The 278487-nt window shown below is 37.4% G+C and overlaps 4 protein-coding genes across 7 annotated transcripts; 3 read left to right on the plus strand and 1 right to left on the minus strand.

The window, feature by feature from the left end:
• The first annotated feature begins 9224 nt into the window (after nt 1-9224).
• On the plus strand, nt 9225-30473 carry SPDL1 (spindle apparatus coiled-coil protein 1). Of its 3 annotated transcripts, XM_062002436.1 has the most exons (13): nt 9225-9338; nt 11095-11142; nt 12679-12854; nt 14778-14954; nt 15265-15459; nt 15760-15909; nt 16541-16639; nt 17490-17600; nt 20127-20267; nt 21746-21855; nt 23335-23522; nt 24419-24764; nt 29610-30473. In XM_062002436.1, the coding sequence occupies exons 3-13, from the start codon at nt 12696-12698 to the stop codon at nt 29758-29760; spliced, it is 1827 nt and encodes a 608-aa protein (XP_061858420.1). In that variant the 5' UTR covers nt 9225-9338; nt 11095-11142; nt 12679-12695; the 3' UTR covers nt 29761-30473. The 3 variants fall into 3 exon arrangements, with proteins under 3 accessions (XP_061858420.1, XP_061858418.1, XP_061858419.1); XM_062002434.1 differs by lacking the exon at nt 29610-30473 and having other exon boundaries at nt 24419-24969; XM_062002435.1 differs by lacking the exons at nt 9225-9338; nt 29610-30473 and adding an exon at nt 9908-9987 and having other exon boundaries at nt 24419-24969.
• A 2702-nt stretch (nt 30474-33175) lies between these two features.
• On the plus strand, nt 33176-200927 carry DOCK2 (dedicator of cytokinesis 2). Its single transcript, XM_062003141.1, has 52 exons — nt 33176-33367; nt 40948-41031; nt 42942-42982; nt 44293-44348; nt 44501-44597; nt 45366-45514; nt 47245-47380; nt 49027-49181; nt 50142-50223; nt 50701-50836; nt 51389-51464; nt 52320-52396; nt 52746-52871; nt 53466-53590; nt 56459-56557; nt 57763-57835; nt 57911-58014; nt 60345-60528; nt 60625-60722; nt 62441-62530; nt 62745-62845; nt 65593-65727; nt 69274-69382; nt 74427-74497; nt 75144-75250; nt 90974-91122; nt 96660-96755; nt 137900-137998; nt 139203-139297; nt 155470-155548; nt 163704-163804; nt 163906-163964; nt 165464-165612; nt 173810-173895; nt 175534-175690; nt 176846-176886; nt 178220-178310; nt 179841-179960; nt 181701-181790; nt 183043-183147; nt 184375-184516; nt 186169-186250; nt 187263-187347; nt 189222-189308; nt 189592-189768; nt 191063-191146; nt 192591-192728; nt 194294-194421; nt 195890-196070; nt 197531-197651; nt 198668-198810; nt 200161-200927. Exons 1-52 carry the CDS (start codon nt 33331-33333, stop codon nt 200233-200235), a joined length of 5508 nt encoding a protein of 1835 aa, XP_061859125.1. The 5' UTR covers nt 33176-33330; the 3' UTR covers nt 200236-200927.
• Nucleotides 104113-111752, minus strand: INSYN2B (inhibitory synaptic factor family member 2B). Its single transcript, XM_062003050.1, has 3 exons — nt 110377-111752; nt 107269-107343; nt 104113-104299 (listed from the first exon to the last, which is right to left on the minus strand). Exons 1-3 carry the CDS (start codon nt 111750-111752, stop codon nt 104113-104115), a joined length of 1638 nt encoding a protein of 545 aa, XP_061859034.1.
• Nucleotides 200928-211191: 10264 nt separating the features above from the next.
• FOXI1 (forkhead box I1) lies at nt 211192-213327 on the plus strand. Of its 2 annotated transcripts, none has more exons than XM_010205528.2 (2): nt 211192-211765; nt 212774-213327. In XM_010205528.2, the coding sequence occupies exons 1-2, from the start codon at nt 211192-211194 to the stop codon at nt 213325-213327; spliced, it is 1128 nt and encodes a 375-aa protein (XP_010203830.1). The 2 variants fall into 2 exon arrangements, with proteins under 2 accessions (XP_010203830.1, XP_010203831.1); XM_010205529.2 differs by having other exon boundaries at nt 211192-211762; nt 213053-213327.
• The last annotated feature ends 65160 nt before the right edge of the window (nt 213328-278487 follow it).

Below are 278487 nucleotides of genomic sequence, written 5' to 3' on the forward strand. Positions count from 1 at the left end.
GAGTTGTACAAGAGTCCATCTCAAATAAGAGAGAAAGCTTTTAAGCAATCATAAAATAAAAATACAGGAAAGTGAGATTCAGAAAACATATTGCTCATGCAAACAACACTGCTTTATATCTGTAGCTATCAGCATTTAGAGCATCCAAAATAATCCAATACAACCTTGAGGACAGATGAAGCATCTTGCTGCAGCCCAGAGAATAAGAACACCACCTTTGAATTGTCTTTATCAAATATTTCTTCTGAAATTAATCTAAGGATATATATTAAAAGTGCAGCTTAAAAGCTGGTTAGGCTAGTGAAGCCAAGGAGGGTTTCAGTAACATGTACAACATTCAAGGAATTTCACAGAAAGGAAAGCGCAACAAAAAAGTGATGTGGAAACCACCAAAAAGTCAAATCAATTAAACTGATTCAAGAAGAAGTGGAAATAATTCACCTTGCCATATTTCCATAGCAGAGGCACCAGGGAGAGCAAATGCTATCTTCAACTTAAGGGCCAAAGCATGCCAAACTTGATTGTAGTTTAGGGAAAGCACATCTGATTCAGCATCTCACTGAGATAATACACTGTGCAGCGAAATAATGGTACCTCAATGATTCTGTCTTCATTTGTTTCTACAGCATTCAAACTGTTTTAAGTCTTCAGATGGCAAGTATGACCTAACAGGCTACATTTTTAAAACCAACACCAAAAGAAACAAATATCAATGGGCTATGAAGAATTTTAAGAGCAACTTTCCTCTGAAGTTACTGAAAACCAAGTAACATGGAATTACACAGGCAGAACAGTCTTTTCCCTGTTCAACCTTGAATAATCAAAGAAAATGAAATAAAGTCTAAAGGCCAAGTAAAAACCTGTCATAAAAAGCAGTACCCAATATATACAATTGGAAGCATAGCATTGGAACAGGCTGCCCAAGGAGGCGGTGGAGTCACCATCCCTAGATATATACAAAACATGCAGACATGAGGTGCTAAGGGCCATGGGTTAGTTTAGCAATGGTCTTGGCTGAAGCTAGTGGTTGGACTTGATTTTAAAGGTCTTTTCTGACTGCAATGATTCTATGACTCTAGGAATAAACACCAAGATATTTGAAAAGTACTACAACTGTAACTAAACAGTATGAATACAAACCTCATGAATAGAAGACAGGTAAAACTATGTTAATGGTAAAATACAAAGAAGCTTTCATCAGAGGTTGAAATAGAGTGGTACTTTTAATCCAATTTTAGATTACTTATAAGAAATGGAGTCCAATTCAGGACTCAGCCTTACTGTGGGCATCTGTCTCACCATTTGCTATACAAAGTTCTATTTTCCTATCCAAGTTCCCTATATGGGGCGCTTAAGGTCAGACAATATGAATGGCTCTTGACTGTTTTACTAGCTGAAGTGTCCTATCTGTACCCATTACTACTCATATTGCCTTTTTCATGATCACTTTCTATGTAAAGCCATGCCTATCAGAAAAATCTAAATTAGTAATTACCCACCTTAATACTTTATCATAGCATTCAAAAAAAATTTGAGCTTTGCACTTGGAGAAAGACAGTGACATCCAGTGGTTCATTACTGACTCAGCTGCATGTCTTAAAATAGCTGCTTTCAGAAATATTTTTATGTTTGTATATATCTAATATGAACAGTATGTGTTTACTTTAATTGCTGGTAAAGACCAAATAACCTAAAGCTTTTCACTTAGCTATACTCAAATAAGCAACCTCAGTGCTTCATTTTGACTGTCTAAGTGCAATATCTCTGTCAGGGGGCTGTTACTGTGTTTGTAATATTTATTGAAATCATCAAATACTTTAACAAGTTGCTTCAAAACATGTAAATACGTGTTTTCTGGATCTGGTACTATGGAAGGTGAGAAGAAGAGCAAAAAGCAAATATTTCCAAAGAAATAAAAACCTCAAGGAAATAACGTTGAAATCAGCACTAGTTTGCAGCTAAATGAAGTACACTATCATGATGAGAACCCATGTAGATAAATAAATTCTACCTCAGATCAGTTTTTTTCTATTGCATTGCTTCATGTTTAACTTAGCTTTCACCTTACTCTTCATTAGTGAGAATCTTTCAAGTGCTCAGATGAGTTGTGGAGTCATTCCAAACCCACCTCGGCAAGTACCTGTGTGAGCTACTCTAGGTGGTCCTGCTCTGGCAGGGGGGTTGGACTGGATGATCTTTCGAGGTCTCTTCCAGCTCTTAAGATCCTGTGATTTCCTTCACACTGAACTGATTCGTAGAAAAGAGTACCCCAATACTTCTTGTTAAGTATGCCTTAAAATATTCAATAATGGGTCAGTGTCAGCCCATCGAAATTTGGTCCTGAGTGCTGAAAAATGTAGCCATTTTTCTGCTTTCCTAATTCTGAGCTAGAAAGAAGCCTATATATAGTTGGAGGAATTAAAACTGTTTCACTGCTCAGAACTGCTTATATTTGTAGTTTGACTGAAGAAGGCATTTATGAGTCATTACTGCTGAGATACACCATGGCAATTTGCCCAAAATCACGTTGGTATTTTCTAGTAAATGTTGCCCAAGTTAAGACTTCATCTGTAACTTCATATTTCAGCCTGACACAACTTTTGCTAGAGAGTGATATTGGTTTTCTGAAGAGGTACCTTTGAAGATGAAAAACCCAAGATGAATCTACCTAAAGTTGTGTAGATTATCTAGGCTGAGTTTGGCTAAAGTAAGACTTTGTAAAGTCTGAGACACTGCTTCACACTACATGACATGGAAGGTTTCATTGTCAGAAAGCTTTGTGCACCACACACTTCAAGCCATTCACTAACATCATCTGTCTGTAGAAAAAGGTTAGTTGTATTATTAAAGACACTATAATCATAAACACAGCAGCAAATATGGTTACAGGCTGTTTTCACTGAGGCATTTTGTGGGATCTTGCACTTAAGATTAAATAATTCTGTATTTTGAGATACAGCATGAATACTTAATGATGAAATAGAAGTCAACTGTGATTGGAATTTTAAAATAAAACTAGGATCTCAGCTGTTGATCAGCCAGTAAAGCTATTAATTAGTATAATTATGTAGCAAACGAAGTCAAAAGTGTCAGACTATGTTACCAGACTAGGCAAACTATAATATAAAGAACATATTCAAGCGATTAGACCCTTCTGCTTCTTCTTTGCAAACTGTCCCATTTTGCTCAATACTGCTCACTTCATTGCTTTTACATCTCATTTTGTTTTCAAAAGTAAGTATAAAGGGGAAAAAAATTACACTAGGTGAAAATAATGACAAAATGGTGGAGGGGTTTTTGTGTTCTCTTTTGAAAAAACAAACTCACTAAATCCAAAAACTCAAACCATTTTTGTAAAAAGCTAAACCAAACCTTTTCCAGAACTTTTAGAAAACATGTCAGCTTGCTGGCAAGGCTTCAACAAGTCATTTTCAGCCTGCCAGTCCTGGAATGAGGCTATTCATTTGCTGTGGTTGGTGATGTGCTTGTAAACTGGTAGGCAGGCAGGCAGATGAAGATAAAATAAGAGCACTTAATCCAAGCAGTATCAAGGAAGTTTTCTTAAGAAACCATCCACTAGTTTTACCTAATAAAAGGTTTTGAGTTAATCTTTTAAGGGGATTGGTGTGAAATTAAAATCCTAAGTATTCACTCTAAGAAGAAAACTAGTTAAAAGCAGTCTTAAAAATTGAAAACTTAGAACTGATACAAAACTAAACAACTACAGCTTAATTCATTACTCTTTCCTCTTAAAATCCAGGATAAATTCACTCAACTAAGCTTAAAAAAGGAAAGTAATCCTTCACAATCCTGACGCCACCGGAGTACTCAACAGTTTAAACTATCGGGAACAATAAAACTCAACCCATAAGAACATGTCTGATTATGGTACATACACTCCTATGTAAGATACGTACAAATTATTCATGGCTCACGTAGTCTAACACACCACTTTTATGCATAACATGGGATAGCATTTATAGCTTTGAATCCTTTAGGAACAATCTGAGCTTCAATATTTCGTAACAAAAGCTTCAAATAATAGCAGGCCCTAAAAATAAGATAAATTCCTTGAGCCATCAGACATCTTGTAACTTCCCAGGCTTCATTTTTCTTGTTGTCTCTATTGTTATTTGTTATAAGTACTTTACACACTGTAAAATGTAAGATATGAAAAAGTCTGCAGCTTAATATATTGCAGGTAAATAAACATGACATATTCTTAACAACCAAGGTTTTGAGATTATATTTTTTTAAAAAGACATAAAAATCAATAAAGGAAAAGTGTTCTCTATTTGCACAGAAGACCTAAACTGTTATCTTCTTGGAGAAGGTGAAGATTTTTTGTAGTAGGTCTGAAATAAGGTCCAAGTGAAAAATCTCACGGCCTCCAGCTTGCAAAGCTGATTAAACTTTTTACTCCATCTGGTTAGAAACACACAGTAACAGGGTTAAAATTAATGTCCTGAATGTAGCTGATGATCTGTATAAAATGACATTCTAGCAGAAAATGACAATTACCCTGTGCCATTGTTTATAAAAAGGAAAAGCAGTCATGTAAATTAATTTGAAATATACCTTTTATTAAAATATGTTACTTCAGTTAAAAAAGCAATTTCTCATTAATGCTTAATAGCTGTTACCCACTCCTTTTTCGATTATCACAAAGAAAATTTCTGTAACAACAGTAAAAGAGGGTAGTCCCACTTGGGGAGACAGCAGGCTACAGAAGGCAGCAGCAATGAAGCGAAGCGCCCACTAGGTGGGGATGGCGATGTGCGGAGCTGCTCCGGAATTCAGCAGCGACAACTTGGGTTGCAGAAGCCAGGTGGTTAGGGAAGCACCAGGTATATCAACTATAGGGAGAGCAGAGGTGTTAAAAAAGGGGTGACTGTGTTAGAGAAGCTCTATTCCCAGTGAGTATAGCTAAAAATCCATGAATAATAATGATTTATAAGTAATTTCAGAGAATAGTAAATTGTTTGGGTTAGTTAATGGTTGTATTTAATTAGCAGTCTTAATTATGATGTCTAAACATATTTATCCATGCCACAAAATGTGGCTTTTAAATACTAATTTGATGCTATTACTATAGTGTTTTTCTAAGGAACAGGAGAATAGCGTTTATATATTAAATGAGTTATACAGCAATGCAATAGATTCAATGAAAGGTAGTGTTGACTAATCAAATGCATAATGCAAATTCATAATACATGGGGGAAAAAAGCAGTAGGTGTTCTAAGCTACCATTACAGATTGATTATAACAGATATCTGAATTTACACTCGATATGAGTTCAAGGGATTTGTCTAGGAACTGCTGAAAAAGGAAAAAACAAAACTAATTTGAGTTATAGGTACACTCCAGCTTCTATTAAATGTTGATTTGGTAAGCTTGTTGGGAGACTTATCTCTTGAGCTACCAGGTATAAACAAACAAAATCACTTCCCTCAATATCTTAAAACTTGCATCATTCTGTTGTTGTTTTTAGCAAAAAAATTTGTAGCTGTGATTTTTAAACCTGGATATTTGAAAAACCTGAAAGATGCCTCTAAGTTGATCTGATAGTTTTTAAAAAGAAAAAAAAGAAAAGGAAGAATATTAGGAGAAAGGAAAGCATAGTCCACAAGATGATAATAGTATAAGGTAAGTATTCCCCGTAGCTTGTCTCAGAAGTTATACACTGAAGAAAGTATCTTTTTGTAATTGGAACCCTTGATTACAAAAATCTAGGAAGCTTATTGTCAGGTTCCTGACCCATTTTAGCAAGCGGTAAAAATAAAAGTAAGAAATGTAAATAAAAGTAATGGAAAGATTTTATAAGTCAGTACCTGAAAGTTAGTGCTTGAGAGAGATTCTCACACCTGCTTGATAGAGTTGCCAAGTAATCATGTGACACTACAGAAGGCTAATTAAGGTTAGATTAGGGAGAAAAATGCAAAACACATCTTTGTTTAGCAAACATGACTGAAACAGTGAGATGAAGTGATTTGGATGAGGTCAGGCATTAATAGTTTAGAGAGGATTAGAAACAGTATGTTACTGGCCCACAATCTGTTGCTGTAATTATTGAGGTAATTGAGTTGTTGGCCAAACAACTTGGGTATTAGTATTACTGCTCTTGGAATTCACAGTGAAGAAATTAAAACAGATAGACTTGTGAATTCTATTTAATATAAGGTCAAATTGCCTCATCTCAAAAGAAGAAAAGCATTTGAAACATGGTAGGGGTTAAATCTGGGCTTTTATGAAGTTGCAAATGAAATAACACGATTTCAAATCATGCAAAACAAAAGTGTTCTTAAACAATGAAGGGAAAAACAAGGACATGAAAAAACCTCAGTCAAAGACCAAAGACACACGTCTTTCTTCCCCCTTCCCCCTCAACGTTTTTATTATGGTGAACCCTGAATCTGTCCTGCTAAAATGACTTGCATAGCTAGTAATCAGATGCTTCTCAGTAGGCTGCAGTTACTTGCTTGCTTTGTATAGCATTTGGGATCTTCAGCACAGCTAGTAAAACATTTGTCAGCTCATCTGTTACACTCAGCAATTAGCAGGGAAAGACTAAAAGGGCTTTTTCACATCATTTGGTTTTATGTAGATAAATGCAACAAGCCTCCTCTTCAAGGGGGAAAAAAAAACCCCTCAACCAGCATCTACTTGTTGTAATTACTCCATGAATTGTGTGGAACTCTTGCCTACTAGCGTAGACAAGACTTGCAGAACAGGCATTTGCGTTTTAAGCAGGGTCAGCCGTGTACAGATTTGATTACTTTAGTGATCTAAAATATCATTAAACAAAACTGTACAAACTACACTCACTAGAAATGTTTATGCTCCAGTAACTACTGGATTTGTAGAATCTCTATAGGAAAGTAGCTGTTATCGAGTTGATAAGTAGAAGTTTCTTAAAAGCAAATATACAGTTACAGCAGCAAGTTAGGGACTAAATACAGCCTGAGCTGAAAAGAAACATGAAAAGTGAGAGTCTTCTCAGGGCTAAGTAGAACAAAAGTGTCTCCAATAAAGCTTAATTTAATATAAACAGTCAACTTAATGACCTTGTCATTCTATGCTCTGCTACAATCTCTTCAAGTAAAATCTATCTTCAAAGCAAAGTACAGCTCAAAGAATTCTGGGATGTAGCCAAACCCTGAATAGTGGTACCATGTAACTAATAAATATTTTATAACACAAGCGAATAATCTTGTAGCGTTCTGACAAGATGGTCAATCCACCTGACAAATCTGTATTACAAATAACTTACTAGCAACTGATGTGTGTGTTTTACATTCAGAAGAAGTAGATGTGATCTCTAAAACAGTATCCTAGCTAGTGCCAATTTAGTAGGGAAAAAGAAAACAGATCTTAAGACAATGATATATTTTAAAAAATGAACTGGTTAGCTTGTATCTGAGGTTCTAACTATTTTAAAGGCATAAATGGAAATTCTAAGCTGAGATTGCTGACATATTTCATGTATTAAACATCAGCTTTTACACTTGACTATGGAACTGAAAGCAGTGGGAAATCAGCAACTATTTTAACTATTCTGTGGCAGATAATGGATCTGGTGAAATAATTGTGTTAATATTTAGATTTTACAATGCACTTTCTGTTTTTCCAAGAGGTATTCAACTAGCTGTCAGGCAAATTATATAGACTTGTTAATTAAGTCACTGTTATCCTTGCTTTAAAGCAAGGGGGTTTAGCTGTGGGTATTTGGAGTAGTTAATCACATAGTGAATGCAGCAGAATTGGGATTAGAACAGGATTCTCTTGCTTCCTGTCTCTGTTTTAATCATCTTGGCATTCTTGCCTGTCTAGACCATTCTGTATTTAGGTTTTAATCCTATTTCTACTGACAAAACCTGGACCTCCACATTTTGGTGGAAGAGTAGATGTTGTACCATTTTGATAGAAGTAATAGTAGTTTTATTGGCTTCTGTACAGGTTTATTCTATGTGCTTATTTTCCAAGCCCCTTTTATCTTAAGACATCTATTTCCGGTTGCTCAAATAGGATTGTTATCTACTTATAGCCTGTTGCTTGAATTTAACCTTGTATTACTCAAAGAACGTTTCTTTATAGGCACAATTTGCTGTAGTATGTTTCTGTGCAGTGGCTTTTGTTAGGGATGTCACATTAGACATGAGAATAAGCCTTCCATACTCATTGATGTGGTTAGACATAGTGCAAAATTATATGAACCTTGCAGAAGAGATAAAAAAAAATTACTATTGCTTAAAAGCTAAAAATTACTCAGGTTTTCTTTTGGAGCAAAGAAAATGGCACAGACAACGGTGCTTGGACTTTGAAATAACCATTAGAGCTGCATAGTCAAACACTAGAACTGATGAATTTTGCTGCTCTTTTGTGGATGTAATTGAGATCTTCGCTGGCTTAGGGAAATCTATGTATTTTGGACAACATACCACTATGAAATCCCTCCCTGGGACTCCTCCCTGGTGTGGGAAGTGGATGAGTTAAAACTTGGGTGAACTAAGGAGAAGTTAGGAAGCTGACCGTTGACAGCTGTGCTACAAGCACTGTAACAAGTGTAGTTCTTCAAAGTTTGGATGGTGGACTCCATAGAATCTAAGGAAAGGTTTGACTGGTAAAAGGATGGGGCAGGCAGTCTTAGCAGTCTGCTGAAGTAGGGATTTCCTTGATGAGGAATACAGGTAGTGTGATAAACCTGTGACTTCATGTCATTCTGCTGGGAAAACCTCCTCTGCCTCATACTGTGTGAGAGGGGCAGATCGTCCCTCTACTTGGCACGTTTCCCTGATAATCTATAGCACTCTGAAAGATTTGACTCTCACCACTTACTGTGCCTTTTGTTTGTGTCAGGTGACACTGTGGGTGGCTCTGGAGCCAAGCACGCCGGTTACACCTCTATCCTGCTGTGCTCTGCCCACAGCTGCTCAGGTTACCTTCTTTTTGGGGAAATTTCCCACAGTCTACACTCAAACACCCTTCCCAAGCGACACCACCTGCACACTTACTCCACACCACACCAAGCCTAAAGTAACAACTGTTATTCAAACACGCAGCTGAGGCGAACATCCTTCCCTAACCCATCACCTCACGCCCTGCCCCGCGGGGAGCCGAGCGGAAAAGGAAGCGGCGGGGGGGCGGCAGGAGGAGGAGCAAAGCGGAGGGCGCCAGTTCTCGCGAGAGCTGTGGCGGCGGCGCGGAGGCGAGTTTGAACTGTGGGAGCGGCGGCGGTGCGGCCGCTGCGCTGAGGGAGCTGCGAGGGACGGAGGGGCTGCGACGGGGCTTTCCCCTCCTTAGAGCTGGTGCTGTCTCTGCCGCTCCTTGTTCACTAAAAGGTGCTTTCAAGTGGCGGGGCTGTGCGATGAGGGCCCGGGGAGGGTGGACAAGAGCTCCTGTGTCCCTTCCCCTTCTCTCGCGCTGGGTCTCCGTGTCTTTCGGGCCCTTGGCCTGGCCGGGGTCTCTCTGGCAGTGCCTTTCCCTCTTGCTTTGTCTGGGAAAGGCTGGTTTTTCGCCCGCGGGCCCCGGAGATGATGCGTCGGGTGAAGTGAGCGGAGCCCTCTCCCCCCGTGAGGGTGCCGGGGTGGGCAGGGCCCTGCCGAAGCGGCCCGGCGGTAAGCCACTGCCCAGGCGCCGGCCCAACGGCTTGGCCAGACGCTCGTGAAGAGCTCAGTGCCGGGCAAGTCCTTGGCTTCTGCCGATCTGGGAGATTTTTAAACGAAGAGAACCACGCAGTGGCCGGCTGAGGGTGATGTTGCGAGATAAAGACCGGGAGGCACTACATTGGTGAAGCAAAATGCTAACAGAGCCAGTTGACGGTTTGTTGAGTGCTTCGTAGGGACCGAAAGATCAGACTGTAATCTCTCTACTTTTTTTTCTTTTCTCTGTAATACTTACCTGCTCGAGAAGATCTTTTGTGGAAAGTAGTTAGCCCTCAAAAATGTTTCAGCTCGAGGGAGAGGCTTGCTTAAATAACTGAATTGAATGGTAAGGGGAATAGCAGACTTGAGAGAGAAACTATCTTGCTAATTATTTTGGTGATCAGAAAACTGTATAGGTGCTTCTGAATAGATCAGAACAGAAATGGCTGTTGCATACTACCTTTGGGAATAGCAGTTTTACAACTTATTGAGGGAGAGAAGAAAGATGGCATGTGAGGAGAGTGCCTTTTTATATCCTACCTATTTTTATCAAGGGTTAATTAAATAGTTGTGTAATTGAGGTCTGGTGCTCTCAGTACAGAATCTGTCACAATATGTTTGAAGAGAGTTAGAAGTGAGTACTTATCCTGTTACTGCTGCTAGAATCAATGGAGACTGATTTCTATTATATATATTTCTATACATTATATATGTTTCTATTATATAATAATATGTATTATTTGTATTATGTATATGTTATTATTCTATGATATTTCCTCCCCTAGATATTTCCTCCTCCTAATACCATTTTAGTTTATCTTAAAACATTATTTTCAGGCTAGTTTTTTAACTTTGTGCGTAATATTAAATTGCAAGCTATTACTTCCCTATATAACAATAGGGGTTTATGAACAAAGCTGTGTGGACTTGTCCAATTAACTGAACCCTAAGTTGCCTATGGGATGTTGAGGATGTCTATGCCTTGCAAGGAATGTGTGAATAGAAATTTTCTCTTTTCCTCCACGTTTCAGCTGCTACTCACTAAATGATTTATGAAGAGCTGAATGATCTTGTGTGGGAAACTGGAGGACAGCGGGCAAAAAAGACTAAAAAGCAAGATAAAAATCTGCCAAAATTTGACAAAAAGGTTATATCTGTGGTGGAAGAAGGTGGTCCCAGGTGTAGACTGTTTATTTGCCCCACAGGCCGATTGCAGAGCATCTGTTCTTTGGCAATATTGGATGATCTGGCTATTAGTAAACTTTCTATCAGCTGCTTCAACTCAGATTTGAACAAGATTTACATTTCTATGGGGTTTTATCTTGTGATCTGCATTTTCATGAGACAGCCACAGACATTAAGCCTTCTCGGAATAGCCTTGCTCTGAAGGTCTGGGCTGCAATGGCAGTTTATACACGTCCAAGTTAAAACTGTTGCTTTTTCTCTTTTAAAGGTTGTGTACCAGAATAAGGTCAAGAAAGACTTAAATGGATTTCTGAAGGTGAGGTGAAAGTGTTACTCATTAAATTTAGTAAGCTAGGAACAGTCAAATTGTTGTGTTGCCTCTATGCTGCTGTTTGGTCAGAAAATTAAGCTATTTTTAAAATCCTGTTTGTGAGGTGAATAAGGATTAATTTATCTCCTCTACTAAGGCAAATGCATGCCAGGAGTGAATGCTTGTATGTTTGTATTGCTACAGCTTACTGTTAGACCTTTTATTATTAAATTATACACAGTGTAGGTGATCCTTCTTTTATAGGAACCTGGGTAATTCCTATGATTGTAACTCATAGTAGAGTTACCATAAAGTAGGATTCTAATAAAAGTTAGAATAAAAAAAAAAAGGCAAAGGCATTGCATTGTAAAAATTAGTCTTAAAAATAATATCTCCTCTGTTGAGCTGTGAAATTTGCTTTGATCCAGACTAGCATCTTGCTAACATCCATAAGGATAATATAGATACCAGTAAGAAATGGTGACAACTAAATTCTTTCTCTGAAAATAAAAAGCACAGAATAAGATCTTCAGTAAATAATGACTAAAATTATGCAACTGTATCAAAATTATGAACCCTGGTTTTGAAAAATCAACTGTAGATGTTTTAATTTGTGTATCATTGATACTGCATGCTTTCTGAGAGCGCTCTTGCCTTGTGGTTTTCAGAAGCCTGAGTTACTGAGCCATTTCAGTCTTTAGAGGATTTTTTGCAGTGTGCTGATATGGAAGCAAGAGGTCATACAAGCTCATGGTGTTAGTTTGACTTAGTTTTTAAAATATTTTGCCTGTTTGAATTTATTTTGACTAACTTTTTTTCAAAATTCACCTTTACGTGTGTGCTCTGTTATGTCATGAAGGTAGAAATGAGTGAATTTTCTGGAACACGTGACAAAGAGATGATGATTAACAGATGGTTACCTGCAATGCCTTATGCCTGAAGTGACAGTCATGAAAGATTTCATTAAGGCATCTAAATAAATAAAAATCCACGTGTTCAAGTTTCATATATTTTTACTGGGTTTCTATTTTTGACCCTTTCCTTCAACTACCTTTATCTGGTTCTATATCCCACATAATATTACTAGAATTACCCTGCTAATCCAGTTGCTTATGTGAGTCTGAATTGTCCTTTGTGTACCCAAGAAATGCTGTGCTTAATGTGGCTTTACTTATAATGCTGCAGAATTTATTGTCAGTTACAGGAGTAAAAGTGTTTTTACAAGGTGATTTCCTAGCCTTCTCTTGCATATGGCAAGAAAACTCTGTATCAGATTAATCCTGGTTGTGGTATGGTAAGAGACTGGGCTGGGTGCACAGGAGTTGTTTGACTGCATGCTATTAATTAAGACATAGTCAAGAATAAGATGTTAACCCAATTTATGGAGAAATAGCTGCTGGTTTACTGTCCACAAGACCTGTTTGTTCATGAGTAAAAAGATGTCCTTGGATCTTGACTAAGAAAGGAAATCCAATGACTTCATTGAGATTAATGTAATTTACTGCAATGTATTTTTTAATGTTTTTGTTTGCAATGTTCAAGTAACAAAAGGAAGAAAAATGGAGTCAGAGACCATTTTAAGCCTTAGACACCAACTCAAAGAAGCTGAGAATGAGCGAAGAAAGGCAGCACAATATGGTTTGCATTTATTGGAGTCCCAGAGTGAAGTTCAGAATCAATTGGATCAAACACGCCGTGAACTGACTGAAAAAACTGAGGTGATGTTTAAAATTTGAATTAAAAAAAAAAAACAGTTAAGAACTCTGTTTTATTTTAACTGTTTTCTGAATGTCACAGGTGTTTAAAGGCCTTTTAGAGTCTTGACTAAATCTAACCTTTAATTTAAGTATGTGCAGAGTAGACTTTTTATCTGGGTTCTAAGATACTGAGCATATTTTTCTCTAACTGGGGCAGAGTTTCGTAGTTGACTGTACACCAAATGTTCAGGACCATGTAGGATTAATTGCCTTTAATGTAAAATGTATACTAAGTGTTTTAAAGCTTATGTTTTGGGTATGTTTAGCAATTTGTTATGTTATGCCCTTCCTGCAAGTTTTCTACTGCTTAAAGCTGTAAACAGAACGCTAGCAGCAAGACTATAAAATTGACTTCATCTGTAGTGATGTTTTGAAATTTCCCAAATGTCAAGGGATTCTGAATTTATTAGTACATTTCTTTACAGCTCAGAAAAGTGACTTAGTGTAGTATTGAAATACCACGACATTATTTAGTCAGTTTTGTGAAGTAATTGTGCAAGAAAATTCCCCTGGGGAAAATGTCTTTCATCTTTCATAAACACTTCAATTTTTATGTTTGTTTGTTTTCAGTAAACCCAGGCTTCAGATACACCATTTCTCTTCATTTAGTCTGTTTCTGGCCATGTGTCCATCCATTCTCTTGTCATAAATGTTTGTGTTTTTACTATAGTTCTTGTTTGTTTTATTTTAACCATCTGGAGAGTTGTAGCACCCTGCTATTTTGAATAAACTATAATAACTTACTCTTACCAGTTTGCTGTTAATAAGCTTAGTGCAAGTGAGGTAGCTGGGAAGCACAAATGATAAGGCAGGGCAGGATCATCCTTTCCTGCAGACAATATGAGATGTTAGCTACTGTGTCATGAAGCTGGACTCATGGGTTGTAATCCAATGTTGTAGGCTGGAGCAAAGTTATGAGCTGGACTTGTGTCAAGTAGATTAATTAGGAACTTAGATTCCAAGGGCAGAGGGGAGAAATAATGTGCTTTAATACAGCAGAATAACATCTTCTGGATAACTGTGGATATCCAAATGGTTCTTTCGAGCTTTTGAATCCGTGATTCTCTTTGGAATCCAAGAGACAAAGCAATTACTGTGAACACCACTGTGTTTTATCAGGAGGCACAAGAGACTTTCAGAGAAATTGGTGTACACTTGTGTAAAGATCTGCATGGACGTGTCGTGCTTGACTTTTGCCTTTCTTGGATCTGACCAGCAATGTACTCCCAAACTTTTTCCATGCACTCTCATTAGGTTAAAATTCTTGTCCTGTATATTTGTGAACTAAGTCTGGCTTGCTAAACTGGTTTGGTATGGTTTTTGTCCACACAGGTCAATTTCATACCTGACAGCTTTTAGCTCTTAGTTTGATTATGATCTCTTAAATTCTCATTTGTGTGAAAAGACATTCTTCAATCTGGAAGGGTTGATATGATTTCTCACAAAATGGTAGGCAATCTAGATGTTTTTACCAAACACTGAACCCAGCCGTTCTGCAGTAGGGGTACATTTGATAGACTTAACAGTTTTTAACATAATTGAGTTTCATGGTGGTAGAAAGGACATGCAAGCTCCCACTAAATTAGTTTGTTACACTTGCAGAAAATATCTCTACACCTTTCATGCTGAGTGGCAACACACAGTTTCTGTGAAGAAGAAAATGTTATACAATCAAATAAGTAATAAAGTTTCAGAATGGTTCTTTTGGGTTGCTTTTTGGTTTTATTTCTTTTTTTAAACATGGATATGACAGTTCCCTAATTGGGACTTGAACAAAAGGTTGTAGATGTCTAGTGTCTTGGTTCTAAGCCTGTATTTATTGCACAGTTCCCCAAGATTTTATGAATATTACATCTAGATTTATTGGTATGTTATTTCTTTCAGAAATTTGAACAAGAAAAATACTCTCTTCAGAGAGAAATTGAACTAAAGAATCGAATGTTGGAAAGCTTGAGTTTTGAATGTGATTCCCTTAAGCAACAGCAAAACATGCAACTGGATAAGCAGAAAGAACAGCTAGCCAGAACTTATGGACAAGAAATTGGTGACCTTAAAAACAAGGTTTGACAACTAATATACAGCTAAAATGTTGCTAATGGCATTTTAAAGAACATCTATTTAACTCATAATTGCACACTTAGTATCATAACATATCTAATAGAGTTATAATGTGTGTGAGCTTCTTTAGTTGGCTTTTAACAAATGACCACATGGTTACATCGTGAGTTATGTTAAATTTCAAACCTTATTTTAAGAAACTTTACTCATATTTACTCATTTCTCAGGCTTTTTCTGTAATCAGAATCATATATTGTTCTCTTCAAGAATTTATTATTAAATAGTACTACTTAATTGCCAATTGTCTTTTAAGTTGGAGAACCTGAAAGCAGAACTAGATGAAACCCGACTATCGGAGAAACAGTTGAGACACAAAGTGGATCATCAGAAGGAAATAATCGCTGCCAAATCAGAAGAACTACATATGATGTCTGAACGTGTACATGAGACCATGTCTTCAGAAATGCTCCATCTTCAGCTAGAACTCACTGAACTAGAAAGTGTGAAGGTGTGTGACTAGTACTTAATCAAGGACACAGGCCAACTGGAGATAAAATCCTGTGCTTTTTCTCATTTAATTTGTGTATATTGCTACCTTATGATTGGCTTACTATTAAGACAACATGCACAGAAAATAATACCCTTAACTAGTCTTTAATACAACCTCTTCTTCAAGATAATATTTCACATTAAAAGTATTTACTATTAGCAAACCTGTTTGGTTCACTTGGCCCTGCTTTTCTTCAAATTGTTTTTAAAAACTTGTTATTTTCATTGGATTTTTGGTGGATTTTTTTTTATTTGTTAGGCCAATGTTGAAGAAAAGCTGAATGAACTGCAGTACAATAAAGAACAGTTGGAACTGATGAACAGTAACTTACGTAATCAACTGGAGCGCCTACAAGGAGAAAAAGAAGAAAGGGAAAAAGAAGTTGTTTCTTACTGTAATGCATTAGAGGTATTTTCTTTTACTTTATTCAAGCATGGTAGATATCTCAATTTCGTAAGCTGTGGTGCTAACCTTTCAGTGAAGTATGAAGAGTTCTGAGGAGGGAGGGAAGAAGAGAAGGCAGAGGAAAAAAGATATTGACTAGTCATGGTTGATACTGCCTGTTGCTAAATACTGTCTCTACTGACATTAATTTATAAAAGACTTTGTGGAGGTCCTTTGCATTGCGGTATTCTGCCTCATAATGGGGACTGATAGAGTTCTCATTTTTATTTCTAGTTCTCACTGAATGCTTTAGAAATATTCAGTACCGGTGAGCAGAAGATTTGTGACTAAGTAACACAGCAAGACTAATAGTTTCATTGCCATTAATCCAGTTGATAAACATCAAAGTTTTCCTTTAAAGGTTTTAGTTGTGCTCTTTTCCTGAAGAAGTGGAATAGTAAGCCTTTTGTTTAAACAAAATAGATTTTCTCTTACTGACTAGATTGGTAGGCATAGTTAAGTACATTTAAGTATTGCAGCACAATATAATCTGCTAAAGGCGTGGGAAATGACAGAGGTAAAACTACCTCATTAAATTCATATGTGCAGTACAACAGATGCTTAAATGACTAATATCCTCTTTGCTTTAATCTAGAAAGCTCGTGAAGCTAATCAGGAGCTTCAGGTTCAGCTGGATCATGCTGTGCAACAGTCTTTGGATCCTACAAGTAAAGGCAATTCTCTCTTTGCTGAGGTACAGTAACACCATAGACACCTGAGAATATAGAGAGGAGACAAGAAGTACTTCCAAAGTTCTATTTCTTGCATTGCTCTGAAAATATTCGAGTGTCTGTACCTGATCTGGCCAGCATGAATCTCTGTTCCTCAAAAACTACTTCATTATTGAACTGTCTAGGAACTGATCTAAGGAAAACAATTTTTATGCATTCTCTGAGGAGTTGCTAAACTTAATGAAATCATTTAGTCACATGACTGTCAAGATAAAAGGTGGGACTGAGGGTTTGTGAAAGTTCTGTGTGCAACTCATTGCTCTTAAGTGGTTTTGTTCAGCTGGTAAGCTTTAATGTAGAAGATAATGTGTGAAATATTAGAAGATGCTGATAAAGTGTCTTGTGAAAACACGATGAAAATGGCTGGATATTTGAGCATCTGGGAGGGATTTGGAATTAGTTCTTCAATAAGAGTTCAGCTGCTGTTAAATGCAGAGGAGGTTATTTTGTTTTCTGACAAAACCCAAGGGATAAGTTAATGTAGTACACAGATCATATTTTTTAAACTGTTCTGATGCCAATAGACAAAACTGTTCTACAGCAACACTATAGGATGTGTTGATTTGGATATAAAAAAACCCAAAAGAAAAATCAATTGCTCTTGACTGATTTGGCTTCAGCTGCTGTAGCACTGTCTGCTCACTTTTATCTCGGAGATAATAATGCTAGGACACGTTTTCAAGTTGGGTTGGTGGAAAAGCAGTGTTTGCAGAACAAACATGAATTGCTAGGGAACGTCTCCTTGTAAAGCTCATCATCCAAGTGACAAAGAGTGTTATTTTCGTAGTAATAATTGTTAACAATGTTCTGTAGGTGGAGGACCGTAGGGCAGAAATGGAACGACAGCTGATCAGTGTGAAAATAAAGTATCAGTCACTCCAAAAACAGCATGCATTCACTAGAGAACAGTTGCAGAGAATGAAGGTATGACTTACTGTAATACTCCAGGGTTTCCTTGGGGTCTGATAAGGCATTGCTTTAGTCCACAGGCTAGGGGATTTGATTGTCTTTAACAGATATGCTACAGTAGTCTGGGGGGAGGGAAATGGGAGAAAAAACAAGTGAGATATCATACTATTTGACTTGTATGGTACATCAACACTTTTCTATTGCTACTAGGCCTACCATTCTATCCTAGAACACCAAGTTATACTGAAGGCACTATGGTTGCTTACTTTGGCAGCAGTTGTTAAATGAATAAAAGTGCAACTCCTGTCAGTCAAACTAGCTTTCAAATTGTCTCAACAATTGCTTTTCCTTATCTAATTCTAATACTACATGAATCATTTATTTGCTTATTAACTGTGATTGTCAGGAGTGAATGTTTTTTTCTTGACAGACTTGTACTCTGTCCTCTGATCCCACTGCCTTTTTTTCCCCCTTTGGATTGCTTTCTTGTTTTTATGTTTGCCCTTCCCTGTCTTTAATGCAAGAATAAGTCATAGCTTGTCTCAACTATTTAATTTAGACTGTATTTGTATAGGATGGGAGCCTGTTGGTTAACACTGTTAGGAACTAGTTAGCAGAAGCTTCTTTTACAAGATGATGTAAGGGGCATATCACATATCACAAGTGATGATAATGAATAGTACTGAAGACAGAGGGTTTTGTTACCTAGCTTTTGTAGAGAAATAGGTTGAAATAAAACCTGAAACAGCCTTTTTAAAGGACAAGAAAAGAACTACTGATGCAGCAAAGGAATTCCACCGCTAAAATCAGACCTTGAGAACTAAGGTGAGATTTGAGTGAGAAAAATGGCTGTATAACATTGGTTTCTTCAGAAATTTTCTCCTTGTAGTGTGAGGGATGTACTGCTTGAATGGTATAAGGGGTGTGTAATACTGAAGGTGTTCACCAAGAACAGGCAAATTTGTATCACTGTTCTTCTACTTAATGTTTGCACTTGGAATTTCAATTTATACTTGCTTGTTCTCACAACAAATGTAAAAACAACACTGGAGGTGATTGGTTTATTAGGACAAAGCTGTTTTGCTTAACTTGCTACCTTAGATCCCTGGTAGGATTGTCTTCGGTTTGTGTTGTGGTGCTGTGTGTTAAAGTTCAGGCTATAGTTAACTACTCTCTTCATTCTAAGGTTAATTCCCCCACTATAATTAACTAGTGTTGAAACTTTATTTGTCTGAATGTGATTTTACTGATGGCAAAGATGTGACATCTGAACAGAATGTAAGCTGGTGAAGCCTATGAAGATTTTACCGTGTCTGGTATGTTTTCCGCAGTCCATAGTAGACCTCCCAGTATCTTAAAGTTTCTGTTATTTCATTTTATCTAGATGAACTGCAATTTGGAATTCTGAAAGTTAGCAAGTGGATACTTAAGTGAAAGAGGAATGATTAGGTGTCTATAGGCTTAGGAAATGAAAGATAGTTTTAGTCAGCCAATGGAGGTTAAAATTTTGCCTCCCTTATGTGCTGCAGAAGCTATGAGGAGATGATTGAATCTTTCTTTAGCTCTGCTTTGTGACTAGAATCATCAATATCCGTTACTAGACATATGAGATTCTGTAGTGTAAATGCTCTTCTCTCACTTTCTCTGTTAATCTGTAGTCTTAATTTGTTTCAGTTGATCCTTTCCCTGTGCCTTGGAACAAGTGTCTTACAATGTTACCTTGTACTGACTAGCCTGGTAAAAATGCTTGTTACCACTAACACCTTGTTAAGACTTAGCATTACTGCATTTTGTGTTGTTTCTGTTTAAACGTCTGCTTATAGTGGCCTAACCCCAGGTAGCGACTAAGAACCACCACTGCCAGGAAGAAAATCAACTCTATGCCAGCTGAAACCAGGACATTGAAGTATCACTGTTAACCAAATATGTTAAGGCCCTTGTACTATGATGATATTATAGTAACAGCATCAGAAAAATCTGCTATGAATGCAAGATTCCTCTTTGAGTTTCTTATAAGAAGGAGCGGAAGCAGCTGAGATTCTTGGCACTAATACTACAGAAGGCAAACTTACTCTCATCTATACCTCAGAATCTTAACTGCAAAAAAAGTTTTAAACTTGAACTATAGTGTGCTTTTCACATGAGATGTTCTCAGTAGGTGCATTTAACTCTGATAAACAAGCCAGGACTGTAATTTGAGTCTAGCTGATACAGTGTTTACAGTTTGAATGTGAAATGTGGTCTGTTCCTTTGACAACATTATTTATAAGTTTCTTAGTACAGCATATGATACATGACATCTCTAGGACTGCTCTGTCCAGTAAGATTTCATCTGTCCTAAAGATTTTTCATGTGAACCTATGGTGATAATTGTGAGGACTGCTTTATGAAGACTACTGAGTTTAAGCATCTAGTGTGCTTCTGAATTCAGGATTAGAATTACAAAACTTGTGTACTTTAACTGCTCTGGCTAAGAGGCAGAGATTTTGGGTCAGTTAACACAGTATTTGTTGTGAAGACTTTCTTTCTCCTTTTTTCCAGCTGCAAATGGCTACACTGCTACAGATGAAAGGTTCTCAGGCAGAGTTTGAGCAGCTGGAGCGCTTACAGTCCATGTTAGAACAAAAGAATGGTGAAGTAGAAGATCTTCTTATGAAAGTGAGGCAGCTAGAAAAATTTAAGGTATGTGGTCTATACTTAAGTGCAGAAGGAAAAATTAGAAGCTAAATCATGAGAATAAGTAGAATAATGAAATGCCTTTATTTGACCAAAGTTCAGCTTTATAGCTGGAGAACGTACACCTCTGAAGTTCAGAGAAGTGGAATGTTCTATAGCACCTGACTCAGTCTGGGGAAACAGATTTTTTTTCTGGGTTCCTGTGTGTAGCACCATCATATTTTACATAATCATATTTTACATAATTTTACATATTTTACATATTTTACCTGTGATGTTTAAGTGAAAGTTCACTGAGCTATGACATGATTTTTTTTCCCTCTTGAAAGACATAATGATTTCACATTTTTACTGTGTGTACTTAGACTTTATCACTTTTTAGTCGCAGCTGTATTGTATTATTTGGGTAGATATTTCCTTAATGTGTATTACCTTTGTAGTTAAAGCATGCTCTTTTCTAGAAAAACTGTTTAAGCAACTTGATAGTATCTTGTCAATATTTCAGAAGGTGAGAAACACGTGAAAACACTTGTGTGTGTTATTGTAATGCTCCTGATGTTTGTTTCCACAGAGTGAAAAACTGTAGCCTGCCTTAAATACCTCTGAACTCACTTGGTCCTTTCTTATCACAGCTTTGGAATGTAAACTTAGGAGTATTAGCTCATGCAGTAGGATTATACTTTCCAGGATGGTGTCCTGTGTTCTGCATTTAACCAAAGTGGCATAAAGCTAGGCTTAACCCATTTTAGTAAGCAATTGAGACAGCTTGATTGCTTTACTAGTTTTGTCATGCATGAGCTTAATCAGTGTTTATTTTTGTCTCTGTGCCAGAAATAAGTAGTGTTAGAAAATTCAATGATTGATTCAAAGAACTATCGGAAGTACCTGTAGTCAGGGACAGACAGGAACCTGGGAGATCTGTGGGACAGTGTTAAATCTGGGTAGGACTCAGAAAAAATACACAACCCTCCTCCAGAATGTTACATGTTGCTGATGTATTTTTATAGAAAGTGTATTGCATTTATAACATCTTTACTACGAGCCAACATTCTCATCTAAAACATATAACTGATTCTGAGATTGTGGCTATTGATTAGCATGCCTTGTATTCCTTTGGGGTCCAGCTGCTGAAGCCTAGAAAGAAAGGTTGAAATAAATTCCCTGTGGGTTAACTAAACATTCTGTCTTTTCAAGTAAGAATAAAGGTAACTCAACTCTTGTGCAATACTCTCAGGAAACTTTCTAGATTTGAGAACTTTTTTACTTTTTTCTTTCTGTGAATGGGAGAACACTGATAGTTTCAGTGCTATTTGACGTTTACAACAAATGAGGAAGTGATCAGAGCAACTGAGCTCTTTTGTATATTTAAACACCTCTATGATGAGGCCTCTCCATAGAAATGCATGGAAAATGTCACCTAGCGACTAAGATCATGTGTTTCTGAAGGGTCACTATTTGACAACCTGACTTTTTTTCTTGATCAGACTTTATATGAGAATATGGAAGAATCCAAGGCTAGTAGTAGCTCCAAAGGAGGAGAGTCTGAAGATGGTTATTATGCAGATTTACTGCAAATGAAACTTGACAACTCAAAGTGAGTACTTGATGGTCTGAGATCTAGAATTTGGTTGTAGTCTGGTTATCTTCTAGGTACTTATTTTCATTCTTCCTTTTTTTGTCACTGCTTATATGTAGTCCACTGTTTGTATGTGCAAAGGTGCTCACTGTCTCATTTTCTAATGCTGTGGAAACCATCTGATCTTAGGACTGAGAGTTGTTTTGTTTGTCATTTTACTTTCTGCTGCTGTCTTTTGCAACAGTACTACTTCATGTTATTGTTGCTTTCTTCTAGGAATGTTAATACTCCTAGGTATAAGATGATTGAGAACTTAAAAATAAAAACTTGAAAATATATCAGTGGGAGAACTGTGTGAATCTTCTTAAAGTCTATAGGCTGTTTTATTTATCTGCTCAAAAGAGACAGATAATCATGACACATAGAACGTTGTATTGGACTATTTAATTGAGATATGTTCTGTAGCTAGTGAACTCTATACCTGTTAATTTGAAAGTCCATAGTGTTTGACCTCAGGACTGTTTTTAAGCCCTCAGATGAAAGTATTACACTTTAGAACAGTGTGGGTTGGAAGGGACCTTCCAGATCATCTAGTTTCATAGTCCTCATCATGGGCAGGGACCAGATTGCTCTAAGTTCCATCCAACCTGGCCTTAAACACTTCCAGGGACGGGACAGCCACAGCCTCTTTGAGCGTCCTGTTCCAGTGCTTCACCACTCTCACAGTGAGGAAATTATTCCTGATGTCTGAATCCACCCTCCTTAGGTTGAAATCTTTACCCCCTGTGAAAAGTCCTCCTCCAACTTTCTTGTAGGCCCCGTGAGGTACTAGAAGGCCGCTATAAGGTCTCTCCAGAGCCTTCTCTTCTCCAGGCTGAACCCCCCTAGCTCTCCCAGCCTATCTTGCACCAGAAGGCAATGGGCTGCTGTGAGAATTCCTGAGAAGTCTGTCACCTCACTCTTGTTGCCATTAGGACAAATTAGCCTGATCCTAGTACCTTAGGGTCCCTGAGGAACGGTGATTCATTGCCTACCATGTGGAAGTTAACGGCCCCTCCAATAGAGGCAAGCACGTGCACTGAGTATTAATACAATTATTTTTGTATTATTCACTTAGAGTTACACCTTTGTATAAATTTTGTATTATCAGTTGTTCAAGTAGTTAATTTATACACAAGCTAGAAAAACCCAATGAAATAGTGAATTTGTGGGCTAAAGTTTCTCAAACCAATTATGTCTGCATGTGTGCATTGTTCAGCACACAGCTTTGCTCTTGACAAGCATTCTGCCTCCAGTAACTAACTCACTAATCTATGTTAAGTTCAAGTGAAACTTTGTACTGTAAGAGGTCTTCATTTCTTGCTAGTGCATAAATAAGAATCTTCAAATCAGTTGATGACCAGTTGACTTTATATCTGCTGCTTTACAAAACAAATAAAGTACCTGAACAAAGGAAAACCAAGTCTGAGTAACTGTATAACTTTCCTCCCACACCAGCAAGGAAACAGAAACCTTGAAAAATGAGCTATCCTTGCAGAGGATGAAAGCTCTGTATGAGAGCCAGAGAGTTCTAGAAGTCGAAAGAAAACTCTTCACAAACGAGAGACACTTGCAAGCTTGTCAGAGTGAGAATATGAACTTGCGAGTTAAGCTGGATGAACTAAAAATGAAATATGAACCTGAAGGTAAAAACTGCTTTTTCCTACAAGAAATTAAAAATCTGGTCTTAACTTTCACAAGTTGAATGGCATAAAACAGGAAGACAAGACATTGGACTAGTTCCGGATAGAAACTAATGTTTAAGTGGCTGTCTTATTGATAATAACTTTGTCCAAAACCTGCTGAACTGAAATAGTGAAGCCTTACCTTGCCTAAGGACCTTACTTGAATGTGTACCAACACTAATTTCAGAACTACAGAGTACAAATTAGTGTTCAGAGCCATTATAGAGTAGAGCTAGATAACCATAGTGAAATAGGTGGGAACAAGGTGCTGTTCATAACAGCAGCACTATCATGCTGATGACAAGCACCAGCTTTCTGAATGCAGGCAGCTGATAAGGACTTTGTAATAAGGGAAAAGCATTTAGAGGAAAAACTATTCAGTAGCTCAAGTGCATATGGATTCAATATTGACAGCAGAGGCCTAGCTGAAAAACAACTGATACTTGTGTATGTGCAGCTACAAAGAAATTGTAGACTGTCAAAGAAAATGAATGGGGAACCAGATGAGTGAACTGATTTTAGTACTTGTCCGTACCCAGAGGATTTAACTTTAAAGTCTTCATTGTGGAGCTTACCTCAGCAACTTCCAAAAATGGAAAGAATGAGCATATTCACATAGTTCAGAGCATCTAAATAAAAGCCTTTGTAAAAAGACATTTTTTTTTTCTTCAAGTAACTTTTACTGGGATGCTTACTTTGCTGATGAAAAATATATCATTTAAGGGATGTAAGTTGTCTTTATTAAAGAGTTTTTCTAAGGTCTTTAGTCATGTGAAATGTCCACCAGCATGTACATAATAAATGGAAACAAGTTAACTCCAGCTTCACCTGTGTGCAAAAACTTTTTTTGTTTTTAGAATTACTCAAAGGCACTAAAATGAAAAAAAAGAGGGAGAAGATTCCAGTGGACACTACTTGTGAATACTTGAACAGCAAAAATACTTCCATAAAAGAAGCTGATCTCACCCAGCTACCAAGTAAGGAAGAAAAAAGGGTGACTTTCAAGAATTTGGAGCAAAGTGATGCTTCTCCAAAAAAACACATTCTTGAAGCACCAGCAATAAGTACAGCTCTCCAAGCAATGCAACAAGCACTTGAACCTCAAAGAGAAAGAAAGAGAGTAAAAACTACAGATGAGAAGCAGGATGACTTGACTTTGTATAGCACAAGTGGACGCAATTCCTTGACTTCAGCTGCCCCCAGGTCAGTGTCAACTTCTGTCTATGGTCAAGGCAATCAGCACAGACCTGCATCTCTTTTCTTTCGCTGCATGAACTGTGCTATCCACTTCCTTATCTATTTCCTCAGTCTTGCATGCAGGATAATTCCCCAGCTCCGACTGCCTACGTTGAACCTTTCAATACCTTTTAGAAAGACTAAAATGATGACTAACAAAAAAGACTCTTGAAGCTGTAGCCTTCTTTGAAATAACTTTCCTGTTACTCGAAAACGTTTAAAGTGCACAGATAGTGTGACAGCTCACTCAGTTGGCTCTAACTTGAGAAGCAGGGCTGTTGTCTTTGTCCCTTCAAAGCTGCCACACACCTGCGTTGCCTATTGAAGTGACAAAGGCAATAGGTATCATACTGCAGTTTCATACCTAATTTCAGCCCTCGTTTAGTTTCACATTTAACTAAAAGCCTAAAAATTACTTCAGTCCAGTGACTCTTAATCTGAATTGGTTTGACAGAACTTGCATTGTACAGGATAATAGACAATTATTCTGTTTGTGTTTTTAGACAATTGACTTTGATAATCTGGATGCATAACTAGAAACACAACTGCTAAAGTAAGATGTAGTTTTGTCCATGGACTGAGAATTTAAGTTACTTCCTAATGGCAATGTAGTTTAGAAAAGTAACTAGCTTCAACTTTTTTATCTTGGTAAAAGGAATGCTGGTTTTTTTTCCAAATGATGCTTTTGTAATCTCTTCATTTTAATAATCTTTGTATGCATCCATTTGAGTGTTCAGGGGGAGGAGAAACTGGGATAGTGTGTGTTCATCTTACAACTTGCTGATGTCTGCTAGTAAAAACAGTTTATTAAATCAAGAATGACAGCAGCTTCAGAGATGGTGGAAGGCCTAACACATGGAAATCTGTATGGTATATTCAAAATGAAAGATGTTCAGAAGTAATTGGATTGATATGTTAACTCTTGGATCAATTGTTCAAGGCTGCATTGGATGCAATTGACAGATTTCAATTCACGAAACGGTCCAATCTTGTGAAACAGTCTGAAAAGAACACGTCAGAAACGGCATTTTAAGTAGCTATGTCAAAATATGCAGGGACTGAGAAGGAAAAATCAGGGAGGTTCAAACAATGGTGGTGGAAGTTAAAAACTGGATAATTCAGTGGTGGTATTGTTTTGGCAGTGTTCTGTACACATGAAGGAACAGATAGCGTGTAGTCTGAATGTGAAGAGTTTAACTTACTTCCTCGTATTTGTTTTGGAAAGGAAGATAACAGTGTCTGCCAGCAGGAAGTTGTTGGAAACAGTTGATGTGAGCTGAAGGGATAAACCTACCAGAGATGGGGCTGAGAAGAGGAAATTATTTTATGGAGTTGATGTTTGAAAGTGAGTGCAAAGAGTGGAGAAAGGAGATCAAGGCATAGTTCAGAGGGAGGATTCTAATCTTATGCTCATTGTTATTGATTCAAATAATGAAAAAAAAAAATGAATATATGTAAATAAAAATCATCAGCCAAACAACAAAGTCATGACAGAACTCCCTATAAGCTTGTAAGTTGTTTTCAGTGGTGAAAAGCTTTGTCACCTTAGCTTAGAAGAGGATCAAGAAATAGTCAGAAGTGCTCTGGACATACTTGTGTGGGTGACAGATTTCCTTGTTTGAAGAGTCTTGCTTCCTGGTGTGATTTAGCAAGGTGTAAAGCTCGATAACTTTGATATCTGTAGCCTGTGGGTGCATATTTAGAACAGTTTAAAGCAAGTAAACATTGGAGCACTTTATTAGGTGATGGTACTGATTAGGTTATGGGATGTGAGTGTTGAGAACATATTAGTTGAGACTAGGTTTGCATATTTAAGTGTTAATTGCTATTGTAATTCAGGCAATGTGAGAGTTATAGGTAGTGATATTTTTTGCTAGGCCACCTGGTCAAGAAAATGGTACATTACTGTATTGAAATACTGTTCTTTACTTCTGAAAGTGAAATAGCAAATTCCAGCCATTGCTGTCCTACTTAGCTTTGCATTTAGATTTGAGGTGGTTTGCTGTAGTTTGATCTAAAGGGTATGTGTGCCTTGGTGCTTAGTTGCTCTTCTAAATAACTTTGTTGGATTACATATACTAAATTTACTTATTAAATGCCTAGAGCCATTTGTCCCAGCAGAAGATCTGGGTAACTAATGTTCCTTAGGGTTATAGGCATGGCATTCATCCTCAGGAGGTCAAGCTCCATCTGATGAGACTAGCTCATCTTTGTTAAGTGGGAAGGAGGAACTCCCATTTTACACCTTTTTTGAGTCTATGAATTCAAAGCTGGATAGAATCATGTTGTAGTTTAGCAAACATTTTTTTAAAGCATGTTAAATTGTCATCTCTTCTTTGTGATGTATACATTTCCCTGTGCTAACATTTCATGAAATAGAGTGGCCACATAAAGTGTGGTCCCTGAGCTGGTTTGGGATGAGGACTGTGGTGGGTTAGCTTGGGCTTGCTGCCAGATGGCCACCCAGCTGCTCTCACTTCCTGTGTTCAACAGGATGGGAGAGAAAATAAGATGGAAAAGGCTTATAGATTGAGATCAACGCAGGGATCACTTAGTCATGGGAAAAACAGATTTGGCCTGGGGATGATGAACTCACTGACAATTAAAAATAATGGAACAATGAGAAGGATAACTGCCTTCCCCGTACCCCTCCCAACCCTTCTTTCTAGTCCCCATTCCTTCATTCCCAACTTCTACCAGCTCCACGCCAAGTGGTACAGGGAAGTTGGGGAAGGGGAGTTGCAGTTCAACTATGCGTCTGCAGCACCTTTTATTGTGACAGTTGGTACAAAAGAACTGAAAAAGGGACTGCTCTGAGGTGTAATTTCAGGGTGTGATGCTTAGCTGTAAACTTGGGAACCTGTTAACTGGAAGTCATTTGTCCCTTGTTATGCATAGCAGCCTGTAGACATATCTATTAAACACTTGTAACCTGTACTTTTAAAAATATAACAACTTTGATGTGGTAATGACAGTGTAGTTCAGCAGCTTGTAGGCTGTAGAGTAATCAGTCCTGAAGCAGTTGCAGGTCAACTGTAAGATGCTAAGAATGAAAGAAGAAAAATACATTTGCTTGCATTGTCTGGTCATTGTCACATGAAAACTCAATTATTTGAATCTTCAGGCATTTCTGAATGCCTCACTGGCATGCAATAAGGTTTTCATAGGTGAAGCAAATTACAGTAATCTGTTGCTGATCCAGATAAAAGCTGTAGCTAACTTGAAAATACAGCTTACTTAGATGAATAGCTCATTCATTTCATCTTCTTAAGTCAGTGTCATTCCTCTGAGAAATTACTTCAGGTATTTATTAACACTGTTCTAGTTGGAGGCAATTGGCTTACTTTATACTGACTTGGATAAACATTTTGATATGCATTTGAAGCATCTGACTTTGTTTCTCTCTTCAAATAAATTCTAATAAGTGTTTACTTTCACAAAACAATGTCGTGTTTCTGCTGTGAAATTGATTTCCAGAGTTGTTAAATCATACACTAATAGAATCAGCTAATGGTCTAAAAAGGGAAGTGTTCTGCATAAATCCTGTTGTAAGTCAATTCTTATTTGGCCTTTTGGTTTCTTTGAGATTGTTCTTTGTTCAGTATTTTTATAGGGAGTTCTTGTTGGAAGCTTTGGCCATTAGGGTAATGGTTTTGGTGGCCTTGGACAGAGGTTGTTTTAAGGCAGAAGGAGTAGAGGGGCAAGTGGAGAGAAGCTGCTCTAGGATTAGATGCTTACTGAGAATGTATTTATACATTCTTACATATGTTGGGGTTGGAAGGGACCTCTAGAGATCATCTAGATCCTCCTAAAGCAGGTCCACCTTTTGTAGTCTTTATCTGCAGATGTATCTCCCTCTATTGCAAATAAATGTAACAACTGGGTAGTAGCTCTTGTTGGAAAATCATCACTGAAAACAGCTGTAGATTGTTGGGAATGGCACCTGGAAGCTCTTGGGACTGCTGGAAATGCACAAGGTCACTAGTCAATTGCTTTAATAGATGTGCTGATGAATCAGCACAAAATTTGTGTTGGTATGTAAAGTGATTAATTTGGAACTTAATTTTCCATGATTAGTTTTGCTGTGGAAATCACGATGTGCCAATTGCTTGTGGGTGATTAGGTTGTTTGTCAGCTGGTTCTAATGACATGTTGGTGTGTTTAATTCTTAAATAATCAAAACATCTGATTGTGCCCAGATGTCTATGTTCTGGTTTTAATTTACCCTTTTAACATCAACATGGCTATTGTATTCCCACTTACCTTCCTAGCAGAATTGAGTCAGTGGAAAATGATACAATTTAGAGTCTGGAAACTTTCTCTTTTCAGACATTCGGGGATTTGGAGAAAGGCAGTACTAATCTAGAATTGGGTTGGAAACTATTATCTTACTCTAAGTGTAGTTGTTTTTTTTGGTGGTCTTACATCCTGATCGTGTTTGTATTATGTTACTGGGACTTTTCACTTGGAGTTGTGCTTTTGTGGACTGAGTCTTCATTATGTGCATGGCAGTCTCTGTGTTTTTTGTTTTTCTAAAGGCCAATCCCAAATTGCTGACACATTTGGGAGCCTTTTTTACCAAACATTTCAGCAGATAAGGGAAGAGAGATCTTTACTTCAAGGGATGAAAGATGAAATGGACTGGTAAAAATGCTTTATTTTAGTCTCGTTTCTTTCTTAAACACTGCTTGCTCTGTCTTTGCATATGGATGCTCCTGTATGACAGTTGGCTTGTTGATTTTGCTTAAAACTTACTTTAGCCCTGCTTTTTATTAACTAAATATGTATTTAGAATGGTTGCTTTGCCTGTAGGTTAACAGCTGAATCCAGATTTGAAGCTACAGAAGAAGAAGATAAAAAAGAAAATAAAATCACGACTGAGAAGAAAACAGAAAAGAAAAAATATCCAACATTGTATGTATCTTCTAAGCCAACTTCTGAAACACAGTGTGCTCAGCAATAAAGCTTGTTTTTCTGAAAGGAACACAAACAGTCTGCAGTCCTGCTTCAGCAGGAAATACTGAGTACGCTTAGATAAATGTTCAGGTTCCTAACTTAGAGGTTGCTCTGCCTTGTTTGATGAAGAATATGTTTATGTTAAACAGAGTTGCACTTTTGATAGCTGAACTTCCCAGGGGGCACCCAGTAAGGTCCCTGGCAATATGATCTGATGTGTTGCTTTGTATCTTGACGAAATCTCTAAATATGTGTTAGTCCATTATCTGTTTGAAGCACAGTGCTATTTGGAAAGATAAGTACTTTCTACAGCAGCTTTATCTTACAACAAGACAAGACAGACTAGATAATGATGCAGAACTCAACTAAGTCACGTGCACCGGAGTTTCTTCTAGTTCCTCGATTCATAATTATTGTTTTTTTCCCCCTGCTGTGTAATTGTTCAACTTTTCAGACTGAGCTGATTGCAGAGGTGCATGTGAGTCATGTCATGCATTTTGTGGGATGGTTTTCTTTTGAAACTGTATATAATTCTCATATTTGTATTAATAATTACAATAAACCTTTATTTCTTTTACTTCCTAAAATGTAGTGTATACTGCATTTGAGGCAAGACATTGAGTGAAAGCTCTCAGTTTCCTGATTGAGAGGTGAAGTATTTTGTAGAAAAGGCTTTGCTGGAAAAAAAGTACCACTGAATAAAAAGCTAAGACATTGTAATGTGTGTGCTGTGTGTTATTTTGGTTTTAGGAGACACATCTTAACTCCTGTAACTTTCTGATGACACTTCATGCAGAAGCATTCTGAAAACATTTCACCTGGTTCCTTTGTTGTTCTTTTTTTTAACGTCCACATGGAAGTTTGATTTGACCCATTGTGCCACACTTAAAGCTTTCTCTAGTGCATGGGTTAGCCACTTTCTAAGTAAAGGACTCAGTAGCTAAGATGAAAGCTCTTGAAGACTTTTTAAATCCCTTATGACAAAAATGTATTGGGGAAGAATCTTGCAAGCCAGTGGGGTTCATATTTGATGGTTGGATCTGCTATGTATTAATTTCCATTGGTACCTTGGTATCCAAGACTCCTAACATGCCCTTGTTATTTAAACAGATGCAGCTTCAAGTTTGTGTTGGATACAGCTAGTAAGCACCAAGAGATAGTAAAAGGAATCATGCCATATAAATAATGTTTAAATACATAAATTCTACCTTTGGATTCCTTAGGCAGAAAGATTTTTTTCATCTTTGGGGAAGCAAGGGTTTTTCAGCTGACATGTAAAAGACAGACCTGGAAAAAGATGTAAGGAAAAAGAGAGGGTGAGGTACATCCGTGACAGCCTTTCACTGTTTTCTGTGGAATTGTAATTACAAAACCCAGACATACTTGGAACAAAAATCTTCACTGGAGAAAGGTGTCACTATTATTGTCCTTCCTTCTCTAGGTTTGTTCTCTGCTGTAGGAACATAGGAATTTAGGGTTCCTGTGCATGCTTCTTACTCTCTGGAGGTATTTTCCTCTTGAAGCTGAAGATTTTGTTGCTCAATCCATTTGTTAGAAGCTACAGTGAGGACTTTACCAGACCAAAAGAGGAGACTCTTCTAGCTAACTTACAGGAAAGTAGGCAGTCAGTGCTAATAGCTAATGAGTTCCAAAAGCATCCTCATGGAAGCATGCCAGGAGGAAGCAACAGCAGCTCTGCAGTGCCTGGTGTGGGGGAAGGGGATGGCAGATGGCTCTGAGGTGGGGCAGAGCTGTATTCAAACATATGGTGGTATTTAGATGTCTTTGTACTCTGCAGAATCAGATCTCTGGGATGGAAGAGGTTCAGGGCATGGGAAAAGCATTGCAAATTGAATCCCAGTCTGTATACCATTGCTTTTCCTCATTTATTTTCAAAATGTAGTACTAGTATTAATTAGGTTTTTTAGTTCTACATGATGAAACACATGGGTAAACAATACAAAGTATATGTTTAATGGGAAAGAAGGAATCAGGACTTCTGGATGAAGCTGATTGTAGATGGAAATAGTTTCTGAGGAACTTAAGATTATCTCACTTGAACAAACATAACATGAATTTCCATTTTATTTTAGGGGGGAGGAAATTAATAGCTAAAAAGCCCTCTAGCTAAATCCTTTTGCTAAGCTTAGTATGTGGACATGGTTAAGATTAAGGCAATTCAGGTAGAATTTAAGGTAGCAGAATTCTAGATGCGATGAGACAGACTGGCAGTGTGTGCTGCTTGTCATTAAAATCAAGAACTGTCGTGTGTTATCAAAAATATCCTGATGGATGTTAAACAGTTTGATTAACAGTGATTGCTAAGTGGCAATGTAATAGCCGAAGGACAGGATTGTCACATGAAATTATTGTGCTAAGCAAGAGATAAAATAACTAGTACAGCTTTTAAAGCCTTTTCTGTTGATTGCAAGTACAGAACAGAAATTAAGGTGACATACTCATCTTCAATTTGTTATATTGTCCTTCATTCAAATTAGAAACAACTTGCCTTCATCTTTGCTTATCCAAAATGTGATTATGTAAATCAACTCATACAGCAGACTGTGTGAAAAGCTGTAGAAGTGCTTTGTAAAGTTTTGTCTTTATGGAAGTGATGGTTTGTTTACAGAATAAGGGGAAACTTTCCTCTTTTTCAAAGGTAAAATGACAAATAGGAATGGGTGTGGTTTGTAATGCCGTGGCTTTGTTGTCGCTTAATTTCTCAGACAAGGGGTAGCCTTATTATGAAAACCAAATCCTCATTCCAGAAGAAGTTATAGAAGAAAGTAGTTCAACATACAGTGTCATGTGGCAGGAGGTTGGGACATCCCTCTTTTCTATAGTAGATAGTAACAGGACAAGGGGTAATGGGATGAAGCTGGAACACAAAAAGTTCCACTTAAACATAAGAAAAAACTATTTCACTGTTGAGGTGAGGGAGCCCTGGCACAGGCTGCCCAGAGGGGTTGTGGAGGCTTCTTCCTTGGAGGGCTTCAAGACCCACCTGGACGTGTTCCTATGGGACTTGATCTAGGTGAATCTACTTCTGCAGGGGGATTGGTCTAGATGATCTCTAAAAGTCCCTTCCAACCCCTACCATTCCATGATTCTGTGTGGAGCCAAACCTTTGAAAACTGTGTTTGGTGGTGTTTAAGAAATAAGGGCCCCTTAACATTTCAGTACTGAACTAAGTAACATTTAGAGACTGTTGCTGTAGCTCGGCTTAGATCTTTAGAGACGGTGCAGGAGAGGACTGGTGTGGTTTCACTCCTTTTTACTTACTTATGTGTTAACAGCAACAGAAACACCCAGTTTGGGATTCCCCTCCCCCATGGCACTGAGGTACAGTCTCTTGAGTTGAGAAAAGAGGAAGGAAGCTCAGAGCCCAGAACAGCAGCAAATCTCGCAGAACCCTCACAGCTGCCTCAGCCGGTCTGCTGGTCCTCAGTGACGGTGGCTGGGAAACAGCCTAGGGCTTGCTTCCACTGCCTTTGTTACCCATCTTGAAGCCTGCATCCTACAGATCTTGGTTTCCTTGGTGGTGGGCATCCTTTGGAGCCTCAAGGATTCATGTACGATGGCAAGATGGCACAAGACGGAGAAGAGTGGCGTGGGTATGTAACTTAGTAAACTGCCATTTGAGTTTTGTCTTTTGTAACTTCTGAACAGGATGTGGGCAGGTGTGTTCTCTACTGTGATGAGTTAACACCCTCCATTTTCCAGGGTGGCTTAATGGAATTGATCAATTTTGTACTAAGTTTTAACGTTTCGAGCAGAGTAATGAGAAGTATGGGAGATGTAACCCTTCCACCCCACCACACACCCCAACCCCTCTCCAATCCTTCACTCTCACAGTAATGCAGCCCTTCCCACCTCAATGTTTTAGGAACAAATTGAGTTAAGTAATATGTTGTACAACAACTAGCAGCTAGAGCTATGGGGAACAAATGGAGGGGAAGGGGAATCCTGCAGTTGTTTCTGAGATACTATCACTTGAGGCTAAGTGTTACAGAAAATCCTGTATATGATTTGGCTAGTAGTACTTTGTGGAAAGAAAACCATCTTACAGCATCAATTGTAGTTAAAAAGAATGATGTTAACTTGCATAACACACCTCAAACTTTAGAATCAAAGCAGAAGCATTGACAAAAATGTCCTTCTGAAGATAACTGCAGGATCTCAGTACAGAAGACATCTTGTACATCTTAGGGTGTATTTTACCTACTAGTGCATAGTTACGAATATGGAATCTCCCAGTTCATCAAAGAGGCATTTTATTATTTTAAGAAGGCTGCAGTATTTTGTAGTATGCATTAAAAACACAAAACCTACATGAAATAAAATGAATCATCAAGGAATTATTAAGAGGAAAAGAATGCCTTCCTGTTCAACTTCCACATGCAGCACTGGCAGAGTTGTGAAATGGAAGTAAGTCTGTTCTGGTGGCAGTTTATATTACAAAATAAAGGGTGTAAGTATTTTCTGTTTCACTTTTACAGATAGTAGAAAGTGCTTAATTTTTGAAGCTGTTGATTTGAGAGAATATGACAGGATTTGTTGGATATGGTCTCTGTATCCCTGTAATAGCGACAGATGTCTCCTATATGGATAAAAGTTCTAGTTGGTTATTCACAGGCCTAATATAAAATAAGCTTCACTTGTGACAGCTTTTTACAGGGAATGTTTTGAGTTGGGATGAATTTTGTGTAATGACAAAAGCCTCTTGCTCTTGCACTATGATTTTTAACATTATGGGGACCAAACCACCTGACTTGTTAGGTGTGATATAGGCCAACAATGATTTTGCACATACCCTTGCAATGGGCCAACCTATGAGGTTTGAGCAATGTGTGTCCTCTGAAAAGGCTCCCAACTATGATCTGTCTCACTTGTTCAACAGTCAATATGCCATCACTGAGTATATAAAAAGCTGCCATGATAGAGTACTCTCTCTGGTATTTGAAAGGTGCAGCAAACCACATGTAATTAAAAAAACCATCTTGTGAAATGTATTGCTTCATAGAGTGCTGACAGTCCAGGAAAGGACATCTTCATGGACACAGCAATGCATTTTGTCTGAACAATTCACTGCACTATTCAACCTAAAATACAATATTCAGAATATGCTATTTTGTAAAGCAGTAGCATTTTCTGCCTCTGATCTAAGAGTATTTATTTCAAAGTAGAAAGATTGTAACTGAACCACATGCCATGAATGCTTTTAGCTACTTTCATGGATGGTACAAGACAGAAAAGTCATGGTAGGCTAGTGGCTTTGGCTGACAGTTTGTAATGTGCAAGATTAAAAGTGTTTGAAATCTGCTCAGATCTTGTGAAAAAGTTGCAAGCTGGTCAAATGTTATGGTAGCATGACATTGAAGTGTCATATTTACTCCTGTACTGCTGAATCTGAAACTGAGTGTTTGTCGATTTGAAGCATAAGTTGGGAGGAGGAGAGGAGGGGGTGACGTCTTTGAAACTGTACAAAAGCCTGAGTGCAAAGGACTGTGACTGGCTGGTCTGAATTCTTCTGCTGAAGGCCTCTGAAAATTAGTAAACATTCCTAAGAAGTCTAAATATATTGAGCTGGAAGGGAAATGGAGCTTTGATCAGAATAGATTGCCTTCTTCAGAAAATGCAGCCCCTGAATCCAAGAGGCTGTTGTAGCTGCTCGGGAAGCAACAAAAAGTAACCCCCGAATCCAAACTGAAATAAGATGAAGGTAAAGCTGGGGAAATAATCTCTTTGTTCATGATCTTTCATGGAAACAAAATAAGCCCAGTTAACAACTGTTCTTTGTAAGGGCTGCTAAGAAAAAATGGCCACGCTACTATTTTCTGTGAAAAGGTAAAGAATCAGAAACAATATCTTGACACACCTAGCTAAGTATGTTAGAACTTCCTCGTTCTTACAGTCCATACTGAATTTATTGTGTTTAAGAAGGAAAACAAGTAGCTCAAGTCAGCTAAAGCCTTCATCTGATCCCATGGTTAAGCATGTGAAGAGATCTGTATGAAATTGTTATCTGAGATAAAAGCTTGTTATCAGAGAACTGAAGAGCATAGTTTTCAATAAATTAAATTAGCCTTTAGACCACTTTGAACTTTGGGACACATCTGTGAACTCTGAAGTATTCAGTAGAGCTGCATCCACGTCGTGTTTGCTGTAGCACAGTTGCTCTGTGGGATTTCAGCAGAAATCCTTCATTCAGAACACTGGAACACAGGTTTTAGAGATTTTTTCCCAGAAATCAAGAAATAGTGTTAGGACCATGTAATATTTTCACATGACGTTTGTCAGTGTCCTGGCTGAGAAATTTCACCCTGTTTTCATGAGAAGAAACTGGTAACTGAACACAAAGGATTGTTCTGTCAGCAAAGAAGGTGCTGCTTTTACATTACTGCTCATAAAAGCGGAGATGGAACATCTCAGAAATAAAATGGAATGGGATTATTTCTGAGGCTCTGCATTAGTAATTGTTTGAACATGCAAAACACTTTGAATGTTTTCTAGAAATCATTCCAGATGGTCTTCTTATGGTAAAGTGAAAGTAAGAGCTGCTTCAGGAATGCTATACATCAGAAAGTTTTTTTCCAACTCTATATAAAGTGGAAAGGTGGAAAGTAGCCAAGGAAATCAACTTGAAATGTGGCTTATTATTAAAAGATCTCAAAAAGGAAATAATGCAATGCTTGATTTCCTTATAAAGAACGGGGCAGGGACTTCACAGGGAGGAAAACTGGCAGGAGAGAGAGTTAGGAAGATCAGGATAATACATTGGCTTGAGTGTTGCGGGCCTGGAGTTTTCCTTGCTGTTCCCATCTTGCAGTAGCTTGCAGTCTACTCACGTGAATAGCAAGAATCTGGGGCTTTAAAATAGGTGAATGCTGAGGAAATCTACTTTTTTGAGGCAGGGATTCTATTATCTGAATTACTGAGGTTTCTGCAGTGGTTTGTGTGTGAATGTTCCCAGATGAGACACAAAGTATGATTGAAGGAAAAATAAGTCAAATTCCTGCTTGTCGTCTTCTAAACTGACAACATATCATTTAAACTATGAAATGTCAACTGTGCTTCTGGCTCAATTTGTGGGTGCTTGCCTTTGTATTTTAACAGGAATCCTCTTCTGAGCAAAGAGTAACTGTTTCATTTCCCTTATGTCTTGGAATGTCAAGAGAAAATTCCTGTACAGGTTTTCATTGGCAAACATGCATGTGCCTATGTGGTTTAATGAAACAAGCTTCATAGCAATGCGTATATTGAGCAGCATGCACATATATGTGTGTATAGCAGGGAGAATGTGCATATCATGTCTGGCAGGTTGGGCTTTAATAGATACATAGGAGTTAAGTGGAAGCACATGAATTTTCTGCAGCCTTCATAGCAGTTCTTTGCCATCATGATGGACACTGGTAGATGCCTTCATTCAGACTCTGGATGGCTGAATGTGTGACAGTGATGGCAGAATTAGACATAGAAGCTTCTTAAAGTAACTATCTTTACAGCATGTATTGTTTGGCTGAATGAGAAAGGATTCTCATGATAGGAATGATAGCAATCACATCCCTTTTCCTGAGGTGCAATTCAAAGTCCACCTGTGCTTGAGCAGTATTCAGTTTGGAAAATCCTTCATGTTAGTAGTTTGACCTGGTATTTTTTTAGGCTTGCTTTCTGAAGCAATACTGGGTTTGTGGTGTGCTGACTTTCAGCTTATCTCCTGAGGGAGCTAAAAGAAACACCTGGAATCTAAGGGAGTTTGCACTGGCTTTTGTTTGTCCATTTTCCATGTGTTGTTTGTGTGTGTGTGTGTGTGTCCTGCTAAAAAATTACTACTGAGGTTATGGTGAGCTCTAAAAAATGTATTTTCTTTTTCTTCTTTGCTGATTTTGGGAGAAATTTGCTGACTGTGTTCTCAATGACTATGAAGACCATTCTTAAGAACACTGTCTTATGGCTGAAGTCCCTGGGCATTCTCTGTACCATTCTGGGAGAATCTAACAGCATCCTCATTCAGATACACTGTTGATGGGAACACCTTAGCTTGATGCTGGCTGCTAGGGAGGGCATATGTTGGCCAAACATCTCCCACTAATCTTAGTGCCATGACATCATTGCTCCTGAGGTCAGTACATGGTAGCAGGAGTTAGAATGAATGCTGGGGTCTTTAAGTTGGCCACTTTTTATGCCTTGAGAATACTGACACGTTTGGTCCTTATGGCTGGGATAGAGGATGCCAAGGAATGGAGTGGTAGAAAGTTATTTAAAGGGCCTCAATTTCTACTGTCTGGGGAAAAAAAAGCTGTTTGGAATATCGTACCAAAAAACCTTTAAGTCCAAACATATTCTTCATGTGCTATTTTTGAAGAGCAAAATAAATGTGTTTGTGTGCACAAAACTGCACACACAGCCCCAAAGATCTCAATAGAAGATGGAGGAAAGGGAACCCTTCTCTTGGTTGGTGAACTCAGGTGAGAATTGCAATATAAGAGGATCACAGTTTGTAAAGAAAATGATATCAGTTGCAGCCAACAGAAGATGTAATTGGATATAATCAATTTTCATTCACAGTTAATAATTCAAACATCACAAAATGGCAGGGATTGGGAGGGACCTCTACAAATCACCCAGCTCAGCCTCCTGCTAAAGCAGATTCCCCTCACTCGGGGCGCAGGAACGTGTCCAGGTGGGTTTGGAAACGTCTTGAGAAGGAGCCTCCACACCCTCCCTGGGCAGCCTGGGCCAGGGCTCCCTCACCTCAGCACCAAAGAAATTTCTCCTCGTGTTCCAGTGGAACTTACTGTGTTCTAACTTGTGCCCATTACCCCTTGTCCTGTCACTGGGCAATACAGAAAAAAGACTACCCCATCCTCTCTACATCTACCCTTTAGGTATTTGTAACTGTTGATAAAGTATTTGTAAATGCTGATAGGATGTGGGAGTTGAGCTGTCTGGTGTTGTAGATAATGTATCTGGATCTTATAACATTTTTACAATGGAATATCAGAGACAATTTCTTATAAAATGTCTGGATAGGTGCATAGCTTTAAAGCTTTGTAAAGTAATTTGTTAAATTCATCCTACTGAACAATCCAAACTGTACAGTAAAATTTCTCTCTTTGAGTTCCTCGCTTACTCATTTAGAAAACTCTTCTCTGCTATAGCCACTTCCTTTGTCAGCTTGTTGCTGCACTTTTAAATGTGTTCATTGCTGTAAAATGAAGGTTTTAAGAAAGAAAAACCAAAATGCAATGTCAATATAAGACTCAGTAACTCACATCTGTATTTTGAGACAAATATACCTGTGGGTGAAGTACATATTTTGAAATATAAAATACATGCCAGTCAACAGTAATTTTGGTCTATACATTCAAAACCCCTCTGGATGAATTCCTGTGTCACCTACTCTAGGTGATCCTGCTCTGACAGAGGGATTGGACTAGATGATCTTTTGAGGTCCCTCAAATCACATTCTCTGATTCTGTGAAACAGTAAGAGCATGCACACACTGCACAAACCATCCCCCACCAAACATTCAGGTGGAAATAACTCTTGAAACATCATGATAAGTTAGGAAGGTTGTTTGCTGTCTTCCATTTCTTTAGATCTGCATCAAGATTAATCCAAAGAAGCCAGCCAGGATGGAACTACACATGTACTATACACACTTACTGTTTAAATTCAGTTTTGTCTCCAGCTAAGGCAGTTATTTGAGGATCATTGAGGAAGTGTCTTCAAGATTTTTTGGAATAAATGTCTGAATCTGGATGTCAGAACCTCACTTCAAAGTTTTGGTTTTGGTTTTGGTTTGTTTTCTTTCTTTCTTCCCCTTATGTTTAATGATTCAAGCTGTGCTCTACCCAATCAGGAGGAGGAACTGGTGGGAAGGCCTCTTCATGTCAGTGAAAATAAGAACTTATTTTTGGTCCAATAAACCTGCTGATTACATCTGAAATTACTTCTAGTTTCTGTTCCAGAAATAGAATGAATATTGTAAAGGTGAGAAACAATTTATGAAAAAAAATGAAGAGGATTAATGTATTTAGCTCTACACTCCTACCTTAGGCCTTTTCATGGAAGATGATTTAATCTGAGAAATTAAACATTATTTTAATTAACATATTCAAGTCAAATTCATCATTATGTATTTTGACCTGATAAATATCCTGCTTTAGAACCTGGAGTGGGGAGCAAAAGGAATGCAGGAATATACTGAAAGTAGGCTCAGCTTTTGAGATCAGTTTTCCCTTAGTCCAAAATACTGTGAGTTTGGATGGTCTGTATGTGTGGATGGATGGGAACACTGTTGTGAGAAAAGGAAGAAAACTCTGCCTGCTGATGTTGTTAGTGCACAACAGAGGTCATGGTTACTAGCTAGGGTTCCTACTCGTACAGTTTAATTGTGCTTTCAGACTTAGATATTTTAATCAGTTTCCCTGTATGCCACTTCTACTCTGTAATGCTGTTGTAAAAGTCTGTAACCAAGCCTATGCAGAAAAAATACACAGAATCAAATGCTTACCATAGCTGCCCACATCCTGTAGCCCTAGAATGTAAGAACTATAGCAGAAGCCTGTTTTCTTGAATCCTCTCTGAAACGTAGCTGTTTCTTAACCACATATAGATATGCTTCTGCCTAGAGCAGGTACAATACATTGGTTTTTTGTTCTTTTAAGAGTGCTTAAAAACAGAAAATTACAAAACTTGCTACTGTTTCCATATCAAACACCATTTTATGTTAAGATGAAGAATCTGAACCCAGGAAAGAGTTGGGTAAATTCAGCTTTCATACTTATCTCTACACCCCTGCTCACCAGTGCAGCCATGAATTTCGGTAATCTATGCACTTACACCAGTAGACTAACAAATCTCCAGCACAAGGAATGTATTTATGTTGAAGACCTACATCTAAACTGGTGTTCTTACATCTTGTGCAGAGCAGTTGTTCCAAATAACTTGTTTTCATGTGTGGTTTTTTTCAACACCTTTGCATTTTCACAAAAAAAAAGATTAAGTGATGGTAATACATGAAGCTTCTTAATAATACATGAAGCTTCTTGATAGAATTATGGGTTTATTTATTTATTCTAGTGGATTTAGCCTACTGTCAGAATCTTGATTAACAAGGTGTGGTTTTCAGTTCAACTTCAGTGTATGACTATGTTGAAAAACAGTATTTTCATCTTTAATTTTTCAGCTATATACAATTTTAAAGGCACAGGAATACCACAACTACCTCTACAGATTGGTGATGTGGTCCATATCCTGGAGTCCTGTGAAGGTAAGTCAGTTGCCTTCAAGCTATAGATTTATCTAGTGGATAACTTAATTGTTTTCCTTCACAGCAATTCCCTGAGTTACATACGTAGTTGTCTAATGCTCATATTTACATTGTTGGTGATGTTCTATTTTAAGGAAGAACCTATTCATTTTTGGAGAGACAAAATCAGAAATGTTACAGTACATGTGGGTTTTTTGGGAAACCATTATCAAATGAGGAAGTCATCAAGGTGACACATAGAGTTTGTGAAATTTATGCCAGCATGTAATATACCTGATGGAAGTTATATTAGGTTTGATTGAAACTGATCTTAATGAGGACATTTTTGCCTCTGAAGTAAATATATGGTTCTAGGAGTTACTCAGCACCCTATGCTATAATATGGACATCTAAACTGCTTAAGTAATCTGTAGATCAGCATGATAGAAATGTTTCTGAAAACCATCCAAATTACTGAACACACTGAACAGCAGAAGACCAAGTCCAGTCATGCATGATAAGCAGTTAAACATTTTGATCTAATATCTCTGCCTATAACATGCTTGCTTAATGAAATAAGTTTGTCAATGAAGAAGTGGAATCTTTCATATTAAGTGAGGAAGTTTATCTTTTATCAGATACCTTAGAAGTATGCTGACAACTGCAACTGAAGAATAACTAAAAGTACCAGGATTGTTTTCTACACTCATTTAACATCCTACTGTAGTTTGGTTCGCATGCACAGAACATACATGTACAGTTTTATGATCCAATAGATTTTACAAACTCGGTTTTAAATTTGAGACTATGCAACTAATTCAATGTTAGAAGTAAGTTGAAATTCTAATCTTTAGAAGATGCAGGGGAAAGAAATCTCAGTGCTGAAAAACCTGGAAAAAAATCTGTCCTGAGTCTTTCTTTGAGGTCAATGGTTCTCTTGTGACTTCAAACATGGCCTTTCTAACAGTATGGCTTGGGGTGGTTTTTATGCTTTGGTTACATGGCTTAGCTATCTGTGCTGTGTTAGAAATGATAAGAGAGAAAAGGTGGCAGGGAAGAGATAACATCTATTCATGGAACTGTAGTCAATAGATGTGCAATTTTAGTCATAAAATGCTTTCTTTGGGGTAAACCAGAAAGTATTCAACAGAGTTGGATACTGTTGCTGTGCAGGTAATATTTCATGATTAAGTAAGTGCACAGTGGATGTGGCTTCTGCTGTAATTTAGTAAGGCTGAAATCTTCATTTTATGTTCTTTGTAAAAGTTTATTGTGACTTAACCAGAGCATAGATGGGGCAAAGTATGAATTAGTATTTTAACTGCCACTACTGCAATACTGCATCTTTTCTGTCAGAAGAGGTTTCTAGTTATACATGGAAGAGAATCTTGTGGTAGATCTGCATTGAACTTAAGCTAGGAAGCTACTTATTTGAATCCAAAAGCTGTAATTCCTCATGGCAGAAAGATGATCTTCTCTTGCATTTAATGAAACTGGATATATAACAACCATGTGCAGTATTGGATTAATACCACACCTAGAACACCTAGAATACACAATCAGAAGAGGTTCATGGACTATCCAGTATCATGAGAGAGATATATATGTATGTGTTATGTATTACATTACAAAACAACTTATCTGACTTTTTGTTCTGTGAGTGTGGGGGTGTTAAATTCTTTGTAAGATTATCTGTACTTACTATGGAAGACTTGAAAATAGACCATTTAATCATACTTGCTAATGTGAAGTCATGCTAAATATGCTTCCTGATACTCCCTTTACTTTCATCCATGTGTTTTTTAAGGAACTACTAATTTTTAAACAACCTATGCTAGATAGTTCTGACACAAAACAAACCCCAAGGCTTTATTATATGCTTTCTAATGCATATGTTCTGTCACACTGAGTGCACTCTTTCCTCTTTATAGATTGGTACAAGGGTTATCTGGTAAGACATAAAGGATCAGAGGTAAGATCATGCTGTTCATTCCTATGAGACTATTTGTAAGGAAGCAGGGTTATCTGATAGTCCTGTTCTGATCTCTGAAGTCAGCTATTTCCATACTCTTCCCTTTCAAGATGAACAGAATGATGAGCATTCATTGTGGACAACGCTGGTAAATAGTAGAAGTGAGGACTGGAAAATACCTGTCAGTGAAGAAAAACTACTGTGCCTTTCATTTAACAAACTGAAGACATATTTTGGAATAAATTACTGAGTCAATTTGCTGCTAGATGTGTCTGTTTCTGCATTTTCTTCCCAAGAATTCTTTAGGCTACATTCCACATAAACAACTCCCATAAGGCTTAAATCCTTAAATATATCTCTAATGTACAAACATCATATTAATAATGAAGTCAATAATTTTATACCTAAAGATGGACAGCCACAAATGAATAGTCTTTTCCCTGGGTATGATAATGGCTAAATTAAGTATGAAAACTATTTCTTAGTTTCAAAAATCCTTTTCTAGAAGAAAAATGGTTTTTGAAACTTGCTTTTAATATCTGATTTTTTTTTTTTTTGAGAGCAGGAATGCAAATGCATTTGAAGTCAGAGACTAATGCCTATACTACAGAAAAACTGTTTGGTGGAAGTTGCCTCTCTGTAGCCTGGAAAGAGAATGCATAAAACCTTTACAGCCACATTAAAAGGGATATCTGGGAAGCAGAGGGACAGTTGTTGGCAGAGAATATGCCATCAGAAAAAATGAGAGGAATTATAAATTGTGATCCAGTACAACTGCACAGTACACCTTATTTGCTTGCTTCCAGTTCTAGTGTGTCACAGAGTAGGTGGAAGCCAGATTAGCAATAAGGCACTTCATCTACGGTTCCTCATACAGCAGAGTATTTCAGTGGAAACTACCCTAAATAGTTACTCCCAGCTGGTTCATCTGCAACAATTGAGGGTGCATATGAGAGAATTTGATATGAAATCAAGCTGAACTCTACATTAAGACTTGATATTTTTCCTAGAAGGTGAAATTTAGAGACTGATGCCTGGATGTTTCTTGACTGTATTTTAAATGTATGTACTGTTTTCAGTGGGAGTAGATGAGGGGAGGGGATGAAAGATTTCTTCTTATGAAGAAATGTAATCCACAAAAGGATATATAGATATAAAAAAATCTATTACGGGTCTGTCAAACAGAAATGCATCTATCTAGATAGAAAATGGGATAGCTGTTAACTTGGAGATTACAGTTTACATTCACAGTGATGGTTGTTAACAAAATGTTCTTGGAGAAAGAGTGTTCTTTTTTTCTCCTTCAACAGGGAATATTTCCTAAATCTTTCATCCACATCAAGGAAGTTGCTGTTGAAAAGAAAAGGTACTGAATATACCTGTTTTATTACATTAATGATCTTGTCTTCTAAAGAATGAGTTTTAAGGAATTTATATGACTTAAACACGGTAATATAAGCCCATAAGAGTCAGATACTATTTCATTTTCCTTGTGTTAAGTTTTGTTCTCTTTCCTAGACATACAGAAAACATAATACCTGCTGAAATTCCTTTAGTTCAAGAAGTTACCACCACTCTTTGGGAATGGGGAAGCATCTGGAAACAGCTCTACGTGGTATGACATTTTTGCATATCATATGTGGCCTGTTCATGACTCTTATTTATACATGATGAGGCCTTGTTTGATGAATGTATTTTTTCATTACTGCTCAGACAATTCCTATTTTCTTCAGTGGCTTTAAATGAAAAGGTTGACTTACTTCTGAGGAGTGATGTAACTTCAAGCCTTTAGTTTCAACCTTGAATATCCTGTATGTGATAAATTTTCACACTTGTTCTCTTTAGACATGTTTCCAGATTGAAAGATCCAGCCATTGGATTTTGATTTTTCTCTGTTTGGACAAAGCGTAGTTTTTCCTTTTCTGAATCACATCAATTCTTAGTCTTTCTCTTGTCCACAATTTAAACTCTTCTTGCTTTGGTAATCACACTGAAACTGCTTTGGCAATTTCCTGTGCATGCTCTCACTCCTAAATGTATTAAGATCACAATCAAATGTTGTTCTGAGTGTGCTCTTATCAGCATGTCATACAGAAATAAATTCCTTCTATAATATTATGTCTTGAGACTTAATGTGCACAACTAAACAAACAAAAAGAATGCCATTCCCCATGCCCATGTATTTCATGGCATTGCTTTACAGTCACATGGGAGATTCTGTCCTTAACTTTTGAGATGAAGGGAGGAAGGAAATCAGGCTTAGTACTTTGCCTAATTCTTGCTCCTGCACTTAGCATTAAATACGATACATCCTTTAATTGTCAAGATCAATGTCTGACTTCAACTTGAAGAGTGAAATCTGCTGTTTTCTTTTTTATCTTAGACAAACAAGAAAGAGCGTTTCCAGCAGGTGCAGTCGATGATGTATGACTTAATGGAGTGGCGGTCGCAGCTTCTGTCCGGGACTTTGCCAAAAGATGAGCTCAAAGAACTCAAACAGAAAGTCACTTCAAAAATTGACTATGGTAACAAGTAAGCACCCTATGTTGCTTCTGGAAAATGTGATTTATTTTAAAGCACTCAGCTAGAACACAAATGGTGAAGTTTTCTGTTTGCAGTTTTGTAACTCAATGGGAGATGTAGACCTGTTGGATCTTCCTTTTCAGACTTCTCCCTGTCGTTCCTGTGATAATGGCAGATACTATGTTGAGGCTTCTCAAAGCAAATTGAATGTTCAATATATTTGTTAATTATTAAGTATATGATCTTGTCAATTGTAAAGATTTTGAGGTCAGATAACTGGCCTTTATATAGGTATAACATCAGTTTACTTGGGACCTAGAACTTGTTGATCCTTCATAAGCACAGCCTACCTCTATTAGTGTTATGATACCACTTCCACAGTGGTACTGAGAGACCTTAGTGTGGTGGATGAATATCGAAACTCTGAAAAGTCTGAGGTGTACAGTCTTTGCTACTCTAGACCTCTTCCTCCCCTAGTTTACTGGGAATTTCCAGGCAGAATTCTGGTTCTGGTAATAGAACTGAAAATACCAAGGATAGAATAGTTATTTAACCAAATGCTTTGTCTTGCTACTAAGAATTTACTTAAGTACAACACATTTTTGGCAAAAATGGGATGGTGGTGTTCTATATCTGATAAATGGGGAGAGAGCTTTGTAAACAAATCTTCCTAGCACTGCCTTTATAGACACTGGGATCTGCTTATAAATTGGATTTAGCTTTTGCAAGCGATTGTAGTTATTGTGGTCTGAACATAAACTTTTGTTTGCTTTCAGACTTTTATTTTCACATTCTTCTTTCCAAATTAACACAATAAGCTTCTTCCTTTAGAGGAAAAGGAGTGGAGAGGATGTTGAAAAAGGTTTGGGACTGTATAAAGGAAAAGTGCGAGTTGGGTAGTATTTTAAGGGCCTGCAAGAGTGGGTTGAGTTGTGATATGTGAAGGAAACTAGCCAAACTGTGGAGAAGGAATAAAGGGAAATGAATGGAGGCTGAGAGGGTCATTGTAGGAAAGGACATTTTGGGAGTGGTTGTGTATAATCATGTAAGATGATAAAGACATCTCACAGTCTGTTGCAGACTGCACATAGAGCTTTAGCAGTGTCATAGGGCAGACAGTACATGTTAGGAGATGTGAAAGGTTTAGTCCAGAATGAAGCAGACCAATTTTATATGGGGGTGGAGGAGCAAGATACTGAATAGGCAAGAAAGGGTATCTCTTGACTGAGGTGACACTAAGACACTGTGGACAACAATATATAGGATGTATGGAGGTAAGAGTTGAGTTTTTAATGTTGAAGAAAAAAAGACTGGAAGGAAAAAAGGTATGATTTGTATGAGGACAAAGGAGAATAGAGCATAGTAGTTAAATAACAGGACTTAGAGAGGGAAAGAGCAACATAAAAACAGAAGCAAAGAGAAAAAACCTATGTATCTTGATTACAAAGGTTATATGTTAAAAAGCAAAAGAGATGAAGACCACAGTCATTGAATATGGTGAATATATATTTAATGTGGCAGGCATTTAAATGCTTTGGTGATGTTAGTAAAAAATTCTAAGGTGAATAAATACTGTACAACAGCTTGAAAAGAAAAATATGGGGTTTAGTTAAATTTCTCTTCAATAAAATACTGGTTTGTGTATTTAAACTTACTTAATTGTTTTAAAACTTGAAGCAGCATCTTCTATTTTCATAGAAGGAAATAACCTTGGCAATACGACCTTCATATTTTCACAGGATACTTGAGCTAGATCTAATAGTTAGAGATGAAGATGGAAATATCTTGGATCCAGATAAAACCAGTGTCATCAGTCTATTTCATGCACATGAAGAAGCAACTAATAAAATCACTGAGCGAATTAAGGAAGAAATGGTAGGAATGACTGGCCAAACTTCATGCTTCCTTTCCTAAAATTGAAATGAAGAAACAGCACAAGGGTTGAAGGATGTAACCTTCTACCATAAATTTGGTGGAAACTTTTGCCTCTGATTTAACTAAAAGTAGATTCATATTCATGTGTTATAAATATGGCTAAGCCTCAAATTGAGTTAGCTGCATTTGTGCACTGGATTCAGGCTGCAAGCTAGGCTGAAAGCCTGTGTCTAAAGCTGATTCTAAACCCCTACTTGGGCTGTCATGACACTTCAGTAATGCCCATGACAAATCACTGTGAAAACCTTATGAGATAGTCTCATCAGTTTCACTAAATAAATCTTGCTTTCCATACATGAAAATGTAACTAGCTAATAATCTAAGGAATAATAAACTTGATAGTTTGCAATAGACTGTGTTGACTTGTATTAAAAAGAGCCAAACAGTGGATGAAAAGAGCTTTGGGACACAAAATGTTAAGCAGCTGCTTCTTGGTGGTTAAAATGGGATATAGGTAGAATTTAGGATCCTATTTTTGAGTCAGTGAAACTCCTCAGCTGTGTCCTAATGTCAGTATATGTTATTTGTTCCTCTTCCAAGAGGTATATTTTGTTCCGCTGGTGCTTGTAGCATACTGAAACCCCGCTATGAGGGGAATAGCCTTCTGCTGTATCCTACTGTGTTCAAAGATCATCTGTTTCAGACTTGTAGGCTTGCCTCTGTACTTACAGCTTGATACTTTCTCTTCTCTTTAAAAGCACTGATAACGTTTCACCCCTTATATAATCACCTAGTGCCTGAAGAACTGGCATAAGACATGGAAGTCACACAATCACAGAATACCTCAAGTTCAAAGGCACCACCCATAAGGGTCATTGAGTCAAACTCTCTTCCCCTAAAGAGTTTCAAGTTCTTAGAGCAGAGTAAAAAGATTGGAAAATCTTTTAGGCATGGTGTTTTATCAGTATTTTAGACAAATACTTAAAAACAATTCTGTTGACAGCAGCCTGATGTTTCAAGACAGGAACGTTTATGGAAGTGAAGGGTAAAAGGAAAAGAAACAGATTATCAGTTGCATTGCTTGGAAATATCCATAAAATAATCCCTTTTCTATGTCTAAAAGGACACCTACCTGGAAAGGATAATATGCTTTGAATCCCACAACAAGGCAGTTCTTACTCATGCTGAGTTAAGTCTCCCCAAGTACTGTGAAACATTGATTTAAGGCTTCCCTGTTATTAACTTGTTCATTATTTGCACACAGAAGCAGTTCCTTATCCTGGGTGCAGTGTTTTGAAGGATCCAGTCTGAGCTTTTTATCTGCTTGCACACAGTGAAGGCTCAGGAAAGGAAAGTGGGATCTTCCATACCTATGTCACATCTGCACCTTCTAATCTGCTAACTTCATAGCAGAAAAGGACATTGCTACGCTGGTGAAGCATTGCAGAGGGTCAGAAACTTATTTGCTAGGCATGTCTTTCAGAGGAATATACAGGACAATGCTTTTTGTCTGGAAACGAGTATTTTTATCCAATTTTTTTACTTGTCAAGATTAACTGTTATGTATGATAAAAAATTAAACTCCCTGTTATATCCCACCATTTCAACTCATGGGTCTAGCTCATTATTTTCCTTCTCCTGAGCAGTCAAAGGATCAGCCAGATTACGCATCGTACTCTCGAATGTCTTCGTCCCCCACTCACAGCCTGTACGTCTTTGTGAGGAATTTTGTTTGCCGGATTGGAGAGGATGCAGAACTCTTTATGTCCCTGTATGACCCACAGAAATTAACAATTATAAGGTAAGCTTTTTTTATTGCAAAGGAGAAGCAAAAGGAAGTAAAATAGTTGCCAACATGCTAGACCTGCAGAGTACGTAAATAAAAGGATTCAAAAAAACAAGAGAGAGAAGGGTGGGCAGATCTAGTTGTTGGTGGCTGCTGGAAGAATTCTAGGGTAAAGGATCTCATATACTTCAATAGTTAATTCCTGAATTGAGTATTTCACAATTTTGGATAAGCCCAAGGCCACTGGAAAGTTAAGAGTTTATTCTTGATGGAGAATGTTGTGGTGTCTGGAGTCAAATGCTGAAATGAAGCAAGGAGACAAAATGAGAATAATTTATAAATTCAAAGACATGTTAAGATTCTGTGTTGAGGATTCTCATAAAATAGACTGTTGATGGTAATGTTTCCTCCAAAAAAGGTTCTCCTCACCCTCTATTCTGCCCTGGTAAGGCCTCATCTGGAGTCCTGTGTCCCGTTCTGAGCTCCTCAGCTCAAGAATGAGAGAGTTCAGCACAGGGCTACCGAGATGATCAAGGGGCTGGAACATCTTCCTTATGAGTAAAGGCTGTGGGAACTGGGGCTGTTTAGTCTGATAAGAGGAGACTGCAGGAGGATCTCATTAATATTTACAAATATTTAAATGGTGGGTGTCAGGAGTTCAGGACATCACTTTTTTTTTCTGTTGTATCCAGTGATAGGACAAGGGGTAATGGAAAGAAGCTGGAACACAAAAAGTTCCATTTCAACTTAAGAAAAAACCATTTCACTGTAAGGGTGAGGAAGCCCTGGCACAGGATATTTTGATAGTATTTTGTATAGCTTTCTCCTTGTCCTTTTAGTCTGCTATAGATTTAAACAATCACCACAGGCTATTGTTTGTTATGCAAACTTTGTTATGTACTGTGGTTTTTCATGTGCTGTGAAAAGGAAGAACTTTTAAATCACATGGCAATAAGATATTTTTCTTCAAAACAGTGAGAACTACTTGGTGAGATGGGGGAGTAGAGGCTTTCCAAAGGAAATTGATATGCTCAACAATCTTAAAGTAGTATTCACAGTAAGTGTTTTTCAGTTTACCTTACTTGGTATTTGCAAATCGGATTGTCTCTTCTCTGTGGTCACTATCAGAACTGAACATTGAGCAAGATATAGGAGGAAGCAGAAGTAATCTTAAAAACAGGGCAAGATGACTACTCATTGAGTGCTTTAAGGCAGTGACAGTGCTTCCGTGTCCTTCCTTCAAATCAGTTTGCTACCTCATAAATTTACTGACGACTTGATATTTTCTTATCTGCTGTACCTCTTGATTGCTACCGATTCTCTGTTTATCTGCCATGTATTTTCTTCAAACTTGCAACTGTCAGGTTTTTCATCCTTCCTATGAGCTCAGTTTGGTGAAGCTTGATTGGTTTTTAACATTTGATTATAGAAGCTCAAATTATTATTATTATTATTATTGTCATCATCATCATTATTATAATTAAATTAAACATATCATTATTATTAACTTCATTGTTTTTTGTTTGTATCTTAGGATCTTGGAAATAAAGACCTTAGCAGAGACAAAATTTATTTAGTTTGTCAAATAGTTCGAGTGGGAAGGATGGATCTCAAAGACAGTAACTCCAAGAAATACACACAAGGACTAAGGCGGCCTTTTGGAGTGGCAGGTAACTGATGTCTCTCATGCTATATCTGAAGCAGGACCCCTATGATACTTGCCATCCCTGTAGAGTAGAATCTCTGCTAAGACATGTCACAATAAAAGCTCTATCAACTATCTTCTATATTTAATGTAAGTCCATAAAGGCTGCACCTACATTAGCCTTTTAGTTCAGGTCAGAAATGTACTCTATGAGTTTAACTTCCTAACAATCCATACTCAAGGCTACACAGTGTAAACAGTACTAGAATAAAAAGAATTCCTTGCAGATGAAATAAAATCAACAATTATGTCCCCAGAGCATCACCACTGCACTCATACCTGTATTTGCAAAACTAATCTGAAGTAATTCTCCCTTTACACAGCATTGTGTCTGTAGTGTGGACTTTGCACTACACTTCTGCCTCACAAATCCATCCCATCGGGCTGCACTGCTTGCTACTGAAAAAAATCTACATTTACCTTGAGGCAAAAGAACATTAATGTCATTTTTTTATAGATTAGAGGAAATATTTCACAATGCTAATACTATTGTATGTTTTGATGATATTTCTTCTAGTTATGGATATTACAGATATCATAAAAGGAAAAGCTGAATGTGATGAAGAAAAGCAGCATTTCATTCCCTTTCACCCGTAAGACACTCATAACTCTCTTCTTTTTAATATGCACAAAAATATTTCTCTATCTCTGACTGAAACAATATTTTAACATGTTAAATAGATGTATATTTCTATGAATGTACTCCTTCAGATAGCTGCTGTCATGTCCTGTTTACCAACTCAAGTTAAATATTTACATATAGTCAGCAGTAAGCTTTACAAGTATGGATAGCTAGTAAGTTATGAGCTTGATTTGGGTTTGAATTCAAGAAAAATATGACTGAAAACTAGGTTTCAGTTAACAAGTTGTTGGATTGTCATACATTAACTATCTGCAAAAGAAATGCCAGGCCAGCTGCCTAAATATGCGATACTTGAAGATACCAGTATTCACAGGAAACACATTTGTGCATTCTACACAGCTCTGCTGCTCTGATAAATGTAAACCTCAAAGATCCAGTTATGACAAACTGGTTTATTATTTCACTTGTTAACAATTTAATCCAATGTGTTTGTTTTGTGAGAAACTTTCTAAGTTCAAATATGTGTGATAAAAATTAAAAGTTCATTCATCAGGCTGTATATCAGGGAAAGTGAATTGGATTGGCATGTTGGTGAATGCATTCATGTCATGCCTTGCTGGAGAATGAAAAGCTTTTATATTGTCAGTCTCACAAAATGCTTGCTGTCCTCAAGTTGTGTTGATTTAATCTTTTCCACTTCAGTGTACACATAAGCTTAATGTGAGCGGTTTGCAAGTCAGAGATAATGAAATTACGGAACATATCATAAGGTCAAGTACAGCAAAGGGGACTGAGGGTGTTTGTCTGCTATGTTCTGAATGGCGTTCAATGTAATTCCTGGTAGACATTGTTTTTTCTCCTACAGGGTAGTGGCAGAGAATGACTTTTTACAGAGTCTCCTAAGCAAAGTGACTGCATCAAAAGGAGACAGTGGTGGACAAGGTAAAGTACTTTTTAAAAGTCAATTAACAAGGTCTTTTTGTGTAACTTGACTTTATATTACTTACATTAACGAGAAAGGCTTTTATATTAGAGCTGTAACACAACAGTGGAGGTGGGTCAACTTTGAAGCTGGAAGTGAAGAATCCTGAGTTTGTTGCAGGATCTTGGAGATTATTTAAATTAGTAGCTAGAGTTTTGGATAGTAGAGCTTTTACTTTCAGCTACAGTGAGTGGAGGAACTGAATTCTTATCATTGTTTTGGTGGGTAGAAGAGACAACCATCTGAAGAGAGGTGGTTGTTTTTTCTTCTTGCTGTATATGTAATCTACTTTTTTTTAACTCCTAATAGGTCTCTGGGTAACTGTGAAAATGCTTGTTGGAGATGTGATTCAAACTAGGAAGGACTATCCACATCTTGTAGACAGAACCACAGTTGTTGCCAGAAAGCTAGGATTTCCTGAAATAATAATGCCAGGTAGGAATTGCTCTGCATGTAATAGGAATGGACTTTTTTCACTCCCAAGGTTAATCAGCATCAGCTACAGCCTGATTTAGTTCTGTAATAGGTAACTCGGAGGCTCTTTAGAGTCTACTCTTCATGGTAAGTTTTGCTTCAGTATTAGAAGCTTTCATGTAGTGAAATGCTTAGAAAAAACTTCCTAGTAATTAAACAAAAAAATGAAATCAAGAGTGAGGGAAAATCCCAGCTCCTTGTATGTAACTTTTTGGTCTTCTAAGTAGATTATTATAGATTCTTACTTGAATTTTAAATTAACCTTACTTTTATTGTAACTTATCGCTGTTCTTTAATAATTCAGTAATGGCATCATCTGTCAACTCACCAGCAGGTGTCAGTGTAGGACGAGAATTGCTTCAAGTCGCTTTGCGTACTCCCATTTAGTTTGTAGTATCGTTTTAGCTAAGAATAAAGAGATGAATATCAAAGTTCGGATGGAAAATATGACACTTTTAGCTGTTTGACTGCAGCAGAAGGGGTACTCTTGTGAAATTCAGTTGATGTTATGCTCTGACGGCTTTTTCATTGATTTTTAATGTTTCTATTTTTTAGGAGATATAAGAAATGACATTTATATTACATTGCTGTATGGAGATTTTGATAAATATAATAAAACGACTCAGAGAAATGTGGAAGTGATAATGTGTGTCTGTGATGAAGAAGGAAAAGTAATACCAGTAAGTTGGGGGGGTTTTTTTCTGTCTATTTCTGTATGTTTCTTCTTTTTTTCTACATTACAGAAGTAAGCCTTAAACTTCTTACAAATTTTTATGAAATACCATTGTGCAAAGACTTGCAGTTGCCTCGCTGGTATCATCTTGTGACTCTTTTATAGTGTTTAAAGTGATACATCTATGAAGGTCCTATAAATGTCTTGATTAAAACTGTAATGAGAAATAACACTGAATGACCCAGTTGAGCTGTGCCAAGGAACAAACGCAGTTTCTGACAATTACTGCATTCTTACTCCAGGGTTTTTCTTCTGGAAATTCCCTGAGGAATCCAGTTTGCATGGTAAAATGTTAAAGTATCATTTCTACTACATAACAAAATCTTTGTGTGGGACAGGAAGACTGTGTCTTTGTCCTTTGAATGAAGTACATGGCAAATACCTTAATGGTGGCAACAGAGGAGTGTGGACTCTGTTACATAGGTGACAACTATTTACAGTAGTTTTTTCTTTGCTTATTTTCATCCTGGGGAATTTTTGTCTTTTGCTTTGTCTTTTTTAACACCAGTTCAGTATTCAAGGGGAATTTTTTGCCTTTCCTGAGCTTGATACTGTTCCCAAAATCAGTACTGTGGTCATGAGGGTGAATTTGTACTGATGCTTCTTGAGATAAAATAAAGATGCAGCAACTCACAGTGGTTCATGATTTGCTCAAAAGTGTTTATGAACTACAGCTAAATGATTGGCCTGAAACATAACTTTAAACCTTGAATGAAGAAAATCTTAAGTGTAGTCCACACAACAAATTGTAACCCTGCTATAAAACACTATCTGTACCTATGAAAAGATCTAACCACTTGACTTTCATGCACAGACGTTCACATTATTGTGAATTGACTTCAGTAACCTCTATTCTGTGTATTCACAGATAACATGCTTAAAATACATATAGCTGTGTCTTTCCTTAAAGAAATTAACCCATTGCTGTGTATTAAATCTTGCATTCCAGTTTTGTGTGTGTTTAGTTCAGCACTTACATTCTTTATCCAAATACTAGGAGAAAGTGAATAGGTCACTTTGTCTATGATATGAAATATATGTTCAAATCATGCCTGCTTTTGATGAGTAATATGACTTAGACATTTTTAAGTAACAGTCTTGAGGAGTTAATGGAAATGCTGTTGAATACAAGTAATAACAAATGTAACTAGTTGTCCCCTTTAGCCTCCAAAAAATAAATACATATCAATAAACTTTCAAACCCCCAAATGTATATTAATTTCAATGTTTCTAATTATCCATGAATCAAAAGAGGTATCCAGTCATGAAACAGTAAACTCTTTGGCTCTGTTAGATATCAAAATAGTTGCAGTTGCAGAGCTAGCACTGAATTTACTATTGCAAGTAAAAGGCCTTTTTCTACAAGGGGATGTCACAGAAGACATTCAAACAAGTTGGTGCATAAGCATTGAAAAATCTCCATTCAGGCAGATGAGACATACCTTTCTGCAGTTAAATCCCTCTGACAAGGCTTTACAAATCATCTTCAGGTATCAGCATCATACCCTTTTATTCACAAGGCATCCTGGTGTCTGAAGCAGACTTCTAAGTTTCACCGTATTTTCAGCAGGAAAATTACAACTTAGTGTAGCCCATATTAGGGTTAGTTTTATCTGTACCTTCAGTAGAGAACTTAATATATTCAGTTCTTTCATGCTCTTCAGTTTCATGTGGTCTGTCTGGTGTCAGGGATCTTGCTGCTTCAATTATCAGTAGTAAGAGTTACTCTGCATGTACAATCCTCAACAGCAGTGTGCTGGAAAAGACAGATGTAGGCCAAACCTCAGATTCACTAAACAAACTGAATTCCTAGGTTACAAGAAATTTTGAACTTGGTCAAAACTTTAAGTTGGATCTGTACTAGTCATTAGAGGATGGGAAATTTTAAATGTTGAAAAAAAGGCAGGAGGGCACATTGTTGGTGCTTGTACAATGTTTAGTTTCAAAGTTGCCTCTGGTATGCAGCTGAACACTTCAGAGATTCTGCTGGAATAGAATATTCTAGAGTAAATGGAGCAATGAATGGAATAGTGACACTAGAATATTTTTACTTTGTGTGTTTCTTCAAATTGAGACGATACCTTGGCTACTTAGCAGTTGGAGAAGAGAAATCAAGTCTGTATTTTTCATCACCCCTCTCCTCTTCAGGTCCACTGTGTAACCCCTGTAAAATCTAGGGATAGACCCAGTGTAACCATGGAAAGAATTCATTTTCCTTATGTTCAGAGGTGTAGAAAATGCAGTCCCTTCATGCTAACACTTCCTCTGCATTGGTGGCTTGATTATTATTTCATTTTGCATGATGCTACATCCAAATCCAGACCAGTGTGTTCAACATTTGTGCTGCATCGTGATTCTGTCCAGCCTGGTCCAAGTGATGTGGGGCATGCTAACATGAGAAAGGTTTGTCTCAGCTCCCAGGCCTGAGTGAGGGCTCTTGTGCCTTTCAAATGGCAGCTGTGCCCTCAGCACTGCTTTCAGCTGTTTTATGAAGACATAGAGTTGCAGCACTAATCTGGCTGCTGTGAGTCCCCTGTGGTGGCTGGTAGGCCATGGCTACAGGGCTGTGGGTGGAATGTGAAGGTGGTGCCAGGAGCCTGGGCCCGGCCTTGTACCTCAGCGAGCGGTGAGACGGGCTGTGCTCACAGCAGAAGGCCAAGGGCAGGTCATTTTGGCACTGCCTGAGAGGAAGCTGCTGTGGGGATGCTGGTGGGAGGCTCTTGGGCAGTGCCATCTTTGTCTGGTTTTGCTCAAGTCATAAATATTTACAGAAATTGACGAGCCAGTCAACATTTTCTTCCCTTCTTTTTATAAGAACGCTGTTTGCTTGGGAGCAGGGGACAAACCCGTGAGTGAATATAGATCGGTGCTTTACTACCAGGTCAAACAGCCACGTTGGATGGAAACGTTGAAGGTATGGTGTAGATACTTCTTACTTGCCTGTTTTCACTTCTTGGTACTTCCCACTGAGAAGTTGCATAACATCATTTTTTTTTTCTAAGCAAATAACTTGGTCCTGAATAGAGCTAGAAGGATGGAGCCTGAGTCACGCATCAGTTATTAGATATATATGATTACCGAGGCTTGAAATTTGGCCTAGAAAATGATGTCAAGATTTTGTTTAGCAAAACAAATGGGGGCCTCTTAGATAAGCTTATATCCTAACATGGATGATCAAAAATGAAATACTGCATTTGTTCTGTTGCAGTGAAACAATGGAGATGAGCCTCAATTACATGATTTGAAATAAAAGAAGTCCCTCCAAGTATTACTATTTTAGAGAGGAAAAGCTGTTTTGGCTATCTTTAGAGGAACACCAGTGGTTAATTAATCTAGCTTTAATACATTTGACTGGAAAATGCCCAGAAGCTTCTAGAAGCACTTCACATTAAGTGTATCTCAGGCTTCCTAGCAAGCAAGCATTGAAGATATTTTCCATGGATGACAAGCCTGCAATTATTACACTAAGATGTGTTGCTGAGATTGGTCAGGACAAGGAGGGAGTGAAAGTATGATTTGAAACAGAAGCTTATTTGTTGCTTTAAAAACATTGACCCATTCTGTGCCAGGGCTCCCTCACCTGAACAGTGAAACAGTTTTTCCTTATGTTTAAATGGAACTTTTTGTGTTCCAGATTCATAGAATCATAGAATGGCAGGGATTGGAAGGGACCTTTAGAGATCATCTAGTCCAACCCCCCTGCAGAAGCAGGTTCACCTAGATCAGGTCACACAGGAACATGTTCAGGCAGGTCTTGAAGACCTCCAAGGCAGGAGACTCCACAACCCCTCTGGGCAGCTTGTTCTTCCCATTACCCCTTGTCCCAGAAAAATCTGATGTCCCAACCTCCTGACACCCACCATTTAGATATCTGTAAATATTAATGACATCCCCTTGCAATTTCGTCTTTTCAGCCACTACTTCTGCTACTGCGATCAGGCTCGATAGTTTTAAATGATGTGTGAAAGACATTGTGGAGCCAGCAGATATGGTGCTTATTTTAATATGGAGCCTGTAGATATGGTACTTATTTATTCTGAAATAGGAGCTTACTCTAGATGAAACCACCTTTCACCCTCACTCCCCATAACTATTGGTTCTTTCCCGGTTTTACAAAAGGTAGCAGTCCCTATTGAAGACATGCAAAGGATACATCTGCGCTTCATGTTCAGACACAGGTCATCTCAAGAGTGTAAGTAGGGAATTTTTACTCTAGTGAATTTTAATTCTTTGATGGAGAGTCAGCAGAAAATACTTTGCTTTGCAGCTAAAGATAAAGGAGAGAAGAATTTTGCCATGGCCTACATAAGACTAATGAAGGAGGATGGAACAACTCTTCAAGATGGCACCCATGATTTGTTAGTCCTAAAGGTACTGGACCAACTTTTTTCCTGTTTCCTCTAGGAGACACCTTTTTTCACATTATTGTCTTTGACTACATTGTTTATTTTCTTACTGCTGGAGTAATTTCATCATTCTATTAAAGAAAAATGCATTAGGTCTGAACAAAAAACAAAGTGAGGTAATTTATTCTATGGTCAGTAAACATTTATCTGAATTTTAACTAGAGATATGCGTTATCTAACCACAATGAGAGATGATTACTCTTCCTACTGTTTTTACTGAAGCTTGTGATTTTTGTTCATCTGTTGTACAGAGGAAAACATGCTAAAGCTCAGTACCTGGATGTGTGCCATTATTCTTGCTGAAGGGGAAAAAAGTGTTCTTTTGGTTCATTTAGTATCTTTATCCCATGAATTATCAGGGAATATCACCTAAGGGAATTGGCTGTATGAAACTGCTCTGTGTAGTTAGGTGCAAAAGGGGAAGTTTCAGGAACTGGACATTGGATGTGAGGAATACATTTGGCTGACTCTGACTGGACACAAAGGCCATTTTTTACCTTAAACTGTATCAGGGAACAGATATTTCAAGATTACAATTTGTTGTTGTTGTGGGGTTTTTTGAGTTTTTTGGAATTTTGTTTTTTCCCTTGCTGAATAGTGTCTAGCAGGAGCTAAGAACCAGAAACCACTTCCAGTACAGATGAAATTTTAGTTGAGTGCTCTTTTTAGTCAGCTAATTTGCTGTTAACTTTAATAGCAAATGAGATGCACACACTAAATTGAGTTGTTTAGCTAGTCCAACAAAGATTAATGGCATTGTATAGTTATTTATCTTATCCTCATTGATGCCAACATTGATAAATACTTAGACCAGAAGGAAAATAGTGATCATGTATGACTCTGTGGTTAATGTTTGTTATGAAAGTCGATCTACTTCATTTTTGTATCAAACTGGCAATTTTTCCTTAAGCAACAGCATAGATGAGAAATGCTAAATGGAGTTGACCTAGTTTATGTTTGGGAGAACTAAACAGGTTTTCTGGCATATGTTTCCTTATTCTACTATTAAAAACATTAATTTTAAGCTGTTAGTGTTTTAAATAGTTGTACATCTGGCCTCTCAACTTGAAAACTGCTTAAATTTAAATAGTGTACTTTATTTTCATTTCATTGAATCTTTTGGGGCGACTTTTGGATCAACATTAAAAGTCTTGTCCCCATTGTCTAACTTGTCACAAAAAGAGGAAGGCAAGATTCTCTTCTGTTTCCAGAAATTCTGAGAAATTTATCTGGTGAGCTTGATAGAGTCAGAAAAGTTAGTAAAGCTGTCTGTCTATCTAGCTCTTGTAGTCTATTTTCAACCTTACTTCTTGTTTGGTAAGGAAGTAAAGACTGCACACATACAGCCACTGAATCAGATACAAACCCAGTACTTTAGAAAATAATGCTAGATTATGGGTTGTGTAACTCCTTGTTCATGCACTATTGTAGACTAAGGGGCTGCAGTTGAGTCAGATCTATCATGGTGTAGCTTTAAGTGACACAGCTCATAAACTTGGGAAATTTTCTTGAGTAGTTTTGTTAAAGAAAAATTACATCCTCTAAAGAGTGAGGAGTGTGATTTTTATTGTCTTTATCTAAACACTGCTCTCCTGTTGGGTGTGAATCAAAGATGAGACTAAAAAAAAGACATCTGTGGTGGTTGTGTCATGCAACTTGATAAAACAGAGGAGATAAAAATACTTATTGGTAATCTGGTTTTCTTACTGTCTATTCTACTGAGAAGCACAAATTACATCCTATCCATGTCAGTTACTGCAGCGTATTCTCCTATGTAAAATAGGATCTTATCTTGTCCTGATCTTTTATGTTAAAGGTCCAGGTAGTAAGTTAAAATGGTCCTTGCAAAATAGTGCTGCTATTCTTTCTCTTTTCAGCCACATTTTGTATCTTTAGCTCGTGCACAGACAATGTAACTACACTGTGTGTATCCTGTGTGCAGTCTTCAAGGTGATGCCCAACAGTCTCTTGTGTTCTGCAGATACTGACATTTTAATGAGAAAACATCTCTTATGTTTACTCTGCTGATCTCACCCCTCATGCTTCCTTACTGCACCTTAAAACACATATCTTTATAATTTCATTGTAGCATTTTGCCTGCATATTCATTGCAGCCTTTCTTGCTGACTAATATTGACTCTCGGTTTGCCTATATGAGCCATACTGGGACCTGAGTGTTCTTTAGTGCATGCATGTAATCCCATAGCATCATAACTTGTTCTTTACTTTTAGTATTAAGTCTAATTTTAAATCCAGTGGTATGAAATATGTAATAAATAGCATGTTGTTTTTCAGGGGGACAGTAAAAAAATGGAGGATGCAAGTACTTATTTGACATTGCCTTCTACTCGTCAACACCTGGAAAATAAAGGAGCAACCATCCTCAGGAACTCAAGTATTGTAGGGGGGCTTTCAGTAAGCTCACGAGATGCTTTTTGTATTTCAACTCTTGTTTGTTCTACAAAGTTAACTCAGAATGGTATGTGTGTTCTAAACACTTAGAAGTTTTAGGTGTTTGCATAAATGATAAATCACATTTTAAATTTTCATGTCTGTCCATTTATTTTTAAATCAGTGGGCTTACTGGGTCTCTTGAAGTGGCGTATGAAGCCAGAGCTGCTCCAGGAGAACCTGGAAAAACTGAAGATTGTAGATGGAGAGGAAGTTGTGAAGGTATATCTTTATGTAGATATTCTAACCGTAGTTCATGCCTCTTCACACCGTGGCAGAAAGAATGCTACACAGATCCAAAAAGAAAGAGAAACTGGAGGGTCAGTTAAAATAAACAGAGGAATTTAAGGAAACCTATGAATTATACTTCCACTTATGAGTGTCATTCAGTATAATGTCTCTGTTAGGGACAGTTTGCCAAAAACATGAGCAAAGCTCTTCATTAGAAGGATCAAAGACCCAGGTACCTGGACAGGATTCTTCATGGTATTAGTTGTCTTTTTTTTTCTCTATTTTTTGCTCCCAAACATCTCTGGTGTTGGCTGCAGTTAGACTGCAGGTTTGTATGTCATATCTGCCTGCTTTCACTGGTAATTGACTTATTAGGATACTTTTCTGCTTTCCATGGTTTTATTTTGCTGGAAGTTTAGTGCATGAATGGAGAATTCAGTACCAAGAATATTATTTACAGTCATTGCTGCTTTGGTCAGGTGCTTACATGTATATCACAGGCAAACTTCAATTTTGAGCATGCACAGAAAATTATATTTAAAACCTTGATTGGATACAGAGGCATTAATAGAAAAATGGTTTCCACAGTCTCATTCAACTGTTTGCTTTTGTCTGTCTGGAACATAACAATTCCTACTGCTTCCTTTGTGTTCCTTAATATTAATTTATATATTAAAAATAAGTGTATTATCTACCTAATAAATGGCTTTGTTAACTGAATTAGTGTAATATGAATAAAATCATAGAATTATAGTATTGTCTCAGCTGGAAGAGACCTTTAAGTTCATGAAGTGCAGCCTTTGTCCCAGCCCTATCAACCACCAGACTGTTTCCCTCAGTGCAACACTCACCTGCCTCTGGCACCCTTCCAGAGATGGTGACTCCAGCACCTCCCTGGACAGCCCATTCCAATGCCTGACAGCCCTGTCAGCAAAGAAATTCCTGCTCACATCCAGCCTGGCACAACTTGAGGCTGTTTTGTCTTGTTCTATTGCTTGTTACAAGGGAGAACAGACTGACCCCCACCTCGCTACAGCTTCCTTTCAGGTAGTTTTAGAGAGTGAGAAGGTCTCCCTCAAGCCTTATTTTCTCCAGGCTGAATAGCCCCAGATCCCTCAACTGTTCCTCATCCCAATCCTTTACCAGCTTGGTAGCCTGCCTCTGGATCTTCTCCAGCACCTCAGTGTCCTTCTTGTAGAGAGGGCCCAAAACTGGACACAGTATTCAAGGTGCTTTTAAGAAAAAGTTTCAGAAAGCGGCACACACTATTACATTTGTATTCCTCTTTAAATATAAGTATCAGGTACCTCTCTGGAGAGAAGGAGGAAAGAGAGAACTTTAAACACCTTGAATCAGACCACAGAACTCTGAAGTGTGTTTTTAATCATTGTGCATGTATGAAAATAGCATCTACTAATCTGCGTCACTAAGGAACTAGGAATGCAGGTTTAGACAGTTATATCACTTATACAGTATTTTTAGCTTTTCCATAAGCTTTGAGCTAAACATGTATTATTGATTGCTCATGTGTCTGAGGATGTAAGCTCTTAAAATTAAAGAAACTAAAGCCTACACCCTCAGAAACATTTTCTGAATTTGTGATGAAGGCCTTGAAATTCTAACTTGAAAAGAAACCAAGCCTGCTTTCAGAAAACTGACTTGTGAGAGTTGAGTTGATTGCTATATTCTAATTTCATGCTGCTCTATAGTTTCTCCAGGATACTCTGGATGCCCTTTTTAACATCATGATGGAACATTCCCACAGTAATGAGTATGACATCCTTGTCTTTGATGCACTGGTAAGAATCAGCACCAAGGATTTTACTTGCCAAAATAATGAGCTATCAAGTTGTTTATTTCAGGGAATTCATCTAAAAATCTTATAGAACAAATGAAATCAAATTTCTTTAAAAACTCTCAATTAGTACATTATCAAAAATTTTTCAGAAGGCTAATAGTGAAATTTGAAATGTGTTTGAATAAAAAATGCTAATTATATCCCTGTCTGGTTAGATATACATCATAGGACTCATTGCAGACAGGAAGTTTCAACACTTTAACACTGTTTTGGAAGCCTATATCCAACAGCATTTTAGTGCAACGCTGGCATACAAGTAAGTTTGTGTTCTCTTTTTTTCCTAAACCTCCACTATCACATTAAATAAAGTAAATCCTGTTTGTGACTTTTCTGATGTAATTAATGGTGACTGTTGTTATGATGCTGCTGTTTGTTTATTTGTTTGCTGCCTATGAGAGACACATGTGACTGGAGTCAATTGACAAATAGTAATTGATTTAGAGTTAAATGATTCTTTGGTGTTCATTTTCTCTTGTCTGGATTTTGCTGTGTCTCAGCATTTTACCTACATCCTGTCAAATTTGTCAAAAGATATGTTCTGTAAAGCCTGTCCTGTTATATTCCTGGCTGTGACCTGAAGTGCTTTAAGTGAGTACTTGAGGATGTCCTCAACCCATTTATATAGGTTTCCACGTGTTTTTTTACAGCAAACATACTCATGGGGAAAAGAATTGCTTGGGAACTGTCAAGTCTTCACATGCAGTTCACAGGCTGATGTTGCACCAAGAGGGCTTCAGTGCAGTGAAATGGAATTTTGGTATTTGTTATGTGGGCTGCAGTGAACTGGAGCCTCAGTGTTTGTTACATGGCTGTGCCAGTGGGCAAGTGGACAGACTTTTGGTGGCTTTGATTTATTTTATTTTATTTTTGGAGCTTCTAGATGATGCTGAAATGGGAAGACATGGATTGATAGAAGAGCATAAAATTGTGGAGATATATTTTACAGTAAATGTAATACTGGTTTCCTACTTCATTTAAAAATGAGTTTTGCAAATAATGGCAGGATAAAATTGCTTTGAATTATGAAGAAGGATAACATCTTCAGTTAGTGCTGATCTTGGGAAAATGCTGTAACAGGATAGATGTATTTTTTTATCTACCAGAAGCTTTGTTCTGGCAGCTTAATGAGGTGGCAAATCGAAGCAGAACTTTAATTTGGGGTATGAATAATAGATGGAAGACCTTAGCAGAAGGTTTGGAATGGTTGAGGATATCTTGTAGTGTCCTGTGCTGAATTTGCATCAGTTACAACTCGACAGGCAATGTCACATAGATGATGCGTTAGAACAGGAGTTTGCTAGTATTAAAAGGCAGTAGTTCACAATCAAACCTTTCTCAGGTTCTAGGGAAGTTGAAGTTATCAGTATTGGACTCAGAAAGCTGAAGCTCAAGATACTTTACAGAATCACAGAATAACCGGGATTGGAAGGAACCTCCAGAGACCAGCCAGTCCAACCCCCTGCTAAAACAGGTTTCTCTCAGTCAGGTTACATAGGAAAGTGTCCAGGCAGGTGCTGTTAATGCTCCTGCACTCTCTATGTAACAAACATGAAATTTAATGGTGTATATTATTGAGAAAGAAGAGAATGTTGAATACAGAACCTCTCAGCACAGCCTCATTTGCTGAAAATGTTTCTAAGAATTACTTGACTGGGAGTTTCTGATGACTTAATCAAAGGCACAGAGGCAAAATAATGTTTATAATTGTTCCCCAAATCATGGATGTTTTCTTGACATTATTGGTTCCATGCACACCATGGAAAATGCACGCTGGCTGTTTCAAGAATCATTTGTGAAACACACAGCTGTATGTGGTATAACTCACAGTTAGGAAGGAGATATCATATCCCAGACATATTAAGACCATATGTGGTGTTTTGGCCAAACTGTTAGGTATTTGTTCAGTTCCTAGCTGAACTAGCTAGTAACCTAACTTGTACCTAGCTTTTATAGAGTTCTTAGAGGACTTAACATTGACAGCTGAGGCACCTTGAGTGGACTACTTCTGTATATAGGTTCTCTGTGAATACAGAGAAACTGTAGAAGAGAGTAAATGGAAGCACACCATGGATGTAGTGCTGGGAAAGCTGAGAGGCTCAAAGTGTATTTTGGTCCTGAAAGGTGAGTTAGACTAATGCAGTGAGGCTGATGCCTGTTAGTGACAGAGAGAGAGATGTATACACTGTGTATGTTCTGGAGCTGTTATTTGCATACAACTATGTTCCAAATATCAAAGTGATCACTAATGCTTCATCTGTTAAGTTGGTGAACTTAAGTTTCATCAACATGCAACTGTTAGTTTAGTTTTTGTTGGTTTTTTGTTGGTTGTTTTTGTTTGTGTAGTGTAAGAGAGAGTAGGTTTCCATTTTTGTAGTGATCTAAGGAAAAATACCCAAAACTCCAGCCCTTGTTTTAGTTCTTATGGCTATATTAAGATCAAGTTTACATCACTGATATTAGAGTAATTGCTTAAAGTGAAACTGTAGATTAAGGGACTTAGTTTTAGGTGAGCTTTTGCACTTGTTTAGAAGGTTGGATATTTAGCAAAGAATTGCCTTTGGATACAAAGCAGGAAAGTGTTTAAATAAAATAAGTACTTTAAGCAGATATTGCTGTGAACCAGAATATTGTACTGTTTACAAGCAGTTCATTTAGAGCATGCAGTGCTGTTTATTCACTGCTTAATGTAGTAGAAGCAACATTTCATGTTACCTTGTGCATGTATATTGTAAACTTCTTTAAAAATGTTTCCAGGTTTGTGTGAAGTTCTGCTGCTGTTGTGAGATTTCAGATTGCTTTCCTGCTTATGCAGTTAAGAATTTGCTCCTTGTTTGTGTTTACTGCTGGAATTTCTGCAACCTAAATGCAAAACTACAAGCAGTACATTCTGTTGTGCATGCTTGACTAAGCAGAAATGTTTATTTACAGTAGCCAAACAAATTAGGGAAGTTAATTTTAAAAAGGTTATTTTTAAAACATATTCTTTTTTTTTTTTTACTTCAGGAAATTAATGACTGTTCTCAAGACTTACTTGGATACTTCCAGCCGAGGGGAGCAATGTGAACCTATCCTCAGAACTCTGAAAGCGCTGGAATATGTTTTCAAGTTCATTGTTAGATCAAGGACTTTATTTTCCCAGTAAGTACCCAGGCTATTGCCATTTATCTCTCAGCCTAATGTCAGAAATAGAAGTAGACCTGAGAAACAGCAACATCTTTTTTTTTTTTTTTTCCAGAATGGAACTGTATTTTTTATTTCTACAAATAAAATGTAAAAGCTGGCAACTGGCCTAAAGTACAGACATTGCTGAGAGAGGTTTTTTTGGAGAAGGGAATCTACAAAAGTCTCTTTTCTGAGTCACAGTGCAAATAAATTAATTAAAAATACTAGATATATTTAGTAACAGTTCATTTCAAAGGGTAATTATTCTTTATGTCAGGTGGTTAGGCATAAGACCCAATGGGTGGGCAAACATTGTGACAGATGGCTTGAAACTGGATGCTTGTCCTTGAGATCATGGTGTTAAGCAACTTAGATTGTGTGTAGAAAAAGGTGATTTTCAATAATCATTGTCCAACTGAATTTACAGTTTCATATTCCTTGTTAAGGAATTTAGAGGAAAGACTCAATGGACTAAGTATGAATAGCTCAGCCAAAAAGATGAGGCATAATATTTGGAAGTAACATTCTGATTTAGGGAAAAGGGAAGTGGGACGAATGAAGGAGGTGAAAACTCAAAGAAAAACCTACACTACATAAATGTGTCCCCCACATCCTCCCCTAGCCTTTAAGTACTCTCACTATAATGCATAGACCCCATCCACATCCTTAGTTGCCTCTCCTTTTCTGCTTCATCTTATCCTTAGCTGGATTTCCCCTAATATTTGTTCTGTTCTATGTCTGCTACATGGCTGAAGAAATGCAGTGGCAGAAGATAGGCAGTAGTACTCAGGACTATAGGTAGATCTAGTGGTTGGATGTTACATTTGTGGTCAGCAATCAACAGAACAGAAAGATGTTCTGGTTGTTCTGTCTTTAGCTCAGCAGGACTTTTCATACAATTTTTATCTGTTCTATATTCCACTGTCCATTTTTTCCCCAAATCCAAGTAGGTTTATAGTTTTATAAGACTAAGCATATTTGGTTGAGTACATTCAGAAATTATTTGCTACTGGTAACTACTCCTTTAGAAATATTTGTGTCTCTTGGAATTTACTTTTTATGTATGGATACAGATAAACAAGGTGAAAAGCTGCATAAGGAAGGAGTTGATGGTGCTCATGAGAATACAGTATACCTAGTAGTTAAAAAGCAATATGCTGCACATTCAAGTGGCTTTACATATCTAGTCCTTTTAGTTTTCCCTAAAAAGGCTTTGCTGGAGATCTGAAACTCTAAATTCAGCTGAACAACTATTTTTATAGTTAATGGTTGCAAACAATAGCCTCTGGCAAAAGTAACCAAACAGTGAACAGTATCATCTGATACTGTATATCCATCTCTAGCTGTGATGATCTCAGTTGTTGCAGTCAGTTCCCAATTGTCAGATGCCTCATGAAAAAGAAAATATGGGAAAAGTGGATTAATATATTTTCTTTCCATGAGAAATGTTAAGAATTACAATTAAAGCACTTCGCTTCAAAGGGTTTTTAGCTTTATTGGAGATAAATATTTTTAATGAATAGAGATGAGACAAATCTTTAGATCATTCTCATTAATTTGATGGGCTGCTTAAGAAAGTAAAATGCCTTGTTGAAAAGTAAGAGACATTACAAAATGAAAAGTGTGTAGGAAAGAGATGAATAATGACTTCTAATGTTAGACATAAAATGGAAGACTTTTTTTGTCTCGTTGTCAGGCAGATGCATTGAAGATATCCAAATTCTACTTTAATTTGTGTTTATTTGACCCTGTTGAAGCCATAGAGATGTAATGAAAGAAAGGATTTTTTCACTCCAGTTAGCTGAAGGGTATGTCTTGCAGCTGTTTATTCAGGGATTATGTCTTGTAGAAAGGTGGTATCTATTAACCAAAGGTTCACATAATACAGACTCTGAAAACATGAAATATTTGCTTTCCTCCTCTCATAGGCCTAAGGCTGGTTTTGGGGGTGAAATCCATGTACACTGTTGTGGTGCAGTTGTTTGCAAGCAATAATTAGTCATCTTTCAAAATTCACTTTCAGAACAAGTGATGTTAATTAACACAGAAAGTTATGTCTAAATGGAAGTTAGATGATGAGTCAGGAGGTAGAATTATCATTCGGCCTAGTGTAAATCCTGCCTCTCTCCTTGCCCCATGGTTTTAGCAAAGAGCTTCAGATTTCCACCTGCATAAAGAAAAGGTTTGAGAAACTTCATTTACTTTTGCAGCAGTGTTGTATAGTCAAAAATCCTATATCAGTGTATTAGCAAAGTAACTTTAGTAAACACACCGACAGTAACATTGTTGCAGCTTGCACCAGCTTCATTCCCATTGAAAAATGATTCTGAATAGCCTCTACTTGCCACAGTCTACAGTATGTTACAAAAAAATGTTAAATCATTTACCCAAAACCAAGGTCCTAAAATACCACTTGATAATAAGATGGCTTTTCTACAAGTGTGCTTATACTAAAAGACAAAAGCAGGTCTACTTAGATCAGGTGAAGATAATTTTTTTCCTCTACAAGTGATATTTTGGATCTTGGGGTTCATTTTCAGTAATTGGCCTAAATCGAATCTACACCTAAACAATGCAGAGGCCAGGAGCCTGAATAGTGTATTTCTCAATGTTTTCCTTCCCTCAGAACTTCTTGCCAGACACTATGTGAATAGCAGATTTGGTTTTTCCTTGCTCTAGGCAGAAGCTCTAGATTTGCCTTTAGTCCTCTTAAGGATTTAAGTTTCAAATTGCAAAGTGAAGCACATGGCACTGAAATACATGACTTTAAAAAGAGAGGTTTTTCTCTTCTGATAGAGAAGGCAGTAAATGGGAGGTACAACATGTAGTTCACAATATCCTGCACATATTTCAGACTGTGACCTTGTTTTATTTCAACTTTTGAAAGCTGTTTCAGGCAACTAATTTAACATGTTACCAGTGATTTTACTGTTCATGCAAGCAGTACTTAGTATGAATAGCTAGAATGAACAGTACAAGAGAGATAATCTATATGATTCAAACTTTAGGACAAAGAATGAAGAAATAATGGTGTGAACTTAAAGTAAATGCATTTTTTTACTTTGAAGCACAAGGACTTTTCAGAAAGCAGGCCGGTTAAGGGAGACCTTAAAAATAGCTACTTGAAAAAGTGGTGATAACAGCAACAGAAAGAAACAGTTTTAGTGTGTGAAAAATATCACAGATAGCTCAATTGTAGTGGAGGGAGGGAAAAAAAATCAGATCTTTATTTTATATGTAAGGCACTTTGAAAGTGAAATGACTTTTTTTCTAAGCTCACATCTGGGAAGTGTCATTCTTTAGAGGCTTTTAATAAAAGATGAAAAGGATTATGTTATGTTCAAGCTGAAGAATTTCAATACAATATAGTGAGTAGCAGATAGAACCTACTGGTGAAGTACCTATGTGCATAATGTTGGATCAACTTATAAAATGTATTTTTAAGGTCATGTTAAATTTGTTATGTATAGGACTAAGCAACTTCCTGATTCTGAAAGGATAACTCAATACATCTCTTAACAGATTATATGAAGGCAAAGAACAAACTGAATTTGAAGAATCTATGAGGAGACTCTTTGAATCCATCAACAACTTAATGAAAAGCCAACATAAAACTGCCATTTTGTTGCAGGTTGGTGTGTGCTTGTAAGCAAGCTAGTTTGGGGATATTTTTTTTCGTGGCTTTGATTTGTGAGATTTTTCTTTTTCCTCTTTGGAAAATTATCCTTTGTGTTTCTTTTGTAATTACCCTTTATTACAAGACTAAGTTGTCAAATAAAATTTGATGCCTAAGCTGAAAAGGTCGAGAGAGTATAGATTTAGCTAATTCGGTGAATGTAGTGAAAGAACCAAAACACAGATGCTTGAATCTTTCAGTGACTCTAATGAACTGAAGCCTCCTGTGGGAGCTGAATGTTTAATTCTTGATTTCCTTCAGGTAATGCGAAAGAGAGATTCCACCATTTTCATTTGAAAAGTGAAGTCTATAATATCAGCCTTTTGGAGATATGTTAACAACTCAAACTAGGATCAAACTTTCCCATACAGATCAATCAGAATTATTCTAACACTTAGGAATCTGGGTTTTTTTAAGAGAACTAGAAAAGAAGGAGCTACTAAGATCATTAATATCCAATAACTGGTATGTAGCTCTCCATTAAAATAGGAAACTATCAATGTTTCCCATAAAGTAGGAAGCAGAAGATTTTATTGGGTAACTGCAATACTGATGCTTCATACATTCTTTATTATGAACTCATTGTATTTATTTGGCTTGACATCTCCTCTGTTTTTTGTGTTTGTATTCCTTTTGCTATGGCTTATGTTACATGTGGAAGTCAGTAAAAAAAGTCTCTGCCATGATTTTCTGACACTTAGCATGGAGTAACAAAAAACCCCATCCATCAAAAACTCCATGTCAGTCACAGGAGCTTCCACAATGGACAATAGATTTTTCTGTGCTTATTTGGAAGAGATTTCTACTGTAATATTTTAGACTTCAGCTCTGGTAGGTGGATGTGACTTGTCCATAACATGCCAGAAAAATGAAGATAACATCAGAGAAATATCAGAGAAGTAAATTTTAGGAGCTTTGAAGAAAACTCAAGTGATTGGATTTCTCAGGATGTTGAAACTGAACTAGTTTGCAGAGCTTTGGGATGTGAGTTCTGTAGCTCTTATTTCACCCTTTGTTGTCCAAATACTCAGGAGGTTTAGCTTTAAAATATTATTAAGGAATTATTTTGCAGCTTGAAATACTTGCTGGTGTCTTCTAACAACTATTTTTCTAAACTTGGTACTTGGTGTTTAAGTCAGTAGTAATTTCCCAGTGATTTTTAATGATAGCAATCATAATCAGACTTGTGTTGAATATTAATTCAGTCAGGAAAAGATGATTTATAAAGCTACATGTCATATGAAACAGCCTAGTCAGTGCTAGAAGCACTTTATTGTTTCAATTTCATTTTGTCTTCTGAGTGATATCTTACTTCCTAATCTGTTACATGCAGTACAAGTTTACCAAAAGTTAAAAATCTAGCTTTTCAATCTCTTGTTTTAAAGCTGGCTGGAGGGGGTAGAAGCTTTGACTTACTTTACTGCCCAAGCCTTGAGAAAGGTAGTTATCCCGTTCTGTTTCACGTAAACCATGAGTTTTTATTCTGTAATTGGTGAAGTTTCCTCTTTTGTTTAAAGATACAGACAGAATGCTTCCCGGTTTCAGCATTGCATGAAGTCATTTTAGCTCAGTTAGGATTGGAATATCCATATTCTAACTTTGATGATGTTTGAAAGTAAACATATGAAGTGGAGAGTGAAGTGTTTTCAGATCGTTGGATGTTAGTTCATCTCTTATGGTGAAGATTGAGAATGTTACAAATTCACTAGTACAAGTATCAGTGTGTGTGTGCAAAGTAAGGATTCCTCCTTTTAAGAGACTTTTCAAAGATTGTTCTTCTAATCATTTGATTAATCATTATTTTGCAGAGACGACGTTACATCTCTGTTTCATGTATCAGTTGATTCTCTATGGCTATTACTATTGAATTCTTTTAATTTTTAGAGATAGCTTTTCCTAAAGTTAGTGCTTCTGAGGATAGACTTCTTGAAGTCTGGAAACCTGGAAATAGGTTTCCAGAACCTGCAAATACTTTGGTCAAGGAAGAATCTGGGGATAATGGGATGTAGGTAGATGTTAGCATCTTCTTTCCTTCCTCTGAGCTCTCAGGCATAGCACATCATTTTCTGCAGGTATGTTTTGTGTCTGTGGACATCAACATGTATTTCTGGGCATCAAAATATGAGGAATTATTTAAAAATTTCAGATTATGTATCTTTATAAGGTCATACTATTGATGTCTGATTTGTAGTCTGTGAGTGTGCCCTTTCATTGACAAGCTGGTGCTTTCAACCTTAAATTACAGATCAAGCCCCAGCTTCTTTTCAAAAACCTGTTCTATTTCCCTAGTAACACATCACATTTGACCTGCAGATGGTCTTGTCTGTTGCAAATGTCAGCTACACCAAACTTGGTCCTAGGCACAGATTTCAAGTAGTAATATTCCCATTTCTGTGCATACTTTCAGAAACCTTATATGAAATCTCAAGTTCATGGAAACACAAGAAGAAGAAATTGTCTGTGACATAGAAAAAGATGAAAATAATGTAATGTGAAGATGCTACCTTTTCCCTCTTATTCTTTCCCACACATTTTTGAGCCATCTGTGATACTACAGTATATTCTAAGAGCTTAGAACTGTCCAGAGGTGCATAGGTTACTTACGAGAGAATAAGATTAGAACGGTACTGATAGTGATGCTTTGATTGTGGTGTACAGTAGGGAATGGAATAGTAACTTGTTAAAGTTGTCTTGGTAGCAAATAAAATGAGACAAAGAAGCCAAGCACCAATGATATCTTCAAATGTTCGTTCTATCTCATGGGTACTCACATTTCATGAAAAGGTACAATGTAACATTGCAAAAGAGGGCAACTAAGAAAATAAGCTTGGTCAGGAGTAAAGGTTAAATGAATGTAACAGGATATTGTATACATAAGAAATAATTTTCTGCAATGCTATGGCTTTATCTGTATCTTGCTTTAAAAATTAGTCTCTAAGGTCTAAAGAAGGCAAAACATCTCATAGTGCTTGCTAGGAGATTTTTATGACTTCATTAAGGGCAATGCTCAGCTGTGTCCATAGTGCATCATTTGAAGCAATTATTGCAAATGAAACTTGGGAGCCTAAAGGAATGCAGGGGAAATACTTGGTGTACTTCAGTTGGTACTACATATCTTCAGAGAAATGGCAGCTATATCCTTCCCATTTTCCTCCTCATGCAAGTGCAGAATAGGGAATATGTAGGAAGGTATCACAACAGTCAAATTTCAGTAGAGTACTACTTGAGGTATTTTGTGGCCATGGGTGGCCCTACCCTTTGCAAACATCATTTGCAGTAACTGTGAATTGATGTAAAGTGAAATTTAGATGCTGCTATTTTATAGTATCTTCATATAGTATCTGTTGCTTGAAGAGCAAGGAACAACACATTGCTGAAGTAAAACTGGGGCTAGTACAAGGCTTCTAACCCACAACAGGTATTTGTACAGGTGTTTCAAATGGGCACGTTTCACAGTCTAAAATAAAGTAACTCTTTTTCCCAACCTGTTTCAAGGAGCTAATAGTGGCTTAACACAAGTAGAAGATAAAATCTTTTTCTTGAAGTGACAACAGCCTTTAAAATGCTTCATTGACCTTGCCAGGATTCTCTTTACTATGGTTTTGGATTTACAGCAGCATGCAAATATAATTGATATGATTAAATCTATTTTTAGTTATAAGTTCATCATGGCAACAGAGTTTAGCTATAGCTTTTTTTTTTTCCCTGAGAATTTTTGTGCAGTAACCAAAAAAATGATGCTGAGGTCAGATTTTCACATAGGCAAAAATGTTTTTGGCAAGGAAGCATTTTGGTTGTCATCTGAAGTAAGAGCAAACATGGATTTGTTTTAGATAAATGACTAACCCTAGATGATGTTTCTTTTGCAACTAGGGATTGCACAGAATCTTTAAGGAAGTTTGAACTTCTGTAAAAGAGTTCTAGTGTAGGTGACCTATTGAAAAAGGAAGATGAGGAGAGAATAGAAAGGAGGAGAGTGATGTGCTGTAAATTATTTAACACTCGATCAAAAATAACTTTAAAACCAGACTCTACTTTTGCTTGGAATTTATTACAGCTCTCAGCCAGGAAGTGTGGCATTTTTGAATGTTTAAAGTATTTAAGAAATACAAACTTGTTAGTGGGAAGGTAAATCACAGGTTGTTTAGTGAATGCAGAAATCATTGTAGGCAGCTCTTAACATCTAACGTGTAAGTAGAGAAATGAGTGAAAAATGGCCTGGAATGTGTTAAAATTGTTAAACATTTTTGCTTTTTATTGCAAGGTTTTTCACTGTATGTGCTTTCAAAAGGTATTATAAAAGCTAACTAGCTCAAGCTACCAAGGAATTTTATGATGCTAAGTACTGCAAGTAGGTCTTATGGATCTTAGCCTCAAATGTTAGTAAGGACTTTGAGCCAGAATATTACCTGCTTAAGTATTCTTGTCCATGTAAGGATAGTAACACATATCTGTTACCCTGGTCATCTTTAAAAATTGGATTGTTCCTCTACACTTTCAAAATATACTTCAGAAGTCAGTAGACTAAGATAGACTGTCAGATCGCTCAGCTGCAGTTGGATGGATGAGATGATGCCCCATTTCACTCATTCCAGAAAGATTAGCTTTGGGGTGGGTAGATGACTGTTACCTTGACTTCTGCCCCCATCATAGCACATCTCTGGATGGAATGAATCACAATGTATGATCAAAGAGCTCCTTCTTTGATTGATGCTTGGTTTATATGTTTGCATCATAATGATAGTCTTAGTGGTCTATAAGAATATGATCTATTGTATTTACGTTCCTCCCATATCCTCAGTATAAGAACCCTTGTGTGACTAGTACTGTGTGGTGAAATTAATATTCAAATGTGATGTAAAACTTCAATCTGAGTAAAGAAGTCATAGTTCATTATTGTTTGTTTTGTGTACATGTGTTTAAATGATGTGCTCTATGTTGTTTCTTTGCTGTATATGCAGATAACGGCACAGAATTAACAGTCTTTCCATCAATTCAGGTTGCTGCATTGAAGTACATACCATCAGTTCTTCATGATGTTGAAAAGGTCTTTGATGCCAAGTTACTGAGGTGAGCAGCTTTTGAATATTTAGCAGATGTATCACGTGGTGTACAGAATGTATTGCTGGGTGTCAATGATTTCTTATTGATCACTTTAACAGTGCTATGCCAGTCTGCACTGACCAAGACAGAGGTGGAACTCTGGGCATGCATTTTTAACAGGGAGTTCTTGTCTGACTTACACAATTCATGATGGCCTCCCAATACTTAAGCAGTAACTTGATAAATAACATGAGCAAGTGGAACTTTCTATCTTTCGTTTTCTCCTCTTCTCTCCCTGACCCTCCCTTGAATTCTCTATTGCAGAAAACCAAATCTGATTTTAAGAGTTTGAAATAAGTATCTTCATTTGTCAGACAATGACAAATTGCCTCCACACACACAAAAATATCTTTGTTCCATTGAAAACAATTGAAGGGAATAAACATTTGTAAACATAGCTAAAATCTAGTTAATCCTTATCCTATTTCTCTTGGAAGTTATCTTTCCAACCTGCTACTGATCTCTTGTCAATATTTAAGATATGGTAAATAAATCCAAGTCTTAAAAAAGAAATTAATGTCTAGAAATATATGATCTCTTGTTCTTTCTGTCCTTATTAGCACATGATGAATTCATCTGCATGGCATTTATGACACTTTTCTTTTGCCTGCAGCCAACTACTCTATGAATTTTACACTTGCATTCCACCAGTGAAACTACAGAAGCAGAAAGTGCAGTCCATGAAGGAAATAGTACGCAGCAATCTTTTTAAGAAACAAGGTAAATACAAAATGCCTTCAAGGCTTGAAATAAATAGGTGTGAAAATGTTGACTGACTTATGTTCTGTGCAATCACTGTTTGAATTTGAGTAAAACTAATACTGAGAGATGTAATGCCAGAGGTCTGACCTCTGGAGAGCGTTCTCCTCTTTCTGCAAGTCAGCTGTTGTCTAAAGTGTGATTGCTAACACAGAACAAGGAATAGATGACTCTCAGAGGAATAGTTTTGTATGGTTTTCCTGTGATATTATGATTAGATGAGTGGAACTATATGTATCCTTTAAACACATTTGTAAGCTGAAATAGGAAGATGAAGTGAAGTCTTGTAAACACAGATAATGTTATATAAGGCCTCTGCCTGAGCAGAGGGAAAATCTGATTGTGCTGTAGTATAGCTCAACTGCAATGCAGCATCTCCATTGAATGAACATGTTTCTTAACCTTTATCAGAACTTAGTGTCTTTCCAACTCTCTGAATAGCAGTGATAAGTGATACTGCAATGTCTTTATCAGCCTGTGCTTAGTTTTACTTCGTATTATCACAGGGAATTTTTGCTGAAGAAGTCCTAGGAGAGAAGCCCAGTTTTACATGGTTAACTTCATCTCCACTGTTAAATGTTCTGTCTCCTTTTTTTGTGAACTGGATGGCTTTCTTCTCTCTCTGCATCTTGCTGCTGTGTAGAAGACCTCTAGAACTTCAAAAGGCACACTAGCTACTTCAATGTCTATTTTCTCAGAACTTCACTTTCTGACATTTTTTAGGTAATGACGCTAGGAACTTGACAGTATGACAGTGGGTAGGAAATACTGCTGAGCATGAGTAAAGTAGGAGAGGTTTATTCTGCTTATCTCAGTCTTCTGTGTTGCCAGAAGAGTGATGCAGTTCTAACTAGGACAGATAAAAATTCAACTTTATTTTAGGATCTGTGTTGCATTCTGTTGTAAGCTGTAACAAGAGTTCTCTGAGTTTCAGACTATAACAGATTTCCTGGACAAGAATCAGGATAAAATCATAGCTGCTTTTATTGTTTAGATTGAATGGAATAGTATTTTAACTGAAATTGATGGAAATATGTTCATGGCTGCCAGCTGTAGTTTTAATTTTTTTAACCATGTGTAAGACTCAGGTTTTTTTAATCGTTGGAACTGAAATAGTTACAGCTTGAGTGTCTGCAGATATTGATCCAGAATGTTAAAAGCGGATCCAACTAGTTAATTTTCAAGCAGATCTAATTGTGTACTCACAATTTTTTTCTGGTAGTTCACTGTATTTCTCTTTTACCAGTACAGTCTGATATATCGTTGCATTACCAGTTGTTTTTACTGCTGCTTCTTCTAAGTTCAGAAGTATCAGTCTTAGTTTTACCTCTGCTTCTTGTGGTGAATAGCATTTAGACCAGAAAGAAACATATACTGTCTGAAAACTGAAAGATTCTTGAGTAAAAGTAATGCATGCACAAACTCCTACTCTTATTATAGTTCAATCAGTTACCTTGACTGTGTTCATTACTGAGAAATTAAGTGTAAACAGTAATATTTTTATCTCCAGTTAACCCACTTCTTTGTTATTTGCAAGAACAGTTAGAGACTTAAAGCAGTTGGCTATTTGGAGTTATAATAGTACTAAGGATATTGTTTTAATCTGCCTTTTGCTAACTGTTATACCTTTAGTGAGATACTTTAGTCTCCAGTCAAATACTACTTTTCTGGAAGGAACTTCAACTTACTGTTTTGTCTCAGAAAGGTAGAAGACAGAGAATAGGAGCAGGCACTGCTGGGGAATGACAATGGATCAATAATTTTTCTTTAAAGAAACTTGTCTCATTGAAATAAGTTTGTTATTGGTTCATCCATCAGGAATGTTGGTCAGGACAACAGATACCATGCTTGTATAATAAGGAATAAAGCCTTAATAAAGATCCAGAAGGTAAATAGCTGAACGTACAATAACCTGTGTGCTTCACAGTTCTGCTGACTTGCATCTTATTCCTTTAGGGCACATCCCACAGCTCCTTTATTCCATATCTATGCATATTCCAGAAGGGTAAAGAATGGGGTTTTGGATTCCAAAGAAGCTCCTATTATAGTCTTAGTGTGGTACTTCTTTCACGTCTTTAACAGGCCTTTACTTTTAGCTATGGTTTGTTACTGCAAAATATTCTGTAAAGCTTTTACTGCTTGCAGATAAATGATAATAACAGATTGCTGCTTGCTTATAAATGCAGCTTATCTGATGTCTTGAAATATATAGCTGGTGTATCATGGAAAGTGTCTACCTCAGAACATCTTGTGAATTATAAAAACAGTTCAGATTTCTATCTCTATAGTTTTAAGGTAATGATGAATAAGAAATTTTGTTAAGAGATTTTCTAATTATGAGGAGCATTTCTAAAAACAATAGATGATGCTTTTTGGGAACTACTGACCAGGTAATCAATACATTTTTTATTTTTCCTAGACAGGTAATTGTGGATTCCTTTAGTTTTACATTTTTTTTCATAGCATCAAACACTTGAGCAGCTGAGACCATAAAGGTAGCATATAATACTTAAACTGCTTGCCAACCTAACTGCTTTCACTTGATCCTCTCTATCTACAGAGGTCATTATCACCCAAACTTGTACTATTAATTGACAGTTACAGTGTGTGCATGTGATAATATGTACAAATTAACATCTTGCTGGTATCCTTTTGGTGATTACATATGCAAGGTCTGTCTTAAAATGTTTTTACTCTAATGCTTGGGATATAATGATATGATAATACTGCTGCTTTTAGAGCCTTGGGAAATAGATTGATCTTTTTTTAATAATTAACACAAGACACAGATCTCTGAAGAAGCAGTTGAAATAGAGAAATCAAGTTGATGTCACTTTTAAATAAAGCTAAAATATGCCCAGTTTGTTTTAGTTTTTTTTATGACATAAGAATATTCTGACCAGAGAATATTCCTGCTAACTACAGCATATTCATTTCAAGATTTTATACTTCCATATCTCAATAAAGTCACAGAACAGAAAATTCACACATACCTGAGCCTGACAATTTCCCCTTTTTTTTCCCCTCTTGCAGGGGTAGGGAGTGGCAAGCATAGCTTTTCACACACCTTTCAACCATCCACAGTGCAACCCAGTTAGGGTCAAATGGAATCTTGCAAGTGTATTTACCTTTTCATGAGACCATTCAGTGGCAAAGTATGGCCAACTAACAATGTTACTGTTGCCTCAGGCACTTTATCCAAGTATCTGTTAGGACATTTAGTAACAGAGTTCCTCTTTTGGATGATGATCTGCGTAACTTTCCTTTTACCCACCCTGCCCTGCATGGTTAAAGGCAGAAAATCAACCTTGGGATTAATTGTGGAGTATTCTATTATTTTATTATTATTTGCATGTATGTTTTGTTTTCATCTGGGATTTAACCTTCAAGTTGTAATTACCATAGAGGAAAGCCTACAACATGTTTTTCAGGCAGTGAAGCATGGGAAGAGACATACAATTAAGTATCTCTGGTATTAAAGTAATATGAAAAAGCTTCTGCACAGCAAATAGCAAACACATCCTTTTTCTTGTGCATTGCTATGGTTTAAAATAGAAAGTTCTAAAGCTGAGGTTTTTTTCTCTACATTAAATACAATTGATTCTAAAATTAATTGGGTAGAGAACCAACTGTGTGTGTAGGGTGTAGACAGTGCCTGATTCATTACTCCCAAGCAATGAGGTGGAAGGTAATTTACAAGAACGGAAGCATATGTAGCATATCACAAAATGGGATGCAGCATAATAATTAAGGTAAGATTGCCAACAATATCATTAACTAAAGTTCACATTTATCTAGAACAGGTAGTATTTTTTTTTTTCTGACATGAATATGGAATATATTTAACTACATGGCTAATTGCAGTGAACTCTGTTAATTTGAATGTGTTTCAAATCATCCATTTTTCCTTCAGGCTTTAGTATTTAATCTCTTCCCATGTAATGCATTGCAGTTCCAGTTAAAGTTATTTATTTTCATTCCCAATGGTATTGTCTTTATAATTTAATTAGATTTCATATATTAGTATTTCTCTTCCCTTATCCATTGATGTTCACAGCATTTTCTAAGGAAGCAGACTTGTGAAAACATGAAAATGTGGTCTAAAGAAAAAAAAAGCCAGTAAAATGTATCTTTATTAACTAAATTACACATGAACCTGAAGTTAGAAACCTTGATGCTGAGTTGAATTTATTGGTGTGTGTTCCCAGGCATTCCAATATTTTCACTGTAACGTGTCATGGAACAGAGTGCTTTTACCAGAATGGATGCACAGTCCTCTCTTAACTGCTGCTGTAATTGATCTTCAGAAGCCCCACAGCCCCACAGCACTTTCACAAGCATTTAAATTACAGTGACATATTTTTTTTTGTTAAGGCATTGATTTCTTTTTCCACTCTGTAACTGTAATACACCTTAAAGAGGTTCTGGTGGTTCAGGTGTTTGAGTGGCTGAAGGCAGGAAGATTGATTGATGCTTTTGACTGCTTTTTCACTTTCACCATGATGTTTAAGGTCATTCTAACAGCGTATGTAAACACAGGCATAGGCACTTACCCAGTTTTATCTTCATACAGTATTATGTCCTTCTTGATCAGAAGACAAGAAATCTTCTTCAACTTAATCTTTGACACTGCTTTTAGATCGTTTCATAATTCATTATTTCAAAACAGCAGAGGGGAGGAAATGGTTATCTTGTCCTGTATAAGCACCCCTAATGGGATTTCAAAGTCTCATTTATGATGTAAAGAAACTACCTGTGTCGTATATTTTTCCTTTTGTACAGTGAGACATAAGGGATTATTCTCTCTCTTGTAAAATTCTCTATTGGACCTACAAAAGGAAAGTTTTGTTGTAATTATTTCACTTCTGTGTCCAACTTTTGATGCATCACTGGGTTTTTTTAGGAAACCAATTGCCAAAATTCCCTGACCATCTCTTTCTTACTGAGAGGTCACCAAATTAAGATGTAGCTGTTTATGAATTACATGCAATTTTTGTTGTAGTTAATGTTTATGAGCTTGTAATATTTGGAGCTAGAATTTTATTCTAAGCTGACCATGGAATATTCACTGGCATCATGCTGAAATTTTTAGATCAGTTGGGAGAATTGTTTTCTTATAGGTGTGAAATGAATATAAAGTGCTTAAACATACAATAAAATGTGTGTGTATTCACACTGCTGCTTTTGACTTTGTGTTCTCTAGAGGTCCACTCACGATTAGGAGTTTGTGCTATAGCAGAACGCTGCGAGATCTGTTCCAAAGAATATAAACTCTAAGTAGGTCACACAGATGGTCACTGGCAGGGACGGGAATAGAGTTTGAGTCTCTTGGCTCAAAATCCAGGTCCTGTGCTCACTGTGGCTCTGGTTGTAGCTACTGCATGTTCAGCATATGCAAACCACTTGCTGATTTTGAAAGAAGAGGAGCAAGAGACATGTGTTAGCAGTAGGGGTTAATTTGCCAGAAGAAATGCTGAGATTATAGTAATTTTCTTTTTTCCTAACTGAAGAACTCTTACTATTCTGCTGTTGTTTGAACAAGATAGTATTTGCACATATCCATAGTTAGTTTGGTTTCCTAATATTTATGTGTACATTCCTGAGTTTTACCTGTGAAATATTCTTTCATCTCCCTGTTTGAAAAACATTGGTAGTTCATGTGTTGGTGATATAGGAAAGCAAAGATTTAAGTCAGCTCTGGGATTTATTCCTTAATAACTAATGCACGTATAAATGTGTTCTAAATTTATGATGTGTAGCTGAGGAAAAGTGTCACTAGGTTGGTCCTGTGCTGTGAATTTTGTGGTTTATTTAATTACATACAGGTTAAACTATGGCATCTGCAATATTCAATTTAAGAAGAACCAGTAAGATAAAATAGGTAAAGTCTAATAGAGCATGTGTAATACAGGAGGAAGTGAATGCCAAAGGGTTTACTAATGTCATGTTTTGGTACAGTAGAGCCATAGCAATCCAAGATTGTCCTGCCAGACACTTTACTGAATTTTTCTGTCTGCAAAAAAATACCCAGCAAGATTTTTGTTTCATCTTGTTCAGAATTCTTCTTTCTGAAGGTTTGAATTTGTTAGATAGGCTATGATCTGTCAGGAAATGCAAGTTTGTGCTGTGTAATGCACCAGCAATGTAATATTTTATTGGTTTATCTTATTTTCTTTTAGAGATCCAGTAGTGATTTCAGTGACATGAAGTCAGGGTCGACTAAGAAAAATTTGAGAGTCAAGATGGTTGTATATAATAAAAATTAAGTTTATCTTCTCTCTTCTGTATTACCCAATTAAAGATAGGGGGGGGAAGTGTATTGTTTTCACGTTTAGGACTTAAGAAATTGTAAAACAGCAGAAGGAACAATGACTTCTGATTAACTACCTTTCAGTTTAATTATTAGTACCAGGATTAAGTTACAAATACTGATTTTTAACTACTTCTGTAATCTTAGGTTGTATTGTTACTGATACAAGTTCTTAAAGCAAAGGGGACAAATTCCTTTAAAATCATTTTTGTTGAAACACAAAATCTTTCTTGTGGTTTCATTCTTGAATATTGTACTTAGCTTTCAAAATATTACTTTCAGAAACACTTCTGAGTGGATTTTCTTTTCCTTTCCTGCTTTTGTAATACGCAGTACTGTCTTGGGGATACATTTACCTTTAAAGCTTCATTTTAAGTCCTGTATTAATTTTTTTGCCAGTTGTATTCCTCCAATATTTTGCTAAGGATAATCATAGCATATCACAGAATCACAGAATGGTAGGGGTTGGAAGGGACCTATAAAGGTCATCTAGTCCAACCCATTTCTAAAGAAGGTCCACCTAGATCAGGTCACTCAGGAACATGTGCAAACGGGTTTTGAAATCCTCCAGAAAAGGAGCTTTCACACCCTCCCTGGGCAGCCTGGGCCAGGGCTCCATCACTCTCACACTAAAGAAATTTTTAATGCATATCTGTATGTGTTAATGTGCATGCATTTGTGATCATAGAATCACAGAATGGTAGGGTTTGGAAGGGACCTTTAGAGATCATCTAGTCCAACCCCCCTGCAGAAGCAGGTTCACCTAGATCAGGTCACGTAGGAACTTGTCCAGGCGGGTCTTGAAGCCCTCCAAGGAAGGAGACTCCACAACCCCTCTGGGCAGCCTGTGCCACTGCTCCGTCACTCTCACAGTGACAGAGTTTTTTCTTATGTTTAAGTGGAACTTTTTGTGTTCCAGCTTCATCCCATTACCCCTTGTCCTGTTGCGAGCTACTATAGAAAAACGGGATGGCCCAACCTCCTGATACCCAGGATGTGTGATGAACACATGGCAATTAAAGCCATTACTTTCTTTTGTTTATGGACGACTAGATGACAAGCTCAATATTGCTATTGGTAATTTCTTGTTAGACTTGATAAATTAGGGTAGGGTTTTGAGTTATATTTTTTTTTCTGATCTTGATATGTAGAGGGAAATCTAAATCAAGTTAGGTGAACTAGTTTTAACAATGAACTTCTAAATTTATGTGTGAAAACTTCAAGTACAAAAGAGAGAACAAAGATGTTTTAGAGAAGTTGATTAGAAACTGTTTCCTTTAGCACAATGTTGTTCTTCCATTGAATGAAAGCTGAAAACACACAAGTTGGAATTTATCAATATTCTATAATCCAAAAAAAATGCAGATTTACAAATCTGCCAAAGGGGATGTGCTGGGAAGCATTTGTGGCAGGCTGGCAGACTCTAACGATTGCAAGCTAGAAAAGGCACTGAACGCTTGAAGCGTTGTTTTGGCTACAGCAGCGACAGTGTTAGATGTTGCTCTGGCTGTCTTCAGATGCATACTATTACTCAGCTCCCGTGAGGAGTGAAGAAACTTGATGATAGGTGTTGAAGTTGTGAAGTGAATGTCCTCTGCTGTGTTACTCTTGGTCGCACTGATGTGCTGTAACTGTCACTGCTGTACCTATTCTGTACCAAGCCTGGTTTGCTAAGAGGTGCTTTGAATGGTCAGCAATAGTGTTGAGTGCTGGCTTTGTGGGATCAAACATTGTGTTTTTCCTTCTTGTGTCCCCAGATTGTAAGAGACAAAAAGAATTGGTGCCTTACAGTGCTGTCAGAATCTGTAGGTGACCTATGGTACTTCCCCTCTCTGTGGCTCTCATCTAAACTGTGAAACTTGAATTTAGATTTAGCATTGATTAATATGTACACAACTTTAAATTCTTGACTTTTGGGCTCCCAGCAAAGAATGAAGAGAAAGAGTTTTAATAGAAAGATGCCTGCAGTTGTGAACATATGCCCTTTGTTAGGAAGCATGGCACTTTAATCGAGCACTGACTGCCATCAGAAGTTAGTCCTCATTGAAGGAATGTTGTGCACTGATTTTATTTTTAAGACCTTGCTCTAAATCTGTATTCAGATGACACCAATGTCCTTATTAAATTGGCATGCTAGTTTTCAAGTGGGCATGAAGCCATTCTAACAGATGGAAATGACTACAGGCATGCCAGGGAATCAAGAGAAGTGTTTCCTAAGGGAGAGGAAAGTGGTGTTAAATCTTTATTACCATTTTGGCTGCACATATGAGGCAGTCAGGAATGATACCCGTCTGTGTTTTTTGCTGAAGGATATGCAAATGTCTTTTTTAATGACATTGTTGTATTAATGACTAGGAGTTTGAATTTCACTTACCTGGTACAGAAGAAATCATTAGGTATCTTCTGATAGAGTATGAGATGAGGTAAAAAATCCCAATTGAATGCAAAACTGTAAACATGTGACTGCTTAATCTCTTATGAGAATGGATCTACCTGCCCCTATTTGGAAAGATGCTAGCAGAGAACTTCTCTCTGAGAAGTGTGTTGGAATTTGGCATAGAAAAATCCATACAACAATACGTCTTTTGACAGACCTTGATGAAACAAATGCAAAATGCTCAAGCTGTATGTTGATGTTTTATGTATTCAAGTGCAGTTTGGGGCAGCACGTTTCATTCTGGCTTCTACAAAAAAAGGCAGAACAGTTGTATTTTCATGGGTTGGAACATTAAGGAAGAGTACATTTGTCTTTGGCAAAGTTGTCATGTCATTTATCAAGCAAAAAATCAGCTGGTACTTAAATAGGCATCTCCCTCCCTGCCTCCCCTATGTAACTCCTTCATCTGTTTTGAGCTTTCCTGGGGGAGAGATGTGTGTGTGAATTGTTTAATCATACATTTATAGAACTGTTCAAGTTGGAAAAGACTCTTAAAATCAAGTCCAACTGTAAATCTAACATTGCCAAGTCCACCACTAAACCTTGTCCCTAAGTGCCACATATACACTTTTAAGTACCTCCAGGGATGATGAGTCAACCACTTCCCTGGGCAGCCTGTCACAGTGCTTGGCAGCCCTTGAGGCAGTTCCTTATCATCCTGTCACTCATTGTTTGGGAGAAGACACGGACCCCCTGGCCACAACCTGCTGTCAGCAAGTTCTAGAGAGTGAAAAGCTCTCCTCTCAGCCTCCTTTTCCTCCAGGCTGAACACCCCCAGCTTCCTCAGCCACTATTCATCAGACTTGGGCTCCAGACCCTTCACTAGCCCCAATGCCCATCTCTGGGCACTCTCTCCAGCATCTCAATGTCTTTCTTGTAGTGAGGTGCCCAAAACTGAACACAGTATTTGAGGTGTGACTTCACCAGTGCCAAGTACAGGGAGATAATTACTTCCTTAGTCCTGTTGGCCACACTATTTCTGATATAAGCCAGGATGCCATTGGCCTTCAATGGCCATCTGGGCACACTGCTGGCTCATGTTCAGCTGCTGTCATTTAACACTCTCAGATTCTTTTCCCATAGGCAGCTTTCTAGCTGCTTATCCCCAAGCATTGCCTGTGGTTGTGGCCCAAGTGCAGGACTTGGCGCTTGACCTTGTTGAACCTCATACAATCAGCCTTGGCCCATGGATCAGCCTGGCAAGGTCCCTTTTGGAGAGCCTTCCTGCTGTCAGGCATTTTGACAGTCCTGCCTATTGGTGTCATCTGCAAACTTACTGAGTGTACACTCCATAGTAAGTTTATATCATCAAGTACTTCAGCAGAAGATTTTACTTGATCTATGTCTTTTCTTGATTACCCTCTTCTATGATTTTCTTATTATTTTTTTCTCCTTTTCCCTAACAAATGAGATGTTGATGCCCAAACAAGCACTTTGATCACAATGATTACATAACTTGTGCAATGATACCTTAATATTACAATCTAGAATGCATATACCCATTCAGTAAACTTTTTTTTTGGCCCAAGATAATAAAGAGCTTTCATATTTTGTATAACATTCCAGTGAAATGGTTTGAACAGAGACTTATAAAGATGACAAGGCATGACTACAGTTTTATGTTAGCACTAGTGTACCTGCAGGCTCAGGCTGAGGCCAGGGCTTTTTTGCTGCAGATGCCAGTCTTTTTCAGTTATTGTGTTTATCAGAACATCTTGGAATCACATCCTCCTGTGGGATGAGTTTGATTGGTGGGGATCTGACAAAACATAATCAATTTTGCTTTTCTAAGACTATTGGGTTTTGTTTATGATCAGTGTCCTACATGTACACTGAGTTGTTTGCTGCACACAAAATAAAGTAATGCTGCTGTATTGCTTTAACTAACAAGCTGAGTTTAATTAGCAGGTGGTCACAAAACAACAAGCACACAAACCTTAATCTAAACCAAAATAATTGTCACCTGAAAAATGATGCTTATAAAAATAGATTGAACATATTTTCCTATAATGACAATTGCAGGGTTGGTTTGGGTTTTTTTTTTTAAGAAGTAATAAAGCTAAAACTACTTAAGAAGCCTTTGAATTTCCATGTAGCTCAACACTTCAACATTGTTCACATCTGAAAATGCACTGTAAATAATTGATCAGCTGCATATGTTAAGTCCTTTTAATAGATTCTGTATGTATCGAATATAGATCAAATTTATAATGCAAAGTACAACTTGGAATAATAAAACTTGCAGAGTAATTAGCTCTTACAACTGGAGGAAATCAATTGTACCTTCTGCCTTAGCTGGCCTTTCAGTAGAACAGGAAAATTTTATGCAAGAAGCCCTGCTTTCTGAGTGTTTAAGAGGTGTGAAATGGCTCTATGCAAAAGAATAATTAAGTCAAAGATTGCCTTGTTTTACCCAAATCTGTGGTTTTTAAATGGGTTACGGACAACAGTGAGCATTTTGCATTCTGGTAGGAGAAGTTTTAAACAGCCTCTGAAACCCTGATAAAGTGGAGATTTAAATTCAATGAAGTTTGCTTCTACTGCTCTTGAGATGTCCACTGCAACTTGTAACTCATCATCTCCTCTCTGCTTCCTGTTTATTGGTCAAATGGGTATCACTAATAAATGTAATCAGATGTAATTTAGTGATAAGTATACAAATAATACCTTAAAGTCTTAGCTTTTTTCTATGTGAGTAAAGATTTAAAGTACACTTTAATAGAGGATCCCCTTATGAGTTTGTTCAGTTTACTCTTTTAATTTACTTTTCAAATAAAGTTCATTGTGTGCAGATTTTTATTATGATTTATTATCAGTTACTTCCTGTAACTTTAAAAGCTACCTGAAGGAATTTTGTGTTTGGTAGCTGTCAGATATATCAAGGGAAATCTTGGCTTAAAAATTGAGCTGTATATTATTTTGGAGGAGTAAAGGAAATGAATATGTTTACCCTGGCAGATATGAAACTGGTATGTGCATATAACTTTCCATGCTCTTTGTGAACTGTGAAAACTGGCTGAGATGTTGTTTAATTTGATATGACTTCAAACTTTGCTTTTATGTACAGGACTATTATAGCATAGCAGTCCCTACTGATATTTTTGAAGTGGAAATGTTTTAAAGCACTCTAATTTCTTAGATGCTGTTGGTTTGGAATCTGTATTCCTATGACATGTGATTGCAGATTAGAAGAACACATTCAACCTTTAGCTCAACATGTCCATCTTCATGTTGTATTAATTGTACTTGTTACTGTGCCTATTGTTAGAGTAATAGTTATGCACCCTTATGAAGAGTACAGTTTGTACATGGCAGATTTAGAGCAGAGAACTTGACACAAAATATTGCCACGTGTAGACATAACTATAACTGTAGACAAGTATTACAGTGATACTGTATGCAGATGAGCTTTATTGCCTGTCATTTGGGTTTGTGTATTGGATCCACAATGCTCTAGGGAAGATGAGGGGTTTTAGCTTGTGGTGAATCATTCTTTCCCCATGTCTTGCCTGCAGTTAGAGAACCTGAGAAGGATGAGTGAAGCAGAGTGTGTATCAGACAAGAGAAATTGAATTTTTCACACATAATTGCTGTGAAATGTACATTTTCATACAAGCTAAATATATGTGAAACATTTTTTGAGGGCCTAAGGATGCTGTGCAGGTGCTATGGACTGAACTGACAAGAAAAAGGTTTCTCTCATCTGTCCTTAGAGTCATGATTTTGATGACTTCTCTTCTGATATAGGAAAGCTTGATGTTTGAGTCTATGGGTGAAAATCCTAGCAAGTCCTAAAAACAGCATGATGTACATAAGTGTAACTTTCTGACATTTCCTGACTTTGTGATAGTCTCTATTCATTTTCCAAAGATTGAAGAGCTGCTGAAAATTTCTTTCTGTGTGCTGGTACTTATTACCAGAAGTTGGTCACTGTCTTCTGTTGCTGAGGATTAGCAGCTGGTCATTTGCAGTGCATCAAGCCACTGCTATGCTACCATTAAATGACAGTTTTTGCAATAAAGGATCATAGGATAGTTCAAGTTTGAGGGAACGTGAGAAAGTGCCTGTTCCAACCTCCTACTCTAAATGGGGTCAGCTGTGAGGTCAGACCATGTTACTCTCAGCTTGTTCCAGTGAGTCTTAAAGACCTCCAAGAAGATAGACCAGGCACCCTGTTGGTTCTACTGCCTGACTGTATTCTTGCTTGACTAATCCACTCTCAAGTCTGTTAAATACATGCAATCTTTCATTAGCAGACTGGGAATTCATTGCAGTGCCAGTTTAAATTCTCTTTTCCAACTTCAGAAGCAAGTTCCTTGCATGTAACTTGCTGAGGTGACACGCAGCTTCTATCTCAGAAGCATGTAGGCTATATGGAAAAGCTAAAAGTCTGGCAAATAACTCTTTCAGCCCAGCTGCAATGGGAATGAAACAGTCATTACTATTTTAAAGAAGTGAGTGTTTTGCTAGTAGGTTTAGCAGGTGTTTATAATAATATATACTTATGGTCTTTTTCCTAACCATGATGAAATGGAACTTGATTAGCAGTAAGTGTTATGTTCAAAGGAAGAAATGACTTAATTGTTTTTGGAGTGGTCAGAACCTTGATGAATGAATCCTGAACTGATCATGAACTGTTTTCCCTCTGAATAACCCTAGACTGTTGAAGGACAGTTTCCACAGTTTGTAATGAAAACAGAATTGAAGTTAGTTTTCTAGCTTTTTCAAAAGCTAGATAGGTAATAATCTAATTTACAACTAGTACTTATTTGTTGACTGGATAGAGAAACCCTTTCTTTGCTTCAGTGTGATAGTACATTTTTTTATAATACATTTTAAAGATATTAGCAATCTTATGTTCAATGATGGGGAGGTCTTTTTGGATTAGTTTTTGGTCGGGAAGCCAAAAGAACTGCATTTTTTTACATTTATAATTAGTTTTAGAAGTGGTTTACATGAGCAAATTAAGAAAGAATTTGCTAATAGTCAAATGACATCTCGAGTCCAAAGAGCTGTTTAATGTTTCGTGTCTGCTGCTGGTGACTACAAATCTATCAGTATTGATGGCTTTTGGAGGGGAGTTGTGCTCTGTCTCCATGGACACAAATCCAGACTGAAGTGCTTTAGGAGTGTTAGCATGCCCTGCTAGTATACTCTACTAAGTGCTTTGTAAGTGCAGCTATTTGGTTTCTAAATCGGAGGGGGGATCTTAAGTTCAGGAAGCTTGTCTAAGTGCAGAATTATTCACATAAATGAACTGTAAGCTGTATGAAATTCCTTTTAACGCAGCTCTTTGAAGAGGTCTTGTGTTGGTATGTGTTCTTCAACTGCTGTTTTACTAGTGAGTTTATAATTTAAACACTGAGTAAGATTTGTAACTTGGAACAAGGGTTATAGAAAATCAGATAAATAGGTCTTTATTCACTTTGGGGTATTACCAAGAGCAGAGATACTTTCTGAGTCGAGAAATTACCCTGCCCCTTAGATGTGATTAAAAGCTCTTGGCTTCATATGGCTTGAAGCTGTTACTTGAAATAAGAATAATCTGCATGGATCTGTTGCTTCATCTGCAAAATTCAGACATTTTTAATCTTCTTCTCCTTCTTTCCCTCTCTTTCTTTTTTACACTTCTGTCTTCCTGTACGAGCCTGTCTTTCTGGGCTTATTTTGGGGGTATCTTGAGCCCCTGTCTTGTTTTAAATCCCATTGGATATTGTTTCAGTACATCTTATACTCTACTTATTTATCAGTTTATCAGTTTAAGTTCAGGTAAAAGTGTTCTAAATCATTCATAACAGAAAAAAAAAATAGAAGTCAAGCCAGTAATTAAGAATTTTTCTACTTTTGTTCTACTGTTTTTTCTGAAATTGTGATATGTGCTATTGATGGAAAGTAGTATCCAATTGATTATATAAATATTTTTTCCAAAGGATTAAGATGGACAAGAATTTTAAGCAGTAAGAAACCAATTGAATGGAAATAAGTAAGAACTTCAGTTCACTGACTCTGACTAAAATGGTTCTGTAGGTCTAGACAAATTTTCTTGTGAGGTGGAACCTCAGCTACATTTAGGTATTTTCTGCCTAGGTTATTTTCATACATATAACAAGTCTTTGAAACATCTGCTCAGTGTTATTCACATAGTTTTGCTGTATTCTCTTTAATTGCATAGCACTGTACAAGTAAGTTGCTACATAAATCATGCAGTGGCATGTATTAATTAAAGTAGGGAAAAATAACCCTGTCTTTTTTGCTTCTAGATAGACAGTGCCTTCATTAAACTTATTTCAAATTTGTGCATCTTTTTTTCCAGATATTTCCTATAAGCACCTGTCTCAAGTCCTTGTGCATGTGAGATTGAAATGTAACTTACTATGTTAACTTTGTTAGATTTCAATAAGGATGAATGTATGCATAGCTTGCACTCCAATAGGCTTGATAGGCCCTTTGTTACAGTCTTTTCCTTGTCTGCATTCTTTTATGTGTTCTCAGAAGGTGCATTTCAAAATGATACATGTTGAACAATTCTATTGCTGTTTGTGTCTTATTTTCTGCAAGAGTAGTTTAGTAAGTGTAGCATTTTTCTTGTTAAAATCCTGTCACTACTTAAACACAGGTTATCTCCAGGTGCTTTGTATGGAAAGTGAATAATTTGTCCCTAAGTGTTTAGGACTCCCTAAGCAGCCTTCAGACTTTAAATGAAACAAATTATTTTTATTAGAAACTTGTGATTTTCATATAGGAAAAATACTGTTCACTTACTCTTAAACTTGTGTGATAATTTTGTATCTCCCAGTCGTGATTGGAAAAGCAACAGTGTCATGGTAGACGGGACTTTAGCTCTTAAACCATATTGTGATTCCCTGTTTGGAGAAAGGCTCATTTACAATTAGTATTTGATTTGTATCTCTTCTTAAGATAATTTTATTTCTTTCAGAATGCAGGGACATTCTGCTTCCTGTAATTACAAAAGAGCTGAAGGAATTGCTGGAACAGAAAGTGGATCAGCAGCTCCAGGTCCAAGAGAAGAAGTACTGTGTTGAATTACTCAATAGCATCCTGGAGGTTTTGAGCTGTCAAGACCCTGTAAGTATTGATGATAATGTAGATGGTCCTAGTCTGTGGTAAGCCTGAGCTGATTAGGTAGTAAATTATTGATGTTGATGAATCTCATTTAAATTTTTAATACGAGTCAGTGGCAAATTGAACTTTTCTCTAATTTTTCACAAACTTAAGTTAAAGGGCAGTTGAGATATTATAGGTGAAGTACTGAGATCTATGCCATCTTCTTTTATTTCTCAATTTTCTATTCTTTATATATTCAGCTGCTGTAAATCAACATAGTATTATTAAAATTAGTGAGACTGCTATGTTTTTTTCCTAGCAGAGCTTCAGGCACTTTTAGGTTTGACTGCTGAAGTTCAATGGACTCAGTACTGAAATGATTTAGAATATTATGACACCAAACTGAGTGACTGAAACACCTGAGGGACACGATGCTATTCAGAGGGACTCAAGCTCAGAAAGTGAGCCCATGTGAACCTTATGAGGTTCAATGAGGTGCAAGCTCCTGCACCTGGGTTGGGGCAACCGGTCTGGTCTAGTATCAATACAGGCTGAGGGAGGCGCAGTCTTGCAGAGGAGGACTTGGTGGTAGTGGGGGATGACAAGTTGGACGTGAGGAAGAAATGTGTGCTTGCAACCCAGAAAGCTAGCTGTATACTGGGCCACATCAAAAGAAGTGAAGCCAGCAGAGGATTCTGCTTTTGTCTCTCCTGAAGTCCCACTTGGAATCCAGCTCTGGACTTAACACTGGAAAGATGGAGACCTGTTGCAGTGAGTCCAGAGGAGAGCCACAAAAATGATCAGAGGATTTTAGCACTTCTCTTATGAAGACAGACTAAGAGAACTGAGGCTGTTCATCCCAAAGAATAGAAGGCTCCAGGAACATCTTATTGCAGTTTTCAGTATTTAAATGGGGCTTATAAGAAAGATGGGGACAGGCTTTTTGGTAAGTTCTGTAATGATAGGACAAGGGCTAATGGCTTTAAACTAATAGAGTTGATTTATACTAGATAGGAGGAAGATATTTTTTACCATGAATGTATTAAGCCACTGGCACAGGTTACCCACAGATGTTGTGGATGCACTATCCCCTGGAAACATTCAAAGTCACATTGGACGGGGCTTTGAGTGATCTCATCTAGTTATAAGATATTCCTCCCTGATAATTACAGTGAGAACTGAACAAGATGACCCTTAAAGGTCCTTTCCAACAAAAAGTGTTTGATGGTTCTACAATTATTCTAGGTATTCAGAATAATTTTCAAATGTAATGTTGTTTCTTTTATAAAAACCTTTGTAACCTCTGAAAGATGTTTTCCAGTGTATGAATGTTGTAGCGTATGTTTGCTGCTTTCAGCAATGTCTGTGTAAAACAGATACTCTTTTCCTATACTTCACTTTGAGTCTAGGTTTTCCTAGGTTCCTCAAGTTTTGGAACACTGTAGAAATTGAGTGGTTGTTTTTTTTTCATTTGAGGTGATCTTGAATTAACTTTTTAGTCCATCACATTTTAATGAGCAGGAGGTTATTCAATGGAATTTCATGATGATTAGAGGACTTTGTTGTGAGAAAACCTTACAATTAATTACATTAAGGAAGTTGTAATTTCCCCTGTGAATACATGCTGATTTATCCTAAGCCATAGTTTTCTGAAACGTGTGTTCAAACTTTATAGGCTTTGGATAAAGGCAAGTTGTCACTTAGTCATTCTTCACTTGTTTCATTTTCATGTATCATTTTCTAGTAACAAAACAATTACAGCACTTTGCTTGGTTTCATAATATCTTTGAGTTTGAAACTGAAGAAGCTTATCTGTTTGCACAGGGCAGGCTCTTCATGTGTATTAGGAGCTATTTTCCTCATTGTTTCATATGTAAGCACTTCAGAAAGGATTGATACAAGGTCTTACTTAAGAGCCGTGAATTCCATTTGCAACTCAAATGTTCCAATAAGAGAAATGGTGAAAGCACAACAGGGCAAAGAGAGAAGTTGCAAGTTTACAGTAAATCAGTTTCATAACTGCATATTCCTGTTGTAGGTTAACCCCAGATGGTAATTAAGCACCACCTGGTTTCTCACTCAGCCCCAGTTGGATGGGAGAGAGAACTGCAAGAATAAAGATGAGAAAAACTGAGTGCTGAGATAAAGACAGTGTAATAGGTAAAGCAAAACAAGGAATTCATTCACCACTGTCCATCAGCAGGCAGGTGTTGAACCATCTGTAGGAAAGCAAGGCTTTATCATGTGTAATGGTTACTTGGGAAGATGTGCCATAAGTCTGAATCTGCCTCTCTTCCTTCTTTCCCCAGCTTTCTATTCTGAGCATGTCATACAGTCTGGGATATCCCTTAGGTAGTTTGGATCAGCTGTCTCAGCTTTCTTCCCTCTCAGCTTCTGATCCAAAATCATCTGATTTTAGATTATATTTAAAACTTTGTAAACTTAACTTTGATATTTTCACATTTAATTTATTCTGTCAAAGTTGCCAGAAGTAGAATATACACAAAGGACAGAAGAGAAGCTGTTTATTTGGTCTGTGTGTTGTGTGGTCAAAATGTATATTGTGAGGTGGTCTTTGAAAGTGTTACAGAATGTTTGAAGAATGTATTTTCTTTGTCAAAGAAAAAGATATTGTGATATTACCAGCTCTTCTCTACTGTTTCGGTCCTGTGTTTTTTGTCAAGTAGGAATGTGCAAATCATCAAATCTTTGTGATCAAACACTGTTCTCCTCAGCTGCTGTCTATCTGCTGAGTTCTACAGGTAGCAAGTATGTTGTTGAGAACACTGGTTTATGTTAAAAACTTTTTTTTAATGAATAGACAGTTATTGTTAGGCATCTGGGTGAGATAGCAATGTCTGATTTTTAAATTGCCTCTACAGCAAACAGCTCTTGGACATAGATGACATAGTTTTAACTGAATTAGGTCTAAAATTAGCTTCATAGCTTAAGACTGTGTGCTTTTAGCAGCACCTGTGAGATACACTTAGAGCCCTGAACTGCAAGTAAGTAATTGACAAAGGTTGTTGTGAAATCCGTGACTTTTTGTTTTGATTAAATACAATTCCTTTTTCCCCCTTTACCACAACTCTGATGTATGCAATCTGACAGCTCTTCTCAAGCTGACTTGATTTCTAATCTGACATATATACTATAGTTTAATATTCACTGTAGATAACAAGGTTTTATTTATAGTGCTTACACAGTTAAATGTAATGGTTAACTTTCTTTTCAAACCTAGAATAAAATCTCTGTTGAGACTACAAGCTGCATCATCTTTTCCTGTTGTGTGTGTGAAGTTAGTAATTGGCAGCAGCTGCATTTAAGGCTGCTGATTATATTAGCAAACAAGTCTGGAGGCATGTTAGAGTTGTGCAGAAATTTGTGAAACGTTTCCCTCCACTTACTGCAGATCGTCAGAATTTAGCAAAGGAGGATTTCAAAGGAATTTAGTCATTGAACTGAAGTTCTTCTGTACACCATTTTCAGTCACAACAACGCTTATGATTTATATGATTTTTAAAAACCTTTTGTCATCTTTTTTTTTGTGTGAGAGAGGGAACTCGGTAGAACTAGATGCATATGAGTACTAGTATACATTGGACCTGTTTGGTGTAGAGTTTTTCTTTGCAGCAACCCATATGGTGCTGTGTTGTAGACATGAGACCAAAACAGTGTTGATAACACAGCAATGAAAACTGTAGTTGTTTCTGAATAGTCCTTGCACATTGTCAAGGCCTTCACTGTTTCTCACTCTGCCCTATACCAGGGATAGGCTGGAGTTGGGCAAGAGTTTGGGAGGGGACAGGTTTTGTAATACCATAGTTCTGAAGAAGTCATTCACTCAGTCCATATTCGTCACTGTCCAAATCAGTGACCACTCAATGATATTCTGAAGTGCTTGATTGACTCCAAGACAGTGGAATTACTTTGATTTTTTTTTTTTTTTTCCCAATCTTATGCAAGTTTAAACAGAACATGGAGGCTAAATCAAACACTGACTGCTATGACCCCGCTCAAGTATTTTTAGAGTGAAATGTTTGGTTTGGTTTTTCTATTTACTAATTTACGTATATCAATGTGTGCCATCCATCCCATCAAGGAATCCAAGGGCATTTGAGTTCTGTGAGAGAGCTTCCTACTGTTGAGCTGCATTCCACATAAAAATTCTGATTGTTTCATGCCTTGGTCATATAGCAAGTCTTTTTCAGCTGTGAAGACAAACATACATTTCTGTTGCCTATGTTCCATTAAATGGAATAATATAATTCACATTTTCTAAGGGATCGTTAATGGTACAAGTTGTTAATTTAGCTTCTGGAAAGTCTTATGTTTAATCAAATGGACTGAAGCCAAATGGTGAATTTTCCAGGTTTCACTATAAAACATGTCATCCTTATGAAGTGAAATATGAGCTAAGAAAATGTATGTTCCAGTGGGCTGCTAGAATGTCTTCTGAAGCTAGAAAGTGTTAGTGAAAACATGATTTTTGTTAAGCTAGCAATGTCAGTACTGAATGCCTAATTGTTTCTTAGATTATGAAGGTAGTTTAAGTATCATAAAGAAACGATTCAATTGCTAACATTTCTCTGAGAATTCAAAAGCTTAAGAGAAAATAACCTTTGCATACTTGAGCATGTGTTATACTTTTCCCAGTGTGTTTTATGCTAGTTGCTGAATTCAGAATAGATCTAATCTTTAATAATGGAATCATGGCTAAATGTTAAAACCATTATGTGGTGTTCTGAACTGTTACTAATAATAGTTTTTCTTTCTTAGTTTGCTGCTTGCTAGTTTACAGAATAGGCAAGTGATCAGAGTAAAGTCAACAAAATTGGTGAATATAAGGTTGTACCCTTCTGCTCAGTGTTTTAAAATTAGTAACAACATTTTCTTTTGAAGGCAAAACACTAGAGATATCATTTGATGTGAGTTAGTGAATATTTGCCATTGGGCTGCACAAATCACTCAAAACTTGGTGCTGACAGGTTGTGGATCTCTAGTGTAGTCTCAGCCAGCAAGATTGACCAGTATTTTGGTGCTGGGAGCAAAGAGCAGATCATCTTCAATTTGTACCCTCATAGCTGCGAAGTGAGATGAAAATAACTTTCTCTTTTAATAATTACATACTTTGTGACTACAAGCTAAGAATATTGCTGAGTTCCAAACTACCCTGGGGGCCACTGACAGTTGTGGAGAACTGTGATACAGTTAGTGTCAACTTCTTGTTACCATGGTGTTGCTGTGAAGTGATAGGGTACTGAGTTACTGGGAAAACACAGGTCCCTTGAGTGAGGGAAGTGGAGTGACTATTTAAATTGAAAACCAGTTATGAGGTAGATAGGGCTAAAATTGGACTGTGACAGTAGAAATGAGTATTTCACTGAAACTGCTGGAACTAAGAAGCAACGTGAGCATGAAGTGGTGTCATTCTTTCAATAAAGTGGTTATATTATACAGCTTGAACTGTTAATATGGAAATAATTGCTTTGTTCTCTCTTTTAGGAGAAAGATGGATTTAATACCAAAACTGCTTGTTTTTTTTCTTTCATTTACAGGCATCAACTTATCAACATATTCAAGAAATTATGGTACAATTATTACGCACAGTGAACAGAACTGTTATTACAATGGGACGAGATGATCCCTTAATTGTGAGTAATATTTTAATGTATTTTTAATGATTTGGAAGTAATTTTATGGCTATCCTGAGAAAACACAAAAATAGTATTTGTGGAGTTTAGATTTTAAAGTAAAGCATCTAAAGCTTTACTCTGTTTTCATTCGAGTGCACTAGTGCAGCACCTTTTGAGCTGTAGTTGAATGCTGCAAGGTTTGTCCATTCTTAATAAAACAAACACTACATCTAAAGTTAGTTACTGTTTGCTGAAAGAAAGATATTTTATAAACCTGCATAAAGGGCACACTTCAACGTAGTGAAAAGACTGTTTTACTAATCTGAAGTGGAATTGTGTGCATTAAACTGAAGGGAAAAAAAATCTATCCTGAAGAGCTTATGTAAATAATTAGTGGATGTTCTATTTCTCCCAATTTTTCCATGTGCTTTAATTTTTTTGATGGGTTACAGTTGCTATGAAACTGCTGCCATTCCTGGCTCTGTTCCTGGAGTGGGGAAGATGATGCTCTGTGCACACAGGGAAACTATCTGGGAATGCAGCAGCACAGAGCACTCACCTGAGATTTTAGTGGAGATTCCATGGTTTGAGAGTTATAATAAGGGATTGTGCAATTTATTCTGATTTTAGTACACATCTCGTGAGCACTCCTCTTGATTTAGACTTTTTGTGAGAATGCAAGCCAGTTGTGTCAAGCATGAATTATGGAATTTACCCTTCAGGCTGTGTGCATAAGAGAGGAAAATGGACTTTAATTGTTAAGTCTTTACAGATTTACATCATTCTGCAAAATTATGAGCAATATTTACTTGATTGTTTTGTCCATGGGAGGTACATTGTTGTCCTTTAAAGTCTACTTTGTTTCCTTTTTAATGTACTTTGGGAAAACACAGTAACAGTTTTAGATTCTTGACATTCAGAGCATATGTGTCTCCTAATAATTGAGTTGTTCAGAGGAGATATTTGCCAATGGTTGCTTCAGATTCCCTGGTGGTACATTAGCAAGCTTCAGAAATCATATATAATAACTGTTTATCAGAACTCAACCTATTATTCTTCTTTGTGTAACCTTCTGGCCTGTATGCATGGTCATAACAGGAAGAGGGTTTGAATGACGACCTAGATAATCTTACAGTTCTCTGCAGTGTTTAACAATGTTTTCTGTACTTGCAATGTCATGGGTGATGTAACCCTTTTATTAAGGAGTATACAGAATACCATAAACAGTAAATGAAGAAGCGAAATGAATCTGTAGTAATAGTGCAAAAAAAAGAGATCTGTATCATTAGGAAATCATTAGGAAACAAGCTGGTTGCAATCAATTGAAATGGCTTGGAAAATCTGTTTGTTTTTCTTGTTTGGTTGGTTATTTCCCCTCTCATCTACTTAAATTTGTTCAGCTGTTTTTACCTAAGAAGATCAAATCTAGTGTGAATTTTGAAATGCAGATGTCTGAGTGCTAATAATGCTCCTAAGCACCTATGTATATATGTAACTGGACACTTGAGGGATTTTTTTCAAGGCAGAATTTCAGTAGATTAAAAAGTCTTCTAGAACCAAAATCTCTCAGCAGAGTAGTCTTTTAAGATGTGAAACATGAAGAAATTGTAATGAAAAAAAAATGACCTTTTGCATACAGAAAGAACTGGCAAAATAAGCTTGTTTCATGCTCTGTGAACTGCCTCTGGTTCTCTCTTTTAGTTTCCTGGTTTGCTTTAAATCTTCTTGTGGGGGCCAAACTTGTTGAAAGCCTGAGTGCTCCATCTCTTAAAAATGAAACAGAGAATTAGAAATAAGGCCCTTATGCAGAGTGCTCAGGTGACATAAAGTTGGTAAAAGTATGATGAGCTCTATGAGTACACGTGGGAAAAAGAGCACAGCTGTAGCTGGACAATGTAGCTGATGTTACACGGATACGAGTGACATTTCAAATCGAACTACATCTGTTACTTATTTTCAGAAGGACAGAAGATTACTCTTTAGTTTTTTAAATCTGCCCCTATGCTTCTGAATATTTAAAGTATTTTTATTGCCTGTGTAATTTGTAAGTGGCATGAAAACACACACTAATGCTAAATTATGCTCATTTAAAAAACGGTTACTATCTACAAGACCTCTAATTCTATGAAAATTTATGTCTTGTACCTCAGAGACTGCTGGATTTTATTTACCAGAGTGTTTACACTTTCTGGCAGGGATAAGCAGGTTAACTTTTCTATTGAATGGTCCTTTTAACAATCTTTCAGCTTCTTGGCAGAGTAGGAGTTAAAAGGATTTGGGGTTAAAGTTGCCTTTATCTCTTCTTGCTACAATGCCAGTTTGAAGCTAAGGGAAGGTGCTGCCTTGTGCTCAGCTGGTAGAATCATGCTGTCAGCTTTGTTCATGTAATTACTGGAAATAGTCAGGCTAAGGAGGACATAATCCCTTCAGGAGAAGGTGTTGGTGAAGGAAAAGTAATTTGGCTCTCTGCAGCTACTGCAGAGAAGACTTACTTAAATGCCACTCTTGCCTTTATTGTGATGTTGTGGCAGTTGAAGGCTTTAACAGCTGCTTGGTTATTTTCTCTATTAAAAAACCTTGGCTGTATTTGCAGAAATGCTTGTACACTTGTAATAAAGTGGGATAAGTTTATTGTCTGAAATTGGCTATTCAAGCTTTATCTTGAATACTTTATGGAATTTAAACTTATAGTTAAAGGGCATTGTGGTGCACTGAAGTGTGACTACAGTAATTAAAGAAGTAAATGTATAGAAGCATGCAGAATACAGAAGTACCTGGTTTTGGTCTTAGCTTGGCTTATGTAAAGAAAAATATAATAAATTCACCATATACATTTTTGAAACTTGCCTTTGGTACTCTCAAAATTGTTTTGTTTACAGTATCAACTTAACATGATAAAGAGAATGTAGTTGTGCTACACAGAAATGCCTTTAGTCAATATTTGTATAACACATCATACAAATAAAGACTTTGCTGAAAAAAAAACCAGTGTATTACTCCAGATAGCATGCTTCTGCAAAAAAAAATAAAATACAATACTCTTTGGGGAAATAATGACCAAGTAAACCATTTTGCAGAGCTGCCTTGGTTGGGGAATATGATATATTCAAATGCACACATGATTTTGCTGAAATTTACAGGTTTGTTTTTATTCAGTACTCAAATTGAAATCCTTTCTCTACCTAGAAAGCTGCAAAATGATTCCATGGAAGACCTGTTTATTAATTTCCCATTCATTTTCCTTATGCAAAGAACAATTGTTCACTTTTTCGTCTAAATGTTGTTTGTTATTAATCAACTCCTGAAACCTAAGAAAAATATCTCATTTTATTGCAAAAGATAACATCACATTTAAAGAACCTAGAAATTTACAAAACATACATTGGATAATACATTACATTAGGAAGATGTTTTATATCTAAGCTAACATCATTACTAAGTATTGTGGCTTTTTTTTGCAAGAGCTGTAGTACACAAAACCATAAAAAGCCCTACATGAACTGCTGTTAAGTGACAGAGAGAAGTAAGGATTTAGTTCATACATTCTGAATTTTTAACGAACTTTAGGTTGATTCCATAAAACAGCGATTTCAAGTACTGTAATTTTGGAATATGCCATGATCTGTAAAAGGTTTTATAAATAGCATATTGTAGTTGGCATTTAAATATCTTTCAGAGAAGCTTATGATGTTTTGTATCCAAGTGCTGTCAAGTAGCTCTAGTTTGGAGGTTTTTTTTGTTGGCCACTTATGAGGTTTTCAAAAACTTCATTTAGTAGCATGTTTGTGTGTATTTCTAACATGTATTTCCTACTCTGGGAGCTGGTCCTAGGTATTACCCCATAGTTTTTTAAATTAGAGAGGTTTTCACAGCCAGTGCTATTGTCTTCTAAAAAATCAACGTATTTCTGCTGTTTTTCCAATTAATTACTGCATATTATAAAACATCAAACAATAAAACAAAAAGTAATGCTTATATATTGTATTTTCACATAGATTCTCTAATTATGTGTTAGAAAGTTGTTATGTTTTAGGTATTTTGTGATGCTAGGATATACAAATTTGTATGTTAAATCTAAACAAAATACATAACAAGTAAGCAACCTTACCCTCTTGCTGTGGCTGATGTGTACTGCAACTGACACTTTCCCACTGTTACCTATCAATGTAACAAATGGCCTTTTGCTCCAATGATGTCTTTACAAATTTATGTGGAAAGCTTGTGATGTACTATGGAGAAGACTTGCTGTAATAACTTACATTTAGATGTTGGTGTTTTAACATTGTGCAAATGTAATACTTTTTTTGGCATAGTTTTTACTTTATTTTCACTTACAGTGCTGCATGTTTTGGTTCATGGTAGTCTGAGGCTCTTCAAGAAAAATGAGAGAGTTCTGTCTGTGTTTTAAATAAGCCTTTAGTCTGGATCTTAAATATATATTTTAGATCTTGGAAAGCTGTTGTTACTACTGCTGTCTCAAAAACATCTCCTTTGTTGTACTTAAGTCCTGAAGCAGAGCACTCCAGGATTAACCTTTCTGAAGGACAGTGCTTTAGCAGCACCGTAGTTTCATATTTCCTATGAAGAAAAAAAGATGATTTGAAGATTAACTCAAAAACACTGAATAGAGGATAGGCTAAAAGACAACTTAATTTTCTTGAATTCCAGTGTGGGAAGCTGAGTGTCAACTGGCCTAGATACCTAAGGGTGTGAGTGCATTGTAAAAGAGAATTTCGTATGCATGTATCAACAGTCCATACTTACTGTTCGAGAGAGAACTGAAAAACAACAGACAGGAACATGAGAAACAAGCTGTTTCTGACTGGGAGATGGAGAGTTAAAAATTGTCTACAGTTCTGAACTAATTCAAGATCAGGCATGAAAATATAAAACCTATAACCATTCGAATCAACATATTTCTGTTCTTCAGAAGTATTGATATTTTTTTGGGTCATAAGAAAATCTTTTAGAGCCTTACTTACGACTATCTTTGGTTGGACTTAAACTAAATGGAACATTTCTATTCTTGCATAGTTGTCCTGACCCCAGATTCAATGTGATGAACCAAAACACTGTGGTTTGTTTAAATTAAAAAATCTGAATCCTTTGAAAAGATAATGGAGACATTATATTCATTATGTATGCAAAATCAAAACCAGACACCTTAAAATGAACATTTTTGTGCTTGTTAACAAAAAGATTTCTTTCATATAAAAACAAGTTATTGAAAATCAATTCACTACAGAAAATAACTTACTGGTTTTGCTAGTGTTAGGCCTGTTGGTATTATGTAGTATTATACCTTTACCACAGCGGATATTAATCTTAGAATGTTATCCTAATACACAAGAAACATTTACACACTAATAAAACCTTCATTATAACAATAATAGAGATTAATGAAAAATAGGAAAGCTGTTAGCATACCAGCATAAGCAGTATGTGTAGTATCATGACATGTTCTGATAGAATAATTTCTTACCTTTGTTACACACACAAATTATTGTTGAAGAGCTTTTCTGTCTGGCTAAAAGGCATCCTTTTCACTTGTAAAAATTTGTAGAAAGCTTTTCTTCTGAAAAGCTTCTAAAATAATGATAATTTTCTGACTATCATTTTCATATGGACTGAACTTAACATGGAAATGGTTTTTAGAACGCTTCAGTCCTTCAGAATTTTCCGAAGTCGAGGCATGTCATTTACACTCTTCTAAATGAAAACTGGGTTTATGAAAAAACTCAGCTTTTCCAGACAAAATTCTTCCATGCAAAATTGATTTTAATGTGTTTTCAAATGTGTAAGTAACCCTAAAGAACATAGAAGTGTACCAGAAGTGTACAGACTTCTAACTACCATTGCACCATTAATACAATTTGATTCTGAAACATAGATTCCAGGGCTAACCTATGAAATACTCTGGCATCATTTGAGCTAATTAATGACAGTCACTTCTAAGAAAAGATCTGCAGTACATTCCACTAAACAGAAAATACATTATTTGGACTTTACAGTGTACCCTTTAGACTTGCTTTGGAAAATCTTTTCCCCTCTGCCCTCATATGAAAGTGATCATGTTTTCATGGGCAAAAATAATAGTATCATCAACCCTAAATGAGACTCTATCCTAGCTAGTAATATGAATATTGTGGAAGGAAAGAAATAGCTGGATTGATATCTCATAAAATTATATTTAATGAACATATCTATTATTACTTACATTTTAAAGCCAAAAAACCTGACATCTTGGGGTATATTGATATAGCGATTTTGGTCTTAAATGGATAAATTGGGTGAGTGGTTTAGCAAGACAGTAGCTGAAGTGGTTATTTCAATCTAATCATCAGTTATGGGATGACATCTATAGGATTGTGTCCAGTTTTAAGATTCTAGGTAAATGAAAGACATCAACTTACTAGAGAGACGCTGCCAAAACAACTGTGGGCTGCAGCACGTAACATATTAAGAGAGATAGTGAAAATTGGATTTGTTCAGTCTTTAGGAACTGAAGACTTAGGAGAGAGGTCTTATTATCTGTCTAATTCTTCTTGAAAGTGTTATTTGGATAGGGTAAGATGTAATGGCCACCAGTTTACAATGTAGAAAATTCAGATTACATATTAGGGAAAAAAAATGGTTTTGGAGAGACTCAAAATTCAAATTCACCTAACTGGACCTTCCTTGTGCAGATTAAGACAAGAGTAACCAAGATATTATCTTGTTTTGTGAGACTTTTTGGAGAAATCTATCAAACAGATGAAACTTCTAAATGATAGGGGTTTTTTTATATTGAACTAATAAAAGGATGAAATAAAACTTAACCTGAAATTCTTTTTGTTTGTTGTTCTTAAATATTAAATGACAGCAACAAAAGCATTTCAATGGGGATATGAAATAGTTGTAATCATCTCAGTTGAGGAGAGATTTGTTTGAACAACACAGATTCCTCTGAATTGTTATGTCATTGGTTCAAAGATCCATGAGGTTTTTTCTTTTAATCCATGTTGTTTATACTTAGGAAATGAAGACTGTGTGACACCTTTAGCTTTGTCTCCCGTTGTTTTTTAAAGTAAAGATTTAAACTTCATTATTTGCTGAAAGCTGAAAAAGAAGTCTTTACAAAGCATATGAAAGTGTCCCTGGAAAAAAAATGAGAGTGCTTCTTTCTGAAGGAAAGAATTTCTTTTTGAAAATAGTATCTTCATGCGCCTTTATTCAGTGAGATCGTTCAAGGAAATTCAAATCTTCTGATTTTCCAGATATACTAATTAATCATTCTTGAGCTTTGTGATTTCACAACAGCACATTTTCAGGTGTGTGCTCTCAAACCACCTTCTGTTCTAGTGTCCTTTGAAATGGGAAAGGATCCATAAGGAAGTCAAATCCACCAGAAGCATTTTCTTTTCACCTTTTTTGCTTTTCTTCTTAACTCCTTTTTCTCTGGAGCTGGATGATCAGGTGGTTGCTTCTGAGGTGAACCTGAAGCTGGATTTTGCTCTGCATGATCTAGAGTTTTCAAAATCTGATGAAACCTTCCTTCTTGTTGTCTGAAGTCATATTCTACACTATGGAAAAATGAATAGAAATAAGCTATTAAGTCAGAAAATCCCTTTTTAAAAAGCATGTAGAAAGGTTGCTTATATCTTAAAAATCATTTGGCATAATTCAGTGTTAGAGCCTGGTTAAAACATAAGGGTGTATAGATATTTTGTCAATAAACTAATTTCTTAATCTTTTCTGGGTAAAACCTTTTTCTTTATATGAATTAGAAACTGCAGCATTGTACCCAAAACAATGGGAAAAAAATTGATAGAGGAAAAATGTACCAAGATGACCTTTCAATTCCATTTTATTCAATAGTCAGATTTTGATAGTGTAATCTAACTCAGTCATATGCTTGGCATGAATTCAAAACTCTCAGCAAGCTTGACTATGTTAAATGTGAATGTCTCCCACAAGGAGACCTGCTAGTACCAAAAATATAAGACAGTAAGCAAACGATTAAGCAAATGTTAAGTCTTTGAGATAAGTGATGTTAGTTAATGAGTTACATTCTATTTTCCTCTTTTCTGCGTTGAAGCCCATCATTATTATTGGTGTCAAATAAGAGCCAAGATGTAATTTGATAAGAGCAGATAACGTGCACAGAAATAAATGTGATGTACAAAAGAACCAATGTGCAACCAGTACAACTGAACAAAAACTAAGAAAAAAATATGCTGTGCTGTATGTTTTTTTTCTGTATTTCAACCATCTTTTCTGGGCACGAGAGTGGGAGTTGTATCAGCCATGTGTACTGTGGAGGCTTTAGCAGAGCAAGTAGAAAGGAGCTGATTTTATTTTCTTTGGGAGGACAAAAGGCATCTTCAGAGTGATTTTGAGGTGACATTTTAAGGTCCTGAACTTGACTTGGGCATTGAGTAGAAAAAAAACAGTGAAACTAGTAAATATACATATCTTTAAACACTATTGTTTTGTGAGTATTTCTATGTCTATAGAAGTCTATAAACATCATTGAACAGTATGTTGAAATTAAACTAAGCTTGTTTCTCTTGTAATGAATATGTTTTGGGTTTTTTAATGAAATAAAATAACTCAGCTGGCAAAAATAAAGCCAAAGGATTGTTTTCATATAGTAAAACTGGAGAGGGATGTTTGCTCAAGAAGTAATATACGCTAAATACAAAAGTAGAAGCAAGAGATATTAGCAATACATTTGATCATTGTATCTTCAATTTTGTCAACTTCATACTTTCCAGCAGTCACAGATCCCAAAGTGCTAAAGAACAAAATAATTGGACAGCACCTGCTTGTGTTCCCCTTTTCCTTCCCTTCTTCCAAGTTCTTAATTTTTTTTGTTGGCGAGATCATCTTTTGAGGCAAGAGGTCAATTCAGTTTTCATTTAATGCATTCCTTTATATACTGAGGAAAGTGTTTTCAGCTGCTGCTTGCATTAGTTTATTATAATAGAAACATTTGCCATACACAACCTAAATTGAAAGTTCCAAGTCATCTCACATAACCCTGTTGGATAATTAATAAAAGTAATCTCTAAATCTGGTCACTGTTAGACTGAAAAGCTCTTTTTTACTTTCTCAATCAATGTAATCCACGCTTGGGCTGGTGTCAGATTAGTACATAGTTTGATTTAGAGACTGCTTAAAATGTACATGATAAAGATGATTCAGTGACATGAACCCAACAACCTGCTTACACAGTGTTTGAATCGCTGATGACAGAAATTCTTTAAGAGCAGGGAAATAGGGAGCAAGATGTAATATTCATGTCTAATTATTTACAATAGTGATGCTATGTTAGTTGAAAAAATACTTGAAAGGGTTTTCTAGGCTGCATGAAAGCCATTACTTGCATGTGTTTTCTAGAGCAAAACCTGATAACCAGAGAGAAACCTGATAGCTGTCACTTGTTTCAGGATGTTGTCTAATGAATATGTTATGAACTTCAAATAGTTACTCAGAATGCTTTTTTTCATAATCACATCTTGTGGAACGTCTCTGTGAAGTGAAAACTATATTTCCTTGCTATTTCCTGCTCTGTCTCTTAAAACTAGAAACTGTTTAGACAGACTGTGTTCACCTTTATATGTTCTACTAATCATTGTACTACAAGCCTGCAGGGAGCATTATCCTTGTAAACTATCTAGTAAGCCAAACCAGCACATCAGTGTTTTGTTACTTCATTTGTTACTTGGGAGAAGAGACCACCAGTACTCTGTGAAGAGACAAAATAATCCTATAGGATCAAATAACTGAAGATGTGTGTTTTCTGCCTTGTAATTCAGGTTGCAGAGATTATGTGTTTATAAACTGATGGAAGCCCTGTAAAATCCCTTGCTGAGTGGAAAAGCTACATGTGTAGTATCGCCAAGACTTTATACCTAATTGGTTTTGGAGTGGTGGCTGGCAAGCTGAAGAGTCTTGTAATGTGTTTTGTAGACATAGCATTTGAAACCTGTACAGATTCCTGTACACAGTGCTACAAAGTTTTTTTGGTCATAATAGTTTAACATAAACTGCAGTTTAAATATGAAGCAGATTACACTCAAATTACACTCTCTCAAAATAAGAAAAAATAAGCGTTATGGAATGTGGGAGTTCCATTTTTGTTTTCCACATGCTGTAGCTATAGCTTATAGTCGTTTGGAGAATTGAGTGTTTTTGTTTTTCAAGATCTAAACTTATTACAGAAATCCTAGCTTGAACAATGTAACACACAAAGGGAACTTTTGTCAGAAACAGCATCAAAGGTTATCAAAGCATGCCAATAATAATAATGCTGTGAAACATTAGTGAGACGTTTCTGTGTATTCTCAGAAGCACAGTACCATTTCCAGATAAAACCAATATGACTTGTTTCCTACTTGGGAAAACAAACCACCTCACACATACTGCTTTGACTTTTATTAAAAACTGGATTTATGATAATTGAGACCTTTTCTAGCTGTGAGCTAGACATTGTATTGTACATGAGTGAGACACAGACACCACAAACTTGTACGAAGGAGCGAAGTACCTGTAAATGATACATGCGGTGGTCTGACAGGTGCTGCAGTTGTTGAGATCTTGACCAGTGTGATAGAAGTTACGCCTGTAATAGACAGTAGCTCATGTAATACATATTTATAGAGACATTAAAAGATCTCTGAATCTTTCATAAGTGAAAGTAATTCTGTTGACCCCTCCTGTTAACCTTATGAACAATTCTACCTTCCAATTCTAAAATAGAAGGATACTTTAAAGAACCCAAACCCTATGTTGGTTTATGATTGTCTTGCATCTTTCCCATCTCATGCTGTTAAGATTCTGTTTGTTGGTTATTGTATGAATACTTGTTATGAAAACATTTGGGCATGTGACTGCTACTTTTAAACACACAAAATATTTGAATGTCCATGTTTCTGTGAATGAAGCTAGTCTCTACCTTTATGCTTTCTCCTGTTTCCTCACCTGAGTATAAATAATCCACTTTTTTTTCCTCCTGGTAGTATACAAATTTGAGGTGTTGAGAAAACAAGAAAAATTATTTTCATATGTAACAACTAGAGTTGAATTATTTGTATGATGGAGAAATCTGTATTAGAATCAATTTGTATGCATAATGTTTATATTTAAAGAGTTTCATTTAATTTGGGGAGTTCAGTTAGTACCAAAATAATTTTCTAATTGGTTTTGGAATTGAAGAAGAGCTTTGTCAAGTGCATCTCTGTGCAATCTCCACAAGTACTTGGAGTGTTTTACTGCTAAAATGATTCTAGCAAGATGAGTTGAAGCCTTATCATTGAATCTTGGTGTGAAACTTAAAAGTATTGGGGAAGATTTTTCTTCTCAACTATGGGGTCCACAGAAATAGACTATAAATATTGCTGAAAAATTTGACTGTGCTTCACTGCAGGTTACTCTTTGCAAATATAATGGAAATTTACCACTCTATTATACATAATTACATGTGGAGGAAAAGGAGTGGATATTTCTTTCTGTAACTTCCTAGAGAACCATAGTCAGGAGCTAGTTTATGAAATATGCTACAGACAAGTGATTGCTTAAGCTTGGCAGAGATAGTTGGATCCCTCACAGGATCTGGCTGCAAAGCTAGACTCCTGAATTTTGGTGTTTTGTAAGTCCTTTTAGGGTTTTTTTTATTATTAGTGTGGATTTGGTCTGTGTTGAGGCCATTACAAAGTTGGTACTAGAAAATCATACAGGCTTTACAGATAGAGAAAAATGACTAAGAGCAACCCTCTGAGAGATGATAGTTGGAGCTGAATTATATGGCAAAAAAGTTACATGGAATGAAAATTTATGCAGACACAGTGCAAACTAACCAAAGGAGTTTCGTGCTAACAGCCAGATGAACATGACTGGTCAAAGTTTTCAGATAAAAAAGGTAATCTGTACAGAGCAAAATTCTGTGTTAACTTGATTTATACTACTTTAATTTTTTAAAAGAAGTGTAGATTTGTCTTTGGAATATGAGTTGGAGAAGTACTCGTCAGAAAGGCAAGAAGGTAATTTAAAATCCCAGATAAATCTATTTTGAATAATTCTTTCTCCAAGTACTTTATTTTTCTTTAGAAACTGTGAGAAAATTGAGATGTATAAAATTGTGACTTCAGTTAGTTTTATCCTGATGGTTTTTGCACAGCCATGCAAGAATTTTGTCCACATGGGAACAAGTGTAAAGACCTGGTGCTGAGTCGTGTGAGCAAGTCAGTGTCATGTTCTGTGCTATTCTTGTGCCATTGAACCTACATGAAAACCTGAATGCAACCTTCTTTTTGTGACATTTGCAGAACTGTGGAAGATTATCAGATTTGTCACTTAACTGTAGTAATTAAATGCTGTTAATACACATGATCTGATTTTGAAATTAATGATGCACTGTTAAGCACAAAGCAACTCTGCAGAGATAAGTCTAGATGCCTAAGATATTTGTGCTAAGTATAAAAGTAGGTGTATGATAATGTAGACTTAATGGCTTAAGTAGTAAAGTAAAATGGAACCTTTGTTATCTTGATACTTTGAAAGATTTATTTGTAAGGATTTTTTTAAAGACAAAAATGAGTTGATGGATATACTATGTTACAAATAAACTGAACCTGAATATATATTCTAGGTACTTTAAACAGGAGCTGCTTTTAATGGTTTGGAAAGCATCATTAGGATATTCTAAACCCTGTTTTAAGTGTAGAAATACTTTAAATTCTCTTAGAAAGGTGTGAAATCTTTAGATATTAGTTACATTTATGGTATCATTATTATTTATAATGCAGAAATAAGTTAGATAAAGAATGCTTGCAACCTTGGTGAATAGTCATGAGGAGAATCTGCTAAAAGTAAATACAGATCATGCATTCTTATGATAGTGTAGAAAGCAGTTGTTCCCAAATCTGATGTTCCAAAGTGAGTTCTGACTAACAATCTTCACATGTTATGTGTTCAAAGCTTTAATTTGTTTTTAAACATCTGCCTCCACCTCCTGTGAATTCTTTCTGATTTACTGAAGCCCTTGAAGTTTACCTGGCATTATGCCTTCTGTTCTTAAGGGTCTGTTGTGATGATGTAGAATGTAATTACCAATGTGGTCACCAAATGTCTGCTAATGGCCACTAATACTTTTGCCTGTTTATGAAGGCAGCATTTATTCCTTCAACAGAAGTATGTTTTTTGCTGATTTGTTTCAGCCGTGGGACTACTTTGGCACTAAATGCATGTCTGGCCTTGCTAGTAAGAGATAGCTGACTTGCCATAGGTTCCTCTTATATTACATTAGTAGGTTAGATGATTGGATTTTGGTGTTCTGCCACATACAGGTTTTGGTTAAAGGCAGATTGCTGACTCTCAGGTCTCACTGGCTTTGTATATTAGAAGAAATTAAGTAAAAAAGAGTGTTGTTGAACTACGTCTCATGTTAGTTTTAGCAAAGGCAGTGTTGGCTAAAGTCAAACTATGGAGAGACCTACTTCTCTGTCCAAATACCAGAAAAGGGGTATAAGATACTGTTTTAGCAAACTTATTCTGAAATGTCACAGGAAAGATTTTTTTTTTCAGTAGCAAAGGTAAAAAGAATGCTAACGTGTACTCTACACTTTGGATGAATGACTGATATTAAAATGTAGCATACCCTTCACTGAGGGCTCTGGATTTTTCCAGGTCTTGGATTACATTCAAAAGGACTTTAATCTTCTCCTGGTTCGACTGCAGGGATTCCTCTACAGACTGCAGCCTGCCTTGTAGGGCACAGAGTTCGCCGTGTGCCAAAGGAATTTGATTTATTTCACTAATCTCTTTGTTGGTTTGTGGTTTTATTTCGTTCTTTGGCAGATAAGACTTTATGTGAAATCCTTCTAAACAGCTGTTACACTGGGAAACATCTGACTGGGTAGAGTTTTTCTCTATTTCAGTGTTACACGATGGGACAGATTTTGATGCGTTACCGGTAGTCAATGACCTCATTGTGTGATCATCTTTTGTTAATGTCACATAGCTGGAATCTGTTTGGTGCTCTCCTGTCTGTTGACAGTCTCTGAGGAAACAAGGAGATGAACTGTGATTTGATGGAGATGATAACGGAGCAGTTTCCTTTCTGCTTGTATCTTTGCTGGCTGTAAGGAGCTCAGAGTCAGTTTTATCTGCTTCACAAGAATCAAAATGAGGATTACATTCACTGCAGTTAGTAGAATTGCTTAGGCAAGGGTATGCTGTTTCAGAATTAGATGATGACGTGCTGGTTTCATTCTTTTCATTGCTATTTATGACAGTAGAATACAGTGAATTGCTTAAATTCACGGTTGTGTCTGGTGCATCCATGGAAACATTGCTGTCTTGTGGGAAACTGACATGTATGTATTCAGGCACCTGTGTAGAAACAGTCTTCTCTAATACTGAGAAATCATCTGAGTGGATAGGTCCATTGCTTTGTGCTTTTGATGGCCTTGAACTTAACTGACCGTCCACCTCGCTATTCCTAAATCCATCTTCCAAATGATTAGTTATTCTTAAGTAACAGAGATCTGAAGACATAATCTCTTGTTCAGAGAGGTTGCCGTTTACTTGGAGAGAATTTGCAGGCTCAGTTGGCATTTCTGTCAATGATTTGCTTACCGTCAGCTTTTTCTTTCTAAAAACTGGGAAGTGTTTCCTGAGGCTGGGAGACGTTTGTATGGCAATATTCCGAAGCCCCTTCTGAGCCCTTGGAAAAGTGGGAGAGTGATGGAGCAAAAAATTGTAATCCCTAAGTATTTCTGTTTTTCCAGTCGTGAATACTGTACCTTGGGCAGAATTAGTATCCAGTTCTGCTTTTATATTCACACCATCATCCTTGAATCGAACTTGCTGAGATTTGGTCCTGCGGTGGTGTGGCTGTCTCATAAAGTCAGCTGAATCCAGACTGTTCCTTTTCAGTAGCACTGGGCGCATTTTCATGTTTTGCTGGGCCATTGAATCACAACTTAAAGTCTGCAAGTAAGGCGTTTCCTTGCGACCCATTTCATTTGTCATTTGAAGTGAGTATTAAGATTGTTCTTAAGATGCAAATGAATACCTTACTCCTGAAGAAGCTAAGCTTTTCATTCTTCTTCTTGTTATGTATGCTTTCAACTGACATGCTTTTTTTAGGGATGCTCTTTCAAGTTTACTTACTGATTGGACCAAATGTCAAGATAGAGAAATTAAATATTGAATTTAAGGAGACATGTCTTGGAGCTAAGGAACGCAGAAATCCTTGTGTTCTCAAGCTAACATATTTCATACTACAAAACTGCAACAAGCTGTTATGCTTACAGTTAACTAATTTAAAGGTAAGGTTGAGTCTATGGCTTTAGTGATGGCTCTTATTTGACAGTCAGCTCTCCTGAGTGATCCTGGAGTGATCCAGCTTTCTTTACGATGGACCAGTCACATATGTTTTATTTGCATGTTGTCTAAAGAACCAGTATGACAACTTTTGGGGGCATTCTCATTCTTGATGCATAGTTTTACTGATGGAATATATCCACAAATACCAAACTGAATTTCTTTCTTTATAGAGAGTTTTTCTTCTTCAGCCATCTTTTTACTGTTGCAACTGAAATTTATCTTCTGAAGCACTGAAGTGAGACGTAAGCACTTTTGACCACGCCAAGATACAGCATCCAGTGGGCTTCAGTGAGAGAAGTTATTGATGTGTGCTTGTTATTTCACTTTGTGCAAACACAAGGCTGATGACATCCAAAGGAGTGTTGCATTTGGGGAAATTCTGTAAATACTTTGGTATCACAAGAGCAGTCCAAACCAAACAACCATCAAGTGCAGAATAACAGGAAGTATTTCCTGAAAGTAAAAAGATAACAGTTATAGATGAGCAAAGTGACAGTGTAATATTTTTCTGCTGTCTCCTGACAACTTTTCATCTCCACTGGTTTTGTAACTTTGCCAGTGAGATACTGGTATAGAAACTGAAGGGTGTTTTATAATTTTGAAGTGCTTTAAGTTTTCTTCATGTGAAGTATGAACCAACAGGTACAAAATATTCAGAGTGGTAGTTGTCTCTTTGTGATAAATACACACATGCAGGCCTGAATATGGTCTCAAACAGAGATCTTAAAACGTAAATCTTCAGATTTGAAAACAGCTAATCTTGTTATGAATGAAACATCAAAAAAAGAAACAATATAAAGATGAGTTCTTAACTTGAAGACAAGTTTTGGTTTGAGCAAAATGCAGATTTTTCTTATTCTTAAATTATTTTAAAGTCGCTCACATTTAAGTGTTCACATTTGAGTAAAACTCTTGGCCAAGCAAAAATACATTGAATTTAAAATGTGATTAAGGCAAACCAAACCTTTTCTGCAGAGATTGAGTCTTTCCTATGGATGTCAATTGTTTGGGGATCAAGACTGAAGTTGACTGTGTGTACATGTGAAGAGTCCTAGTCACTTTGCTGTCAGGAGGCTGCCCTGCAAAGCTGTGGTTTGTCATGTTTTTCTAGAGCTCATCATAAAAAGAAAACATTAAACACTTGGACCACTAAAATTTACATTTCGGAACAGTTATTAGCTCAATAACACAGTCATAATGACCACGTATTAGATAATGAAGACTGGAGGATAACATTTTGCAAAGGAGATGGCTGTTGTCAAAATTTTACTTGCAAATATTTTAAGCTTTTTCAAGTGTAATATAACCACTAATCCTTTCTGTACCCCCAAAAATAAAACTTCAACCCATTTGTCACAGCTGATACTTCATTATGAGAATGTTTGCTACAGAGATACTCTACTCATAGGTTAAGGCTGATGAGCATTGTCCACTTTCAACTTCTCTGTATTTATTCTTTAAGAACAGTATTAGTAGTGAAATATGAAGTGATAATGACTTGTCACTCTAAAAGCAAGATTATGGATGCATCCCCTGCATTAAGTACCAGGATCTATCATTAATAAAGTTATGCTCAATTAGAGACATGGATGATTCCTTTGAGCTTGTTGTGCAGTGTATTCTTTCCTGGAATATGAACCCCTGTGCTATGATGCTTGTAGGATGACCATGGTTTTTAAGATGTGCTAAATACCCAGCATAGTGTTAACTTACTATTAATCCTGTTCCCTGTTAATTCGCTGGTGGTTTCATTAGCATTATTACTTCCATTATCATGGTGTGCCTTTTATTTAAGCAGTGCACAAACTTTACCCTATTTAATTTACAAGAATTGATGAGATGGGTGCAGTGGGAAAGGTCTTGTTACAGAATACAGCAAACTGTTATGTAGCCTCATGTAACGTTTAGGCACTGTAATATAATTTAAGCAAAGTAGTAATGAGGTAATATTCTATTACTAAGTTTTAGAAGAAAATGAGAGTTGGATGATTTCACTGCAGAGAGAAATGTTGTGGGAGGTATGGAGAAAACAAATAAGTACATTAATACCAAGTTTTACTTTAGTGCTATGCTAGCATTGCATTGCTTAAATCACCATCTATTGCATGTTTACTGGAAACAAGTATACACAATAAACAAGTCAAACGGTTTCTGCAAATAAAGTTCCAGTGCCAAGTTGTGAATTCTCATATTGCCCACTAATGACTGGAGGCTTTTTACAGTTTTCTTTGAGAATTTATCCAAATACTGCAGCAGCATTCTCCACTTCCTATCACAGCTGCTATGCTGCAGGCAGATGGACTACTTTAAATGTTATACTTGCCCAATTAAATTCAGAAAGAAGCTTTAGAAATCTAATCCTTTGTGTTTAAATTAAAAGTAAAAGGATGTTAAGGCTTTTAGGAGAGCTCTCTACTTCGGCTACAGAGGCATGTGAGCTAGATTTTTGCATTCTAAATTTGCAAATCGCTATTTTAATTCTGTGTGATTTTTTTTTTCTTAGCTGCTTTGGCATCCACTAGTCTGGGATTCATATGAATTGTTGTAATGGAAGTTTTGAGGCTCTTGTTTGTATTAAATGAAGCTGAACTGAAAAATATACAGAGGAGTACTCAAATATTTGGATTTAAAACCTGAACTAGTGAATTTCAATGAGTTTCAGGTCCCTGTGTTTAGATCAACAAATCAGTGTAACATTGCCAATTACTAAGCTTAAATAAAAACATTTTCCCTTCCCCAGGATGGGATTTCTTCTTCTTTTCTGGTGCAGCAATTTACAGGTCTTGTTTTCCTTGTTGTTTCACATTGATTGAAGTATGAAAAATTCTAAGGATCTGTTTTATAGAAGTACTTTCTATATATTAATTTACTTTATGTCACTCATAACAAAAAGCATATTTACATTTATGTCTTGTAATAACAACAAGTTTTGGTAGGATACATTTACTGGCATTTAATATCTGCAAGGATTCCATGACTTCACATCCAGCTATCCAGCCTCTTCCTCCCTATCCTTTTGCTGGGCAGTTGCTCATCAGTCCTGAGGAAATGCCTTATGCCTCGGCAAATTTGCTTAATGTGGATTTGTTCCAATCTCTTCATTCACTGATTGTTGAAGCAAATGGCCTATTAGGTGATTGATAATGTTTTCTGAAATGGTGCATATTTCATGCTCCTCTTTTTGATGTTTTGAGTACATGATTCTATCTGGTATCATTGCATTTTTCTTTTATGCTTGGCTTACTCTGTTACAGCAAATCTCAGTTTTGAAAGTCTCTACATGCTTTGTGCACACACTTCTTAACAGTGATAGTTACTCTCCAGTGTAAATTTATTTGAGCTCCAGAATAATTGTATTCCAGTGTGTAAGAGAATTGCCTGGAAAACACAGAGATGCAAACCCTGACACTTCAAAAAATGGAACTGGATTACAAACCTCAAAATTCTGGATTTGAGTCCTGACACATGTTTATTTATCCAACAAGGTAGAGGAAAATTGACCAAAAGGAAGAGTTTTATTATTTAACAATTATTTTTCCATCTTTCCTACCTCTACCTTGAGGAGACTCAAACACATTTTTACATCCATATTTGAGTTTCATGACTGAAGCTGGATGTAGAATGCATGAGGTGAAAAAGGAAGAGCAAAGAGTGGTGAGGATTTTGGAAGGATGCAGATTTGCAAGCATGGTGGTTCTGGAGCTTTTCTACAGCTGCTGGGAAAAGTTAAATATTTGACAGGGCTTTCAAACTCAATCAGTTGCAGTCTGACACCTTCATTTTATAATTTACTAGTTGGCAAAAAAAAAGTAATTGTGAGTTTTTTTGTAGTGAGAGTGTGACATATATTTGTAGTATTTGGCTTTGCATTATGCATGGGCTAAAGCCAGCATTTCTTGAAGGACAACTTTGGACAGACCTTTAATAAATAAATCAAGTCAATAGGCTAAAAGGATTTTGTGATGCCTTTCAGCAGGAAGAAGGAAAGTGTAATTTACCTTGTTGTACTTTTGAGCATCAGCACTTGAATTTTCCCAAGTCACTCTAAATTTTTACCACTACCAGATAAGCTATCTACCAAACATCAGCAGCAGATGAATTTAAGCATTATAGATATGATAATAACTGATAGAGCTGTTGTAGGATATATTCAGACTGATCTGTGTTGTATCCTGTATAACACAAATTCTCTATGCTGCTAGATGGATAGTTTCATTTTAGAGTCATCTTGATTTATTTAATTATAATATGGTAGGGTTGGAAGGGATCTCCAGAGATCATCTAGTCCAACTCCCGATTATGCTTTGTGTTTGATATTAAGCTGTTTCCTAGATGGGAGAATCATGATCCTGGGTCCCTAAGATATTTCTCTGTCACTTAAATGCGTGTGGTGAATATCTCTCTGATGTTCCCAAACTATTGGCAGGACAAGAGGCTACTTGTTAAATGTCTGAATGACTAAATGTCACAGAGGGCTTATTCCATATGCAGGTTTGTCCCTTCCTTTCAAAAAGAAAAATCAGTGTCTGAAGTGCAGAAACTGCTCAACAGGGATAAATTCATGCTTTGAGTGAATTGGTTAGTTCTCTTCAGGCTCATTTGTCAGAAACATTGACAATACAAGCTGTTAATTTAGTCACAGTTCAACTTTTTATGAAATCTCGTGTTGGCTTTTTTCCTCAAAATAAGGAGAGATGTTGAGAAGTTACCCTGTGCTTCTGAAATTCTTGCAGATTGAAGTGAACCAGACATCACCAGATACCATGGAGAGGGATTAAAAACCTTTGGAACTGTATGATGCAAAAAATTCCTTTTCCTCCCTTTTGTCACAATTACACAACCTTAGTTGAACTACACTGGGTTCCCTCATCCCCAGGCTTAATTGTAAGCAATAGTTTGAAGCTTTGTCTTTGTTCTCCCTCCATCTTCAGACCTGAGTCTGCTTTGCTTTCTTTCTCCTCTCCAGTACAGCTCAAGTTTTAAAACATGCATCTTGGCAAAAAAATGTGATGAGGCGAATTGCTACTTATTTTTCTTTTGAGATGTAAAACTTACAGCTGGGATGAAAAATATTCTTTTCAATGTGCAAGTAATTGTTAAAATCTAAAAGTATAAAGCAATTTAATAATTTAATCGTTCTGTAACTGTCAAAATTCTTTGTTATTATCCAAATTTTTCATTGTTCAGTATTCTCTCAAAGGTAACCTCTAAAGCAGCATCACAGTAAGTCACTCTAGCGTGAGTTATAATGAACATTGTACATTTTTGTAACTAAGAAACCTCAATGGAGTTTGCAATCCTATTTTCTACCAACTTCTAAGTTCAGTAAGGCCAGAAAGAAATTAATCACAATCTTGTGGACTGGTTTTTAGTGGTTTCAACTTCAATTTAAAGTAGCTTTGGTGTTTATAGTATGCTGTTGTATAGAGACATCAGATAATTGGAGGGTTTTGAGAGTCTGGAGTAGAATGGTAATTGAGTAATAGAATACCATTGTGTAGGCACCTTGTAGCAATTCTTGATGTGTGTAGCTTTAAAGGTAGAATAAATAAGGCTCCCACTTCATTGAAAGCTTCCTAACCTTTTGCATCATGAAAGCATTCCTATGTTCTTATCATCCCAAAATGTCTATTGGGTAGTCTTGAAACATTATTAATTTTCATTGTCAAATTAATCAGTGCAGCTTGTAACATCATTAGTATATCCTGATAGGTTACAGCTTTGGAGAAAAATGAAAGTTGAAACTGAAGTTTTCATCTTCTGAGGAAAAAAAAGGTCCAATTTCTTCAGACCATGTTTTTCCTCTGCATATTTTCCTGTATTGGGCTGGGTTGCAGGGTGTTTTCCAAAGCTGGTCTAATGTTTTTTACTTTGGATTGGAGATGGGGTTTGATGTTTGTCAGGTTAAGTTGGTTGTCTGAACCAATCCACATCCAATTATGTCTTTTTACAGCATTTGTGATATGGTTATGGCTCTGTTCCACTCATTTCTTGTGGCCTGACAACTGCCTAGGCCTCCCTGGTCTTGAACTAGCAATGAGACATTTCCAGACTATGGAGTTGGTAAATTACTGCTGTTGTTTTCACCACAAATCTCTAACTCTGGAGTTGGTACCGTGTCTGTGCTTAAAAAAGGTGATATTCTAATTCTAATGTTCAATCAACAATTGCAGCTGTAATACAGATGTTGTAATTAGGTACTGTCTTTCATCTGGCACTCTCATTGATTAGTTTTACAGTATTACAGTTTCCAGATGGGAGGTAACTGGAATGATTAATGTTTGTGGCGGTCCTGTAAGAATTCAAGTCAGTCTTAAAAATAGTCTCATGAAGTGCTGGACTGCACTTGAGAAACAAGGTTGTAAACTATGATCATTTGTAATGACTGGCTGCCTTGGGCCCAGATCACTGAATATTCCTTCAGACACACGTTATTAGCCAGTGGGGTACATAGCGTGCTGCTCAGGACAGCTGTACTCCAGGATTTGCTGGGATGGTACTGTTAGTTGCTGTCATAGCTGAGAATATTTTTACTGGTTGTCAAAAGAATTTGTGCCAAAACTTTTCCCTCTTTGCAGTTACATGATGTAGCAGTTATATTCTTCAAGACACAGACATAATTAGTAGTTGAATTACTTTAATACTCGTTTAAAGTAAACAAATGAACTTTGCCCTCCAAATTTTTATTTAAGGAGTGTCTTGAAAATTCTATATGTGTCTCATTTTCTCTCTCAAGATTTCCTTTATTGTTTTATCATTATGAGGTTACTGAAGTATACCTGTTTCTATTATATGCTTTGGTTTGTTTCTTGGCTCTAACCATTACAATTGACAAAAGCCAAAGGCTTCCACTGATTCAAATTTGCTTCTTCCTGATTTGGACAGAGGGTCTGGTGAAAAAAACCTCTGTTGTGAGAAGGTTTCTTTTTAACATATGTGGGAGCTGACTGAGTTTCTTGAAGCTTTTAAAAATGTAAAGGAAGTGTGAAAAAGAAAACAAAGTCAAGGAGAACTTTTTTGTCTTCCTTTTATGTTGCTCGACATTGAAACTTCACTTTTGAAAAATCTTGCATAAAAAGCAAGTTCATCTGCCTTTACAGGAAAAATAGTGCATGCTCCCAAAACCTGCAAAATCTTGCCAAGTTCTTGAAGTAGTCTCCTTAAAATATAGTGTGAAATGTTATGCTTCTGTAGGGATTTTATTCACAATACCTTGGCTAATTTAGTCTTTTAAAAGGTGGGTATATTCAGTTACAGTTTCAGACTTAACCTCAAAATGGCAAAATTCTGAAATGGCAAGATTTTAATGTTCAGAAAACATGTATAGTATCTTTATGACAGTTTAGATGCTCTATATCACTTTTTCCATGCTGTTTCAATGTAGAGTATAAACAGTATCTACTGAACAGAAACAGTCACCAGCTTTATGTGCTGATATTACAATGAGTCTAGTCTAATCCTTTTCTAGTCATGACTTTCCTTCATCTTGCAAACATCTAAAACTTGTTGAGGATGTCAGAGACTCAAATGAGACTCAAGTTCTTCCTTTTAGGAAGCTTAATATTCAGAGGCATCATGTGCCGATCACAGGTATTTATTGCTAACAAAAAACATAGATCAAGGAGAGTCTGTCAATCCATCAGTGCCTTGGTAAGCAAACCTTGATTGTTTCACAAAATTTCTTCCATTTTCCCATTGACACAGAAACAAGAAGATTTTCTCTTTTGAAAAATCCCTTTTAAGACTTGAAGGACAAAGTTGCAGCAAACAGTTTTTAGGTAGTGTTTCTTGCAAAAAAAAGAGAAAGGATGGAAGTGTTCTGAAAGTTGCAGATGAACTACAAGGAGGCTTCTGAAGGGTGTATTTTCAGATGAAAGTGTTTGAAAGATGCAGAGCCTATAGAGTAAAAACAATCCTCCAAAAGCGTAAATTTGCAGCTGATTGTGATACTCAGGAAAAACCTGGCAGAGAAATGGAAAGTTGAAGCCTGCTGAGAGAATTTTTTGACTGGCCCCTGTGTACAATTGATCACAACAAGGAGTCTTATTGCTTTGAGTCCTACAGAATACAGCAAAAAGTTACTTATGAAGATAAATGTGTTTATTATAAGAACCAGAATAATTTATGTGGCATAGTTTGGCATTTGAAGTTTTCTCCAGTGCACATGTTGTCTTGTGTAAGTCTTCTGCTATTACTTACTCTCATTCACCACTACACTGCACTGCCTTAGAAGAGTTCTGTGTATGTTCCTATAGACATTCAAGTGTTCCCTGCTGCAGGGGTTTTGGTAACACTGAATGAACATTGCTTAAGCACCTAAGAGACAAGGACCTAGGAGGAAGACATGAGCTTCTTTACAAATCCTGCTAGTATGTTCTGTGAACCACCTCAAGGTGGGATCAAGGTGACTGGAGAGGAACATCTAACACAGTAATACGGAGTAGGATGTAAGTTCCTGACTTCACGAAGGGAACATTTCAGTGACAGAAGAGATGATAGGATTTGATCTCTGAGTAATAATGCATCAAGATTTGGAAATCATTTCAGGTTGGTAAGGCTGGGTAGAGAAGATGCTGTGATAGTTAATGCAGCAGAAGAATGGTCTTAGCTAAGCAAGTTTTAGGAATGAAAATTGAGTGTGATTTGGCTATACTTTGAGATGATGCAATGCCATTCTGCGTGAAGTGCTGAAGATGCACTGAAAGATAAAATCATGATGTTCTTATTCAGAAGTATATAATTTTCAGAACTGGTACTCAAAATTCCTTTCTTCCACTATAATAAAAAGAAAAGTTCAACCATCTCCTTTGAAGAGATTATACATTCCATTGGCTGTTTCAGAACAAAAGGCTTCAAGGACTAGAAAAGGTTTATATCTCTACTTCTTTTGTAGCATATATTGAAAATTGTTAATGCAAAGTTTACTGTCAGAAGATAAGATACAACATGTACTTTTAAGAGAATAAATTCAGTCATATATTTAGTACACATGTTGGATATTTTTTCCCCAGTCTTAGTTTGCAATAACAAGCATACTTAGAACTGAGAAATTTCTCTTGAAGAAATACTTGAGTGCCCACAGGGAGTTGGAAGTTATCATGGAGTCTCATGGTTATTCTGTAATAAAATCCTTTCCAGCATCCCACAGGACTTTGTTTGTTACCCTCAGAACAAAATTTGAGGACCTTTGTTGTTAAGGCACAGAAGTAATTCTATTACAAAACTCACTTTTCAGTATTTAGCTCACAATGTTTTTAGGGATTCATTCAATATGAGTGTTTGTGTTGTGCACAGGCCTGTTCTATTATTTACAGTCCTATGATGGCTGTAACGTGTGGTGAAAACATTCACCTTTTACTTTCCAACTCAGTATCTGACTGAAGCCACCACCTGCCTAGAGTGATAAGCAATAAGGGTCCAAACTGTGTTTGTGAAATGTCTCCATTTCTTTTAACTTTGACAATTTATAACTGAAGTTTGAATTCCATTCTGTTTTACATGGAGAAAAGAACCCTTTACTTTCAGTCATACTGATTCAGACAAACAGAAACCATTGATACTGCATATGTTGCATCTTTTATAAGTAAAACTCCATTTAGGAAGTAGAAACATAATCCTTGTCTTGACTTCCATACACCAAACATGATTCTCCAGAACTTTATTATTTATTTCTTTTGCAACTTCAGTGTGTGGGAGTATTCAGTAAATGTAAAGAGTTTTCTGTTACTCTTACATATCACAAACCTTCTGGATATACTGGGAGACAGAGAGAAGAAGCCATGTCAAGTTCTTGCTGAAATACGTTCTCCCATGGTTTCTAGATTTCCTAAGAAAATATTGAAAACTGTGTAGAAAGATTGTGCCAGATCTCATCACAATAACAGGGCTGGAATTTAAAATCTGCATCTTGAGGCTTTTTTACCTGTATTCCTTCAGGCCAGTTGAGAACATCAGCAATACAACTGGTAGTGTATTTTGTTCTCAAGAGATGTGTTTTGTGTACTTAGCTGAACATACTTTGCAGTATCTCTTTCCAACTGGTGGTTTGGAAAAACATTTTCACTGTGAGGGAATTGAATTATGGCAGTTTAGAGACTGGGTTACAAGAAATTGGCTGACAGTAACCACTGGAGAGACTGAAATTATGCTTATTGGCTTTGGCAGGATATATGCAGAAAATGACATTTCCCAGAAGCTCTTTACTTTTGGTGAGAAAAGATGCAGGTGGAGAAAGAATGTAGGTTGAGTTATAATGAGCTGGGAACTCCTCTGAGAAAATCTGGTATCATTTGTGATCATGGTTACTTTTCAATGTCAGAGGAATCTTTTCTCAGGTTTTATCAATTTGCAGTGTAGTCTGCTAAGACAGTCTAATATATAGACATGTCTTTTCTTTCAGTGTTTGCAAAATGAAGCAGTGATGTGATTGTCAATAAGGTTGATAGTTTGGGTTCTTGTAAAATTTCTGTTTCATTCTATCCTCAATCTAACATGAGCCAGAATTATTCATCTTGAGGGGGACTGGTGAGAAGAGTAAAGCAAGAGATAAATCTCTGTTCGGGTTGCTGCAGTAAGTCTTTTTACTTGAAAATAGACCAACCTGAGTATGTTGGAGAATTCAATGACATGTTTTGCGAGATTACAATTAAAAACATGAGAATTACAGGACAGAGAAGTCTTTGGGCATGCTTGTTCTTTGGCTTTGCAATTGCAAAGTTTAGGTCTATCTCATATCACCTGCAGCGTATGCACCAGCAAAACTCAAAGTTCATCTTTGTGAGACTTAGAAGAATTTGTTCAAATGCAACAGGTAGTATCCTGACTAGAAATTCAACAATTCAATTCAATGTGGCTAATAATTAGTGCCAAGTGACAACACAGGCATCTTTTGCTTTGCTTGCTTCTGATCTGCTGTGTCTATTCTCTTTCAACTATAGAAAAGTTGCAGGTTTAGTATTTCTCATGACCATTCTGAAGGCAATTTTTTCAGTCATGTTTCCAGCCTGTTACACAAACTTACATGTAATTCTCTGTCTCTTTATTCTATCATTTTATACACTATTTTTATCCTGTATATTTTTATGCTTTGTGGTTCAGTGTTGCTTGTGAGGTACACAGATTATTATGCAGGGCAGGCGCCTTTAAAATTGAATTGTAGCATCATTACTGCCTAAGTACCTTTTTCTAAAGGTAAAGTTGCTTTTCTAAAGCCTTACTGTTTGTGAGGAAAGTATTTGAAAAAAGTCCACTCCAGTTAATTACTTTCACCCTGTAAAATAACATAGCCAGACAATTGCTCTCTTAAGCTTTTCACCACTGTCAACATTAGGAGCCCCATGTTTGAATGTAAGCTTCTCTGCAGCTTGTTCTTTGCCAGAAATGCCAATTTGAAGTTACAGTGTGATTATCATGTGTAGCATTCTCTTAATAGATTTGTGGCTCTGTGTTGCTCTTTCTTCAAAGCAATAGAATGACAAATGAGTCAAATCAGATCCCAGTGGGGTAAGACTAGCTGGGTGATTTGTTCTTCATACTTGATTCAAATACTATTCTTATTTTATTATTATTATTGCTGACTTAGGTTATGAGAGTTTAAAATTGTCTCAGTACTAGCAGGTACTGAGGAATGTAGGAATATGGAGTGTTCAAAGAAAATCCCAGACAACTTTGTTGCTTGATATTTAGAAAGCAAATGTATCTATCTTCTTTATCCAAAGCTCGTTTATTTGTCAGTGCAGTAAGCTGGAAAAAGTCTGAGTTACTTAGGGACTGGACACTCAGCTGGAACCCAATTGCCCTTGATGACTGGAGTGCTGAGGGTGGCATGTTAAAAGCAAGTAAAAACTGGGAGGGTAAATTTACAGTTTTTCTATCAACTTTGTACCTCTGTGAAGTAATTGCTTTAGGAGCTAATTAGCTCCTAATCTTGATAATATTTTCCATCTCTTAATATTAGTTTTAAAATGCCTAGGTAAAGAAATGGAAACTCTGCAGTTAGAGGTTATTCCTGAGTTGTCGCAATGTCTAAACATAAGGGCTGAGATTCAGTAGCTGCAGGTCCTTTGGCACACTGTATAGCTCTGCATACAGAAACAGAGGATGAAGCAGGTTCTATGAGATTGCATAATCTTAGGAGGAGAAAATACAGGAGGACCATGAAGTGGCTTTAATGCATGTAGTGAGACAATAAAATCAATATGATATCTAAAAGGAAGCAAGTACAATAGCAGGGAAAAAAAATGGTGAGGTGACATGTTAGGATATGTTGAGACGAGGGAAGAGAGTTATGTCCCAAAATATATTGAAGTATCATATATATCTATAAAGATATATGTATATCTTTATATACTGCTGGAAGCACTTAGAGTCAACTGTATCTTGTTCCTAGTCTGTCCTGGAATGCCTCCAAAAAGCAGAGCTGCAAAAATCTGGTAAAAAAAATCATCACAAAAGTGTAGATAAGCATTTCACTGTCCTCTTGGGAACAGCAATGCTTAACGTTGTGGAGTTTCTAAGATGACAGAACACAAAGGACCATAGGTTGTCTTTTAATGGTCTATTGATGTGCTCACTAACGGAAAGATTATGTTCTGTGAACACACCAAGGGCTCTGAACCTTGCTGAAGGAATTAATACTCTGAGCAACGTAAGCAAATGTCCCAGTGATATCAAGGGCAACACAGAAGACTGTTTCCTCAAGTATTTCTTAGTACCTGTATCTTGTAACTGGTTTTATAAATTGCATACATGAAAATTTTCTTTTTTAGTTTGCAAAGTTGTTATTAAATAGTCAGAGAGTTAATCTAATCATTGATAGACATCTCTAGTAAACATGCTCTATCCTGAGCTGTGTGTCACCTGCTTGCCAATCACTGTTGCATCTTTTATAACCCAGTCTTCACTCAGAGTGACATTTTGGAGATGTCCAGAAGTAATATGTGGGAAATGAAATAAGCATAACTCAAAAACTGTGTGGAAATAGCCTCAAAAAAACCCTCCTTGTATTCTGAAATTAGTGTTCCACAAGTGAGGGCCATAAACTTGAAAGGAAACAGGATGGTAGAATACTTGTAGTAGACTGTATAAATTAATAGAAAATACTCATTGATGAATATATGAAATCATTAACAAGTAATACATAAATTCACCACATAAGTGAGTGTATATTGCCTTAAAATCACTTTCCCTGGGCTTTCTCATGCCCTTTTAAGCATAAGAATGCAGAATGGCCCAAGTAATTGAGTGTTTTACAAGACTGTAGAATCTCTAGTGAGTTGGAGAGGAAAATGGGAACCTCTGCACAAAAGTGACTACATAATCTGTAATATGGCCTGCCTTGCTTCAGTGTGTCTGGAATAAAGAACAGCTTGCTGCTTTTTTGTATCCTTGGGATGTTCTCCTGGGGCTTGTTAATATGCTGTCAGTAATTTTGTAGAAGTTACTTCCTTTCTTCATTATGCCACATAAGCAGTAGTTTGCTTTAGTGCTTCTGTAGTGAAGTTATTGTCACAAAATTGTAGCTGAATGCTAAATAATTTCATTGTAAAAGGTCTCCTTGGGGATAGCTTCAAGTTTAACTTGCATAAGTAGCAGGGTGATTCAATGACAATTTTGAGGTGTATGACTGTGTTATTAAGAGAGATAAAATACAAAGCATCTAGACATAGTTTCTCTGACCCATTTCAGAAGTGAGTGGGCATAACATTTTTACAGCGTTTTCCAGGTGAAGCTGAACAAGAAACCTAATTACTACCTTGTCACAAAGTTGAGTAAGGCAGACAACATGGAGCCTGTTAGAGAAGCTTGGATTATTTTACATTGTGTTAGCAAAAATAATTCGTCTGGCATTTCAGTTCCATTTGTTTGGTTTTCATCTTGTAAAATTAAAAACTCAACCACAACACTTGTAAAAAAAAAAAACAACCCAAACTTCATAGAACTCACAAAAAAAAATGTTACTGTGTGTGATCTGTCAACATTGCTATGTTATTCTCCTAACTATAAGCCCAGAAATGCCTTATAAGGCTAACTGGCAGCCTAAAGGCACATACATCCTTGTATAATAGGAGTGACCTAGTTCAGGGGGAAAAGCCTCTCCTTCTCTTTTTCAGTTTTTGTAAAATTTCATATGCTGATAGAGATCTTTTTGTTCCTGCTATTATTTGTTTCATGAAGAGCTTCCAAAGAACCATAGAATTCATATAGTTATGTCTGATGCTATAAATAAGATTTCTGTTAGCAGATTATAAAGACTCATGATGTCCCTATCATACATTAGGTTATTTCCTCCTTTAGCTTATCTTTAAATGCTCATGTCTCAAATCTGGTGGGCAGCACCAGTGATAGAGAAGGAAGAGCCAGCATTTCAGATAGGGCTTAGTTTGGGATCTTTTTTCAGCTGCTAACAATGGCCAGTCTAAACTACTCTACCAGTCCACTGTCCATATCCTATACATTTATTTTCTTTAGTTTCTTTGCCACCAAAGAACATTTTCTGGATACAGTGCTGTGAAATCCTGAACAACATATTGAATTCAGTAGAGTGTAAGTCCTTTTTCTCTCTTATCCAAAATCCTGGTGGCTATATTATTGTTTTCCTGTTTTCATGCTTGATTACTCTGTTCTTCCAGAGCATCTGTGACTTGAGCTATACAACCTGCTAAGTCCAACCTAATGTCCTGGAACTCTCTAATTGCACCATTGTCATTTAGATTTTTATGATAATCTGGAAGAGGTTAGAGAGCTCTAGTACTGTTACTGTATTTCAAGTTTGCTTCTTGTCTATTATCTTATTCATTTGGCATCAACATACAAACAATGTTCTTTCTCCTCCTCCTTGGATTTAAACTACTTTGCATGTTGCCTAAATGAGTTGGAATTAGTTGCTAAAATTAAGTGCTTATGGTATTTAGTAATCTCAGAGGTTGGGACATTGCACTGAGAAGAGATTAAATAAAAGTCACTTATATTACACGACTACAGTACTATTTAAGAAAACATAAATTGCCTTGATGTAGTAGTAAATGCTTTTTTTCCAATATGTTTTCTAAATATAAGAAATCCTGTGGGAAAGGCTGCAGAGCATCTTGTGCTGTCGTCCTTTTTTCCAAGAAAAAATCCTCCATGTTACTTAATTCCTGGCACTAAGCTCTGTAGTCTAATAAGTTCTGGTTTAAACTATAAATTACTACCAGTGTCGTTTAAAATAAAAACTGAGCAGAACAAGTTACTACTTCGTGGTTTTTTGTTTGGTTTTTTTTTTTTTCTCCTTAATAAAACATGTCTTGAAAACTGATAATGATCCAAATGGGAAATTTGATTCCAGCTCACTTTGAAGTTAAATAATAGCAGACCCTTTCCAGTCTCTTTCCTTAATATCGTAAGGTTGCAACCACAATTCTGAGAGGGCTTTATATGAATAGGAACTGCACAATAAGTGACAAGATACAGGTTTAGGAAGCTGTAGTGTAACCTTCAGTTCAAAGATTTTACACTGACTTGTATAAGAGACTTTCTTAATAGAATAATGATGTCATCAAGAGGTTAGTCCTTATAAAATGTCTTCAAAATTCTTATGAAGATTTGATCATTTAGCATCTACTAAATATTTGTTCTGTCCTTCACCTCTGTAAAGGTAGCAGTACATATACAACTAAACTAAAATTACAAAGAATTACTTGCTTCAGAACCAGGTCCTTTTGTATCATTTCAATGGAGTGGCAAGACAAGAATGATTCTACGTACCATGACCTAATAAGCTTTAATGAACAGTTTCGGTGCTGTCATTCTGAAGCTGCTATTACATCTAATAGCATGAATATAGAAATGTAATTACTGGAGGTGTAGGTTGCAATAGTTCAAATCATAATCTCTTTCTTTTCAGTATCTGTTGTAGATACATACTGATGCTCCCACACATTCTGTGTTGCAGTGACTAATCATAAAAATAAGAGACTTATGACAGTGTTTAGGACATACACTATTCAGAGGCATGACAAGTGATGTATTTCATACAGGCCATTTCTCTGCCACTCTGATTTATTGATCGTGTCTGCTTATATATGAGTGTGATTCTGCTTTTGTTTGTATTTTTGCTTGAGAAAACACTGGGAAAAGTTTGAAAATCAGCTTGTGAATAAGTACTGTAACACCATGCAGCTATATCTATGCTCACCATTTATTCTGAGGAGGATCTATGTTTGGGGTATTTTTTGTGTGAGGTGGATTTCAGAATGAAGATGTCACTTGTTGTCAGAAGGACTTAATGCCAGGGTAGCAGAGATGTCATCTTTGAGAATGCCTGGGTGTGTTACAAAAAAAAAAAAACAGGAGCAAGAGTTCAGTCTTATCCTATTGCAGTTTTAGGATTCTTAGGCTCCTACATTGCAGTCCTAGAGCAACTAAGGGATAGACACTCTACTGTACCCTGCGGCTGCTGGAATTCCATGTAATCTTCTCTCCATTGGCATAATTACCGTGTGTCCCAGCTTCAGACAGCAGCTTTAGCAGTCAAATTTAGATGTTTCTCAAGCAGATACAGTTTTAGAACTGTTCAAGAGCACAGACTAACTAAGCTAGGTGCATAAACACTGCAGTTAAAACAAGTAATTTAGAAATACATTCCAATTGCTGGTTAAATGTAGCTTTTGTATTAAGAAAAAAATGTTGTCCTGCTCAAATTCTCAACAGTTTTCTTTATTAACTTGTAATTGTGAAACATGGGGGATGTTTTTTATTTTCTCTCCTGTATTTCTACAAAAGTGTTTTGTATCTATGTATGGTTATGTATTTATCTTTAACTACATAATTATGTGAGTTAATCTTCTCTACCTTGCCTTTTATAGGCTTTTGATTGGTTTCTTTTTTCCTAGAAATGGAATAAAAATAGAGAGCCAAAATTCCCTGATTTAATTACTCAAAGAAATTTTCACTCTACCTTCATCCTAGTTTTCTGATAAGTACACAATACTTTCAGTTCTCATTGGACTGGTACAAAGTTAATAAAGGAGCATTCCTTGTTCTGCCAGAGCCCAGGTACTGTATGTCAGTGAGATTCAGTCCCCCCAAAAGAGATTAACATGTGCACAAAATATTGGTGTAGACAATGCTGGTTTTGCAAATTTCTCTAAATGTTATCACAGTTTCAGAATCCTTTCTGTGATATTTTAACTGAAACTAAATCAACTCAGACATCTTAGAAATGATGCTTCTTAAAAAAGAGACACACCTGAGAAGGATGCTTTCTGGCCAGTATTTTGTAGAACACCCACCAGCAGGTCATTCTTTCCTTGATGAAGCCTTATGCTTCCATGTTTACCCATGCATAGCCATGTGATTTTCTTCCAATGAGCATTCCCTGTTAACCCATTTACCCAAGATTCAATATGAATTTGTCTGTTTTTGAAGCTGGGGTCATTTTTTTTTTTTTGCTATCAACATTCTTTTAGCCACTTACTCTGCTTACTCTACTCTTCATCTTTAGAAATGGAGCCCACTGTTACATAAAAGTTAAAAGCCTAATATAAACTGCTATTTGATTAAATAAAAATACTTCTCATATTTCAGATACAAAATAAAACTTTTCCAACAGTTGCTAGATACATCTTTGGTTGCCCTTTAAACTAAAAATATGATTTCTGTGCACTTTATCCCTACTTTCATCTGTGGGAGTGACTAGCAACTTGACAGAACAACATGAATTTCATGTAACATCTTTCCATAGCTTTGCTGCCTTCAAAAGCAGGATGGTGTTTCATCTTGTGTAAGAGTTACTTAGCTGGAAAAACATATGAAAGGTTCGTACATATACATCTTGGATGGTGTAAAGCAGTGTGTCACTACATCTTCCTTCCTTGATGGAAAAGTCCCCATTTATCCAGTCTGGAGGCATTTTACATTGTCTGTTGATGTAGTACCAATTCTCTGTGGGTCAATTCACCTATGTATATTGGAGTTCCTGTCTATACACCTGCTTGAATCTGTCCCAGTTTTGTTTTCCTCTACTGTGACTGAAAAAGCAGAGAACAACATTATTCTAGTGAGCGTCCCTGTGCCAGAGCCTTGTTTGTAAGCAACAGAATTAACAGAGCAGGTTCAGGGAAATTACCCCTGTGTCTCCATTTAATGCAACATTTTGTTACCAGAATCTTGAGGATCCTGGTGAAAGCTTCTGGATGTGTTGGGATGATTTTTTTTTTTTATGCTCTTTCATAGATTCATCATCTAGGTCCTGGGAAAGCCTCTTTATAAACATTTGTGTGATTTCCTGATGATCAAAGTGCCAAGTTAACTTCTTTGAGACTGGCTGAGTGTGAAAGGTTGCTTGAAAGGAAAGCATTAAAAGTTATCCTGGCTTTGGTCAATGTATATTTGCAGGGTATGCTGAGTATGTTTTTGTTTACCCTTCACCACTTCCACAGGCCAGAACAGACCATAGTTAGCTTTCAACCCACAAGAACAGTAGTCAAAATCACTATTCTTCAAAAGGAGCTATAAATACAACAGTGGCTTATTGACTCATTTCCAGCCTGGGTTTGTTGTTTATTTTACAAAATTAAACAAAGTGCTAGAGTACCATTACAATACTCTTAATGTGCAAGGGGACAAATGACAGTTTGAACTGCCAAATTAAAAATACTTTGACACTAGTATACATTTTTGAATATCAGGAAAAGTACCGAGCTCCTCACACTGAAAGTTTATCTGCTTGGTACAGCTGCTAAAAGGGGAATAGTGACTTAAAATAAGATTCATGTTAATTTCTCAGGAGCTTGGATCTTTCAGCTTACTGAGCTATGCCTAAGTAAAAGGGCAGACTCCAACCTAGCAAAAGGGATATCAATCATGTAAGACATTGCTGATTTTAATCTCAGCCTAAGACATGGCTGCATATTGGCATTTGCAAATGTTTCAATACTGCTTTGTGTGTACTTTGACAAAATCGATATTTGTTCTTCAAGAAGAATCTCTGGTGCTAAAGAGACTTAAAGGTTTTTCCATTAATATCTTCAGGATTTGGTGAGATATTGATGGCCTGGTAACAAGAAACAATGCGGTATTGGAAGCTCAAGTGCAGCTGTGTTATTGCACAAAATGAAAGAACATAACAAAATCTTATGTAATTTACAATAAAATGTATTGGTGGATTCTTTAGAGATTACTATTAATTAGTCCTAAACAGACACAGGTGGTAGGTTTGTTTGTGTAATTGATGCAAGATGTTGGAAAATTGTTTTTATTGGGCCTTATTTTCTTTGTGAGAATAATTTAAAAGCAAGAGGCTAATGTATGGAGCAATATGAATTTCAGAATTTTGAAGCAGAACTGTTATGATCAAGCTTTGTTTTAACTGTTCACAAATATATTGTATTAGTCTCATCAAGGACCATGTAGTTGAAGCTTAATTTAATTTTTCTGTCTTCAGTGAGTGTAGCTGGAAAATAAAATCAATTAGGGTGGCTTAGTTCTGGGAATACAGGAGGTGGCTCTGTTTAGTTTTAAGGAAGTGAATCAGCATCCAAGACATTCATCTTCACAACATGTGTAAATTTAAAATATATGGCTTAGAAATAAAAGACATTACTGCACTTTAATGACCTGAAATTGATCAGTTCTACCCTTTCCACTTTGGCCCTGCTGATCTCCCTTGCAGCTAGTGCATTTTGCTTTGTAGTCCTACACAGCTGTCGATTCCATGTGGGCTTTTTTTCTGCTGTCAGGTATCATACCTCTGTGTAGGGGACTAGCTCCAGCTCATCCCAGCCATTGTATCACTGCCTTTACATTCATGATTTGATTTCCAGTCATTTTAAATGCAGGAGACTGGCCAAGTTTTACTACAGTAAACAAGACTGGGATGACATTTTTTATCTTATTCTTTCCCTGTATTTTGTGTGTGTGTTTTCTTTGTTTCTGTGGAGTACTGACTGCATCATCTTTGACATGGTAATGAGTGAGCTAGGCCCCTTGGCAGGACAAGCCATGCTTTGCCAACTTCACTGGCCATCTGGTTTAGTGACGAGAGGGAAACGGAATAACACTTCAAATAAGAAGTCAGTAGCCTGGCATGACCAGGAAACTTGGGATTCTCAGTGGATATCCTAACATAGCAGAGCAGGAAGTTTTTGTTGGCCTATGAGACAATCTGGAAACTAGCTAAAGTAATTTTGGTGAAACTGCATCCTTGCCCGAAGGCAAGGATGGAGAATCTCATCTGACACAGCAGACCTGAGACTGAGAGCATGGACAACAGTGGTTCAGGGAGGAAGTGAAACAGGTGTTTGTGAGGTTTTTTTGGAAGCTCTGTACCTGACAAGCTTGTTCGGTTTGCAAGCAATGGTTGCAGGCTAAATGACTGCCCTCTCCATTCTAAATAATGCTATCCATAACTTCCTTGTACATACACTTTGAAGATGAACACAATGTTAATATTTTGGGACAAGTAGTAAATTATACCAACTATGACATAAATACAAGTTAAATCAATTACAGTAGAGTGTTCATCCTAGCCATAGACTACAGTAGAATTTCTGGAGTGGATTTACAGCACAAAACCAACCAAACAACAAAGCCCAGCAGTAACAAAAAACATTGCAGGGAATGAAAAACCTTCTATTTGGAATATTGCTGGGAAATCAACACAAAGATAAATAAATAAATATAGATGACAAAGGATATACTCTAAAAAGATCATCCCACTTTTATGTCATACCATAAACCATTGTCTTACTGCCTTTATCTGTCTGACAAAATCCCAGATAAGTTTGAAATTGTCTTGATTGTCTAACTTGTATCTTCAAATCTTACAGAGCAGCTGCTATTACTAGATCATTGTGTTATAAAATTGTCCTATATTCTTCCATATGGTATTTTGTTATTTCTGTATCCTTTTGGCTGAAACATATGAATGGAAAGAATAGAGTAGAATAAGGTAAAACACCCCAGCATGTTTTCAGCCACAAATCAAAAGCTGTCCGCAAGATTTAGAAGCAGGATGCTTAACGTTTTATTCAGTCAGCTATAAAAGACAAGAGAAAACCAATGACCTATATGAATGTAAAAATGGAAAACTGAAAATTCAGACCTACTGAGAGCTGAAGAATCTGTTATTGTAAATGAATTATTAGTAAGGTGCACTTGTTCACAAGGTACAAGTCTGTGGGGATTAGGAGCTATTTCCCATTTCAGGCATACTCTAGGCATCTGATGAATGCTCGAGGTTGATCCATAGCAGCCAATCCTATGTTTACATTACAGCTAGAATCAGAACATTTCAGGACCATACGTGCATTGGCAGTGACATCTATTTCTGGGGAGGAAACAGAACTACCACATTAGCAGTTCACATCAAATTGTGCTTATTTTTTTTCATTTCAGAGTGCTATTGTTCAATGTTTGCATAATATGATAGAGGTATTTGTGCTAACCTCTACATATGCCACAGTTCTCGAGGCTTAATATTGTTTTCTGAGGAAAAGTCATTGTAGCCCTTCAGGGCATCACTAAGCATCTTCCATACTTTTCTGGTAATTGTATTGCTCTTTAGCTCATGACAGGGAAGAAGTGTGAAGACTCAATAGTTTTGTGAAGACAGTTTTTTGAGAGGCCTCTTCAATTATGTGCTTTTGCTATAAAATGAATATTGATGATTTTTAACATGGCATTGAAACAGTTGATGGGTTAGCTTTGGTTTAATTACATTAAGGATAATGTATGTGTCACTTTTCCTTCAGAAAGACGTTTTCACTGTTTATGAACAAAAATGATACAGACTTATTTGACCTGTAGAAATTCTTGGTCACCTCTTCTATGTACACCATTTTTACAATTACTGTCACTAGTATATGATGAGTTTTGAAACTTCTCAGAACCTGAAAGGGAGTTCAGAATTTAATCTCTGTAGTATGATGGCTTCTTACACCATAAAAATGTTGAATCTTCTGGGTGAAATGCTTTGCTCAATGCAGAAAACTGCATTAATCAAATGTAAACCATCATTACTGAATATAGGGATATAGATCGTGAGGATGGTGGTACATGCCTTACATTAATTATAAGCTTACACAAACTAAGTGTCTAAATATTGAGTCTCCTTCCTTAGAGGTCTTCAAGACCCGCCTGGACATGTTCCTATGCGACCTGATCTAGGTGAACCTGCTTCTGCAGGGGGGGTTGGACTAGATGATCTCTAAATGTCCCTTCCAATCCCTACCATTCTATGATTCTCTTATGCTAAAAAGTAGATATAACAATAACTACATTTACATTGGCATTCAGAAGCCTTTGAACTGTTATGAATTATTTGTATTTCTTTTTTATCTACTTTTTAATGAAGCATTTGGGTTTGTTTACGCCGGGGCTCTATGTTGGTTAAGTGCTCTGTTAATGAGGATAAATGTTACCTAAGTGCCTAAATATCCTCCTTAGTCCTTCCAGAAGTACACCTGTATGGATTACCCACCCTACAGCCACTGAAATATTCCTGCTGTATTAGAATCAAAGTGAAGCTTCATTCTGTGTTGTATCTGTTGCTGTGTGTTTTTCTAGTGCATTAGCTTTATTTATTCTTGTGGCGCCAGTATTATTCGAAGTTACTACGGCAACCTGTCACCATCTGCTTTTGTAAAGTATGCTGGGGTTTAGTTGCTAGGTGTTGAAGTTTGTCATCTTACTCATATGTCCCTAATGTTTTTCAGATGTTTCTTCCTGTTCATGTTGCATCCACAGCTGACAGGCACTTTAACAACAGAGGAAAAGATTCTGCAGTCTTTCTGCTTGACCTTAGAAAGCCCTGTTTGTTTTACAGAACACAACTGTCACATCTTTTGATGTACTTTGTATACACTCAACCAAAACAGCCCACCTTAGCCACTAATTTGTTAAAGTGAGCCAGCATTAAAGTTGATTTGAATTTGATTTAATTCTGGTTTTTGAAAAATGGACAGGGAGTTTGAGTGTTTCCCAAGACATTCTGTCCTCCCATTTTCATTTGACTACCTATTTACTCACGTTTCTACTTCTGATACAAGTGCAATGTTCATGCTATCCATTTCCTTAATTCTTTACACATTTTTTGAAAGGCTATCAGCCAATTGGTTAATTTAAAATAGTAGAATTCAGTGCACTTTCTGTTCTTCTTTTACATTTCAATGGAAATTCATGTTTTCAAGTTGAAAAACCTATACTTCATTAGGTATCTTGATAGTGCTGCAGTGTATTCGGAGTTAGTTCAAGTTTTTTTTTTCTGTTAGTATTATCTAATCAGTCAGATCTTTACTTTGGTACATTTATACATTTGACTTGTTTCTAATTAACCTTTTCTACTATAATTCCCAGAGTAAATCCTAACAAGCCTAAGCACAGCTGGAATGACTTGTTAGAATTCTATCTGAAGAACTTCACTTTCTCTGCCACAGTGTTTTTTATACTATTCAATCCCTTCATACAAAACTTGACATAGTGAAATAATTTTTTGAATCATAAGCTTTAGACTATTGTGTTTGATTCTGAATTTCTTCTGTCCACCTAGAGAGCATGCACTCTGCATTCAAAGTGTAATAGATAGTTCTTGTGCAAAACTTACTGTATTTTCAAGCAGTTCATGCTCCTCACATATTCTAGTAAGAAATACTTATCAGCATACCAGAATTTCAGTGTCTACATAGAGATATTTAAAGATTTGATCACAGCTTTTGATAGTCCCATATTACCTTTAAGTTCTACCAGTGGGAATGATAATGCTGAGGGTGCATGAATACTTCCAAGATCTGAAGCTGCATCTGAGAAGTGAATCTTTATTGCTGGTGTTTGGGGATCAGGGGGGAGGGGCAAGCTTTTAACCTATAAAGAAGCCAGCAGTTAATTTCTAATAGTTAAGATTGCTGGCAAGAAAATTGCTACAGATCAAATAGCATTAATGTATTTTCCTGCTTTACAATTACATGGAAATGAGGGAGGGAGTTGTTGTAGAAAACCAGCTTTAGTCTCACCTTTTCTTGTGTATCACTCAGTCTCACTGATGTGGATTTGACAGGTTTGGTGGGAGATGCTGGCCAGCAATATGTGATCTTTGCTTAAGACTCTTTTCAGTAGTTAAGGCATATCATCTGTTAATTTTCAAATCACCATACTCAGTTACTAAGAATAGCCATTCGTGCTGTACCATAATCACAGATATAGCCAGACATATTTTAAAAGTTGTTTTCAACAAAAGAAATAACCTCCTTAAAGTCTTCATGCCTTTAAGCAACATCATATATCAGTTCAATGTTTGTGGAGATATGCTGCTTATTTCAAGAAACGATTATTTAACAGAGTAGGTGATATATTTAACACGAGTCATTCTGTGGTGAACGTTTAACTACTAAAAATACAAGCTGTTTTTCATGTACAGTTCTCTAACTTCTGTCAGTAATCTTTTTTTCTAAATGCAGACATCAGAAGAAAACCCCCCACACAATTTCATTACTGAATATCTTGCAATTCATTATTACTTTCAGCTATACATTTAACATCACAGTAAAGACTTGACTGATCCATAACTGTAAAAGTGAACTACTACAGCATTTCTGTTTAGAAGAGCATCAGTACCCGAGAACACACGATTCCTTACCTGAAAGCTTTGGGTTTACCTGCAGAAAATGTGTCTTCTTAGCCTTAAAAAGTAGACAAGCCTCTCACTAGCACTAATGTTACTCCAAAAGAAGGTATAATAAGTCCTTTATGTTGTAATTGTCACTGTTTATGTGCAAGAAGTGTGCTGGGTCTGCTCACGTAGGGATAAATAAATAAATAAAAGGCAGCACAAACTGAACAGCAGCTAACATAGGAAAGTACAAGACCTCTAGTGGCCATAACCTGAAGTTAAAGAAGGCTTCCCTTCTCTAAGTGCTACACAAAATGGTTGGGTACGACAAAGTGCAGCTGGTACTTTGGGAACGTGTGCCTTTGTTACCTTTCTCATGTAACAGAAGTAGAAAGTGAATCAGAGTTAAGCAGATATTCTGCTCCAGTGCCAGGTGGGAATTAAATTCAGGTCAGAGAGGCTGGTGAGTCGCTTGTATCAATTGTAAAGCAGCCTGATAAAAAGATCCAAGTATATCTAGAAAATCATTTACCATGCTCATCTACTAGATCATCTCTTATTTTAATAAAATCAATGTATTTAAAGCAGGTTCACTTTTAAAACAATAATTAGAACTTTAGCAAATGAAAAGGCATCAATAAGGTGGATTCTTCTGTCTTAAAGGAAAACTGCAAATCATTAAGCTAACTGTCGTTACTTGAGAGAGAAATGTCTGTGATTTTCAGTAAGTTACAGTCAAAACCTAGGATTATAAACCATTTGATAACTTTCAGCATTTTTACTTGAGAAAAATGACACAAAAAATTGCTTTTGAGGAAGTTTGAAAGCATTTTGAGAGATAAAAGTAATAGTATTATGTAGTAGTTTTATAGAGTCCTTTAACAGATACTTTAAGGCCTATAGAATGTAAAAAATATGTTTTCTTCACATGAATTCCCAATGGGAGAATCCTGGGCAATGTCACATGCTCTAAAGGTAGTATTGAGTTGTCTTTACATGTCAAGTCTTCTTGTCACAGTGTGTGTTTCCACACGGTGTTTCATAGATGATACAACTCTCTTATCAGACCCCCTTGCCAAGATAGCCTTTCAATTATCATTTTCAAATTCTTAGTGTGTTTCTTTCTTTTAGGCTTTGCTTTAGAAAAAATACAATCCAATATCTTGGGTAATCTTCACATGTTGACTTCTACCTGCTTTTCTTTCAGAGCCATTTTGTGGCATGCATGACGGCGATCTTAAACCAGATGAACAACCAGCATTATTCAGTTTACATTGAAACTTTTCAGACAAGTTCAGAACTAGTGGTGAGTACAAAATAGTTGTGAAGGTGATAAACTAGCATAACTATTTTGCTTTCTGTGAAAAATCAGTAGTATTGGTTTGGAGTATCTTGTCTGAGTCTTCCTAAAATGAAGCCTCTTTCTTTACTTTTTCTGTCTCTATGTCATTGTGTTGCCTCCATTTTTTAATGGTGGCCTTGGACAATACTGTCATCAGAAGTTTGGAAAGACGTAGATGTAACTGCTGCTGACCCCAGCACCAAGGTGCTAATACAAGAATCAAGATTAAGTAATGGGAGCTTTGTGTTACATTGTTCTGAGGGGAGAAAAAAAACCCCAAACCAACCCTCAACAGTTACAGTAGCTGCTTTGCTCTTGCAACACATCATTTAACAATATTTGGTGTATATTCTAGTTTGTACCAGTGGTCACTATGTTCTAGAAGGTTTTAGTAGTCCCATATCAGTCCTTTTACACTCCTAACACAACTCTAAAATAAGTCTAGGTATTGGCAAAGGTTTTTATTACACTATCAAAATTTGCCCCTGGAGGTAATAATTTCAAGTTATAAGGTTTGCCCATTTTTCTTTCAGTTCATAGAGGTGCCATGCTCACACATCAAAACTTGGGTAGATTTTGCAGCTCTTCCTGTGCTTTGTTTTGTTTACTTGGAAATATAACAGTATCTTAACATAATTTCAGCTTCTGAGCAGATTGGATACTTGGCCCTATAAGTTTCAGTAATCCTTAAACTCCTTGAACAGTTCTGCAGAGGAAGGGAAAAAAAATACTATCATCTCTAAATATTTCTAGGAAAAGAGGTAGTTTTTGTTTTGTATGAAAGCCTCTGTTAGTGCCTTCAATTTTTAATTTAGAATACTAAATTTGGGCTAAATAAAACTCCTATTTTTTCACATCTATTAATTTTTTATGCATAGTGAGGTTGTTTTTGTAATTAATAAAATATTCAACAACATTACTCCCAATTTTTGCTTTTTCATTCATTTATGGCTTATCTTTTCATAAGAGCCCAGTGTATAGACTGAGACTTTTATTTGCAATCTGAGACAGACAGGACTTCAGTTCCAATATTGGATTTACTGGTACCACCAGGCATTTTACCACTGACTTCATTGGGAGCAAAGTGGAGCCCTCCTTCTTATGTCTTCAATCACAGCAGGAACACTTAAACTTTGCTACAGAGTCACAAATTTACCTTATTTTCTAGGACTTCTTGATGGAAACATTCATCATGTTCAAAGATCTCATTGGAAAGAATGTTTACCCTTCAGACTGGATGGCAATGAGCATGGTGCAGAACAGGTAAAACGGGACTGGAGGATCAGTGCTCATGTTCTCTGTGCTCATGAGAATTGCACTCGTTTTGTGTCTTACAAAAAGTTTTGCGATGCAATCTAAAGTGATTGTATCATTCCTGTTTGGTGGATGCCAAGAAGGTTGTAATCTGAAATAATTTACTGGCAATGCATTAAATAGCTAGTTACCTCTACTTCCAGTCCATTTACAGTGGAATGGAAAAAGGAAGCATTTAGTAGTAGAGGGGAAGTACATAGTTGGTCTCCATAGTGATACTGAATAGAAACCAAACTGTAGAAGGCCTGATTAAGCTTAAAAGTCCAATTTTTGTACAGGGTTAGAATATTCTCACTAATGGGTCAGCGAGTTCATTGCAATGTAAGAGTTAGCAAACACTGTTTTCTTTCCACAGCAGTGTGATTGCTTGGGTTGCTGAAAGGTCTGATGAGAAAGAGCAAATCTTTGAGTACAAAGCACTATTTGTAGGAGGAAGTTGAATTCATGGTATTTACTGTAGCTCACATCATCGAGGCAATGTGTTGCTATACTACAGATCATCCTGGGTTTCATGATTGATTACTTCTAACTCAGGTACATTGCCTCTATAGATCAAGCTGGCATGTAAGCAAAAGTTTGTATAATAAAATTTATCAAGCTCCCTATTGTTTGCTTTAAAAGAACTTGCTACTAATAAGAAATCTTTGAGTACTGTTATTACAAAATTGACTTAAAGAAATATCGTTTGGACACAAACTGCACAGATTGTACACCTTTACCTTCAGCTATCATCTGTCTGTTTTGGTGTCACCATAAATAATGTTGGGATAAGCAAAGTATTGCTTGATATCTGTTAAACCACAGGACTGCTTTTGTCTTAGTCTTAGGATTGCAAGTAGCATAAGTGAAATATCACTCACAAAGATTTTGCTGCCATGTGAATTCTTTTCAATTTATCATTTCCACAACATGTGATGCTGAATTGGAAAGGAAAGAAAAGTTATTTTCATGCCCCTCCACCACTGATAATGATTTTAGACAGCTGGCTTGGGCCAGCATATCACAGATGGATTCTTTCAGGGTATCTTTAAAATACTGCTTTTTTGAAAAGGAAGGAAATGTCTTTCCCTTGAGGTGTGAGTTGTGTTGTTTCTTATGGGTATCAGTTAGAAATGAGTGTTTTTGTCAACAAAGAAGGGCAAAAAAGTTAGTTGACTCAATTTGTTTATTTGTGGAACTTGTATGTGAAGAAGAGTCTTCTGAAAATATGAACATGTAGAGGTTTGACAAACATCTGCATGTGTTGAAATTGAATGAAAAAGTATCTGTGAGCAGGTGACCACCTTACCTTGTAGATTTATTTTAATTTGATATATTTCCTCCTCATCATCCTGGTGGAAATCATGCCTAAAAATCTCACAGAAAGGGATCAGAATTTGAGGGGGGAAAAAATCTCTTCATTTACTTTTTAAAGTTTGTTTGGATGTAAACTTCAGAGCAGAATTGGCAAGGGGAATTTTCATCATCTGTACTATTCTTTTAGTCTTCTAGAAATTGCAGTAACACTGAGTTTCCTAGAAGTCATGGAGAGATTAGACTAAGTTTTAAGTCTCAAAGTTGCAGGTCCACAGATGCTGTTTATTTGAAACGTCACAGTTATGTGATTTTACTCTTCCAGATTTATATTGAAAAGGAGAGAACTGAGGATATTTAATAAAGTTGATAATCTCCTGGGAGAGTTTGATCTTGAGAAAAATATTTGCTAAGAAAATTTACAGCATTATAATACCAAATTTTGGTATTGGGTACATTTTCATCTAGGATTTGAAATGAATGATGTTAAATGAAAAGGTTTTCTTTTTTTATTTTCCACGATTCAAAGGGAGAATTACACTTCTAGTGGGTAGTGACAATGGCAGTGAGGCATCGAGTGCCTAAAGCTCACTTTCTGTCACTCATTACCCTAATGGTCATGCAGATAGGTCACTAATCTCCCTTCTGAGTTGGGGAGATACATGTGTGCTCATGGATGGGCTCATTCATGGTAAGATTCTGCAAATGATAGTTGTTTCATCCCATTTATTTCTCTGTCTGAGCCAGTCTTTGGCCTTTATAGGTAAAATTTTATTCAGTGCACATTCTTATCTTACTGCTCCTGCTGCAATTTGCAATTATTTTTAATGTAGCAAAGATTACTCTTAAAAAGTATCAGCTTAGTACTAAAGCAACCTGACAGTTTTTTATTATATGTAAGCATATCAAACCTTTCATATGTCAAACTGCTTCTCTTATCTAGGAAATGCTGTTAACATCTGCATTATTCACATGTATAGGATTTATCTCTTATTCTTTGAGGGCAGGGGAAGTATCAGTCCTTGTTCAAAGAGCATGCCTTTGGGACTTGGGGGTTAGTCTGGCTGTATCTATGTTGCATCAGTTAATACCATTAGAAATTCATTTGTGGTACTGTGCATTCTTTGACAACGCCTCAGAATGACTCTGAACTGTGACGGACAGCTTGGTCCAGGCAGGCTTTGTTGCCTTAAATCTCATCCTGTATTGGACAAATCTAATGAAAATACTTAAAGAAAAAAATATAGCATTAAAAAACCCCACAAACAAGTTTAGAAGCTATTTAACAGTGCTTCTGTAAACACATTGCTTACCTCAATTGACTTGGCACTGTTTACACTCTTTGATTATGCTGCTGTTCCCAAGATTATATAAGGAAATGAGTTACTGATCTTAGTTCCATGTCTTAATTTTATGTTATATCAACAACTGGAAAGGGAGATTTTTGTTATTAGCCTTTATACAGATTTAGTCTTGGTTTATTTTCTTGTTGGTTGGTGTTTTTTTGAGGAGGTGAGTGTTCTATGAAATAAATATAAGACTAATTTAGTTTTCTAGATTTATCTTTATTAACATGCTTTACTCCAAACCAGAGAAGTAGCAGCGAAAAATTCCCAAGGGATCAGACTGGGATTTTTTGCAATAACAAGAAGACCAGAAAACAGAGTAATAAAAAAATCCCACAGAAAGTACTAGCACAGCTAAGGTTTTGCATTCTTAAGTCACCTGTTTTGAGCTGGAGTCTACACACAGACCTTTTTATGCCCTGAAGGAGATATTTTACCTAAAGAGTCTCCCCTTTCTGAATTTGCAAAAGTATTAGTTATAGGCTGTAAGGCATGTCTGTTGTGTAACTGAGCCAATGGCAAAATGTAGTTGGCACTTCTTCCCTACAGCCATCCAACATAGTCTGACAGTCTCCCCCGATGATCTCTTGTCTTTTGTACCTAGCAAGGAGAGTGAGCATTGGATGGATTTTGCTGTGGGATATACTGCAGTACAGAACTGTAAAAAAAGAATACATTTACTTAGAGACAGAGGAAAGAGAAGAGTGTAACTAATACCGTGGGTCTGGTCCTGTTTGTGGGTGAAAGCTGTCTGTAATGAGCAGGACAATCTAATGCCTCTTACACATAGATAAAGACAGATAGTGCATGTATGGTATCAGGGATATTTCTGCTAAGTGTTAGATGTCTGGCATAGGTGTGGGAAAAAGAATGAGCAGGCTGCTTCTACAGTCCAAAGGAAGGGAGAACGAACACCTTCAGGTATAGGAGTAGCTGTGGTAGGTGAGTGAAAGAATGGGAGTAGAAGCTTAATCAAATAAATTTACTTAGTCAAGCTTTGCCTCTAATAGGATGGAATGATTTAACTCGTATTGCTTTAAATCACTATTTATAAATAGCATACTGTTTGCTCTCAAATCATGTTCTGATTCCCAAAGTCCACTTGAAGGCTGTGTGTACCAGTCCCACTGGACGGGGAGTATTTTATTAACAACTCAGAATCAAAAAGCAGAAAGAACTACTTTTTTATTTGTTACTTTATTTTAATGTTGTTTTTCCTTCCATTAACAGCAAGATGGGAAGAACACCTTTTTTTTGTGGCGTGCTAGGTGGGGCAGAACACTTTGGGAAATAGCAAAATCCTTGTTGAGGTCATGAGGATATATCTGAGTTATTTTTGTGATCCTCTGTGGTAGCTTTCATTAACTTTTGTTCTAATGAAGGTTGCTTACTGTGCACTTGTAACTAGTTGCTACTGCTTGTATGTGCACTTTATTCCATTTCTGGTACTTAGATTATTGGCTATTAGCTTATTAAAAGCAGTAATTCCTAGGTACATGTCATTTGTGGGGAAACGCTTTGTGGGTTTGGATAATACCATACAGCCTGCATATCTCTCAGCTGTTCATAATTTAGAGGCACATAATTCCTCCCAGGAAATTCATGTACCTCATTGCCAACATGAAGTGCACAGGGAGTCGGATTTGCTGAAAGGAAAAGGTTAGTGGGGTTAGCAACTAAAGGGAAAGTATTCACATTCCTTCCTTCTATTCCTCTGGGCTTTGAAGTGGCAATTGCTCACACAGAGGTTGCAAGTACTTGATCTTATCGTAATTACTACCTTGAATCCATTTTGGTCGGTGTCCAGTTTGCAGTGGCATAATAAGCACTTTTGTTGTTGGTGTGTCCATTGGAGTTTTTTCAATCCTTGTTGACATTATATTTTGGTATTTCAAAATAAAATGAAACAGGTTTTCACTAGTACATTTCAAGGTCAGATCCTATTTGCTACCAAACTCACATGAGACAACACTGTAGGGTATCTTCTAACACTATTACTTGGGCTTTTTCTAAAAGATATTTTTATTATCTGTATATCTGAGTGTTTTCAGACATTGGGTGGAATCAAGTGTTCCCCAACCCTTTTAAGTCTCACTTGAAAGGTTTAGCACTCCAGGTATTTGGCAAAAGGGCTGGCAATGTTGCCAATTTTCTTTCATTATACATACTAAAAATAGCTGCTTATTTGCTGATGAACTGCTTTGTAACACCCTCAGGACCTGGTTCTCATGTAGCTCACATGTTGGAGCAGCATTATGAATTCAGCAAAACCTCATTATGTCTTCAAACCAGTGCCACCTCTATCCAAGTACCTCACCATTTCTCAGTCTGCCAGGAACTGCAAATCCTGTTGGCACCATTGGGTCTCATCCAAACAGCAAAAAGAGGGAGAATATGTTCCTATTCATCACCTAGCAAGGGACAGTAGGGATTTCTTTTTTACAAAAAGAACAGTGGGGATTTGAGATCTGTTGGGGCTTTTTTTCATGCATCATCTGTGAATGGCTTATGTTGAATATAACTTCTGAAAACCATCTTTTCCACACTCTATATACACATGTTTCTGAGCAACTCTAGCTTTGAATAGAAAACACCTTTTTCAGAAGAAGTAGCTGTTTATGGTCTTGTGCTGTGAAACTTGCCAAAATGTTGCTTTTTACTTTCTGAGGAGGTGGCATTTTAGAAGTTGTAGACTCAGTCTTTAAGTAACAAGCACATAGACAATATTTTCTTGGAAACTTTTAAAGAGAAAATCTGAACAGAAAAAACCCATTACAAAACCTTTTTTTTTTGTAATTAGTATGAAGTCATTCTACTATAGGAAATGTAGAAGTAAACTCAGATTTATTCTACCCAGCTATGCTTTAACAGTTTGCTATAAACATTGCCTGGCTCATCATTTATTTTGCAGAGAATAAAAAGGAGGATTTATTTATTTATTCTAAGAGGAAAATAAAAGTAGTTTAGCTTAGTTTCACTCTTGTTTTAAAGACATCTTAAGAGTGAAGATTCATTTCTATAACTCAGGTAGGATGACACTGTTGCAGTTCATTTTGCACAAAGCCAGAGTTTAGAAGTCTGATCTGTTGTATACAAGTAACTCCTTTCTTTGATCTTATTTTCCTCTGGCAACTTTTGACTGGCCTAACCATACTTGACAGAAATGCAGTTGTTTTTCTCAAAGGCTTGAATTTTCAGGGGGTTAGAATGCATTTACACATGGGCTTAGTGCATATTGAGGAACTTTGAAATTTTAATTTATGAATAAGTATTTGAAACAACAAATGTAAACATCTAATGTAAGTATTCCTTTATGCACACATGTGCAAAAGGGTAAATGAAGTATTATAACAAGTTAAAACAGTTGGTACTGTTTAGTCATTGCTTTAATCGTGTACAGTAGTAAGATATGTCCTTGGACAGTTTTTCTTTGCTAGGAGACTAAAGGTGTCTTTTCTGGAAGGCAATTTCCCCTTTAGTGTAGTCCCTTTCAGAGGCAAAGGGCATTTTTTGTTTGTTTTTCTTGCTGGGATTTTTGGTATATAGAGTCTCAGTGTTGTCAGATTTGTATCTCTTTTCCATTAAATCTAAGTAACTGTTTCCTAGTTGGTCTTTCCCTGTCCCTGCAGAAATTGGTACGTGTAATGGAGCAAATGGCATAAGGTTAGTCCTGGGAAAATGGAATAAAGCAGATAAAGAAAACAGGCAGTTGTTTCACTGTGGGTTTTAAATTTACCTCCGTGGAGACTTACACTTCCAGCTGTGGCTGATATGTCTGACTGAGTCATTTAATGCTTTGCTGTCATTTATAAGCCTAGCAGAGAGCGTCTCTTCCATCTGTAGGTGTTTGGATCTGCTTGTGCCTGATGTAACCCCACTTTTCAATCACTTACAACTTTCTAGTACCAGATCGTTCAAGATGTTCATTCTACACCAACTCTGCATGTTGCTTGTTGTTACCCATGCTGTGGAATTATTTGCTTACCAAGAATCTAAACACTTAATTATGTGGTGGCTGCAGCAGATCTTCTACTCAGCAAGATAGGCCATTGCATATCATGGTTGTGGTACACAATGGATGCCTATTATGTCTTGACTGCAGTCATTTAGTCTTTTACCTAAAATACAGAGAGAAAACCCACTGTGAGATAGCCCTTTCCCACTCCCACTGCAGAGTATCACATCTTTCTTGCTATCTGCTGCCAGGAGTCTTCTGCTTGCAGACTGTGTATGAGGTCTCCTGAAGTCTTCAGTGGAGAGAACAGCTCAACACACAAAAACAATGTGGAGAGAACAGCTCAATACACAAACATAACATGTTAGTTTGGTGTTTTCAAAAAGTCAGTAAGATAAATGGTTATTTTTCCAAATACAGCTTTGACTATAGATATCTCTAAAGTTATTTGCCATGTAGCCTCTTCTAAAATATTTTTCTTTATTGATTTCAAGTATTTTAATGGTAGTAAAACATTTGGAGATTAAGACAATGAGTAGTGTTTTCCACTCTGCAAAACATGCATGTAAATCAGTAAAAAGATAATGGAGATTACCCAGATACACTGTTTTAAAAATGTTACTACAGAAAAGACTGAAAAGATAAATTCAGTATTCATCATTTATTCATCACTCAGTATGCATCATTTTAAGATGTTATTGTCAATCTTTCTGTGCTCCCCTTTCTGACAAGTAACTTTGGTCAGCACTTCATAGCTTAAGAGTTTTTCAGGAGACTGAGTATAAACAATACAATAAATAAATACATATTTAACTTCATTTTGAACAGTTACTTTCATTTTATTTAAACATCAACATCACAAAATAACCCTGCTGGTGCATTATGCATTTGCTGCATAATGATCTTATTTTAAAGTCATAATCTTCTGATTCAGTGCAACTTCTTCTGCATTGATACAGTTTTGGCTGTAAAGTACAAAGCTCAAGTGAACAGCAGCTAGACAAGAGGCAGATGCATAGCTATCTGTACCTGTAATCACAGATCATATTGTTAGCTTCAGAAAAAGCTATGCTTCTCTAAAAGTAAAGAAATAGTGTTTTCTGGACAAAATGTATTCACTTGCCAAATATTTTAAACAAGAATATCTTAAAGTTCAAAAGTATATTTACTATGTTAAAATGTAGGTATAGAGAAGGGGTTTCAAATACAGAAAGCTAACAGGGAAGGAAAAAGCAGTACCCAAATACTAGATTTTAACTTTAAAGTTTTATGGTGAGATAACAAAGCATAGAGCTACTTTAAAAAGCTACAAACAACATAAAAACCCCAAGACGGTACTATCCAGTGTTAGCCATTAGTTTAACCTGATTCTCTAATTTTAATCTCTTAATGTGTGAAATAATAAAAGTGTTTCTATAAATAGGCTCTAGAAAATGTTCACCAAAGTATCCCCTCTGCACTCTTCTTAGATATATCAAAATGAAGGCTAAATGGTAGATACAAATGTTACAGTAAGAGTAAATTAGTGCCAACAGGTGGAAAAATGGAGTACCTTCACAATATCAATTTAAACTTTCTTCAAAAGTGAAGGCTGTAAGGTTTTTTTTCATTAGTGCATGACACCCTGATATAAACATGTCAAGCCCTTGCACTCATGTATACTGACTCGATTTCAGCTTATTCCCAGATTTGATCTGACACCAAAGATGATTTTTTTCATTCAGAATATTACTACTCTGAAAAACAATTAGATGATTAGATGGAATGCACAAGAATAAGGACACTAGGCTGAAATGAGAACATACAATAAAAGGAAAATGGTTGAAACTACCTTTCAAACTGTTACTTATATCAGAGTCCTTAATGACAGCGTTTTGTATGCTTAGTTTTCAAGCTCTGAAGTTTCTTAAAGTATGCTAAATGTCTCATTTTCAAAAGAATTTGGCATAAATGTGTATCTAATATGTAGTTTTGAAAATGCATTTTGATTCCTAAGTGAGAGATAAGCAGGCTTTAAAACATACTTTAGGTAGATGCTGAAGGAAAAACTACATGCAGAGAGATTGTTGGCTGAGCCAAGAGATATCAGATGGAAACTAGGCTTGTATAGCATCAAAGCCATTGCTCATTCTTGTCTTCAGGTGTTGCTTTTGTACTGCTGTCAAATGAACTCCTATTTCAGAGTATGTTTTATTTTTATATGCTTGGCATAGCTACTCAAGGTAATTTTTCAGATAACTCTAATAAAGAAAAATAATTGCATATAACAATTTATAATCGAGACAAGAGAAACTGAATCGTGATTGTTTTTAAGCAGTTGTCTTCTGACCATGCTACTCAGACAGACTCTCTGGTTGTACAATGGAAAAGAATTAAGGAAAATGCCAATTGCTTTTATCATTAGAATTCAGTATGAATTGTACAAAAACTATTCTTCAGTCTACAGTGATACAGAGTTGACACAAGGGAGAAATATGATTAAATTGTACTATTTTCTTTGCACCACTGGCCATATTTTCCCAGTTACCATGGAAGTGGATTGCTTCCTAAATGTTGCAGTTATTGTGCTCTTAATAACGAGGTTTCACACAGATACAAGGCTTTAAAATCGTGTTTCCATCTTGCATTGCCCTTCATTTCTAAATCAATGATAACTTGCCACTTCATTATGAGATAATTTCTGCTCTTACTTTGTAAAGATTTTTTGTTATCTTCTTTTCACCTGCTCTCTCAGGCTTTCTCCTGCTGCTCTGTGTTTGCCACTAAAATAGTAAATGTGCTTTTTTTTTTAATCTCTCCTATCACACTGATTGCTTGTCTGATCTCTCTTCTGCGTATTTTGGATCTTCTAGGTTTAGTTTATAATTGCTGATCCCTGTTTCAGTTGTTGACAATGATGGGCATTTGGGATTGAGTCTGACCCACTTGGCTAGCCTTCTCTTGATTTAACGTGCCACCTTCTAGCTTTGCACACAAGAAGGAAGAGAAAAGCTGGCAGAAGCTGACAAGAGACTCAGTTGACTTCAACTGCTTTTCCTTTGTGTTTGTTTCATGTTAAAATACCTACCAGGTGTCTTTTGTAGAGCATTTTATGAGGATGCCATTATCCAGTCAGCATAAATTATGTGGCAGTGTTAATTTTTGCCCTCTTATTTCCTACTCCAGATTTCTTATGACTAGCACACTGGCAAGACAATATCTATCAGAACTCAGAAAAGATCTTTGAAATAGTAGTCAGTGTGTCCTCTGTGCTTTGAAAGGACTCCCCTTATATTCCTTATCTGCTCAAGTAGAGGATTCACTCATGAAAGTGCTGATTGATCAGCCTTTAGGGGTTATAAAAAGATCTCCTGCCAAACTGGATTCAGTCCAATTCCTTCTGACTTATGGACCAAGTTCTGTGAAGGAAAAGCACTTAAGATTTGTGGGAGGAAGTTCTGAGTTTTAAAACTATCTGTGCCTTCATAGGTTTTCAGATGTAATTTTAATCAAAATAATGTTCTAGCACTTCAGTTGTTTCTTTCAGTAAAGGCTTTCACAACACACAAAGTAATCATAGAATCATGGAATGGTAGGGGTTGGAAGAGACCTTTAGAGATCATCTAGTCCAATCCCCTGCAGAAGCAGGTTCACCTAGATCAGGTCACATAGGAATATTCTTTTAAAGCTTATATCTGTTTTTCTGTGTCTGATTATGCAGTAAAAGTTGTACTTGCTTAATTTTTTCCACCTGTCATTGCATCAGTGCAATCACAGCTTCAGAAGACATAGTAAACTTGAGTTTGAGTTGATGTTCATAAATACCCAAATGAATTAATTCAGCCTTCAACTCAGTATCTGGATTATTAATTGAAAAGTTGAAGCAGTAAGTTTTAGAGTCTTGTCAACTTGAAAAGGCATTGAACTGAATCTCATTGCTGTTGAAGCACTGCTTTGAAAGAATTCATGTGTAAGAGTCTCAGGAAATTTCAGTTCATGATTTTGGGAAGATTTGGAATTGTGTATTCAATTTAGGAACCCTTTCCAAAATAATCTTCTGGACCCAGAAATGTTCAAAGTCTGAAACTAGGTGCAGAAGGCGGCCAGCTTTGGCAAAGCCACCTAAGAGAAGGCAATATCAATTTAGGGATTTTGGGGTTGTTTTTGATTGGGATTTTTTTTAGTGTAATCATCACTTTGTTTTGTGCTGCAAGGAGCTGATGCACTAATTCTAACTTGCTTGCTAAAAATAACATAGAGTTCCAGATCTATATTTTAGTTTTATCACCTATTTGCACTTCAAAAACAAGGACAATGTGCAGACCTATTTTACTTTTAAATAGAGAGTCATCATCTTCTAAGGAATAGCCTTGAAATCCTGCTTTGATTAACAACATCTTGTTTATGAATATGAAATAATTTCTTTGCTCCATTTCAGCCTCCCTGTTTTGTTTTGTTTGAGGGAGAATTGATTTGAAATAAAGTTTTTATCTTAAGATGACTTCTAAATTTTCAGCTTTGCCTGCCTTAGTTTCAAGTACTTAGATGTGTGTTCTAGATATAGAACAGTACCATAATAACATATAGAAATAATCTAAGTATGGTGGCAAAGGATTCTGTTTAATGGGCTTTTATTCAAGCCAAAATTAAACAAAAAATTCTCAACATTACAATGAAGTAAAGAAGCAGCAGCAAGTAATTTAGAAGAGGAAAGGGGATAGCTGAACCATGTCAATTCTGTTGCTGTCTGAAGCCAAAACCTTACCTTTTCATACCCAGATTCAGCCCAGAGACTTTAGCCTTCAACGATAAAATCTTCAGGCCCCAAAGGTTGGTACATACTGTAAATTCGCAGCATCAAGTCACATAAATTCAGGAAATGTCATGGAAATTATTGTGGATAAAGGTATTTCAGCATTTTTAGGTCACAATTATTTCAATTGATGAGAAATTAATTCCATATTAGGTAACTGTAAAAAAGTTATTGTAGTTAAAACCTGAAAGAACATACTTGTAGCTTGTGTGATGATGAAATTAAGGGAAAGTGTGACAAGGGAATGTTAAGCAGAAAAAAACCCCTAATGACATTAGCTATATGAGAAACCAAGATCCTGTACTTTGGTTAGTCTTGATCAGTCTAAACCTGCAAAGCAAAACTGACCATCAATCCTCAAAACTCCAATGATGGGTTATAGAATGAAGGGAAATTAAGTTATACTGTGACAAAATAATCCCTTTCAGTAACTTTTCTCTGTAACTTCTGAAGTCAGACAGTACATACTGTGTTTTCCTGGGCTGTCCTGGGGCACACTTTTTAACCATCTTTTCTAGCTGTATCTTCTCCACTATGTCAGTTAGAATTGATACCTGATATTAGGAATAATTCTGTAAGGAATGGTGACTTCTCCAATCCAATTACTCTCTCTTGCATTAATCTTTGATGTGCTTTGATAGTTCTTTGAATAGGAGTATGCTGCCAGTAATAATTAAAATGGTATTTTCTCTTGTTTTCATCAAAACCTCTAAGTGTTTTATAGAAACCTCTTTACCTCATACTTGTGCCTGGTTAAGTAGTATTCTTTTTTTTTGGTTAAAGGAGAGATGTAGGTATATAGAAATGAAATCACTGAGGTAGGATAGGAAGACATTGGCAGGAACCAGGAATAGAACTCAAACCTACTGTCTAAGTGACTTCCAATGACAGAAATGGATACACCCTTTAGGCAAGATACAAATGCATGAAAATATTTGGAACTTGACAGCCTGGAAGTACTGAGTGCTTCCTGAAAATGTGTCATTTCAGTATGTCAGATAAAAATATCTACAAGAATAAAAGGGATGATATTCAATTGTATAGAATCCTGTAAATATTTTCAATATTATCAGTAACTTTTACTGGATGTGAAGTACCTCAGTGTTTTACAGGTATCCTTGGGCCTTTTCATCTATGGCTAACATTAAATCACAATCTTTTCACAAATACTGTAAAATATGACACACAAGAAAGATATCCATCTTGTGAAATAGATTTGCACTAATAAATTTCATGTTTGTTTAAGTTATAATTATTTCTACTCTACCTTGCATAATATTTCTGTGCTAAAAGATAAAGTATCTGAAGGTGTAGAGTTTTTTAATGTAAGTCAAATTATCGACATCGTATCAGATCCATAGAATCATAGAATGGTGGGGTTGGAAGGGACCTTTAGAGATCATCTAGTCCAACACCTCTGCAGAAGCAGGGTCACCTAGATCAGGTCATCTAGGAACATGTCCAGGCGGGTCCAAGGAAGGAGCCTCCACAACCCCTCCGGGCAGCCTGTGCCAGGGCTCCCTCATCATAACAATGAAATAGTTTTTTCTTATATTTAAATGGAACTTCTTGTGTTCCAGCTTCATCCCATCACCCCTTGTCCTGTTGCTGGCTACTATAGAAAAAAGTGCTGCCCCAATCTCCTGACACCCACCCTTGAGATATTGATAAATGTTAATAAGATCCCCCCTCAGTCTCCTCTTCTCCAGACTAAACAGCCCCAGTTCCCTCAGCCTTTCCTCGTATGAAAGATGTTCCAGTCCCTTGATCATCTTGGTGGCCCTGCGCTGGGCTGTCTCCAGCACTTCCCCATCCCTCTTGAGCTGAGGAGCCCAGAACTGGACACAAAGAGGATATTCTGGTGACATGTTGCACCATAGGTGCTAGAGTAGTGTGTAAATACACACAAGCTGGGAATAAAAAAGTCTCTAAAGTGGAGGACACCCCCTCCTACTCTGACAAAAGACATTCTGAGTGAAAGGAAATGCAACTCTGAGCAGCTGGAGCTGAAGAACTTGATTACGTGAGTTGGCAAGAAATAGACTTTGTAAATCAAAGGAGAATCTAGACCAATATAGTTCTACAGAAAAGATATGACTCTAAAAAGGCCTTGACCCAAAACTCCTACTCAGAAGCATAATAAGGATGCTGACAGACAGAATAACATGTGGGTGTCTGTGATTCTGCCTAGCTGTGTATCTTTTTTGTGCTGTCTGAAGTAGACCATTCTTCTTAGAACTTCCTATTTTTGTGAAGTCTTAAACAGTTTTTGTCCAGCATCAGGAGTTTTTGTAGAGATAAATGTACCCATGCAAGGGAAGTGTTCATCTTCTTGTGGTCAGTGTGGGGCAGCTTGCAGAGGAAATCACATCTTCCAGAAGTTTATCACCTAAAAGGCCAAAAAGAAAGTACAATAACCTCTTCAGAGCAACATGAACTGAAATTGCAGTGTATACACAAGGCAATTGTGTGATTACACAGAGATTGTTTAGTAGAGTGGCGACAGCCTGCAAGAACACTATTGAGCAGAATTAGATTTCTTGAACTCAAGGAGATTTGGTGACACTTAGCATCAGACCTTTAATTCAGGTGGCAAGATTAGCTCAGGTAGTGTTAAAAGATTAGATTAGACTATGCCCCAGGCTACTAGAAAGAAGCTCATCTGAATGTGTGGGATGATGCAATTGAGCAACACAGGCCTAGAAGTCCATTACCTTCCAACGCCACAGTTACTGTGATGGTTAAAACTGTAGTGTCCCTTGAAAAAAAAGGTCTTGGCAAGATGTCACACCATATTCCTTAATCATATTAGCATCACAAAGGAATGCTATGTGGATTGAAAGAAAATATTCTTCTTTAGGTTACTGCAAATACTTTTTTACCTCATGGAAAACCATATGATAACAAAGAATTTCAATCTGAACAGTCAGGTTGTAGCCCTAATGAAACAGTGCACTTCTTTGGACTGCTGCTTGGTGATTGAACAGCATTCTCTGTCAGGAGCCTGCCAAAAGCTGAGCTTTTGCTTTACCTCCCTCATTAACACACTGAATTTAGCCCTTGCCATCTTTAATTTATTTTGTATGTGTGTGGTGAGACTAAAATACATTTCACTGACTATTCTGTTTCTGGTGGTGGCTCATAAACAACTGCCTAGGGAATTGTGTAACAACGGAGCTGGGAAGAAGGAACATTTCACTGTATTCTTCCAGCCTCCAGTGACCAATGACATTTAGTAGTCTTCCCTTCTTTTATGTGTCTAATCACTGTTAAGCTGGTATAAAATGCAGACATTCACAGCATCCTGTGGAAGTGACTTGCATAGCTGAGCAAGGCTAGCATAAAAACTCTTTCTTTTTGCTTATTTTGAGTGCACATTCTGGTTTCATTCAGTGCTCTCCAATACTTGTATGAGACAGTCTGAACAATAAGTCTCTCATCTCCATGGTACTTTTGATTTTATAGATAACACCATATTCCTCCTCAGACACATAGTGTCCCTGACTGAAGAAACCAGGTCTCAGGCACAATCTCATAACTGTATTTGATCATTTCTTTGTCACATTTATCTGCTTGTTTTCTTTTTGTATTTGTTTATCTTTCTGAGATTAAACACCACACAGAATCTAACACAGATGTACAACATTCCATTGACATGGATGGATTTTTCTGTGCTCTTTTAAGCTTTTGCTAATAATTCTAATTCTTGATTTTTCTGATGTTATTACACACTGAGGCAGTGGGCTTTTCCAGACCCATCTATTATAACTATTAGGTCTTTTTTCCTGTTAGGTACTATCTTCCTTGGCAGTGAGTCATTGTATTTGTACAGTTAGGATTGGCTTTTCCTTGTGCTCCCCTCTCTCAGGTTGCAGTATGTTTGCCCCTGCAGTGTTTGCTGTTGAAATATTTCAACTCCAAAAAAAATGAATGCATGAAGCAGAGGAAAATGGGGTCACTTGTTTTCAAAACTGTAAATTGAATGATTCAAACAAACTTCATAAATATTTTAGAGGTGCAATTCATTTTCCTTTTGGAAATGTACCATGCTGGAAAGTTAGATGAAGAAATTAGCTTTGGAAATATGACTTAATCTTGCAGTATTAATAATGAGCAGAAATAGGTGCTGCTTTTCAAGCTAAGGGGATAAAGTTCACACTGTTCCTCTTGGAAGAAATAACTGTGTATTAACTCAGCTTTGAATGTGTTTTTATAATCAGCTTGAGGAGGAAGATGGGCAGAGGTGTCATCCTTCCTTCCCCTCCTGTGAGAAAACCAAAGAGCTGTACATAATATTTCTTTAATTGGGAAAATGCAGTGGCAGCTCCTAACTAAAAAAAGTGAGCCCAGGAACTCTTTCAGCTGTCAAACCTTTGAGGAGGAGGCAGTAATGCTCTTGTAAATCACTTGGTTTTGTCACAGAGAAGGTAAAATTACTCTCTGTGTTTTTTCTCAGAAATGCAATGTAGTGTGCAGCAGAGGAAAAGAAACTCTATTGTCTGAAGTTTTCAATGGAGAACAAGAAACTTTGACAATTATCTGCTTAATTTTTTTCTGTCAGACTATGAATAACATGCCATTGCCCTGAGTGTCCTCTGCTGTGTTCATGTGTGTGGGAACTTTCCATCTTCCAGTGTGCTCAGTGTTTAAATGTCTAGCCATCAATATCATAAGTGACTGCGATAGATTCCCAGGGATACATTCATTTCTCTGTATCCTTGCTTTTGTTTTTTAGGGTGTTCTTGAGAGCCATCAACAAATTTGCTGAGACAATGAACCAGAAATTTCTGGAGAACATGAATTTTGAAGTTCAAGTAAGTAATTAGGTTTGTTGCCTGAGTCAAGGGTAGTCTGTACAGGTATGATCTTTGTAGTGTGGCAGAGCCTTTTCTGGTGCTTTGTATCAGCATCAAAACAACTGTTGCTTTGAGTGTGGCAGGATGAGGCCATCTTTGATATGACACGAAAGGCATACTTTGATTATTTATGATAAGGCTCACAGACAGAGTATTTTGTTCTGTGATTTTTCTCAGAACTGACAAGATGAAACCTTTTTTTTTCTTAGCCAGCTAAGTATGTTCAGAGAGGCAATCTTTGATGGAATGCATAAAGCCTTTACAATGTCACTTCTACCTATGTAGGGCAGAAAGAGCTTAACTTTTATTCCTAGAGTATTTAGCACTTAGAATTTATTTTTATGTTGAACTTGTAGCCTCCCCTGCTAATTCTATAGTTTTTTCTTCTCCTTTTTGTTTAGTAGTTCTTTCTGAATGAATTTGAAAGTCAGGTGGGCTTTTTGTGTTAGTTTGCTCAATATAATTCTTCATATCTTAACTATGTAGACCTGTATTTTACCACATTTAGCTTGCTTCAGATAAAAATGAAAATGTCTGTAGTTTTCACATTAACTACATTTTAATGAAAATTGAATCACAGTTTGAGAATCAGGATTTGTCACTAAATACTGTGTGTAGTGTAAGAAACTCTAACAAATTATTATACAAAAAAATATTTCACTCTATTTTAACTACAGTTAAATGTTTTTAAGTTCAAAAATGCTCCCTGGTTACAAAAATAGAATCTTTTCGTTAGGTAAGAACTTCCAGATCCTAACTATGGGATTCAGAGAACATTAAGGGCTTTACCTTCTTCTTTTCTTGGGTTTTATATGTTATGGTCAATCTTGCAACTGGCAATCTGGTTTAAGGGAATCTGATTTGATCCCAGTCCTTAAGAGAACATATCTCAGTCACAAATAGCTACAGAGCACTCAGGTAAGTGGTTACATAGAAAGAGCTTAAAAAGTCAACAATAAGAAGAAAGGTAAAACATTCACTTACTACTCAATTACAATAAACTCCAAGTATGAAATGTAGAGCTCTTTTGTAGTTTATTTCATTAACAGGCTTGTACTTTCAAAAGGTGGAACCTGACAAATGTGTGCAATTGTTTTTTGAATCATAGGGAAAGCTGTTTGTTCTGAAAAACTTCAATTTTAAGTAAATATCCCTGCTGGAAACTCTCAGATCCTTGACACATTTATGACATAATCTCTTGATCATTTTTACTACATTACACAATGCATCAGGAACTTTTAAAAACAAATAAAGTAGGTCTGGTGGACATGGGTATGTGTAGGCTATCAGCAGCACACAGATCACTATAAACACTGTGTAGCTGTCAACATTTCATTAAGATGCTCACTGTCTCTTTTAAATGTTAGAACAGCACACTAAACCTGGAACTTTCATTTCAGGTAAGTTTATTGTGGCAAGACTCTGCATTCCAGAATGCTGTCAAACAATCAGGGCCAGTGTAGTTCAGTGCTGAACTTTGTAGTTCAAGGGAATGTAATAACCTTCTTTTGCTTGTCACTTGTCAGATATCTGGAGGCTTTGAGTGAACTAAACAACTTTATAGTAAATTAGTGCTATGTAAAGAATTGTAGTACCCTTATAGTTTCACAAGACACCTAAAAGCACAAGTCAGAGAGATGCTTTACTTTTCTTCCATGAATAAAAGCTCTAAAAATCTTCTGACAGCACTCTAAATGTACCTATTGAAAAGCTGCTGCTGGACTAAAGGTCTGAATAATACAAAGCATGTTGTCTATTTTTCTTAATGAACAATTAAAATCGGATTACTCAATATTAACTACACACATTCAGAACAGTGTTTGCTGAAGATTTTAGTGGTTTTAATGTTCTTCTATTGTTTTTCATATTTAAATTTTCTGAAAAATAAATTAGTGTCTTGCAACCATCCAGATTGTGAAAACTTGGTTATCTAGAAGCATTTAAAGCTAACTTGATCTAGATGGATCTGCTTCTGCAGGGGGGTTGAACTAGATGATCTCTAAAGGTCTCTTCCAACCCCTACCATTCTATGATTCTGTGATTCTAAAAATGTCATTAACCAAAATAAGAAACTTGAGGCTTGCTTCAGTGAACCTTCTTCATTTGCTGAGCATTAACTTTATCCAAATCCTTTCCTGACAAGAATTTTAGCTAACTACTCTAGAGCCTTTTATGGTAAGAATAATCCATGCCTTTCTTAAACATATTACATTATCCTTAAAGTTATCAAATTTTCTTAAAATACCCTGAAATACTGAGACTTGATGGACAGGAACAGAGTGCAAAAGTAAGGAGTGCAAGGAGGAAAACTAAATAATTGCTCTAAGAAAACATTTTTCTTTTGAAGGCATAACTGAAATCATCCCAGTCTGCAGTGTAAATACACTTCTGTTTTGTCCTTTCTGGCTGTGGAAAGTTCAGTCTTGGAGCTGTATTTGTTCTTGTGGACTGAGAATTGTTCTCTAATAACATGGACACATCAAGCTATTTGCTATAGTGCAGGGAAAATTTTCTGTATCATTAGAAAGTGAGCAAATAACAAAAAGGAGAGAGGCAGTATACATATATATTTAATATATATGGCTATAAGCAAACACGAGCAGTGGTTAACTCCATGGAAACGAGAAACTTCTGTACTTTATAAAATCATTTGCTTGACAGTTTCAGTCTCTGGGGTTATTATCCTTTTTAGTTGTAGGTCTTGGTTTTCCTCAGCTGTTCTGGAGTGTTTCTAGTTAATACACAATCAATCAGGCCTTCTTTGTGTAGCTGTTGTAGTGCTTGTATGTTGTTATTATTTTAGCAATTAAGGTACCAGGAGGCTAGTATAAAGTATCTTTTTGTTTAAGCAGCTGCTTTGCAAAAAACTCTGACTCAACTTTGTTTATGTTAGTATTTATTTATCCATTGTTTCATTGTTAGGCTTTTTTGGATACATAATAGTAAATATGTATCAAAGCAAAACATTGAGATGCATTTTCCTTCAAAAGAGAGCAAATATTTGGGATTTCTTTGAGGTACTTACAAAACATTTGGGAGTTTTAGAGAAATGTTTAGAAAAACTGATTCATGAGCAGTGGATGTGCATTTGCAGCTAAGAAAACCAAAGGTATCCTGGGCTATGTCAAAACAACAGGTGGACGGAGAGGTTTCTGCCCCTCTGCTCTTGTGAGTCCTCACCTGCAGTGCTGCATCCAGCTCTGGGGCCCCTAACATGAGGACATGGACCTGTTGGAACAAGTTCAGAGGAGGCTGGGAAGATGATCTGAGGGCTGGAGCAGCTTTCCTATGGAGACAGGCTGAGGAGCTGGAGTTGGCTCCAGGGATATCTTAGAGCAGCCTTCCAGTACCTAAAAGGGATAGCAAGGAAGATGGAGGGAGACTTTTCACGGGTCTGCAGTGATAGGATAAGGACTAAGTGTTTCAAACTTAAAGAAAGGAGATTTAGATGAAGAATCATAAAGAGCTTCTTCTCTTCTTGGTTAGAAGTTCTGAATGTGTCTGATGCTGAGCTTCCACCAATTGCTATTTTTCCCCCACTGATCCTTTTGTTGCTTTATAACATTTATTATCAAATAGTTTGAACTGAATACTAAAGAAACACAGTTATTTTGTTTCCATGTGCAGGCTTATTGAATGGTTTTTGCAATGACTGCAGACCCTATGGAACATGAATGTATTGCTTATTTTTTATGAGAACAAATCCTAGAATCATGGAATGATTTAGACTGGAAGAGACCTTAAAGAACATCTAGTTCTAACCCCCCTGCCATGGGCAGGGACACCTTCCTCTAGTAATTAATCATCTGTTACCTGAGATTATATGCCTGCTGGGAAAGGAGGTGGTTTTCTTAGGATTTTTGTGTTCATTTTGGGGGTTTTTGTATGTTTTGCATGCTGGGTGTGCTGGGATGTACGTCAGTCACTCTCAGGTAACAAGCCGCAGTTAGAGATTGCAGACAGCGGGTGACCTCCGGTGTCATTATACAGCAAAACATAGAGCAAAGAAAGCACTAACTAAAAGGCATTTGTTATAGAATATTTATGGTGGTGCTGATAAAACAAAATTGTTAGTTACAGGACAAATAATTTTATGAAAGAAAAGGCAGTGAATTTTCATTAAGTGATTGATTGACCACGAAGCAAGAATGAATGAGGATCATAATATTCACAGTAGCTGGAGCTTGCAAATGCACACAGTACAAGCAGGGGAAGAACCTTGCATGACACATTAGTGTGTGCTCTTCAGTAGTGAGAAGAAACTGGAATGTGAAGATTTAATATACAGAAATCTGGAGTTTCAATAGGAATTACTGGAATAGGTAAAAAACTTCACTACTTAGCAGTTTACATTCTATGCCTGGCTCTGTATTTGAAATAGATCATAGATTTTCCTTTATATTAGATGTAAATAGAGTTGTGTATTGAAACAGATTGTCTAGAAAGCCCAGGAAATATTTCTCACTTAAAGATTCTAATGAATGGATTCAGTAGACATCTACCTGAGGCAGTTTAGCAGATCTTGCCTTGGGATACAGAGCTGGACTAACTGACCCCTCAGGTTTCCTTCCAGACACAGGTGTTTTGTGTTTACAACTAGAAAAAGTTCACCAAAGTGTAAATCATGTAATTGAGGGTTTGCACCCATGGAAGGTGTAGTAGTTTAAGAATCTTTAGTCAATGAGCATATTGAGATGGTGTAAGGAGATATATTGATGGTGCACAAGAAAATTACAGAAACTAAGTTAAGAAAACAAGTCTGAGGTTATATTTTTTTCTGAAGACCATGGCAATGTATATCTTCAAGGGTCTGTATTATATTAGCATTAGCTAGGTGTTACCTTTGTCTAGGAGAGCAGACTGTTTTCACTCTGTTGTCACTGTCAACTCATGGCTCCACAAGCTTTGGTTTTAGAAATCTTACTCTGCATAGTGTTTCCATTCAGCAGCTGAATCTAACAGCCCTGTAATGCAGTCAGCATCCATTGCCACCCCTAATGCCTCTGAATTCAGTGAAATGACTCTGTTGTGCAACAGTCCTTTTATAACGTTTCTGATTGGAGATGGCAGTTTCTGACATATTAGGGACAGGGAAGAGTGACCAAGTAGAAACCATTTTGCTGTGGCCAGGCATAGCTATCATAGAGTTTCTATTTTGGAAAATACAATGCTATTGATTCTTGTTCCTTCCTACCTTTCCCCTGTGTTAGCAGTATTTTTACAGGGCATTAGAAAGGATTATATTTCTAAATCTGTACTATTATAGTAATTACAATTTCATATTACTCATCTATATTCTTGCCACAGAGTTTTATTATAGAAGACATAGCCCAGATTCTAACACACCAATCCAAATTAAAATGCTTATTCTTGATGTTTTTCCTATCTTCCCTGCATGCACTAGGCACCATTAATAAGTCAGCAGTAATGAAATGTATTTTATCACAAAGAGAACTGTGTAGCTTAATTTTAATTCTAAATCTTTGTTTAGACAAACACCAAAATCAAAAACTTCCCTACATTACAGGTATACAGGGAAAAATAAGCACTGTATCATGGAAAAATGTATGTACAGTAGTGATAGATGTAGGATACCCTTGGAGATGGCTGATGCAGAAGTTAATAGATAATGCAACCATGGGAAAATGTAGTTAGTTGTATTAATTATACAAGCAGGACTAGAAAAGTTATCTTTTTATATATTACATATCATATTGTGCATTTGAAAATTACCAAACTTGACAGTTTAAAGTTCATCTTTGATCCTTTATCAACGTGTAGCTGAGTCTTTCTAGGTGGCTTATGATAAGTGATTGATTTTTTTTGATGTTCATCTGTAAATTTCTTTGGACTTGAACTCATTGCTCATTGGAGTTTGCAATGAGTAATTAATCTCTGGTTACAGAGAAGGGACAGTGTCAGCTCTAGCTGTGTCTCCCACTTCTCTGTCTCTACCTGACATCTCAGCACTGAACTGGTGACAACAAAGAGCAAAGCATGAGCGTCACATGGATCAGATCACAGAGCTCCGGTCCTTTCCTATCCCTGTGCTGCTTCACTTCTGCCCTAGCGCTTCCTACAGAACTGGATGTTCAAATGCAAAATGTGGGAATGTTGTTTTGGGCTTAACAGAAAACAAAACAGATCTCATAAGCACTTTTTTTTTGCATTTTAGAAACCTGTTTCCGTGAACTTTTGTCTTTTTTTTTTACTTTTCAGAAATTACTTTTTCTCACAAGATTTAAAAGTTACTTTTGGTACTTAAAAGCTTGTGAGTCCTTAACTTGAATATACTACTGAAGTGCAAGGATCGTATTTTTTGCAACTGTCATCGGGTACTCTGAGGATGAAGGGAAATGTATGTTGTAAATAAGGACACTGAGTCTTTAGGGTATGTCTCAGAAAACCGTGGCATTGAACTCAGAGCTCTTAAGTGAATAAATAGACCATTAAGTGTAATCATAAAGCTTCATTTTCCTCTTCATAATCTAGAACAATTCAAGAAATTTTCCATTTTAAGGGTGTAATTGACATATGCAAAGTACAGTCCCTACACATCAATAACTACAGCTCCTCAAGAGACTGAAAACTTGAAATTGGTCAAATCAATCTTCATAAATCTTTGATAACGAGGGAAAACAGGCCTTTCTAGGCATAAGTAATATTTATCCTGGGGAAAAAAGGCTCTGAATTAATATGTACTATTAGTACACTGTCAAAAATTAGATATGAACATGATTTAAATGTTTGTATTAAGGGAGGGGGAAAAAAAGGCTTACTAGTGCTCATATTTAAATGTAGCTTCTAATAAGGCTTTGATTGGTTTGGGTGAATTCAGAGCCTCTTTGAGTAGTGTAATATGTAGCAGATTAATAAGTGACTCCAGAGAAATGCTGCTTGAGTCTGTGTATCTGCACAGGGATAACTATGCTCTCTGGGCTGTAAATACTTAAAGACAGAACCACCCTCTGAAGGGCTTTTAAAAGAAGCAAGTCTGCTAAGGAGAGCTTTAGTTGGGCCTCAAAGGGAGGAATAAATTAAATACAGGGTCTTCTTCACATTCTAGAGAACGTTTGAGAATTTTATGTATTGTAGGAAATGTCTGTGGTTTTGTGTTTTTGTGTGTGGGTGTCTATTTCTCCTGGTTATTTGTGTACAAATGAGTTTTTCAGATTATGAAGGACAGAGGTTACAAGTTTTTGATGAAACATTGGATTTCTAGTCTACCTATGATGTGTCCCCAACCTAAGGCTGTATTTCACCATACAAAATGAAGAGCTCTGTTTCCATCCTTTACATTACCACTGTATACCTAAGCTATTGTCCTTCTACCGTCTTGATGATACCTACAACACAATTTTGGGTGCAGCTGCATTTTTAAATGAAGTATCTAATGCCATTACTGAGTGCTTAGAAGCATCTGAAGATAGCAGTTGCTTCCTTGGATTGGTGTTTCCTTGGGAAGCTTCTATTTTCCCTTTCCATCTCTAATGGGAGAGAAAAGTACTTAATTCTGATTGTCTGGAGAACGAGTAATTTGCTTTCAGAAACAAAAGGTGGTGGATTGGACATACAAGGGATTTTCATCTACTCCAAGTACGTGACTCAGTCCTCATTTAGGGATGTATTTTGCCCTTTCTTTCACGTACAGAGCTCTTAACAAAATATATTGAAATTTCACACAAACCATTGTCAGAATCCAAGGAGAAGACAGAAGATGCCTTTTGAAGTAGTTCTCAAATACAGTGTAATTACACTGGATACCTTTAGCTCCAAGACTGTTAAGATCCACTGGTGTGTAATAGTCCGGCACTGGTTCGGGGTTTAATGTCGTTAGATAATGAATTTCATATGAGTCTCTTCTTCTTTTTTTAGCCTTATTTGTTCAGCTGTGCTGTTATTAAGAGGGAATGTCTGGTGGTGGTTATTAAAATTCATCTTTCTTGCCCTTCTGCTAATTGCATAATACTAATGATGTACATCTTTGCATAATATAAAAAACCTCATATTGCTTGCATCATTGGCTTTCATAAATTATTCAGCATTATGCAGAGTTTAATATCATCCCTGCTTTTCTCAAAACTATTATAATTGTCTTATATTCAATTTACAGCTTTGGAACAACTATTTTCATTTGGCTGTGGCTTTTATTACCCAAGATTCACTCCAGCTAGAAAACTTTTCCCATGCAAAATACAACAAAATCCAGAACAAGTAAGCAGAAATGTATACTTCAGCTTATGTCCTAAGTTTTGTAGTCAAATAATGATGAAGATAATGATAGAGAGGCCTTTCCTATTTATTTGTTTTTCTAGATATGGAGACATGAGACGTTTAATTGGCTTTGCTATCCGCGACATGTGGTACAAACTCGGTGAGTAGGAAAATGAACTTGGTTGCAACTGAATCCATGGCATATTGTTTGTTTCATTGCAAAATATCCAACATACTGATCTAGGTGAACCTACTTCTGCAGGGGGGTTGGACTAGATGATCTCTAAAGGTCCCTTCCAACCCCTACCATTCTATGATTCCATGATGTACTTCTGTAACTCTTTCTGCTATTTGAACTTCAAATACATGATGAAACTTGAAATTGAGATGAGATTCTGTTCTACTATTGCTGATTTTCTGTTTCTGAGAGAATTCCCAACTTTCTCTCATGTTTCCAAGATGAAATAGAAATGTCTGAAATGGAGAAGCAGATCTGTTTTTCCTGAGAAGGTCACTGCTCAGTCTGAATCTACGGTTCCAGAGATTAGTAGGCTCAGTTTAGGAATCTGCTTACAGTTGTCTGCCACGTTCTGCCACTGCTCCTTCATGAGTTTCTAACAGAGGCAACAAGAATGTTTTATGAAAATATGTAGTATAAGTGATATTTGAGATATACAATGAGGATAATTATGATGATACCCATCATTGTTCTTGGAGATGCAAGCTGAATGATAAATTCCAGACAGTTAAGCATGAAAAGACTACATTTTGTTAGTTTATTAATAGAGAGAAGACAGAGAAAAAGACCTTTTCAATCATTCTACCTGAGGTCTCTTGGCCACAAGACAGTTCTGAACTTTTGTTCCTATGTTCCACCTCAGTGGAATGCTAAGCACAAGCCCAATAGCATTTCCCCTGTTTCCAGAGGTCCTCAGCTAAAATGCAGTCATTCCATCTAGGAAAACTTGTGTAATCTCTTAGTATCACAAGTTTATATTTTAAGAATAGAATGGAATCTTCTCAGTGCCTGAACTAAAAGTATTTTTTCCAGTGATATTAATATTTTTATTTAAAATGATATTACAATTTTAGCCTTACATATACCCACACCATCCAAAATATGAAGATACTTGAATAAAAAAAATAATGTTTTTCTTTCAGTAAGATTATTTTTTAAATCAGCACCTTCTGATGTATCCAAAAATATGTAGTGAAGAATTTTAAAGAATGTGATACTTTTGCTGTTTAACTGGTGAATTCTTTACTCCGTTTTCAACACAGCCATTAATTTTCTAGTTTGACACCATTGTCCTTTTTAATACAGGTAGGTGTAAAACTGAACTTTTCACTGACATATGTGATTGTTTGTGGTACTGAATTCTGGTACGTGCTTTCAGCTTTTGAGAAGGAGTGACAGAATGTTAAGGGTTGGAAGGGATCTTTGAAGACCATCTAGTCCAACCCCCCTGCCAGAGCAGGACCACCTAGAGTAGGTCACACAGGAATGCATCCAGAATGGAATGACTACATTGTAAGACTTTTTACCAACATAAATTACTTCAATCACTGCTTTAAATGATTGCATGTACTAAATGTTTTCTTTACAAAAGGAGATTTTTCCCTCTCTTCTCAAATACCCAATTTACAATTCTGTTTCAGGCCAGAATAAAATATGCTTTATCCCAGGGATGGTTGGACCCATCTTGGAAATGACTCTTATTCCAGAAGTTGAACTACGAAAAGCCACTATCCCCATTTTCTTTGACATGATGCTGTGTGAATATCAAAGGACAGGAGAATTCAAAAAGGTAATTAAATCCCTCTGTGTGCAAATTCATTACATTTCAGGTGCTCAGCTTATTTCTGATAAATATTTACTGTGCAGGTTTTTCTCCTTACAGAAAGTAAAATCCAAAATATTGACAATAAAAGGAAGAGCTCTTGTGTGAGTGTAGACTCTCCAGAGTGATGTAGTTGGACTGAAGTAAAACTTTTGTCACAATGACAGCAACAAGGCATTGGAACAGAAGCCCAGAGAGGTTGTAGGATCTTTATCAACGTTTTCAAGTTACTACTGAAAAAGGTTCTAAACAACAAGGTGTGACAGTGAAATCTACCCTCAGTTAAGGAGGAAGTAGAATTAAATGACCTCTGGGGATTCTTTCCAAGTGAAATGTTTTTGTTATACTCCTTCCTTCTTACATAGATACTGAGAAGCCAAAACTCACAGTGTTTAATACTGAAAGTCTGACAGAAGTAGCAGTGAATAGTTAATTACATGTTATCAGATTCTCAGGAAACTGTACCTTTTCCATATATTTACCATGAGAAGAATAATCACCGTGAAAAACTGACGTTTCCAAAATGTTTTCCACAGTAATTTTGAAAAGGAAAAGGATTGTTATATTACGAGTGTTAAATATTTGTGGTTGATGCACTAGAAACAAGGATGGTGGGCTAGAACATTTGGGAATGTCATCTAAATGCCCTGCTGCTGCTTGCTGTGTCTACTTGGGCAGTGAGTGTCTGTCATGTCTTTCCTAGCCTCAACATTCTCTGCAAGCATTTTGGGCATGAACTTGACTTAATATGTGTTTGCACAGGGCCTTTCACTGTAAATTTTAAATTGGAGATTCAGACTTTGTAGTTGCACAAATAATTAATTTAGGACAGTCTGTGTATTGATGAGCAGCAAACAAAAGTCTTGATTTTAGACATTCGTAGGGAAGTAAATATAAATATGTCACTCATATACCCAGCTATGTTTAATACTCTAAATCATGTGGGGCATTTCTGTGTCGAGTAACTGTGGAACAAATGAGCAGATGGAATTTCCATTTTGGTCTGTATTCCACAGTACAAAGCTTTTGATTCAAGGCCAAGATGAAAAACCGCTTTGCCTCAGTGCATCTGTTCCCTCCGTGTCCTAATAGTCCTATATTTGCCTTAAAAATGTTTTCCTGCTCTTGGCTTACACTTCATCTCTCAGGAGAGATGCACAGACCAAAAGTCCTGAACACTCATCAGTCATGCTGACCGATTAACAAGAACAATAGCTTAGGAGCCTGGAAGATGCTGACCCTTTAATCACTTTTTATGCTAATATAAATAAGTTTCAGGTGATATGTTTTCAGTGCTGAGGAATGAGGACATGGTTTTTATTGCAGCTTAGAAAGAAGAGACAATTTTTATGTGATGACACTAAAACTATTTTGTAATTGAGCAGTTGAGTCTCACTGGATTCTAACGCTCTGCTTTAGAAACAGATTTAAAATGATTTTAAATCATTTAGTGGTCGAGAATGATGGGAGTTGTTCTGTCTTGTCGTGTCAATGAGGTAATGAAGAGAAATTTCTTCAACTTAATCTGTAAGTTTGTCAATTCTGTTCAGGTTTATAAAAAAATACATTGTGAAGGAAAGGCACAGTAAGAGTTCTTACTTATAATTGTTACCAACAAGGAAATAATATGAATGAAAAATGATTAGACAAACACACACATGTACTTCAACTTCTGCTGGTGGATAGTTTTCATATATAAACTGGTGTTGAATGTTATAAAGATTATTTTCTTGAAGGTTTATTATAACATTTTGAGAATGAGAACATGTTATTTCAAGAGTGCCTGAGGCACTGAGGATCCCAGATTTACATTCAATTAAAACATGATTTTGCTGAACTTGGAAAATAAATAATTAATTTCTAATCTAATTCTCTCTAATGAGAGAGGTGAAAAAAACCACAGCTGTCTTTACTAGTTGAGCCTGTACCAGCGCTGGAACTAGAGCTTGTCTGGTACCTGCCACATGATTTAATCAACTTTGCCAAAAAGATTGAGTTTGTTACCTTGATGTGGTACTGCACTGAGACATTTGCGTGGCAGTGCCACGTTCTGGCCGGACACACGTGTTCTGTTGTGCTGGCTCAAGAGACCGTGTGCTGCTTTATGCACACAACATATATGTACAGTGGGATAGTAAATCATTGAAATTTATGAATCAAGAGTCTTATTTTCTTTCTAAGAAATCTACTATTTCTAGGAACTTAACTAATCCCAAAAAATGCAAAATTCCACCTCAAGGATGATGTACTGTACATACAAATATACATACATTTAACAGAATGGAATATATGTAGGTGTATAACATACTAAAGCATTTTCTTTGTGATTCTTCCTTTTAATTTGGACATATGACTTCACTCAGAAGAAATGTTAAATCAGCTTCTAACTTGAACTGAATTTGTAGGGAGGAAGCCATTAATACCTACTAATATTAACCATTAAGGCTCTGGCTATCATTAGATCGGGGTGCTAAGAATCTTGGAAAGGCAATTTATCCAACTCACATTCAGTATCTGTGGCTAGAATTAGTCCTGCAAATATGTCCCTTTCTCCTTCAAGCATAAAGGGAAACTAGATTCATATGTATGGGGCACACGGTGTTAAAAGAATCCCATCTTCCAAATGTTAATAGCTCATCTTTCCCTGAAAGATCAAGTTAAACGTTTTAGTAAGACTTCCCAAAGAATGATACATCCTCAAGCAAGCTAGTACAATTTATGCTAACTGACAATCTGAGGCTAAAACCTAGAAAAGACTTACTTAAAAAAACCTAATAGAATAAACACACAACAAGAAAAAAAGCCTTAAAAAAAAATTAGCTTTTTGAAGAGTAAATGAAAACATGACTGAAATAAACATGGATTCAAGTTACATTAAGGATTAACTTTGGCTTAGGAAAGATTAATTTATCTGTGTTTATATTTTTGTTCAAATAAGTCATTCTGTTTGTGTTCAGCATTTTCCCTTTAGTGTGTCTCATCGGTTCCACCCGTTGCTGAAACCATCTGGGGAAGTTTTCTACCTCTGCTTTCCTTCCTGACTGTAGCTGGGCTCTATCAGAGAGTGGTATTGACTGCTGGGGTGTTGATGAGTTTATATAAGCCATCGTAGAGGTTAAAGGAGGGAGAGTTGTTTTTTCTTAGTCTACTTGTTGGAGTCTCATATGTTTCTGAGCTAAGTGCTGTGAAGAGTGACTCAATGAGTGAATATAGGTGTTCTCAGCAAGCTCCTCTGGAGCATATGATTTATAATTGCTATAAATACCCATATATCTGAATTTCAGGTTTTGCTATTTTATTGTGCAGAAGGTTTCAGAAGGATCTGAGAAACATCCATTAGCAGACACCAAGTTTGTTAGGCTTGGTGCTTTAGATCCATAAGAGACTTGGTTTGGTACTGAAGCAAGTTCAAATATGTGGAGGTATCTTGGATTTTTTAGATAGATAAGCAATTGTGTTAAAAGCCAAATTGGTACCAGTGACAATTAGGCACATGCTGTTTAAGTTGAGCAATATCCTTTCCAGGGCTTAATTTTGACCCAGATACATTAAAACTCGATTCTATATTTCTTCCAGCTTTTTTATTTGGTTTGATTCAGGGAACTGGCTTTTTTGCAGCTTGTTGAGAAACTTCAGGAAAGATGCTTAGGAAGAGGGTTTTTTGTTCAGATCCAGCATCTGTGAAATTATTGCCTCTTAGAGAAGTAATCAATTCTCTACCTGCTGAATAAGTGTTAGGAAGGATTTAGGAGGTGGATGATTTTTAACTGGTGCTTGACTTGCACTATATGCACAGATCTCTGTCTCTACTTGGTCTGAGAAATATGAAACAGTTGAAATTGCTTCTTCTTTCCTGCCCCTTTAGAGAAGTGTATCTGTATGGCCTAATTTTCTGCACCTAATTTTGGGTGGTTTGTGTCCTAAGCGTAGAAGTTAAGCCACACTAGACACTGTTTCAAAGCTCCTTGACAGGAACAATGGCCCACTTCATCCTTTTGTCTAAAGTGCAGTTTGCAGCATCAGGGTGACCCAGTCAGTCTGAGGTGGGCTGCCTGGCTTCCTGCTGTGCTTCATGAACAGTGGCTGAGTAATCCTGCCAGTTCTTCGGTCTCAGTGAGGAATTGTACTCGCTGCTGGGAGAAGGTGAAATTCTGCAGTGAGTGGGTAGTGAGCATGAAACATCTGTCACTTGTCTTTAAATTTGAATAGAATGTGATTTTTTATTAATTTTTTTTAGGTTGCTCTCAGAGATAAATCTCAGGATGTTTAAATAAAGGGTTTTATATATTTTGTAGCCGATAAATCCTTTTCTTTAAGAAATTGTGTTAATATAGTTGCACTTCGTGCTTTGAGGGACAAAATCATTTGGTTGGTTTATACTGTGGAGTAACTTTGATCTTTGACATTTGCTGTCCTGTTCAGCTGCATCTCAGGACAGAATGAAGGATACCAAATATTCTGGAGACTGCTTGAGAGTGCTTGGCCTTGGTTTTTGAAAAATACTGACTGATTTTTCTGGGTAGAGAATTTTGATCTACTTGAAGCAAGTACATGTAGTAATGTGTCTTCAGTTATAATGTCATGTTCTCTGCCACTGAGGGAAATGTCCCTTCCAAAACATTAGTCTGAAGAAACATATGACCTACTTGGTGTTCTAAGGGGAAGAACTGTTTTCTTATCTGTAGCCTTGGGCTTGGTTTCTTCAGCTCAGGGCTAAACTTTCTAATGAGGATATATTTAGGTAAGGCAAATCATCTTGCTTTACAGTTACCTGATAGTATTGCCTATAAAATACTAAAGTAATCACTCTACCATGAAAGACTTTCAGTTCTCTGACGGGATGATCTGGATCCCAGTCTGCCAATGCTCTCAATTACACAGAAGGACTCCAGAGAAAAATCAGAATTACTCAGGCACTGAAAATAGGGTGAAATATTTTTGTGAAAGAAAGGTGAAAATTTGGTGTGTGAGCACAATAGTGAATTGTGACATTTTTACAGTGCTTGTAGTAGCTGTATCTGTGTGTAGAGCAACAAAGCTTTATTCCAACGTAGATCTCCTAGTTTTCTAAAGCTTATTCTGTGTTAATGGCTTGTCCAGAACATTGTGGTATATGTTTCCTACCTCTTCCTGACAATACTATGCTAAGATTTCTTTTATCTGGAGCTAGATCTTACTAGGACACACAGTTTAACATCTGGAAAAGTCTCTTTTAGACTTGCTTCTTGCTTCTCTCAAATGCCATCTTCTCTGTCCTTACCCGTCTCCTTATCTGCACCCTTCTGCGTGCTTCTCTCAGTAGAGTGCATGCTTTCCCTCAGAGCACAACTGGTCTTTCGAGTGTGTCTCCTGCTGACTCATAGGGCAAGGGAGCAGGCAATGCAAATAAGCAGTTATTCCTCTTGACTACCTCGGCACACTGTAAGTAACAGTGTGAAACTTTCAGTATATATGAATATGAACATAATTTTTGCTACACTTGAGTAGTTTATTGAAAGACTTTAGTAGAAAACTTGTGATGAGGGGATGGAGATGTGTTGTGACTGCATAAAGAAGACATTGACAGACACATTAAGAAAGTTTAAATAAATATTTTCAGTTCTCTAACTGTGCAGATGGTTTACAAAACTGTATCAAGTTTGCTCATAAGACAATATCTGAACATGAGACAACTAGTTGGAGGAGAATAAAGAATGCTTATAGATGCACTAAGACTTTGAGATTCATGTGACACTTCCCTTCAGAAAGCAAACTCAAATGAAATGGAAGCTTAGTGGAAGTGTTTGTTGAATGAACAAACATTGAACAAACAAATACTGATGAATCTTGGAATGCTTTTATAAACTCTATGTCCAAAAAGAAGTGTCAAAGAATGAAGAATCCAAAGAAATGATCACGTAAGAGGCCTAGAATAGAAGCAACGAATGTATTCTGTAAAGGCTGAGCGCAGGACACGGTCAAGCTGATGCGGGGCACCAGAGAGTGTGCAAAACATTCCTGTTGTGGCTGGAGCTAAAGACTGGTTCATAAAAGAATGACTTTGCCTTGAAGGACATTTCTACTGCTGATGTGTATCTATTTGTGCTGAGTTTCCAACCTGCAGGTGCAAAAGGATACCTGCTTCTTCACAAAGTAATATTTGAAGCTTGGGAAAAAATATGCTAATGAACTGGCTGCCCTTTAGTGATTTTTTTCTCTAACCATCTTAAAACCTTCAGCATTTTAGTATGAATACTTCTTTCTGCTAAACCTACTGAAAGAAATTCTTTTCCGCCATGCAATATTTTTAAATGGCATTCATTTGAATTAATTTTCTGGTTTCTGAGATCGATATGTCAATCGACTTGTTTTAAAACGTGTTCTTTTTCAAGAACTTGTTTGTTTCAGATCATGTCTGAAGGATAACAATAGGCTAGCACACCCAGTTCAAATTGTCTGATTCTACACTGGACATGATTCATGGGGCTATACTGGAACCATCTCTCTGTAAATTTGCAACTGACTAAAGTTACTCTTTAAAAAAAAACCCACAATTTCACTGGTATTTTGGATTTTGTATTGAGAAAAAACAAACAAAACAATTTGTCTCCTGTATTTTTGGGTATGGCACACAGGTATCAGCTACTTGAGGACACTGCTCTAACATGCAAATCTTAATGCTTTAAGATGCTTGGAAAGGGGCAGGGGAAGATGGGGACAACAGGCAGAGACAACATGGGACCCAAACAAACCTTATTACAAATTCTGATCTCAACATATTAGATTGGATTGATGCTTTCAAACTGATAAAGCAATTCCCTGTGTATAACATATTCCAAAGGCTTTGAAATGACCAATTGCAATTGGTTATTTATATCACAATAACAAAGTAACATTTAAAAGAGGCTCCATATAATTGAGATATGATCCTGCCAATTGATGGGTTAAGATATAATCCTACATGCACTTCCATTTCTTTAAGAGGTAATGGTATATTACTGTGATATACTCCCTACAAATTCTCCTGAGATGTTGCTGGAGTTTATTACACTTTAAAGACATCTGGCTACTGTCATTGAAAATTTGCATGCATATTTGTAACAACAGTTTTGCAGGTTCACATTAGTATTCCCAGATAACCTTTTCTTTGCAAACTTTGAAAATTGGCTTTATCTTTTTCTGAGTGGTGTGAGATATTGTTGCCATGCTTAACGATGTAAAACTACCTCAGGAGTATATGAGAGATTGTTACAGGATGTGACAGGAATGGCAAATAAATAACATAGATAACACCTGCAGATACCCAGCTCCCAGAAATTTATGATAGGAATGACTGAGCCCAGTAGTTAGTTTGACGTTTCAAGGGTGACTCTGCAGATTGGGATGGAGTGCTGCTCTGTAAGATGAGTTTGGGATAAAAGGAACCTAGAAGCTTTGGTGTTTTAAGAATTAGCTGATTAGTGATACCTAACAAGGTGTGACTAGTGGAAAAATATTAATATCTCTTCTCTTTGTATGCACACAGGCTGCATAGACACCTTTTCAGTGCAGAGAGGGGAAAAAAGGTGCTTTTGATCTAGGTGAACATGCTTCTGCAGGGGAGTTGGACTAGATGATCTCTAAAGGTCCCTTCCAACCCCTACCATTCTATGATTCACCTGGCAGGGAGAGAAATAAGGCTTCTGAAGTCTTCAAATGAAGTGGTGTCATAAATGCAAAGTAACATTGAAGAAATGATACAGTAGAGGGTAAAGGATTGTGTTTAACTACAAAATATACCTTGTTTGCTGTCTTGTTTATATGTCACAGTTTCCTAATTAGGGTCTAGGTAGACCTAAGAAGTAGCAGTTAAATGAGGTATTGCATACTGTAGGACTGCTCATGTTTAATCTGAATGAAAGTGATTGTACTTACTCTGAAATCCTGCATTTCAAATTAGAGCTATTCTATGAAAACCCACAAAACAAACTGTAAGCCCATTCCCTTGGGTTATTTTATTAGGTTGTACTAAGAAACAAATATCTGGAGATAGTCAGGTGTGCATTATTCAACTGGAATATGATGATGCATTTAACTCTTGGGAATACGTGACGGAAGTGTACAAAGCTATTCTTTTGATGCTGTACTGAAAGGCATTTGACCTCTGGACATCTGCTCAGCAGCTTGATTTTTCTTTCTTTATTAGTTTGAAAATGAAATCATCTTGAAGTTGGATCATGAAGTGGAAGGAGGACGAGGGGATGAACACTACATGCAGTTGTTTGAGTCTATGTGAGTAGTGCATGAGAACAGATGCCTTCAGAATGTGATTTCATCATATTGTTCCCACTTCTCAAGTTGGTAACCTCACTCACTTAAAACTAAAAGAGAATCTTAGCAGCTTTTCTTAATGAAGTGATTGGAAATAACGCTGTTTCAGTAAACCTCGTTTGGATTGTAGCTTTGCTTACTGAAGCTGTTTTCCTGGGTGCTGTTCAATATTTTGTGCTCCAGTGAAACGATGAAGACATTATAGCTAACCTGCCTTTCTCTATCCAACTTTCAAGCCAAGATAATGAAATATTTGCCCCACTTTTTAATCATTCCCTATTTTTCTTTATAACTTTTCTTGGTTTTAATACAAAGAAGGTCTTTTAAATTGTCCTACTTTTCTCAATTCCTTGAGTGGACTCTAAGAGATTAATCTCCCAAACTTCCATTAGATGACTCTCCTGGAAGGAGAATGTTTCTAAGTGCTACAGTTTAATGAAAATACTTCTATTTCTATCTTTCTAACAATCCCAAAGCCTGATACAGCATCTCCTCCTCTTCCTGGCCATGCACATTCAGTTTTATTCTCACACTTAATAGCTGTGTCTTTGCTTCTGGCAGGTTGTGTGTGTGATGTATTGGACAGTGGAGGAACCCTTGTGCCTTCCTCTGAGAATTTGTTCCAAGCTTTGTGCCTCAGACTGTAACAGTGAGAAAGTACATCACTCATCACATGCTTTCTCAAGCACTGATAACCTAACGGTGGTTCAGTAGAAAAATGCTGGGGGGTAGCAGTCTTTGCAAGGTCACATCCTATCCAAGATGAAACATGAAATCTTTGCATATACCACATGGAAAAAACCTGCTTTCAGTGAAAATGTGATTTTGTAAAAAATACTGAATTATAGGATCAAACAATAATACATCAATAATATGTAATTATGTTCTAATTAAATAGGATGATTTTAAAGAAACACCATTTAAATCAAAGATGCTTTATATGTTTGCTGTGTTAGTTGTGGTCAGCTGTGAAGAGACAGCCTGGATGCTGTGGAGCACTGCTCAGCAGTAGCTAAATGACTGCTGTGTTACCAAGACCTTGCTGGCTACTAGGACACAGCACTGTGAGGGCTGCTATGGGGGAAATTAACTAAGTTGATTGTTTGGCTTTGCTAAGGGCTAGTTGCTCTGGTGAAGTCTTGTTAGTGAATGACTTCTTTGGCTTATAACTGTAATTTCTGTTAGTTTCAACTTTCACCTCACACACAATTGTACAAAGAGGAAACCAAATCATTGTTGTGTTTCATGCTGTATGCTAACAGAGCAAAGGAAGGCGTAGTATTTCTTGCAGTAATAGGGCATTCCAGAGACTTGAGTTTGTTACACCACATATGCAGGTTGCTCCATTCTGAAATTGTAGGTACATCTTTGAAATTGAAGTCATTTTCAGACAGGAAAATGTTTCCTTTTTTTGTTGATATGATTTGTGTCCTATTTGTGTTGTGGATACCTGAATTACCAACACACAAAGGGTATTTCCAGAGCACTCTGCAGTTGCTTTAGCCCTCATTCAGTATTTACCTTCAGGTCCAAACAGTTTTTTAGCTGATGGGTTACTAATTTCCACTGTATTGTAAAAACATTTGTTTGTGTTTGCAGTCTTACTGAGTGTGCCTGTCAGTATCCCAGCATCTGTAACATGGTGGAAAGTTTTGTCAGCCTTGTTAAAGGTCTCCTGGAGAAACTGCTGGATTACAGAACTGTGATGAATGATGAAAGCAAAGACAACCGCATGAGCTGCACTGTGAACTTACTGGTATGTTCCTTCTTGTAAGTCTTGTGAGAACGGGAAAGAACTCCCTTTAATAAAGATGAAGGTAAACCTTCTCGGGGATAGGAGTGGCTGACAATGCTCAGTAATGTTTAAACTCTGGGACAAGAGATTTTTATATGTATTTGCATGAATATGTGCATAAACCTGAAAGCAGTGTCCACTAACTTCTTAGGCTTTGCTTGTATGTTGTATCCACTTGGATTCTGTGGATATATGAGCAGTAGACTTCCTTATTTACCTTTATCTTTTGATAAGCTTAATGTAACAGGAGGTTTTTGCTCACTGTCAAGTTTTGCTTGAGGAACTAACCCACTGGTTGCTTTAGCAACTGAACAATTATGGATTTTAAATCTGGGAAAGAAACTTGCAAGATACTCTTGAAGAAAGGTGCCAAAGAGATTTGAGTCTGTTCTGGTTATAAGCCACTCCATCCTTTTTTATGTTCCTATTTTCTAAGGGCTATATCACAAATAGAGATTCCTCCACCGGGAAATTCCTCTAAGCTGAAGTGGAACCTTTGTCAACTGTAAAGACTGGAAAGAGAACGTGGTTTATATGCTTTGCACTCACATGCTCTACTTTCCTCAGTAATTACTGTGCAATGTGGGATAAATTCCTGCAGCTCCTCAGGAGGCAATTCCTGTTATACATTTTGCACAGCCTTAGCAACTTGTGTACCTGCAGAAGTGTTACAGTGACAAAAATGGGCTTTATTGCTGGAATCAGACCCTTCAGATGTGTTGCACATCAGTGTTACATATCAACAAGATCACTTAACAACTTCATTAAATACCAACTTTTGGCCATTAAGTGTAACTAGAGCATGTAGTTTATGATGATAGTGTGCAGTTGGATAACTGTATTTTCTTCCCCTCCAACAGAAAAGCTTTCACTAATGATTTCATTAGTGAACTAGAAGCAGTATAAATATATATGTAAAATAAGAACCCATACCAATAACTAATTAATATATTAATTGAAGTAGTAGTGTCAGGTTTCAACTTAAGCTGGCCTGTACATAATTTATTTCTTATGCTGTCCAACTAACAAGAAAACAAAAACTTCAGCATATATATTATTATCTTGTGATTCAATAAAAGACAGGAGGAGATAACTTTTGAATGTTTCTGTCCCTAGAACTTCTACAAGGACATTAACCGTGAAGAGATGTATATCAGGTATGGCAGCTGTTCTGTTGGATCTTTTATGAATTCTGGTTTTATCATTGTACTTGGATTTATGTTACTTAATGTCAGTTTACCACTCACAATGACTCTTTTGTAGCCCTGGCCTCTGCTATATTTCTACTCCAATGTTTGCTGTGCCTTCAGCGATCCTATGTATCACCCAAGAATCACTCAACACTCATTGTCTGTTGTTTCAAATGAAGAGAATGCAGCTAGATTTGAAGTTTGATGGAGGGTGCCATTGGGAATGGCAGAAAAACCATTCAAGTTCTGTAGAATTGTACAGTCTGCCAAGCCTCTCTTTAAATATGCAGCACTACATGCAATGCAGAATTACTAGTAAAGCATTTTTCTCTAAGAGCTATAGCTATGCTGGCAGATGCTTTCAGATGTGACATGGCCTCTTACTATCTCCCAGAGTTTTGCACATGAGCTGCAGCAAATCCTGCTGTTCAAAAGCTTACAAATTTCTGCCTCTCATTCTGCATAATCTGCACTCACCTGCACCTCAGTCACTGCAGTACAAAGCCCAGAATCTCAGCTGAAATGAGCACTGAAGGTAATTCAGAGCTGAAACTGGAGAGATGACCTTGAATGGCCAGGGAGAAACAATGCTCCCTCTGCAGCTGTTGCTGAAGGGGACACATTTTCAGTGGGATTAGCAACTGGGAATGTGAATGCCTTGAACTGCTACAGCAAGGGGTCAAAGTTCCTGTGTCAAACTTGCTGTTGTGTGTAACAGGATGGGATGTACCTTTCCTCCATGGCTGCTGGAAAAGACATGATAGGCAGTGGTTGTTCTGGGAGAAGCAATGCTGCCCTAGGGATCAAGGAGAACACTTGACAATGTGTAACTTAGATCAAGTCTCTGCCTCTTCCACCTTCCAAGTTTTACAAGGACTTGCTTTTTTGTTATACTTCATTTTCTCCATTACCTTGTGTTATCTGTTATGTTCACATCTGTTTACATGGAAAATGTCTGCATGCAATCAAAAAGTGCTACAGGCAAAGGCAACTGTGTTTAGTGACAGCCCAGAAATAAGTCTGACTTAGCCCTTGAGTCTAGTATTTCCTCTTCAAGATGGAACTGACAGCCAGGACGAGGTCAGCTGTCTCCTGTTGTGCACAGTGTTTCAGGAAGACACAGAAAAGTCTGAAGAAACACCCAGAGCTCTAACCCCTCTCAGAGTATCCTTAAAGGCTCTTTGGGCAGCAACTGCACGACACCGATGAAGTTTCCATGACAGAGAACTGGAACTTTTTTGATACTTAGTCCACCAGACATGTGAATATCTAGTGTAATTCTTATTCTCTCCTCTAACAGATATTTGTATAAATTGCGAGATCTTCATCTGGATTGTGAGAACTACACAGAAGCAGCATATACCCTTCTGCTCCATACATGGCTCTTGAAGGTTAGATTTTCTCAACTCAGCATACAAGCTTTTGTCATTTGCAAATTTATATCTTAGAAAGTGATTGCCTTAATCTCCAATTTGGTGCATGTTAGTTATTTTCCATAGGGATATTCAAGTTTCTGGTTAAAAATACTGCAGTAGATCATACAAAATGAACATCAATTGTTGAAATTGTATTTTCAATGAGTGACTACAAGACATATTGGTAAAACTAAATATTGCAGCAAAAATGGTTTTATAGTGAGAACATGATATGTCAAATCTGAAGCCATTTGACTTCCACATGGCTTTCATTTTGCTAGTTTCTCAATATCTCAAACATAACAGTGATGAATCACAGAATCTCAAGGGTTGGAAGGGACCTCCAAAGACCATCCCGTCCAACCCCCCTGCCAGAGCAGGTCTACCTAGACCTGGTCACACAGGAACTCATCCAGGTGGGTTTGGAATGTCCCCAGAGAAGGAGACTCCACACCTCATCTGGGCAGCCCCTTCCAGTGCTCCCTCATCCTTGTGATTCCTTGGAACCTCTTCTGTTCCCGCTGTTGCCTCGTGTTCTGTCATTGGCCATCACTGAGAGCAATCTGACTCCATCCTCCTGACACCTGCCCTTTACAGATTTGTAAACATTAATGAGGTCATCCCCTCAGTCTCCTTTTCCAAGCTAAAGAGCCCCAGCTCCCTCAGCCTTTCATCAGAAGGGAGATGCTCCGCTCTTTGTGACCCTTCATTGAACTGTCTCCAGCAGCTCCCTGTCCTTCTGGAACGGAGGGGTCCAGAACTGGATACAATATTCCAGATGCCATCTCACAAGGGCAGAGTAGAGGGGGAGGAGAACCTATGAAAACTGAACATTTTATTCCAGCTATCACGGGGAGTCATCTGACTGTTCATTTTAACTAATATGCATCACTACAGAAGTATGCTCACTTTGTTTTGTAGATGGTAATTAGTTTTTGCTGCAACTAATGTTCATTCTCATTGTAACTAAAGGTCAGTAAGATGTACTCCCATTTTAAGAGAAAACTCAGAATTTACATGTTCTTCAGCAGAAACTTGGGATTTCTTGGGGAATTTCTTTTACTGCAGAACCATATTAACTTAGCTTATCTGTCTGAGATATGTTGTATGTATTGGTATTAACAAAAGGTAACATTATATATAAATACTTAAATACAAATGAAATTAAACCCAAATGAGTCAAGATGACACTCCTGAAGTGAAACAATTTTCTCACATAGGTTTTTTAATGCAAAATTTGGGGAGGATGTGGGAGGCAGGAAGGAACAGACTTTTTAAAGTGTTTTTTCTAGTCCTGGTTATCACACAAAATACTGCATTTGTTCAAATAGATATTAGCAACATTTTCAGTGCCTTTCCCAGTTTCTTTGTGGAAGGATAAAAAAGACTGGGGAAAAAATCCAGAAAAACTGAGAGGAACAAATCTTCAGGGAGGGGAGACAGCTGAGTGAAATGTTGAATTCCAAAATCATAAGTGGATTTCTTTTAATGTGTTTTTGTTGTTAGTGGTCAGATGAACAGTGTGCACCTCAGGTCATGTCAACAGAGTTCCAGTGTTCACAGACCTACCGACACTTGAAAGAGAATTTATATGAGAAGATCATAGAATACTTTGACAAAGGAAAGGTAGGTCTGTGGAGTTCTTCTCCCTGCCAAATCTCTTTTATAGTGGTACTGAATGAATATTCTCTGCATAAAACATTTGTGTGGGAAATCCTTTCTGAAATGTGGGTCAAGTAAAAATTGTGTCCTGAAGGCTTATTCACGGAGTATATCTGTTCTGTATGAACATATTCTTCCAATAACCAAATTCACAAAGAAGGTGGGCTAATGATTATACTGCTCACAAGCATCTCTGTCAGGCAGTAATAAAACAAGAAAAAGTGTTGCATGTACTCTTCTTTACCAGGAAAAGAACAGACTGCCCAGCTGGCATTCCTAAACCATTCCATCATCTCTCCAAAAAACAAACAGTCCAAAATGGACATACTTGTGTCAGAAAGTCTGAGGATCCCATCCCAAACTTAAAATGTAGTAGTTTGATGTTCAATGCCTGGATTTAATTCAGCTTTTCAAAAAACAAAGCCATCAATAAAATTGCCTGTCAATACAATGACAGTAGAGCTGAGATTTTTTGGAAATAAAACAAAAGACTAGAAAGCAGGGAAAAAATCTGCAGAGCTGGATAATGGATCTTATGACACAATAATGCCTTTAAGTCATTATGTCTTTTTCAGCTGTAGCCAAAGGTGTAAAGGGGGAAGGCAATTCGTTACTGCTTCTTACAAAATAAAGGCATAACTCCCCCACAAAAGTCCCTCCTATAATTTAGAAGGTAGAAAGGTTGTAGTGCTTCAGCACTCTGCAAGAAAATGCAGTGCTATTAGAACTTCTCAGGTTTTCTTCTTGGCATCTGACACAAGTACAGCATAGCAGTCCCCATCTACTGCACCCAAATAATGAAATCCTCATGATTTCTGATCTACCTAGCATTCAGGTTCTCCTCAGATATATCAGAGGAGGTTTGCAGGCAGCTGAATTCAGCTTGCAAGTTCCAACTGCTTAACCTAGGAGTACGTGGCACCATGTAAAAATGGTCACAACGTGTGGCCACCAGTGTCCTCTCATCAGCAGAGAATTATGCTCAGGATCCCTTTTATCTCCTTATTCTGAATAGATGAAAAGACAGAATTTGAGAGATATCCTCAAGAGGAGAGATTCTTTCTGCTTTAAGACCACTGTTGTGCCACATAAATTGCCTATAGCTGATGAGAAAGACTGTCTTAGTCTTCCCAGTGCTGCTCTATAATTTTCAGAGGTAACTATTGCATTGCATGGAAAGAAACAAGCTGCTGCTCCAAGCAAGTGGCAATTTAAGTCTAAGCCTTGTAATTTTTTTTAGCTGATTAGGAGAGGTGTTGTACACAAGGCTACCTACAATTATGTATGCTTCATAATTTCTTGTAAAATGTAATGTGTTTGCTTTAGAAAGGCAGGTGTCAGCTCCTTCATACACTGCTCCTTCTCTTGAGCTGTAGGCTGGATGTTATGCACCTCAGTGATTTACTCTTCTTTTTTAATGTATCTCAAAGCTTAGGTGATATATTTTTTTATTACTTTATTGTAAGAATAAAGTAGGTTTGCTTATTCCTTCTTATAATAAACCATAAACCACTTTTATTTTTGACATTAATCTGCTTTCCTAAAGTTTATGATTGCCTCAAGTCTACTGTTCTAAATGTGCAGTTAATAAATGACTGCAATTTAAAGACAGCATAATCAATAAAACTGTAGTTTAGCAGTGATGCATTAAGAACTTGTTTGTTGGTACTGGGTTTACTTTGTGAATGTGTGGTTACTTTGCAGATGTGGGAAGAAGCCATATCTTTATGCAAAGAACTTGCAGAGCAGTATGAAAAGGAAGTGTTTGACTATGAGCTTCTAAGTCAAAACCTGGTAAGATTATGTAAGATTATGACTGATTTCAGTCACAAGAATTAGTACTTTTGAGTTATCAAATGATAGAGTAGCTTATAAGCTTGTTTTCTACAGCTGATTTTTAATTCCTTTGTCAAAGAGTTGCTAAGTGGTATTGTAACATTGGAATAGTAGAGATTTGTACAGAACTGTTTAAGTCACATAGACTGCTTAATGAGACATTGCAAAAATTCTGTAGATAAGCTAAACATGTTCAGAATTACTGCAATTTAAAGGCCACTTAAAGAAGAAATGAAACAAGCTTTTGAAGCCTTTGTGCTGCTTTATGGTAGAAAAAGTACCTGGGTACTTTTTTTTCCTCGAAATTTTTCTTTAAATTTTAGGAACTCAAATTTTGACAAGCCTAAAGAACTCTGTCCTAATGGGGGACTGGGGAAGTAAGACATCTCAGGGATGAGAACTGGGTCCAAAAGCTAGAAGAAAGACTTTAAAGCAAGATTAAATGTGTAATTATTTGTTTTCATTAAAAGTAATCTAAAAAGAACCCAGTCCTTCACTTACTTTCTTTTTGTCTACCCTGAAGATTCTGCACTTGCATTATCTGTAACAAAAATTTAGGATTTGATCAATAGATATGCCTGAATCTTCCACAAAGAAACTATGAGAATCAAAATATGGCATTCGTAAACAGTGTTGGGTCTAAAGAAAGCTTCTTTTCTTCCCATTCCATTCAGCATTTATCACTATCTAAAAGATTAAGACAGTATTTTTGCCAATTCCATTCAAGCTGCAGTGGTGCATGTTTCAGACATAAGAAATAAAAATTCTAAACCTAAATGACATGTAGTGTTTTATGCAAGACATTCTAAGCCCTTGATACGGTGAATGTCCTTAGCATAATGCCAGGGCAAAAGCTCCAGTTGATCCATATCTCAGACATCATTTTGAACAGGACACTTTTCCAAATGTACTATTTCTGTAACGTTCTCAGTTAAGTCTATAAAATGCTAAGTATGAATGGAAGGTAAGCCTGACTCTGAGGTCAAAGACTTGAAGCCTAAATACTCATTTAGCTGTGTGTGATATTTTCTTATACATGTAAAGAGCAGTGTCCTGTGCATTCTGACTGCTGCAATAATGTTCTGACTGGTAACGGAGAGCTCGTGCACACCCACAGTTGTAGTACACAGAGCAGTGCTGCTCTGGAGGTTAACAACTAAATGGTAAAATAACACTATCCAGAAGTAATTGAAGTTGGTTTTGCTTTCAGATTCAACAAGCAAAGTTCTATGAAAACATCATGAAAATTCTAAGACCTAAACCAGACTATTTTGCTGTTGGCTACTATGGCCAAGGATTCCCCACGTTTCTAAGGGTAAATCTGTTTACTTGTTTCACCTACTTCCATATGCTTCTAAATATATGAGCACACTCTACTAATGCAAATGACTCTCTAGGAATATTTACCATGGATTTAGTTTTGTTTGGATGCAAGACTGCAGTCAGAATCTGAATTTTTACTTGTAAGAATATGCATGAAATCTTTTCAGATGGTTTATTGATTACTAATATTGAGCTGATGTTCATACCAACTGTCTTGTATTCTTCTAAGTTTTTTTCCTGAATAATAACAGCTAATTGATATCTTTGACATTTCAAAGTTAGAACTGTTTTCATTAAACAAACCTCCCTACGCTGAATCTACTCTCTATTTTATTTACTTTTCTTTATTTTTGACTAGCATGTGGGGAATCAAGAATCCAAAGGGCCTGTTTTCTCAGGAAACCTGTATAACTTAGGAAGTCATCCACAACTGGCTTTTATTTTAGTTTTTGCCAAGATCACTGCTTTCTTTTAACCACAGTAGTGCATGTCTCCAGAGCCTGAAACTAACCTGAATATTTGATGGGGTTTTTGTATTAGAAAAAAACACCTTTCCTTACATACTATAATGAATATGGTAGCTTTTCTCACACTTGATAAGCCATGCAAGACCTCTCTGTCCCAGTTTTAAAGACCCAAGTTGCCTTGAAAACATTGAAAAAAACTAGTGAAAGATATACTAATTTTATGCCAAAGTAAGTATGCTCCTTCTAATTCTGGTAGCATAGAAGTATCCTGTTCAATGAAGCAAACTGAACCACAAATGAGTACATTTGGGGTTTGACTGTATTGTAAATGAGGACATTTCATAACACCAAGAAAAAAGAGCAGGCAGAGGAAACTTATATATTGATACTAGTAAACTATGAGACCTGGACTCAGAATGTGTTTGAAAGCAAATCCTTTTGCTTGATAGACAAGAAGAAAAGGAATTTCAGTACCTTCTTACATCCTGTTCTGATTTTACTCTGCTCTAGGGGAGCATCCTCAGTGATGATACCAGTTTACCTTCATTCTGTCTAACTGTCTCTGGAGAGTCAGTGCTGCATTCCAGCACCTGGTCAAAGGGGTATCTTGTTTTATAGTTCATATTGAGAAAACAGTGACTTTCCTTCCAAAACTTGGAGACCCATTTGTATCTTTGTACTGTTAAACAGACGTCTGTAACTTCTGCCTCAGCATTATACAGTCTGAGAAATCAGCTGTTTATTCATTGCAGAACAAAGTATTCATCTATCGTGGGAAGGAGTATGAGAGAAGAGAGGATTTCCAGGCACAGCTGCTGAGTCAGTTTCCCGGAGCAGAGAAGATGAACACCACCTCAGCACCTGGAGAGGATGTGAAAAACTCTCCTGGTCAATGTATCCTTGAACATGTGGGAGATGATAGAACAAAGGCAGGGAAACCTTGTTGTTAGCCAGGCTTTATCTGTGTGGAACAATCATTTCCTAAAAAGGATGGAAGTTTATTGATGTGGCAACTCAGTTTGCAGTTTTACTTATATGTCTTGCATGTCTCTTATGGTTTGTTCCTGAGATGTTTGCTGCTGTTTCTCTCACAGTTTTAAGGAGTCTATTTCAGTCATCATAGAATGATTTAGGTTGGGAAAAGCCTCTAAAATTCAGTCCAACCATAAACTAAGTCCACCACTAAACTATGTCCCTCAGTACTACACCTCTGCATCTTTTAAATACCTTCAGGGATGGAGACTCCTTGGCCAGCCTGTGCCACAGCTTGACAACCGTTTTAGTGAAGAAATTCAGTCATAGTTTACCTTTATTTTCTTCAAATGGTAAAAACACTGGACAACACTTGAATTTAGAACAAGTTTAAAGTAGAAAATTGTCTATTACCTCACATTCCTGGCTGTTGTGTCTTGATATTAAATTCATGCCTTCCTTGAACATTTTTCTGACCAGCACTGCACTTGGGTATTTCCTGTACTTCTTGGCAACATAAATATGCCTGATGGTCACTCTCAGAGATTTTCCTAAGAAAATTAACCCATAAAGATTTTTAAGCAGCTTTTAGAATGACCTAAATTATTCTTGTTTAGAAGTACTCTAACAGTTGCTTATGTGTGTTATCTTCATGTTCTGATTTGTCATTACTGGCTGAGCAGATCTGAGATCATTCTGTCAGATATTTTGTTTCACCTCTTAATTTTCCTTTCTCAATTTTCAAGGTAATGTTGTAACACTTGGCAGGCTGTTCATTTTGAGTCTATCCTGATGGAACCTGCTGGAGAAGAAAAGGAATACTGCATCCTTTTCCCACTTTGAGGCTGAAGCAGAGAGTATTACAGGCTTATCTAAAATAGTACATTAAGCTCTCAGAAGCCTATCCTGTGTCCTAACTAATTTTTTTTTTTTTGAGATCATATGCTTCAGTCTTTTCTTGAAGTAGAGTTTGCTCAAGTCTATTTGTAACTAACAGGAAATGCACTACTTCTGCACTCAGGAAGAAGCTACAGAGTCTAACCAGAGGGCATGAGTTTCAAATATACTGAAATATGTAATAATATTAGATATTTACTTACAAATACAATGTTCTGATTAAAAACTAACACTACCATAGAAAAGAGGAAACTTCAGGTAAAGGTACTGCTCAATTGCAGATTTCAAAGATGAAATGCTAAACATCATGACATTATGCATGCCTAAAGCTTAATAGTAAAACTGTTCTCATCAGATGCCGTTGATGTTATTTTTATAAGTTGGCTTGCCTTTAAAATGGAATGAATAATTCAGTGTGATAAATTCAGCTGCACATATTCAATCTCAGTAAATAATAAAAATATGCAGTTAAAAATCAATATTAATATATATTCACTCGTTACTACTGGCAGATATTTTCCCTTTTTTAGCTGAGAAAGCTCCACAAATGAAACTCTCAGCCCTGCAGACTTTTCATCAGGAAATGTCTCTTTTTTAGTGTGATTTTTATTCCCCCTGCAGCCTTCAGTATTTCATACCAGTAGTTAATAACATGCCCTTAACTTTCACCTTTTCAGATATCCAATGTTTTACAGTGCAACCAGTCCTGGAGGAGCAAACTAGATTCAAAAATAAGGCAGTACCTGATCAAATTATCAAGTAAGTGAATTGGTGTAATAGAGAATAGAATGAAGGTGAGTCCATATTCCTAAATTGACAATGATTATTTTGTGAACTCAGTAGTTTGCCAATGAACCTTAGAACTTTTCTTGTCTTAGTTTACTGGCTTAGTTATTCCCTAGGAATTTCATGAAGGAACATCTACCCATATACCACTTAAACTTAAGAGGTGCAGAGGTGCAATCCATGCTTTGGCTGCTTAGACAAGTGATGGAGAGAAGAGTCTTAGAGGGGACTGTGGCGCTATGAGACCAGTTGTATAAAGCTCTTGGACAAAACATCTTGTTATGGCTTATCTTGCTAAGTGCAAAATATATGGTGGCAAACCAGTTTCCATTGGTACTATGGTCAAGATTTTGTAAAGGAATATAATTATCTGAAGTATTTGCAGAACAAACTGGCTAACATTTCCAAATTCCTAACCTGATATAAAAAAGGTTGAATTCACTGTATGCTCCTAATTAAATGTTCTGGCTACACATCTGAAAAGTATTGGTCCCTTCTAATAGCTGATTGCAAAACTGCGTCCAGTACCTACTGGAATATTGGATGACTTCAGGCTTGTGAGATTTTTTTGCTCCAAATCCATCAATATATAAAGGGGAATTATAAGAAAGATGGGGAGAAACCAAAATCTGTAGTGACAGAATAGAGGTGATGCTTTTAAACTGAGAAGGGGGTAGGTTTAGATTGGATATAAGGAAGAAATTCTTCACTGTGAGCATGATGAGGCACTGGCATAAGTTGGCCAAGGAGTCTGTGGAAGCCCCATCCACAAGCTGAAGTTTAATTCTTGTAAAACACCCTATGTTGACTCTGGTTTATGGAAAAAATAGTTGTCTACTGAGTTTTCAGTAAAGTGCTTTTTTTATGAGCAGTAAACTTCCTTTCAATTAAAATCTCAACTGCCTCAAAATCTTTCACTATCTTTAACAACATCCATACATTTCTGAATTCTGTGTTTTACGATAGTCTTTTGAAAATCTTTCAGTTTCTATAAATCCAACAATGTGCATCGGTTCCACTACTCCAGACCAGTAAGAAAAGGATCTGTTGACCCTGAAAATGAATTTGCTGTAAGTAAATGATTCAGTGATGGATGGAATTCTGGCAGCTGTGTCTGGCTTTTTATCTAGATCCCGTCTTAGTCTCAGGTTGCCTATTGCAGCCACCTTAACTTTAGGATCTGGTTCCAAAACCTAAATGCAAGGTTTCTCTATTTCAGTGAGTGTCATGATACATGGCTGTTTTAGTGGCAGGTCAACATGATTCATGTTCAACAGATTTGTGTCAAGCACTAACATTTTCCGGTACAAATTTTCACTATGAGACAAAAAGGATATGTAAATAAATATCAAATGGTTTGCCTCTTGTAGTTTACAACACTTTTGTCAGCCCCCAGCTTGACAATGGGAGGTGTGTGTTGTCTGCTTTCATCAGTCCTGTGAAATCTTGACAGACCAGAGTACTACCTGTGTCATTTTTCTTCCCATGCATAATGGTGTAATTCTGAGAAACAGTCTGTATTGTTCAAATATTCTAGGAAGTCTGCAATGCCATAAATTGCTTTTCAATGTCATGCATAAAATGTGGTAAGTTTCTCCATTTAATTTTACTGATAGCTGGTATTTTATGATTTGTCGTGAAAACCAGACAATCCCATCTTTCTGGCTAAAGCTCTGCTCCTGGGACACTGATGGGAAAAGCCATTTATTCAAACATGTACAATTTCCATTCTGTGGATACTGACCAGTATTGTCTAACATGTAATATAAGGAGCTTCTTACCTGCTGCAAAATTCAATGCTTCAGATGCAAACTCAACTCTGGCATCACAGCTTTGCACTGTATAATCAATATTCATCATGCAGTAATGTTTACAAATCTGTAAAGGGTGGGTGTCAGGAGGATGGAGCCAGGCTTTTCTCTATGATGTCCAATGATAGGACAAAGGGCAATGGGTACAAGATGAACACAAGAGATTCCAAAGAAACACAAAGAAAAATTTCACTGTTCAGATGAGGGAGCACTGGAAGGGGCTGCAGAGATGGGTTGTGGAGTCTCCTTCTCTGGAGACATTTAAACCCCACCTGGATGAGTTCCTGTGTGACCTACTCTAGGTGGTCCTGCTCTGGCAGGGGGGTAGCACTGGATGAGCTTTCAAGGTCCTTTCCAACCCTTGAGATTCTGTGGTTGTGATACACATTGGCTTCCCTTGCAAAATGGAGAGTTTTGGAACCATTTATGAATATGCCTTGAAATGGTTTTATAGAAATTAAATGATTAATGTTTCACTGCTGATGACAATTGAGGAAATGCATACTTCAGACAGATGACAATTGGGATGGTTGGGCTATGTCCTCATTGCATTTGTTACCCTGTCTTTCAGCACTGGCAGTTGGGATGAGCTGATGTTGGTAGAATAAGGAACAGAAGAGTAAATGAATGAATGGCATTTAAATATACCAATACCAATATTGAATGAATGGCATTTAAATAAATATACCAAATTTAAAAATACCAAGAGCTAATGTTGCTCAGAAGGAGAAAAATAAAGGGGAAAAAAAAGTAAGAATGCTGGCATGCTGTTATAAGGCTATTACTGCTTTTAATTGAAGAAATACATTTCAGAAGTGGAGGGAGAACATAACATCTGGGTAGAGGTTGAGAGAAGGTCATTTAGTCACAGCCATTCAATCTGTAATGGCAAAAATAGGAACAGATACTAAAAGATTCAAGGGTAATTTTCTTTTTCATCTGCATTCTGTAGGCTTGGTGCCTGAAGATGACCTCATCTGAAGTCAGATTCATTTTGCAGTGTGTTCTTTTATGCAAAAAATGTGCATATATTTTCCAACTACATCCTTTCTACTCAGATATTTCAGAATGCAGAAAAGATGAAAGTTTAAATCCTAAAGTATCATTTTCTCCCTGTTATGTTTTTTTGGTAGTCTATGTGGATTGAGAGAACATCATTTGTCACAGCATACAAACTTCCTGGAATTTTACGATGGTTTGAGGTTGTCTCCATGTCACAGGTAGGTATTAATGTGCTAAGAATTTAGAAAACATGGATCTTTGAATTCTCAGCTACAAAAGACTCTGTAAATATATCACAGAAGGCTATTGTTATTTACTTTTTTAATAGATATAGAACTGTTATTACTTATGTTTTATCTTTCTGCTGCTGAGATCAATGTATCTTACATGTAATTTATGGTTCCAGGACCAAGTCCTAAGAGAATTGAACAAATTTATGTCAGTTTGCTGAATTGTGAGAGTGTTGTTTATAAACCTTAGAAGTCTTTTGTTTCTTTATAGACTACAATTAGTCCTTTAGAGAATGCAATTGAGACTATGTCCACGACAAATGAAAAGATCCTAATGATGATTAACCAATACCAGAGCGATGAGAACCTCCCTATTAATCCACTTTCTATGCTTCTGAATGGAATTGTTGATCCAGCTGTTATGGGTGGCTTTGCTAAATATGAGAAGGTAAGAGATTTAAGTCAATGCAAAGACCATATTCAGAGGTTCAGTTTGCTCAGATTGTTCAAAACAGCTGTGAAATGTGGGCTGGGATGTGGAAACCATAACTCCACCAATTATGAGATCCTCAAATCCTGGTCACCAGTGTTTTTGACAGCAGAAACTAGCAAACTAGAGTAACTGAAGCTCAATATTAGTTTCAGTTATAAGTCTCCATAAACGTGAATGAGATACCCCTTTTGTAATGAAATAGGCTCTCACTTGTCAAATGACGTGGTCTGAGGTAAATGAATCGAGTTTATCCCACAATGAGTCTGCAGTATTTACCCAGGGGTTATCAACTAAATCATCATCAGGTTTTCCCAATGACTGCAGCAATTCTGCATAGCAGGTTTTGCTGTTAAAAAATGACAGTACAAATAAAAAACCATTCTGGCAACACATGGAAAGTGGAATGCCTTGAAGAACTGAACTGTAGAAAATTTGTCCCTAAGGCCACCACATGAAAGTGGGACAGGAGAAAAAGCAGGAATGTTAACACAGTCATAAAAGTTTCAATCATAAATGGTTATTAAACTCTGGGATTAAAATGAATGTGGGGTGGCCCCATAGGTGTAGAGCTCTGTTATTTCTTCCTGCTGTTTCCTCACCACAAGCATGTGCCATGCTCAGTAGGCTCAGCATGTCAGACAGACTCAGTGCTCAAGAGTTGTCATACAAATTGGTATGTATGCACACATAGAAATTGCATGTATTAAGCATGTCATATTCTGCAGGAGTACAACTTATGCTCTGTTAGTCTTCAAGTATCATTTGTTTAGATATTTGGCAGTCGTGCAAATAGCTACATTTATCTTTTGTACTGAGGGATAAAATCTTTGGTCAGCAAAAGGCAGTGTGTATGCAATATCTATGACAGAGTCTTAATTGTATACTGCTGGCTAATGACAGTAAGAAAGGTACTTGAGTAAAGTGCTCATTTATCAATGTAAATCATGATACTCCCAATTTGTACCTCTTCTGTTTTAGTGTATCTTAGTAAAACAAACAATAAAGGGGTTTCATAATGGGGATCTCAAACTCAGAAGTGTTGGATGAAGACTGAATACCTTTCAACAAAAACCACCTCAGTTCCCAACTGATGTAAGGAATTAGCACAAGCAGTGTCTGGTTAAGGAACACATGTATCTCTCATTTCATCAGCAATGTTCTGGCCACAAGCTGGAGCCAGGGGAGTAATCACTGGTTCCTTTATCTGTCAAAATGATGATCTGAATAACTATTTTTGTTTTGCTCCAAGGCTTTCTTTACAGAAGAATATGTCAGAGACCATCCAGAGGATCAAGAAAAGCTGAACAGACTCAAAGATCTGATTGCTTGGCAGGTAACTTCTTAATGAGAGCAGTTATCTGAGGCTTCTTCAGCTCTTTCTTTATTCTCTTCCAGCAGGAGAATATAGCATTTAGATGACTGGGTCATTTTTACCCTTTTTTGTTTTCTTTTCTTTTTGTGGGGTTGTTTTTTGTTTGGTTTTGGTTTTTTTCCTGTACTATTTCCTTAGTCTTTTCACTAACCCCTGCAGCTTTCTCTTGTGTTATTGCCCACCACAGGCTCTGTGTATGGTTGCTTTCTGTCCATCAGAAGTACTCAGTGAGTGTAGTGGTATAAATTGACTGTAATGCCAGCTGGCACTAGGAAATAAAATGGTAATTTGTATCTATCCCTGTAAATCTGTCTAAAGAGGATAAACAGATCTGTCTGTAATAGATGAGCTTTAATACTATGTTTTTCAAAATTGTATTGAAATTGAACTTCCATAAAATACAATCAAGTCAATGGAGGGACAGATGTATACAATATTAATGATGTTTATAGGGTCAGAACACAAAAAGGAAGCATAGAATCTAAGTGGATTTTACAAAAATCCCCAAACATTACTGAAAAATAGCCAAAAGTCAATGGTAAAGCCATTAGAAAAGGTTCCTGGCAGAGGGTAGCTACAACCCAGTTGCATAAATCTCATAAATCACCATGGTCGAAGACTGAAGGGTAATGAAATGTCTTTGTATTTTAAAGGGAAGCACTGCAAAGTGTCTCTTTGTGTATATGTTTATTATTAATTAAACAGCATGTCAAAATGTGCTGGCCATTATCTTTGAAGATAAGATTTGTTTTGTTTGCTTTTAACTGGATACTATTACACTAACATAACAGCAGAGATGATAGTAGCAATATGACAGCAAAGGACAGCATTGTAGGGGAGAGGGGTTTGAAAGGCAGCAGTAACAGCATATTTGTTTCATCACACGGTTGTTCTTTTATTTTGCTAAGCCTACCAATTGTGACTAAGGAGAAGGATTTTTTTAGGACTTTCAAAGGAATTGAGGTATTTAATGAACAGACTTTTTCCTAACCTTTTTATCAGGTGTTCTGCTGTAAGGAAGGTATCTCTCCTAGGTTTTGAGAACTATTGTTACATACCTTCTTTCAAGGATAGTAGAAAGAATTGGAGATCTTAACTCCATTGGTTTCTCATCACTGACTCAGCCTAAAGGATGAACAGCAGAAAAGCAAAGCATGGGGATAATTAACATTAAAATACACATAAGAGAGAAAACAGTCACTATAAGGCTGTCAATGTTCTTCAAGGGCTCCTTTTTCAAGAGCCCTTTCTGTCTTACACTTATTGCTAAAAGCTGAGATTGACTGACAAATATCTGCCAGTAACAGGAAGAGTTTTGGATTTGACATAGTGCATGGAATTGGAGAGGCTGTCAGCCCCAGTTTAATATTTTCACCATGTTTTCTTCTTTTTTTCCCTCTTCAAGATACCTTTCCTTGGGGCTGGAATTAGAATTCATGAAAGAAGAGTTTCTGATAATCTTCGCCCTTTCCATGACCGTATGGAAGAATGTTTCAAGCATTTAAAAGTTAAAGTGGAAAAGCAATATGGAACCAGAGAATTGGTATTGCTCTCCTTTTAACCTCTCCTGTACTTTCTCTTTACTGAGCACACATCTTGTCCTTCCAAACAAAACCGCACAGTAAACTTCTATCGCTTGTGGGTTTTCTTGTGATCTGAAGGTTCTAAGGACTGATTTTTGTACTGAAAGAGTTTATTCAAGTCTCTGACATATCATATCTTCCACATTCTGGTGGATGTGGAGTATTTTGTCTGTTAAACTTGCATTTCTTTTCTGCCTTAATAAGGAAGAAAAAGCAAATCCTCACGTTTCTCCTCTTTGTAATTTTTCTTAGTGGTTCAGGCTCTGATCTGCAATTGATGTCTCCCTGTGCTAGCCACTTCCAACTGTGGTGTGAAGTAAAACCTATCGTATTTTGGTCTCAAATATTAGCTGAAACCAAACTGAAATAAATGGGAATTGAAAGATAACTTCCAAACACAAACTCTCCAGACAATTCTTTCATAAAATAGTCTGTCTACATTTGTGCAGACAAGTGAGAATGATACTGGCTGGGTTTCTTTGTGATTTAAACGCCAGTTGCTTTGGAAAATATTTTCTGTTGTTGCTTTCAGCATTGATAATTTTGTAAAAGGATTTATTTCTTCTGTTGTAGGGGGAAAAGTAGCAAGTTTCTAACCTAAGTTTTGGATATGGGACTGTGTTGCACACCTCTATAACAAATAGTCTGTACATTTGTGCAATGTGGATACACAATGACCTGGAGAATCCTCCTTCTTGACTGGCTATTAGGAAAATAATAATATCATCCATCATTTGCAAACATATAATTTAAAAAAGGATTTATTAACATATAGGGATAGCAGAACTTGTTGGATTGACAGAGAGCTTCTCAAGAGAGTCCAACCCAGGGCCACCAAGATGATCAGGGGACTGGGACATCTCTCATATGAGGAAAGGCTGCGGGAACTGGGGCTGTTTAGTCTGGAGAAGAGGAGACTGAGGGGAGATCTTATTAACATTTACAAATATCTAAATGGTGGGTGTCAGGAGATTGGGGCAGCACTTTTTTCTATTGTAGCTAGCAATAGACAATGGATAATGGGATGAAGTTGGAACACAAAAAGTTCCATTGAAATATGAGACAAAACTATTTCACTGTGAGGGTGAGGGAGCCCTGGCACAGGCTGCCCAGAGGGGTTGTGGAGGCTCCTTCCTTGGAGGGCTTCAAGATCCACCTGGACATGTTCCTATGCGACTTGATCTAGGTTGACCTGCTTCTGCACGGGAGTTGGACTAGATGACTTCTAAAGGTCCCTTCCAATCCCTACCATTCTATGATTCTATGAAGATGGAACATGATTTTAGTGTCTTGAAGTAAGGAGTAAATAAATCTTTTTTCCCAAGCAAGTGTTTTGATGACCTGCCCCAGTTCTGCCAAAATAAGGTGAACTGGTTCTCATAGTTTCATTTCCACACTTGATTCTTTAGTTCTTTATGCCAAATGTTGAAATATTTGTGCTGTCTTCAAGACCTAGTGACAAGCAATCAAACGTGGTTCACACAAAGTTACTTGATAGAATGTATTTCTCTTTTCCATCCTGTAGCCAGATTTTGATGACAAGAGAGTAGGACGGCCAAGATCAATGCTGAGATCCTATCGTCAGCTGTCAGTTATTTCCCTGAGTTCCATGAATTCAGACTGCAGCACTCCAAACAAAATTGCTTCAGAAAGGTTGGTTATGAATACACTACAGATTTTCTCTGTCTTGGTTTTTCACCAGTTTTATGGGATGAAACTGTAAGATGAAAATAAAAAGGATTGAGGCCACTATCAGTCTTTTCAGCCTGTGCTAAAATTACTTGGCGGGGGTTGGACTAGATGATCTCTAAAGGTCCCTTCCAACCCCTACCATTCTATGATTCCTTCAACTGTAGCTATCACTTCCTTCAGGTTTAAAGCTGTAGTATTTCAACCTTAATAGACAAAATCTACTCAACTCCTACTGAAAAAATGTAGTATCAGTAGTCCCAGCAAAAAGGTATTTTGAAACTTCAATGACATTTTAAAAATACAAGTATCTGGGTTTTGTACAGCTTGTAAATTAGTGAGAAACTTTTTGACTGTAAAACTTGGAGAGGAAGAGAGCAACTTCCAAGTAATGAGGTGGAACGTTTTGGTGAAGCTTATAGTAGGGTAAAATACTTTGCCTATTATTCTTTCTGAACTGCAGTAGAAAGAAAGGCTTTTAAGCCTGCAGAAAGAAAGAAAGACTTTTAAGTCTGGAGAACAGTTATAGGTGTATCAATTAACAGTGAGGTACATGTAATATTGATTTTGCTGAGTGATGCTTGATTGTCATTTGTTTTTTAAACATCTCCCTCCTTGAGTAGTTCACTTTTAAAATGTCCAAAGGTGTATGAACCTTAATTGGCAGTATTTCTTGTTAACACACCCCTCTATTCTTGCATGTTTCACAGTTCATTAATACTGCTTGCTTAATTTTTTTGAGTTGTCTAATATAAATGCACAGTATCACGTATTATGAGATGCCCCGAGCTGCTCTTGCTGCCTTCAGCTTCTACTTAAGAAGGGTGTAGCACGCAATCATGACTAATTACATCAGCAGAGAAGGGAGTAAAGCCAGCCCCAATTTCTTATTTCTTTTTTGTTTTTAAATTAAAAATAACTCTTAAAAATACAGGAAGAGAGGCAGGAGATTTTTTTTTAGTGACTTGGCATTTCCATTGTTGTCCGATACAGTGGAAAAAATAGTAGGATGCATTTAAAACATGGCAATACATAGTAAGACTGATCCAGCGTTTACAGCAAACAAAACAGCACATCTTGCTATCAGCGCTATCATCACTGTGCATAACTTACCATGTGAGCACTACCTTTGTTTAGTTTAAGAGTTCTTGAAGTAATGCACAAACCTTTGAAAATCAGTTTGCACTCATGTTAATATTCTGCATTCTTTGCAGTGTTTTAAGATGACTTTGTACCTCCTGAAGGCATCTTACTCGTATCTATATTTGCCAGCTGAAGCACTCATATGCTTTTTGCTAATGGTTTGCAAGGCTGCATAGAAACTCAAAGGGAAGGGTGACCTGCATTTATATTTCATGGGGAAATGACATCAGAATACCTGTGGCTTTTAAAATACCACTCAGCAAGTTGTACTTTTTTCTTTCTCCTGCAGCTTTGATCTGGAAGTGATGCTACCAAAGCCAGTAAAAGCAGAATCAGAGGAGACTACTCTACAAATTATTCCTCACTCTGAAGTAAAGATGAGAAAGTCCAAAAAAAGAACAAAAAGAAGCAGTGTGGTGTTTGCTGATGAGAAGACAGCACCTGATATTTCTGTCTCTGAGATGAAATGTGTATGTTACTGGTTTAGAGTAGTATTTTATGATCCATAAAAAGGGGGACATCACTACTTTGCTGAGGAAAAAGCTCAGAACTCTAGCTGTAATAATGGGAACTGTGCAGGATGCAGAGACAACCTGCCCTGCCACCAATGAAATATGCAAGATGCTGAGGAGGAAACAAAATGGTGTAAAGATGGGAACATCTCCACTTACTTATGATGACAGATAATATAGCTCTTAAGCTGTAATTTCTGAAGCTTGGTTAGCTTAGAATGGAGTGCTATATTGGGAGGGTCAATCTAGCTTTCCTGCAGAGAGGCAATTGACTGTGCTGACATTTCATGGTAGCTCCTTGCAGTCAGGGCTATTTCAAAAGTGATGAGCCCTTGTACATTTTGTACCTTGTTGTGGAACATGCAGCTGTTAGGAAATTGCAAGATTGCAAACAGTGCTCCTTAAATGGTGCCAGACTGAAGTCTTGGAATCACAGGCATCTCTCACTCTATAGATCATCTGAGTGCTTTTAGTGCTAGGTCTTTAGCATCGCTTATAGAATTTACATTGTTTAATTCTACAGTTTAATTCTCAGACTTTTCTTCTTTTAACAGAAAAGGAGATTTGGGAGGGTGGGGGTGGGGGGTTAAATGTGAAAGATATCCTCTTGGTACACATTCCCTGTCTAAATGAAAATGCCAAGCAGTAACAGATTGTTGAATTACATGGAGACAGCATAAGCCATTTGATCAAAAACTGTAGGAGGGATCATCAAAGGCCAAGTGAATTCAGTAGAAAGTGAAGATTCTTCTGGGGAACAAGGAGAAACTTATGGAAGTCTATGGTTATTTTGCACTACACACCCTCACACAGAAGAGAGAGAGAAAGCACAGCCATTGTCTGAGAAGCATTGATATACAGAAACAAGTAACACTTTTATCCTTTGATTAAATTAGACAACACATACACTTAACTGTGGGAATCTCGCTACATATGAACTTACAGGATTTTCTTTTGCTTCAGAAAAATGGTGACAAGCCTTGCAGCAGTAGAGCTGTCTGTTTTAATGCAAAATGTTTCCAAAGCTCCAGTTTACTTTGCAGATCACAGGCAAAGCTGGATGATGGTATTATTCCAAAGTTATGGCAGGAATATCATCCTACAGTTCCAGATTATAGAATCTCTTCTAGCTAGCTTCTTCAGAGTATTTTTTTTTTCTGTGTGGAATGAGAAGTATTTATCTAACCATAAATTATCTGCACAGTCTTTACATGTCTTTAGCTAATGTATAATACCGTGTGTGGTCCAATTTGACTGTTAGTAAGTTTTATTGTTTACACTGCAAATAATCCCATAAAAAGCTTGGGTTAGGCATCATTGCTTATTAATTATTTTCTTTTTCATTTGTCACAAGGTACTGTTATGCTTAGATCTTGGTTGCTCTTGTCTTAGTTGGGTTTTTTTTGTAATTAAAACAGCTGTCAAGGAAGTACGAGTTCATGAGTGACACCAACCTCTCAGAACAAGGAGTAGCACCTCAGAAAACATCTGTCCTCAAGCAGATGAGTTCTGTCAGTCGTTCTATGCCAACTATCCCAGGTAAGTTGCTTGTAGTAAGATGAGAGTTCTTTATTTCTTTAGAATTTCTTTATTTCTTTAGAATTTCTTTATCACAGTAGTGTTTGCTCCAAGCAGAGCAGGGATTTCTATGTGGCTCTGTGCCTCTGAGACAAAGGTTATGATTTGTGTGTTGTCCACATGAGGCTGAATTGACACTACTGCTTGATAACACTGCTATCTAGTCCTGCCATGCATATTCTGAAAGTGGTGCTTTTGGAGCTCCTGGTGTAGTGTGAGCATTCCCCCTGCCTTGAAATACCATCTTCCTTCTTTCCTAGGGTTTCACTTGTAGAAGGGCTTCTGCAGTTTGCTCTCATAGCTGAAGGCAGCATTTGAAACAGGAAGAAAGGCTCTGTACTTTACTTTGGCAGATGACTATCTCCAAAGTCTGTCCCACTGCAGGATTTCCACTTGTGCTTTTGACATTAGGGAGGAATCTCTTGAGCTTTCTTCACAGCAGGTCAAAGGGGAAACAAGATAACATAACTGCCAGCTAGAAAGAGTGACAGTTGGCTGACAGAAAAGAGGAAAGTGTAACTGAACCCGTTTCTGGGCCAGGGTGTGCAGAGAAAATATCAATACTCTTTAGCCTCTACTGCTTTTATAACACAACCTGTTTCTTAGTCTACACTTCATCTGTCCCTCTCACTGTCCTTGTCTTTCCAGGTGCTCGTAACTGATATTTAGCATAACACAACAGACTGTCATGGCCCACTTCTTTTTCATCTACTTGTCTATTTTTCCTTCTTTGACCAGATTGGTTCATTTAGAATAGTGAATCCAGTCTCAATGTAATGAAGCTTAGTGCTTCCCCATTAATGAATGGGAAAGTTGTAACTAACTTGTTGTGTCTTAAGGATGTAGTTAGATTGAAAATGTCTCATTTTGTCCAAGTAATTGCAATAGCTCATTATTTTGAATTCTGCTTTATCTTACATTCTGACTCTCCTTTTTTGTTTATCTGGTTTTTGTGTAACCCATGTTTCTGTTGGAAGGATTAACTCTGTCTATTGGCCCTGTGGCACCTGATGAAACAGTCGCATCACATAGACTGAGTCAACCAGTTTTTCCTTCCACCTCAGATGGTGACAAGAAAACCTTCAAAAGGAAGAAAGTGAACCAGTTATTTAAAACAATGGTAAGTTCTGTGTGTTTAGGGGATAAAAAGAGAACACTTTAAAAAGTCTGGTCTGAAAATTAAGCCATTTTTAAACACCATAGTATTGTGTATTATTTTTCCCCCTCTCCTCTTGTCAGAGAGAGGCTCTTTAGAGTTGCAAACATTTCCCTCTGGCTATGCTTTCTGGAGGGTGAGTGTCTCTGTGTGCTTGTGTGTGTATGTGTTTGTGTTTCCAAAGGGGGCTCAGGTGTGCAGCTCTACATCAATACCACAAGAGGTCTCCTCGGATCTACGGGACTGTCTGCTTTACTTTATAGGACTTTGATTAGCAAAAGAGGAAAACAGTTATTTCTTGTTCCGTGTAATTACATTGGACAGTTAACACTAGCATCAGAGTGAGCAAGCACAGCACATGTGGCAAAACATGCACACTGTGAGTCAACTTCTGCTGTCAGAGATGCTGATTTGAATGTAGAAAGTGGCTTACATGGGAGTCAGAGGTGTTGCTTCAAACAAGTTGTCTTCCTTTCAAGCAGGAAACTTTTCACTGATTTTTGTGGAGATTTCACAAATTTAAAACTATCTAATTTATTGTAGTGTTTGGAAGCAAAAAAAAACCCCACAAAAACATATATTCAGTGCGGATATTAAGAAGAAAATTTAGAAGTTTGTCTATTTTTTCAGATAGTGGGAGCATGACATTTAATGCATTCTGTGACTGTAACACTTTACATGTCAAACCTTTCCTGATCTTTCAGAACAAAGGTTGATTTCTGTTTGCTTTTAATTATTTCTTTTATGGTGAGCAGCTTTGTTTTTTTCATCCACTGGTTTCTTCAGTCTTTAAAAAAATTGAGGCAGTGCCTTTAGGGACATTTAGGAACATCTACATTTAGGTGTGTTTATAATCACATTTTTCTGGTAGGAACAAGAGTAACCTAGTATTTTGAAAGGTGTAGGGTTTTACTTACATTCAATGTATCATTTACTTGTTCTTTTCAGACCCAGGAGTAACAGCTTTTCAGCATGATCTCATCCACTCGCATTTAAACCCAAATAGCATATAAAATAAGAAGGATAAAATATTCTAATTTACAAGTCTGGGAAAAAAAAAGGTCTGAATAAAGATAAAAATCCTTTTGTACAATGCTTCCACAGCATGATTGGACTCATGTGGGCAGGCTTAAATACAGGTTTATGGTATTGCAGGATAGAGAGATTAATTCAAAATATCCACAATTTGGTCAATGTCTTTTTTTTTTCTCTTGCCACATCTTAAGGCCACAAGCTCATAATGAATATGCACAGAACTGAATCAAACACAGCAGTCATTTTAACATGTGCCACTCTGTTCCTCTTTCTTTGCAGCGCATTTCCAAAGTTCTAGAAGATGGAAAGCCGTCTGTGGAGCATCATTTCAAATCTCCATCTACTGATCTGTGATTCGTTCTGTTACCAGATCACCTCTCAACCAAAAATTCCCTCTGTATAGATACAGACCTTCTTTTACGTCACTGCCCACTGTAAAGAAAGGCACTGATAAATTAGATGACTAATAGAGAATACAAACAACAATATACATGGGCTCTGATAAGTTACTTGTGCTGTAGATACAGGAATAATATTTGAAGAGAATACTCTAGGATGTGCCCGCCGGTTATGGAACAGGAGTTTATTGACCCTCTGATAATACAAGTCAAAGGACATTGTGCTCCCTTATGATTTACTATGTAACGTAAGCCAGTGCTGTTCTTTTCAAAGAGCACAGGAGTTATCAGTTTATGTCACTTGTCTAGACACACTCCAGCTATCTTTAAACTACTGCTGGCAGTGCAGTCAAGGCAACAAATGGCTCCACACAAACAGCCACTGACAATTTACTCTGTGACTGCAGTTGGATTTACAGTCCTCAGACCCTTCAACTGCTCCCAGCACACTGCTCTGTACCCTCAGTCCTTCTCAGGGAGGTGTCAGTGACTGTGACACCATACGCCTGAGTTATTTTCTGAACAGCAGTTTTGACGATGACAACATGTGCCAAAGTTTATTTCCACATGTACAAATTGCCATTCCATCCAGCACTATGTTACACAAAAGCTGCTTTTTCTGCTGTTCAATAAAATGTTAAAAATTGATTATATGTGCCCTGAACTTTTCTCCCCGAAATCTCTAGATGTCACCATATATAAGGTAATAGTTTCTTACTGGCAGCAGATGGAATTCTACATGTCAAAGTCTTCTACTCTCAAAATAGATTTTCTCTGTCTAAACTTGTGAGGTAGAGTTGGAAGATTATGCCTTATTGGCATGAAGCTGGACAGCACTGCAGGTCAGCACTTCAGGGGGAATTTTAACAACCCATCAATTCTTTCTCAAGACAAGTATGCTATCCAAATATAAAGGTTTCTAAAAGGTGAAGAATTGATTCCCTACGTTCATGCCTTTGTGTTTTGGACACCTACATAGGTTTATGTTCATTCAATGGATAAAATCTGTGGAACTATGTTCAGCAAATAAAATATGACCATGTACAGTGTTGTGGACCGAAGAGACTGCCATTTGTATGGACATGGGAAAAACAAAGAGGTTGAAATTATTCCTTGATGAGTGATTGAGTCAGTGGAAGGTCATCTTCAGCAGTTCTAAGCTTAACTATTTCTATAAACACATTTGTGTTCAGCATGAATCATTTACGTAATGAATTTAGACTCTTTGCAAGTTGTCAGTGTGAAGCTCTTTTCTACAGAATAATCAGTGATTGTTTTCTGTGAGGAGTTTGAAATATTTTCCATTGGAACTATTACTGCAACAAGAAATACTTTTCACTAGAATAACCATAGACAGCAAAACAAAGTAAGTCCAGTTTTAACACTAACTACGTGTTTGTTGGCATGGATACTGGCAGACTATTTGTTTCATTTGCTTTTCACAGCAACTTGGTAGTTCATCACTCTGAGGAAGCACAGAGAAAGGATGAAGCTCTTCCAGAAATAAAACCTGTATTTAAAAAGGAAGCTGCTTGGTGAGTGGGAGAAAGGGAAAGGTGGAGGGGTACATGCCTAACATCTCGATAACCTGGGACAAGAAGAGTGAGGGTACCAAGTTGTCCTTCAGTATTATTTGCAGATAAATTAATGAAATACTGATGAAACAAGAAAAGAAGTATTTTAAAAGAAAAAGTTCGGCTCTGCTGGGAAAGAGTAAGAAAAGGATGATTTAGCAACAGTTTATTCTTTATAAAGATACCTGTTAAAGGTTATCTTTTGGATATTGTGTCTTGCAGCTACATTTTCATGTGAGAGTGGACTAAAAGAGTTCTTGCTCAAGCTGTTGTCATAAGTTATAATTCAAGTACTGTGATTCAAAATGGAAATGTACAAATAATGGAAGGGAAGGAAGAGTCCAGAAACAAATACCAAGAAGGGAGGAGCACAATGTATGAAGAAAGTGTGGTGTGGAATGTTTAGCAAGGGGTTCGAGAATCATGCTTGTATTTTACTCAGGTTATAGTATAATGTTTGATGGAGAGTTTAGGTTTGCACTTGATTTACCAGATATTAGCAACTGTCTTACTAGTTGCCCCACATCACAGCTTGTCCTCTTCTTGCCAGCCCAGTTTTGGATCTGTTTCAAGCCTCAAATCACATAAATCAGTTCTAAGCAGAAAAGCAAAATTAACTAAGAAAACACAACTGCCAAGAACCAGGCATTCATGGAACTGGAATTGTAAGCATCTCTGGGCAAGCTCCAGCCATTCACAAGTTTCCAGAAAATGAGGATACTGGCATTTAGTCCAAATAAACAATAGAGTGATGCCCTGGGATAATAAAGTGAAAGTATGGCAAGCTGGCAACTGATTATTGTCATTTCTGTCACAAGCTAACCAGGCTTTTCGCTCAGAGGATGGTCAACTCAGGTGACACAGAACCTGTGTATTTGACGTTGTATGAGGTGAAGTACAGAAGGCAGAAATTTACTCCAGGGCAAGGTCAGGCTCTCGCTGCTGTCTCAGGGAACTAATGAAGCAGATGTAGCTTCACCTGTAATCTGTACAGCCCTACTGCCTCTCAGTGTGCAAGGTCAGAAATTCACGTGCTTTCTATATCAGACTTTATTTCCCTTTTCTCAGATGTTTCAAATAGCATGGACAGCACCAGCCTGGTTTTCTGGATCACATGGTACTAAGGCAGTAGTGAGTAGTGTGAGTCTGTGATTAATCATTGCTTTAGCATGGGATAGGAGACACCACATGCACATCTGAGATTTTATGTGCTGACCTGTAAAAGCTGTTACGGTGCAACAATGTAAGATGCATTGAAGCTGCATGCCCTGTATGTTCTGTTAGCTAGGTGTCTGAATTTTAGACACACACACCTGGGCTTTATCTCTCCTGGAGTGCATCTCTATGTCAGTAACGTTGGTCTAGCTCCAGAAGAGTTGCTGTGTCAGTGCAGCGTAAGGGCTTGTCACAGACAGGTAGTATCAGCCTTCTCCTGCACCAGGTTCTTCTGGGGTATTCACTAACTTGCATAGATCTGTTCCCCCCGATCATGGGATGAGGGAACTTATAAACAAGAAAAACTGATAACTGTGTTTTTAAAACAGCAAGCTAGGACAGATGAAGATGGTTTTGTTTGTTATTAAACCTGGTTCTGTTCAGGTTGGCTGAGGCCCAGGAACTGTGTTTGAAGCCATCAAATCACATAATTCCCTATGCTAATACTCTCTTCCATTTTAAAGTATTTTAGTTTAACTGTCATGAAAAGACTAAAAGACCCTTTTTTTTCCCAGCTTCAGTGCAATGTTGTTTCACAGATGAAACATCCCAGAGACTGGTTCCCCTTATGCTGACATAGATGAGAGTCAACTGGCCCTAGGGCACCCTTTAAAACAGTAGCACAGGTTCATACTTCAGAGTGTAGGAAAGTAAAAGGAATAACTTAACCAAACATAGGATTCTTCTGATGTAAAAATCAAGATAATTCAGCCAAATTGAAGACAAATTGTCTTTTGCATCATTCCTTTTTTTTAAAACCCAAAGAAGTTGGAGATGAATATATCCATCTTATTACATATATGGCTTTTTTCCTGAGGACTATGGAAGCTTCCATGAAAAAAGCTTGCAACCATCTCCTGTCCTGGATACCTTGGACTTGTCACTGGTATTAGAGTATGTATTTCTATTTCCCTCCCAGAACTGAGTTCCTAATTGCTCTCGTGCATTCAAGGTCCTTTTGAGAGGGAACATTGAGCAACATTCCAGAGACTGCCTTCAGTTGTAAGGACTTCAGCATTGGCTGTGTTTACTGCTAGGAGGGTGAGGAGGGTAGTTGGTTTATTGACTCAGTCTGTAATTTTCTATTCTGATTTGCTATCATGATGCAGCGTGTGCTAAAGATTAACACTGTAAACGAATAATTACTCTGCAAACAAAGCTCAGATAGGCCACGGGTTTCATAAACTTTAAAATGTTACCCTGCTTTTCAAGTGAGGACACTTTGATCTCGTTGGATTTTGGTTATCCCTTTTCAATGCAGCTTTCTTGTTGTTTTCCAGGATAGCAGAAAACTTGTCTGTGCCATGAGTGATCTTTCATATGGTTGAGCCTAGAACTAGACAGTCACTGTGAGTGTTTGTGCTGTGACAAATATAGTTTCTGTGTTAATGTTTTTTTCATGAGTGGTGGTGTATGCTGCAGCTCCATATGCCCCATCATGTGTGTGAGTATTCAACCTGCATGTTCTACCTGGTTAGTGTGAGAGGCATGAAGGACCTCTCACTCACAGTTAATAGGCCTTTCCATGAACCTGAAGTAGTTTGGCTGATGGTAAGTGGCTACTCATGGTGATAAAAGTGATAACAGATTTAGGGAAAGGTGATGTGGATCACCAAACAGTCATTTAAGGTATCTTTGCCTTGAACTGTCAGTCTGGCAGCCAAAGAAACTGACATTTACCTAGTTGAAGTAGTAGAAATCTTTCACTGTTGTTGTAACTAGAAAAAGTGAAGAAACCCTCCATGTTTGACAGAAATTTTGAGGGAAGATTATCCCCAAAATATTTGCTCATATGTTTGTATACATAAGAAAACAGCTCTGGAAAGAGTTGCTTTAGGTGCAGCTCTTTTTACCAGGAAGATTGTATTTTATCGTGCAGTAAAGCATGTTACCGTTGGGTACCTGGATTCTACAGATCCTAAGGCATGTGAAGTCTTCACTACATGACTTGAGTCGCTTTGACACATTCAGCAATGCTACAGTAGTGCTTTGACACACTTACCAGTAATAATGCACAATGCCTGAATTTGCCAAATCTTTCTGAACAGCTGTATACAGACTTCTTTCACGAGACAGGGAAACAGTGCTATGAGAGATCAGTACTGGAAAACAGCAGAGCAGAGGAAACAAACCTAAAAGAAAGAGAAGACTGTAAGATTACCAGAATTTCTACAAAGAATTTCAAGGCAAGATGTTTATGTATAACACTGGTTATTTTTACAGATCTCTGAATTACAAATCTAGACCTAAGTAACAATGCTGAGGACAGAGAGCACGCCCGTATCATTTGTTTCGAAGGTCTCTGTAGGGCAGATCCGAATTAATTCGATATCTTTCCGAAAGCTGTCGCTAGGGGGAGATGAGGAGTTGCGGTACTTTGCTCGGATAGCAGACCTCAAACTACTGATCTACCCAGACACCGGCAGAACCAAAGTGGAGCAACTGGAGGTGCAAGGATTATTAACACTGTAAATCATCCTCTTCACAAGTTAGATGATCTTAGCTTGCTGCAGTTCAAAGTTGGTTACATTAAAACAACGTTAAGTTTATCTATGACTGGGTGTGTTCGTCGAGTAGTTGGCTGAGCTTTATTTGTACCAATTCACTTATCAGCTTTAGTTGCTAATTAATTTTCTCCAAGTGTTTGGGTTGTGCAAGTATCAAAGGGTGTAGGACACAGAAAAAAAAAAAAAAAAAAAAAAAAAGAGAGAGTTCTATTTTCTGGAAAATCCTTGGTAAAGGTAAAATCTCCATTTAAACCATGCAGTGGAAGCAGGTGATTTATCCATCCAAGTCTCGATACTGAAATCTGACCGAAACAGAACTATTAGCATGTTACTCTTTTTTTCTTTCTATAAATCTCATGGTGCATCTCACTGAAGTTCACAAAAGTTTAAACTTTGAATGGTTTTGGAGAGGTGTGTAAATTAATTTCCTTTATAACCACAATTGATGTTCATACACCATCTCATTTGATTTTAGCACTGTTTATTTCTACTACAAACAAACATTTAGTGACAAGCATAGAAGACCAAGCAGATTATCTGAAACAGGCAAGCCTTTCAGCTGCTTGCAAGCTGGTAACAGCAGTGAGATTGTCAAGCTGTGATTGGTTAAAGTATATTTGTACTAATTTCCTATAATTGAGAGATGTCTCAGATTCTGACCTGAGAGGCATTTGTTGCAGAATCTCTCCATGCCTGGCTTAGACTTGAGGTTTCTCTCCATTGCAGGGCTGATCTAAATCCACCAGATCCCATGAGAGCCATAGGCAGTCAAATGGAAACTATAGATTTCTTGCATGCCTACGGCCTGTCATGACTAATATATAAGCCAGGGGATGCCTAATCCCTCTGCCATATATGTTGGGTAGATGGTGGAAGACCTTTGTTGAAGCAAGAGTTATGACTACTTTTATTATCACAGTTCTCATAGAAAGCAGCTACTAGCCCTTATAAGGTTTTACAGTCTTCTGAAACCCCAGTTATAAAGTTGCTTTAAAAATTCACGGTCATTATGTTCTGGAAGACTTATAAAGTCTATGAGCATTCTAGCATTGCAGCATTTATGGCACAGCTCCAAATGATATTGCCTTTTCCATTAATTTAATGTTCAACCTGCATTTCTAGAAATAAAGCTCAGTTCCCTTGTTTTGCAATGCTGTCTTTTACATTTCCTAGGCTTTTGTAATGACCTTGAGATGACATTGTTTTGCCTGCTACACCTTGTTTCTTCTGATAGTGTGGTTTATTTTGTGCAAACACTGGGCAGATGATTATTGGAGTAAGACATGAAGACTTCTACAAGTAATCTCCCAGACCCCCAAGAAGGCAGAGAATTTGTCATTGTGTGAAAAAGTCTTATTGATGGATACTGAACTGCTTCTGAATTCAGTCTGTGAATTGTTTGAAACAAGGTGGGTTCCTTGGTATGCTGAGTTGTGTGGATGGACTCTTCTCTTTTAAAAACCATTTCTCCCTCTTCTCTGTGACCACATGATATCTTTGCATGAACTTCTTCAGTAAGCTGTCAAACTGTGATGATGCACCATGATTGGGCTTATACACACAACCTAATGCTTTCTACTCATTACAAGTAGATCTCTGCAACATGGAATTACCAGGTGGTATGTAGCATGATCTGGATTGTCAACAATCAGTTTAGTTTCTGACTAACTGACAAAAGAACATGATGCAGTACTTTGTTGTCTATATGAGAGATAAATGATAGGCAGTGTGTTATAAGGTTTCCCAGGATGAAGCTGTTGCTACAAAATTTGGAACCTGAGCCGTTAGAGTTGTTTTGTACCGTGTTTCCCTTTGCAGCACGCAGGTATGGTGATTTTAAGCTAAGCTCTCTAAAACTGTCACGTTGTGAAACAGCATGATGGCCTAAAGGTGCTGGTGAGACTAGCAGGTTATCATGCTTTATTTCGTTTTATCATCTTGAAAGATCCAATCCAGAAGGTCGTTAAGAGTATCTCAGCCAAAACGTTTACAAAAAGGTACAGAGAGTTCCCTATATTATTCTCTACCTTTGACCCTTGTGCATTTGCTTCCTACTGTGTGCTGGTGTCTAGGCACTTCTCCCAAGTTACTGTACTTTGAAAACTCTGAAGGTACAGGTTACTTGGGAGTATAAATGAAAATGCTGAGGAATCACAGTTTTAATGACATTAGCTTGAACTTGTCATAACCCAAGATTTCAGACGATTACAGTTTCCCTTGTAAAAGGCCCATCAGTGTGAAGAAATATTACTGTTGGCAGGAATACAATGGAGAACAATGATTTTGCAGGGACTTAGCCTGATCTTTGCACATTTTGGAGCTTCACTTAAGAAACTGAGAGGAGCAAATATTCAGATAAAATGAGAGTTGACAACAGACCTCCAAATGGTCTGTATGGTACTGTATTGTGGTAAAGAGAAATGTTGAAACCATGATACAGTCTGTCTCTAAAGACCTCACCAAACCCAATGCATTTGGAAGTAATGATCATAAAATTATGACTTCCAACATCAGCCTCTATTTTATCTCTAGCTTTTTGGCCCTAAAGGTGATCTGACAGCATAGCTTGGTCAGTATATCACCTTTTCCCTCTCTATATGGAAGCCTCACCGTTTTCCTTTCTCCACTTCTGGAATTGCTACCTTCTCCTTACAGCCCTGCCAAGAACAGGAATGGCAATGGTGAGGACCCCAGGGCAGTATTCCTGCCTAGACTCAATTAATTCCAGTTTTGACCAGCCCTACTCAGCAATCACAGCTTAAGCAAAGTTTATTCATTCCTTGCTGCCTTTTGCCCGCACATGAGCATCTGCACCAGCAGTGCTGTACAGGAACACATATTGCAGTGTTCCTCAAGCAGTGAGGTGTGCCCATGGTACTGACAAAGTACCTTTTTTACTGGCATTGTTTATACTCCAATATGGGTAAATCAGACACAGTCGGAAGGAAAATGTTGCTGATCCGCTCGTGGCTCTGCTAGAAGCTGTGCCAGTACAGGCATGCCAGGGAGGGATCAGACCTTTGCACTCTCTTTCAGAGCTCCAGAGGCAGAAGCCTGCAATTGTCTTCGTACTTCATTTCTCTACAAGCAGTGCTTGCCATTCTTCACCTCAGTCCTTGCTTTACTTAGGCCTGTATGGTGCTTTGCTTGGGTGCCACATCGAGGTAGGTCTGGTAGTAACATCCACCATCAGGCAGCTGCAGAGCCCAGCTAGAGGCTGACCTTGCTAAAATGCATTACATCAGAACTTCATTTGTGAAAGAAGATTTACAACTTTCATCACTTATACTTTTTTTCCCTGTGTAAGGCCTGGCATATTTTCCAAGCATGCATTCACTCAGCACCCAATGCAGTGTATTTAAACTGTAACTATGCACTCAGAGCACTCTGGGGAGAAAAGTATTTAGATACCAGTCATCAAAGCCCATGACGTAGTTTGCTGTCTTTTTACTTCTTAGAATAAACAAACCCTGAGCAGCACTGAATTTGCACGTTTTTCTTGTTTTCAAGAGGGTTTTTTTAATCCCAAAAGTTAAATTTGTCAAGAGGATCAAATATTTACTATATTGACCTTTCACACTATATTTTGGGGCTTGGACCATTGTAGAAGTTTTTTTACTCGTTGTATCCCTTAAAACCTTTGTTCCATTGACTCTTCTTTAAATAATGTGGGTTTCAATTAGCAATGTTTGTAACATTTATATTTGAAGGACTGCAAATATTCTTATTTAAATGATCTATATGTTAGTAAGTTAATCAGTAAGCTGTAGGTGATGCTGCTTAAATAGCTTTTTTACATGTTTGGAACTCAGATGCTTATGGTGAAAAATATTCATTTAAGTGGCTTTCTGGAGGATGGAGGTGTCTCATTGGTGCCTCCTGAAAAATGAACCATTACTTGGGGTTTTTGTCCAAGTTTCACTTTGCACAGCAGTTGTTACTTAGAGAAGAAGGCAGCCCTACTATGTCTCACTTAACTTGTGTCTGTTTAATGTGTGTCCCTGCATAGGCTGGTTAGCATTTACAGGCTCTGAGCTCTTAGTTATTCACAACAAAACAGCAACTTGTTTGCCCATAGTTGCAGAACAAATGATTTTATGTGCAGTGAAACATGTGTTTTTTAAATAGCAGCTGTAGAGACACAATTCTGAGCTGTCAAATTGTCCAGCTTTGTCACTCTGTGCTCAATATTTCTATTGTATTTCCAGTGAAAATGGTTTTGTCCCTGAAACAGGAACATGAGATGTTCAATGAATATGAGTTGATTCACTAATGCTTACGGAAGGGAGAAATCTTGGGGGTGTTGCAGCACAAAAGATTAAGTGAACTGATGAGTGTGTGACAAAGCTGAACAGTCTTTGGTACAGCCAGCAATTCAAATCTACAGGTCACATCCATGCTTCTGCAGAAATCATCAGACTAAAGCCATCTTAAAGGCCTTGTCACACCAGGACTATCGTTAATTGTGTGGGTTATTAAAGGTGAGTAGAGTTACAGTGAAAATATATGCCTTAGATGTTAAAAAAAAAGTGCAAATATTACTTCTGAAGAGAACTGCAACTGTGTTTTTAAGTACAGTGCAGTCTTCCATGCAGTGATTCAGGTGTGAGCTGCCCTCACTGTGAGATAGCTGTTGGTGAGAGCACTGCTCTACTTTTCCCCTTTCAAAAGTGCCATGCAAGGCAGGAAGTATTTGTCCAAGGCACAAGAGGGCTTGAGGCTTTTACTTGTTACTTAACTTTAAGAAATCAACTTTTGCCTGAATAGTGAGGAATGAAGTTATTGGAACTTAGCTGAGAAGAGCTGTACTGAACTCTGCCTCTTTCCCGATTAGAAATTCTGCTAAGAGCTTTTATGAGAGCTCTGCACCAATCCTGCAGCAAATAATCATTTCCCATCTCAGTTCACCAATTTAAGCTCTAAAGAAAGGTTTGATGATTAAGCTTGATTTTTTTTTTCCCCTTGCAAGATTAATCCTAACTTTAGGGAGTAATTCCATTTATATCAGTAAGATTACTCATGTGAGTAAGCAGCTACAGAGTTTGCCTGTAATACTGTGATTGCCTGAGGGAAGTACAAGCAACTCTGCAATTAAAAGTACAGAAAGAAAAGGAGGTCTGACCTTTTCTTTTTTTCTTCTTTTTAAGTATATATGCCTACTGTTTCATTGACAAGTGACAATGGCTCTTGCATTTCTGAGGTGTTACTAGCAGCAATACAAAATGGCTTTTCTTTTAGAAGAAAGAAAGAGTAAGTGCTAAAGCTTCATTGTGAAAGGTAGAAAAGAGGATCTCTGATGAGCAGTTTTAACTTCAAGGCACCTTAGGCTTTCTTTTTGTGCATCACATTAGTGGAAAATTCCTTCATTCATTTGAGAAGATAAACAATTGTAACTTTCACGTTTGGTTGATGTGACATCAATGACTGGCTGGGACTGCCAGCATTCCAAAAAGCATATCGTTCTCATCTGCAGCCACTCAGGGCTGTGGGGTGGAGCTTGCAGCACAAGCTGAAAGGTTTACAGGTGTATAAGTAGGTAGGGAAGGGCACAGGTGATGCACCTGCCTCAGGAACGGAGCATAGGTTGTCGTAACTACCAGCTGCCTGTGTCAGAGCATGAGCTCCTTTGATCCACAGACGCACTCGCCACCACGCTGCAGCCCACAGTTCCCAAATATCGGTCAAGAACCTCCAGAGATGAGTATCTATTATGAGAACTTCTTCCACCCGCAGAACATCCCTAGCCCACAGCGACCCAGCACCTTTGAGACGACGGATTACAACGCTACTCCCAATCCTTACCTCTGGCTAAATGGACCTTCCATTACCCCACCACCCTATCTCCCAGGATCCAATGCCAACCCTTTCATTCCTCAGTCTTATGGGATGCAAAGGCAGCTCTTGCCTAACATGCATGGCTTGGGAGGATCTGACCTGGGCTGGCTTCCTCTCCCATCCCAAGAAGAGCTGATGAAGTTGGTTAGACCACCTTACTCCTACTCTGCACTCATTGCCATGGCTATCCATGGAGCGCCCGACAAGAGGCTGACTCTCAGTCAGATCTACCAGTACGTGGCTGACAACTTCCCCTTTTACAACAAGAGCAAAGCTGGCTGGCAGAACTCCATACGGCACAACTTGTCTCTCAACGATTGCTTCAAGAAAGTGCCCCGAGATGAAGATGATCCAGGTATAGCTTTATTTCCCTCTTCCCCCTTCCCCCTCTAAACTTGATTGATTTGAAATGCCTAATATGTTGTAAAGAGACATAATAGCCTAGATAAGACATACATATAGTGGCTCTTCTATTATCACAGGTCTGAACAATGCATAGCTGAGTTCTGAACCAGTGTTGCTATTAAATCTCTGGAGGGAAGGGAAATCTCAGCTGCTCTGGGGATTCTCTGCTGCTTTCTAGGTCTTCCTGAGAACTGATGACTGTGCTGACCATGAGGCTCAGCAAACATAGAAGCAGTCACATTCAAAACCCTTTTGGTGTAATGCGTATGACTTAGGTCAAACGTAACTGAGAATTAATAGACAGGGGATAAGGCAGAGTCAGATTTGTCAAAGAAATCCATTAGCTTTCAGGAGTTAAGAGTAATTCTCAAGAGGAGAGCAGCCTGCTTTTATTCTCTCTGCTTCAAACAGTGTTTTGCTTGGAATCACCTGCTGTTTCCAGCTCTTTGGCTGATATGCTGTCAGATTGTTTCTTTATTTGTTGTTTTCTATCAAGAAGTGTTAAAAACCATTGGGAGTATTTAAAAAACCATTCAATTATGCTGCCACAGAGGGCCAAAAATCTCGATCTATCTCATTAGGAACCCGTCCTCTGCCACTGAATCTGGAGGAGCAGTCCAGTATGGGGTTTGGTTCCTCTCTGCTATAAGTTTAGCTATATACCTAAAACCCTTTACTCCCACGAAGAAAACAAACCAAAATAAGACAAAAAGCCCTCCCAGTGGCTCCAATCATAGTGTGACTTGTGTGAAGAGACAGAGCTAAAGGATACAGCCCAAAACTTTGCACTTTTTTTCTGTATTTAACAGACTTCTGCTTTTGCATGATTAAAAATGTCAGGTTTTTTGCTCATGCAATTTTCTGTTTCTGAGACACATTGCAAAGCCCTAAATGTCTGCTCTTTTCTGTCTGCCTGCATATTCTTAAAGTAAAAATAAACTTTTGTCTCTTTTGACAGGAAAAGGCAATTACTGGACTCTGGATCCAAATTGTGAAAAGATGTTTGACAATGGAAACTTTCGCAGGAAGAGGAAGAGAAAGTCTGACATGGAGTCTGGTTCTGCCACTCTTGCATCTGAGAAATCAGAGGATGGTGCCCTGACTGGCAGCCCCAAAGCTGTAGGGCACCAGGATGTCTTGGAAAACTCATCATCTGGGACTGACAATTCACCTGAGAAAGGATCTCCACCTCCATCTTCCAATAGCCCATGCCTCAGTAACTTCCTCTCCAGCATGACTGCCTACGTTAACGGCTCTAACTCAGGGAGCCGCTCAGTGCCTTTGGGACACAACTCTGAACCCATTGACAGAATGGGACAGAATATGGTAGGCTTTAATTCCTACTCTCCACTCTCTAATATCCCCAGTCATGGTGTGGGAGAGTGGTCCAATTCTATGCCTTCTAGCCACCTTGGCCACAGCAACTCTGTGCTCAACCAGTTTAACACCCATTTTTACAGCAGTATCGGTACAAATAACACGCTGTATTCCAGGGAAGGAACAGAGGTTTAAATGAGGCATTCTAAGACACTGAAATGTAGCTGTTTATGAGGGGAAATGATCTGTGGGCACATGAATAGCGTTAGCCTGTTGTCTCTGAGACCCACCCACAGCTGCAGACTTATTACCCATTATACTTAAATCACAGACACTTCATATTCAGCAGCTCTACAGAAAAAATCAGGGATCATAACAGCAAGAGTAGTGAAGTGTTCTGAGGCACTGTACTACCATTGCTGACCACCATGGTCCTCTGCATGCATCCTTGAGGAGTTACTGATTGCCTTAGGCATGAAGCATGGTACTAATATTGTCATGCTTTTTAAAGTGCTAACAGAAATGTGGTTACACCTTTGAGATATATTCTCTTGCTGATATAAGCTGCTTGTACTACACAAATCTGGAAAATTCTCATTTGGCCAAAGCTATTTTGAGACACTGAAGGCTCTATAATGAAAACTACTCTATAGTGAGTAACAACACCACTTGAGCAGTAGGTGCTGTCTTTGGTTTTCTCTCATACCAGTGCATACATTGTCTAAATTTTGATCCCCTTTCAATCCTAAGGGGAATATGTCTGTGAAGCAAGCTAGCAGCATCATGGACACAACAGGCCTTTTGAAACTGAAGAGAAGCATAACAAAATGCAGTGGATTTGTCTTCTGCTACTGCAGTTGTATATGTTTTCAGTTCTAATTACAGGGTCAATTGCTTCTCTTTTTTTACCTTACACATGCAAATCTGTTCACATAAGGAAGATAATATCTGTCCTGAAGGTGTATATATATGTTTTCTAAGAGGAAAACATGATTTTTTCTGTCTTAACAACCTACACAAATCATTTCTACTGAATGAAGAATTTTAATGCTGAGGGAAGAAGGAGAAGGAAGTCAAAAGCTGACCAGTCTCTGAGTTTCAATCCCAAAGGCTGCATCTTTCAAAGCATCAATTGCCAATATTGTAAAAAGCCCCTGTACTGTATTTTTTTTCCATTTTATAAAAGTCCATGCTGTTTGTCCTTGTGTAAATATAGAAAAAATGCTTATTTTTCCTACACTCTACTGTAGCCACAAACAAAACTTCAAAATACATATATGAAGGTTGTTTTCGAACCAAGACTTGAATCGATGTGCACGTTTCTGTAGCCTAATATCTCAAAGTGGACAGCCTGCAACAAGTTCAACTGTTCACAGCTGGGCACTGACATACTTTTGGAATGATGGAAAACATATTTAATGCATTGTAGTAGGGAGCATTTTGTATTGATTGTTTTTTAAACTCTTCATGGTTACAGTTTTGTTACAGGCCACCCCAGAAGCATTTGTAATAAAGCATTTGTATAGAAGAGTGTGTACCTCTGTCTGTGTGTATTATCCTACTTATGTCTTTAAAAATCTCCATGATGGTTTGACTTGAGCAATTTGCCTCAGGAAAGAGCAGCACAATAGTCACAGAAGGTCAGAGATTGAGATAGCAAATGTCTAGGCAATCAATGTTTGCGTGCCTGAGGAATATAATTAGCTGCTATTATGCAGAATGCTATCACTAAATAAAAACCATCCCTAGAGTTTCCCTGATGGAGATAAGTGGTGCCAATCATTTCAAGTGTCAGAAACCAGGCTATATTTTCACATGCCAATTGGCCAATATGACTGCAATCTTTTCTGCATTCTTCTTTATTATTTTCTATGTTTAAACTTTTTCCACCATCAGTGGCTGCCCTGCCTATGAATAGTTTTGTACCCACTGCAATAAGTTCTTACTTGGGAGCTGAAACATACATACATTGTTAGCACTGGTATTTAAGAAAAAAATAAAATTATCTTCTAGTGGTGTCCTTCTTCCATGACTGTAAGTTTCTCTGAAGTCAGGCACAAGCTGAGGTCTGAGCTGTAACTCCTGCCTTCAGAATTTTGCAGCTCTTCCAAGACTCTCAGCCCAGTAGGTGGGTCATAATACACCCTGCAATCCAGCAGCTGGCAGCATTTGTTATAGGGACAACTGTACGTGACAGCTGAGAAATGCATTCAGTCAGTGCTGTTATGTCTTGGATTCAGCAGATATACAACAAATTGCCCAGATATATAGCTCCTGTGGAGTACATGGTTCACAAAACTGAGAGGAAATTGATTTCTTTAGTGCTGAGATGGAAAATGTTCCATTACTTAGAACTTAGAGAAGAAAAATGTGGGTAGAAATAAGGTGCAAATTATGTTAAGAAAGATATTGGATACAAACACAGACAGTAAAAAGCGACTTCTTTGTCACTCAACATTTTGTTTGGCTCTCCTAGTTCTCAGTCCCAAACAATAAAAACCAAATTCATACAGGTATGCAAAAAGAGCTTGTGCCTCATTGCTTCCCAGAGACTGGCAAAGAAATACTACTTTTGGTTTATGCATTATGAAAAAGTTCTTCATAAAGGTATGTTTTCCAGATATGACTCCCTGACCACAGAGATTAATGAGCTCCCCTGCAACTATTCAGCTGGCTTGACACAGCAGCTCAGTTGATCAAGCTGCTGTTCAAGGAGGAGTGGAAAGCTGATTGCATGCCATGTAATCCTATTTCTCCTCAAAACAGAACTACTTTGTAACAAAAGAAAAACAGAAGCAGTCTTCTTCATCTGCATTTTTATGTTTTTCAGAGAGAATTGGTTTTGATAACCAGCCATGTTTACAGGTTCTTGGAGCTACTGCACATCAGTCTGGCACCTGCAGGGAAACAACTACTACACGTATATAAGCAGCAGCACTGCTTTGTTGAAGGTAATGCTCCTATTCATTTATTTTAACATGTGGTAAACATATAGCATTTGGAGGGGAAAACATCTGTTTTTTAGGAGTGTTTTTTGGATTTGCATTTGTTTGTTTGAGGTATGCTTTTAAAGAAGACATTAAAATAGAACCTGTAACTAAAATGCATTTAAAACATTGCTGATCTTGACAGACCTGTAGCCTGATTTTCAAATGCATTTACTGACTGATGCTGCATGAAAAGAGAATTTGGGCTACAATAACTCTGAGTAGTTTTGTCTCTAAAGACTCTTTCATTATTTCATTCCTAGAGTGCATTTTGTGTTAAGATGCAGCTATGTTAACATATCACTGTGTTCCATGACTCTAAAATGTTCCAGCCCTGAAGTGGTCAGAATAGGTTGCTGGTTCCTTGCCATCTGCCATAGTAAAACTGCAAATATTGTAAGCCTTCACTGGTAGGCAGTGCGTCTTGACTAACAATAAATGAGTAATGAGTTTCTACACAGGTATACTCCTACTGAATCCCTGGGGCAGCTTCACTGTCATTGACCTTCTTAGAAACACTATCCCTAGTTTCTTATTCCACAGTTTCCTGCTTCCATGTCCTGGATTTGCAGCAGAGGAGTCTGTGACTCGTCAGCCTTGACTCTAGTACCAGGGAGGATGTTGAAATCCAAAGCTTGTTAACAGTTTGGGGTTTCACAGAAGAGATCTGGGCATCCAGGGATCCCTTGTTCCACAGCTGAGGGTTGTTACACACAGTCATGGGAAAGCCAGTTGCAAAACCCACAGTCCTGCAATAGAAAGTGCTGCTTGAGCTTTCAGGGTCCTTCATGCCCCAGCAGTCCAAGTAGAGTCCCATCTACAGTTCAAGAAATTTGCTAAACCTTTTACATTGCAAATACAAAGTTTTGTAATCAATGATCTTCATTTACCAAAAAACACACCCTCAAACAAACAAAAATCCCCACTAGATTTGAGCAAAATGCATCTACAACAATGTAACGTAAACATGAGACTCGCTCATCTGCCAAATCCAAACCAGTTCCTTTATCAGATAACTGCAGGCAGTTCAGGAGAAGAGTACAAAGAACCAACATTAAATGCAGAATTTGTATTAATGATGGGGGTACAATGAAGAACTGTTCACAGTAAGATCTGCTAAATCTTTCGTTGCAGTCAATATGCAGGAAATGTAATTAATCTCCATGGCAATTTATGCTTCATATTTCTTTTAAGAGCTAAGCTTCTTGGGTGGCTTTTTACTGGACGTGGCAAAGGCATTGCAGATCATTCTGTGTTGGTATTTATTAATGGTAATGGTTTGCCTAGCTTATGAATGTGGGGTTTAATAATCACTTCAAAAGCTGCTGCTTCACTCTTCTGGCTGTCTGTGAACTTTCCACCACTCATCATCACGTCTTGGTTAGTATCTTTCACATCCTGATAAATCTACCTGCATAAATGGTTAAGTAATCATTTCTTACTTTGATTCAGTCATAATGAACCAATGCTACTAAGACGTGCTAGCTTTAACCTAAATAGTTTGTGCTGAATCAGTTTTGAGCTGGTTATGGAGAGAGATTCCACTGTGCAGATACATCACACTTTGTGGTAGACGGTAGGGCTGGGGAACAGAACCTGTCCCATTTCATCAGTAGCAGGGGACAGGCAGCATATCCTGTCCCTGTGAAAACATTTTGTAAGAGAGAAGGAAAATTTGATGTAGCTATTGCAAACCATGGTTGTTTTCTGTAAACAATAAGAGACTTCTAAATCACACACTCCAAAAAACCCCTCAAATGCCCCAGCCTCATGGCAATAAACAAGACTGATTATTGTTTACCTGGTTTTCCAAATGTAGTATGACCTTCTTAATTCTTTGATTATGGATGAAAAAGTATATCAGAAAAAGAAACTGCAAGTCCCTGTGCAAAATATCAGAAAAAGAGTTTTGAAATATCTGAAGTTTCATTCCTTCCTGTCTTATAAAGCAAATATCTGAAACTGTAATACTCTTACAAAGTGGAAGAAGAGTAGAGCTAGACCACAAGGCTTAAAGATTTGTGTTTAACTGTAAGATTCTTGAAAGCCTGACATTCCAGATGATAAGCTGATGAGAGCTTCAATGTTACTCCTTTTTTCAAGATGAGACCAAGAGGTTTGGTGAAGGTATCTGTAAAGGAAAATCACTTTCCAGTCCTGCTAGTATTTATTTCTCCAGTAAATAGCAATGGGGACTCTGCCAGATACATTCTGGGTTACAGTGCACTAGCCTTTCTCTTATGAGGAGATATATTATGAAATTCTTCACTGTTAAATAGTGTCAATAGTTTCTTTGTTGCTTCATGGTAAAACATTCCTAGGCAAGGAAAGTAATGAACTTCTTCCCAGTAGCTTTGCCAATTCACGATGCTGCCAGTGTATGGCACTTTACAACAATCCTTACAACTGTTTCCAATGGAAGCAGCTGACCCAGACCTATGTGATTTTTTTACCTAAATACCCATGCCTCAAGACCTATTAAGTATGAACCAAGAGCCTGCTGTGTGCTTCTAGGGACCTGTAGCTTTCCCTGCTCTAAGTGCTGACAGCTGCAATATTGCTGTAGTCCTGGAGGTATTGCTCTTAAGTACCTCTCATTTGGTACTTGTCACGTGCTAGAAACCTGCAGGGCTGTCAGTATCTGAACAGAAAGACACTTAAGTTTTTATTTACATTATGAGTCTTGTTGTAAGGTGCTAACGACTTTCATCTGCCCTTCCTGAGTGGACTTGAGCAATATACTGCCTGCTGATACTCGATGCAAATTAAGTTTCAGAATACCTCTCTAAGACTAATTTTTGTGTGTCTTATGTTGGCTAAATTGCAAAACAAATTATGCTTTACCTTGGTTTGGTTTTGCTTCTTTTTAAATCCTAAAAGCATTCCTCTCCAAATCTCTTTGCTGCAAAGTATGGTTTTAGCCTTGTGCAGCACGATATCCATTACTCTTTAAGAATAAGGCAGCAAATCAAGCCAATCAATCCTAATTTCTAACCTGCATGCTACTTATTTCCTGCTTAAGTTAATTGGTAAAAAACTATTAATTGCTCCTTTGACAAAAATTCCTGATAAAATCTTCTCTGTTGGAGTGGTCTTACAAAGTACCAGGAACACCAACTCTTATTTCAACTGAAACTGGAGATCTTGGCTTCTTGCTTGTTTAAGCCAACACTGACTGACAGATGCATCTCACCCTGCGATGTACACACCACAAAACTGTGGGCATCAAAACCCTCTTAGTGATCTTTCTTTTCAGAAGATCTCTGCAAGTACACAGGAGTTTGCTGGGCTGAGGCCTTCCTGACGGATTCCTCTTACTGCTTTTTCTCTAACAGTGGTATTTGTCTATGCACTTCCCCACTCTGCAACTTTTCTCTGTTCAGAGAAATAAATGCTTTTGTCAGAAATGACCATCAGATGAGTAAAAGTTAAACCTCTTGCCTGCAAAATCCTTAACAAAATCTAGTGTTGGGAATTGCACATGGAAATCAGATACTTAATTTTCTGTTTGTAGTAGCAGAAACTAAATGAATGGAGAGCTGAAGAATCTTTACAGGTCTCTAAGGCATTTGTATGGTGTGGCTGTGTGCAGCAGAGCATATTCATAATCCTGTTTTACATGAATAACATCTTATTTTCAAGTTTTTCTGTTCTTGCTCCAGCAATTTTACAGCCACCAGCTTTTTACTTTACAGTGTTATGTCTCCAGGTCTTGTTAGGCATCTGACACCCTTAGCATGCTTGTGAATCAAGCAGGCATCTAACTGCTTTGATTTAAATCAGTGGCATAAAAAATCAGGCCAGAGTTGATCTGATCTTTTATCCCATTTTTGACTTAATAAAGCCCATTTTTTTTTTAACCTGTTATCATCACTGGAACAATCAACAGAACAGCTGAATAGCATAAACTAATTATAACCCTTCTGTAAGAACAGATATGATTCCATGGGATTACAAGAAACATGGGTACATCTCTGACAGCCATGGAAAAGGAGGTGTTATAGGTATACAGTCTTCTCTGAGTTAAAAAGATCAGTGTGAGCAGATCATGCAATCCTAAACTACTACAATACCATGTAATTGAACTAATAATTTTTGCCCCAGTTGAAAGTTTTTCATCCATATAATTGAATTGCCTATAGTGTCCTTGCCATATCTTAATTTACCTTAAAATGTTGTGGCTCCCTGGATGGGTTTCCAAATGTAAATTCCAGGGCACTGCTTATTAACATCATGTCCTTAAAACGTAACATGACATTGCTTTCACCTGTTAAACCTCCATTTCATACCAGGTGCAAATATAATTCAGTTGCAGATGAAGTGAGGAACATGAGTGATTTAAATATTGTTGTGGGCATGTAGGACTGAAATTTCAGTGCAGTCAGTAGGGCAGCATATAACATGACAGTCTGAGTCAAAAGTCAGGAAAGGGAAAGTACACAAGGCAATGCAAAATCAGCTGCCTTAGTTCATACAACCATAGAACCAAGAGGCCAGGAAGTTCTGTATACATGCATTTTGCTCATAGGAAAAGAAATAGCTTATGTAGTGGAAGCAGAGTGCATTTGAAACGGAAATGGTTGCCAAAACAAATAGCAAAGTCTGTATGCTGCACAGTTGCTTAAGTTGGAAGCAGTCCTTCATTTCTACTGAATGTTTCAGAGGCAATCTAAAGGGAGCACCCTAACCCTAGGATGACAGAAGCTTTCTGCACTCCTGTCTTTTTAAATGGTTACAAATGCATTTTCACTACATGACAAATACCGCCAGCAATGTTTTGCAAATGTTAGGCATGCTTTGGTTGGGTAATTGCCTTGGTTAGGTCACTTACTACTGCTCTCATTCAATCCTTTCCAGTCAAAACCTTCTCCTGCTGCCTCCCACTTACCAGTGATGAGTAATTAATTCCCCTTCCTCTGACAGATTCCAGAATTTAAGGTAAGCAGGTGTTAAGCAGGTGTTATCGTCAAACTCTGCATGTGTAGTTCCAAGAGGTAAACAGAGCTAAACCTTGGCATGCTGGTACTTTCCATAAAGAGGGGTCAGAAGCTCTGATGTAACCATATGCCACGGCAGAAGAGTTTTCTCCTGTGTTTGAAATCTATGATATTGGCTTGTCCAACTGCACTAGTAACAGGATTTTACTCTTGGAAAGCAACCAATTGCAGAAGCAATCTGCTCAACATTGTAATGCCAAAAGTTTCACGGCAACATTACACAGACAGTAGGTAATTATACAATGCCCAAGAAATGACCTGATGTATGCTTCCAGGAAGCACGTGGCTAGAGATGGGTAACGTGTGTCATCAGAGAAAGCTTTCTATACATTCTGAGTACAGGTTCATCTGGGATTCAGAATTTCCCTCTTGTCAGGTTGTCCCAATGCAGGTTAGTTGGACTGCAGGAAAGTGAGAGATGCAAAGCTGCTGGGTTGATTTCTTTTTGTGTCCTTTGTAGAGGTTTAAATTTGTAGTGACAAAGCACCAGTAACACAGAGCAGTAGGGTAATACTAATGTTGCCTTATAGCTCAGTAGATATTTTATGCTGCTATTTGAACAATATGTTCTGACATGAGCAGCTTCCTGTTTGCTAGTTCGTGACAAGAGTTTTGTGTATGCAAACTTGCATGCAAATCAGGCTTAATTTATTATACTTCCCTCCAATGAGAATAGAAGGAAAAAACCTCCACCGTTTAGCTTCAGCAATGCATTTTCCTATGAATAGGGCAGCTCTTAAATGATTTATGGAAAGAATGTTAAGAATGCAAGAAGTTCAAAGCAGATGGAGGGATATCTTTTTTCCTTGTCAGCTGGGAACCTTGTTATTTAATGCTGATAATGCCATCATCTACCTCGATTCAGACTATTATGTTTGTACTTGCATTTCACTATGTGACTACTGGCAGATCTCTAATGATAGGGTTTACTTTTATTAAAACAAAGTTAAGTTTAGCACAGCTTTTGCATGAAAGAAGAAAGGATGAGGGGTTTGATATTTACTTAGTGTCCCTGCCTGTTGCTTTGTAGGGCACAGTGTGGTTTAAGCTGCAATGAGGGTACTCTGAGATCTTTCTCTACCTTAGGCTTGCCATTGCTGTGAATAGCTCTACATAGCTCAAGCCTGAGGAATTCTCCTGGACATGCTCTAATTTTGGCACTGGACAATGTTCCTTGGCCAGACCGGGGATGTGTCTCACTCTCTATAATATGACGATTTTACCTGATGCTTATCTTTTAACCTACAGAAAATTTACTGGCTTGCTACAGGGTTAGTCTTATATATTCCAAAATGCCAGGTTCTTCAACAGAAATAGGATCTTTGTTTAACTGTTTCTCTGAAAAAAAAAGTATCTTACTTTGAACTGAAAGGCATCTGCATTCATTGTACAGTCACACTGTACAGAGTCACAGCTCAGAAAGATCTTACGTACTATTCAAACTTGTATCACATCTCACATAAGCATGAATAAACAGCTGATGTTTGCTTCTTATTTGATCTAAGTATTAAGTTTTATTGATCCCAGATTCCTTCAGAGGAAAAATGCAAAGCTTACAAAACTGGAACTTTTTTCTAGGACTACAAAATCTTCTCCTCTTGTGTTTGGAAGTGGCAAATAGGAGCTAAGTCTGGCTGGTTATGGAGCATGATACTCTTCAGATCTGGTTTTATGTAATCTTGTCTCCATACACCTTAAGTAGATATGAGATAAGCAGGCATGCAGAGTAGTCATAGTTCTCCTGATGTACCATGTGTATCCCTCAGTATTTTTAAGCCATTTTGGTATAAAATGGAGGCAGACTAAGAGTATGACAACTTGTAATCTTTTCTGCATGCACAAGGATAGGGCAAAGCAGATAAACTGTGGAAGCTTGCTTGCAGTATGTTACTTCTGGTTTTCACATAAAATGTCATTTAAAGCAAAGAAATGTATCTAATTTTGGATGTTAGTATTTATGCAAATAAATATGCTAAGAGGTGTGGTCTTTCACCCCCTGGCAAGTCAGTGAGGTAGCCCTTAAAAGCTGTAAGACCTCAGACTACTGTCAAGCAAGTCTTTCTTTCTCCCCCTCTATCGAAGTGTATTTCACATTCTTAACCCTGCACAGAAGGGGAAGATTAAGGTCATAGCTGTGGAAAAACCTGTCGATGATAACTGATAATATGAAAATGAAGCAGTCAAGCAGGCTGTGGATAGCAAAGGTCAGGTCTACTTAAACAAAAGCAAAGTTAGAAATGCAGTGATAGAAACATGAAAATTCAGAAACACAAGGGAGATAGAAGCCATCAGCGGTGGACAGATCCATCCTTGAATATTGCTGTTGTTTCCTTGTTGCCATGTGGGCCAGGTGACAGCTGGAGTGGCCTGTTATCCCATATAACTGCTTACAGGGACAATAACACCAACAAACATGACAGAGAAAGGGCTTGACCTAAACCCTGGAGCGAGAACTCAGAGCACCTATGAGCAAACAAAAAGTCTGCAACTTGAGAATCTTCCAAGTTTTTGGTTTAGACATGAGTGACAGCAGAAGTACGAACTGCTTCCTGTAATTTGTGTTAATTTACAGTGGTTTCTGCATGACCCTCAGAGTTCTTTGGGTGGTTAGGGTGTCATTATTCTTATCTATGTAATCCAACAGTAAAGCTTTCTCTATTACTACATTTTATTCTACTATATTTATTGTTTATTATTTATTTAATATTAATAGATGTATTAAGCTTATTGAGATGTTTCTCCAGATGAAATCCATCGTAGTAACTACAGCACCTAAGTGAAGTCACCCTCTTTAGTCAATAACATGGCTTCATGGTTTACCTCCATAATTCCAAAAGAAAAAACCCAAATCCTCCTTCTTTAATTTTTTCCCTAAAAAGAAAATGTACCTGAAAACTAAACAGTTTTTCATCATAGAGTTTTTGGACTACTTTTTCCAACTTTGTTCACACTTAAGGTATAGAAGTGAGTTGTCTGACATTGTAGAGTGACCTACTGAAAAATCTGCCAGAAGTTTCACTTTTTCGAGTCTATTTCCTTGTAAAACACTAAAGAAGCCACTATTCACTTAAGAGAAAGTAGGCAGAAGGTATCCTGAAACCATTGCAACCATTCACCTTGCTCTCACAATGCCCAAAGAGCAGTCTCTGTAGACAGTTCAGGAAGCTTTTCTGGTTCCTGCAGGCAGCTGCTTTCTAAGCAGAAAAACTATTCTTCTGAAATCTTGCCTTAGAAATTGAAAACACCAACTTGACCACCCTGGCCACAACAGAAGAAAGAGATGCTTTATGCATCCTAAATGTCTTGCCCAAGTTTAAAAGCCCATGGAATCAATTGGAACCACTGAGTAAACAAGTGGCAGTAACTGAGAGAAAGACTGAATCAGTTTTTCTCATACTCTGAAAAAACAAAGTCCATTTGATAAAGACCAGCAGCCTGGTCTTTTGCCCAGAGGCACAAGCATTTCATTAATATCTTAAAATATTATTTGTATTTCTTTCTTAGAGGAACCTGCCTGGCTTGTATTGAAGAGGGTAGAAGGAAGAGATGGCCTGACCTTGGCAGCACAGCTGATTTAAGGTAAAGGAATCCATAAGACTCCATTTGCCTGTTAAAACTGCAATAAGAGCAATTTCTCTCTCACAGGAATTACATAATTACATGGATTGGCTGAACAAACTTGGTGCTTTGTTGCTTTGTACTTACACTTGAATACTGATAATACTTGACAGAGAATAGTTTTGTATTAACTACAGTCTGATATTTTCCTTTGTGTCCAGTGTATGTTTTACTTCCCAAGGAAGGAATATGCTCTATAAAATAATCTGCAGTAGGCTTCTGCTCTGTCAAAGATCATTTTCCCACAAATTATGCATTTCTTTGCATTTTGTTCATTGGAAAGCTGAGGTCTGGAATGAATGGACAGACTTGAGGAGAGGCAATAAGTTGGCCCAGCCTGCATGAATGTTTTTTGAAATTTAATGTGAGAATTAATAGGGATTTTCTTATGCTATGGGTGTCTTCCTAAAGGCCCAGATTGGGCTTCTCTTGACTGTTCAAAGAGCAGCTTGAGAAATTACAGGGAAGTTCATAATTTTTCTCCTACTGACTGTCTAGAAAGATTCAAGGTCATCAACAGCAGAAGATTAAGGTTTTCCAGTCATCAGCCTGAGTTGCAGGAACCATTGCATTCCCTAGATACAATAAAGAACTTAGAGGAGGGATATTTTGTTGTGGGTTTCTCTTCTGCAGGGGGGGTGGACTAAATGATCTCTAAAGGTTCCTTCCAACCCCTACCATTCTATGATTCTATGATAATGGTTCTGTGTCAGATTGCCTTTCTATCAGCAGTACATAATAGCTTGGTCTATATACGTGGTACATCAGGGTTTATAGGGCATCATTGGGAGCAGCAGAGAATGATCAGCTAGTGTTAAAGACCTGCTTCTGCTTCACTCATGATTTGACTTAATATGTATGTTGAACAGAAATGAGACTGAAAGAATTTTACAGCTCAGATGCCTAATAATTCCAGCAGTCATTCTGAATAATAAGCATTCCTTCTGGGGAAGGTAAAGACACTCTCCTGAAAGATTATCTGCATTTCAAGAAATACCACAAGAAGCAATTCACTAATGCTATGGATTCTGTTTAATACGTTCCCCTATACTATCCCAGCCTTCTGAAAAATTCAAAATCCATTCATTCGTTGAAGCTTTTGAACTTTATTAGTAACCTAGTACCTAAACACTTTGTAGAACAACAATCTAAAAGTAAGAACAATTCTCAATGACTTTGCCAATTATCAAGGCTGTGCCAGAAATCCTGAAGAGACTTCAGAACCACAACTTCTGATTGTGGGACCCTCTCATCCCAAAGCATATTCCAAGGCTTGCTTGTTTATTTCTCCCATTTAAGACACTTTAAAACCATTTCCCCTTTAGACTGTGCAGCAATGTTGTTACCATGACAGCTGACTGTCACACAGAGGACAAGAAGGACACAGCGTACCTGGGTTATTATGTGCTTGCTCAAAAATTGCAACACAATGCAGCTCCCTATGCTGCAATCAAAGGTAGCAATAGAAACATCCCCATCCCACTTTGCCCTAGACTCCTTATTCTGCCTGTGTGATTATAACTCACAGCATGTAATTATCTCCTTGGTGCAGCCCCCTAAAGAAACAGTAATCACTCCTTACCTTTTCTGCAGAAAGAAGTTAACACATGTTTCCAGAGGACAGACCTACTTAAATTGAATTGTGATGGCTCTTTAAAGAATTACAACATCAGACTTTTAATTACAAAATGTATATATTTATTTCAATCTCATTTTAGACTCAGCAGGAGCCGCCTTCTATTTAACCTGCTCTATATCCGTCATTATTTACTTAGCACTCTTATAAGGGACCAGAATTCAAACAGCACTAATCATTCTGCAGTTACTTCTGATTAGTGATGGTAAACAGGTGCATCCTACATCTGCCATGGTATAGGAGCTGCACTTTTGCAAGAAATATAGTCCTTAATTCAGTATGTTTCCCGTAATAGTTGTAGAGATAAAAGTAGAAGTGCTATGGAATAGCTAAACTCTGCCAGGACACTCCTCACACATTGATGATGCACATTTATGAAGAGGCTTTCCACTGGCTAAGTTGGTGACACAAACATAACTGCATTTCTTAGTGTCTAAAGCACAGAGTACGTGACTGCATTCATTCTGTTACCATGCCGTTTGCAGCACTTCTGTAATAGAAGATCACTTAAATAACAACAACTGAAGTCACATTCAAATAAAATAACAACTACAAACATAAACAGCACATGAAATCTAAGAATCCAAACACAAAAAGATATAATCATGGATATTAATGATCTCAGAATGTAGGATATTACAGTGAAGCATGCAAAAATCAACAGTCTTCGTTAGGCATTATTTTATCATGAAAATCTCTTTATAAACCCGTAAAGTTGTGTTCTGAAGTAATTTGCTTCTGTTTTATCAGTTTACTATTGACTCAACAACCTGAAACCATTATGAAATTAATATTTGTTGTGTTCAGTTGTTGTTTCCTTTCTCAAAATGGATTTTTCAGGAGGCATATTTGAATTTAAATTACTGTAGGTCTTCAAGCGTCTGACCTTCTACTCATAATACTATGCAAAGAAGCACATGATACCCCATTCTCATGTATACTGTTAATAGAAAGAAAACACTTATGAAAAGGGGTTTTGTACTGACAAGATATCTGAACAGAAGAGCAAACCCTTGCTCACTACTGCAACTGAACCACTGCTGTTGGCTGTCAGCTTTTGCAGCTAAACTAGAAAGGAAATTTGGAAGCCACCCAGGAAAGAAAGAAAATTCAGTAGCAAAGTAGTGATTCTGATTCTTGTGCAACTTCAGGTTGAAATTGAATGCAAACGTCTTATAAACTTGTCTTTCATTTTTCTCTGTGTGTGTTTTTTCATCCTGCAGGAAGTCTAGAAAAATATTGAAATTCAAGTTTTCACTGGTATTTTTGGAGCAACTAAATCAACAAAGTTTATGTTAAAACAGACACGTTTTTTTCTACAAATAAGTAGTTCAAATTTTTCCCCAAAGAGTTGCAAATATCCTTTCATAAAATAAGAGCTTCCAGTGTACTTATTTAATTTTACAGTACCCCAAGAAATTGTGTGGATGGTACAAAATGTTAATGCTATGAATGAGAAAACACAATCACATATTTTAGATATCCTGTTCCAAGTGTGATGTGACAGCAGTGAAATTACCTCATAAAATCCTGGGCAGTTTGAGACAGTGTGGAGAAGGATCCATGCAGCGATGATACATGGTGATGAATTTGGAATCTGTAGAAATGAAAAACAAGGAGGGGGAAAATATCTGTGTTAATAGTCATTTAGACAGACACATTTTCAGGAAAAAGACATAACCCAGTGATGTACTCAATAGGGAAAAACAGAAATAGTCATTCTTATAACACTATCAGAGAAATGCCATGTTCATTTTACAGTGTGGATGTATACCAAGGCCTTGTTATATACGCAAAATTATGGGGATAAATATATCAGTTTAATCATTTCTGTTTGCATCTTGCTGAAAAAATGACCTAATAATGTTTTAAAAAGTTGTTTCTATAAGGTTACAATGCACAAGTCATATCAGTGCCATTGCAAAGCAAACTAAAGAGTTCCACAGTAATTTCATGCATGGGTAAGTCACATGTTCCTGCTATATCCACCTAAAATTGGTAAAAATGAGATCAGAATCAGGCCCAAAACACAATTTGTAGGGGAAGAAATCATAGATCCGTGTTTATAATATTTAGCAATAAGATTTACAGCTCTATTATCTGCTAGCTATGCAAAACCAAACACTTGTACAGGTGGAGTGTGCCACATGTTTATATGTAAACAAAGGGCCTCTTAGGGCACTTTAATAACACAGCACACAAGGCTCCAGTGAGATGGCACAGAGTTTAGGGAAACCAGCAGGCACAGGAGAAAGTTAATTTGTCTAAATCACCGAGAGGTAACATAAGGCGAAGTTCCAGTCAAAGCTAAAGTTCACATATATAAACAGACTAGTGACTAGGCAGAGATCAGAGCCGAGTGAGCAAGTAAAGCAAAAATCTGAGCTTGCCCAAATCATTTACATGGGAACTGTTTCCATGAGAGCTACATGACTCTAGCAAGGTCTGCTGCCAGCTTGTCAATGCAGAGCAATGTTTGCTCCATATGCCCTCCTCTGGGGTCTTGCTATCATCCATGACTTCTTTGTGCCACTCTCCCCTAGTGAGGACAAGGTAAGCCTCTGCAGGTATGCTGCCCTAATCTAGAAGATACTGTCTTCAGGACCTCCCAAACAAGAGAAAGAAGTGAAGGTCGTAGAAGGCTGTGGGTTTCTCATACTTTTGTGAAAAGATGTTTCAGATCATTCATTAAATGTGGAACATACTACACAGCATCCTCAAGCTGCATTTCTAAAGGTAAACAGATAATTCAGCCAGTTACTATTCCCAGTCACAGCTAGTGAATTTGATAATGACATTGAAAGATTAACTGGCAGAGAGGTGGTTTTTCTTGATATGGCTCATCTGATACAGAGGAAACTGAGTCAGGTAAATGTTACTATTCCTGGAAAGCCAGTTTGTGAAAGTTTGACAGGCTCTCAGCAGTCTGAGTTTGTCTTCACTAGAGAGAAGGCTGTCTTGCTGCTGTGAGTTTTGAAATTGGCGTTGGTCAGGTGTCAGTTTTGCTACACAGCAAGCTGTAGGAAAATGACCCTCACTAGGGAGCAGGAGGACAACAGAACTAAGTGGATTTGTCTCCTGTGAAGATCAAAATGGCCTATGGCCTGCCTCTGCATGCAGGACTAGGCAGCTAGCAAGCCTCAAGCTTAAATGAGAGGGGGTTTGTGAGGGCTGTAGAAAACTTATGATTAAAACCTCATATTTATTGTGAAAATGAGCTGCTTGGTACATGTTCTCACACAGGTTAAGGTAATAAAGGCCATAATAAAAATACTAATTCATTGCATGACGCATCTTAACTGCTATAAAAAGGAGTTGTTTGAGTCACAATGTATGTAAGATATGCAGTGCCCACACGACAAGGTACCCTAGTTTGCTACAAAGCAAGAGACAGCTTTACTCTGTGTGAAGCTCAAGAGCTTTTTGGTTGGGGCAGGGGAGTTGGTGGTGGTGCTTTTGTTGCTGTTATTGGTAGGTTGATGGAGGATCTTTTTAAGCTGGTATGGCTGACATCCCAGATGTGGCAACATAAAGGACACACCATCTTTAGCTCTGTACGATTTTTTTTCAGTAGTGCTAGTAGGGATCTTTAAACAAAATCAGGACTAAAGAGGAGAAACAAGTCAAGGCTTGTGTTTACAAACAAGTTTGTGAGGCTCATTGTGTAAGGCAATGGCTTTACTTAATACGAGGTCATGGTGTCAGTTTCATAGCATAAAATTAAGTTTTATGTGAAAAGACAAGTGCTTTTTTAATGGTGGTTTTATTTGTAAGATTGATTTTTCTGCTTGTGTTCAGTATGCAGGGTGTTGTAATGGATTTGCTCTGTATCTCTGGTGCTGACTTCTTCAGGGCAAATCAAAATTGACCCAATATATGGCCAAGTTTCCAAAGCATTGATAACTCCCCTCCAACTTATTTTAGCCCAGCCAGTCTCTGGAACTCCCTTTACTTCACCACCAATTACTGCTGGACATAGAGGGGCAAACCTAAAACTGAGTATAACATAGAATAGATCTAAAATGAATGCAACATAGAAATGACATACATGTTGACAATTGCTAAACTGCAAGTAGCCTTTAGGTAGGGCAGGAATAGCTCTGTTTGTTTCCCTGCAAACATTTGATTCCTGTATGGGAAAGCTGAAGCAAGGCATTAACTTCAAAGATAAATAAATCAGTATTTCAGGAAAACTACAGTCTATCTTTGAACTGTTTAGACCTGAACAACAGATACTGAGACTGCTGCAGATCAAGCATAACAGGATAAATCACTAGTTGGTGAATTCTTCCTGATCTTCTGCACTGTAATGTGTTAAACCCAAGTGTCTTTCTGCTTTTAACTCTCATTTCTCCTAATTCCCTAGCCTTCAGAAAACAGGTTGTATTCCATGATGTATCAGTCCTTAAACATGAGACTGTTTTCTCCTGGAAAAAAGATTTCACATTTCCCTTTCTGAAGTTTTAAAAGTGGATTGCTACACTTGCACATTGATGCTAACCAGGTACTAAGAAGACAATTCTGCGTCACAAAAATAGGACCTGTAAGCTAAAGCCAAGGCACCACAGAAACTCTTCTGTCTTTTCTACACATGACTTTGAAGGAAACATATCGAGGGAGTTATTACAAAGAGATGCAGTTTTTAATCTTTTAGCCAGATTACCACAAAAGAAACTTTTCTTCTTTCTGTCACTGCACAGGAACAACTCATGAGAGCTCAAAAACTGACTTTGCCTCAGTAATGAGTTTGGATCATTTACAGAGAGCAGAAGAGTAAGGATGATAAAGTATCAGCAATTGTAATAGTAATATTTCAACAATAAGTTTGTATTCAAGACACCTGTAAGCTTACAGTAGATTGTCATCAAATCTTCAGTAGAGATTAGATGTATTATACTCCATAGCTTAAAAAAATAAGAAACAGAAAATTATATGAACTAGGAATGATAGGAGAGCAAGATAATGGCCAAATTCAAGTGAGGTGGTGGTTTGGGATGGGAAACAAGATGCAGGGTGAAATGGATAGGAGAGATCTTGTAAGCAGTGATACAGGACAGGATGGGGTCTATGTCAAGCATATACACTGAAGTAAGATAATGACCTTATAAGACCATAAATTGTGTTACTGATATAGCTGATCAACCACAGCTTGCATCTGTGAGAAATTCTTCCCCATATCCTGAAAAATGATCACCTTGGAAGAGGTTCTCTGTTCAAATCTGGTCTTTTGTTGTAGTATGTTTTGTTATCAAAAGCTTAGCAATTTTTTTCTCAGTAGAAAATAGGAAGACCAAAGATGAGACACACTGGCTAAACTGATGGAAGAACAACTTCAGTTGCAACTAGGTTACAACAGAAAATGACTGAAGCATTGCAAAAGCTAAAAAGTACACAATTTTTTCCTCTTTTTTTAAGAAAGTGAAAGGAGAAATCATGAATTTAAGTCAGTCAGCTAAACTGAATTCCAATAAAAATCCTTTGACAATGCTAGCAAATACATATCATTCAAATTCCAAGAAGCTTTAAAGTGAAAGCTAACCTGAATTTGTCAGGAAAAGAAAGGTTATGGCAAACCAGTCTAACTGCCTTCTTGACAAGGCACAAGTACCACTGTGCCAGAAACAGCAGTGACTGTCCCGTAACTGAGCTGCAACAAGCCTTTGGGGACTACAAGTACTGTGGAAGACAAACAGATGTCTCAGACATGGACAGATGGAAATGAGGGCAGAGAGTTAAGATCTCGCCTGAAACACTGTGTCAGTCTTTAGGCACTCTTCTGCAGACAGCATTGTTGAGAAATGCAGAGTTCTCAAAATTTATATAACCCGTGTCTCTCCTCACAGATATACATATGAATAAAATAAGAGTGGCAGGAAGTTCTGGTGACTCTGTCGCTGTAACTTCAAAGGAAACTGAGCCCAAGAGCTGTTAGCTGTGACTGCCCTCAGCTGTGCAACTTTAATGGTCTCCCTGAAGCTGAACTCGGGTGCGTCTCCTGGCCCGGTGCAGGTTCCAGTGGCCCCTGCAGCCATGGGACGTGAGGAAACTGGACAGATGGCTCCTAATGTCCCGTGGCACTGCAGTCCCAGCCTTTCAGGTCAACGCCACAGCCGCCACGGGCCTCAGCCCTGTGCTCCCCTCAGCTCTGGCCGACGGGTGCGTGCCTTTGGCCCTCAGGACCCCTTCCCGCCAACCACCCTCCTTCTCCACTCCAGGCCTGGCCGTGGCTCCTGTCAGCGAGACAAGGGACCCTGAGAGCCTCCCCCTGGGACCCCCAAATGCCTCCCCAACACTGATTTTTGAGCAGATATGAAGTCAGCTCTCCAAGCCTAGCTTTTAGTAAGGAACAGAGCCTGTCCTGCCTTTCACCAGGGTCTTAACGTGTAATGTCCCCAAAATCTCACCTCTAAGCCCACACCTTTTGCATAGAATGCCTCAAAGAATAATGTGGTTATTTAATATGGCAGTTCCTGGCTGGAGGGGAAAAGAAAAAGATATTTGTGCCTCTGGCTAGAGGATGAGTGGCACAACACTGAGCAGATTGTTCTGAATCTTAAGCTGCATCTTCCTTCTGCTGCAGCACCTTTATTGCAGTTATTTCCTCACAGGTGGGGGGAAGCTTCCTCCAGGCGCTATCCTCCCTCCTTTCACTAAACCCCTGCCTTGGGAACTGAAAGATCCCATGCTCCTAAGTGGTGAATGTCAGTCTCTGCCAAGCCGTCAGCACTGCCCCTGCATTGTGCACCCCAGGCTGTAGGCTTGTACTGTTTTAACATAACACCGTTCCTACAAAATAAATGAAACACTTGAATTATTCACTGTTGACTTTCATAAAGCAAGTATGAGCAAAACCTGGGCTTTACACTGACAGGGAGCTCAGTAGTGCTTTTCAGGTGCAGCTACTGCTGTTAAATTCTTAAACAAAAGTGCAGCAACTGCATATCTCTACTTTTTAGAGCTCCTGATTTGAATTTAGATTGAAAAATCTTGTGATGGTATCAACCAACTTCATAGGCTGCAGAGAGAGCTCTCAGAGATGAGAAACCAGCAATAATTGAACCCCTGTTATACAGGAGTCTCAGCTTGCACATTCTAAAAAGAAGCCAGATGTTCTAAAAATTTGGCATTGGTATTCTGACTGCATCCGAGGACTTGGAAACACTGTAGACATTAATAATGAGTGTTTTGTGCCCTGAAAACAATCTCAAAACCAAACCAAACAAGAAAAAACCCTGTCAAAACTTGACAGTTCCTCATATTTTGCAGCAAAGTTACCGACAGCACTGTAGTATGGGTAAGAATCAAAGAGAGAGCCCTGTATTTCATGATATCAGAAAAAGAGTCTTACACCATATTTCCCTCTCTTGTGTAGTTTGCCTGTTTCAACATTAATTGCTAGTATGCAAATAAGAGTTACTGTCTTATTTATGTGAGTAGATCCTAATAGAAAGGCATGAAGTGTAGTAGAGTACACTAGGCATTTCTCCTTTTGATGCAAGAATCCAAACTGACACATTTTGAAAAGTCATATTACCACAATGTAAAGTGATTTGTCATATAGGAAGGATCATGTCAGTACTCAAGGACCAAATGCTGCAGACCATTTTCTACTGTGACAATGAGCAGCAAGTACCAGTATGTTCCTCTGTGTCTTAAGCTGCCAAGAGACATGGTATGTAACATGAATGAAGTACTTATTTGTAGACAGGGCCAATCTCTGATATTGGAAGGATGATTCTTTGGATATTAAAAAAAAAACCAAAAAAGCATCTTAAATCCCATTAAAGTCTTGTAAAACTTTCCATTGCAAATTAGAACAAGATATCATAGACCTGGAAGACTGTGTTATTTCATTTCAGAAACTGTTACATCAGAACATTTAAAACATTTTAAAAGGAGAGGTCATTTCCGAGCTCCAGGTTTCTTTATTTCAAAACCTCTTCTCTTTCTCTGCAGTCTAAAAGCTAAACAAACTGGGAGAAGCCTGAGACCTGCAACTTCTGTGGCAATCCACAGAAGTGAAGAATTCAGATATGGCTGTATTTATCAACATATTTTTCTCTACAGCCACCTTTTATACTCAGATAGGCGTAAAATTTGTGTATTGGCACAAAAAGCAGTGATATATGCATCAGAACAATACTGTAGGATACATGTCTTTCATGTAACTAGAGATTAACAACTATAATAGTGATTTCATTTCATTTGGGTGAAGATATGAGGGAAAGTGGAATGTCCATGCATATTGGAAATGGTGTGAAAATGTTTTATGCATGTCAGATCATACAGACTGTGATGTAATACGGATGCCATAATGCTGAACATAGGCAGAGAGGGCTCTGCATGTCCACAACTGCTGTGAAATAGGTTTTTTCTATTACAAACCAAGTTACAGTTGCTCGGGGGGGTCAGCTCCCTTACTTTAGGTGTAAAAGCAAGAGTCATTAAATATTTTTAGGAACTAATATGGAGACAATAAGACACTGTTGTCCAAAAGCACAGAGGTCCATGGCAAAACCCAATGCAAGAAATTTACTTGATCTTGAGGAGTTGCCTTGAATTTTACTGCTTACAGCTACATCTGTCTGTGATGGAAGAGAACAGAAGAGACGGAAGGTGGAAGAGAAGTAGCAAAGCAGCTACTTCTGAGCAGGTTGTCCTTGACTTCTGAGCTGTTTGGTTCTCCTGTATTTAAGGAAATGGGGTTTTATGACACATGCAGGTTTTTCCTCCTAATGTTAACACTGAGGCATGGCTTAATTTTTTGAAGTGAGGAGACAGGATTCCTGAAATATTTATGTATAGATGTTGTGCTCGTGTTTATTTCTCGGGATGAATGCAACAGTGTTTTCACTGTTGGTAGCCAAAAGCCTTTTTAGACTTCCTGCCAGTCCTGTGACACTAAAATGAGTTGCAGTTCAGAGTTTTAATGTATGACAGCTCACAGAATACAAATCTGAGCTGAGATTTTCATCTATCTGTCCAAAAAATAGAGAAAATTATAGAAAATACGTGAGTTTTTAAAAGGTGAAGTATTTGAGGGCTACTCTTATTTTTTCCCCCTCTTTTGCTGCCATTAACACATCTTTCCTTGCCCCAAATGAATGTTAAGTTCCAGAAATTTATTTCATCCTATGTGCCCTTTAATCCTTTCTTCCTTCTTTTCTCTCCCCTATGACAGAGATAGGTATAACCCCACTCTAAAAGCAAACCAGCAAGCAGAGAACAAACTCTTGAGACCAAAACTTGAAAAATGGGGTTTAAAAATTACAAAAAAGTAATAATGCAGGAACTTCCAGTCTCATGATCGTGATGGAATAATTATTAGACAAAGAAAGAAAAGACAAAAGAAAGGCTAAGACATCACCTAGAAAACTGAAAGCTCTAGTATTATGGCTTTAAAAGGAGTTTTTGTATGTATCATTTGAGATTTGGTACAGAATTCTTTGAGAACAAGTATTTAGTTTTAATTAGCAGGGTGGTATCTTGGTTAATGGCATTCTTTGAATTCTTTAGTGGCTGTGAAATGCCGAGGAAGGAAGAACACAGAGAAAAAAAAGAGCCACAGGAGATGAACAGACTTTCCCAATTTCCTAAATTGAATGTTCCAAGCATACACGTTCATAGTTTTCAACTTTAAAATAGAAAGTAAGTTGAAAGAACACAATGAAAGTTTATGGAAATGCAGGGGTGCAGTCCATCTTCTCATGTTGTGAATATGCTGCAACCAGCATTATTCTGAGCCTTTTTACAGCTTTGCAGCTCTTCTCCAGCTGATCTGAGAGTATTTTTTATGGGACTATCTTGGCTGGAACTACTTCATGTTTTTGTGAGTTTATTGAACAAATAAGTAGAAGATACTTCTAAGCCAGTACTAAAGTTGTGTGTTTGGAGAGGCAACGGTGATTCACCTCATATTTTCAACTAACTTAGCTGTTTAACATTACTTGTATGGCACCAATCTTCCTTTTGAGATAGGAGTCTATTTAGTCTGAAGCAGGGACCTGCTACTACAGAGTGTAAATAACTAATATGGTCTTTATACTTGACATACATACATAATGTATGATAAAGTACACTGACTCAGACTGATGGTCTGTCTTGGTCAGTATCCTGCCTCTAACAGTGGCTAAAAGGGACCAAGGGAAGAGTAGAAAGTCAGCAGTCTTTTCAGAGATCCTAAAGGAGTCTATATTCAAGATGCAAAATACATAATGTATGATAAAGTACACTGACTCAGACTGATGGTCTGTCTTGCTCAGTATCCTGCCTCTAACAGTGGCTAAAAAGGGACCAAGGGAAGAGTAGAAAGTCAGCAGTCTTTTCAGAGATCCTAAAGGAGTCTATATTCAAGATGCAAAATACTACCAACCCTCTACTAGCCCTCCATAAAGCTGAACCAACTACCTGCTCAGCTGACTCCCAGTTCCTGGTGATGCAAATGTCCATATAATTCAAAACTACAGTCTTCTGGAATTAACAGGTTAATCTGATTAAACGAATAAGAAACCATCTCACCTTACCCCTAACAGTAACACATTCAGTATTTGCATATGGTTTGAATGAAGATTGTAAAAGACATGCAAACTAGAGGTTGAGAAATAAAGTTTCTAAATAGATAGAGATCTTGAAACATAAAAGGTGACAGAGACTTGCTCTTTTGCTGACATCCAAAATACATTTGTGCTTTTCTCTGTTTAGCTTGTCCCCCCCTCCCCAAGCTTTCGTAATCCCTTCAGAAAACCTTTTCAGACGATTCATAGAGAACTTCCAGTATCAGATTCCCTCAGTCCTCAGAAACAAATATATCACTCATGAGATCTAGTTCGTGTGCTATGTATACACTCAAAATACACACTGTAAACTGAATAAATAGCTCTATAACAAACTGTAAGTGGTCACAGATGGCACCGTGGTCTTAAAAGGGGTAATGTGTATTCTCTTTTTATTTTAATACATAGGTACTATATTGTATGGTTTAGCAAAGACAGTTCAAAATTTAGTCAAGGGGAATTCCAGTGAGAGGTAACAGCCTAAATGCTTAGAAAGTCTCATTCTACACAGTTTACATCTTTTCCCTCCAGTGCTATTTGTAACAGTAATGTTGGAAGTCTCTGTAATGTGTTTATGTTGGAATCCAGTCCTACAAACATCATTTTCCAATTAATTTTGATACTTGAAAGCTACTGTAACTATTAGGGAAAGCAGCATAAACAGAAAATGATAAAAAAGGAAGAATACAGCAACAAGTTGAACCTATGTGTCTAAAGCCTTGTTTGGCTTGACTTCCCACCTACACATATAAATCTAATGAGCAATTTGCCCTCCTACTGCCAACCTCATCTCCCTTGTTTCCTTAAATATTTGAAGTTATGAAAGCACTGAAATTACAAATTTATTAAAACTCACCAGTGGGTTAATTAGCATCTGTATAGGAACATTAACTACAGGTGCAAACCTAATTATTTCAATAAAAGGATCATTCCTTTATGCTTAAAGTCAAATAAATCTGTCTCCTTTATATGCCTAAATCAAGCCAGTCCTGTGCTGTGGTTGCATTCTTCCATTTTCTGAACCAAGGCCCTAAGTAATTTGCCAAATTGGGCTTGTAGATACATTAAGCATTTAAAACCCATAGCAACTGGTGAAAACAGAATGTCTTTAAAATCCTTTTCTCGGCCTTTAGTTGAAAAAATAAAACAGTACATAGCCTATTACATAGTCTACATTTTTGTGGACAGAATTTGAAATCTGCTTTTGAAATAAAGATGTTCAGAGTTCTGAACAGAATTCACATGTTCACTGCTGCTTAAAAAAACTGCCAGTTAAAATATTAGTGGGGTTTTTCTATATCAGACTCCATTCTCATAAGGAGGTGTTTTACAGTGCTCCTCAAGAGAAGGGATTCTTGCCACTCCTTGGTAGAACCACTGCACAGAGAAAAAAAAACCCCACCTCAACAAAAAAACAAAGTGCTCTCTTTTTTTACTCTTAATAAGTGTCAGACTAGACTTACAAGTGTTGGAGAATGAATGTAAAGCATTAGCTCAGCAAAACAAAGAAGCAATTATTTGATTGGCACGGCCCTCTTTCAACACAGTATAAATCCTCTCTTACTATTACATTAATATCTCCTATTTCAGAGCACAAATCAGAAACAATAGATTCAGGCTTTCAGCAAGTTATTCCCACAAGCCTGCTTGAGAAAGTTTCCCTTTGCTGACACACTGACTTTTCATTAATCTCCTCACAACCGCTGTTTCTCTGAGGGATTTGATTTGATTTTGGACAGAGCTCCTGGTTTAGCAGATCTACTTCCCGAAAGACTCTAATTAACCCAACAGTTCTACTTCCTCATTGTGTCCATCTCTCAGGGAATAAGTGTTTCAAAAGCTGTTAACTCCATTTGTAGTGTCTGTGATCTGATTTCTGATTTTGTATACAATAGGTGTTCTATTTTCCAGAGCCTGTGCTATAGGAATACTGTGCTTTCACTGGAAAACCTCTGCAAAAGCAGTAACTTTCTGTACAAGATGAGGCAGTAATGATACTATCCAAGGAGTGCTGAACAATGTGCTGTATTCTTCAAGGATTTCAAGGATAGCACATTATGACAAGAAAAGCCAACATGGGAATTGCTAATTAGATAAGTAAAAAGTCAAAAGGAGCTCCTGTGGAATTTGGCTCACTAAGAATGGTTGTGTGATATGGAACAGGTACAACTGCTTTTCTCCTGAAAGTGGTAGAGAGCTTTGTAAAGAACTTTGCAAATCACATCTGTAAACACTGAGAATGATGCTTGGCTTAGTAGGGTTCATGCTTTCCTTTATACTTTTGCTCTTTATCTTTAAACGTCATTCAGCCTCAGAGAAGTTGTCTTTTTATGAGAAAGACATAGAAAAACCTCCAAGGTTCCATGACATCAACACTTCAACAGTCAAGATGGGTGTGATGAAGCAGCAAGAGGGAAAGCAAATAGTAAGTAAATCCTGATATGAAACACATAGTCTGGAGCTCCTTTTGATTTTAGGGGTTTTGTTAGTTTCTAGATCTTATTTAAAGCTGAGGAAGCCAAAATGAACTGAAGTTTATGTAACAGCTAGGCTGGCTTCCTGGGCTTCCTCATCCTCTGTGAGTCAAGGTTGTTCTGGATGCCTTTTATGTCATCTACTTTTCTTATACATTTTGAGACCAAGAGATGTCAATCACCAAGATTAACAAGCTATTAAATTTTGAGAAAGTAACTTTCACAGAAACTTGGTTTGCTAGCATCCATTTGTCCAGTAGCACTTAAACTATTTTTTTCATTCACTGGGGCTCAAAATCATGATTAAAATGCTGAATACACTTTTCTCTCATGTAATTTTTGCATTTGGACAATAAAATATTAACCATACCTAGATTTTATTGATACTTTTGTTTTCTATGGCTCTTTAATGTCATGTAAGAATGGGTAGAAGACAAGGCACACATTATTATGTCAGCACCAATGCAAACGTGACATGATTTATGTCATTATGCATCACATTAAAATAAAACAAGTGAATGATGATTTCATGCCAGAAAAAAAGATGTTTTGATCAGAGAAGGGGGCTAAGGTGAATTATGGGTATTTGATTTATTGTTTTAGAGGTGGTGCTTATTATTTTATTGCTGCCTAAGTGACAGTGCTGTTTGATGGTTGCCACTGAAAACAAACACATTTGATGTAAGTAGTAAATGCAGCCTTGCATAGGGTATTTATTGCAGTGTTGAAATTTATGAATGTGGTGCATTGTGCAAGAGGAAAAGAGAAAGGTGAAAAGATCTGGAAATTTCTGGCATTTGACAATAGTGGTGTAAGGAGAAGATTAGTTAAGAATTCTCCAAAGGGCAAAACTAGTAGGGATGGACTCTCCAGAGATACTGAGTGTGTAGTCAAAACATCCCTGAGAAAGAAGATGTAGACATCTGCTGCTGAGTTGAAGGCATCTATACTTTTTCCTTGTATTGGTAGTAGGTTGCATTAGATATTGATCAGTGAAATTGAACACAGCTTTGCAAGAAAACAAGTTGTGTGGATTCTTCACCTTCCACCTGTGTCTAAAATTGCAACATGGTTCCTGACATTTTGCTAAGCAGCAGCCCATCTGAAAATTGCATGTAGAAGGATCAAAGTGTGTTTGCAGTCTCAGCTTTGAGTGAGTTAGCTGCTGATTACATTAGCCTTGGCCAAATCCAGGAGGTATGTATGGCTCTGGAGTCCTGAAGCAGAAGAGTAGAAACAGGCATCAGTAAGTGAAGGTGACGATCTCTTCTCTGCTTTAATTAAATTCTTGCTAAGCTCCCTGAAGGAAAGGGAGAAATACAGCGAAAGAAAGATTTCCTTACTAACAGGTCAGTAATTAAGACAAAATGTTCAGATTTGCTTGGCTAAACTTCAAGGATGCAGTACTAAGAAATTCTAGGAAATCAGGACACATCTGGGAAGTCAGAAGGGTCCAAAGGTCTTGGGCATTAATAGAAAAGTCAAAATGGGAGTTTTGCTCCCTGACTTCACAGATTTTTTTTCAGCAAGTCACTTCATATCTCTGTTTTCTCACATTAATGTGCTAGAGATGGGCATCATTTTCAGTGTTTGCTGTGTCTGTCACAACAGGATCCTGGTATTTTTAATTGATAGCAGATTCTGCTACAATATATACAACATAAGGCCCAAAGTTTGGGTACCAAAGAGTAAAGCCAGATTATTTGGACTCCTATGTGCACATTCTTAGGAATTAGGTTTCAAGATGAATAAATCTACTAATCTCTCACATACTTTTAGATAGTCTTTACTTATGGAACTTTCCAGTATCCTCTGAGATTTGCAGGATGCTGCATATTAAGATGAAATGTTTTTATGTGAATACTCGTGTGTGCAGCATATGTTTTTTAGTGCATGTTAAATATTGCTATGGTTAAGCTGAAAGGAGGAACAGGCATACTGAGCCAAGTTGGGATTTGCTGTGAAGTGATTTAACAAATGTTTGAACAGCTGTTGCTGAGTAGACCCTGTGGATATAATTGGTGGAATCACAAGAGCTGGTGTTTTGGTTGTTTACAGTGAGAAAGGATCAATCAAATAATTTTCTGCATGGGTAAAGGACTCTATATAAATGTAATAGAGAGTTAGTGTCATTTATGATAAAGCATGGCAAATCCAGCTTTGCATGTAGAGTGAGTTTGATGAAAGATGCACATTTCTGATCTTCTAGAAGAAGTGATTGGGTACTGGCTACTTCAGCAGTCAAGGCAGGAAAATTGCCTGTGAGGACAAACAGGACATTTGCTGATCTTCATGTTACTTACCAAAATTCTTTCCATTCCAGAAATGAACAGTCTCTGAACCATAATTCTAGGTGGACCAACAAAGTGACTGTCACAAAGACTGATCACTTGTAGCAGAAAAGCACTTCTGTAGGTATCACCATTTACCATGGAAAGGTTCTGCTCTGCACTATTAGCTTGCCAATGAGTTTTAGTAGTAACGGGGTAGAGAAAAGGAATATAGTGTGCATATACAGTAATGAAGGGTATTAAATGAATAGCTAGCATTCCTGACATACTGCAAACTCACCAAACAGGAAAAGAAAGGTACAATATTTTAATGGCTTTTACTCCTAAAAAAGGAAACCAGATACAAATATCCCAAAGACCTCACTTGAACTTTCTCCTTGTGGTCTGACTTGTGATAAGAATGAATTTGTAAGGACAAATTTGGCAGTGGGAAGACAGTCATGGTAGATTCTGCATTTTTCAGCTTACAGTGAAATGCACTAAATAAAGGCCATGAATTTTAGCATGGTGCTGAATGTTGATATTTTGATGGTCAAGTTGTTCCTCTCTGAGTATCTGATTGCCAGGACTCAGGTTTGCCAGGGACGACTCAAAAGGTTTAGTGTTGGTGAGTTGTTTGAAAGAAATCTACACTCATTGTCAGCAAACCTGAAAGTCTTGGAGATGTGTAGGGTCAGTGCTAATGCAGTGAATCTATCCTTGCCCTTTTAGTATGCTGTTTTGTACTGCTGTTCTCACCACAAAAGGCAAGTGTAGTAGAGTCTTAGGAAACTAGTTCCTTCATGGAAGGGAAAACTGAGTTGCAACGACAGTGAGCTTCTAGGTTTTTTCCTGTTGTTCTTTGAATGAGAAAAGAATTTACCATCTGCAATGATGGTAACAACAATTCCTTGTCCCATCCCCCCCCACCCCGCCTTTTACACCACAATGTATTGCATTGTCCTGGCTTCAGAGCATTTCCTTAGGCTTCTCATAATGAAGAAAACATGTAGAGTATAAAAAGGACTTTCTTATATCAAGGAAAATGGCATAGTGAGGTATGCTTATTGCCAGACTGATCTTACAAGAAAGCAATCTTTTCCAAAAGAGCAAAGAGTGACTGAGATGTCTTTATTGCAGGGAATGCTCTGTAAAAATAAAACATTCAGTAAAGTTTATATTGCTACTGCCATAACCAAAATGTGATAGTTAAATAAAATAGCCCTATTTTTATGAGTGCACACTGTGATATGAGTTATCAACCAAAAAAAAGGGCTTTAACTGGGTTTTATTTCTTCTGAAGGAGAAAAGCTGTCAGTACCAATAGCTGCCAAGGGTATTCCAGGTAGCTGATTTCTCAAAAGTAAGACGAGGCAGTGGCTATGGGTGTAGAGGCATTGTGCTGCAGCTCTACTAGTGATATGCTGTGTATCTTCATAGTTATTCTGCTTTGGAGTGCAAGCCATCTGAACTTCACACTTTGAAGTAATTGTTTTTATCTTGGAAGTCTAGAAGGAGATACAGTCAAGGTACCCCCAGGCCTATTCCCATGTAGGCAAGGCCATGGTGGATATCAAGGTAGGCTTGAATAAAATCCATGAGGGACCTGGTTCTGTGGACCTCTTCATGGTATCTTGGCTAGTTTAAAAGTTTCCATGTGCAATTTCGTTCCTCTTGTTTTGGAGCATAAGTAAATTTCAAATTGGAGATAGTGAGATTTGACATTTGACTTCATGGCTTTGACTGCTGACATTTTCAATCCATGTCAGATTTCTGGGGTTTTCTTTTAATGTTACCAGAACAACCTTTTCTATTACACATTTTTAATTATTGTTACTCTATTCAAGATAAGTTGTTTTAATTAACACTTTCTAATGAGCCACAGAACTGGCCATCTAGACAATGAGTGAAAAAATCACTTAAGGTAAGCGATGATGCACGTATCCTGGTGAACTTTTAGTGGCAGCAATTTCAATAACTGTTTCAATGATAGCTAAAAGCTGGCCTGCAGATAATGAATCTGCCTTCAGAAAAAGCTGAGATGGAAGAGATTGAGGAAAAAAAAAAAAGCAGTTGTCTTAATTATGGTGATTATGTTAATTTAGGCTTTAAATAATAACAGACTTGTACTTTATATATTTAATATTTCAGTTAACTATGGGAATTAAGGAAAATGAGATGTCTCAGAGATACAGATTCAATACAGCATTTCATGTAAGAAACAATAGAAAGCTTTCTGCAAAGAACAGCAGTATGAAGAAGCAAAGTGCTGGGGGAAGTGGGCTCTTTATCTAACTCTCTCATAAACATACAGTGTCTTAACCAGGGAAAGAAGGATTATATTTGCAGCACTGTAGCCTATCCATTTCAAGTAGCTGAGGACATGACCCATAAGTCCCCTGAAGATTGTATCTTCCACTGATTCCACCTTTTGAACCACTTGTCTTAGCTGCTATCCTATCAAGTGATGTGTATTTGAGACCAATTGTACTGAATGCCCCTGGTAGGATTAAGGTAACCTCAAGGCTATTTCTTTTAAAATCAGTCTATGAACAGACCTTTCTTTGCCATGAAATGTCTTTATGTATTCAGAAAGTAAAAAGGTTATAACCCTGTGATTCTCTATATACCCAGATGGGCCTAAAGTATGCTGGAAATGATTATGTTTTCTGCTCCATAGGTAGTAACCACATTTGCTCAGACAGTTTTGCATGCTTTCTGAAATTTCATTCTCAAACCAAGCAAAAGAACCTTCAGATTCACAGTTCTCAGGCTTGTGAGGTGCACCAAGCAGTTCAGTCAGAATTTTGTAAATACAGAGAAAATGTGTGTGCTGGACTAATTTAATGGCAATGATCCAGAAGAGAGAGAGAGGAAGGAAAGGAGAAAGCAAAGCAAAGAGAAAACTTTATGCTGACATTCTCTGAAATACTTTCAATAACTGTCTTGAGAATGACAATGAGAATATTGAGTCTGTGGCTGAATTAAACAGTTACTTCATTCTAAGTATCTTGCTATTTGGTGATACATTAGCCAGAACTATTAGGTAAGGAAAGTGGAAATGTATGAATCACAAAATGTGTTACTTTGGGGTTTGAAAGATTGTAATTTTTCTAAGGTTTAAAGTGAGAAAATAAAGTAAGTAAAAAGTATGAATTGAAAATTGCTGGAAAGACCCTGATCCATACACCTTTTAATTGCTGTCTAACTGGATGGCCAACTGCACCACCGCTGCAGCTGAGTACCTGACAATCATTAATTGATTTTATTCTCTCACCATTGTTACACAATAGAATCTAATTTTGCAAATTATGAGCTAAGAAAGTATGTGACTTAAATGACCAAAATCACAAAGTAAATGTAGGTTTAAGTCAACAGTTGATTGAGTACTCTGAGATTGTGCACCACCAGGAGAACATGCCACGCAGGATGTTCCCTGTACTTGTAGTGCTATTGGCACTTACACTTCCAATTAGGCTGGATCATCTCTTCAGTACAAAGTCAGCTTGAGACCTGCACTGTGTTTTTGGTGCCTTGCCTGGAAATGTATTTCATATTGCTGCTCTTTGGTGAAAAATCAGTTTTGATCAGACTGTTTTCATAGTGGAGACAAGAGGCACTGTGTGCTGCCATTTATGCAGACTTTTCCAATTGTCTTCAAACTACCTCTTTCCAACACACTTAGCAGTGCAGCCACAGCACCACAGAATACCAGACAGCTGGGACACTGCTTTCAAGTACCCCACTAATAGTGCCTGTGTTAATTCGGGCTCACCTAGGCCAGCTGCAGTTACTATAGCATGTATGCTCTCACCAACAAAATTTAGGGAGGAAGCTGAAACTACTATAAAAGGGGCTCAGATGCATGATCAGCTGTGCAGGAAACCAGTGAGGAAGGTTTGTGCAGTGAGTGAGCAACTACACAGCTGTGGTGGCAAGAGAGGATGTCAATAATTTAATTTCTACCCATACTATAGCCTTCAGCTACCACACCAAGACCAACGTTGCTTTACATCTCTCTGCACCAACTGCTGCCTGATTCCCTGGCACATTCTTCCGCAAGCAAACCCTGCACTTTCCCTCAGAGGACTTCTCTATCCCAGCCAGCTGCTATCTATCTTAGTCTCTAATCTGGGCTATAAAGCAGACCTATTTTCCAGGCAGTGTTTACTGAAAACACAGGAGCGTGCCTGGCTCCCTTACCATACCTCCTCCTTCCCTCCCACTCCCTGGCAGGCAGTGTGGCTATGGAGGTCAGGCTGCAGCACTTGCCTACTGCCTTGGAGACAGCGTGGAGTGAAATCACTAGCCTGAAAGACCATTAACCCTGACAGGTTTACAGTTGCTTCCTCTGAGGTACAGAGAGTTCATTATGCCTACAGCTAGTCAAAGTGATTGACGGTAAATCAAACAGTAACATGATTGAAATCTTCATTAGAAAACTGGTGCACTAAAGGGAAGATTTGGGATGGGAGAACACTGTCCAAGGTCAAGGCTTTCTGTGAGACAATTAATTTAAAAATGGCAAAGAAGAGATAATGAAAAGGGTCAAAACCAAATAATACGGGATAGTTATGTGGTTGATGTTACTCACATGTGGCACTGGAGAGCTGAAAAGAAGAAACCAAATCTTTCTGTAGTGCTTAGTACTAGGAAATGTTCAGATCTTTAATGGAAAAGCACATTTGAAACGGTAACCTCTCTATATGTACTGTTGTAGATTAATTATGGCTGAGAACCACATATTTTATAGTTAGACTCCTATTTGTATAGGAATGCACTAAGGTTTGGGAAGTAGAAACCATCTGGTGCAGCCTTAAGCAGCATTTTTGACCCTATTCCCTAACAACTGGGAGCATGGCAAGATAATGAGAGACTTGGCTTGAATAAAATATCTCTAGATTTCTTTGCAGCTTGTTTTGAACTCATCTGCACATACCCATCGACCTTGACAGGTGCCCTGTCTCATTCTAGGGGTGAGAAAAGCTATATTCTTTGTCTTTTTCTTGCTGTGTGACCAGTCCATCATCTGGACTGACATGTCCCAGATGGTACCCATCATCAGCATATGCCACATTGGCTGTACCTGGCCATTTGTTTTTCTTTCCTGGATCATAAAGGAGCAGAAAGGAAGTGGGCTGTAGGATTTGTTTCATGATAACATCTCCCTTTCTTGTCTGCCGTTGTCAAGAGCTCCACGAGTTCTTGAAATAGTATTTTAATGGGGTTATATTCAGCCTGTGAAATGTAGGATGGGCATTTGTGTTTTAAAAGAGAGACTTTTAGGAGCCTTCCTTGCTCTTGTTAAAGCCAGTGGGCATCCTGGCATGTCAGTGTAAGCAAGATAAGATTTCAAGTCACATTTTGTATTCTACATGTTTTCCTGTGTGTCCAGAAATCTCAGTTATCTCCACTCATGACTAGATATCGTTATAGCTGTTGGAATTTTTAGTCAAACAAGACTCTAGATATTCTCTCTAGTTATGTGTTTATTCAGTAATCAACACAATTTTAAAGCTCACAAAGTCTTTCTTTGTTTTGTTAAATGTTTGTCATAGACATTAGGAGAGGTGATCTCCAGTGGAGATGAAGAGGGCTAAGTCTCTCAGCCAGAATGGCCAGAAGCCACCCCATAGTCTCACCTGAATGCCAAGACTGATTTGTTATACTGACCTATCTAATGTCTGGTGGTTTAATATCATTGGGCACTAGCAGGATATTTTTGTACATGGTAGTGTGGTTTGTATTTTCTATCCAAAGTTTCTGGTAACAGATGAGGATACAATATAGTCTCTGCTTAGCATTTTGTTTTCTTGTATTCAGGTTAGCACCAGGAGTAATATGTGCTCCAAAAAAAATCCCAAACTTCAAAGGTGTTCAACTTATCACAACTTTATTCCTTTGTGTCATGTTTCTTGGGCTGCAGTGTGAATACAGGCTTGTGTCTTTGCTGTGTTTCAACTCTAAACTTTCCCACTTAGGAAGTATCATGGCTTTTAGGCATGTCTCTGGCAAGAAGAAAAGCCACTGCTCTTGTTCGTGGCTAAAGGGAAAGTTTGGTTTGATTTGCTGTAGATGTTAACAAATAGCACAGAGGAATCTGAATGACAGCCACTGTGAAAATTGGTATAAGACTCCAGAACAAGGGCACTTTTAGTTGAGAGTAAGTAAAATAATTAAATATAAATGAGAATTTCTATCAGAAGAAGTGAGAAGCCTGGTTTTATGTAGTAATTATTAAAAAGAAAGACTTTTAGAAGCAATATTGAGAAAAGTATAATTTTAAAATGTAATTAGTAATAAAACATGATCAGTCCTCTGGAAACAAACTAGTTGTACTTAACTAGAAATCTGTTGCCAAGAGGTTTATTCCATGAATTAAGTTTTACACATTCTGTATTGGGAACCTAGGCAATTATAGCTGAACAATTTGTTTCTTTCTTGACAGGAGTTATGATAATAAATGCCAAGAGCTGAGATGTGCTGTTTTTTTCTCCTCCCTAGGGTGTCTGAATATTAAGAACTTTTGGCAACTATTCTAAAGCATCGCTAGAAAAATAAATTGGTAATGTTTCACTTCAAGAACAAAATGCAATTTCTTCCACTCCTTTTACTAAAACAATTAGATTTTGAGCAGGATGTTGGGAGAAAACTCATTTAACATTCCTGTCAACCTGGATAATGTTTGCTTCTCCTGCTGGTGTCTTCTATTTCTTCTTTCTCTGGTTTAAGGCACAATGAACTGATTCATAGAATCACAGAATGGTAGGGTTGGAAAGGACCTTTAGAGATCATCTAGTCTAAGCCTCCTGCAGAAGCAGGTTCACCTAGATCAAATAACATAGAATTGAGTCAGAATGACAACTTGCTTTAGACAAGCAACTTACAGAAAGCTATAAACTGCCCCACACCTCTGAAAATCAATTAAGTGATGAAATGGTCAAGTATTTGGTATTTTGCTCTGGCACAGTTGAAGAGTTGTCTGTAATATCTGTGGAAGTCTTGGAAAGGAAAACAGATGCGTTATAAATTGTACAACATTGGAAGGGGCTGCCCAGATGCGTTGTGGAGGCTCCTTCACTGGGGACATTCCAAACCCATCTGGATGAGTTCCTGTGTGACCTGCTCTAGGTGATCCTGCTCTGGCAAGGGCGTCGGACTGGATGACCTTTTGAGGTCCCTTCCAACCCTTAAGATTCTGTAATTCTGTGATTGTTTGTATCCAATTTAATATTTGTGAAATATTTAAAAAGCTGTTTTGTGGTTTGGTTTTATGTTGCATTCAGATCCAGAGTTATGCACGGACTTGCTGTGCCTTTTTTCAGAAGTTTATTTAGTTGTTGGAAAATTCTTTTATTGAAAATGAAATCACTGGTACCTTCCCAGGGAAGGAGGTTATCTTCCACTTCATGCTCAGTGTTTCTCATTTAAGTGGAGCATGAATCATAAGGTTTGGCCTTGCTGTAAGATGATGACAATATAGCAAAATGCTGAAAGAAGTTGAAAGTAATTTTTTGATCATTGTAGATCACCACACGTTCTGAAACTTTTTTGACACATTAAGGGCTGTGGAGCTCTGTAAAGGCCACTGAGGGGGTGCTTGGGCACAAGCTGGCTGCTTACTCACTGCAGAGATGGGCAAGGGGCAGCAGCAAGAGATACCTGAGCTGGGTATCTGGAGTTGGCAGTCCCCACTGTGCTCCCTGCCTGTGTACCATCCTGTTAGGCCCTGCTTCTGTGCCACTTCCACTTAGTACCAACTTCCCCCAGCTTACACAGAGTAAAAGCTACATATCTTTTCTTCTCCAAAATGAGTTCTTCACTTGGGAAAAGAAACACTCATCTGGTGATGTACCTGAAGCAAAGTTGCATGTTATGCTGATACTGATGCATGTGTAATATTTACTAGTGCAGGCAGGTGAGGAAGAGTTAAAAGATTCCTCATTTCTATTTCTTTGAATAGTACATGAGAGTGAGGATGCTCTGATCCTTCTGTTTATGTATTTTATTGTTTGTAGTTTGTGTTTTTCTCCTGAGGTATGCATTATTTCCATTTCAAGGAGGGGATACAGTTATTTTAGCGGGATGAAAAAGACAGAAGAATTTGCTTTCTATTTTTGTTGTCCAAAACGGTATTTAAAAATCAAACTGTGAAAAATGCCAATAATACACTCTCTACTCTGTTATTCAGAGGTAAAAGATAAAAGATAAGCTTGTTGCCAACCAGAAATGTATTTCAGCAGCTTCTGAAGTGTGTCACAGACAAGTCTGCAAAGACATTTCATAATATCACTGATAAAGATCATGTAGTGTTGAACTGATCTGCAAACATGCAAACACGGTCTGAACTTGTGTATGTCACTGTGCATATATATTCATCTAGATTTGTGAGCAACTGGAAGGACAACTTCTCAAGAATTTTGTAGTAAAGTAAGGGGAGTTTATTGTTTATTGACTATTTTCCAAATATCCTTTTATTTTGGCTCTGTTTTGCATTTTCAGTTCACGAAAAATAATGAGACACTAGCAAAAATGTTTCTAACTCACCAGTACAGACATTACATGACAGAGAAACCAATAACTCATGTTTCCATCTTGAAGAGCTAAGACCTTATAAAAGGAGTACAAGAGATGGTACAGTGATTTTGCTTAACTTCCTGTTTCACTGACACTGAAATCTAGGCGTTCTAGAATCTTTGTGTTGTTACAAGCTGTTGATTAAGTTATTGAGTCAATATTTGAAAGTCAGAGAACAAGGAATTTCTCTGAATCTAGAAACAATTATGAGCAACATAGGAGTGGATAGAATGGTGATGGGAGATGCTTTCTCCATTCAAAGAGTAGCTCCAGTCTCCTAGAAGTTGCATTTCACCTTGCTTAACATTTTTAAGTTCCCAGCTATTTTACCCTCTTAGAAACATGGTGGTTTTTGACACTTATGTTAATAATACCTTGGATGTAAACCTGCTTTCTTGACTGCGTGGATGGTGATGTTCTTGAGGATGCTTCTCTTTCAATAGGTCAGAATAGGCTCGCTCAGGAGAGAAAAGTAGGATCATGAGCAAACAGGGTAAAACAAGGCAATCCATGAATGGTTTGTGGAGAATATCTACCTAAAGTTTTAAAGTCTCAAAATAGAATGTTCTACTTTTCCCTCCCTAACACCTTTGTCAAGGGTCTTAACAACTGTTCCACTTAGTCAGTGCCTGGCAGGGAAGCCTGTGCCACTGTCACCAAGAATAACCAAGAATTTGGGCTAGTTTTAACATTCGTGCCATGTAATAAAATACAGGATAATGATTCTATGATTTGGTACATCTGACAACACCCAATTAAGCTTTAAGGAGAGTAAGTGCTGTTGCCTGCATATGATGGCACTGTGATGTTTGGAAAGAGAAACCCTGGTATGGAATGGGATGGCTTATAGGGGTCTGTAGCTTTTCCCTGATTTTCCAGCATATTGCATAGGTCTCAGCTATGTCTTGAGCCTGGCATTAAATTCAACTTCTAGGTCTTCTTTCAGAGAGGATTAATGAAATCAATAACAGTTATTTGCCCCTGTTGAAGTCAGATGTGAGATGCTAAGTATGTCTGTCAGAATTTTCTTGGAATAATGCAAATTTACAGTAACTGCAGCACTGAAAATAGAAGTATTATTCTCTGATACATTTGTGCATAGGTCAGCAGATGAAGCAGATATATTGTGCAAGCCTAGGAGCAGAGATAGTCTGTCTCAGAGGCATTTTATTAATTTTCCAGAAATATAAATCAAGGCAATTTCATGTTAAATAAGGAATAAAATACTTTTGCTCTCAATTCCAAATTCTCAGTAGTCATTAAATACAGCAAAAGGTCTATAAGGGAATTAGCTTTTTGACCCAGTATTCACCGACAGCAGATCCTGCTAACAGTTGGAATAGTCTTAATGAGCAGTTTGCAAGAGAAAGATTTATCCATTTTCATTATAGGCATATTTTCTAAGATTTTTAACTTAGTGGCCTGAATGGAAGCTTTGAGACAGTTACCAAGTAAGAAATTAACAAGACTGATTATGGTACATGAGGAGATATCACGTCTTAGAGAAATGGAGATGTGATTAGCTTCCAAGTATTGACGTTTAGTTTCTTGTGAATAGAATGTCATCTTGCAGGCATTTCAAGGGATCTCTTCTCATCCTGTAGATTAGCAGGGATGAGCTGAGCAACTGCTTTTCAGAGTTGAGGCAGAAGGTAGAAGATCATATATACTCAGCACATTCTAAGTCCTCTTCCTAGTTCCACAGTTCCAGACTACTGAGTCTGCAAAGCACACATTTGCTATACAATGATTTGATCTTTTGCCTTGCTTTGGGTGCCAGCTGGAAGTAATCTGTTTAGTTTGATCTCTGATCTGTCAAAAGGTAATGAGGAGATAATGCACTACTGCTACTGTGGAGTGTGTCTCCTACAAGGTCCTAGTCTCAAAGGACAAAAGCTGAGAACATCAAACAACTTTAAGCTAAGAAGAGAAATCCTCGGCAGCCCTCCATCAGGAATCGGGCATTGTATCCAACTGTTTCAAGAATTAACAAATAGGTATGACTCCTCTGCATAACCTTATCACATGGCTCATCCTTAACCAGGTGGAAATGTCCCATTTTGGAAAACCATTACTTTTCTATTCTACCTCAGCAGGGGCTATTGCATTCTTCAAGGGCTGGCACAGCACTCGACAGCTTCTGATTTGAAGCAGTTGTGCTTCAGGTCACTCAAAGACACAGTACTGTATCTAACAAGCCATGAAATGGATGTGACAAGACAGGCTAATTAGACAGCCAACATATTGTACAATGTGTGCAGTGCAAATGTAAAAAGAAAGTATTTGATCTTTTGTAAGAGAGTTTTTAATCATCTGCTACAATAAAATTGGTCTGCAAAGGTAAAATGTATTCCCTTGAAGAATCTTCAGTGCCACTTCACTGAGATTCCAGTGTTTGGCCACTTCTGATGACCTGCTTTATATCTGTTCTCTTCTAGAACAGAATATTCTGTTAACATTGCCAACATGGCCTCAATAAAATAATAGGCAACTAATTCAACTTAAAAAGCTATGAAATCTCAAGGTGAGCTTTGTAAAAACCATCTTGACATTAGGTCCTGGGAATATGACTGCTTCTGTTTAACTTGATGGGAAACCAGAAATGTAGGACTTTCTCCTCAAACTTGTCAGAGTGCAGTTGACTTCCTGAATTTGAAGCAAACTACAAGAGAAAATAGAGGGAATGACTAGAACAGAATTGATGACTTAGTTAAATCACTGAAAGCAAATTCCTCTTTCATGTTAGAGCAAAGCAGTGTTACACCTTCAGTTGCAATAAATTGCTGCTTAATAACACCAGAAGTAAGTCATCTTTGTTCAGCTAATTCCTGTTCAGCTTCCCCAGTTATAAAACACTTGTTAAGGAAAGTTTAGCAGCTGTACTGTTCTCTGAGGCATGAATCTTGATTAAGGTCACTATACTGGAGTCAATGAAGCTTAAACCTTGATATACAGGGACATGGGAAGGGGCCAAACTAGCTTCATACTCCACGATGTCCTGCTGACCAATCCACTGAGGACTGTGTGTTTTGGCTCTGAAAAGCAGCTTGCCAAACCTCCTGCCTGTAAGATAAGTATCATGTTATCTGTGTCTATCTGCAAGTTTCAGAGCAGCAAGCAAAAAACTGTGGCAGGATACCTGAAACAACTTTTGAGGCTGAGCTGCTGGCATTCCTGCTTTTGACAAAGGAGAGTGTGTCTGTTTAGGGGAAAAGATTACCTTTACGTTTTTCAGAATTCAGGTATTGGATTTGAAGAATACCTTTCAGTTGCCTGTTATATTTGCTAGGAGCCTCTGTAACTTCATGGAAAGTGTTAATGCAAGCTGGTTAGTGATTGATGCAATTTGATTATGTGGATGACTGAAATTCTACACTGAACCATACAGGTAAAAATGTCTTAGTTATCCATCATGGACATAATCTGGTCTTTCACTTATGTAACAGGACAAGGTTTCAACTACATCATCTTTTCTCTAGTTATTACACAAATGCTTGTTGAACTCAGTATATAGTCAAGTCACTGACATAAATACTAATCAGTCCAGTTGGATATTAATGACAGCATTGGAAGGCTTTATCCACTGTCAATCAGAGTGTTTCTCATTAGGCCTTGAACCTTAATTTTTATGCACAGCTTTTCTAAGCAAGAAGGCAGGTTTCTTGTGATGTCTGGTCTTCCTGGAATAGCTTCTGTACTCAACTACACAATATAACTCGATGGACAAGCAAAATGAGTGGGAATTATCACAAATTGAGTTATACTTATTTGTATGAATATAACTGCTGTCAGTGGATCCCTGACCAGCCTGATTTTATGGTCTTCTCTGTGCTATTTATTAGCCCTACTGTAAGACTGCCTGATCATATCACACCAACTTGTTTCCATCATGGATATCAGAGTTGGAGAATTTTACTCTCCATAACATGAAAACCTTCCCGTTCTTTGGAAGAGAGTGTTTCTCCAGCTGTCATGGATGTTAGTGACTTGAAAGACTTTTCCCATAAACTGTAAGGAAATAATCCAGATGTGTGAAGTTGCTGATGTCAATTGTCTTCAGCTCTTCTCTTGAGAGCTAGGCTTTCCTGGGGCTGAAGCCTCTTCCATTGGCTGAGTGGTGGAATGTGAAGGTAAGGAAGGAAGGTTTGAAATACTTCTGCATTATTCTTTCCATTTGATTTTTCCTTTTAGATGTTTCTGCAAAGAAATTATAACCTGGCCTGATTATATCATTGTACCTGCCTCAGTTAAATGCATTTATTTCTAGAATGAGTAACACATAAGACACTTTTTTTTTCCTGGCTAAACTAACATTTTTTTCATCCTGTAACCTGATAAATTACCAGTTAGATCACCTACTAGGATGTATCTTCTGTAACTCTTAACTACTATTTGCATAGGCAGATCCACAAGGCATTGCAATGTCATGGATGTAGACAAAGGTAAAAATGGCATTCAGAACATGAGCACTGAACAGATTTGTTATTTGCATGCAAGCTGTTACTATGTGCAGATTTTGGTCCTGGTTTGGATTTTAATTACTTTAATTACTAAATATTCCCTTCCACTTTTTTGTGCCTCTATCAGAAGTATTGAATCCATTTTACATAAACAGACTTGAATGTTGTTCAGGGACCGAAGGAAATATAACATAGCACAAAGTTGGAATGACAACTGCCACAGATACAATGGTATTGCAGTCACTGGATTGACTGATATTTATTTCCTATATATTGAATAATATTGTTTTTTCCATTTTTTCTGGGGCTGTGAATCAGATCTGAAAAGGGGTGGAAAAGCTTCATGTAGAGTTTGATTTTTGACTTTACTCAGATTTTTTGTCAGTCTTTGCAACAACTAAAATATGTTTTATTGCTTTTCCATTTGTTTTCACTTTATACATACCCTGGAAAATATCATACAATACATCCCACAGATAATGTTGTGATTAAAAAATATATAAAATATCTTTTTATTTCTTCTTGGTAAGTAAAAACTTCTTTCTCTTCTCTAATTATAAAATACAAGGTTTTTTTTAAACCCTGAAACACTGAGAATAATCTGGAAGATATTTCGTCAGAACCTCTTTCTAGAGCTCCCACTCATCAGCTGCTATTGCAAAAGATCTTAGCAAGGAAAAAAAGGATAGTAGCTGGACCAAAGCCACCTGAGTAAAACACTGATTGGGAGACTGCAGTTATAGAATCAAGAATCACATATAAAAAAAGTTATGATTAATGAAGATTTGTTAAAGATTAACTTTCAAAGAACAGTTCACACCTCTATATTGTGGTTATTTAGATGTAATTTGCTTTGGTGAGATCACAAGGCTATTGCTTTTTATTTGTATAACCTTGTCTGATTTACTAAAAATCATTTAAGTCCTTTTACAAGTATTTCTTTCTCTTTTTTTTATTAAAGCAGAGAGGTTCACTCCTTGTTCTCATTCAATCTGTACACAGCCTCTGATGTGCATGCCAGCATCCATATTTAGGGAAAAGTTCAGAAAGAATGAGACTGTATGTTGCTGTGAGTGTAAATGGCAGGAATTCAGGCCTTTGGTGTCATTCTAGTCATTAGAAATTTTCCTGATATATATTCTAAGGAGAAGTTGACTGGTGTTTCAATGCATTGTTTAGGGGTCCTGGTATAAAAAGTTCAAGGCACTATTGGTTTTCAAGGTCTTTCAGAAGTTGGATAGTGCTGCTGTAGCAACATCAAAGCATGGCATTACAAAAGTCAAGACTTCTTCCTCAGGAGTGTCACCTGCTATGAGGGTTTGCATTTTGATTCAACCATATGTTCTGAAATGCTGCAGAGCAGTGTGTTCCTTGAAAGCTTTTGTGGATGGGGGCTGCAGCAGAAGCAAACGTCTGTAGTTAGCTAGATAACTTTTGTCCTGGCCATTCCTTTACTCTTATTTTACTTACTGTGGTGTTGTTGACAGCTATTTGGTGATTTACTATTTTGCCATGTGCAAATCTGCTACTCCATCTTTCTTACAGAAGTCATCAGCAGTTAGAGATCATGATAACCTAGCAGTTCTGCACTTGGAGTCGTAAGACCTATAGTTACATTCTTACACACTTATTGATCCAGATACCCTTTCTTTTGACTACAATTAAATTCTACCAAGGGTTGAGTGTCCAATCTGTGTCTCTCTCGGAATCGAAGCAAAAGGTAAAAAAGACAAGAAAAAAAAATTGAACAGATCTACAGTAAAAAGATAATTCAGTTAGGAAGTTACAATCATTAAACAAACAACAGAGAGTTGCTTTGTTTCCTGAAAGAGAAAGCTAAAATTTTTGGCTGCTTTGGTAGACCTATGAACATCCTCATTTCACTTTTTCTCTTCCCTGACCTTTCTTTCTTGTCACCTTTCTCCAAACATGTTAGAATGTTTAAGTTATTTCCAATAACTCCAAACAGTCCACTGTAAAATAAGCCTTGCTTCTTTCATCAGTAGAGTTTATAAACAAATAAGTATAGTTACATGGGGTTTGCTTGAGAAACAAAGCTTAAATTATCTCCCAGTTATAGTCTAGCATCAATGTAAATTAATAGCTCTGTTCTTCCAGCCCAGATATACACTGGGATAAATATACACTAAGGATAAATTCTATTGGATAGAATGGACTTAAATGTGTCCTCTATATAAAATATGTTCTCTGTGTTCACAGGTTCCTTAACATGTATCATGGCAAGTCATAAAGTGTATCATGGATCAGCTTGTTTTCCTTTTTTCCTTTTCATTTTTGTGATCAGTTCTTCAGCACTGACATCAGTAAACCAGGAACAGTTTGGCTTCAGTAGGAAATGTGGCAAAATTATCTGAAAAAAAATGTGAAGGAATTGCTTTCTAATCTCTCTTATTTTCCTGGGTGAGACATCATAGGAGCCAAAAAGAAAGAGAAATCATATTTTAGCATTTGTATTCTTCTGGGTTATTTTGTTTGCAGTCATACAGATCCTAAAATGTTACTGTAGAAAGGAATAACAAGTTAAAATACTGTGTATTGTTCTAGGAGCTGCAGCTGCCACTGTGTTTGATTTAATAAATACTATTCACAATAGGCTTACACCTTTAGGATGAAGCTGCAGGATAGAAGAAAACTAAAAGATGACTTGAAGAACAACAAACTTAGAGATTGCACACAAATTCTTGTAAACACCAAGCTAGACTAGTCGAGTTCTTACCAGAAAATACCTGTTTCAGGCTGCAGAATGCAGTCTCTACTGGAGAGATATGAACTGAACTACCAAGCAGGCACAATTAGCAAGTCCTGCATTTTCCATCTATCAGGAAATCTATTGCCAAGGTGTCTAAAATGAGAAAATGCAATTTGTGCTTACTATAAATGCCATGAGAACTGCATATTACCTGCTAGCACTATTTGCTTTCTGTCACATCCCACTGCTGTTTGTCCGGCCCAGATTGTTCACTACGACTGTGCTCATGCGGGCAAAGAAGGAAGAAATAGGAATAAAACTGGATGTAGCAAAGAGACCTGCTCACAAGTAGACCAAATTAAAATTAATTTACTTGGTGTATTTATAATTTGCACTGAATTCATTACAGACACTAATGAAGACGTGCATTCAAATGATTTCTCCTAGGGCTGATTCAAGAAAACAATGTGGAAGTTAGGCTTCAAGGGGGGTGGTGAAAGCCTAATTCAGTACAGTAAAGTATTCTGTATTATAGAGATTTCCATGGTAATTTGTTCTTCATGGACTAGTATGTGCAGACTTTTCCCAAGGACTGCTTGTTATGTTCTTTGTTATACTCAGCTTTTAGAACAATTTTCCATAGTTTTGCAGCACAAATTACTTGGTCATCACACAGGTGCAACCTAGAGAATACAAAGACACAAGGAGCTTTACATTTATCATTGATGTCTCCACTGAGTTTAATAGATCCATCCCAGGGATTTTTTTTTCCATTGCTTGTGGTTCTTTGGTCCCAGCTGGGTCAAAACCACGAGAAGGAAATAAAGAAACTACATATATATGAGTAGCAGGGTATTTGATCAGTAAAATGGTTTTCAAGTAGCCTGTACTTGAAGGCTCCTTTAGTCTTGGATTGGTACCTCCACAGCTACATGAACTGCCTTTCTTTGATTTACTCTTCTTCCTTGGAAAATATGGTCAAAGCTTTAAATGTATGTGATATGTTCATATAAAGATTTTGATTATCATCTCTATGGGTGTAGCTTTGCTGAAGGGAATAGGTTATATTTGCTAATGCCAGCTTAAGACCCATATCCCATTAAACAGTTCCATCCTACTCTGTGAAGTCCTCGCAGGTAGCTTGCTGTACTTCTGCTGCATGGCTCAAGTTAGCAGAAGCGCAATGAATCTAAATGGAGCTCTTCAGTACAGCATTGAGCTGGAAGCAGCTTCTGTCAGATTATGTGTACAGGATAGTTTGCTCTTAAGAGAGAAGGTTTTCCCAAGAGAGAGCCATTAATAACATAACCCATAAGCTAGGAGAGGGGAGAAGAAAAGGCCTGCCTAAGGACTAATTAGATCTCTGGTAAATGGTACAGTTACACACCCCTCATGTCACCCTGCAACAAGATGAGCAAGTGCATGTGCTAGTGGCTGTACATTTATGAAAGGCACATGCACAAGGAATACCCTAATGTCTTACAGGCACAGTGCTGTTGTGAATGCTGTGATGTAGCTGTGAATGATAGGAAGCAGTAGCATTAACTGTTCTTACTGGTGTTTTGTGGAAGCTAGCACCTATGTCAAGATTGCATTCTTATTTCTCAAAAGTATCCAAGTATCTGCCACACATTGCTTGTACTTATTGGTAAAAGGTGGATCGGAATCAGAAGCCAGAAGAATGGTCTCAGGTCTTACTTGAATCCACACCAGGCATCCAGTGTTGCAGCAGAGATATACTACTGCAAAAAAAAAAGCCAGTGCTTTAGGGGATTCTAGATTATGTACAGGGTTAACAGGAAGGCAGGAGGCCTTATTTATGTGTTGTACAGGAGTTGCCAAAGCAGCAGAAATATTGGGTTTTTTTCAATGATTAATGTGCTCAATAAAAGTGTAGCATCTGCTGCCAGCTTTCATTAACAAATAAATGGAAAACAAACCCACGTGGTAGGCAGTGTGTCTGGGGACAGCTTAAACAGGACTGAGCTGCTTTAGATTTCAGCTATTTTCTTTAGCACAACAGTGTGGAGCACTTTCTTGTTTATAGGATAAACACACAGGATTGAAGTGATCTGTGTAGCACACAGGAGCGGTTGCCAACCCATAACATTCTGCTGAATGCCAAAATTCCATAGCTGCTCCTTTGGGAGTCACAGCCTACAATCTCCTTGCATGTTTGTTTCAGTGTAAATAGCAGTTAAATCATCAGAACAGACAAGCTGCCAGTAAAACTTTGAATAAAGTATTGGTTGGTTCATTTTCCTTCCTTCATCATATGAATTCAGCAGACTCAGAGTTCAGTCCTTGGATTAGTTCAGGAAATGGGATATTTCACACCACGTTAATAAGTAAGGCATAAATCTAAGGTTGCAAGTGCTGTGCTTTTTTAGCTTCCTTGCAATAAAGCAGACTCTGAAATACAGTAAGTTACTTCCTTTTTAGCCTTATTTTCTGTGGAAGTAAGGTTGATTTGATCGTGGTGTCTTTCTCTTCCAGCTTTTGTTCTTGTGACTTCTGAATTATATTGGGCAGTGTCTCACCCTCTTTGATGAGCATGAAAGGGGGAGAGTGGTTTACGTACAACAGTATCTCAACATAGGAGAAGGTCACAGGGTCTACTCATAGACATCACAGAACCTACACCAGGACCATTACAAGCATGCCAATCTCACAGAAGCTGTTGACTGAAGGGAGTCCATGAAATTGTAAGGAGCTGATCTTTCTCAGCTCTGGCACTGCTAAAACTGATTTTCTTCATGGCAGTTTGAGAGTGATCACCGAAGGAGATCTCAGACTGGACTTGACTTTGTATCTCTGAAATGAACTTCATTGAACCAGTCTCAGGATGTGTCACAATGGGAGAACTGCTTTCAGCATTCCCAATTGTTTCAGGCTTTTGTTTGTTTGTTTGCTTTTACAGTAATTAAGATATTTCAAACAAATAAGCAGAGACTATTTCCAGCAATCATGTAGCAATCCTTCAGCCACATGGAAGCCTAACAATCTACGGAGCCATCTGTTTGTGTATTTGCAAAATAGAACTTAATTCAGAGTGAAAGTGTGTCACAGAATGGCAAAAATATTTCAGTACTAAAAACAAAAGATACAAAACCATTGTGACCTGAGGGAGGCAATAGATAGATATCTACTGGTTATATGTTGAGGGACAGGGATGGCTTTGGGAGTCTTAAGGTATTTGTTCTAAAACCCAATGAATACTCTAAGCTTAATGGTTGTACAGAGAAACTAGCTGTACCTTTAACTGCACCTTTGGGCTATGCTGAAACCAAGGAAACTTTCCCTATAAATGTTAGGTGAGACACCAATTCATCTGCACTGCTGTTCCCATAAAATCAGCCTCTCCCAATCATCATCTCTGCAAAGAGCAACATATCTCCAGATAAAAGAGAATAAGCTAGATTTCACCATCCATGAGGGCTAAACTAATGCATTAAAAAATGTGTGCATACCAAATACATGAGATTACATTTCCCATTTAGGTGTGTGTGACTAGTGCTTAATACGAACTTGGTACTTGTGTAGCTTGTACACTCACACACTGAAGAGAATTTCATCTTACTGAGGACAGAACTTTGTCCTCAGTCACAGCCTACTGTGACTATCATGATCATGCAAATAAGATTATTTGCTAATGAACAGACATCCCTCTATATTTAATTGCATCCCACTTTTTGATCTTCTATTCTTTCCATCTTGATTGTGTTCCCTGACTAGCATGAGTCATCAGAATCTTCAGGTATCTGCAGTGTGTGCTGTGCAGAATGATGCATTGAGCAGGTGTGGCAAAGGACAGGACAGTTCAAGTAAAAGGAAATTGAAACGTATTTTCAAAGAGAATGTACAAATACCTTAGTGTTTGATTTCCAGGGTGGTGATTAATTGCAAACTGTAAGATAAGAACATCCAGGGCAAATAGGAGCAATAGAGGTTTGTTATATTGTGTAGTAGATTCACCTCTGGTTTAAGCTGGCTTTCGGTGGTATGAACTAGAAAACAGGGACTCTGGCATTGTAAAGCCAAGCAAAAGCCTGAATTCCCTCTCTGGTAATCAAGGGGCTGGCAAGCTGTGCCTAGGGAACACTGATCTCAGCAGTCTGTGCAGGATGAGTTTTTCAGGCCCTCTGTGAGGCCAGTAGAAGTGTTATCACTATTAGATATGATGGTGACCCACCCGAATGTGCAGACCATAGCCATGCTGATGCTACTCCTATTCATTTACCTGTATTTGCTTGTGCTAAAGAACAAACCTTGACTTGCATGTGCACTTTAATTCCAGGGAATACAGAGTGACTATATTTAAACCCTAAACTCAAGTGCTGGCAATGTGCTCTGCAGGCTCAGGAGGTGCAGCCTGTCATCAGACTTTGTCCAGCTTATACCTGAGCTAGGCTAAAGAGCAAAAGAAATTTGGAGCTTTTACTTCTTTCCTTGTGTTTATAAAACCATTGTACACTTTGGTACAACTTGCAGTTCCAGCTAGAAGCTGTAAAAGTTGCTGTGTTCCAGGTCATAAATTGGGGTGAGATGGCAGTGCTGTGTGATGAGGCTTGCACAATACCCACGCAGCTTATATCTGACTCGAGGCTTTCCTATGAATTCCTCACTTTCATGAACACAAAAGTTGCATCCTGATCTTTTTCCACTCTCTGGAGAATACCTCCTGTGACAGGCCACAAGCAGAAATCTCTTTCTAGACAGTAACATTCCTCGAGATGTAATGCAATGAAGCAAGATCATCTCTGAATGAGGTTATGCATTTCCCCATTACCCAGTGCCTCACACCGCTGGAAAATGAAATGAGTTCCTGGCCTGAACGTTCCTGCTGTTATCTAACTCTCACTGTACTTCATGTCAATTATTAACATCAGCAATGATAGAAATCTTAACACATGTTAAGATACTGGGCTCCTACATAATTTTTGTTACTCTATATTATTTTGCCCTATGATCTTTGTTTCAGAGCCTACCTTTCTCCATCTGCTTTTCCAATGTCACAATTGGAGTGTTTTGGGCTGATATGCTGCTTTCAGTCTTTTGGAGGACAGAGTGCTGAAGCTGTTTATTATCCCTTTCACCCTCCAGCCAAAGATCTTGTTTATCATGTATAAGTCTTCTCTTTATGAGTTAATTTTACCCAATAATACCACAAAGACTAACAGAAGACAGTAGGCACCAGAAAATGGCTTAGCTGAGCTCTCAGGTCAGAACATACTTACATATATTAAGGAAGTCATTGAATAACTGCCTGAAGTCTGAAAAGTGGGGCTTGTTCTGGCTCACTTAATGTTCTTTCAGTGGATTTCAGAGCCAGTGATGATCGTTTGATTTTTCTCAAAGTAATAAATAATGCAGTGTAAAACCTGCTAACAAAGTGAACACTCCAGTTATGTAAAGCTTAGGAGAGTGAGGTGGGGGGTGGATGGATATACAGTCCAGGGACTTGGAACAAAACATGATACAAGGGGCTGATTTGGCTTTGCTCTACTTCCCATGCAAGTTTGAAACAGTATATACTGACCAGAAAGCACTTAGTGTTGTCCAGCTAGGAAGGCTGAATGTGTATCCAGTCCCCAGGAAATATTAGTGTTTGCACAGCATGTGTTGGGGATGGAGGGAAACTTGACCAGAGACATGTCTTTCCGCCATTTCGTTTCAACTTTGCCATCTGGCAGGTGTCAAAGCAGATTTCCACCTCCTTTAACCTTCTGCAGGTTTAGGTCTTGAGGAAGAGATTCAGGGAGCCATAGCTTACTCCTTGACAGCCTTGCTATCCCTGCCTTTGTCCAGGAGAAAATGATTACACCCTGAATATGACTCAGGAGATGTTTAGGGAGTGAAAGAAGTTCAGGACTAAGTTCATGATATGCTGGGTTCTCAGTAAAGTGAATGATGATAGTGTCCAATACATGGACATGTAATGCCACCTCATTTTTTGTTTCACTACCACAACGTGTGCAAACGGCATCATTATGTGTCTCCTTTCTTTGTGTGAGTATTGCTAGGTACATGGGACAATGAAGGACAGATATCAACTAAGAAAAAAAGCTACTAGAAACTTTTACAGATGAAGTTTCCCCAGCTGCATGGAGCTGTATCAGAAGAGCTGTTCTAACATTGCAGGAGTGATTTATTCTGGAGTCACAGCCTGTTGCTTTTTCTCTTTTCCTTTTTCAGCTAGAAAAAAAAAACCTAAACAAAAAAAAAGCTGCCAGAACTAATCCCTAGATGTGAGTGTACTCATCCTTCTCTGCAAGAAAACTGATCTCTGAATCAGAATTTTGATATAAATCAGTTAAATAGCAACAAGGCAGTAGCTTGCATCAGGCTGTACAGGCCATGCTTCACAAGAATCAGTAGCATTAAACAGTATCAGAATGAATCAATAATCCAGGCACATAGAAGTCCTACCTTTAAGTTCCTAGAAGTTATGTAATTGCAGAGCCCACTTGGATTAGAGCATGATGTATGTCAGACATGAAAATATAGCTCCATTGGTAATCTTTTCAGCTGTAAGGTGATTCAGTCTGGAAGGGTTTTTTTGCATTTGCTTTATTTCACATCAAATCACTTATTAAATATGTAGAAGCTTTGTAAAATCAAGACCATCTAATTGTATTGTTTTTAAAATACAGAAGTCTTAGAACAAGTCCCCTCAATGTACTTTATGAGAGCAGGACAAATTCCTTCTTAAAAAGAGAAGAGGCAGTGTTAGGTTCTGATAAGCAAAATGAGTTTGCAGTCCATGTGTTGAACGATGGAAGTCAGAAGAAATCTTGCTACTGCATTTTCTTTTGTGTTAGCTGTGGCTAGCTGCTGAACTACACAGCATACAGCACAGGAAATATCTTCCATCATTTCCTTAAGACTTCTTCCAGTTCTGTGACTTGTGCAGTGCTCTGGGTTTCAATACAGTTGGAATTGGTATCTAGATCCACTGAGCTCCCAGACCAAGGACTGAATGAACCTTACTCTGTTTAGGCCAGACAGCCTGGGTATTGTGTTGTTTCAGTCTATTATTTGATGTTCACAGGCAGAGAGAAAATTGTTTGCTAGATGTGAGCATAAGACTAACCTGTGTAGCAGCTCTTCCTCCCCTGTAGTGCTGCTTATATCCACACAAGTCACAATCACAAAGTTGTCTTCAGTAGGATTCTGGCTGACAGGGCATTAAACACATCTCCCCCACAGATGCAAGTATCTCCAGCACACTGAACTCCTGCAGGGGTTTAGCACTCACCCAGGTCCTGCCAATACCGTGCTGCAGTGGTTTGATGCAATCTGAATGTCCACCATTACAGGGTTGGCTTAGCCCAGCCATAGATAATTTGCTTCAGGATCAAAACACACGATGTTAAGTACAAATCACTTTGGAAGAATTGATACATTTGGGATGAGTATCGTGTATGAGATCCTGATGGTATGAGAAATGTCGCAGATTATTCCATTGTGCAGTTACTGGACACTTTTCTGATGCCAGGAGCAGTCCTTTGTGTTTCAAGTCAAATGCTCTCTCAGAAACAAACCCCAAACTAAGGAAAAAATATAACCTGCAAAGAAATCAGGAAGACATTGGGTGTTATTTTGCAATGTACTGCAATTGGGAGAGTGAAAGATGTTGAGAAGCAGTGGTTATCAAAGTGCTGTTAGAAATTTTCTCCTTACTCTCCAGGATTTATGATGAAACTAATCACACTGATTTCAAGAACAATTCCAGAAGACATTCTCCTGGAATGAGAGAGAGTTTACTTTAGAAAATTCAATTGAAGAAAAGCAATTATCATAATATAGGTACTACTGTGAGTTATGCAGGGATATAAAGGTATCAAAGCTCTTGACTGACCTTGAGGAGATGACTGTGAGAATTACAGCAGATAGAACACTTCAGTGAGCTGAGAAGTATGCTAGTAAGACATATGGTATGTATTAAATTTCTGTATAATGTTGTAATTGTGGCATCAGTTACAGAGCAGCACAGGTGGATATTATCACTATTTTAAATGAGGTACCTGAGATACAGTCTTTTTTGTCTTGAACTGTTGCTCAGTGATGGAGGTTGCACGTGCAGCTGTAGCTACCTCTCAAGTTTATTCCTCCTCCAAGTCTTCAGAATACATGCTAGCCTTGCCCTCCCTAACTCAGCAGTGCTGAAAAAGGCACACGTGGTGACATGATAAATTTTTTGATAGACTTGAAGTATTAAGGCCAGTGATTTGAGGATTATCCATCTGGAATATAGTTATTATCTATCATCTGTGCTCAAGGAAGGAGATTAAAATGGGAACAGGCAGAGAGAACTGTTAGTAAAATGGACGAGTTTGTCATAGCATAAAAGATGAAAACAGTGTAGGGGCTAACAGATAATGTTGACATAAGAACCAAATGAGATAATTTGGCAGAGAATACATCTGGAGTGGAATTTTTATATAAGGTTGGTCAGAGGAAAGAAAACCTAAAATAGTCTTCCAAGAGAAGTAATGCAAGAGAAAAAGAATCTAATTTTAAGATGGATCACAATACTTTTATGAAAGGACAAAATAATGCATTGCCATAAAAGGCAACTGCAGTCACTCATGAGATTACCTTACAGTCAGTGTTCCTACAGCCTGAAACTTCTATCTACCATTTAAAAGCATGAACGGAGTGATTAGCACTCCCAGGCAAGGATTTCATTATCACAGAAGTAGGCTGTTCCTTGCCTTAGACACGGTGCTAACACAATTTTGAACATATTGCTCAGAGCAGGTGTTGGTTCAGCAAGAGCTGATGTGGAGAGCTATGCTGCTGTACCTGCTACAGCGTATGGGACATGCATCTGGGACATGCATCTGGAAGCTGCAGTCCTGCATCATCTGCTGCAGTGAGTCATGTGGTGCTACACAGATGGCAGCAACACAGGTGAGCTAATGATACTGCCACAGACTTACCTTCTTTTTTACCTTTCTTTTTACAATTAATGTTTGCAAGAGCCTTAATTCTATGCTGCCATCAGAGTCTGTGGCTATATTAATGTATTAAAACCTTTCTGTAAGGTGATTCTGAAAATACCATGCTGCCCTCTTGAGGTTGCATTATATATGTTTTAGGTATAGGGGTTTTTAGACAGCTATTAGACAGAAAAAGATATTTTACTGAATATTTGTTTCCTATAGAAATAAGCTGATTAGGCATGAGCATTTCAAAGCTGTCTCCATGTTTTGAACGTTCCAAAAAGAACTGGGCTTGCAAGTCCTTGCCAATGTCTTTGTCTTAATTTCTCTGCCTTAACTCCTCGAAAGACCTGAAGGATCGTGTGCAGAAATGTCAACAGCTGGGAATAGAAATGGAGTTGCTTGGTTGCAAACACTGTTCTGTTTAGATTTGAACACAGAAATAATTTGCACTAGTGGGAGGAATCACATTTCTGGGACTCTGGCATTGGCCAACACTCTTGTATGAGTTTGGTCCTGCTGATATAATCAGTGGTGAAGCATACAGTGATTGATATGTCCTCCACTGAAGAGATCTGTCTGCTTGATAGCTTCTTGCAGCTGTAGAGTCATATTTGAAATGATTGTTTAAGCAGAGAGCTGAATGTGTCTATATGGACGAAAGGAAAGCAAGTAGAACAAGTGCTGTAAAGCACATGCAAAGTGTAAGCACAGAGGAGGAAGAGAGTGTGACAGGAATTGCTTCTGATAGTTTGTGGGTTTTTAACACTAAGAAAAAGGAAAGGTACAGGAGTGACACAGTGTATAGTCTCTCTTAAATGCATTTTTTAACATGAGACCAGATGGACAATGGTGGGAATACAGTTAGGTGAAGTAGGTTGCTTAGTTGTTCATTGTTTATTCATTGCTCTGGGAATCAATTTTTAGTACGGTGTGTTCATCAGAGAAAACACAGTGGAACAAAAGAGGAAGGAGCTGATTAGGTCCCATGTGTTTCTGTGCCACTGCAAAGCTTGGATTTGACAGGATATGACAAGACATTCCAGCCGTCTGTCTTCTCCCCTCCTGCTCCACTGTACTTGTGCCATTCCAAGGGGTTTCTAGAGAAGATGAAGGATAGCAGCTAGAAGTACAGGTATGCTGGGAGTGATTTTTAGTGACAGAAACTTTGGCAGAGCTTCTACTTCCTTAACTAGAGGCAAAGCTTTCCATTTGCCCATGTAGTTTCAGAATATCTGCTGCCTGCCCCTAAGGGCCCCTTTCAAGCCACAGCTCTCTTAACATGAGCAGGACTCAAAACCAGTGCAATGCTTGGTGAAGCTTCTTTCCTACTGTCTGCCATGCTTGGCAGACACCACTTTGTTGGTGATGAGGGTGGGAATGGCTGACAGTTGTAATGGCAATTCCAAAAACCTATCTTTGCAGCCTTATTTGCACTACCAACTTCCAGCTGCTCAAATAGGAACGGTGGGTCCCTGGACTGCACTTTCAGTTTGCCTACCTTGACTAGTGATTGTGCTTCACTGAGTAAATATCCATGGAATGACTAATGCAAATGAATCTGAAACCATCCCTGTTACAGGGATTAGTGTTACTAAATATAGGAGAAATGTGGGTTGTTAAAAGGAAAAGCCAATGCCCTTTTGTGGTACCTTCTAAAGTTCCTGAAAAATAGGCAATAGTTCATGTATTTATTTCTTCAAGAGTATATATAAATACTCCCTAAAATTTCCAGCCCCCCAGTACTCTACTCCCTCTTACATATTTTCATGTATTCTTATATTCTCTCTGTAAAGATTGACACATAAAATGAGTAAACACCACCACAAATAAGAAAAAAGGCAACTTAAAAATGACCTCTAAGTGATTATAGCTGACTGAAAAAAACCTTCCTTTTTTTACAGCTTGCCTGGTTGAAAGCCAAACATTTCTATTCACTTTTCAATGAGCAAATGCTTATTTCCAGATCAGGAGACACCTGATAAGGCCAACAGCCATGAAAAGAAAAACACCAACAAAACAACCAAACCCAAAAGACCCCAAGAGCCTGAAAGGGTTTTATTTCAAATATGGAATAATGTATTTAGAAAGAATTTGAAAAGCAGGAGTGCTGACACAAAGCTATAAGTTTCGTCTTGAAGATTAATCCTATTTACTGACACAGTTATTTTTTGCAAAAGAGGCTTTTTTGTGTGTGTGGAGAGAGCTTAACTGAACACAATCTCTTTCCTTTCCCTACTACAGAATTGTTATGTCTTGTTCCTCAAGGCAATGTGGCTCTTGAACAGCTTTCCTGCCCGATACAGCACGACTTTTCACTTGTGTTGTTTATCATTCTTTAGAGACCTGCAAATTGAAAATACTGACATATGTGTTCATGCCCATGGATACTGGTGTCTAATTATAGCAAAATAAATGCCGAATAGAGAAGACTTTTGTTCAGCTGCCTCCCTTCTCTCTTGTGATGTTGCTCTCATATGTTCCCTTTTTAAAGATCTGTTTACTAGAGAGGGGAGTAATAGATATAAACAACCAAAGAATCATAGAATTGCTTAGGTTGAAAAGACCTTTAAGATCATCAGGTCAAATCATTAACCCAGCACTGCCATGTCCACCACTAAACCAAGTTCCTCAGTGCCATATCTACATGTCTTTTAAATATCTCCAGGGATGGTGGCTCAAAACACCTAACTCTACCTAATCTTATCTAAACTGTGGTCAGTTTATCCAAATATAGTGACCTTTAGGGCTACTGAATTGTCAAAAAAAAATCTTGAACTTTTAATATAATAATACCTATAATCTGAATCATTTTCTGTGAAAGCTGACAATTCTGACAAAAAAAAGGGGTAGCTTCAGGCTGCCAGAAAGCCTGCAGATCTTTGGTGGGTTTGTTCTGCTGATTTAGTACTCAAAATGCCCAGAAAATCTCCAGAGTGAGCAGCATCACTCCTTTTATGCAAACATGATCTCTACAAGAATATAGTCATGGCAAACCAGATTCATAAGGATAACCAAAGATTCTGGAAGAACTTTCCAGAAACAAAGGTAGGGACACGATGAGAACTGGTAACAAACAGGCATTTTTAAAAATGCCTGTCTTATCTTTTGTGTCACCATGGCAGCTCATAGGTTCAGAAATGTCCTCAGAACAATGTGTATGCAGATAGATCAGTGTGTAACTTTGTAAGCCAAGCATACTCCTGAGGATGTTCTGCCTATACCTCTAGAGCAGTGCTTTTCAGATTTGCTGGGGACCCTGAGTGAAGTCTTGCTTAGACATCTCATGTGCAAAAGCTGTTGTAGAGCTCTTAATGAGATTCATGCACTTTTGATACTTGCTTTATTAGCTTCCAGAGGTTCATGGAAAGTCCTATTGTAAAGTTCCTAGTTTTCCTTTCATTGTTGGCAAATGAATATTAAATAGGGACATTGCTCATCATGCTTAATTTTGTTATCTGCTGGTGAAACATCTGACGTGAAAGCCAAATGCATGCTTAGTAGGAGCTGTGAAGTATCTGCATACTAGTGTACATCATTTCATCTCTTTTATTCTGCTAACCTTCATCTGTATTTTATTTCCCTGAACCATCATGTCACAGCCTTAACAGAGGAAGCTCAAGCTTTTGTATGCAGTAGAAATATGCATCAGTAAACAAAAGCAGCAGCTGTACACTCGGTATCTGTAAACTGTGTTCGTTTATGTAGTCTTTTTAAAGTGAAATTATACATAGCATTCAGCTTAATGACTAGGCCTGGTTCATTTTGCCTGAAGCCATATGACCCTGAGCTCAGACATTGCCTGATTTCAGGCTAAACAAGGTTGGTCTGAATCGGTACTAAACTGTGATGAAACAGGAAATGACCTTCAGTAACAAGCTTGCAGCTGGTTCAGGACATACAATCACTCAGTAAGGATATATGTTCATACTGTACATGGTGAGAGGCAAATTGTTGTTATTAAACATACTGGCCAAAGTACAAGTTCATCAAAACCTTACATAAATAAGATCTCTCTTTCTATCCTTGCATTTTTATGTCCAAGCTAGAGAAATGTATCAGATTATGAAACAATATGTAAAGTGTTCTTGTATTATTAACTCATAACAAGTTGTTTCTCTCTCAGAAGAGTGTAAACGAAAAGAAATTTCATCTTGACAGAGCCAAATATATTTTTTATGACATCCTATTAGAGCAATATTCTGATTGTTAGCACAGGTTCCTGTAAAAGCACACATCTGCAATGATGTATGCAGCTGGAAAGAAAATGTCGTTTAACTTCAGCACATTATCTGGGCTTGTCACATGTTTTGGAGGCCTTATTGATAGAAGTATCTGTAGGTATTGTAGGCTGGAAAGCAGTCAGTGTGACATTACTAGAATTTCTTAAGCAATTGGTTTTATGTCTTTAAGATATGACATTTTACACTGCTATAGTAATCCTTAAATAAGTGTAATTAATAATAGTCAGTTATATATTTTGTCATCTCAGATTCTGCTTCATCACAGTGGAGCATTTTGTTTTACTTGGTTTTCTTCTGCTACTATATACCTGATGCTTCTGAAGTGGCACAACTCTAACCTTTTCAGATATCCAGCCACGGACTTAAGTTCTGTTGTTTTATTTGTAGACCTGGAACCTCCACTTTTCAGACAGATGGGACAAAAGTGATAGAAGATGATGTACATAGCAGATATAAAATATTGCACGTTCTCTCTTAAGCTGTCATGGGCATATTCGAATGAAGTAAGGAAGGAAGACCTTAATCACAAGCAAAAGGTAGGAAGCACCAAAAGACACTTGTACTATCAAAAAAATATGTCTCTCTTGGAAAGATGTTACTGTCTACAGAGATCATCAGAGAAATTGCTGAGATCTTGAGAATTTGCCCTGCAACTTCTTACTCACTCCTGACTCACTGAGACAGGAGAGGAGTAGTTGTGAATTTCCACAGAACATATAAAACACTGAGAAATTTGTAGTGTTGCTTTACTCTGAAAACTACAACAAACTGTACTTCTTTAACAATCAGATCTTCTCTATGTGCATATTCAGTTACGGATTCTCACTTTAGATGAAGAAAAAGCACTAAACATACATTGCTTCAAACAGTCCCACCAACCCAAGTCATACAGATAATCCACCATACAACTCGGCACATGCTTTATTTGAACAAAATGGAACCTATTCATTTTAAGGACAGATTATCAGGTAAAAGCTTTCTGCAGTATAAAACTGTGCAAGCTTTAGCATAAATAAGATTTAAAGTTTTAAATGCGAGGAAAGGTTTTGACAGCGTGAGGGATTGCTCTTCAAACAGATGTGTCAAATATTAGATCACAAGGAAACATCATCTTTATGTAACCTTCTGAAGGTCACGATAAAGAAAAATCTTTTAGGGTATTTTGGTAACAAATGTATCACCAACAATGGCAAAACAGGACAGACCGAACTTATAAACATTACGTCAGACCTGTTGCTAGAGACAACATGTTTGCTGAACTTCTCAAAATGAGCTGATACCACAAGTCATCTTGTGATCAGCACAAGGACTATTTCCTGCTAAGACTGGCTAACAGACTGGTATATTATTGCTTGGCCAAAATATTGAACTTATGGAGTGAAGCTATCTTTATTTTGTGTAAATAAGCACATGCATTCTCTTCTGGAAGGACAAAAAGGTTGCTAGCAAATACAAAGAGTGGAAAATACCAGGATGCTAATGATAAGACATTTGAAGTAAATGTCTTTTTAAGGAAATCTTATTATTACATTGATAAGTGCAAGATTTATACCTTTCATTTTTTTCCAACAGCATAATGTTTCTCTTTAGAATTCAGCAAAGTTGGGCTGGGATATTTAAATGGGTTCTCTACAGGATGTATCTTAAATTTCGGAAGTTGAAAACGCACAAGACTTAGTACCCCGTGAAATGGGATAGAAATTCGTTCAGGTTTTGCTGTGTGCAGTTCTTTGTGTTCTCAGAGATGTCTTCATCTCTTGGAAGGTTCTAAAAGCTAGGGAGAACAGTGCAGGGGCTGCTTAATTAAGAAGGCAGGGATGAAAAGAACGTGGAGAAAGAAATGTGTAAAACTAGATCAGAGTGCTTGTCTGCATGTGCAGAAGGAAGTCCATCAAATTGGTTAATGGTGTGTTTGTTAAATTTGATGTTAAAAATACTCCATAGATATTCAGGCTAATGTTCAGTGGACTGTGAAGCCAGATTGTGCTGTTATGAGCCTGTATGGCCCAGTGCTGAGTCTTTAGGAACTAACAGAACTTGGCAAATAAAACAACAATCATGTTGCAAAAGCCTTCTCAAGCCCAGGTTCATGGAGGGGCTCCCAGGTGACAACCTGCACTGCTGCAGAGCCCTGCTTCCACAATGACTCTGTTAGCAGAGAGGAACTCTCTGGGTAATTATTAGAGAGCAACTAATGCAAGCTAAATTGAACAGATCTTTTAAATTTGTATTTATACTATTTGCTACAGACTGTTGGGATCCTGAGACATCTTTGGATCAACTTGTCTGGAACTGAAAACCTCCTGAGCAAGTAAAGGCTAATTTACTTTGCTGAGGAGCAAGATTAAATTAGCTTTCTTCTCTGTGCTCTGTTGCTAGATTCTATACAGTTTCCCAGACATCTATCTCTACATTAACAGAGTTAAAACTTCGAATGTGTCTTTCCCTTGGTTTTGTTACATAACTTGGAATCTTTCTTAGTAAAACAAAACGAAGTTGGTTGTCCAACAAGCAAAAAAACCCCCACACATCACGTGTTTCAGATGTACAAACGGGCTACTGAACAAAATTAGAAGCTAGACATTAAACTTAGCACTGCTTCTGCTGAAAATTGCCACCTCTCTCTAAGGGAATGCAGCTCTCTGCAGAGACAGCAAAACTGGTTCTATTATGCACCAAAGCACGTTAATACTTTGCGTGAAGGCTCAGGTCAAAATAGTTGATGGTCTGTTGTGTGCAGAAGCTATTGTGCTGTGTGGTTAGGCAATGCTGTCATATGTAAGTGGATACCTGAACACACACTTGTATTAATTATAAAATCACAACTGGGACCTTTTTTAAACCATTTGTTTTTAGACTCATAATTAGTAACATTCCTTATGCTAAAAGAAAACTCCAACTATCCAGAGACCAGGTGAATTTGTCTAGCAGCATGTGCTGAATATGTTGAATATGTCAAATAAAGGAATGAGTCATATTATTTATCTGCAACATACAAATTCTAATGACCTTGAAAGAAAATTAAGATTTTGTCCAATTTTACTAGCTAATCTTTGCTGCTTCTCAGTATTTTGTTTGGTTGTCCTATTGGCTGCAAATTTAACCGAGATTTCAGATAAATCTTGGGAAGAGAGTTGAGCTAAAACCAAGGGGACTATTTTTCTGTCACTGAGCTGAACTCCTGAGTACATTTGGAAATGTCAGTGATAATCAGGGAATTTTCAAACAAACTATGAAGTGTTGTAAGCAAAATCTCTCCTTATCTAGGACTTCATGAATCAGTTTTGATTTCTGCATCTAGTTCTGCACATGAAGAATTATTAAAGAAGACATGTTTGCCAAAGTTCCTTAGAAGGAACATGGGCAAAGTTTAGAGTATTGAATTTGCATTTAAATCCAAATATGTGGTTTTCTTTGAACTGGAGGAGAGCAGAATTCAGTTGACTAATTATTTTTCTCTCCAGTTGTCATGAGACTATGACACATAGAGTCATAGAAGTACATGCTGTAGATATGCAATCACAGCTAACTAAAGGCTGCCTGCAGTTATTTCTCTTCACCTTCAATGAAATAAAGGGATTAATACAGTAGAAGCTTTTTGCTTCATGTCCTCTCACTTTCCAGTTGCTAGAAATGGGTCATGTAAGAAAAGTGACTAATTTAAATTGTGTGGTGTTATAATGATTATCTGCAGCATTATGTTGCCAAAAATCCTGTTTGGCAAAAAGTGTAAGGTCGTCCAGAAAGGTCTTTGCCATTATGGAAATAGGACTTTTTTTCCTCAGGGGTACATTTCTTATATTGATGGGATTTATGTACTTGCAATGAAAGAACATCACAGTGGTCTTCTGTGTTTCTAAACATCAAACAAATATTTGAATTCCCTCTTCTAGTAGTATTACCCCCCTAAAAAAAAAGCATTTCTCCTATTCAAATAATAGGAAAATAGCACCTTCTCTTTTTTTCCCTGCAACTAAGAGTAATTATTGAGCAGAACTCTAGGCTTATTGACCTGGCTTTGTAGTCAAACTCCTTGTGAATTACTCTGAGCCACATGTTAACACAAATGACTGCAGAGCCATAAACCTTTAAAGTGGTTCCATATTCATACTGTATGTCTATGACAATTAAGGTCATAGTTATCCAGCTGCTGCTATGATTTGAAATCTTTTCTTCTTCCATTTCAGAATTCAAAGTATTCATGTAATAGTCTTGCAGTAAATCCAGTAAGTAAAAGGCCTCACTATTTCAGTCACAAATACTTCTGCATCGCTATAGTTAAAAATCCTCATATTGCTAGCCCTGCAAAAAGGACATTCTTCCTCTCCTAAGGTTCCTCCAGGGCGCCATTTGTTTAAAAATGACCAAAAATGTTTACAAAGGCAGTTGTATGTTACTTCCAAAGGCACCAGTATTCAATCTTTATATTGTTCTCACGGTGCATGGATACATATTATTAGTCACTTACGTACAGCTACAAATGCCAGCCTGACTTTGACATTCCCTATAAGTATCCGTGTCCTTTATTTAATTAAACTTTATGTTCAAAAAAGACACAGTATTTACATTTCAAATCCTATCATAATACTTAATCCATCTTTTTCTGGTCTTAAATTTGCGTTTAATTCAGGATTTGCATGATGCTTAACCTCACCGTTCCAAGTGATAGAGTCTATTAAGATTGAGACATAAATTACCACATGTTAGTGATAATGGGAGAAACAGAAAGCTAAATTCCAAAGCTGACAGTGGGAGAAAAACAGACTAGGAGTTTTTAGTGGCTCCATTTTGAAAGGCCAGTGCATTTCCAAGGCCTTATTTTAAAAAGGTGTTGAGAACATCTGCCATCACTCCTTACAAATCAGACTGGGTCTGAAAAGCACTCGCAGTAGATTTACAGAACTCCTGTCAAACTCTGAATAACTGAAAAGGGAAATGTAAATCTTCCACTTCCATAAATGTTATGGCTTTCTTTTCTTATTTCTTACAGATAAGACAAACTGTCCTAGAAGTTATGTTCAATGCCTTCAGGATTCACCTCTCACGGTAAGACAACTCTAATAAACCTTATGAGACTGCTTTCTGAGTTACTTACACGTAGGAGAGATTTTGCTTTGTGGTGCTACAAATAAGCTTCACAAAGTAGGAAGAAGGACAACAAAAAATCTTTAAACATTATCTACAAATCAATTCTTTCATTTAGTGAAAAATGAGACTTAAAAAAGGAAAGGTTTTTTTTTAAGGTATCCTGAAACCAGAGAATGTCTTTTCAAGACCAAATTCAATAACCAGCAGATATGGATTGGTATTTCTGTAAATAAAAATTAACTTCTCATTCCCAAACACATGGCTTAAGGTTGAAGAGAATTTCCAGCCACCAGTCTTATGCATCTCTAATACATAAAAGTAAGTAAAATCATCTGAGTTACACGTATATCATTGTACATGGGAGAACATTTATTAGCTAGAGCACAAAATGTACATAACTCTTTAAAATAAGTGTTTACTGGTTATTTCTTATTCTGTTCCCCCAATACCACAGTGGCTTTACTAAAGTACAGAATTATAAGTAGGAGTAAAATGATTTTCTTGCCTCCCACTTCCCATCCTTCCCATGATCATCTGGTACATTTAAAGCACTAATCAGTCTAAAATATCTTAAGATTACACTGCATTAGGAATATTCACTCTTGAAAATTATTCATATGAAATAACTCAATTATAATAATCACTTAAAAATAACCTTCCTGACTTGTACCCCAAACTCATATGCACAGTTCTTGTTGAAATCCCTTTCCCATAGATTCAGCCAGTAAATCGTATTGAAATGCCATATCATCACCTGTGTCACTGCGTGATGCTATCCCAAGAAACGGGGCATTCTCCAAATGAGCTTTAGTGGATCTCTGCTCTAGGATTTATACAATGCAATAAAAAATGACAAAAAACCACAAATGCAAATCTATTTTTAAATATAATATTAGCATTGTCAACATGGAAGACTTTATTTACTGCACAGAAACGAAAATATCCAGAATAGTTTAATTTGTTTCGGGGAATGCACAAAAAAGTTTCAACAACTAACAAGCAGTGTTTCTTTGCAAAATAGCCCTTTGCATGATGCTGAAGCTGAAATGGTTTTTGCCCACTGGTATCTACATTCTTGTAAAAGAACGTCATTAACCTCTATTGTGAGTGCTCCTTTCGGATTACCCGTCTTTGCCTTTGCACAAGTCAAACGATAAATAAAGGCAGTCTGTTAATATAGATTAGAGGTTAAACTGTTATTTATTGTCACAGTTTATTGGAGAGGTTCTGTAGAGATTGTTATTGACCTTCTCTGCCTACAAAATAAGAGTCATGTATTTATCGGAAGCAATCCATTTTGCAATAAAAAGGAAATTACAGTCTTCCTGAAGAGGTACAGTCAGGAATGCAGAAAGCCAGGTACAGTGATACACCCCGATGAAGAACGGTTCCTGAGTTCAAGTGCATCACAACTTCACATTATGTTGTGTCTCTGCAGGAGGAATCAACAGTCACCTGCTTATGGTACCTTCGTCACAGTAACAGCGTTGCCCTTACAGTGGTTTGTGACAGCACTTCAGTAATATATCCTAAATCAGAACACACCTCAGAAACAGGTCTGCAAGGGTTGTTATAACCTTGAAACCATAAAAGTACTTCCTGCCTATGCATGGAAGCTTCTTGTTAGAATGAAAAGAAACACCTTATCTGAACAGCCTAAATTTGGAAGACATCAGAAATCCAGACTAAAACTCTCATAATGTTAGAAAGGAGAGGAGTGAAAGAGAGAGAAGAGCTCATAAAAATGTGACTTTCTCTTGTACAATGCAGCCACAAGCTTCTGCTTCCTCACCCATTGTGTCTGTCAGGCCCAGACCTGTCCAAATTCTGACTGCTTAAAAAGCTTTAGAAGCTACTTCCTTCTGTAGCCCTTTCAAACTGCCTAATTGTCACTTCATCTGTGACCACTTCACAGTGTTTTAGACAGAAAGAAATGACACATAATGCCTCTTGAGAGAAGAAATTATATCCATCCAAGACATGGCCATTTCCTAGCCAGACTTGTCAAAGTGTGTGGAAAAAATGCTCAGAGAAGGCAGCAAAGTCTTACAGGCAGCTGGATAACTACTGATGGTATAGCTCTACGTCACAGAAAAAACAAAGTGGTGCTCCACAGCTCAGGAGGAGATAGAAGTGGAGCTAAAGGAAGTGCCTAACCTTGCTTCTGCACAATGTCTTTGCAAAGGATTACGTGACTGCATCATTCCCTTGTTGTTCAGAACTAATCTGCAGGACACTGGCAGGCTGCTCAGTCAGAGTGAAAAGTCATTTCACTCACTGTATCTTCCTCGTTCCAAAAGCGGAACACTTAGATTCAAATGTTTTAAATGCTTGAAGAAGCAAGGTCATAGTTCATTTTCCAGCTGATGTCTGGACAGGTACCTTTGAAATCTGTTGCATTTAACTACTGGAGAAGCATTCTGATGTGTTTAATGTACTAATTTATTCTGCAGAGTAAAGCCTAACTTCTCAACTTCATTAAATAAGACACACACAGAAGTACATCTCTATCCAATGCTTTCTTACAAATATCTTTACAAAATCTATAGGAAAAATACCCAGGATAACAGCACAAAGAGAGGAAGAAACATTTTCTAGAAACCTAATTTTTCGGGAGGATGTTTATCTGGAAACAATATATTGTGCTAAAGGAGAGTAGACTAGATCTGACTGTACCAGCCACAATCCTGGTGATAATATAAGGTAAGAAAAATGAGAGGTAAGATTTCAGCTCCTCAGCAGTGTTTTAATGGCATACTCCTGCTAAAAACCTTGTTCTGCCTAAAAGTTTGT

The sequence above is a fragment of the Colius striatus genome, chromosome 9, assembly GCF_028858725.1.
Source record: "Colius striatus isolate bColStr4 chromosome 9, bColStr4.1.hap1, whole genome shotgun sequence".
Lineage (NCBI taxonomy): Eukaryota > Metazoa > Chordata > Aves > Coliiformes > Coliidae > Colius > Colius striatus.

Bases quoted from the DNA above. Each gene is read 5' to 3' on its own strand.
- SPDL1 (XM_062002434.1), top strand. From the start codon at position 12,696: ATGGAGTCAGAGACCATTTTAAGCCTTAGACACCAACTCAAAGAAGCT. The intron at 15,910-16,540 runs GTATTTTCTTTT...GCTTTAATCTAG, and splicing joins CTTACTGTAATGCATTAGAG to AAAGCTCGTGAAGCTAATCA. The intron at 21,856-23,334 runs GTGAGTACTTGA...CTCCCACACCAG, and splicing joins ATGAAACTTGACAACTCAAA to CAAGGAAACAGAAACCTTGA.
- DOCK2 (XM_062003141.1), top strand. From the start codon at position 33,331: ATGGCAAGATGGCACAAGACGGAGAAGAGTGGCGTGG. The intron at 57,836-57,910 runs GTAAGTAGGGAA...TTTGCTTTGCAG, and splicing joins ACACAGGTCATCTCAAGAGT to CTAAAGATAAAGGAGAGAAG. The intron at 65,728-69,273 runs GTAAGTACCCAG...ATCTCTTAACAG, and splicing joins TCAAGGACTTTATTTTCCCA to ATTATATGAAGGCAAAGAAC.
- INSYN2B (XM_062003050.1), bottom strand. From the start codon at position 111,752: ATGACAAATGAAATGGGTCGCAAGGAAACGCCTTACTTGCAGACTTTA. The intron at 107,344-110,376 runs GTATGCTACATT...TGTCTATTACAG, and splicing joins TCCAGAGCCCTCAGTGAAGG to GCGTAACTTCTATCACACTG. The intron at 104,300-107,268 runs GTACTTCGCTCC...ATTTTTCCATAG, and splicing joins ACCGCATGTATCATTTACAG to TGTAGAATATGACTTCAGAC.
- FOXI1 (XM_010205528.2), top strand. From the start codon at position 211,192: ATGAGCTCCTTTGATCCACAGACGCACTCGCCACCACGCTGCAGCCCA. The intron at 211,766-212,773 runs GTATAGCTTTAT...CTCTTTTGACAG, and splicing joins CCGAGATGAAGATGATCCAG to GAAAAGGCAATTACTGGACT.